General features: G+C 35.6%; 14 protein-coding genes and 1 pseudogene across 18 annotated transcripts; 7 read left to right on the plus strand and 8 right to left on the minus strand.

Moving 5' to 3' along the window:
• The first annotated feature begins 1,642 nt into the window (after window positions 1–1,642).
• Window positions 1,643–4,477, plus strand: LOC142973984 (uncharacterized). Its single transcript, XM_076116035.1, has 10 exons — window positions 1,643–1,780; window positions 2,094–2,156; window positions 2,375–2,536; window positions 2,686–2,814; window positions 2,932–3,008; window positions 3,187–3,276; window positions 3,350–3,505; window positions 3,723–3,850; window positions 4,022–4,128; window positions 4,209–4,477. The coding sequence occupies exons 1-10, from the start codon at window positions 1,658–1,660 to the stop codon at window positions 4,383–4,385; spliced, it is 1,212 nt and encodes a 403-aa protein (XP_075972150.1). The 5' UTR covers window positions 1,643–1,657; the 3' UTR covers window positions 4,386–4,477.
• On the minus strand, window positions 4,475–9,976 carry Tsp74F (Tetraspanin 74F). Of its 3 annotated transcripts, none has more exons than XM_076116038.1 (6): window positions 9,781–9,976; window positions 7,386–7,470; window positions 6,095–6,286; window positions 5,587–5,841; window positions 5,115–5,246; window positions 4,475–4,799 (listed from the first exon to the last, which is right to left on the minus strand). In XM_076116038.1, exons 2-6 carry the CDS (start codon window positions 7,461–7,463, stop codon window positions 4,752–4,754), a joined length of 705 nt encoding a protein of 234 aa, XP_075972153.1. In that variant the 5' UTR covers window positions 7,464–7,470; window positions 9,781–9,976; the 3' UTR covers window positions 4,475–4,751. The 3 variants fall into 3 exon arrangements, with proteins under 3 accessions (XP_075972153.1, XP_075972152.1, XP_075972154.1); XM_076116037.1 differs by lacking the exon at window positions 9,781–9,976 and adding an exon at window positions 8,705–8,856; XM_076116039.1 differs by lacking the exon at window positions 9,781–9,976 and adding an exon at window positions 8,477–8,616.
• A 971-nt stretch (window positions 9,977–10,947) lies between these two features.
• On the minus strand, window positions 10,948–16,957 carry LOC142973986 (tudor domain-containing protein 3-like). Its single transcript, XM_076116040.1, has 7 exons — window positions 16,818–16,957; window positions 16,649–16,733; window positions 16,164–16,554; window positions 14,993–15,174; window positions 13,476–14,735; window positions 13,287–13,401; window positions 10,948–13,213 (listed from the first exon to the last, which is right to left on the minus strand). Exons 1-7 carry the CDS (start codon window positions 16,850–16,852, stop codon window positions 13,152–13,154), a joined length of 2,130 nt encoding a protein of 709 aa, XP_075972155.1. The 5' UTR covers window positions 16,853–16,957; the 3' UTR covers window positions 10,948–13,151.
• A 334-nt stretch (window positions 16,958–17,291) lies between these two features.
• Window positions 17,292–18,046, plus strand: Atox1 (Antioxidant 1 copper chaperone). The gene is made up of 2 exons (XM_076116044.1): window positions 17,292–17,455; window positions 17,529–18,046. Exons 1-2 carry the CDS (start codon window positions 17,447–17,449, stop codon window positions 17,736–17,738), a joined length of 219 nt encoding a protein of 72 aa, XP_075972159.1. The 5' UTR covers window positions 17,292–17,446; the 3' UTR covers window positions 17,739–18,046.
• A 62-nt stretch (window positions 18,047–18,108) lies between these two features.
• On the minus strand, window positions 18,109–20,708 carry LOC142974205 (uncharacterized). The gene is made up of 7 exons (XM_076116369.1): window positions 20,456–20,708; window positions 20,150–20,368; window positions 19,740–20,065; window positions 19,561–19,645; window positions 19,365–19,484; window positions 19,149–19,280; window positions 18,109–18,843 (listed from the first exon to the last, which is right to left on the minus strand). Exons 1-7 carry the CDS (start codon window positions 20,588–20,590, stop codon window positions 18,109–18,111), a joined length of 1,752 nt encoding a protein of 583 aa, XP_075972484.1. The 5' UTR covers window positions 20,591–20,708.
• Window positions 20,709–20,987: 279 nt separating this feature from the next.
• Ranbp21 (exportin-5-like protein Ranbp21) lies at window positions 20,988–30,742 on the plus strand. Of its 3 annotated transcripts, none has more exons than XM_076116042.1 (20): window positions 20,988–21,109; window positions 21,365–21,424; window positions 21,785–21,942; window positions 22,417–22,576; window positions 22,961–23,179; window positions 24,301–24,471; window positions 24,821–24,985; window positions 25,238–25,366; window positions 25,612–25,854; window positions 26,063–26,193; window positions 26,371–26,512; window positions 26,750–26,933; window positions 27,069–27,232; window positions 27,315–27,482; window positions 27,647–28,376; window positions 28,458–28,606; window positions 28,719–28,883; window positions 29,021–29,224; window positions 29,742–29,915; window positions 30,504–30,742. In XM_076116042.1, the coding sequence occupies exons 3-20, from the start codon at window positions 21,803–21,805 to the stop codon at window positions 30,657–30,659; spliced, it is 3,594 nt and encodes a 1,197-aa protein (XP_075972157.1). In that variant the 5' UTR covers window positions 20,988–21,109; window positions 21,365–21,424; window positions 21,785–21,802; the 3' UTR covers window positions 30,660–30,742. The 3 variants fall into 3 exon arrangements, with proteins under 3 accessions (XP_075972157.1, XP_075972156.1, XP_075972158.1); XM_076116041.1 differs by having other exon boundaries at window positions 21,008–21,274; window positions 21,350–21,424; XM_076116043.1 differs by having other exon boundaries at window positions 21,008–21,274.
• A 186-nt stretch (window positions 30,743–30,928) lies between these two features.
• Window positions 30,929–36,544, minus strand: LeuRS (Leucyl-tRNA synthetase). Its single transcript, XM_076116046.1, has 12 exons — window positions 36,423–36,544; window positions 36,037–36,246; window positions 35,258–35,629; window positions 34,909–35,153; window positions 33,904–34,802; window positions 33,555–33,813; window positions 33,061–33,425; window positions 32,609–32,877; window positions 32,139–32,393; window positions 31,793–32,002; window positions 31,407–31,641; window positions 30,929–31,176 (listed from the first exon to the last, which is right to left on the minus strand). Exons 1-12 carry the CDS (start codon window positions 36,423–36,425, stop codon window positions 30,968–30,970), a joined length of 3,531 nt encoding a protein of 1,176 aa, XP_075972161.1. The 5' UTR covers window positions 36,426–36,544; the 3' UTR covers window positions 30,929–30,967.
• A 440-nt stretch (window positions 36,545–36,984) lies between these two features.
• Rrp1 (Recombination repair protein 1) lies at window positions 36,985–42,149 on the plus strand. The gene is made up of 6 exons (XM_076116047.1): window positions 36,985–37,185; window positions 38,631–39,471; window positions 39,566–39,715; window positions 40,949–41,524; window positions 41,630–41,810; window positions 41,888–42,149. Exons 1-6 carry the CDS (start codon window positions 37,159–37,161, stop codon window positions 42,027–42,029), a joined length of 1,917 nt encoding a protein of 638 aa, XP_075972162.1. The 5' UTR covers window positions 36,985–37,158; the 3' UTR covers window positions 42,030–42,149.
• A 3,035-nt stretch (window positions 42,150–45,184) lies between these two features.
• Hpf1 (Histone PARylation factor 1) lies at window positions 45,185–48,697 on the minus strand. The gene is made up of 5 exons (XM_076116048.1): window positions 47,982–48,697; window positions 47,406–47,551; window positions 47,079–47,308; window positions 45,758–46,011; window positions 45,185–45,390 (listed from the first exon to the last, which is right to left on the minus strand). Exons 1-5 carry the CDS (start codon window positions 48,597–48,599, stop codon window positions 45,331–45,333), a joined length of 1,308 nt encoding a protein of 435 aa, XP_075972163.1. The 5' UTR covers window positions 48,600–48,697; the 3' UTR covers window positions 45,185–45,330.
• Window positions 48,698–49,336: 639 nt separating this feature from the next.
• Window positions 49,337–58,373, plus strand: LOC142973992 (uncharacterized). Its single transcript, XM_076116049.1, has 2 exons — window positions 49,337–49,798; window positions 56,178–58,373. Exon 2 carries the CDS (start codon window positions 56,200–56,202, stop codon window positions 57,082–57,084), a length of 885 nt encoding a protein of 294 aa, XP_075972164.1. The 5' UTR covers window positions 49,337–49,798; window positions 56,178–56,199; the 3' UTR covers window positions 57,085–58,373.
• A 1,444-nt stretch (window positions 58,374–59,817) lies between these two features.
• On the plus strand, window positions 59,818–72,930 carry Rep (Rab escort protein). Its single transcript, XM_076116050.1, has 9 exons — window positions 59,818–59,991; window positions 61,300–61,498; window positions 61,580–61,685; window positions 62,145–62,388; window positions 62,545–62,767; window positions 64,268–64,617; window positions 65,994–66,112; window positions 67,426–67,548; window positions 70,907–72,930. The coding sequence occupies exons 1-9, from the start codon at window positions 59,943–59,945 to the stop codon at window positions 71,060–71,062; spliced, it is 1,569 nt and encodes a 522-aa protein (XP_075972165.1). The 5' UTR covers window positions 59,818–59,942; the 3' UTR covers window positions 71,063–72,930.
• A 1,940-nt stretch (window positions 72,931–74,870) lies between these two features.
• On the minus strand, window positions 74,871–77,044 carry ras (Inosine-5'-monophosphate dehydrogenase ras). The gene has a single exon (XM_076116051.1). The coding sequence runs from the start codon at window positions 76,691–76,693 to the stop codon at window positions 75,155–75,157; it is 1,539 nt and encodes a 512-aa protein (XP_075972166.1). The 5' UTR covers window positions 76,694–77,044; the 3' UTR covers window positions 74,871–75,154.
• Window positions 77,045–78,268: 1,224 nt separating this feature from the next.
• LOC142973997 (CD151 antigen-like) lies at window positions 78,269–223,843 on the minus strand. Its single transcript, XM_076116054.1, has 7 exons — window positions 223,596–223,843; window positions 165,952–166,012; window positions 82,993–83,204; window positions 81,591–81,782; window positions 80,940–81,113; window positions 80,434–80,583; window positions 78,269–80,315 (listed from the first exon to the last, which is right to left on the minus strand). Exons 3-7 carry the CDS (start codon window positions 83,131–83,133, stop codon window positions 80,172–80,174), a joined length of 801 nt encoding a protein of 266 aa, XP_075972169.1. The 5' UTR covers window positions 83,134–83,204; window positions 165,952–166,012; window positions 223,596–223,843; the 3' UTR covers window positions 78,269–80,171.
• On the minus strand, window positions 83,327–86,660 carry SH3PX1 (sorting nexin 33-like protein SH3PX1). Its single transcript, XM_076116052.1, has 2 exons — window positions 86,481–86,660; window positions 83,327–85,786 (listed from the first exon to the last, which is right to left on the minus strand). Exon 2 carries the CDS (start codon window positions 85,769–85,771, stop codon window positions 84,092–84,094), a length of 1,680 nt encoding a protein of 559 aa, XP_075972167.1. The 5' UTR covers window positions 85,772–85,786; window positions 86,481–86,660; the 3' UTR covers window positions 83,327–84,091.
• LOC142973996 (uncharacterized) lies at window positions 111,301–113,071 on the plus strand (annotated as a pseudogene).
• Window positions 223,844–234,390: the final 10,547 nt, after the last annotated feature.

Genomic DNA, 234,390 nt, shown 5'->3' on the forward strand with positions numbered 1-234,390 from the left:
TTAACTATTAAAATTGTCTGCTCTCAATATCTCCGCGTTAAATTAAATAAATAAGAGGCTAAGCAGGATAATGGTTTAATAGTAGTATTCGTTTATGATCAGAGACTGCTAATATAATTGACTTATATATGGTTCCCTTACCACATACTTAATTGACGTTCAGTCTATATCGCTGACTGTTAGCAGCTCCTCTCGCGATCAATTATTGTATCCAACAAATTGTAAACCTTTTGGCTATTGAAAGAATAGTCTGTGAGTTGCTTGCTAGCTGTTCTCGTTAATCAGATTTAGAGGCAGATTCAGTTATTGTAATTATAACCTTAGTGTCAACATTTCAGGATGTTTGACCTAAATTAAATGATATGATTTTGTTTATCGTCTCCATGTTTCAGGTGCCAAGGTGCTACGTTCTTCATTACGTCAATGTTGTAGTTAATAACCAGTTATCGAACCCAAGAGTCACGTTCGCGGAAAGTACCTCAACCGTGACGATTACCTACCAGCCGTGGCAGATCAGCACTTCATCGTACGACATCATAGCAAAAGGCTTGCCTATCCAGGGATGCTACAGCAACTAACTGGAAACAGCAGTAGATTGTAATGAGTTAACGCAGTAATGATGTGTTGAATAAAGTTTGTCTTTCTTCATTCGGTGTTGGTTATTTCGTAACATTTTACTTCATACCCAAGAACTTGATTGTTTCAAACCCTAAAGCAGAATCTAAGTAAACATCCATGCAAGTGTCGGTCATACTAAATATACACAAATATTATCTGAACCCCGTGAAAGTTGGCCCATGACACAGCCACCAACACTTCTCAAAATAATGATAACTACCCAATACAACACGTACCAGGAATCTGTATCTGAATCCTTCATCAGCACATTCTATTTTCAGTTTGGCTGCCGACTTAAGAATAATCTTATTCGATGTCCAAACTGAACTAACCTACCCTGTTTGTAAAATTCATAGTTGTATTTTATCATCTGGGATCTAATAAGAGTCATGATCGGTCTAGGTCTATAAAAAGCTGAAGCGTTTTCTGCTTGTTTTTATGTGGCAAGCAGGCATAATAATCCTAAAGTGAATAATATTCACTTTTCATATTATGAAGCTGCAGGGCGCGGCAATACTTAGGTAGCTAAATAGTTCGCCTTTAATGTCCAAATATAGCAGAGAAGAGAGAAAAGTAAAGAGTTTCTGCTTCAACGATAAACCTTTACAACAAAACAGAAAAACTATTACATACGTCATAATTAAAGAAGTAATATGTGACAGGCTGACACAGAATATAATTATTTTATAGAATTTATTAACTTTGGCGCCTGGATCAAAATAATTACAAGGCATCTCAAATGTATGCCTTATAAACGTTTACTTGCAAAAAAATTATAGTGAATAGTAAAAATAACAGATTCAAAAATAATTCTGGCCATGTTAAATGTTTAATATTTCTGATTAAGGCTTTGGGTAAAAGGGGTAAGTTTAGTTTTAATAGTAGTAGTATATTATAAAAAAAACAGTTTACAAGACTAATAAACTGTTTACGTAAAAAGTATACATATGTATATCAAGTCTACTTTAAGCATTTAATTAGGTGAAGACATAGTAACCTCTCCATTTTATTATTATAGGCAGAATTATAGTAAGTAGTGATGCATCCTGTACGCGAGAGAGCATGTGACGATTTGCTTGCGAACCCTCTTCTTCGCACTCCTCCGCCGGAACCAGAGAAGCCGCGACCACCACGCGTACGCAGGCCTCGAGTCTTCAAACTTGTCAGTATCAAATATCTATACTAATATTATAAAGCTGAAGAGTTTGTTTGTTTGTTTGAACGCGCTAATCTCAGGAACTACTGGTTGGTACTTGGATTTGAAAAATTCTTTATATAGCCCATTTGTCGAGGAAGGCTATAGGCTATATATCATCACGCTACGACCAATAGGAGCAGAGTGCCAGTAAAAAATGTTATATAAACGGGGAAATTTTTTATCCATTCTCTCTTATGTGACGCAAGCGAAGTTGCGCGGGTTAGCTAGTCTACAATATAACAACGTAATATGTAATTCAAACGATTAAATGTTCCAGCCACCAAGATTTCCATTGCTGTCTAAGGACTTTTATGCTTGCTGGTGTAATCACCAAAAAGAGGTACGTACTAATAGAGGTGTGAGACGTTGGTTTAAAAAAAGAGAGAAACTCGTTTAAATACAAATTGGAGTTATTTTTAATTTTCCATGATAGTAGTCCTGGTTCCTAGTAAGGAAGTATTGATAAATATGCACTAATATCTTGTCGTAGAGCTAAGCTGAGTATAGAATATATAGAAAATGAGCTTTTCGCCGTTTAAATTTACAATATGTTTACAGTTACAAATGTCCAGACACATCGTAGACGACAGTCCTCCGGAGTTGTTCCCTGAACTGTACTTGAAGCCACGTCGACTGGACTTCTACGCGCGTCAGCTTGAAGAGACCATGATTGTCAACAAAGAGCTGCTCAAGAAGATTAATTTAATTCAAAGAACAGGGGTTAGTGGCCTGATTTTTTTCTTAATTTCCCTTTGCGGCTAATTTAATCCCATTATTATTTTAGGTGCATCAAATTAGACCACAAATATTAAGTGCAAGTTCAGAAATCAACTTAATAGCCGTTATAATCTATTTGTTTTCTACCCCAGGGTTACGTAGACTGTTGGATGGAAGAGGGCAACAAGAATTACAACAAGTTACTCTGCAAACAACGTCAACGCATGCTCAACGAGATTCAAAGGAACAACTTGTACTTCTACTCCAGACTCCTAATCGCTGTTCGTTCAAACATATTATTTAATTTTGTTACTGCTATTTTCGTAAACAAAGTTAGACTTCAAATAAATCAACAACACAATAAGCTGCAGACATTAATGTTACGGAGATGATTTCAGAGATCCGAGCAATGGCTTACAAGCGAACTTGACGAGTTGTGGGAGGACACCAAACATAAGCTTATACTCGGAGCATCGTAAGTAAACTAAACACATAAAATTATTGCGTTGCGTCATTATACAAATTAATCATCCCCATACTGATCTTGCTAATATGAGTTTTAAGTAGGATATTGTGAATATAGTTAAAAAAGAAAGCAGTGACTAATAATTGTTTTGTCGTCGTTATAATTTATTCGTCGTAATTGATTTCAGACTACCTTTTATATTATTCAAGACCGGTAGAATAGATCAAGACATGAAAGATCCAGCATTTGATAAGCCGCCAAGCGTCGTTCGCACTAAGTAAGTCATATAAGTACCTACTGATCATCATAATCTTCTTTATTCATCACTAATTATTAAAGTTCTCTTCCAGAGTTTCACTGGATATCAGGGTGCTGGGTGGTTCAAAAATAGGCAAAGTAATGGTGGAATTATTTACTGATATTGTGCCGCAAACTTGCAAGCTGTTCCTAAACCTCCTCAAGGGAGATCCTAACGGACATGCTTACACTGGAACCAGATTCTTCAGGTAAAAGCGAATATATTTTTTTCTTACTTCCTTTGAAGACATGTTAATTGTTTAAACCATTTTTTGCTTAGTAGCGAAATAAATCTACACTTATCATCTTGTCATTAGATTTTATCGCATCATTATAATGATATTTTTCGTCACTCGTTTTTCTGTTAACACACGTATTGCAAGGTTTTTTGTCAAGCAAAGCTTTAGTTTATCCTCTGCCTTACAGGGTAGTGCCTGACCTATACTGCTGCGGTGGCGACGTGTCCAAGGACAATGGCTTCGGGTGTTACCTGCCTGAAGGAGAGATACAACCAATGGGTGCTGAGAACTACAAACTGAAGCATTCTATACCGGGTTTGTTCTTTATTGGTTTTCTCTAGATATCTCCTTAAATCTACAAAACAAGTTACTATCTACTCGTAACATTCGCGTTGCATGTTGCTATTTTATATTGTAAGGTTATAATATTTTATCAAATCTATCTGGCTATGGAGAGGTCACTTACTAAAGGTTCTAATTGTGCAGGTGTGTTATCGATGGTGGTGTCTAAAGACAACGAGGTGTGCGGGTTCTTCAACATAATCTTCAAGCCTTTGCCTCAGTTTGATGGGAAACATGTTGTCTTCGGCAGAGTGAGTACCTATCGATATTCTCTTTTATTTGAATAGACAATAGCGGCACTGGTCTTTATTGCGTAATTTTATGTTCCTAGATTATAGCCGGGCCTCCTCCGACTTTGGAGCGCATCAGTGCGTTAGGTCTGCCCCTCGGCACTCCCACCAGCGACTGCGTCATCCACTCAAGTGGCTACTTCACCCGCACTGGCCAGTACCGTGAGGGAAACCCTAATACCATCAAGTTCCCGCCGAGACGGAAAAATAAGAAATAATTTTCCATTTTTTTATATTACATGCCTGATACCACAATGTTGATTTTCTTTTTTATATAATAAGGGTGTTTTAATAATAACAAGCCACATTATAAGTATGCAACTACTTTTTATTGCAAATTTATTTTAAAAAATAAATAGAAAAAGTCTGATCACACTAAAGATACGTTCACACAAGACAAGACAGTAAAATGCAACAGGCGCTGCATTACTGCCTCGTCCTTAAATGAACATTGTATGACACGACACGAATCAAATTAATCACAAGTACACATTCATAATCGAACAATTTATACTCTCAGTACTACATAATTTATTTACTCTAATTAGTCACCATCCTTTTTTTTTGTCTCGTCTTCCTTGTCATCATTCTATCTTCACAAACAATCCGCATGATAATATTAGAGCCACCAACTGGAAAAAAAATATCTGTTAGCTTGAAAAGCTTGCTCACATCAACTACTTTTAACACATCCCAAAAACGTAATTTATTAAATAATTTGTAAATAATTAATGATGGAAGGCGCCCATAGCCAGTTGCGGTCACCGGTAAACCTTGGCGCGGTCAATCCATTTGAACTGGGCGTCTCCGTGCTTCGGTCGGCGCGTCAAAAGTCGGCCCCGGTTGTTGTCAATTAAGATAACAGTCGTTAAGCCACGTCATACTCGTAGGCCAATAATGGTACTTCAAAGACGTAATATTTCTTAAGAAGTTATATAGTCATTTACCATAACTAGAGCGACGACGACCCCGACCACGCCGACGTACACAGCGTTTTCTCGAAGAAACTCCATCAGCTTATCACGACACCCGGTCATGTACATCGTTGTAGGGTTCGGCGATACCTTGCAGTCCAATCTCTGAAACATACGTACACTTTAAAATGTTGAAAAGTTATGAAGACCTTTACTACTCTACTACGCTTGGCTGCTCTTTGGCGTATTCGATGTGTATACACGACAGCTGCGCAGAGTTCTCGGATTCGAATCCTGTAAAAGTCTTTCTGAGTTTTTCTGTTCAGGATTTCTCAGAGATTTGGAAAGTTGAGGTTCTACATATATACTTTTCATGAGAAGTTCAGGAGCAAGTATACAGGGACACACAATGCGGAAATAAAGTGAAGTGTCTTATGAGCTTTTTCATTTGATAATACTTAACAATAAATATACTCAATAGACTCATGTTGGTTTAAGTTTATACCTTTCCAGGATAAACCTCTTTGCAGCAGCTATCAGGTATGTTATCATTCCAGTCCTGGTATCCCTTGACTCCGCAGCACTGCAAATAGGTCTGTGTCTCGTCCCAGGCCTTGGTGTACTCATGTTTAGCACCATAGTACGGTATCGCGGCAGACATCTCGCGTTCCAGCGTCGTGAGCACCTTCTCCCTGAACACGAACTGTAGGATCCCGCCTACTAGCATCACCACGAATATGATGAACACCAATATGTAATACTGTAACATAAGAACGATAAAAGTTTAGTCTAAAAGTTTTATCTAATCATTCAAAAGACAGATGTAGTGTGGTGTGACAAAGTGAACATTGCAACAAGTAGAAAGAATATCATTAAAAAAATGGAGTCTTCATTAGGACGTGTTTAATATTTAGGTATTCTTCTGATACAAAATAAAATATTCTTAAATGATCCGATGTTATGTATTCTAACGGATCTGACCGAATACAGTACTTAGCTTTATCTGAGCTTACCGTCAGAAGCATGCACTTGACTTCCATGATCGCTCCACAGCAGCCGAGGAAGGAGAGCAACATAATCGCGGCTCCCATCGCGACCACGACGCCCACCGACGCGATGAACATGTTGTTGCTCATCAACGTCGTGGAGAACGACCGCGACAGCCATATCCATAGCCCTATCCCAAGAGCTACAGCACCGCCAATCTGGAAAACACAATCTTATGATAAACGACTACCCTTACTCGTAAACTGGCAATACATTAAATAAACATTATGATTGGTAATTGTGGAAGTCAAACATACCTACGCTTAAGAAAACTAATCATCGCAACCGAAATACCTCGCACAGCCGATCTGCGTCTGCCAAGGGTATGTGTTATAAGCTTGAAAGTTTTGAAAAGGACTAGTAATTCCCTGCCTGTTTAGGTAATATATTCACCGTAGTCAGTCAAACATGCATAAGTTTCGGGGACAAACATTATTTTCTTTCAATTTTAATTGAATTCGATGCAAGTTGTAGATTGTAAATAAGTGACGGATGATAACTAAAATCAACGTTTCCTCTTCAAGACTTAAATTACTGCGATGATTGATTAATTGTCCAATTAAAATGTAATTAGCGAGTAAAAAAAGCGGATATGATTATTCTTAGTGGTTTTTTCTTATGTTTTTATGTCACCCCATATCCTTCTTTTAAATAGCAACATAATTATGTAGGTATATCTACATAAATTGTGAAGATATGATCAGTACTAAGCGTAGTACACTTTAAACGTGAGTAGTCACCTCTGAGTATTATTACATCATCATACTTTGTATGACTGATTTACAACGTACACTAATTTATGGGTATTAAGGACTTGATTGATGTTAGCGGCAATGAACATTAGACATGAACAAAGCTTGACCTTATATAATATTTTGGACAGCTCAAAAAGATTATAGAGTAAACCTTGTATTAACCTGGATGATGACTAGGTACCACTACCTACACTTCATGAACAGCTTTAGTGGCCATCAAAACTGTTCATTACTTAAATAAACATAGGCAGAAAACAGTAATTTGATTTTTCGTGTCGATAGATGCGAAAAGTTGAAGAATGTCATCTAATGTTGTCGTGTATCTTTTTGTATCTCCACAACAAAATAAGTAATTGCAGTGTACAATAGCAGATGCACCAGAAAAAGGAAGAGAAATCTATACTTGGGTGGAACCATGGAATAACTGCAATCCTAGCATAGCCGACGTGGTTCTGTCCAACTACAAGTTTAATATAAAAGGATATACTATGTAAAAACTTACGAAGGTGAGCACATTGATGCATATCAATGAGAACTTCATACACCTCCCGCAGCTGTCCATTGCTCCGCCCATACCCATAGCGATCCTGTAAATAGAGTTAAATTAAATGTAATTTAAATGGTTTTAATATTAAATTTAATAACATATTGAATGAAACAATGAAATATTATGGTTTATAAATTAAAGTTAGCCGAACACGGGATCAAATATCGTATCACCAGAATGCAGTTCGATAATTCTTCCTGATTTTCTATTTGCTTTTCCTATCCTAAGTTCGTAATATTCCACTGCTAAATCTAATGTATCTACCGAACATATTGCCTTGTTTAAAATAAAAATCTTAATTTTCAACCCGTGTCAATAACAAATATAATAATACTTGTCGGTACTGGTTATTATCAGCCATCAGAACCTTGAAGCTCCTATTCCTAAGAGTGAAAGTGAACGTACATATGGGGTGCTCACTAAACAAATCACGTTTTGATACACCTACAGCATTAGGCACTTGCCTTATACGTAGGTCTGTTAAGTACATCAATAATGCTTCTAGAAACACGCATACATTATCGATTTCTTAAGAGTCAGTGCAGCTTATAAAAGTAACTGATTTCATAAATAACTTTATATTTATTACAAAAATTATATTTACAAGTAAATTCCAAAAATATGTCTTATTTTAGCTGATTTTCATTCGACTTATAGTTTATAATGTCGTCAATGCGTGTAATAGACCCCAGGCGTAATACAGTTAACTAGTTGGTAGATGCCTTGTAAAGTCACGCTGCAAGTTTTTCATCTAGTTAATCTGGTCTCCTGATTGCAATGGGTTCTTGTTTTGCGGATAAAGGGACTTTGAACACTGCACTAACTGCATACCTTTTATTCCGTGCAAGTATGGGTTCATGATATAGGCGAAAAATAGCTCATATCAAGTTTAGCTACCTTTAGTAGATGACGCGGTACAAATATCGGCTACATTATAGTTAAGCATTTGTTAAAAGAACTACCAGTATATAAAGGACCTACGCGTAGCTACGTACCTAATCCGGTAATCTAAAAAACTTAAGGTAGAAGCAATACATCCGTCTTACCTGTGTTTTAATTAACTCGCAGAACTGTGATAAACGACCAAAAAAATTACCATCAATTATGTACATGCAAAAGATTAATGTCTGAGATAATTTATCTTGACTTTATATCATTGTCACATGTGTACTTGACGACATTGTATCAGTTAAGCAATCTAGAATGCCGTGCCCAGTGCCCATAGTTCATGCCAATAAATTACGAGACAAATAATTATAAAACGGTTAGCTCACCTCCAATACGTAGATTTATATTTCTTTTTCGGTTTAATATTGATCTTTAAACGATTTCTTATGTTTCGCATTTTGTTTTAGTATGTCAACCACGGAGTTATAGCATTTATGCACACATGAGGAGTTCATTTCTAGTAATATGAATCTACCCCCTTATAAAGTTTGCTTTAATATCTACCTATTTTGTTAAAATCATGTAGGTAGTCTAATATCAGAGAATTTGTCTAGCCGATGTAACAATAACAAACCTTTAAGCTTAAGTAGAAAAATTGGGTCCTCTGTCTATTTTAACTGCTTGTCATATTGAGGAATTCCTTGTAGTTTATAATATTTAATAAACATCTTTTTGATATTGACGAATTCCTTTGCAGTTATTTCTAACTTATATTGGCATTAATTCGTATATTATCTAGGTGACGGCAATATTACACCTTTACTAATAAAGTAACTTCGCAGCTGAATGAACTAATATTTATTAAAGTCGGCACATACATATTCTGTAAGCGTGTCTCCAGCTGGCTTCAACATAAGGTTCTGAATGAGGGAGATAAAGTAAAGCTATCTGGCATGATGGTACCCAAAAACAAATGCAAACTTAATATGCATTCTGCAAGCAACAAGCTTTTTTACTATAAATACTGCACTCTCAGTCTGACTCAGTCTTATAAGACAATGATTTTAAAAGGGGGCCTTATTGTCTACCAATCCTACGCAGGAATCGTATGGAATAGTAATATGGTAAAGTAGTCATCATGCATGCTATATGTACGTGCTCACTGAATTATTACATCCATCATAGAGGAGATACACGACCTGCGCAGACGCAACATGACTCAAGGTGATCCTACGGATAACACAAGGTCCATCTAATCCATTCTCTCATTGATGTTAATAAGTGAAAGTTCTTTATTGCATTGCTTCTGTTAACAAAAATTAAACCTGAGAAACTTCTAAAACTCGGTTCACAAGAGAGTAAACCTGAAGCGATGTTTAAAAACGTTGAATATCAACATTAATTTCGCATTCGCCGAGCGGCGGTCGTGGCGTTTATACAATATTTACATAGAATTACTTACACTCACGAAATTTGATATCGTTGTAAAGAACCGTTAGCCGAAACGGTTTCACTTTATCATCACTGTTACTTTGCACGTCACTGGTTACTACGATAATGGAGTGTTCATTCACGAGTTTTGTTTATGTTCATTGTCTTACGCGACAAGTGCGTCGTGGTCAATGCTACAAACACAACTGGTTTCGTGCTAAGCACGCGGCGACGCCCCTCCAACACCAATACAAGCCGTAGGCAGAACGGGACAGCCTTCGAAGGGTCTGCTTATGTTTATGTGTTTGCAACTAGGTCACTTGATTGCATCTTTGTGTAATGATTTTTAAAGGATTTTATGAGTAGCAGTGGCTAGTTTGTGTGGGTAACGGTTTTATTTTTTAGTCACTTCTTTCTAGTAAGTTCTTATTTTGTTAAAAAGCATGTCATAAAACTTACTTCTTAAAAAAAATACTTTCTCATGTAGGTACGTACCCATGGCTCTCTGATTTTTATTTATTTTTAAGTAGATGTCAATAGCATCATTTTATTAAGACCACCGTGTCTGTACTTACGATTAGAAAAGAAAGGCTCAACCAATAATCTATCCAGGGTCTTTAATATGTAAAATTATGGTTACGTAAATTATGAAAAAAATATAGGTACATGGACTCCACCTGCTTAAAGATTTAGAATCAACGAGGAAGTGAACTGAAATGATCTAAGGATTTAAAACAAAATATGATCAAGAACAAAACCTAGTGAACTAAAATATACATCAGTAACTATGGAAACAAAAGAGGAGAATAACTTAGGAATGTAAAATGAATGTTTTTGTTGGTCCTTTATGTCCTACTGCTGGCTCTTCCCTCTTTCACTCACAACTCTGTTTTAATACAAGATGCAATCAACAGAATCGGTACCAACCGGGTCAGTAAGTCAGTGTTATTTTACATCCTTTAATGACAAAAAATAGTACGAAAAGAAAAAGTAGCTTAGGTGCTGCAGTGGGTCACTTTTTAATGCGTTACTAATAGGTAAAAATTACGATAAAATTGCTAAGAATCAGTTCGGCTTCAATAAGTTTGAACCGATTATTTTACTGGAGTTGGCCTGTTGTGGTTGTCAGTAAGGTTCCAGAGAACTATCATAAGAAGCTCTAATTGCATTGCAGCTGAAAATAAAGTAAAAAAAAACATCAGTTTTGTCACAGTTTCTTTTATTAGCTTTTTTGTTAATAAACGTTCACCTCAACTCAACAAAAATCTGATGGTACAAATGTATGTCAACGCTGTTTTACATCAATATGAGCATACTGCGTCTACTACCAACTAAGATGTAATTGAGCTTTGGTTTACATTAAATCATAATCTGACTTTATAAATAAGTTTTGATTTCTTTATCATGCATATGACCTGCGCGCGATCCAATACTCTGCTATGTACTAAGTGGCAATATTACCCGAGCGAATAATATTATTATAAAACACGTGTTTAGTAAAAATTCAGTGACTTAGTACATACGAAGATATTTTGAGGAAAGGTTTTGGTCATTCACCTATGCCTAATTTGGAATTCGCCGAAAGGCATTTAATTGGTACTTATATATCAGGAAAATAAAATACTAACAACAAATGGGTGACAAATATAAAATGTTTGTTTAAATCTTCGTAATCGATTTATATTGAGATTTAAATGAAATCCCTGCTTTTAAGTAGATAAAGGAATTGTCATGATTTAACTTGGTATTTTCATTTATATACTTATTTTCATGAGATAATAACAAGAGTGATGTCATGAATCTCTACGCATATTCGGCTTCCTACTAAGTGTAAAAGGTACCAGTTATATCAATATACAAAACACCGTCTCGCGCGACGATCATATAGTGACACAATGTATAAACTATAATAAATAGACAATCCAGTGCTTTGACTCGTGAAAAATAACATGATATCGATTAGAAGTCGATATACTTACTTAGTGTGAATTTCCCCTCACAGCAATTAGATTAGGTCCTATTAGTTGTCACAAAATATTCTCACCTGCTACTAGTTCTGATATATTCTATCACTAATGAGTTAGAAAATTTCGTAATAAAATGAGTAGCAAGTGTGAACTAGTGACGTAGTATAAATCAATACAATTAGAAAACTCATAACTATACATCTCATTTCTTGTTACCTTAACATAGACATGAAGCAGTAAACGGTAGGTGATTTCCATAGGTACAATTATTTATATCTATTTAGACACGGATTAAAATAAAAACAAATACATTTCAAACAATATAGTAACTGAAACAGTAATTATATATTACATACTTTGCGCTAAAATACAACAAAATACACTTATACAAGCAACTCGGTACTGCTGTTGGTTACATACGGACCGACAATAAATTAACGCTAACGCTTGAGTTCCTTTAACATTACATTACCTAGTATTAAACATTTAAGAACGCGTCAATTAGACCTACATACACGGCACTGACTGCGTATCTACTTGCTTCAAACAAATACGCGTATCTACAATTATATTACGCAACATATTACAATTAAAAGGCCGTATTAGAGTTTATAATGCTTTTAGTATTTCTCCATGTCCCAGAAGTTAGTTAGCGAAGCAAAAATATCTGCTGTCTTTAGGTAAATATATATTTACAATTATTTTTGCATGTAGGCTCGCGAGCCAGGAACCAAAGAGGATACGCCTGGAAAATCAGTGTTTGCGCTTCTAATAATATAAATTTAGTCGCGTTAGTAAGTAAGATTGCTTTTTCTTCAAATTTCTACGAATCTGTAAACGCAATAAATGCAAGCTCGTTTAGAATAAACCATGAAGTGAGTAAGAAGCTACGCAGTCATATTTCATGCCCTTTCATTGCCATTTTCAGTATCAAGTGAAGAAAGTTGAAAAGTCATCCTCCGCGGGTGAAACGGAATCGAATATTTATGAACATTTAACACATATATTTATTATTATAACATTTATATCGTAAGAGGTATTCTAAAACGACTGGAAGCGATCATCGTTAACTTCGGTGAATCTATTCACGAACATCTCAGCCGGAAAGATCTTTCAACTTCGTTCACCCGTCCCGAACTATATCCTGCCGGACGTTCGACCGAAACTCCCCGATCGACTTCGACAACTACACACGACCGAGTCGCGCTCGACCGTCCCCGGCGAAGGCGCGCTTCACGCGGTCACCCCGGGACGGCGGAGCGGAGCAGGTCCGGCCGACGACATCGCTTTAGCTGCCGAACGCGAGGTACGAGCGGGAGAGTCGGGGGTCTCGGTCGGGCGAGTGGTGCGGCGCGGAGGGCGGGCGGCGCGCGGGGCAGCTGGCGGCGGGTCAGCTGGCGGCGGCGGGGCGTGCGCCGCGCGCCGCGGCCTGCCACTACGGGCGCCGCGCCGCGAACACGCCGCGCTGCGCCAGGTAGCCGTCGCCGTGCGCCGCGCCTGCAACCGACCGCTCGTTAGTGCCACTCTCACCGGGCGCCGCGCCCGCCGCGAGCGAGCCCCGGCGTCTCACCTTGGTTGGGGAACGGGAGGCAGTTCGTCTTGAGGATCTCCTCGTGGTTGCCGTACGCGCAGAACTTCACCACCACCGTGTTGGCCGAGATGCCGGTGATCTCCGCCTCGTAGAACTGAAAAGAGAAGACTCGTGAGACGAGGGATCGAGCGAGCGACGGACGCTCGGGAGCAGGGCTCGGAGACTCACGTTGTTGTCCTCCCAGTAGAGCGCGAGGCAGCGGTCGCCCACCTTCCAGTTGACGTCGGCCACGCCCAGCATGGCGCGCGCCTGCTCGTTGACGGCGGCGTTCTGGAAGCCCAGCAGCGAGCCGGCCAGGAAGGGCGCGCCGCGCACGCCGTAGTCGTGCGGCCGAGCGCCGTAGCCGTACTGGCGCGAGTATCCGCCCGCGCCGCCCAGGTAGCCCATGTTGGCGTACAGCTGGCTCTGCCGGTCCACGTAGCCGTTCTGCGGCTGGCGGCGCTGGTAGTTCTGCTGCTCCTGGTACTTCTGCATGTCGCTGTTCCGCCGGTACGACGACGCGTCCTGCATGCTCTGGTACGCCTGCTCCGGGTATCCCTTCGGCGGCTGATAGTTCCGGAGCTGCTGCTGCATCTCCTCCATGGGCCGCGACTGGCTCGCGAGGAGGTTCAGGTTCGCGGCGGCGTCGGCGAGACTGTCCATGGTGTTGACGGCGTTGTGGTAGCTCTGCTGGTGCTGCATGGGGTTGTCTGTTAGACTCCTGTCTAGCCTCATGTTCTTGTCGTTGTAGTGGCTCGGCGCCGGAGGCTGATTGTGGTACGAGTTGGCGTACTGCATGTTAAGATTGAGGTTGACACAATTTGCTTGATTTTGTTGATGGTGATGCTGCTGCTGTTGTTGTTGTTGTTGTAGTTGCTGTTTATTTTTTTCTTCTAATTTTCTCTGGAATCTCGGTGGTTTTTCATTTTGCGTCTGGTATTTTCTGTCGTCTCTGTGGGATGAGTGGTGGTTTTCTTGAGAATAATGACCCCGATTATCAGAGCGTCTATTAGGACCTTCGTACCTTGAGCCTTGATTTCGAGAGTTTCCCTTGGAATTATTCCTGTCCCTGTTATTACCATAACTTCTTTCATTCCTGTCGTCTTGCACAGAGTTACTTTGGCGATTGTTTTTATCCTTGTCTGGTACATTAGGCAGTTTATCCTCTAGGAAGTCAAACAAGGATACTTTTCCAGATGGTTTAACAGGCATGTCTTCATCATTCATCTCTTTGTTTCTTCCCTTACGCTTAGGTTGATCTGGTTCTTTCTGTTGTTTTTCTTTATTTCTATTTTCAGAATTATCTCGCTTCTGAAGAATTTTGAGTGCTCTGTCTACATTATTTTTAGTATATTTAAGTGCATTTTCAGCTTGCTCTTCAGAAAATCCTGCATCAACTATTTTCTGAACATTGGCATCTAAAAGTGGTTTAGTGCCACCACCAAAAACCTAAAAAAAATTACGCATCTAATAAGTATGTTTCTAATAATTCATTGCAACAAAAAACAAATAAGCATAATTATTTACAATTCATAGCACACTGTTACTTAACTGATATTGTTCATTAAAGTTATGTTACAAATTAGGATACCGATTCAATATGAAAATTATTCATTCTTGATTTGTGTTAGAATCTGACAAACTTGCAAAATTGTCAACAAAACACACAACTATAATGGAATTAGAGAGTACAATTCTAAACTTACTTTTTTAACCCCAGATAGTCTCTGTGCCTCAGCAATTGCACCTTTCCTCTGAGCTTCAAATTCAGCATTATCCTTGTTAGTTGCCTCTTGTAAGCTCTTAAACTGCTTCTCTGGTATCACAGCTTCCAAGCGCTGGCCAAATGGAATCCATGGAGGAGGACCACCATCTGCTCCTATACCTCCTAGAATTTGGTACAAATCATTTTAATAACTACTAGTTTTTGCCTGTCACTCTAGCTATGTTGTAATATTATTTAGTATTATTTTAAATTTCCAAATTTTATTCAGATTGGTTCATCGTCACCCATGGAAGTGTCATAAACGGTGTGGCGAACATGAGCTCCTTCGGTTACTCCATGGCAGATGCCATATATTAGATAATGACTTATCTGTCAATATATTATAGTTGTCATATAAATATACATATCAATACAATGTTAGTATTTTATTAATACACAATAAACTGGTTAATACACAATAACGGTTCCATTTACGTCTACTTTAATATTACTAGACTTATTTAACCATCCAACCCAACATTCTGTGTATGTTTCTTTACTTATTGATAAAACTGTTGATATTTAGCAATAATGACAACATGGTTCACCATACAAAAATAATATATCATGCATTTTATGATATAAAAATATCTGTCTGCATTGTTTTGCTACTGTTTTTATTACAGCACTAGTAAAAGTATTAGATACTAGCTGACTCGCGCAACTTCGCTTGCGTCACATAAGAGAGAATGGGTCAAAATTTTCCCCGTTTTTGTAACATTTTTCACTGGTACTTTGCTCCTATTGTTAGTAGCGTGATGATATATAGCCTATAACCTTCCTCGATAAATGGGCTATCTAACATTGAAATAATTTTTCAAATCGGACCAGTAGTTCCTGAGATTAGCGCGTTCAAACAAACAAACAAACAAACAAACAATCAAACAAACAAACAAACAAACTCTTCAGCTTTATAATATTAGTATAGATTACAAGCATAGTTAATTTCCAGCTAGAACATTAAGTCTATGACGAATAATATAGACTATGATAGAAAGAAGGTGTGTATGAATGTATGTTAAAAGTACCTTCAAAATATTGTTTATACTAATATTATAAAATTTCAGTAACTAGTACATAAAACAGATATGTAAGTCAAGCATAGCACTCACCCCTAGTATGTTTAGCCAAGCTTCTGTTTAACTCCCACTTTTCTATCATATGAGATACTTTGCCACCCAACACAGTTATTATACTTGGTATCAACCAAATAACACCATGACACACTTCCAAGCCTTCATTATTCAGCAACAACTTGGTGCCGGGTGGAGTATTAATACTTAAAAACGAAATAGGACTTGTTTCTAGGCCAGTATATGTAGTTTTCCCATCATGGAGTGTGAGCTTGAGCATCCGTGGTGCAGATGTTGACTCCTCGTTAGCTTTGGGTGCAGACACATTCCTTATTTTTTGTATTTGTACTACTACGGGGCTCTCCAACTTAGTGGGATCTTTAGTGAACTCCTCGGGAAGCGATGCATCACCTATATCTCTCAAATCATACTGGAAAACAATAAGAATACTCATGAAGGCAAATCATTTCAACAGCTGTACATTAACCTTGACAATACAAAAACTAATAGTTTGCATAACTTACATCTAATGCCTTCTTAGCTAGAATATTTATATCCTGTATTTGACCATTTTCACTAACAATATCTATGCCTTCTTGACTTAGGTGCCTGAAAAAATTAGATATTTAATTCGACTGTGTAACACTCACTAAATCTTCACGAAAACCATGATTTTAGAAAAAATATAATTACCAGCCTAACTCTATGAGTTTTTCCTGGAGTGACATGTTTTTAATTGTGGTTAAATTAACATGACTTCAAGAAAAATAATTAAAAATAAAACTATCAGGAGACATACGGCACCATGACAGGTACGGCAAGTATTACGACAGATTATACACAATCATTACGCATTCAATCAGGGATGTCTCTTAAAAAGTTCGGATTTACGGAAATATAGAATCGACTAACAAAATGATGATTGGGATGGTATTTTATAGACAAAAATCCTCGATTTAAACCCGAAACCTGTGATATAAATCCAAGATATTTCAGCCAGCTTCCACTACTTTTTGCCGTTTTTAGCTAGGTAGAACTTAAGCTAATCGATTTCTACTAACCATAATATGTTAGACCTGCCAACATTGTCTGTCAATATGAATGAAGAAGTCAACTTGATAAATATAATGGAATCTTCGACCTTGTTCTTTAGCAATACGTGCTAATTTTCTATACTTTTGAAATAAACTTGATATTTTTGACAACGTCACCGGACGCCTGCTGATAAGCTTGATTACAAAATCCGCCGTATCTTTTACATTCTGTTTTTTATCAATTTCATTTAGACCACTTCACGTTCTAAGAACATAATTGAAATAACCATGTCATCAGTAAGTATTCCATTATAATTAACATACCTAGGTTTGTAAACAATACCAATGGTAATTCATAATATTGTTTCAGACACACATATTCAACGTTGAAATGACGTGTGAGGGTTGTTCAGGTGCTGTGGAAAGAGTACTCAACAGGCTAAAGGGACAAGGTGTTGATAGCATAACTATCAGTTTACCAGAACAAAAGGTGTCGGTTACATCCACTCTCAGTGCTGATCAGTTGCTTGATGTTATAAAGAAAACTGGCAAAAAAACGACATATGCTGGAACACAATAGTCATGCTTATAATAAGATCAGCTGATATTCTTAGTAAGAAAGAAATGTACAGAGAACATCATGTGACATGCATAATTTTTTAAAAGCTGTATGTATTTTAAGTCACATACTAGTTTCTAAGGCTTTGAGACTGGGCAGCAAGCCAAATGTTGACATTTTTATATCCCCTTAAATGTATTTTTTTTATGGTTGTACTGTATTATTATGTTTATTAATTTTATATACCTAAATTCATGTTATTTTAATCACCTATTGTGACAAGTATACAATCTAGCTACAAGATTTAAATAAAATATTTTGGAATAAAATATTTTTTGTTAATAATATATTTGTAGTTCAAAAATCTATTAACACTAATAAAAAACAAAAATCAATTTTCACTCTTGCTCATAACATCTTCAAGAGTATTAAGTCTGAGGTCGACAAGATCTACAGCTTCATGTAAAGCATTCAGATGATCAACAATAGCATTAACAGTTGGTAGAATATCAGCACAGTCACAATCTTTAAGCTTGTCCACATCATTAGCAAAGGTTTTGTTTAATTTTCTTATTTTATTCTTACTCATGTGTTGATCACTACAATGATCTGTTATGACTTTAAAACCACTATTTAGAGGGTAATTTCGTTTTCTCCCGACCCATTCAATTGTTCCACTAGTATAGCATACATCATTGTCTCTCAGTTTAATCATACCAAACAGGTCTTCCTCCTGTTCAAACACAGTTGCCATGGACTTATCTAACATAGATGGAATTGTAAAAGTAGTTTGACTTGGTGGAATTCGTGGTATGTGGCTCATATGACCCACATCATGTGAGGTACATGCACCAGCTGGACAGCTAGAAGGAATTTGACTATTCCTCTTTTTAAATATTCTTGACGAAAGTGAACCCAATGAATTGAGCATTGTTGGTCTGATACAAGGATCTGTTTGGCTATAAATCCTTGGTTCAATAAGAGTGCTATTAGCATTTGGTGGTTCTTCAGTGAAATTTGAGAACCTCATACCATCATTGGTTGATTCATGTACATCATCCAGGTGCACAAAAGTAGCCACAGGCAGCTTGGTATTGTGATAGCATAGATACCATGTTCTTGTACCCTGATTCATGAATGGTGAAAACTGCATTAATACTTGTAACTAACTTAATAAGACATTGAGCGCTTTAGGTAGAATTTAAATTTGCAGTTTTCTCTGAATTCAATCTTTTGAAGAGCAATAAGGTACTTGGATGAAACAGCTTTTAATGCATCCTGAATGGGGAAAGCAATCAGTTAAGAAATAAGTAATTTAGAATATATTATATTTCCCATATTTACCATAAAAATAATCCCATATTTACATACTAATAACATAGACTAAACTTATGTGCTACTGTACAACAACTACTATCTTTTTTGTGCAACCTGAGTTCTTCCTCTTGATGTGGATGTTAGTTTAGAAGTTTGAGAAACAGACTTAGGTATAGTTGACATATTCTGTTCAATGTTCTCCTTTACATCACTCAGTTCTGTGAAGTTTGTTTTCCAAATAAAGACCTGCAAAAAGATAGTTTCATTACAATAATTGTATTTGCACAATATGAATTATTGTATCATTAATAGTATTTGTATGAAATTTACCAGTTTATCATCACCAGCAGAAGCAAATGTATCACCACTTGCAGAAAAATTAACAGCATTGATAGATCCAGTGTGCCCACTTAATGTAAAGATTGGATGTCCCTCTAATAGATCTAATATCTGAAATTAACTTTTCTTATTAGCACATACTACATCTTGAATTGCATTGATAATGTATTTTTGTAAATAAGCATACCTTCATTTTCCCATCCTTGCTAGCTGTTAGTATATAACTTCCACTAGGATGAAATGCTAACTGTGTGACTGCATCATTATGAATACTGAAAACAAATAATTAAAATAATTGGTTGTATAAAGAAGTTTACCTTTCTCTATAAAAATATTTTTAAATAGATATCTATGTGAATATCTCACCTGTAATATTGCACAAGGCTGTGGGTCCTGACATCATACAGTTTGACATTACCATGTGATGTGCCAACAGCTATATAGCAGCCAGATGGATGCCAAGCTAGGCATAGACCATGACCTTTCTGGTCTTTATATGTGTAGATACACTCTCCTGAATCAGGATTCCAAAGCCTTGTAGTCTTATCATCCGAACACGAAGCTATCACCGATCCGTCACCAGACATACGGGCACATCTCACCCAATTGGTGTGGCCAACATATGATGCTATAAATTTATGTTTATCAGTTGACCACAATTTAACTATTTTATCATCAGATGCAGTGATAATCTAAAACAATAAAATACATTAATATTCTGTACAACATATAAACAGTTTCTACCATTCTTAGCAACAAACCGAAATATGATATACCTTAGATCCATCATAACTAAACTGTACAGATCGTACAGTTTGTGAATGTGCCTTAAACATGCCAGTGCTACCAGTGACTGTAGGGACCCATAGCCTGACAGTCTTGTCCCTTGATGCAGATGCCATGTATTTCCCTGAAGGAGAGAATGTAACGTCCATAACAGCTTCATCGTGTCCTTGGAATCGGTAACTTCTCATATTACCGCGAAGATCCCACAACTGTAAAACACGATGTATGAATATACTAAGAGGTCATTACAGAATCGTTTTCTATATTTCTCGTTTTATCTACACATTTTATTATACCAAAACACTATTATCCAGTGAACTGCTAGCAATTTGTTGATCATTGGGGTTGAAATATAATGCTGTGATTGCATTTTTATGTCCTTTTAACTGTTTCTCTAATGATGGTTCAAGGTAAGTAAATTTAGTCTCCATCGTGTTCAACGTGTACAAATAATTATTTTTTGTATAATTATATCGTTGCTATAACACATTCGAATTCAAATCAAACTGATGTTCAGTAGCTGTCATCTGTCATGATGACAAATCAACAAAACAACTGGTTTCAAGCAATGTACGGTAACAAAAAGTACGTAGGTAGGTGCCTAGCGGCAGCAGATGGGAATGAATCCAGGCATTCTCGGCAGTAGTAATGAGAAATATAAATTCACTATCCCGCAGAAACAAAATATAAAATAAGTAAAAGGACGTTGGTAACTTAAAGCACCATATAAGAAAAAGGGAATTCATTTAAAACAGAAAATATCACCACATTAAAGATATTGTTGACTCGTCAACGTGTAATTCTTTTGATGATTTAGAATGGAGCACTTTAACAGCTGTTGAACAACGGCGCACGCTTGTGTCATTTTATTTCTTTTTTACTTGCATTTTGCAAATTAGTCTATGTCTGTGGTCGAGGTCGACATTCGATTACTCTGCAGTGGACACGAGGTGTTTCTAATGTTTTGAATTTAGTTTCGGTAGTTCTGTGATATTCCGTCATTGGATTTAGTTATATTAGATAAAAATATTATTTACTGTTAATAAACATAGCTGCAACCGTAATCCGTGGATACAGAAAATCATTTTTGCAAATTTATTTGCATGCTTCGCCCGGTACATTCTTGTATTCTTTAGAAGGACAGAAGTAAAATATAAAGGTTTTAAAACTACATGCTGATAGGTTTAAAGAGGGTTATTTTTCAGACACAAATTGAATATGAAGTGAAAAAAATTCTATGGGGATTCTCTTCTCAAGGATAGCTGGTAAGTTTGAAATCGTGTACTTGAGTAGAGGTTGCATGATTTACTCTTTTGTTACAGTATACATATTTTTCCGTAGGTGCTCAATTATTATGTTAAACGTATTTTCGTTCTTTGCTAGAAATTGCAAAGGTATCCACGTATTTAATATTTTTGAAGTCTAACTTTTATTAAATAGAAATTGTTGTTATAAGTTCAATAAATACAGTAGTAACAAAGAAAATAAAAACATAAATAAGAATGTTTTTAGTTTCTGCTTAAATTTTTTATAGTTTACAACATAACTCAAGGCCCTGAACATTTATATACCAAGCATTAAGTATTTATGTTCAATATTGATGATATTGTGAATGTATCTTGCAGCAGTGGAATTCAGCTACAATGAATGTTGGAGGTATTGGGAGTGAGGCAACGGGGGAGGTTGCCTTATTAGTGGAAGAGCTGAGCCGAGCTGTTGAACTCACTTTGATGCCCACAGTGCCTCATCAGGAACGCAGTCAGGCCTATAATGCATGTGAAAGGTAACAAACCATTAAAATTGTTAATATACTGATGAATTTTAGTGCAAGGCTTCAAATTTTATTTGAGATCATTCCTGTAGAAGACTATGATTATGATAGAATATCACACCAGTGGATTGATATTAAATTATACTGCTTAACATATTATTACATGTGCCTCAGTTGCTAAGCATAAATATTTTTTAATGAATAAAATAGTTACTGTTTAAGCTTCAAGCTTATGAGACTTAGAAAAATAATAAGACACATTTCTACTGCCAATGGTTAAAAAGAAAATTGTTATGAAACATTGAGTAAATAAATATATGATTCACATTTTTGTTTATGTACAATACTGTGGTCATTGGGCATGGAGTCAAAGAATCCATTATTATCTGTGTGTAGCTAAATAATTATAATAAATTAAAGTAATGTTAAAACTTTGACTTTTTAAACTTATTGTTAAAAGTGCTCTATAAACCTTATTTGTTGTAGTTTCAAGGAGAATTCACCATGGTGTGCCCAAGCTGGTCTACTATTAGCCAGTGGTACTCAATACTCACCAGGAGTAAAGCATTTTGGTCTTCAGTTGATGGAACATACTGTAAAATACAGATGGCCGCAGATCACTCAAGCAGAAAAAATATTTATTAAGGTAAGATATTCTTGTGGCCATTAAAAACTGTAGATTTTTCATATTTTATTGTTATAAATTAATTGCATTTTAATATTGTAGATTGTCTTTTAGCAAACAATAGGTCTTGAATAACAGTAAATTTGTTAAGTATTAAATTATGATTACCTATTGCTTAGTACATTTTACATCTGTTTAAATACAGTCTACCTATATATATTTTATTTATACAAATTAAAGACTTAGGTGTTGAAGTGTGACCAACTTTTATTTGTTATTAGATATTTAAAATGTGAGTAGATGCTTTAGAAAACTGGTTGGTTACATATAAACAAGTATATTTTTTTATAAATTTCATTGAGGTCCAAGTTTGTATTGCATAACAAAATAATTATTTTTCAATAGGAAAATGCCATGAAGCTGTTGTTCATGGGTGGATGGGAGACCAGTCACCTGAACGACGCTCTGGCTCGCGTCATCGTGGAGATGATAAAGCGAGAGTGGCCTCAACAGTGGCCCACGCTATTGTCGGAACTCAGCGACGCGTGTTCGCGCGGTCACAGGCACACGCAGATTGTACTGCATGTGTTCCTTAGACTCGCCGAAGATGTTGCTATTTTACAGGTAATATTCATTTATTTTGTCCAATAACATAATTTGCTGTTAGCAAGAATGAAGATGTTTGCGAATAAATAGTCGGAAATGCGTATGTATCATGTATGGGCGAACCATCATGAATTTCTATTAAATAAGTATAGTATACTGCTGAACCTAAGAACAAGACCCCGACCCGTCACCCACAGTTGCTTATACCACTGTTTGTCGCACTCACATTACTTACATACAAAATATAAAAAAAATCAGTAATAAACAAGACATTGCTACTTCAGTAATATTATTGCGATGTTCTTAGACACCCACTGATGTATCATTTACAGTTTTCCTTAAAGTTTCTGTTAATGAAATATGTTGCACTCTATGTTGTTATTTTGTCATAAACCAGATTTGTAGTAAAAAATACTGTTCCATGATAGCTTTGAAATGTTAGCGATTTGTAAAGTGTCGTATCACGAATAACCTTGATATATTATGTAGGCAACTAGGCATGCGATTCAATTTTAGCGTGTAGGTTAAAATGCCAGTACGTTTGTACAAAATGCATTGATGATGTCACCGTCATTTCAACTCATTTCTCGCAAGAAATTAAGTGCGGGGCTGCAAAAACGGGCGGGATTTTTTAAATAAGAAACAGCATATGTGTCCACTGTTGCTGTTAGCCTATGTTATTCTACTTCTAGTCTGACCAGGCATCATCTCATGTTACTTTGATTAATATTTATTTTATTGATTACTCTCATTCACATTCCTTATCTTAGTGCAATTTCTTAAGACAGATAACAAACATTGATTAATTTTCCATTAAAATTTTACTTAGTAGACACTCATATAAATACTTTGTAGACACAACCAGTAATCATAGTACATTTTACATGAATTGTCTGATAGTGATATAGGTAGATCTTATACAGAAATGGGTAGTATTCTGCCTGCGTTTTTAGCAATCTGATTTATAAAATAAATAATGTAGTAAAATGCTCTTTTAATACAACTGCTGTAATTTTACGATTGTTACTTTTGTTTTGCCTGAATATAATGACATAGATTGATTAATATACCTTTATGTACCCAACCCTATCGAAAAATAGGATGACGTTATTATTTTCTCACATTTTCATATGTTCCAGACACTGGATAACTCTCAAAGACGGAAGGATATAAACCAAGGCCTAACAGGGAATATGTCGGAGATATTCGCGTTCTTTATGCGGCTCATCGAGTTGCATGTTCAAGGGTTCAGAGAGAAGACTGCTGCGCTCGACTACACGGCCGCCTCTAGCCACGGCCAAGTGGTTCAGGTAAATACTGATTATTTTATTTTAACACCACTTGACACGTGCGAAATGTTGGTAAAAATAAAAAATGCCATATTTATGTATCATCTGATATCTGAGCAATATTACTGTAGAGTTAAGAGTAGTTTTTGCATGAAAGGTACTAAAGACTCGCGTTTATTATGTTCGTAGGATAAAGTATTGTTGCTTTAAACTTTACTAGATTACAAGAGATTCTCCTCATTTAAATCTATGTAAATGTTACGTTTTTAGAGCAATTCATTAAAAAACTGTTTCATGTCACGAGATCTCCTTTGATTTATTTGTGCAGATCAAAAAGAGCTAATTTTCATTTCAATGAATTCTGTTCTAGGTGGTGTTACTAACATTAACTGGATATGTGGAATGGGTGTCTATAAATCATGTTGTGATGAACAACGGCCGGCTACTTCAAATCCTCTGTATTCTACTGCAAGATGATGTCTTCCAACTGTCTGCTGCTGAATGTCTATTACAAATTGTCAATAGAAAAGGATCTGTAAGTTACAAAAAATATATTACTATTTGAAACACTATGTATTTTTTTTGAGACAATAATTGTTAAATACATGTGTGCTCTAAATTGCAATTCACCACATTTTGTTGGTTTGCAAAAAAACACAAAATTTTGTCAAAAAACAGATAATGTTATTATGTCAGGATTTACAGTTATGTTGATAAAATCCTAATCTGTTGTGTGTAAATAAAACTTTTAGAGATTTCTACTTTTATATAATATTTTGTGTTTCAGACGAAGGAAAGAAAGCCTCTAATTATATTATTTAGTAAAGACGCTATTAATTGCATCCACCGTGCCGCTGTCGCCAGCATCAATGCAGTTGACGAGGCACATTATTTGTTCCTAAAAAAGTTCTCGCAGGTAATATCAGAAATACTTTTATTCATTTGGAAACTGGCTTCATCATTCATAATTTAGCACTTTCGCCATTGTGAATATAGACATTTTAAAAATTATCAAATCTTTCATGGTAAAGGGCTATATTTTACTTAATTTATTAAGAGAGATACAAAACTAGAGTAGCCTTATGCTCTTAATTGCTCAGCCATTAATAAGATGTTACACTTTGTGTTGGTGTTGTAATTAAAATATTAATTTGTGTACAGGTATTAGCGGGTTTAGCTCAACAATTGACATCTCTATGGAGCTGCGCCACGGACGTGGAGTCGTGGCTGCCAGTGCTGCTGGAGACGATGTTGCTGCTGACGTCCCACCCGTCGCTGACGCTCACGCACACGGCCAACTCCATGTGGCTGGCGTTCTTGAGACACGAGCAGGTGTCCAAGCTGCCGCACGTGCTGGCCATGGTGCCGCGCTGGATGCAAGCCGCCGCTCCTAAAGTACTTAAGGTAATAACCTGATGTGATACACCCATCGTTATCCTTGCTTATAGTTTTCATTGCTAACTTGGACAACCAAAACAATAAAATAGATGCGTTTTCACCACAGTTTCTGGTGTCAGTCTTACAAGTTCATTTTAGCGTGTCAATCGTAAAAGTCAGAGACACTACGAAATTGAAATCAGTTTGTTGTAAAATATAACGATATCTTTTTCAGGTGACGTATCCATCGTCTCGTGTGAGTAGTACTAACGACGCAGTCGCGTACGCGTGTATGGACTACGATAGTGAACAGGAATTTGCCATATTCTTCTCTAGATGTCGCACTGAAATATTAGAAAGTTTTAAGTAAGTTGCACCTTCTTTTTCTGTTTTTTTTTATTTCCATAATATTACTAATAAAGACTTAGTAAAATTAAATAAATAGCAGAATTCCACAACAAATTATTCTGCTTTCTTTTAGTTTAAAGTAGACTTTTTATAGTTATTACAATGCTACAAGTGTGTCATATGTCTTTCCTTCAGATTTTGTATGAAAGCAGCTCCGCTGGTGACGTGGGCGTATGTGGAACAGTGGACGCGCGCCGCTCTCGACAAGGTTGACACGTGTCCGCCGCAGATGGACACGCAACACCCCATGTATATTGAATGGGAGGCGCTCTCTCAGGTATATTATACCCTAGAATCAATGCCAGTACTAAGCTATTATCATAATTGTTTCGATTGACACATATTCCGATCTAGATGTATTCATTCCGGTAATATATCAATCAATTATATGATTTGGTTTGTTGCGTTAAGGTTACGGTTGGCGAAATACACCTCGTGGCATAATATTGATTCTTATAGTATGACTGCTTTTATAAGTCGTATCTCAAATAATAAACGTGTGTTCGTGCGGTAGGTTCTAGACATGGTCCTGTCGCGGCTGCTGCAAGCGGATCCGCGGCCCAGCGTGGTGGAGGGCCTGCAGCTGCTGCAGCGCTGCGTGGTGTGCTCGCCGCCCGCGCCGCTCATCCTGTCGCTGCTGCTCTCCTTCATATCCGCTCTCTTCGTGTTCCTCAGCTGCGCTTACAGCCAACTCGCCGGTATATACCTCTTTTATGTGATTATATTTTCTTCGATATGCAAGAAAAAGAACTTTATGCAAAAGTGAACAATTAATTTGCAAATCATTAACGGAGTACCGGAGACATGGGATAAAGTAGTTGCGTGTGTGCCAGGTCCGGGCGTGGGCGCGGCGGGCGCGGAGCTGCTGCCGCGCGTGCTGGACAAGATCTTCGCGGCGCTGGTGTACGAGGGCACGCCGCCCGCCGACCGCCGCGCCAGGGCCGTCAAGAACGTGCGCCGCCACGCCGCCGGCCTGCTCGTCAAGCTGGGCTCCAAGGTACACTCGCCGGGCTCCGCTGGCACGTCAACCGGGATTCTATTATGTTCGTTAAATTTTAACCAATAAATTTAATTTTCAGTATCCTCTGCTGTTGCTGCCGGTGTTCGGTCGTCTGCACGAGTTGTGTTCGACGGCACTCGCGCGACCGGATCTCAGTGCGGTCGAGAGTGTCACGCTACAGGAAGCGTTATTACTGGTGTCCAACCATTTCTGCTGCTACGAGAGGCAGAGTCAACTAGTCGCTCAGGTAAATCAGATATTATATATGGATATTTTCTATTTAAGTTTTAATTACTCGAATTCGAATATGTGAGTCTTCGTCGTCTTCAATTTTTTTTTATTATGCTATCTTTGGATGGTCGTACGTAGATAACATTTAGTGATTCCTTATATTATTATCTCGTCGGGTAGGTGCTGGGCGACTGCAGCGAGCGCTGGGCTCGACTGGCGCCACACCTGGCCAGCGCCGAGGGGCTGGCGCGGCTCGTGGGGCTGGACGCGGCGCCCAGCGACGCGGAGGACGAGCGCGGCCGGGCGCGGCGCACGCTGCTGCACGCGCTCACGCTGGTGCTGGGCGTGGTGAAGCGCACCAGCGTGCCGCCCGACCCCGACAAGGCGGCGCGCGGCGGCTTCGGCGCCGGCGTCACGGCGGCCGGCAACCCCGTGTGGCGCAACCCCTGCGCCGCGCACGTGCTGCCGCTGTTCCCCGCCGCGCTGGCGCTGGCGCGCGCGCTGCACGAGCTGCACGCGCCGCCCGCCGCCGGCCTGCGACACCCGGCGCACGCGCGCGCCCTGGCGCCGCCCGCCGCCGAGCGCCGCAACCTGCTGGGCATCCGCGAGCACGACGCGCCCGCGCCCGCGCCGCGCCCGCAGGACCGCATGCAGAGCTTCCTGCACACGCTGCACGAGAACGTGTGCCACCTGGTGGGCGCGGCCGCCGCCACGCTGGGCCGCGAGCTGTACGCGGCGGCCGGGCTGGCGGGCTACCTGAGCTCGTCGCTGCTGCACGGCGCCGAGTGGCTGCCGGACCACTGGCTGCGGCCGGTGGTGCGCAGCGCGCTCAAGCCCCTGCTGCTGCACTGTCCGCCGGCGCACTACCGCGACGTGGCGCTGCCGCTGCTCGAGCACTTCGCGCCGCGCAGTGAGTTCACGCCCGCACTGTCGTCGTATCGGTTGACTCTGATCGTTCTCAATTTTTTATTCTTGCCATTATCGTCCACAGTGCTCACACACTTATCTCAACGATGGGATTACATCTCGTCTCTATACGAATCCGGTAAACTAGAAGAGGAGGGAGGCAGTGAATCGCAGGAAGTTCTCGAAGATATTCTCGTCCGAAACCTCACGCGAGAGTACCTCGAAGTTCTCAAAGTAAGAATTTATTTGGCCTTGTGATTTTTTAACTTAACCCGGGTAGAACAGCTTTTTATTACAATTTTAATAAACATGAAATGCGATGTATTCTCACAAAATACTATTGCAGATATCACTAGTAGACGGCGGAGTGACCGTCGAGACCAACGTGGACGATATGGACGACGACACTACGACGAGCAACAACGTGCAGCAGCGATCTCCCGACACCGTGTCCGAGCTCGGCGGCCTCGTGCTCGCCCAGCCCTGCGCCGGACCCGCCGTGCTCTACACGGTAATTAAATATTCCGTTATGAAGATACTAAGGGCGTGCAAATGTTCGATTTCAGTGCTATCAGTCGTAGAGATATATAAGGGTTCGTCATCATTTACTAAACCTAAATCTAACTAAAGCTCGTGTGACGTTCGCAGGTGCTGCACGCGCTGACGTGGAACGACTCGATGTCGTCGCTCCGCGCCACGGCGCTGGCGCTGCCGGCGCTGCGCGGCGCGCTGGGCGCGGGGCGGGTGGGCGCGGGCGAGGCGGGCGCGGCGCTGTCGGCCGTGCTGCAGGCGCTGCGCGTGCACGGCCAGCACGACGCCAACCAGGCCGCGCTGCTGGCGCTCGCCGTGCAGGTACGACCCTATTTAAGGGAGCGGTCGAGGCGCGGCCGACTCGAAGCTCGACCGCCTTGGCCGCAGGGACCGCTTTTTGTCGATGTGAATTTTATAAACATACAAATAGATCGAAACGAGAAGACCTCGACTTTGAATACCGAACCCGAAGGGTTGGCCTCTGCCGCTTTAGGCACTTATCTATAGTAATATTATAAAGTTGAAGAGTTTGTTTGTTTGAACGCGCTACTCTCAGGGACTACTGGTCCGATTTGAAAAATTATTTCAGTGTTAGATAGCCCATTTATCGAGGAAGGCTATAGCCTATGTATCATCACGCGATAACCAATAGGAGCCGAGGACCAGCAATTTTTTTTTTACAAAAACGGGGAAATTTTGACCCATTCTCTCTTATGTGACGCAAGCGAAGTTGCGACTCCAGCTAGTATTATTATACTGCCGATCAATTATTGTTTTACGCCTCTGTGCCGTGAAGTTAGGAAACATTCAGTTCGTTCAAGTTCTGTGCAATGTCCAGACGTACGAGATCCTGCGGCCGCTGTTCCCGGGCATCGTGAGCGTGCTGCGCGCCATCCCCGACGTGGACGCGCACGACCTGCAGCGCCTGGACGACAAGCTCACCGCGCAGAACACCAAGCCCTCCAAGATCGACAAGAGCAAGCGAGATCTTTTCAAGAAAATCACCTCGAGGGTACGCTACCCTTCGTCACTAACTTGCTCGAGTCCTATTATACATCTTTGCATTTTTTCTTATAACTGAGTGAAACCTGTTGCGATTATGCAACTAACGACGATACAGTCATATCCTAATTCCTAAAGGTGAGTATAGACTACAACATTTACTTGTAACAGAACAACGAGCCGCTCTATGATATGTTCTAGTGTATCATCCTCTTACGAACTAAACGTCGAGCACGCAGGCCTCTTGTTACAAACCAACGAGCATATTGGTGTAACATTTCGTCGAGCGTATTGGTGTAACATTTCGTCGAGCCACGAGTGCGGGCGATGCGCGGTTGCGGGGTGACGCGGAGGGAGAGGGATGAAAGACGCACGCGGTCCGCAACACAACGCCGAGCATTCGCAGGAACGTTACATTACATGGAAATGCTTTGGAAACTGAGCTTTTGCCTGTATTGTATCATTCGTAAGAACGTTACATTACAAAGAAATGCTCCAGAAAATGTTGTAGTCTATACTCACCCTAAGACACTATGTAAATTGATATTAACTGACTAGTTTTTAACATAGTCTTAAAACTTGTTGTCTCCTTTTCCAGTTAATCGGTCGAAACGTTGGGCAGTTATTTAAAAAAGAGGTGTACATCCTGGACTTACCGACGATGCACATCGTCAAGGAGAAGCCTCGCAGTGCCATCGACACCCCAGAGGGCGCCGGTCTAGAAAAACTATTTGCGCCAAGTGCACCCACTTAGCGCGCACCCTACTTGTTCACTGTTAAATATTTTATTATGTCATTATACATATTATTATATGTTATAAATCTATTTATACCGCATTTCGTGAATTTTTATTCACTTCATGCTATTTACCCCCCTTACCTCCATCCGTCAAACTGGTAATAAGAATAGGCAAATATTGTACAATCTTGCAAAGAATACTCATTTAATCTTTATTTTTCGAAAAGGATGAAACGTATTGTAAGCACGCTAGGGGCTCAAGCAATAATTAAAAATAAAGTATGTTAATTTAATAAATAATTTATTTCTATGAAACAATGTGATCACTTTTCATATGTATAAATCAGTTTAGTGCCCACCGGCAGATTTTTACCATTACAGACTAGATCCACGGAGGCCGTAGCTAAGTCTACTTTTAATACCGACGCGCTGTCTAACACGACACATTTGTTCAGGTAGTCTCCGGGAACGGGAATAGATCGGGGGCCTAGCACGGGATCTACATACCGCCACAGTTTGAGGGCATTCAAGTCTGTGAAAATAAAATAATTAATGATAGAGTTTTCGTGACTGACGCCTTATCAAAAACTAGGCAAAAAATAGAAGCCATAATATTTATGTTGAGTAATCGCGTGACTCGAATATTATACGCAAAGTTCATAAAATTTCCACATTCCTTTCCGCCACCAAATTAGTAAAACGATAAGCAATTTTTTTTTCAATTTGCGTTACAGTTATGTAAAATGTAACAAGTTTTATTACCTTTGATTGCTTTGACTTCCTTAGCGATTTTGGCCTTTACTCTTTCGATCGTATCTCCATCGGCAAGAGTAGCCGAGACAGTGAAGAATCCGTTCATAGCGATCGGGTTGATGAACGTAGCGTCCACGCCCGCTGCGACGCTGAAGCTTACATGGGGCTGGCCCGGAGCGCAGTCTTCACGAGTTTTTTCTGGGGCCTCTTGATCGTCGGTATATTTGACTTCAATCGAATCAAGCTGGAAATAGTAAATTGGGTTAAATTAGAATAAGTTCTTTTATTGAATACAAAAGAGGAGAGTTTATGTCACTTTCCTTTGGGTGGGATATTTATGTACGTATTTATCTGTAACGTTCTTAGAAGCCTGCAAGAAATTGAAACCAACTTACATCTAAAGTGTTGAGTAAATACGCAATATTATCGTTCAAGATAGCCGCCTCATCGAAGGGCAGTCCTACAGACAGAGCCTCCACACCAATACGCTCCATATTCTCTCTGGTCGCTTGCACGAACGGCATCACTCGCTTCATGTATTTCTTTAACTCTGGGATTGCGCCCAATTTGCTAGATATTGTTTTGTTATCAGGAAGTCCAGACGCCTGTAAAATAAGCAAAGATTTCTTTTTTTTAACTAGTTAACTATTTTTCTAATTTCTTATTTAATATTTTACTTTACTACTTAACTTAAACATATTTCATAACATAATTCTCTCATCTTATAGAATGTAAACTTACCCCATTAAGCTCCTTTAGAGTGGTTAAAATAATATGTTGCCACTTGGGGTACTCTTTGGCAACCCAAATAACAGCCTTGTTTGGTTTCTTCTCTGGTTTAGGAGTCTCGCCCTTTTTCGGTTTCTTAACAGCACAATGATTTTTGAGATAGATTCGGAAGGAATGCGCAGCATCCATTAAGTAATTGCTGGCCTTGATTGAAAGTTCATCAATTTCTCCTGCCACAGGCCAGTTGGCATGAAGAATACTTGTTTTCTGCAATGAATTAAACACATGTTTCAGGTAAAACTGTAGTAATTATAAAAAATCTGTTGTATACAGTTTCACTTATAATATCACATTGATGAAACTTAATTTTTCATACAAACCTAGCTAAATTAATAGCTACACTGCCAAGAAGTGCATAAATAGAGACTTGTTTACGAAGTCGAAATTATCTGCGGAATTTTATTTTTCGTATTTTTACTTACATTGCCCAGCAACTCCCACACATGTTCAGCAACGTGAGGACAGATTGGTGACATGAGTTTCGCCTGTGTTTCAATGTACAGAGTGACGAGCTCCGCGTGCATGCCACCCTCGGAACAAAGCTCCCTGTACTTATCCCTCGCCGCTTGTAACTCAAAGAAACCAGTCTTTAGAGCTTCTTTGAACAACATCTTGTTGTAATTGTCGTCAGTCTGATTGATTTTCGTGTTCATTTCGCTTACAAACACTTTGTCATGGAAATTATGCGGTCCTGTAAATAAAAGGTATGCAAGTTAAAGTATTTTTTATTATTTTAAAGTCCATACATTTTTAAATGTATTCAAAGATTCAACGTTCGACTAAAAAGTAGTCAGAAATTCACGGAATATCTTACTACGCTGACGAACTTTGAGGGTCTATAATATCTAAAGTAACTGTTAAGCTAGGGTTTTACCTGTTCGCAAAGTAGATTTCGTAGCAATGATCTCCTTTACCCATTCAATGAAAGTAAATAGCCTTAAAATAGCCGCGTCAGCAGTATTTTCGACGAAGTTAGCATCTTCAACAGAATCGCCTGCATCGGCTAATGTTAGCCTCATACCGTCTGCGCTAAATTTGTCTATAGATTCCGTCAGAGTTAAGAAGTTTCCATCAGACTTGGACATTTTGGCAGAGTTCAACATTAGATGACCATTAGCACGAATTCCTTTAGGCCACTTGTCCTCCTCATTGGGCCAGATGGCGCAGTGATTATAGATGTAGAAGGTTAAATGATTTTGAATCAAATCTTTTCCTGATACTCTTAGGTCTACAGGATACCTTTAAAAATAAAAGTTTATAAGAATATTTTCCAAAAAAGGCCACACTAGTTCGAAATATTAAATTGTACAAGTATAGGAATTTAAAGGGATCCAATTATGCAAGAAAAATATATAAGATGTAACTTACCAAAATTGGAAAGACTTCTTCATACGCTCCAAGGAGCTCTTAGCAATCTTAGTGCCTTTAGGGAAAGGCGCGTCTTTGAAGAAAATGTAATCCCAGACTGCACTAGTCATGTCTTCAGGTTTAATCTTAAGAGCATTCTCTTTGTTGCCCCTAAAAGTATCACCTTGTAGGAAGTGAGCGATTGTGTAGTAGGCATTGTAAATAGTAGAGTCAGAGAGAGACTCAATTAGCCACTGTGTATCCCATGGTAGTTTGGTTCCTGAAATAAATATTATTCGTTAAACTAATATATTTTACATGAGGCCTTCAAGTTCTGTATAACTTTTAATAATTCCACTACACAACTTACCAAGCCCGTAAGTTCTTGAGCAAGCATACTCATGAAGCCATTTAAGAGTAGCTTGGAAATTCTTCCTGACTTCATCATGATAAGTATTCATAGCATTCAGAGCTTTCTCAACTTGACTCTTCCATTCTTCATTACCATAATCCAAGTACCACTGATTGCAAAGAGCAACTACACACTCATCACCTGACCTTGATATAATCGTCTTTTCCGGTTCGTAGTATACCACAGCACCATTGTCCTCAATCACTTTACTTTGTATAAGCTTTTTCACATCCTGGATTTTTTTCCCTTTATATTCTCCAACAAGTAATACTCCATCATAAAATCCTTTCAGGTACACCATTTCTTTTGCTTGAGCTAATTTGTCTTTGTCATTTTGACTTTGAATTTTGAGTTCATCATACAGATGGACAGCAGATAGATTACCAAACTCTGGAATTTCCAGAATAGGTACAGGTTTAAATGGCATCACCATATCATCTTGAATGCCATACTTTTCTCTAAAGGCTGGTTTCTTTTGTAAGTCCACAAGTGCCGCATAATCGTCGGGAGAGTCAGATGGAACACTAGTAACAATACCAGTGCCCTTATCTTCCTTGATAGTTAGCATAGGCAGAACATAAATTTTGGGATAACAAGTTAATGGAGATGTTAATGCAGTTCCCATTAGATCCTGGCCAACAAATTCAGCAAGAATTTTGACTTCCCCATCCTTGCTAGTAAATCCTTGATAAGCCATATTTCTTGCAGCTCTTTTAGTACACACAAATATTCCATCTTTTACTGTTTCAAAAGCAATGTATTTGAGATCAGGATGTATCCAACAATTTGTTTGTCCATACATTGTTTCTATTCTTAGAGTTGCTGCCACTAAACTAACTTTCTTGCCTTTGAAAGACCTAAAGAATTAAATAATATAATTACCCACACATATTATTATTAGCTTGATCTTCAATTCAAAAATTATAATTTTATGCTGTTTTAATTTCAATAATATATACATACTTAAGAACTTCAGGGAGTGGCTCTTGGACTTCCATTTTAACAATGGTGTACTCCTGGGGTCCAGCTCCTTCACCAGTACTTCTGTCATGGTCCATACAAGGCTGTTGGTCTAGAGGCGAAAATATGGTGTAGCGTTTACCATACATAATCTTATTGCGTTCTTTAAGGTGATAAAACTGCCACCTAATGAATGAATCATAAAATGGATTAGCATCTGTAGTTATGAATTTACGACGCCAATCAACCTGCAACAAAGAATAGCCATTTGGTGAAACAGTCTTTTATAATTTATTTGTTTTGAAGATTTTAAATGCTTAATTTTTATTGCAATTTTTTAAATTATACTTACATGAATTCCCATTCTCTTTAAATCAGCAACTGCAAGAGGTGGGAAGTATTCAAGCCAGTGACTTTCATCGGCAAAGAGTTTGATCTCTTCCTCAGGCACACCAATACTTTGCATAATCTGCCACTGATACTTGGCAGCACCAGTTTTGGCCACAGCTTTGCTCTTTTTTCCTTTACTTTTATCCTTAGGGACAATATCACCCTCATCTTTAGTCACCTGTTCCTCCTCCTCAGGGAATACAGGAGGACACCCATACAGAGCCATTTCTCTCTTTAGCTTATCAGCACAGGCTTTTATTGGCATACCAGTACAGTGAAATCCAAATGGAAAAAGAACTTTTCTACCCTTCAGCCTGTAGTATCTTGAAGCAAACTGCAAAATAAAGTACAATGAATAATTAAAATAATGAATACTATATTTCTGCAAACCAAATATTTAATATTTATAACAAGAGAACTGGCCCGACTTGTTGTACAATTTTATCCCGTTGATTCCATTCTCGTAAGAATTATAATCCCATCTATCCCATACAAACCTTGTCCCAACAGTAATAAACACATTAAAAAAGAATTATCCAATTTAGTTAAGTGGTTCAAGAGATTCATTTTTATTTAAATAGATAAAGTTTTGTAATAGACAGAAGCTACTAAACTAAAAATAATATTGCATTGATAATATTACCATTCCTATTAATATTATTTTTTGTTATTGCATCATACCTGTGACTAAGACTAGAAAACCAAATTAATGGTACACACTTTCTTAAAAATTATACTCACTTCACATTTTGATAGTGAAAATGTATGCCCAAGGTGAAGACGCCCGTTCATGTAGGGATAAGGAAATGTGCACATGAATTTTTCATAAGGCTTCCCATCGTCTGGAGCTTCCATTTCAAATATTTGCTCATTGTCCCACTTCTCTTGAACTTTCTTCTCAATATCTTGAAGGTACTCAACCTTAAATGTTCCTTTTCGATCTAAGGTAGCCTGAAATTAAAGAAAATCGTATTATTTTATTTATACCATCTGGCACCAGGTAAATATCTAACTTTACCGGCATCACAGGTAAAAAAGGAAGGGTTCTAGACATATGTTTACATCATTCCAGCCACAGCTGAATACAGGAGGGTAATCCATTTACTAAGAAATAATGTAATACTTGCCATTTCACCCTTATTTTATTCAGAATTCGTAACCAAGTACTAACTCTCCCATATAAAAGGAAACGAAGGATACGCACGTTGCCACGATACTGACAGCAGTGACAGGCAGTGTCAACTGTCAGATTACCAACTGATTGTCAGCAATGGTTTCCTGTCAAAGATGTTATTTTATTAGGGTTCATTTTTAGTCTAAAACTTTTAGTTAGTAAAATTTTACAACACGTTTTGCTTTCTGTAGACACCTCGCACCTACTTACTTATGGTTTATGTTGGCATTTGGGTGTGGATTCAAAGCAATTTAATAAAATCGGTTTATTGTTCAAATTAAATTAGATGTAAGGTCTCTTACATAAGTACGCACATTACATCATGCCTTATCCCCATGGGAGGAGAAATGAGAATACCTGAGAACGCCACTTGTTATAGGTATTATATAAATACTCATTACTCAGGGATGCGAATATTGTTTATTATTGAATAACGTGCATGAACCGTTTGATAAAAAATTTAGTAAGCCATAGACACTAATCGATACATAGCGCTCTATTTACCCGCCATTTATAGAAATAAAACATGACAAAAATTGGCGGCAGCCGGCAGTGGCGGTACGCGATATCTGTCATTTTACCGGAAACTTCGCCCGCTAACTCAACAACGCATTTTTAGTCAGAAGCATAAATTTGGATACAATTACGGTGAAATCAGTGATATTTCGTACAACATTTGCCTCGTGACAATGGCGCCAAGGTCTGCTAAAGCTAAGGTATAGTTAATTTGCCTTACACGTTGTTAAAACTATCATTATTTGCATTGAATTTACAAACGAGTTTCTGGGTACGGACGGGTTATTTAGTTTGGACACGCTGTTCTATTCTCTGTATACAAATGCATGTAACATCAGCAGTTGAAGCGCATTATTCTGACTTGGAGTTATTTGTTTTTAGGTGATATTTATCATAGGTTTTGTGTGCCGTGCTATGATAGTCACTTATGCGACAGGCTTAGAGAAATATTGTTTTCAACTTGATGCAACGGTTTTATGCCAAGATCTTTAATTGATAAATAGAGATTCGCATCGATTCTCATAGATGCGGTAAATCCAGAACATTTCGTCGGCTGTAGACGCTTGATTACATTGTAGGTACAACATATTACTTTAACATCGAGCCCCACATGCTGTTATGAAGTTGTTGGCGCCATTACTTGATTATTGTTACTGATATCGTCATTGTTATGCTAAATTATACTATGGTATTGTAGTGAGCTACGAAAGCGCGCGAATGCATTACATTTGTGTCATTGTTACTACAAAGGCATGCTTATCCTTTTATCAGCCAACTACTCTTGCAACAATATCTCTTGCTAATCTTAATATGAACTCTTACAAGGGTCAGTAATGCTAATTCTATCATTCTGTTAGGTTTTTAGATATTTTTTTTTATTTTTATTTATTCAAAGGTTAGTCTGTATCTACAAGAGGCATTACCAGTTTACATAAGAATGACAATAGATGATACTAGTCAGTTTTATATTGATGTAAATCAGTCTTTCCCAAAGTGGGCGATAACGCCCCCTTGTGGGCGATGAAGATCTAGAGGGGGGCGGTGAAGGGCTCAAAAAAAAATGAGGGGCGCTGAAGTGATTTACTTGGCGATATGAAACTTCAGTTACTTCTTATTTTAAAATTAATTGAAATTAAAATTCTCCTACTACACAAGTACACAATATCCATTTTTAGTTTACATTTTTATCCTATTTTGTTGTATGAATATAAACGTTCACAACGCTATTTATATCTTAATTAAGATATTTAGTTAGGTATCAAACACTGAAGAATATTCGTATCTTCAAGTGTCGCAAGTGAGGTCCCCACCTCCGAAGACACAAACCGAACGCATGATTATTAATGTAGGTACCTAATCTATCTCTCTGGTAAAAAAAGTCTCGTTTAGAAGATAGGTTTAAATAATCTCCAGGTGAAACTAATACATACGTTATTGAGGTTTATAAGGTGAAAAATAAATGGGGGAGCTACAAAATAACTGATTTTGAAAGGGGGCGTTAGATGAAAATAGTTTGGGAACCTCTGATGTAAATAAACCAAATGATTTTGATAATTTATTCAATCAAAATTAAAAGAAGTAGCATATATTTTGTTATTGCAAACACATTAATAGCACATCTATAAACATAAAGATATTTTTGCAGAAAGCTGCGGATGTTAAAGTAACAGAGAATGAAGCACCCAAAAAAGGTAGAGGAAAGGGAAAAGTCTCTGAACCTGAGCCTGAAGCTGTAGATACACAATTAGATGATAAGCCTGTGCCTGTAACAGAAAAAAAGACAACTAAGCGTGGTAAGAAAGCTGCAAGTGATGATCTTAATGAGAAAAATATTGATGTAGCTCCTCCAGCCAAGAAAGGTAGAAAGAAGAAAGTAGAAGAAGTTGAACTGCAAGACAAAGAACCTTCAAATGGTGATCAATCAGCAGATGAATCTTCTGGTCAGGCGGAGGAGAGTGAACAAAATGATGAAAATGTGGAAACCAATGGTCATAACGAAGAACAACCTAGTTCTGGTAGAGGCAGAAAGAAGCACACAAAGAAAGAGGCAGCACCTGAAAAGGCTGAACCTAAGTCTGGCAGGGGTAGGAAAAATGCTAAACCAGAAGCGAGTGAAGATGGTGATGCTCCTGCACCAGAAACTGTTGAAGAAAAGAGTAAACCTGCTGGCAAAGGAAGAGGTCGAAAACCAGCTAAAGTTGAAACTGAACCAGCGGATAAAGACAATGAGGAAGAAGAGAAACCTGCACCTAAGGGCAGGAAAAGGGCCCAAGCTAAAGCTGCGCCTGAAAAAGTAGACGATGAGGATGAGGAAAATGACGAAGAACAAGAAGAAGAGAAACCTGAACCTAAGAAAAAAGAGCCTAAGGGCAGAAAGGGTAGAAAAGCACAACCTAAAGACGACACAGAGGACAAAGCTGATGAGGAAAATGAGACACCATCCTCTAAAAAGAGAAAGATGACCAAAAAAGAAGAGAAAGCCAAAGGTATATTTTTATTTTAGGATGAATAATAATAACATAAGTATTTAACCATGATGATGATTAAACCAAGCTAAAATATTTTGATTTATTGTTTCAGATGAGGAAGAAGAGGTTCCTGATGTGAAGCCTGTTAAAGGCAAAAGGGGACAAAAGAAACCAGTGGAAACTACCACAGAGACTGATGAAGAACCCCTAGATTCTAGTGAGCCCACTACAAAACGTCGACGCAAAGTAGCTGAGGAAAAGGGTAACTAGTACTATTGATTAATTTAAACATTATTGACAATTATTGTTTGTATTAGGTACTATGATTGTTTCTATAATAAATAAATCTTTTCTAAAACATATATGTTGAATGCTTTATTTATTTTTATACCTATTTTTGACACTCAAATACCAATTCAACTTAGTGCATCATGCTTGGTTAAGTACACACAAATCAGTGGTTGTCAAACATTTATTTATAGCAATGGTTTGCCTTTTTCTTACTTTAATTTTTTGTGGCCCTGTCTAGTCAAAGATATAATACAATACTATTCTAACTTAGGCTCTATGCCCATATCATTCATAACATTATTGGATGGTATTTAGATAAGCAAAATTTACATTAAGTACCTAATACATGTTATTAGGACTGGATGTTGTCCACCTTATTAACTGTTGTTTGTTTGACAACCATTGTGTATAGTAGAATATAAGGCAAACAGATTATTTCATAGTAAGCTAGTACTTAAAATATTCCTTATGATTTATTTATTATTAATACTGGGTTTGCATTGAGGTGACTAACTGGGTAAATACAATAAGTTTAATTCACTTGAATTATTACTTCATTATATTGCATGCCTTCTTGTATAAATAAGTGGTAAAGTTTGATATTGAGATACACTTTTAATGATATAGGTTATTAAACAGGCATTATCATAAAGCAGGCATGAAATTAACACCTATTCACTTCATGAGTAGGTATAATAAAATCACAACGAACAGTACTTATTTCGCTTCAACGAAGTACCTACCTGATATTTAGCTCAGGGTAATTTTATTATGCCACAACAATATTATGTTTCTCAAGGCTGTTCCAGGTCAATATGGGATCTGTTGCAGTCTGATAAACTTGCTCAAGTATATGGGATAGTATATGATAGTGAGTGCATTTGTGACGATACCTTTTGTTCAGTGCCACTTCTGGCTTGACCACAATTACGGATACGTATTGTTGAAGGGGATACCTAGAAACTTAGAACTCATTTATTTCTCACATATTAACCTACAAGGTTTTTACACAAACTTTAATTATCATCAGAATACTTCATGCTTACTTCATGATATTAGAGTTCGCAGATGGGATATTATTTGAAATATTAAGCCTAAGTAATTATATTTTTATCTGCATAATTAATATAAGCCAAAATTTTCATATATCGCAAAAGAAGTGTGCAAGTACTTCCAAATGTTTCATACAAAAGTTATATTTCAGCTACAGAAGACACAAAAAAGAAAGCACCAGCTAAAAATAAATCTGTAACAGATTTTGAAGTTCTAGATTTTTCTAACACCTCTAAAAATAGTAACAGTAAAGAATGGAATTTCAAAATATCAAGCTGGAATGTTGATGGGATAAGAGCATGGCTTTCTAAAGGCTGTCTCGAATATTTAAAATATGAAAAACCCGACATTCTATGTTTACAAGAAGTAAAATGCTCACAAGACAAACTGCCAAGTGAAATAACAAATATACCTGGCTATCACGCCTACTGGCTGGCCGGTGAAAAAGATGGTTACGCTGGCGTAGGCATTTATACAACAAAACTAGCAATAAACGTCACGTACGGCTTACAAAACGAAGAGTTAGACACAGAAGGTCGTATAATAACTGCGGAGTATGAACAATTCTATTTGATTTGTACCTACGTGCCCAATTCAGGGCGGAAACTAGTCACACTTCCTAAAAGACTGCAATGGAACGAGGAATTTCGCAAGCATGTTAACGAATTAGATAAGAAGAAGCCTGTAATCATATGTGGAGACATGAACGTTTCGCACAAAGAAATAGGTAAGGAGTTATATTGCTTCGTTTTTTTAAGTTTTATAACTTTCATCTTGATAGTTACATTATTGTATTGAATATTGACTTTACATGTCTCAAATACAATTGCAGATTTAGCGAACCCTAAAACAAATAGAAAGAATGCTGGGTTTACAGATGAAGAGCGTGAAGGAATGACTGAACTACTTGGAGACAATTTCGTCGATACTTTCAGACATTTGTATCCTGACAAAACAGGCGCCTATACATTTTGGACTTACATGTCCAACAGCAGAGCTCGAAATGTGGGATGGTGAGATAAACACATTTTTGTAATGTTAAGAAAAGTCGACATGTTTGTAGATTTTATAATCCCAATTTTTGTTCCAGGCGTTTGGATTATTTCATAATTTCAAAGAGACTATTACCAGCTTTGTGTGATAACGTTATAAGAGATGGTGTATACGGTAGCGACCATTGTCCACTATCGCTTTTCCTGCACTTAAGCAGCGCTGAGAAACCTAAAGAATAATTTTATTGTACTGTTTATTTTTGATGGTTTTATAAGGCATTTTAAAATCAACAGTAAAATGTACCTATAATTTTGTATTGTATTTGACGCTCTACAAACAATAAATATGTCTTACCTCACCATGCTGGTTTATAATTTACTCGCTTACATCCTTAACCATAATAGGGTAAAGCACCCAGTCAGCCTTTTAGTGAAAATGACAATTTGATTTAGCCATATTTTTAACATTTACAACTAGATGTAAAATCATTAGTCATTGTATGAAAGGTAATTTATTAAACTTTAAGAAAAAAATAACAAAATATCATATTCATAAGATTATTATGGAAAAAATCCACATTGAACAAAATATGGCACTTTTTACCAGTAGTCAGCCCCATTTTGCCACTAGTCAGCCATGTCTTACCCAGTAGTCAGCCTCTTACATACTCAATACAAATGTTCTATTTTAAATATATTTTTATTGAAATCTCCAGGAAATAAAGCACATTTGCTATTATACCATGCAGTACAATTTATACATCCATTAATTTTTAACCCCCGACGCAAAAAGAGGGGTGTTATAAGGTTCGACGTGTCTGTCTGTGTGTCTGTCTGTCTATGGCATCATAACTCCCGAAAGGATGCAGTGATTTCAATTTAGTTTTATTTTAATTAAAGGTGACATATGTGCGAGTGTTTTTAGACATGCTTGATGAAAATCGGTGGAGCCGATTAAAAGTTGTAGTGGGTTAAAGTGGGGAGATTAACCGAATGTCTGCAAATTTACTCGGACGGGGTCTCAAATGGCTTCGCATGCTGAGAATGCTGGTGGTGGGAAAGTAAGAATGGCTTAACCTAACCACCAACCTATAAAAAGTATGAAATAAATAAATATATTGTGAAATCGGGGGTTTTCAAGATTTTAATTTATAGTTATTAGCACTCAGGTAATTGATTTCTAAATGTTTTCTAGTTTATCTTTCTTCTCACGGTTCACAGCGATAAAAGTTTATTTTCTGTTCTTAATTCCTTCTGTTTCTGAACTCTCCCCAATCTACAAAAGATGCTCTCTTCTATTAAACTATTTTAGCTTTCTTGATGTGTTGATACATAAGTCAATGGTAGGCTAGGAAATAGAAGGTAGATGATAGAAGTAACTGGTATCATTCCTTTCTTTTCTCATTTCCCAAAGTTTCTTCGTGTTTCGGAAGGCATGGTAAATTGTAGGTTCCGGCGGGCATTCAAGGATCTCTGGCAATTGTTGCCATTAGTCAGAAGCTTGAAAATCTGATAACCAGTCTTATGGTAGTCGTGGTATAGCCCAGATAACTGGGTTGTGGAGGTCATATAGGCAGTTGCTCCATGTAAAACACTGGTATTCAGCTGCATCCGGTGAAACTGGAAGCTGATTCCAGCATATCGTGACCAGTTTCTTAGGGCAGTCATTTGTTTTTGGGAGTGCACTTAGTCTAGCTTAATGGTACGGGGCATTTGTGCGACTATTAAACGATTTCGGACTTGTAGTGTCATAATAATGTGTGAAATGCCAAGTAATCGACTCGTTTCCATGATTTTCATAACATTTTTGATCGCCACCATAGCACATGACAATTATTCCTCTTTATACAGATCTTTTGGTCTTTTTGATATGATACTATTCGAAAACAAGTAACTAAGTTTTGTGCCAACATAGCCGTCCACAAATTTGAACCTTAATGAAAGGATTTAAGACCCAATTTCATTTAGCAAAACTGACGGCCGACTATGGGATATGTAGGTCTAATGGTCGGCCTCATGAAATTCACTGACTTTATATGCGGCCGACTACTGGTAAAATACTATTTTTGTCTTAGAAGAGTTTAGCTCAACGCAATAGTTAAATTGAGAACTATTCGCCCTGTTAATTTCAACCACATATATGAGAATTGCAAAAAAACCAGTAGTCAGCCACTCATGGCCGATTACTGGATCAACCTCATAATTTGGAAACCCAATAGTCGGCCACGTTAATTTATAATACAAAAGACAAATAAAACGCGTGCAATGCATGATTTTATCGAAGATAAACTATTAAATACTAGCATAAAATATCAATTCGTTCCATATTGCATCAAATTCATTTAAAAACATGCCAAAAACTAAAACACGAATCCTTAACAAAAAAATAGTAATGGCGACGTTTTTGGCCATGTCTTTGATGGCAGTTCATAAGAATGAGTGTAACACGTTAACCTGCCATGCTATCGAATCGTAATTGTGCATATTAGTCAATAAGATTATACAGATTCGATTAATGATTATTTTATTGGACTTTACTATTTTCGACACTAATTATATGGATATAAAGCCTGTAAAGGCTGACTACTGGTTGGGGGCTGACTACTGGGTGCTTTACCCTACCTACAGAAAAACTATTACCAAATTTATTTGATTCAAATTCATTCGAAATTAGTCAGGCCATTACTGCAAACACGTTTATTTTTACCATAAAGATAATTAGGTAATATAAAGTCGTATCTTTTCTGTAGACCAAATTATTACTCTCCTTGTTGATACGTGCATCCAGCACGATCATCTTCACCATGATGAAGAATAAAAAAATACTCGATAGGCCAGCTTAAATTAACCAACGCTAGGTACCTATGCGTATGCTGCCAACCTTTATAATCTAGTCCATTACTATCTAGTATGTACCATAAACTATATTGCAACAAATTAGTAGAGCCCTGTGTACAAGGTTAGCAGTTGGCGAGGATATACATTATTCTGAAGATAAAGCATCAGTGACTTGTTTGATACTTTATGTTATTTATTTACAATTAAAATTATACGTAGGTTCAATTTAGATTTAAAGGCATCATAATTGATAACATTTGATGACTAAAAATATTTTTACTCATTGGAATTACTCGAATTTCTAAGAAGCTAACAAATGCAATACTTTCCTATTCTTTCTCTAATTTAAGATTCGGATCTCTGTAGACGTAGTTCTCTATAACGGGCGAGCCAGTTTCTGCACAGATCATTTGTGTGCAAGATCTACCCAAATTCAAGTAAAAGTGCTCTACTTAGACCTTCAGGGCATATTTGACGGGATAATTAGGTACCTAAGTATAACTTATTGACTTGGTCGACGAATACATGGATAGGTTTTGCAGAAACAAAAAAGACAATTTGCGTAAAAAATATATTAAACTGCTATGAAATAACGTGTAAAAGCTAATAATAATAACTTAGTAAGTTTAAGGCACATGCAAGCAACGGCAACGGTTCTGGGTTGTGCTGTCGTACGGTTTACTCTGCTGCACTGCAATCAACTTTACTTTTGTAAACTTAACAATGACATATGTTGACCCTTGCGGCGATATTTCATGTGGGCCTAGAACAAAAAAATATTTTGTTTAAATGCAGCAGTAAAATCTCGATCATCAACGATACCTATACAACAAAAAATTTTAAAACTTGCACTTAAAGGTTGTTTACATGTAGTTTTAACTTCCAACATATAGGTGTGAGAAGTGGTGATAGAATTAATAAAGAGTAGATATTTTTTTCTAGTTAATTATAACCAGTTATCATAGTAACTACCCTAATAAGACTTAAGTTTTTTGGGAAAGATCAAACATAAAACATTTTTTTAATCAAAATCCAATTTTTCGCACCATATTCAAATGAGGTTTGCAATACTTATATATATTATTAGGATTGCTTATATATATATTAACTAATAATAAAAACATAGGTACCTTAGCTATTTGTGCAAATGGCTGCCGCATAAGAACGCCATAAGCTGTAGTCAAGTTATTCAGAGCAATACCCTCTAGCTCCTTCAACCCAGAGCAGAAAAGATCAATACCAAGTTCTAGGCCAGTTCCAAAATCACACTCATCTAATGCTATACTGGCATTGGTCACAACTACTTGCATATCTGACAAAATTTTATCCTTTTCTACTTGTGACTTGGCGTTTTGTAGATTGGTAAATATCTTTTTCAGGTTTGCTGTGGAATACATAAATACTTAATTTCTCATGACAATTCAATGTATATAAAGTATTGGCCATGATTAACATATGTACTGATGAAAATGTTGTAGAAATATTACAGAAATATACATATAGGAAATCAATAAAGTCTCCAGAGTTCCTGACAATGGAGAATGTTACTAGGTATGCCAAATCGCTTGAAATTTTGACTCAGTAAAGCCTGTACATGTACATGAAAACTAGTTTTTGTTTTAGTCAAAAATACCAAGTAGTTTTGATTTTACAAGCATTCAAAGTTTCAAAAAATATCGAGTCCCGCTAACAGCGTGACGTCATAGTACACCATGCCGCGCGGGCCGCGTCCCGCTTAATATCAGGTCTACAGCCGTAGATGTAATAGCTTATGCAGTATTTTGTTGTGTTTTCGTCTGCTTATTACATTTAAAGTGTAATAACAGTAAATATTATTAAAAAAGACTATGTGAGCCATACTTAGCGTAATGTACAATGACGTCACACCGACTCGCGCGGTTACAACTTGTTTTACTTATAAATCGGAAACTAATTGACGTATCAAAGTAATTCTTTCACTAGTATTTTTTATTTTTAACAGAGAATATGGAGAGCTAATAATCCAAATTTGTTAACATTCTCCATTATTGAATTTTCGTGAATATAATTAAGGTATAACATTTGCCGTGATGCAGGATTCGAACCCAAAACCAGTCTCATTTATAACTGATGAACTAATTAAGCACCTAGTTAAATGGCTGACTAATACTATATGCCAAGAATTATATATGACTAGCTGACCCGCGCAACTTCGCTTGCGTCACATAAGAAAGAATGAAAAAAATTTTCGCCGTTTTTGTAACATTTTTCGTTGCTACTCCGCTCCTAATGGCCGTAGCGTGATGTTATATAGCCTAAAGCCTTCCTCGATAAATGGTCTATCTAACACTGAAAGAATTTTTCAAATCGGACCAGTAGTTCCTGAGATTAGCGCGTTCAAACAAACAAACAAACAAACAAACTCTTCAGCTTTATAATATTAGTATAGAAGTATAGATTGAGTCATTATACCATCTGTTTCTGCCAAACGCCTGTAACCCACTTGAGTCTTCTTGTTGTAAGGCACGGAAATACCAGCTCCATGGAAAGTCTTAGTCACAGTTTGTGATAATCGTTTTTTCATACTCAACTCTGTTAGAGAAATATTATTTTGTTCAGCATATTCTTTTATTTTGTCCATGAGTTTTTGACATGGCATTGCAGTAAATGGTGAATTCTTCTTTTCATTTTGCAGATAAAGACTGAAAGATAAAATAAGATACAGAATAATAAAAAAAATTAAGTTTTCTCTTTTACTACTTAAATTAATTAGAATAGAATTTTGTGAAAAATACTTACTAAACAGCTCCAAAGATATTCTCACTTAGTAGAGTAATGTGATAGCCTTTAGCACTGTCATTACTAACTAGAAATGCAGTGTCTTGATCAGGTGAGTCTCTGTAGTAACCTATGTGGTACTCACTAGATTTCTTTTTTAAAACAGCCTGTGGAATTGAATGAAAAGTATAATGTTACACATGTGAAAAATAAGAAGAGAATCAGACTCATCTTTAGAAAATAAAGGATTATAATATTTGGTGAAGTAGTTTATAAAAGCTATAGTTGCATTTTGTGTTGAAATCCAACTGAATCATTAAAACTTGCAGTTATATCTGTCTTCTTTATAATCTTACAAGTTTAAATAACTTTATTGTTACCTTCATTATGGTAGTTGTTAGTTAAAAAGATGCCAAGTGTGGCTAGTTAACATGTTAAATTAAATATTGTGAAATAAATAGAACAAGCAGTTAAGTATTAAGCAGGCTGTTACGATGCACTTATGTTTAACACAAATTTCTTCTTATAACATACTTAATAAGTGGTGTGTGAATATTATCACAACACACTAAATTAGTTACAAGCCACACAATGTACCTGAAATTCTGGTGGATCATAGAAGTATCTCCAATGTATCAAATACAACTCTTTGTCATCCAATATTGGTAGTTTACCTAACAACAAATCATATGGACCTATCAACTCTAGGTTCACACCTTTTAGTGAGTCCTCTGCAGAAGTTCCAAGGGCATCAATGAATTCAAAGAATTTGAAGAAGTCATCAGGCATATTGACCAAAAACAGTTCTTTGAATTTACTTTTGTCAGTGGTCTTATCATAGTATGTTAAGTCTTTAGGTAGATCTACACACAATTTCTTGGTTTCTTCACTTTCCACTTCAGTTTTACATTCCTCATTTTCTACTTTGTTTGTAGATTCTTCTACTTTATTAGTAGATTCTTTTACTTTGTTTGTAGATTCTTCACTGTCAGATTTATGTTCTTCATCAAGTTTTTTACTATTGGTACTAGGCGACTGTCTATCTGCATTCCTTGTATACGGTGAGTAACGACGCTTATTACGATTAGCTTCTTTCCTTAATATAGGCGGATGTTTAAATTTCTTATGGTGATCGGGATTTTTCTGATAACACTTAGATCCATATTTACAGACAGTTCTTGGATCACTAGCATATTCATCCCAACCATCAGCCATGTTTAGTAAACTTTTTTTCAGGGGGGGGAAAAATAAAACTTTACAAACTTTAGCAAAATGCAATATGCTAAATTGTTACCGGCTGATCGGTGACAGGGATAAACTGACAAGTGACAACTTGACAACACTAAACGTCAAATCAGTGTGACCAAATTTTATTTTGAGAATTCATTTTCGTAGAAGGAAAATTAAAATGATTTGAAGTCAAATACTTCTAGCTTTATGTCGTAATGTACAACATCATTTTTCATTGTAATGATAATAATGGTTTCAATCTTCTTCGAAGTTATAAATTATATATTTAGTAACCTAGTTGAATTTGTTATCAGTTAGTAATTAAGTACCTAATAAATATCTATAGGTACTTAAATAAATCAAAGCGCTTACAGAAGTTTTACCGACGATACTATAGAGCTGAACGACGCGTTTAAGTAAAAGAATGAAGAATTAAGAGAGTGTTTAGACGTAGAAGAAAGGATAGAGAAACCTGACAAAAATAATCACGACTAGGAATTACTGACCTAAACGGACTAACTAACACAAGTTATCTACCTATCCTCTAAAACTAGTTTGATAACAATGAAGAATATGTTTTAATCTACAGGATAAATCCACAGGAAAAGTAATGAAAACCGTTTACGAATACAGTAGGTTTCATGTTATTAAAAACTGAAGAATATAAATACAGGTGTGGCCAGAGTGACCAGTAAATAAATTTCGATTTTCATCAATCACATGTGGCGACACTGACGTCGTGAACCATAAAATCAACAGCCCTACAAAAATCGTGATTTTTCCCAACAATTTCAATAATTTTTTGTGACATTCAATTTGTTCACAGTGAAGTTCTTTTTAAACCTTAATTTATAGAAAACCTTATAGTACACAATTAAATGGATAAATATTTGATTATTTAATTGATACACCTACAATCAGTGTTTTATTTATTTGTAATTTGAAATAATGAAGAGGTGATTTTGTGAAGATAAAATTTTCAAACTGATTGGTGCATTTGAATGATTACAAATTCTCGCTCGTTTATAAATTGGTGCAAAATGTAGTTATTTCTATTTTAAGTGTTTTCAATGTATGGGTGTATAAAATTTTACAATAATTTGCCAAGGACATGTACATATTAAATCATCGTAACTCACGACGTTCTTCAATTTCTGCGGGCGACGAATCATGCTATGCTACTGGTAAATATATTTTTCAATGCATAATTTCTCATTTTACACATGGCTTTCAAATTAAAAATTGCAATTAACAATATACCTATTTAAATTATCCTAAAATCGGATAGGATATGATAGACCATATTCCAATAAGACATGAAAATGCACTAAAATCATTCACATTATAATCTTTATCCATAACTCATTCACAGGAATCTGCTTTTATTGTGTAGATACAGGGATTTTTGCAGGTACTACTTTGTTGTTCTCTTCCCTTGTTGTGTCTGATTGGCTGGCTTTTTAATTCAAAATTAATTAAAATTACAGTCTATAGCAGTGCTTAAAAAATTACAACAGATAATTTTATTATACATATTTATTTTTAGTATTTCTAATTATTATTGTCACTCCTTTATCTTTTTTAATAAAATTATTTCTATACAAGTTCATGCTATGTTTCCATAATCTGATAAAGTCATTCATTTTACATACAGAAAGCCCTCCTTTATTGAAAAATCAATCCTATCTGTTGAGCTTTCCCTTATCAATAAATGAGATAACATATGAATTGAGTGTGCTTGTGTCACAATGGTAATTTAATTTGCAGTTCATGTATTCTCCAGTGTCTAGATCTGTAAAGTGAAGTATGTATTATTATTATCAGAAAGCTATATTAATAATCAACCAGTCAAAGTATGTAATGATATTAAGCAAAATGCGTGACCCTTGTAAATTATTTTAACATACAGATATCTCAACTAGGTATATCGTCTTACCGGTAAAGTCTCCCTAGATTCTGTGAGGTCACAGTATAGCCATATGATCTCTGTCTGATTTGACTGGAGAATAACCCAGTCTAAGTATTTTTTTTTGTATTAACACTTTCTTTCTAAGATCTTTTGTATTTGAATTTTTTATTTAAAAAAAATACATTTATGTAGTTTTACTTTTCTAATGCTTATGATTTTACAAATTTGGAAAATTTAAAACAATTGATAGATCATTATAATTGTGATTTAATCACATAGTCTTCTGATTCTCTATGTCCAGGTCTGTACAACTGTGTTGTTTTTTAGTGTTGGTCACATCATGTGATATCCCAATAAAAGTATATTTAGTACACATCTCAAGATGTTTTTATTATGAGTTGGAAATATTTTATGACGCCTGCTTAGTCTGTAGCGACTATACAGTTATTGAAGTGAATCTTCAATAAAACTGTATCTCCAATAAAAAAAAATGTTTAATGAATATAAAAAGATTTCACTGCTTGATTTATCATAGCTTTTGTAAAGTAATGTATTACTAATATAATTAACACTCTATCCACCACTTCTGACAGTGGTTTTCATACATTTTACTCAAGTTCGTCTATTAGATAAGCTAATCAATACTCAATAACTCATGATCCTTAGCTTTCCTTACTGATGTAATAATTGTGAAAATATTTTTGTGTTTTTATTATTCATGTTAAAACAATTAAAACAATTTGATGATGTAGGTATTATATCCCGGGAAAGATATCAGCTTCTTTTTCAAAAACTAATTTTAAGAAAATAAAAATACCGAGAATTCACTGTTTTTACAGAATACAGATATTCTGTAAAAAAAATATGGTAGTTTAAAAAGTTGATTTTCGGCCACACACAACATAGTGTTTTGTAGTTGCTCATCAAAATAATACAGTCTAAATAGAGGTATTTTTATCGATTTCTATTTCAGCTAAAATGCAGTTAATTTAAAGTAAAAGGCCCTGCAATGAAATACGTATACTAGGTATTATTTATTTCTTACAAAGAGCATGCAATGCACATTGAATCAATCGAGAAAAAAAAAATTCCTGTAAAATTATGCAAAGTTGAATAAGGTGCGTATCATGATGTCTTCGCTTCTATTACCAGCTAGATAAAAGTTTTCTGGTGGCTGATTGTTGCCTGAAGTATATAAGTACTCGAAAAATGGTCATACCTAGCAGGTCGGGAATTTTAGTTATAATTTATTCGCATTCATGAGAATTACGAATTTATTATATCTCTTTTCGTTCCATGGGTGGTGCTTCGCGATTACACGAGTCCTATAAGAGTATTTTAGTGTTAACACTTAGGAAATTCTCTATTCAGATGACTTTGCAATCCATTTAAGTTGGCTTCTAAATATTCAGAGCAGAATACATCCCTGTTTTTAAGGTCAACGCCCATTACGGAGGACCGTCTCCGGACAGACATGTTACACGCGGTAACCCCTTTCATGGTTGGTCCTACGTCGGCGAACGATGTACCTAACTACATGTAAAACTGCGTGTGTTGGTACACTATTAAATATTTACGCACTTGTTCTGTATCCTCCAGTAGATCTGGTCACTTTATATCGCTGTGAGGAAACAATTATTTAAGTAGGTCCATATTATTGCAGTAGCATTATTTGAGCCTGTTAATATAGTTTTTTGTAAAAGTTTAGTCAATGTAGAAACAACGATACAGAAGTCTAATCAATGAAAGTAATTGCCGTTATTTTTATCTTCGCTTGAAATGCTCATAATGTCAATAAGATTCCTAGATGTCTTTTACTGCCATTGTCAATGATTCATAGATGTCTTTAATTGCTGTAGATCGGGGCAAAATATCCGTTATCTCCGCAGTTATTCATTTAGCGTGAATGCTAAAAATTAAAGGATTGACCCACGCCTATCCTTGAATTTTCAGGTCGAGTGACTTGAGCACCGGTGCTCGTACAAGGCTAGTTTTTTTTCGGATGTATACAGTGAAGCGCATATTAGCGCCTTGCGAAGTTGGAGCATTATAATCCCTAAGGTGCTTTAAATCATATCCTGGATGTCTCGAACAGTAGGTATAACGACTTATCCCAAAAAAATATGACTTAATCTCGCGGGCTACGAAATAGCGTTTAACAATCGACTTTTAGTTAGTTAAATGACTAATGACTATACATATTATTATATCGTACCAAATATGGAATGTTGCTAAAAGATAAGTAATAAAAAACTTGGTATATAATTAGGTCTGTTTAATAAGTGCATTCTGGATGATCGGCTCTCGTATTTTTAATTGACCGTTTATATTATTTTTAGTTTACTGTTTGACGAAAACACAAACCAACAGCTTTTAAAAACAAAAGGTACTAATCAACTTTATACAAAAACATTGCTATCTAATCTACGAGGCATTTTTGCACACAATAAATGTAGTAGATACAGAATTTTATTGATAAAGGCCTTTCGGAGCCTACACTACTTACTTTCCATTAATTCTGATCATGATAACACCTACGTAGTCTAGACTAGATGATGGAAAATGTTTGTGTAAGATTGTCGATGTCGACTTAAGTGGACCCCAGTATCAGTTATCTATCTTCGTATATTCGTCCCATATTATACCTAGTATTTTTTATATTTTAGCGATACTAAGGTTCGGACCTTATGATTCATGTCGATAATTTCACTATAAGCGCACGGTAGGTATGCACTATGTTAATATTTTCTTGTACGTCTGCCAAATCATACAATATTTAACTATTGTGCAGCTATCGCCGAAAACCCACAACTCTGGAATAACCTAGTACGTTATATTACGTCCCTCGGGTGTGCCTTTTACTTTTTGTTAAAATAATATAGGTCGAAAATAAACTATAATCACTCCATAACAACACTTAAAAAAATCAGCTAGTCTTACCAAGCTACGCGGGCAAGCTCGAAGGGATTAGATAGAAACAAATAATTATTCTGAACTATTCGTTTTGCTTTATAATCTAAAGCGTAATGTATGTAATAACATTGACTGCGGTTTCAAACCGATTACACATAGGGCTATCAGTGCAAAAGCAATAATACTATATATTATGTAGATCCTAGAACAATTCGCTTAATACCTAGGTGTATTTTACAATACACTAAGTTTATGTACTATGCTTAGTTATATTTAAAAATATTTTAAAAACATGAATGCTATAAAATAATGAACACACAAAACTTGTGATAATAAGCTGAAATCTTAACGATACAAACATCGCCCATATTGTGGGTAATGATTTGAGCTGTTACTCCTTCATGAGTGACCGAGTGCTCCACCTGCGTCGCTATATTTAGTTTCATTGTGTGTTGGGTGTAATACATCGATCTGGTGTGCAATTTAGAACTGTGTACCTACTCCTACGTTAAACACGTAGCTATAGCTATAGGACGAACCGTTAGGCTATATTAAAACATTTTCATGGCATATAACATCCATCTAGGTGTATAATCTTTAGCAATGTGGAACAGAAGAGTAATGCAATCCTTTGTTTACTGCTTAAATTTTCATTATGGGATTCTATCAGCTTACTCAAACTTTTGTTTTAATAAAAAGCTTCAAATTATCATAATGCTTCTACGTTAACCATGTGGTTTCCGGTTAACCACACACAGTCACACTCACACACTCACACACTCACACACTGTATAGAAGGTCGAAAGTTAATTTATAATTAACTTGGTAGCAGAAAGTACATAATATTTTAATATCTTCTTGATTTAAAAGGCGTATTACATTTTTCATAATTTACGAACATTTTAAACTTTTTCCTAGTTATTTAAGTAGGTAGATAGGTAGATATAATTTCCATTTCAGACCTAACTAGATTGCTTGCCCGCATTATAGGAGCAGACAGTTCTCGCTCAGCTTTATCCTGTTTATTTGAGTAACCGTTCATTGTTTTAGGCAGCCGGTGTTTTGAGAGCTAAATACTTGTCCTACATAACAAAAGAATACGTAGCACATTGCTATTTACTCTCGTACGTATTTTTGGACATCAATTTACTCTCACAGTGTGCCCTTCCCCATTTTATAATGATTACCCATCTGTTAACGCTAAATAGGGTAGAAAGCTGCTTAAATTTATAGAAAATCTCAGCAGAATATCATTTTGAAGAGATAATTGAGTAACACATAGATAATTACAATGATTAGTGATTACGTATTTTGTCTGGTAAACTGGTAAAGCAAGCGTACATAACTATACAACTAAGTTTTCAAAACATCACAATCGGAGTCTTCATCAATTTTTTTCTGTGTTTATCATGAATCTGGTTCCGCGTTTTTTATTTTGGATTTCATAAACTTATACTAAAAAACTTAGATCACCATTCTACTACTGCTTAAAGAATTTCCTATGCGCAGTTAATGCGGTCCTCCTTCAGACACCTATCCTGTGAAAAAAGCTCTAGATAACTTGTCTCAGTATTTTGTTATTTTCTCGTACAATAGAAAAAAAAGAATACCTACTGCCACGCCATTGTTGCGTGTGCCCTTATTTGTTCCCTTATAAATTTTTCAAAGCATTCTAGTATTTCTAGTTTGAGGAATGTTTTACGAAATTGAAAAAATAATAACTCAAACACAAAAAATAAAACAAAATAATATTGGTAGTACCTACCTTCCACACTGAACTAGAAATAAGTATTATGTAGATTAGATCATATTTTGGACCGAGAAAACAGTGAACGATATTGCATCTTATTGTTTCTCAGAACTTAGTTTATTACATGAATATATGTATAGAATTCACTAGGTATTTCGTTTTTTTCTGTTATTGTGGAGAATCTCTTCCTCCATGCCCCTTTCTTCTTAAGTCCACAGGCACGGTTTATGAAATAAGGCAAACAGACCTTACGCCAAAATTCTAATCTAACTTGGCATTTTTGATGATAGAATTCCATCTGCGAAAATCTGTTGTCGTAAACTTACAACTTAAACGTAAAACCGTACAGTAGGTTTGGTTTTGTTGTTAAAGTTAAATTAAAATTTCCATACATTTACCAGGTAAGAATAAAATAATCCTTACGTTATAACCAATGCACAGTTAGAAAAATCTACTCTTCAACTGTACCTATTCGCTTAAAAGTAAATTTATTATTAAATTCACGATACGACGATTCAAACGAGCACGAGTTACGTGGTCCATATTAAAAAAAAATTGCAAGTGAAAAATCTATTTCGTGATAAGCCTTGATCTCTTTGTGTAGTAACATTTAGCCAACATGTTGGAAAACTAATGCGCAGAAAACGTAACGAAACATTAATGTGAAAATTTGAAACCTACAAGCTATTTCATGATATACATGCCGGTGTCCCAGATATGTCGGGAGCGCAGTCCAATGCAACTGGCGAACGGAAATCGCCTAGCGACAACATTGTTGTGCGGTCTACCTTGTTCGACTTTGGATATGGGTGCCTACATAAGCCAAATCCACACGATCGATTTGAAATACTTATATCTTTCTAAATAGTAATACCTCTTCTTTGGTCTGTTTTTTTACACAATTCCCTGTTTACCTAGTTTGTACTATAAAGCACTCTCCTCATGCATGAGAGTTTAAAAAGTAAAATATTTTTTCCTCTCTTGTTCGCAGGCGATGAACGTTTGACCGCGCGATGGATCAGCGAGATGGATGGAGTGGCGGAGAGTCGGTCGCGACTGAGAACTCTACTGAAAGTTCCCGAGCCGCGGAACGCGACCGGGTTCGAATTGAGTTCTACGCGACATATGACGTCATGACGGGCGTACGCATAGCCGCCACCCTTGGCGGCTTCTTCGCGTTAATGGTTTTTCTGATTGTTTATAAAAGCCGCAGTAAATCCGTGAAGGCTTTAAATGATCCAAAAATAGTAGAACTGGCCGAAGCTGTCGTGGCCGAAGAACAAGCTGTTGAGGAGGAACGCCAGCTCACCGCAGCCTTGGAGGAAGCTCTATCGGAGCGTGCGCGTTCGCGTACTTCTATAAGCGAAGAACCTCCTTACGTACGTACGACGCGATTCGCATCATACGGCGGGGGTTACGGCAGCTTATTAACGCCACCACGGCGTTTATCGACTATTCGCGGTGATTCACTTCCTGGGTCAGCTCTACGTTTCGCTGAGCGACGTGCATCGGCTGGACCCCGCGATCGACGTTTAAGTTCAGCGACGTGTTCGAGTTCAGGAAGTTCTTACTTGGAGAGACGTGGTTCATCAGTGGTGTGTGCTTTGCCTGAACGGCGTCTATCACCATGTCCTAGTGAGCGACTTGCGCCTCTTGCGTCTGTTGGTAGTGTAGGGCCGTCCTACGCTGTGGAGTGTGAGCTAGCATCAGTGGGTCCAGATTCAGTATTCGCGGAAGATGACGCGGACTCCACCGATGATGAGGTGGAGCAGTTTTCAACGGATAGTGGTGGCGGTGACGCGACGATTATAGGTGAATGCACAGAGCTATCAAGTCGTCCGGCACCACTTCCGTTGAGATTGGACCGCGCTTCTCATTCGCGCGAAACGTTGTTCTAGTCTATGCTGACGATTTCTAATCGTTCAGCTGTTACGTGTTAGTTGACAAATTAAAATATCGACTTTGTTCATTCCTAAATAAACTACATAATTTATTTGTATTTTGACATATCATAGGATGTGACGAATTTGACATATCATTTGGTTTTAAATCGCCAAATTGAAATTTTATTCATTCAATAACACATTATTATATAGTCTTATCTTCATTATAGTATTATCTTCATTATAGTATTATATTGGTCATCTATTGCTTCTTGTTGCGCGATTGAGTGACTTTTTGCCATATTTCTGCTTATACGCACGAGCGCTTATATTTAATTAACTATTGAAAAGAACGAAAGTGTCGATATTTTAATATGTGATAATAATTTATGTAAATAATAGATTGTTTTTGTTGATAAATAATTGATGTTTCATAATGTTGATGTTCCCAGACCACGGCAAAATTATATAATCAATGTACTAATTAATGATGTATTATGTTGCATAATATGTATACATAGGTAGCAAATTAGTTACATTTTGCTAATGCCAATTTGTTTTGCTAACAGCTGATCAGTACAATAAACATAATTACGCATACTTACCTAATACCGCTGGTATTCACCATAGTGTTCGATTCGATGTAAAAGTAATATGTAAAGATTTGCCGAATTAGTCACTTGTAGTTACATTAAATTAATGTAATTATTTAATATAATAGTTTTCGAAGAATTTATGACTTCTGTAAATTGCCACTCTATTTACAAAGTTTTCAACTCTACCGGGCTAACCGTCGACCTCACTGAAAGCGCGGTTGACGATCAAACCAAGTATTGCCGACTCACATGGTGTTTGTACAATGTAGATATTAACTTGTTAGGGTAGATAGTCGTCAGTGAAGTCAATTGCGAATGTGTATTTGTATTATAATTAGTATTACTACAGTTTTACTTAGAAATCAAGGGCACACAAGACCAATACGTCCTTTGAACAATAATTTGAAGTTGGAAGCGGCCTAAGATGTTGCTCGTACCAATGTCACTTTCCAAGTAAACTGCCACTGTTCTTGTTTAGTAACAATGTTGCTCGGACACCGGGGTTTTATTGATTCTGCGTGTTTCGATCCCGCCACAGCCACACGCGGGCCCAGTAGATTGATTACGCATAAGACGTTTTTATTACGATTTAGATTTACGTGTTAGTTTATGTAATGTTCGTTGCTCGAATTAAAAAGAGCTCCCTGTAGTCTGTAAAATGTTGAAATGTATGTAAAAAAATTGTAAATATAAAACACAACTCATTAATTGTTTTATTTTTTTTAACAATCGGTTAATCTGCTTTCCATATACGGAAATAATGATTTTACTATTTATATTTAATTAGGTACCTACATTAACGTGAGTAGGTATGTATTAAAGTATGGTCCAGTTTCAACTCAACGTGTGCACTGCCTATGATGGTACTAACTAATAAATCTAAGTTAATATGATGTACTTAACTGCGTTCCTATAAATTATTGTAGTACCTGTTCTAAATAATTATCCAAATGGAGGCAAAGGTAATATAGAATAATATAACCCGCTGAGCACCCAGGGGAAGGTTGTTTTATATGTACGACATCCGTAAGTGCCTACCTTTGGGATACCGGAAAATCAGAGGCAGACTGCGGCAAAGCGATTTTGTAATTGGTATATAAGTAATCTTTTTACATTCGATGCCCACGAAAAGATCAAAATGATAGCTACAATGTAACGATGTAAACATATATCAAAGAAAAAATAAACAAAACTGAAGTGTTAAAGCTCACTTCAATCTGTAGTACGCAGTACTGCCTACCTATTATGTCGTTCAAACTGGAGTCGTAAAGTTTTACGACGAACATTCAGGTAAGACGGAGAAGTAAGTACTCGCTAGTGTTTGATGTTTCACGAATGATTAAATATGAATAGAGAAAAAACGAACGCTCTTTATGGAGGGTTGAAGGGTCCATTTACTATAAAGTCTGCTAAAATGTAACCTCGTTGGATAAAATGAGCCTTAGGTACCAATATCTTCACCATCTTCATCACCAAAACAAATCTAGATTGGTACCCTACACAGTTCTTCCCACACGTGACGATCTCACATAAACATATCTGATATCATAAAAGAGGACGCTAAAATTAGGCAAATGTTCTACAGTTTTATGTACCTACTCTTTAATAAGAAAACAAAAATTTCTTAATGTGTAGGTACCAACGCACGTAATTTAGCTCCTGCAAAAAGTGTATTTACAATACTCAAGAAAACCCATCTATTGGCATGTGGAATTATTAAAATAATGGTACATAGGTTTTCAAAATAACATAGTAAAAATAGCTATTTAAGTAACAACCATACATTATAATATATATAGGTAGGTACTACTGTAAATGGAAAATATATAATACAAAAACTCGTATAAAAGAGAAAACTTTTATTTTAATTCAATGTTTAAATTCCCGCAAAAATCCTTATAAAAATTGACACAGAAATATTGTTCGAATATCATAATCAAAATGAATCCGAGTGACGTGATAAGTACATTATTATAAATTTTGTTTGTTTTAGGTACATACGAGTTATGACAGAGTAAACACAAAACTAATCTCTGTTGTTTAGTATTGCTAGTGCTTATGTTTGAACAATAAACTTAATACAAGAAACGAAACATTATGGTTGACGACGGAAGTACGGATAAAGTATTCGAACGCAAATATGCTTAGTTGTCATTCTACTACTTTGACAACTGTCAAAGTGTCAAGTGGCAGATTTGGGTAGAAGTGAGATCGTTCGATTTTTAATTGATAATTTCAAAGCTTTTTATTTCTTTGGATTGAAAATAATAAGCAATCATGGACGACGATTTACCGACCGATTTCCAGGTCATCGTCGTAGGGACAGGTAAGCTATATTATCCGTATAATACTGCACCGGTCATGATGGCGATAGCAGCCTACTTATCGATCCTTTTTTTTCATAGCTGTCTAGTCATCAATTTTACATTTCAAAATGCTTTGATTCCGAGTTATTCTTTGTTTATATTCTAGTCTATTTCATTCTCTGGTATATTTCTGAACTAAACGAGTCAGGAAAGCTCAAATTCTGCAACTTAGTCATTAATTAAATATTTGCTATGTCGTACTGCTGTCATTGTCTGCCTTCAGGGAATTATGAAAACTCTTAATACGCGCACTAAATTCTAGATATTATTAGGCAAGGTCCCTTAACCTATCATTGATTAGAGAAGTTATTTTATTATAATGTTTTAGGTGAAACAAATGATTTTTTTTTTATTTATTAAAATGTTTCTCTTTTTAATATGGCTTGTAGGTGGGTCACAAATCCCATAACAACAGTTCATATATTAGGACAGATAACTGGTGTTATTAAATTGATTTTATTGAAAGATTATTTTAACTAATAAATGCCTTTTTTGTCATGGGTACAATTAATTCATAATCAGTATTAGTATCATAACTGTCTTATTTTCTAAAATGTTGGAAATATTTTGACTTATAAGAATATAAACTAGGATATTGTTGAATTCACGTTACTGCCTTTTCTTTTATGACTCATTTAATTACTTAATTAATATTTATAAACAAAAATCTACAATAAGTAGACAAGACTTGTCCTAACACTGGATATTGAGTCTGGAGACTAGAATATAAATCTTTTACAAATGAAGGCTCTTAACTCTAAGTAATAGCACATACTCAGGTTAGGTATGTGATGATGTATGTGTGACACATTATTAGTATTTTAGATTGATATTAAGAGTAAACATATTAAATTCATAGTATAAGAGTCAGTTTAATATCAATCAGGCTAGCTATCATATATATGCATCATATATCTATTAATCAGCTAAAAGACAAAGACAAAATCCTTCTGATCTTATGGAATGAAGAACTTAGTATGTAAAATGTGAATTGATGTTTTGACTACTAAATATTCTATTGAACAGAAAAGACAAAGAGAAGACTTTACATGTGTTTCAGTATAATAAAATAATATGCAATACTTTTGCGTGGTCCATTAGAAATAACAGGTCTGAGTTGTTCCAAAGTGGAGTTGAATATGTAGGTGTTTATTGATCATACATCTATTAACTCATCTACTATGCTAATAAGAAGTTTATATTTTTTTAATCATGTCTTTTTATTATCCAATGCAATTTCCATTATTTCCTATTTTCACTTTACCTAGGAATGGTGGAGTCCATAGTAGCTGCAGCATGTAGCAGAATAGGAAAGAATGTTTTACACCTAGACTCAAGTGACCACTATGGAGGTCTCTGGGCTTCTTACAACTTTGATGGTCTGCAGAAATTTATCAAAGAAGTCAACGCAGACCCTAAGAGACAACTTCAAGTATACAATCTAGCTGAAAAATGGTATATAGAGAAGTAAGTAAATATAAGTTACTTTTTTAACATTTTTATACCCATTTTTACTGTTATTTATGATTTCTTACATAATAATTGTAGGGAATCTGCACAAGAGGAAACCGCATCAGATCCTCCCAAGAAAGTATGGAGCCAGGCTAACTTCACTTCAGAGTATAGGAAGTTCAATATTGATATGACTCCTAAGGTAATTCTCACCATTTATGATTACTAAACAGTGCTTCCACTGAAACCAGATGATAAATTAGACTGATGACTAATGTAGTTTCATTTCATTGTTATTAGACTGGAACATGAAACAGTACTACTTACTCAAAAAGTATGAAAAACTTCAAAATTGTATATACATTTTGGAGATAAATTGAACAAAATTTAGAAGCACCATAATTTATGACCTATTCCATCCTCTGAATTTCTATGAATTTGGTGATATGATTGATGCATATTTTTCAGGTGTTTTCATACACCATTCTCTATCACTGCATCTGTTGATCAAGCGTTCCAACAAATCTGTAAATGGTGATACAATTACTGTTAAACCAAGAATGAATTCGTGTCCACTAAGATACAAAATTTTGAACAAAAAGATGTAATTTACAGGATGGGTTGTTGTGTAGTTGCAGTTATTATGTGTTGTTTGGTTTAGCTACTCTTCTCGCGTGGACCACTTGTCGAGCTGCTGATCTCATCCAACATCGCTCGTTACGCGGAGTTCCGCTGCGTGACCCGCGTACTCACATGGCTCAGCGACCGCCTGATGCCAGTCCCATGCTCCCGAGCTGATGTCTTCGCGACCGAAGCTGTGGGCATCGTTGAAAAACGTCAGCTCATGAAAATGCTGACATCCATCGTCGGATACAACGAAGAGGAAATGAATAATGAATTCAAAGGTGAGTTTTGAAAAGTAGCTTAGCATCATTAAAGAGCTAATTATTGTTTACTGTTAATCTTTTCTTTATGTGATTTCATATTTATTACCTTTCTTACTCCGCATGCTCGGAAATTAAGGAATGGTTGGTGTATTTAACGTTCGTCTCATCCCCTAGATTGGAACGACAAGACCTTCAAAGAGTATCTTACACACAAGGGGTTGACTCCCAACTTGATCCACTATGTGCTGTTCGCGATCGCCGGCGGTACTAACAACATGCCGTGCCTAGAAGGCGTCAAGGAATGCAAGAAATTCCTCATGAGCCTGGGTCGCTACGGAAACACACCCTTCCTGTGGCCCATGTACGGTAGTGGAGAGCTGCCTCAATGCTTCTGCAGGTGATTATACAAGCTATTCTCTAAATAACTGTACTGTATTTGACTAACTGAAATGAGTAGGACAATAGTTACCATCACATCTCCTAATCGGCAGACGTAAAAGTGACTTAGTCCCAATTTGAGTACAATATACACTGATCAGGTAGGCAGATACTGGAAATAGCCAGAAAAATAGTTTATCGATTAGTGTTATATCTATTTTTAACAGTGTTTATCCATTGTCTTGATGTGATTGGCATTTCGCATACCTTCATCATTAAATCAAATCGACGCTAAAGGTCGGCGCTAATTATATTTAGTTAACCAAGGTCAGAAAAAAACATTTTCAGACAGACACCAAATAAAAATATGCGGTATATACAATAGTAACTAGAATAATCATCTCGCGGTCAGAGAATGTGCACATTTCAGAAACGTAACATTGACAATTATTATGTTATTGCAAAAAAGTGCACCATGAAAGTGCCGGCCCGACGGTCGGCGGTTCAATGACCCAAATGTGCACCACTCGGCTACGCAAACAAAAATGAAGCAACTTTCTAATGTTGCATGCCGTACGATTAAAGATATCGTAATTTTATCAACATTTCGTTTATTAGTTGATAATTTGAAACATTTATTCTATCGGGTAACGACTTCTCTTATAGTTAATAGAAATTAATGATTGCTGAAATATTTCTATGTTCACGCGTAACTGCTATTTATAGTTTATACCTACTTTACAAAAACCTCGGTGAATCATCGGCATTAACAATCGTGTCAGCTTTCAGAATGTTGATCGTTAGCAGGACCCATGTCTTCTCTAAAACGATTAAATCTTGCATTTATTTACCTGAAATCCGCGTAAATGACCTTAACACGTATTTCCTCCTTGTTCTTAAAGCAAGTACATTTTTGGTATTCGGCTGACTCATCGAAATGGCCTTCATTTCTGATCACTACATATTATTAAATTAAGTCCCTACGAGGCGTCTGTTTGTTCGCAATAAACTGGAAATCTTCGGGACGGATTTTCAAGCGGTTTTCACTAATAGATAGGTAGGCTTATAACATATTACTCATAACTTAGAGGATACCGGGGCAGGCCGCTAGTTTTATTATAAGCTATTCATTTCGTTCACCAATTAGATTCCATTGATGATGTTCATTTGAATAAATGACAAAACATATGTTTGTTAGCTAGTTAGAAAATAAACAGATGATTTAACGCTGAAACTTTTATGTTCATGGAACCATTGAACCGGTTTGTTTGCGTTTTCCCAAGGCTATTTACCAGGAAGTTTATAATTAAAATTTAGCTACCAGAAGAATGTTGTCTGCGAATTGAACTAATAATTCCGCTAAGAAAATCTAGATTTATCGTGTGACGAAACGATATTTCAGTTCCATTTTAACTTTATGAGAATCGGAAGCCGATCTTCCTTCCACGAAATAGCGATATCAATATTTGATGCATTAAAATCTATTTTAGTATGAACATTCTTGTCATTATATTTTTAGATTGTGCGCCGTGTTCGGCGGCGTGTATTGTCTGAACCGGCCGATTGACAAGGTGCAGACCAAGACCGTGGACGAGGGGAAGACGGTGGTGACTATCGACAGCAAGTCGAAGACATTGAACTGCGACCACCTCGTGATCGGTATCAACGAATGTCCCAAGGACTTGATCTCGCCGGAGCCGGCCGAGAGCTGCGACATATCAAAGGCGGTGTTCATCACCAACGGCACCATCATGAAGAGTGAGAAGGAGCCGCTCACTCTGCTGCGCTTCCCGCCTCTCACTGATGAAGACAATGCGGTCACCGTGCTTGAGGTTGGACCTGCTACTGGATCTTGCCCCAAGGGACTGTGTAAGTTCTACTCTGATCGAGAATAAAATATTACATTAGCGATTAATTAACTAAAATGAAATGAAATATCTTAAAACAGTTTGTATAAATACAAACTTAGTCTTGCAATGGATTTAACAAAATGCAGACAAATATCGCGATTGTTAAATGAAAACATCCGAGCGTGGTCTTAAAACTGGTGTTCACAATTTCGCATAAAACTAGTTGACGAAAAATCGTCCAGGGTCACAAGCTCATTTAACTTTTTACAGCAGTTTTTTTGCACTGTTGCGCCACTCGGTAACACGTAGAACTCCCGCCTTTTTGCTACGTAATATGTGAGTCATTCAAACCACTTCGATCCAGACACATCATATTTAAATAGCTTTATAATTAGCATTGGTTCGTCTTATATATTGAATATGTACTTATCGGCCATTAAACAACCCTTTTTTATAAATCGAATCATCGTAACGCACTCCTCGTAAAAAATGTTATTGTGTTTTTATGATATTAGAAACACGCTTCACGCATACATTATTCTTAATCAATTTTAACTCACCAGCAATAATTCAATATTCACGAAGTATGTTTTATAGTACATTTACTTACATCGTGAATTATCAAGTAAAGGACAAAATGCCACGATTTTTAAGGTTATTTGATTGTTTTGTTGGCTTGGAGGCGGAAGAAAGCAAGTTCTAAGAGTACAATGAAAATGATCTAATGCTTGGAAATTGGTTGATTTCATTCTTCCTGTGTTTTTACCTGAAACGTTTTCATTTTCTTAGAACACTTTAGCTGCTGTTACGAGACTAATTCTAGCATACAGCCGGATTATGTTGGTCAGGAAGCAGAAGCTTCCTGGTCATGTGAAAGAATAGGATTAGTTTAGCATACCCAGAGATTACCCACATCTAGCAAGTAAAAAGTCGGTACATTTCTCAATAGCACCAATATAGATTAAGGGCTAATATTAACTGCGGTACTTTTGTGAATAATTTAATATGCAGTTTTTTTTTCACTGAAATACTTAAATAAGATTTATTTGACATAGTCGATGATTGTTTTCAGTTCTTGTAGAGATCAATAATTGTAAATTAATCCTCCATTGAAAAGAGTGGGCGTCATTTTCGTGCCATCCTTTCAGAAGATTACACAGTACTGACAGTACACCTCTTTCCGAACGGCAGACATGATTTGATTTAAAAGATTAGATTAGATTTAGACTCTTATTCATAAAAAATATATGAAGTTATGAAAGGCTTATAGTTTTGTTTCTTTCACTCCTTAGCGAAATGAAATAGAGAAAACATATTTTAGAAATCTTTTAACTAAAATAGGTTTATAGTGTGTTTATGAATAAGAGGGTAAATATTTTGATTGAATGTTTCCAGTCGTGGTGTACTTCATCACTAACAAGGTGAAGGATGCTGAGAGCGATCTGATGCCCATCGCTGAGAAGATCTTCGACATGTCCGGCGGAGACCAGACTGAAGACGCCGAGAAGCCTAAGGTACACACGCAAAGACTAACTTCTTTACATTAAAATTAACTGCCTCCTTGATTAAGGACGCCAGGCCGCTGCTATTGCGTTGTGGGGTCATGGGTTCGATTCCCACGCGGTACAATTATTTGTACAATCCACGAATAGTTGATAGGACTCTGGTTGTACTTGTTTGTATGTTCCAGCGACACAAGAGTTATTCTTAGTGAGGGATTTGTTTTAAAAAAGAAGAAAATGAAAAGTATATATGTTTGGTCAACCGATTCCAAATTAAGCAGATCTTGCACTATGGTAACCAGGCAACTGATAACACACTTATATACCTATAAATACATGCATATAACGATATATTGACATCCAGACTCAGAACAGATACTCTAAGCACGAATATTTGTCATGAGTGGGATTTAAACCCACCACAAGCGGCATAGCGGTTATTTTGATGAGACGTAAAGGCAGACTAAGTAAAAAACATCGTTAATGACAGTGAATACGCTAAGGTAATCATCCGCTGTGACACATGCGCCGCTTAACTTGGCTTCTGAGGTAACCGACCTCTGAAACTTGTACATTATATTGAACAATTTAGGACGGAAAAGTTAATTTTCTTACAGATGAAGTTGAATTTTTTGTAGTCCATATATTAATAGGTATTTCTCCATTCATCCTTTGTGGTTAGGGCTTGGGAAGACTGCCTACTATAAAGTTTAGGAACTTCGAGACTTCTTGGAATATTTTTAATATCGACTTAATTTCCGGCAAAGTGTATAAGTAAAGAAGGTTTTTTGTTAAAGTCAACAAAAGGATAAAGATCTCTACGTATGTTAACAATATTTCCTGCCAAATGCATCACTGTAACTAACAAGAAAAAACATCTTAAGTTACACTGTTGTATAGAGCTGTTGTAGCCACTAGTCGGTTGCCAAATGTATAGTTATCCTTTTTCATCGTCAGGCACTTTGCCCTGAATACGGTCGTGGTGACCACTTTGACACAGGTCTTTTATCCACATAAGTGTTTAAAATCAAAACCAAATCATTTATTCATATAGGTAAATCCTGACACTTATGATAGTTAATGATACATAGAGTGAATTTACCGCCAGTTCGGAAGGTAGGGCCAATGAGAAGAGCTGGCAAGAAACTCCTGGCCACTCTTTTTAATCGCCAAATCATAACTGACGCCAAATTATCAAAACTATGTGTAAACCCTTGCCCAGTAGCAGGTAGTAAAAAAGTACTTGTACAGGCCAATGGCGATGATAATATTGCATGGCCTATAGAAAAAGCAACAGTATAATAAAGTATTATGTTGTGTTGCAGTGCTTGTGGTCGCTGTTCTACAACGTGAAGGACACGAGCGCGCCCGTGACGAGCGTGGTGGACAGCGTGCACGTCTGCTCCGGACCCGACGCCGGCCTCGACTTCGATAGGGCTGTGGAACAGGTAAGCGCGATGTAGAGAATATTCTTACCATAATATTATTTTAGAAAAGAGTATTTGATATTTAAATTAAAAGCACCGCTTCCGTATGTGCACATGTTGAGAACAAGGTCGCAGGTTTGATTTTCGTGTCAGCCAAAGTACTATTGCGCTTTTCTTAGAATTAGAATTTTGTAAATAGTTGGCCGAAGTTTGATAACTTGCCTGGTATATAAAAGGACTTGGACAATAGGATAGACCCTTATTATATTATATCGTAAATACAGCTATATTTCATACATCTTCGGGGATAACAGGCATGAAGTTAATATAAGTATAATAATAGGAGTACAAAAAAAAATCCACTGTCACACTACAGGACATAGGTCTCTTCTCGGAATGAACAAGGGTTTTGAGTCGACCAGATAGACCAAGAACATCTTAGAAATATATAATAGCTTTCAAGAACCCAGGAATGCCACGTTCTCTACAATGTTTTAATCACTCTTTATGGCATGTATTAAGATTATTGTTTTTCGATAACTGGTTATATAGTGGTAGGAAATTGACAATATGAATTATACTGGCAATTTAGGGAAAGTGTCAATATTACCTGTATGACTTCAAATTGGAAAACATTAGTAGGCTACTACATAAAAGATTTTGAATAAAACTAGGTAAATAGTTAAACTTGTTGAGTAACTAGAAACAATATCTTATATCAGGGGTCTTAAGACATCTTATTGACATGGGTCGTTAACGAAGAGACAGACACAGATGTTGTAACGATAGACGATAGTCGATAGTGTAAATCTAGCCATAAGGTCTCTATCGAAGTATAGAATCTGATGATGCTTTATGTGAATTACTTGTCATGTTTATAGATAGACAATTAACTTGTTCCCACTGGATTCTCAACAAATATGTTTCTGCTTTCATTTTAAAAAAATATTTATTTGCAGTAAATGTAGCAAGAACATATTACATTGAAGAAACTACAGATAATCTATTGCGAAAAAGTAACGTTATCAAATACAGTTTAAAGTTTTTCTTTTACAGACTAATTAATAAATAAATATATGTTAGTTAACTAGTAAAGACCATAATATACATAGGTACATTACCCAACACACAAGGAAAATTAAAACTTATATAGAAAGACAGTAATTAACATAATTATACAAAAGTAATCATTTATCTAATACATTTAATGAGATAAAAACCTATTAACTATTTGTTAGTGACCTGTGAATAACCTTGTCACTTGTGAAACTATATTTTGAACCTATTTAGGACTTAATGTTTCGGTTAACTTATCCAAAAACAGGCTATTGAAAAAAAAGGTCGGGCGAAGATTATTGGGTGTTTCTAATATTATGTATTCGAATAGTTCTCAATAGAAACCGGGAGTTTGGTAACAGCAAAGTGAATTGCAATTGGCTCGCCCCCTATTACATAGGACTAACATTGTGGCGACACGAGGGCGCTTTGCATACATCTCTGCCTATACATTCAGGTTTAACTGGCGTGGTATTATGTATACTGGTATTATTAATAAATAACCTTACATTAGGTTTTTCTAAATATTTAACACGTGTAATATAATTTTGAAATACAATAGATAATTAATGTTGATAACCTCTGTGCCACATTAGAACTCAGTTAATTATTTTTAAGTACGTTATTAGTGCCGTTGACCTTCACTTTTTTAAAATAAACAATGTTACTCAAATCGAAAAACATCCTAGCAAAAGATTGTATTACCCAAAAAATTTAAACGTGTAGGTCAAGTTGATTTTATTAGTCTTTTTAAGCAGTGGATTTCGCGGGCGAGACACCACAGCTTGAATAACAATACGCTGTAATGGTGCCAAAGAGCTTCAATTAACGCTTTGATCGTTTTTAAGGTTCCATTGGAAATAATGACAGGGTGTGAGCGTGAAAACGATCGCCCAAATTGTAAAACATTTAACCTAGAGTTCTCTACACTGGGTCTACGTTTAGTTTGATTTCAAAGTCTACTTGTGTTCAAGTTTAAGCAACACCTATACCTGAGAGCCTTCACCATGAGTACTATTGAATATTCGTATGATCATAAATTTATGTATTCAAATGTTAAGTCTAGAGAATATTTTCCTTGCTACTATATACTATTCGAAAATCCGACATTATTATTATTTCTGAATATATGTCAAGTACAGAATTTAGGCACTGTATAAAAACCTACCCTTGGTTAGCTTCAATCTTTGTAAGAACTTTATGATGTTATCGGTCGTTACTCTGATTTTCTAAACACGGACAGTCAAATATCAGTTGTGATAAATTAATACCTAATGAAAAAAAATTGGTACAATGTGATAAAGTTATCTTTGTTTGTTAGTTACTAGCCTTTGCTCTCAAAAACATCATTATTTATGCAAGATGCAATGTTAACAGTTTTGTCTTAATATACGTACTTAATACATTTTTTTGTTGTTGCGTGTTCGTTATAATATAGGAACACAAACTGTTCGATAGTAATGGAATGTTACCCCAGTCCCTCTTTACAACGTCGCATGGTAATTTGGAAATGCCTTCGTACACGAAGTATTGTGTTAAAGTGGATGGCCTGTCAACATTGACATTACAGACTTAGGTAGGTATTTCAGATGTAGGTAATAGTATATAACTAGTATTCCAAAACTATATTCCTGTGTTCTTGAACCCACAATAAATGTAATTGGACAGCGCAAGAATTGCCATTACTACTGCCACCGCCATTAGTAATATTAGTTATGAACACGAAACATTTCAATTAGTGCGATGGCAACCTGAGCTGTTACTACCGTCGTCTGAAATGTGTTCCTGTCACGTTGTTATGTCGTGTTGTCGCGATAACCTCCGTACACAAAGCGCGATAAAACAATGAAGTACCTAATAGCAACACTAACAAAGGAGGCGTGGGCAATCTAGTATCACTCTCATTCCTTGACCCTACAAGCCATTATAAAAACAATATTTAGTGTTTACGCAACTGATTAAATTACACAACGTTACGAAACTAATTAATTCAAATGTTTCTAAAAAATGTAATCATTATTGTTGGTAATGACCTCTTGTTAGTTAACAGTTACCTCAATCAAGTTTTATTGCAAACCAGTATTGTTATCTTGTTACTTCTCGTCGATTAGGCCCGATTGCTAGTTTTACTTTATAGGCACTTACCTGATTTTCTTTCTACGCAACCACCAAATAAATTATCTCCGCAAAGTTCAGTTTAGTTTTGAAATACGGCTCAGGGTCTGAGTATCTTCTATTCTTTGAATCGTAATCGTATGATTATCGGATGACTGATTGGAATCTTTTAAGAGAAGACGTTAATCAAGTTGAATTTAAAATGCAGGCCGAACAGATCTTCAAGAAGATCTGTCCGGGCGAGGAGTTCCTGCCGCGCGCCCCCGACCCAGAGGAGATCGTGTTCGAGGATGACGTCACGCACGGGCCCGAGTTCCAGCGCGAGCACGACGACGACGCGGACGGCGACGCGCCCAAGGAGTAGGCCCCGGCGCCGCGTCAGCACGTTTGAGCGAGTACCCGTGCTTCCAGGGCCTCACAGAATGTGGATTAACTTTTATACTGTAGAAATTCGCTTCTACGACATTATCAAATATTGCTACATTGCACACTTTAGCTTTGTATCGAATCCACGTTGTTTCCTTGGTCTACGAGTATTTTGCTCTAGTTTAAATCGATATCAGAATTCCGATGATTTAAATTTTAACACGCTTAAACGTGCTGAATTCAGCTAAGATGTAATCTCAGTAAGATTTATACGCTTTGGTCGCTTGACTTCGTGCATTCCGACTGGTGCGTTAGGATTGGAGAATGTAAGATAGACATAGCCACTGGTCAAGCATCTACTCGTACTTAAGGGTGTATTTGTTGAAATTTGAAACCTGCTAAGTTAGCCTTCAATTAATAACGACAGCGAATTTTAAATGTTAATTTGAAACACAAGAAACAATAGTGATGTGTTCTTGTAAATGACTTTGAACTTAGCAGGATGCTATCTATGTCTATCTAGGGTCTGTCAGGGTAGACTATTATCAGCTGGGTTGTCTTGATCTAATCAGCAAGATCGACTTGTAGCATTTGGAGGCTTTCAGTTATTATGACTTAGAGGTACTGACATTTTAGGGCCAACCTTAAAATATATAGCCAAGATCTTGTTGATAACCAGTGTAATACGGACTTGATATCATTAAGTATTTAAGTAATATTTGTATTATCACAAGGTTGGTACGCTCTCTAGAGAACAAGCTTATTTATTTGGTAGCATTGACGATCAACAGATTTTGTTTTAAACCAAAGGAGTATTATTATTCAAAAAGAGAAAAATTACATGCAATTACTGTAATTTTAGCTAGCTATGATGCAGTTTTAAAATGTTAAGTGTAACATTTTTGGACGCACCAGTCTAAATCGTGTACGTTACGCTAGCAAGAAAGTGTCACCTAGAGTGATATAAGTAGAACGTATAATTAGTGCGCAATCTGCTGTAAATGTGCGCCGCATAAAAAAATTGTGCGTGTTGTAGTTTTGAAAAAAAAACGTAAAAACGATTCCTGCTGGAGTAACGTTGTTCTAGCAAGAAAATTCTAGACGAATTATCGGAGAGATAAAATACATACATGGGCAGAGAGCTTATATTTGTGCAAGTATGTGCGCCATAAATATAATTTGTGCGTCTTCAGGTTTTCGAGATATTGCGTTTCTCGCTGCAGTAACGTTTTGCAAATTCGTGTATCTCCAAGACCATTTTATGTGCGCCTGTAGAATGAACATACACGAATAGCTCTTAATTTGTGCATATTTGTGACATAATTAGATGCCAGATAATATTTATAATTTTCAAGTAATCGCGCTTTATTGAAAACTTAAAAAAATATTGTAGCGCCTAAATGAGAAGACGTATAAGCTCGCTAAAAACTGTATTCGTTCCATCTTTTTGTTTATAATTACCATAAAAAGTTTCAAAACAGAACCTACAAGCGTTAATGAATAATATTACTAAAAGTCGAAACGACGGCATCATAACTTTGACGCCAACAAACAAGAAACTGGCTCAACCTAAGATGTGTAGATGTAAACCAAAAATTAGTGCATTTATCAAATAATATATAGTAAAAATATCCAGCTTCAACTGTTTCGTGTTAAGTAAATATTAATATCAAACCAAAACAGTTATTCAGCGCAGGTTATCCGACCAAATTCGAATGACTACAAAAAAGCGACGGATTCATACGTATCGATGACCTCCTTTATTAAACGTATTACACCTAAACTGTGTTCGTACAGTCACGCTCAAATGTTCGTTGGGAATTATTATTACAATGACCTAATAAAAATATAATATATGTAATATACCTAGGTATTAAATGTACTTTCTGATCATATGAAATCAAAGAGCTTGTTGGTTTAAAAAAATATTATTTTTATTATCATAATCATGATTCTTAAAGTAATTATGGCAACAAATCACAGATCAAATTTTCTACCTATAAATATTAGAACAAACATTGTTCAATTAAACTATTTGTACCTTGTATAGTCATTTGGTATTATTTAAAATCACAGATCAGTTTTTCATTTACTTAAGTACACAAACAATAAAATCACTTAAAGTAGTTCAGTACCATCATGGCGTGAAATTTAAATATTAAGTAGTTGTTGTTTTGGCCGAGATATAATTATGTTTTGGTTAGGTATGATTATATAGTACGCGAACGTAATAAAAACCTATAGAGCGTTATATTTTGTTATCAATTTATGTTTTTTAAAGAATAGCCGGATTTGAAAACTTCAACTCAAGTTTCACATATCGGGCTGCTTAGGTTTGGGTTTTCAAATTAGGCAATTAATAAAAGGATAAAAAAGAATAATAATTTTAACCGGTCTATACTACGTTCGCGTATCATACTATCATACCCAAAACTAAATTATATCTCGGCCAACAAATGATGTACATAATCGTGCGCAAAGTTACCGGAACAGCTAGAATAGAATGATAGAAGAATAGGTATGTTTAATTTAATCAAAAGTTATTTATTTTTAACTATTTTCTACTGCACTGTACTCGGGCACAATACGTTTCAACCAGTTAGCGAGTAAAGTTAAGAAGGTCATCGACACGTATGAATCCGTCGCTTTTTTGTAGTCATTCGAATTTGGTCGGATAACCTGCGCTGAATAACTGTTTTGGTTTGATATTAATATTTACTTAACACGAAACAGTTGAAGCTGGATATTTTTACTATATATTATTTGATAAATGCACTAATTTTTGGTTTACATCTACACATCTTAGGTTGAGCCAGTTTCTTGTTTGTTGGCGTCAAAGTTATGATGCCGTCGTTTCGACTTTTAGTAATATTATTCATTAACGCTTGTAGGTTCTGTTTTGAAACTTTTTATGGTAATTATAAACAAAAAGATGGAACGAATACAGTTTTTAGCGAGCTTATACGTCTTCTCATTTAGGCGCTACAATATTTTTTTAAGTTTTCAATAAAGCGCGATTACTTGAAAATTATAAATATTATCTGGCATCTAATTATGTCACAAATATGCACAAATTAAGAGCTATTCGTGTATGTTCATTCTACAGGCGCACATAAAATGGTCTTGGAGATACACGAATTTGCAAAACGTTACTGCAGCGAGAAACGCAATATCTCGAAAACCTGAAGACGCACAAATTATATTTATGGCGCACATACTTGCACAAATATAAGCTCTCTGCCCATGTATGTATTTTATCTCTCCGATAATTCGTCTAGAATTTTCTTGCTAGAACAACGTTACTCCAGCAGGAATCGTTTTTACGTTTTTTTTTCAAAACTACAACATGCACAATTTTTTTATGCGGCGCACATTTACAGCAGATTGCGCACTAATTATACGTTCTACTTATATCACTCTAGGTGACACTTTCTTGCTGGCGTAACGTACACGTCTAAATCATAGATTGTAGCACATATAATTTTTATTAAGTTATTTAGCACTTTTATGATATTTATTGTCAAATTATAATAATCATGCCTGCGCAGCTTGTGCATTTATAATTCCAATAAATTGTGATTATTAGAATGTGCAGTTTTCTTATATTACTTCACCTCTCATAAAATTCTTTATTGAATATTGATAAACATAATTATTATTATAGAATAGATGTGTGTGTTGCTAAAAGCATGAAGCCCTTCCAGGCGCCGCCTTGTTTCTAACAAGATTATACAAAGCTTGTTATGCAAACTATACAACAGTATCTTTAAATTGTGTAAAAGGATAATTTTTCAAATAAATCACAGTTGTAGTTCACACTTTTTTATTTAATTAAATCTCTTATCACAAAGCAACATCAAATTGCTTAATTTATATAAACACCAAGAAAAACATGACAAAATATTATTTAAATGGAATACTCTGTTGCAGTGGATAACATATTTCTTATAATATATTATTTTAACCCTAATTACATTCAAACTCTTAGCTTAAAAATGATTATATCCCACAATATTAACTAGATAGTTTTCTTACGTTCAGATATACATATATTGGTTAGATTCTGTGTCTGTGACTTTAAAAACCTTTTTCAAAATAATCTTTTCTCATATGAGAACAAACTGTGTACATTGCCTTCTAACTGTGCAGAGTAAGTCCTCTTCATGAATCTCAGATCTCCAGAGTAACTCATATCACGAAGAATGCCCACTGAGCGAGCTCCGATATCCTGGCAACTATGCTGCATGCCAGCCTGTAAGTATGGCAGGAACCGTAACACGGAGCCTTTGTCCACAATGCTTCCACTCACACCCTGTGCTACTCTGTGTTTGTCAGTTTCCTTGTGGAAGTATCTGCTCATGGCTGCACCTTTACCATCTTTATTTTCCATAGCTTCTAAGCTGCCCATACCTCTGTATTTCTTCAACCTCACTCCATCAGAGAAGAAGTACTCACCAGGTGCCTCTGATGTTCCAGCAAGTAAAGAACCCATCATAACAGTTGAAGCTCCCAATGCAAGTGACTTTACAATATGACCCACAGATTGTATTCCACCATCAGCAATCACTGGCACATTAAACTGACGAGCATATGATGAAACCTGGTAGACAGCTGTGGCTTGAGGGCATCCACAGGCCATTACTTCTTGTGTTATACATATGGAACCACTGCCCATTCCAACTCTCAAAGCATCTGCACCAGCCTCAATGAGATTTCTGGCTTGCATCCTTGTCACAACATTGCCACCAATAACTTGAATGTCAGGGTATGTTTTTTTGATGTATTTAATCATTTCAATTTGATAAACTGAGTTACCTTGTGATGAATCAAGAACAATGACATCCACTCCATTACTGACCAGCAACTTGAGGCGCTCTCTGTCTGTGTCACGAGTGCCTATGGCAGCTCCTACCAAAAGTTGCTTGTTAGAATCCTTTGATGCATTGGGGTAGCTACGAGCTTTCTTCAAGTCAGTCCTTGCAATCAGAGCCACCAACTCACCGGATCCATTGATTATTGGCAGTTTACCTTTCTTACTTTTCTCAAGTATGTGATTGGCACTTTGGAGAGTAACACCTGATTGTGCAGTGATCATGTTATCAATTGGTGTCATAACCTCTTTAAGGCTGAGCTGGGGATGACCCTCCCTGAAATCTATATCACGAGATGTGACGATACCTATGAGTCGCCCTCCCAGCTTGCCATTTTCTGTGATAGGGTATCCAGTAAAACCATTCTTCCTTTTAGCTTCAATAACGTCAGCTACAGTGTTATCGGGGCCCATGCACATTGGATCCCTGATGAATCCATGTTTGTATTTCTTCACTTTGTGAACTTCATTAGCCTGATACTCAGGAGTGCAGTTATGGTGAATGATTCCGATACCGCCACATAAAGCCATCGCAATCGCCATATCGGCTTCGGTTACAGTGTCCATTGGAGCCGACACTAATGGCGATTTCAGGTTAATTTTCTTAGTAAGCGGTGATGTTAGGTCAACTTCATCGGCGGTAAAATCTATGTATCCAGGTAGCAGCAAAAAATCATTATAGGTAAGTCCCTCTCTGTTCTCGAAGATTTCCGCTGCGGAGAGCCCATCGCGAAGATCACCTTCCGCTTTGGTATTCATGTTTAAACACGTGGCTGAGGGGCAGCGACCGAGGTTTATGTTACTCGTCAAGAGAAGTATATATAGTTTTCACGTATGCCGTCCACGCACAAGAAACATGAACTTATAAAGCCCGTAAGTATGTGTAAAGAACAGAAAAACGCACACGTGGTGTTGTGTTCAGTCTGTGATTTATTGTTCCGAACTATAGCCTCAGTACAAACAGGTTTGAAACGACTACTCTTCTTCAGCCCGGTACGATAAACGGTATATTCTCAAAAATAGATTTTCGAAAAATAAGTATAACTTTTATAAAAATGTTGTACCGGCTTCTCCACGTTTTATTGAATGAATTGACACTGACAAAACTCGAATATATTATTGAATAGGATAGGGATGTCCATTCTATTACGATATTTTTTAATATTTAATCGATTCATATAATCCTGGTATCGATTTTCAGATCGTTCCAAATCGTTACGTGCGAATAATAATAATTCTATTTACTAATTTGAAGTTTTCTGCCAGTTATGAGTAGCACGATTTCTGCCCCATGGCTTTTCAGAATGGCTCTCTTTATCGGTAAATCTACTGGCAATTTGTCAAATTCATATAATTCTACACACTGTTCTTCAAATCATGTTTAAACGAGATTTATCCTGATTGTGGGAACAAGACATTACGATATAAAAACACTATTAAGTTCGATCGAGCTTTAAAATATCGCATCACTAAATACAAATTGCCAGTATTCGGTTTGTTAAAACTACCACTTTCTTAATAAAAACTACCAAAACGTTAAAAGGTGTTGTCGCCCACACGCCTACGCTATGCAAATTTTATTTTTAACAAGTTATGAATGAACGACTGCGCCACAGATATAACCAGTAATAAGGACGGACTTAGATGAACTATACTTTGTTATCATGGCTTGTAAATGAGCCACATTATATACATGCAACATATTCCGGCAATATATGGCCTCAAGGCAATGTGGGTCATCATCTGATAGGGTGTTCTTGAGATGTATATTATTTTTTTCTTGTATACCTACTTGCTTTGGGCTTCAAATCAATTATCTGATTAATGCCGCGAGCCTGCGTCGCGTAGGGTATCGCTGGTTCAACTCCCACTCAGGACAAATATTTGTATGACGAGTACGAGGGTTTGTTCTTTGCCAGATTGTGAATAAAATTTATCTAGGTACCTATATCTTGATGCCTAGTAACTATAATACAAGCTTCGCTTAGCTTGGAATTAGATACCTGTACATGGACTGTTTATAAAGCTTGTTCCTAGATCCTCTAGTAATTCTGAGCAATTCGTTGAAGTATCTATTTATAACCGAACGTCATACGTACCCATAAGCCCCAATATCGTTATTTTCCATTCTCACTGACTTTATAATCCGATCTACTCTCGAGTCGGTAAGGTAAAACTGCTCTTATGATTAACATACCCACTACTACCAGCATAAATTGCAAAAGGAAAGGAGGAGATGATCCTAAGATGTCATATTTCGTATGCCGTGAAATACGAGTACATAAGCCCCTCAAATATTTCAGATATCCCCAAATGGTTAAATGAAACAACACCTTCCAGCTGAACTGTATTTAATTAACAAGACTTTTAAATTGTGAAGACAAAGTTAACAAGAACATCTTATTGCATTGACAACACTGACAATTTAGTTTCCACCTTTTAATAATATAGGTAATTATACTAACTTATTCAAGACAACCAACTGAGATTTTTCATATTCACATAAAATAAGTTACAATAAAGTAATGGACATTCATGTATCATGGTATCATCTATTTCGAATTATTTTATCTGCATATTAAAAAAACAATTCAAAATGGATAAAATTAAATAATATTGTTAATGGAGATTGGAGGGAAACCAGATTCAATAATGAAGATATATTAATTCACTGAAAGTTAAAAAGTTACGATAATGTCAAAGATTTAACAGTAAAGCTTGACATTAGCGCATAGCAAATGATCAGTAGTGCGATGAACAGTAAAGATAAGATAAAAATTATAGTGCGTAGGTCATTGGCACTCGCCAATGAATCAGTGCACGACCAATTAATGGTATAGCAGGAAATAAATTTGTCATACACTGACATTGTTTGGATGATTCATTAATTGGATTATCGTGTGGATACCGCAGTTACTGTCTGCCTTTATATATTTGTGGTAACTGACCGACAAAGTTAAAATTGTTGTAAATGAAAACCAAAATTTTCCAAAAATTTCGACGTTTGTCAATAGCAATAAACATGTTAATTATTAATAGAATGTTAAAAAGTAATAACTTGTGTCAGTAAATTAGATAAGGAAGAACAATAATAATTGGCTACAGTTTGCAGTTGACTCCTACTTACTGGTAGCAATTGTGAGCAACTTAACCCTTTTATTTCTTAGGTTTCTACAAACTGTAGCCATTTCAAGTCTTGAACCCGTACAAAACGACTAATTATAACATTTGGCTTTAAATATATTTCCTCTATAATAAACTATTATAAACCAAAAATTACATTATTACTTTGGACATAAACTTTAGTAATTCGTAACTAAAATATAAATGAATAATTTAATTATACTTTAACTGTTGTTTTAAATTACATTTATTACACAATATTATGTACATTCTTAATGTTATTAAGGCACAATTTTCTTCTTAGGTGTAATTGATTAAACATGGTTCAGTGATCTAAATACATTGTAACATTAATTATGCACTTTGCTTTGATTTGTGAAAATATAATACAAGAAAATGTGGAGATAAGTACTTAAATTTCGTGATTGTACCTAGAAGGTGGTAGAACAAAAAATATATTTTTCTTCAGGACAATGAAATTGAGGTGCATGTTATAATCATAGTGAAACTGAAGCATTCGAATGTATTACTTTCACAAAATTAATGTGTAAAATAAGCCCAGTACTGCAAAGCAAGTGCATTAGTAACAACCTCTAACATGATTTTAGGGTTTCAAAAGTTATGATAAATATTTAAAACACATATACTTATACAATATTTTTAATATTTGCAATTCCAAATGGCTCGTAATTTATAATGAAACAATTAGGTACTTCTCCCCCAACAACTCGATGCGTCAGCCCGCGATCCGTAACAAAATACTATAGCACCATCTTACACAATAATAGTCACTCTAACCGAGCACACGCTCGATACACTGATATAAATTCGGTCACAGTATCTACTTCACTAACACACGAACATTATCGACCGTGTATAATATCGATAAACATCCGATGAACACATGAGCTAAGTCTACGAGTGTCTATATGCTAACGTTGTCGCTGATGGTGGCGATGGGTTTGGGGCGCTTGGCGAGCGACGGGTGCAGCGGACACGGCGCGGGCGGCGGGCGCGGCGCGGGCCGGCGCGCGGCCGCGGCGCGGGGGGCCGCGGCGCCGCGCGACTTGTCGAACACTTTGCGGTTCTTGGTGTTGGGCGGCGCGGCGCGCTGTCAGTCCATCACGTGCTTGATCTTCACGTACAGCACGCACGAGAACAGGAACCCGAATATCGGGATCACCGCCATGCCCACGCCCACCGCCGCCAGGATAATCAGGTGGTCCCGTATGTGGTTTGTAAAGTGTCGTATACAACCCTGGAAACGTAAAGATAATAAATAAGAGGTATATAACCTTTGATTTTACTATGTTACGGATGTGTGACTAGTGAGTTCAAGACGACAACTTTTTGCAGTAGAATCTTAGTTTACTTACATTATAATAAATGTTGGAGGGATGGTCCCTGGCGCCGCAGCGGTTGGTGACGGTCTTGCAGCAGGAGTCGGGCACTAGCAGGCGCGGGTCGTGCTCGTGCCACGGACTCCAGCGCCAGTCCTCAAAGCGAACCGCACCGCAACACTTGAACTGAAATATAAATCATCCGTTTAAGTTAATTGGTATATTATATTTGAAAGGATTTTTTTTATCTGATGGCGTTTACGTCGTTCCGTCGAGTTCCTACATTATCACGACGTGATTGATGGCTTTTTTATTTAAATGGCGCGTTTACATAGACAAGTTAACAGTGGTCAACGAGCTTTTAGCGGCGACAGACAATATTCCAAATTAATAGCCTAATATTTTTTTTTTCAAACCAATGTGGTGTGCAAGGTTCTCCTTCTAAACGAGGGAGGAATTAGTTTTTGAGTCCACTTCGCTGGCTAAGTGCGGGTTGGGGACTAATATTATACATATTTAATGAATGTTTAGTTATTTCTTACCTCTGTCTGCATGCGATCCACGGCATTGGTAATAGTAGTGTCAAGCGCGTAGTTAGAAAGGAAGGTGTTGTTAAGTTCCGCCCCCAGTTCATCCTCCACAGCCACCTCGTAGTAGTACGCCAGTCCACCGGCACCCACTTCCAAGATAAACGTTATTAGCAGGAAGTACGTGTACTGGAATATAAAGAAACATATTTGACTATCATGGATATATCGATTGATTGCAATTCGATAAAAATCGGCCATAAACACGCTATCTTTCTTTTGAGGTTTTTTAATCGTTATGATAAGGTGGTGGTTAGGCTAGACGATAGAGGCTATAAAATAGGTTTAAATATTTTATAAATAATAATTTAAAAAAATGTTCAGTGTGGATTACTTTAAAGAACATCAACTGATATAATATCCTATTACCTTACTTCTGTTTATGTTTCGGTCTAAGGTTCGCTTAACGATATTTTTTAAATGTATTTATTTATGTAGACTGGCAGAATATACTTAAAAAGAAATGTTTGTTTATAGGATCATCTTAACACATAATATCCGCCTTCGGGCGGCTTGAACAACTTTGACACTGGGTTGACCACTAACTATACGATAAGAAGAAGAAGACATAATATAATGTAGAAAATAAGTATAGTAAATACTGACACACAACAAGCTGGTTCTATTCTCAGTCTTGAGTCCGCAGCAGCCGAGCGCGCAGAGCGGCACGCCCATGGCGCCGGCGATGATGAGCAGGTAGGCGATGGCGGGGTACGTGGGCGTCGGCAGCAGCGACACGTAGCGGTGCCGGTACGACACCGTCCAGGCGCCCACGCCCAGCACGCCCGCGCCTGCAAACTATACCACACCATGTGAATTAGTCTAACAGCAGGTGACGAATGTCACTTTCCCAGTCCAATTCCCACCGAGCGTGCAATAATATAGAGTAACATGTATAATATGTATTTTTAAGTTCAGGTCGATTTGAGTCTGAAATATATTATTTGAACTGAAAAAGAGTAGGTAGGTATATCACAGCATGGCGATTGATATTCCTTATGCGCTGTGGTAAAGAGGGCTGCCACTACAGTAGCTTTTTGAGATATGTGGTTGGAGGTAAAAATTATAACAGACATAAGTTGGAGATATAAAACATCCGGTACACTCTAATCAGCCTAACTACTAGGAAGTTCTGCTTCCAAAATATAGGTAATGAATCGATGCAGGCACGTACTAGGTGCGGCGCGGTGCTATCAATGTTTTATACAATACGTTATAACTCGATAAGGTATGAAGGGAAAAAGATTATAATAGGCACTGCCTTTGTTCATTGAGTCCTTGTATCAATTCAAAACGATAAAATTCCAGCGATTCTTTTAATAAATAGTTAAGAGTGACTCACATTTAACTATTTAAGAGCATTTATAATTACATCATGCTTACAAGCATGTAAAATATTATAAATAAGATAACATTTTATTTACACTAGCGTAATATACTTTTTGTCGAGAAGGTAAATAATAAATTAGTTCCATAGTGAAATCTAATCTATATTACATAAAACGTTTTGTAGGTTCAATAAAAGTCATTTGGCCATGAAAACCTCACGAGGTAGCGATGTTTGGCTGATGTAGGCAGGCCCACGCGCTCACTAATCCATTTAAGTTTCTATACTATTTAGGTAATAGTAGCTACGAGGACAGTGTATTAAAGAAACTAGTGGTTGTATTGTAACACACACCTATAGATACACGAAGTATTGTAGTAATAGATAGTACTAGTTAAATAGTGGACTTATGAATTATAATATTCTGCTATAGTTAAACCTATGTTGTATCTAAGACAGTAGCAAACTGTGTAAACATAAGCTAAAATTCAACGATACAATAATTTAATAACAATCTATGACCCGGCGACCCGTGAATATGGTCGCCTTTTCAACTTGCGTCTTATTCATAGGAACCTACTGTTGAGAAATACTCTTCTATGTTCCATTTTTCATACATACAATTTAAAATTATAATTTGTGCGTGTTATTAAAAAGTACGATTTGTACTTCATAACTTACCAAGAATACAACATTGAAGATATGAAGGACGCACTTTAGGAAGTTGACACTACAACAGTCGGCGTCTCTCGACTTGCGCGGCTTCACTTTCTTCTTTTTGGCGAGGAGCGCGCTACCGTCCTTCTTCTTCTCTTCTGCCATGGTCTCAACAAGAACTGGTCACTTGATATCACACTACTTCACCTCCGCCCCTCTATATTCATATTCGTGTCCTGGAAAACATAAAAAAAAACATTAGTATGGCATTTTATGTGCATAAAAAAATCATGATTAGCAGATCAATAAAAGTACTTACAGAATTTAAAATAAGTTTAAGGATCATGTCAAAAACGAATTGAAAAACATTATAACGAATTACATTGTTTATTCAATTAAATGTCTAAAATAGCTTATAAAAGTGGAATATAGTACAACACTTATGCTAAATTATACAACAAAATGTCTCAAAAAAATTGATCCACAGTTAGTAAATTTAATAAAATAAAACTATGTGTACATAATAAAACATTGTATTATGAAGACCTTGTAAGAGTGCAAAAAATATATACAGCATTTTTTTGTTTAAGCAGTAATGATGTACCTATCATTATTATAGTTTACATTCAGTCCTTAATTTCATCACAATGTAAATTCATTCTATGCAACCTTATAGCAATACTGCCTTATAATCCTTTGGATTATGCGATTATTATACTGAAAAAATGTAAATAAATATCATTTAATTTAGATTAAAGAAGAAAATAAAATAATATAATATAACAATGTCCAAATACATTCTAGATGATTACTTAAAAATTTCGATAATAATATAATTAGTCATAAATCATAGACAGTGTTATCAAAGTCGATAAATTTTAATAAATTAAATGCACTTAATCATACATATTCCTGGAACTGTACATTCTGGTTAATTTGTATAACTATTATTACAAATCAATGAGAAGTTGTTGATACAACACACCCACTGTCAAATCATAAGACGGCCTCTTGTAACCGCATTAAACTAATAAAAAGAATAAATCAAACTAGGCAAAAAGTTCTGTGATGTACCAAGTATACAAGCTATTGTTTAATATCAATTCCTTTGTTCATTAATATCTCATTCATCATAGTATTTGAGAGTTGTTTCTAACTTATCAACAATCTTCTTGTAAAAGTTAACTTGTTGTCTGAGGAACTTCTGCATTGTGGCATTCAGATCTTTAGTTCTTTCAGATTTGAAGTGATTAATTTCGGCAAGAAGTGCATAAGATATAACATCAGTTCTCCTCAATACTTCATTCAACTGGGCTACTTCCATTTTGTTTTCAGCAGTCAGTCTCTCACATTCCTTCTTTTTCTGTACAGCACTTTTGTGGGTGTTTAATGTATCAGGGAAAGCTCCCACAACTCCCTTGTACAAATGAAATTTGTCGCCCAGAGGGTCCCAATCATATTTCGGTTGGTCATCATACATTCTACCAATATCTATGTAAGCACTGCCTGTCATTTTTACAGCAGTAGTCAGTTTAGATGTTGAAGCTAATGACCCTTCATCTAAGCTGAGGGAGGCTGCTAAGCTACAGAAAGCTTCTCCTACTTTCTGACAATCTGCTTTGTAAGGACCCTGGAATCTTTTGGTTTGTGCATTACACATGTTGGAGACAGACTTTACCGATGTATCCATGCTATTTATAAACAGATGACATTGCTCAGTAATATGATCCACTTGTGATTGCAGTAAAGCTTTCTCAGGTACCACTATTGATATGCAATAATTGAGACCTAGCAAGTTATCTCTCTCAGCTTGTCTTTTACCAGCCTTCCACCGTTTTTCATCTGTGCAAGTCAGAAAGTGTTGCCATACTTCACATTTTGATAGTACTGGGTGCCTACACATCCAGTCTACAAATTCTTGAAGTTGTACTCGACGGCGCTCTATAAGTTGCTCATCATACCTGCCAGAGATTTGTTTGTCAGGTAAAGGTGGGATCGGTATCAGAGTAAATTTCTCCTGTAGCCTTTCATGCAGCCAATCAAAGTGTTTGTACCTCCTGGACACCTGTATGTTATTGAATGATGGTGTCAGTTGATAAGCAATGAAGCTTTTGATACCTTTGAACTTTGATTCCTTCTTTGGGGATGCTACAGTGACAGTGTATGGATGTGTTATTGGCCACCATTCATACCTATCTTCCTCCTGAACTATGTAAACTTTTTCTGAATCTGGCACTTCTACATTTAAGGTGGCAAGTAAATAGCTTTCTCCGCTGACTTTAGATGAAGGAGCAAATTTGTTTTTACGGACTGTTCCCACTGATGATCCATAATTAGAAGCAGTGTCTTCAGCATGTGCATTATAATCATTGATGGGCATGCCAGGCAGAGGAGTGAGTTGTTGATTATATTGATTTTTGTTTTGTTGTTGGACCGGGCCTATTTCAGAGTAAGTGTCATCATCCCAGTCATCCTCCCAGCCATCTTCATGTGAGGTACCTCGTTGGAAGTTACTATCTCCAGCACTGAACTGTTGGTCACCCCAGTCATCAGCTGCCTGGTCGTAGCGAGGCCCTGCTGGTGCTGCTGGAGCTGCCTTAGTCTGAACTGATTCTTCAGGTGTGAGCTTCCTCACATACGCTGCAGGAAATAAACCTGTTTCTCCTTTAGAGTTCCTTCCTTCCCACCAACCTTCACCAATTTCTGTATTAATTAATGTTAATATTTCTCCGCTGGCTATTGACATCTCAGTTGTGTTGGGCTCACCCGTGAAGTCATATAGAGCTTGTACTTGGGTCGTCATTTTGGGACCCCTTACCTAAAACAATTTCAGAGATTATTACATTAAGCCTATGTAGGATAAAGTGTTTATTAGGTTGGATTGAAACACAGTGCTAACAACACATTATCTTATCATTGTTATCTACAGAAGTAGGGAGTATACACTTTGATAAATATGTTCACACAAAAACTGTTCTTTATTATTATTAGCACTGCTTCTACGATTTAGGGCGTCACACAGTGCAAGGCGCTGACACATATTCCTAATAGCCCCTAATTAAGCATAGTTGAAACCTAATTGTTTGATGTGTGACTGCTGTACACATTGCTCTATGGTCTTTTTTTAAAAGAAAACCAGACTAATACGGTTCTTAGCTGCTCTCTATTGTGTTAAAACACAATAACATTGTAATGATAATAGGGCTTTTACCTAAATATAATCTGTTATCTATGAATATGTAATGCAATCTGGAATCTTTGAAATATCTGATATATATCTTGGTTACCAGTGTCGAGGTATTACTTAAACGATAAAAATCCCTATGATTTTCACATTATTAAAAAAACGTTTTGAGTATAGATGGAAATCAATCCAATGACGTCAATTTCGAGAGCGTGTACGGGCTGTTGTTTATAAGAAATACTGACTAGCTAGAAAACAAATGGATACAAGTGATTCATTATGCTTTAGTAATGAACATGTTTTACAAAAAATAAAGAATTCTACTTACTTGTTACACTTTACAATTAATGTTTCAAGGCGGATACACCGATTGAACAGTCATCTGTTTGACAGATCACAAAGAATTTGTTTTCCGTTACACCTTGTTCTCGTTTACGTGGCAAATATAACGTAAAAACAAAATTATACCATTGGTTAAACTGAACGCAGTTCTGAAACAGCCAATAGACTACTAGTATTGAGTGATGTCTGCCGCACAAGCGCAAATGCGCCAATAGTAAGCTAGCTCTGTACGAATAAAGAACTCACTTAAGAATATGTGCGGAACACTAGATGGCGTTGTTATAAAATTTCGCAGACGTAACACAAAGTAAGACCGGTAATAAAACTGGTTCTATGTAAGATACATTTTATGAATCAATATTAACTATCTTAATAGAAAATATTAGACGATTATTAAGTTTGTTAATTATAAAAATATATCGACATATCTTATTTGATAAAACAGAATTACAGTTTTTACCAAAATCTATTAATGATAATTTTGAATGAAAAACACTATCATCCGCCTCACTTTAAAGCCGACTTTATCTTTAGACCTGGGTTAAATTTGGTATTTATATTATATATTGTTATGCAACTTAGTTTCAAAATAGCCTTTACAATTAATAAGAGTCGTTATACTCACATACTTAATAAGTATAAAAAGAAATTTACTTACTACGAAACTACTTAAAGCGGTATTTATTATATGAAGGGAAACTAATTAAAGTCGGACCTTTGTGTGAATTTCAAATGAGTACACGGAGATTTTCTGTTAACAGCTCGTAAATCTAAGCTGGGGGAATTTTATTCCGTTGGAGCATTCGGAATAAAATCGCGTGGCTTTCTCCACTCTACCTTACTTTGTGTACTTTGACTCCACTCAGTGCGGTCACCAGATACACGAGATTTCTCGATGGTCGTTGGGAAAGAGGTCTCGAGAAAAAAAACCTAGTTAAATTCGTTGAAGCTAGGTAAAATTACGAGCACCGATTTTAGAATTCGATTAGTAATAAAGGATAATAGATAGAGTAGCTACATTTACAAGCAAATGTTCTCAAGAACATGACATTGTGTTATTATTAATATATACCTTATTTATTGAGTTTAAACTCCTATAGTATCTTATGTATTTTACCGTGATAACGCAGTGGTTATAACAAAATTTGAAAGTCAATCAACCGCAATAATTTTATGGTTTCATTAAACATATTTTTGCTCATTACTGTAGGCAGTAGACTACTTAAATTTCTTATAGGTATTTCTACTCATAAAATATGCAAATAATTTAGAACTCCGGAGAAATGGTATCAGGTATCAAACAAACATGATTTTGTATGTAAAGTTTAAGTTACCGACCAAACTTATAAGCCTTCGTTTCAAAAGGTTACTGTACCGGTGTGGGCGAGATTATAATGTATGATTTACAAGTTCTTAACTAGGCTTCTTGTTTGACGTGTGATATTCAAAACATTTATTGTCTGGTTAACAACTTTATAGCGAGCTTTATATCAATAATGTGTAGCTAAGTTGGTACTCTCTGGCTTTAGTCTGGAGAATGTACCTAGTGGAAAATGAAACGGTTGATTCTTTGTATAAAATTTTAAATTTCAGTCAAACTACGCCCAATTCAAGGTATTGTAGAAACACAGCATTGTCAAATGGTTATTATAAAGTAGGACCTATTTATCTTATTATATTAGTAGATTTTGAAGTGATAACTTTTTAAGTGATACATAGAAATGTCAGCAATTATGAGGGCAACAACTAGTCGAACGAAATAATACAAATTACGATCACCGGTACTAAGAAACAATAGAAACCTATTCTCTTACAAAACGGAGAGTGGTAATAAAACTCACTTACAGGCCCACAAAAGCTACTAACAGCTAAACTTAGATTTAATCGTGTTGTAAAATTATTGATTTACAATCAACTGCCGAAGCATACAAACGGTGGAAATAAAGTCTATAATAAAGTTATTTTCATTGCCGTACTAAACGCTTATTAACGGTTTTAAGTGTTACAATTACCTTTCTAAGTATAGTTTCTGCTTTCCTCTTATTAGCTTTAGGTCGCGACGTTAAATTTATGAACTACTACAGGCAGCCGCGACTTTGTCCGCGTGGAAACCCTTCACGTGTAAATCTCGATCCTTCGGAAACTCCGGGATAAAAAGAGATACAGATAGATAGCCTTTTTGTTATTCTGGGTCTTCAGCTACCTATATACCAAATTTCATCGTAATCGGTTCGGTAGTATTTGCGTGAAAGAGTAACAAACATCCATACATACATACATACATTCTCGCAAACTTTCGCATTTGTAATATAAGTTGGATTCTCATCAAGAACATTTTTCTATTCAAGCTTTCCGATTTTGAATGGCACGCTATATGAAATGTAGATAAATCCCTTTTCAGGATGCCAGGCAAGATCTTAAAACTTTGAGCTTTGACCCGGTAACGTATAAGTGATAAAATTAGGTGACTTAAACCCTTATTTACCCACCAATCAAAGGATTTCTATCTAGTATCTAGTTATCCCATTTTCTAAGAAGTAGGTTATTAATAGCGTTGTCAACCCTAGCCACTGTGACGTAGAGACACTGGTGACATCTGTCGGCGACAGCGACAGATTGTGCACGACTCTCGAGCGCGACGGCCGACTGCACCGTCTTATCTGCGCTTCACAAGCCTTCGCAATGCACATAACATTATTACTTAGTAGATACTTACTACTGCTTTACTTGTTCGTTGAATAAAATTTACGAGATACTTCAACAGTTAAAGATTCACGGATAGACTACCTATCTCTGGATGACATTGATAGATATTGTTTAGAAGTAAGAAATCCACAATTCTAATTATCATGTCTATTGATAAATTATCCACATACGTTCATATTATTACCTATACCAACATTTATTATTCTCGCCAAATTAGTGGCTATTAGATAACGCTTTATTTATACTGCGTAATCAACTATTACAAACCAACCGAAATTAATTGCAGAATACTTGATTTTGCTGAAATCGACTACGTTTAAAACCGGTTTAGAGATTTCTGCTGTGTATTTAATGTTTGTAAAATCTGTACATTTGCATGGTATGCTTCAAAATAACGTATTTATAATGCTTACCAAATATACTGCTATATGTAAGCAAACGAAGGCACATTTCAAGGGGTATAAAATCGGATGCCAAAGCCCAGCCAAGCGTGTTGATATTTAGTCTAGTTTCATCGTAGCTTGGATTCGTTTGCAGAAGCTTGCATGAACCACTTCTCTACGTTTTTATTTGCCAAACCTTTCAATTTCTAACATAGAGGAGTATGAACGAGTGCTTTTATAAATCCTTTTGAAAATGTAGAATGCAATTCTGCAATTTAACTATGAATCGATAATGGAACTGCGGGCATCAGTCATGTATTTTCCCTCGCATTTATCTCCGTAGCCCTTCTGACGCAACAGGCTGACGTAAGGTATGTGATTGGCGTCGGAACATTCCAACCTTTGAGTTAGAGGTGAAGGGGGTCATGGTATTTTTAGAAGCCCCCAAAGGAGACCTCGTGAATCGAATATTTACTAAAAATCAAAGGATATCCGTTGGGATCTTGGAATTTATCACGACCTTACGACCTCCTTCATCTCAGCTGGTGATCGCTTGAATTATTTCCACACAGACTGAATCTCATAGCTTATAATCTGTTTCATAATAAATCTTAAGAATAAATAATTACCTAGGTGCTTCCTGGAATACTTGGAACGAAGTCCTAACACGTAAAAGTGCAAAAATCAATCAAGATAAAGCTATTCTTATACATATAAAAAACGGTTAAAGGTTGAAATACCTCTCACTGCGAAGAAAAGTGAATTAGAAGGTGTTTAAGGTAGCGTTTAATTTACATTTAAAATGCTTTGATATTCATTTTAGGCGGTGGAAGCACGCTTAGCATTTCACAGGCATCTAGTCTCTTTTATCTAAATACTTTTTGTTATTTCCTAAGACAAGTTGTCTTGAACGTTCCTTAGCTACAAGACTGTCGTTTTAAAGCGACTTGATTAAAGTTGCGTCGGTCTGAAGCGTGTTCTTAATTGCAATTCAATTGCAATTAACTGTTTGTTCAAGTACGTTAGTCCCAAGTTCTAGGGAGGGTTTTGTAAGGTTTCATTAATTGGTTTCACCAGCCATAATATGTCTATGAAGTTGTTATTATGTATGTTTCTTCAATAAAAGGAAAATATATTTTCTTACACATTACCACTGCCAAGAGTTCAATTCTTACAGGCACTGTTAATTTGGTTTAATCATCGACAGTTCCCTTAAGTTTGCATGGATTTTCGCGACTTATGAATAAAGCTTCATTATGCCATTCAACATAAGAACCCAACTAAGAAGAACAACAGTTACTGAAGTGAACAAAATAGTGTAAGTGAAGAACACTAAAGTACCGGAATAAATTGAATACAAGCGGGTCGAGTATCAATTAGTGCGAAACTTCACGATGTTCTTATAATTTGTTGGAAGTTGGAGTTGCAACATGGTCGCTGAGGCGAGTATATCGGGGACAGCTGAAAGTTTTAACAGAAGCGTAACATTTGCTACCAAGTGCACTTTAAACTTGGCTACGAGTCTTACGAGCTACAGACGACCCGTGACTAAGCTCGGTGTTACAACGTCGGTATAAAGGACCTACCGGAATGTTGTCACTTGTCCGCTCCCATTTGTCGCTCAATAACAGAAGTTATAAGTTTAAGAAAGACAATATACTTCACTGTAGGTAGGTTCTGTAATGTTGGTTGCTTTTTATACGCCTGCAGTTCAAAAAACTCGAGCTAATTACGGTAATAAATCAGCCCGCAAAATAGGAAATAATTTAATTATCCATTTGGAGAAAACCATCAAATTTTAGTAGTTCTTGGCAATCCTACTAAAGTTAACAGCTGGTACAGTACTTAACGCCCACTACACAAGTGCATACTACATCGAAACGAACAGAAATCAATTTAAAACTTTAGTTCACTATTCGCTGACGTTTTGATTTCAGCCAGAAGAGGTCAGGGGTCACTGCAGTGTGATAAAAACGCTACACGTGCACATTTTATACAATATTTTTTATCCAAAAGTAATTCCTGATTCCAACATTCAACTGTGGCATGTAAAATAACGTCGCCTCTGTAAAACTTAACGCTCAAAGGGCTTGAAATTACACGCGTAATTTTCTTTGAAATAAAATTATTTTATGCAAATTACGTACAACTTACGGCTGGTGTGTGACTGTTGTAACGAGGATTTTATGCTCACTTCATGGGTCGTTTAGAATTGTATGGTTCAGGTAAAATTCGAGCTTGTAATCAATTGCCAACCGGTAATGTGGAGTTGTCGTGAATCCATTAAAACAATGTACGTTTTAAACAGGAACAGGTAGCGCGTTTAATTGTGTAATTAAGGCTAGCTTTAGAAGGTTTGTTGTTCAGTGTGTAGTTAAATGAAGTCTTGAGATATATGCGGGCAAAGATCCCGCGTAAACCGAATTCTATTTACCTGTCTAATGCTAGTTGTGTTTAGAACAATATCTTTATAATATATTTGCTTTAAATTTATAATAGAATAGAATAGTAATCCTCTAAAATCCAGTCTTCGCAACAATAGAAAACTAGCGTGAATATGAACAATGCAAACCATGGCACTATAATTACGTATGTGACTATGTAAGACATGATTAATGTGTTAAGTTGAGAGTGGCTCAGAGATTTAGACGGTACGCTAGTTGGTGACGTTTTGGGTCTTCATATGCGTACGTCGTACTTAATAATTTATGTTATAGAAATAATTTATAACATACAATAAGGCGTAGTGGCGCAGTAAAGGCGTAGAGGTGGTATCGTAATTAAAATAGTAAAAAAGTATCCAATATAATACAAAAAACATGGAGTCTCCTATGTAACCTGTAGTTGCTACCGCACACATTATATGTTATCATTAAAAAGCGTCCAATTTAACAAGAGTAATTAAGATGAAAGCGTTTCAAGTAGCTGTATTATCCCACAATATAACTTTTAATGATTTTAAAACAAAATACATAAAATGTAGACGAAGAGAAAGCGCCTAAAATAAAACTTTTCTCTGAAATATCGTTACATTCCATTTTGCTAAAAGAAAAGTTATCACTGACTTAAAAGATTAAGTTTGAAAGAGAAAAAGCCCGAACAAGAGGTTCTAATCGTGAATTCATTATAGATAAAATTGATGAAAACGAATAATTACTTAATTTAAAAAGTCGATTCTTTGAATTATTAATTGATATTCTTATTTGTAAATAAAATCACAGATTTTCATTAGAAGTTTTATACTTGAAATTCTTTTTGATAGAGCACCATTTTTCACGTACGATAAAGGGTTTAGAGCGGCAATAGCGAAAGTAGGAATTCTAGAAAGAGCAACAAAGGATATCTTGGCTTGAATAAGAGGCAAAGCATTCGACAGTGTAGGAGTCTGAAAGGCTTATCCGGATAAAGTATATTCATCTCATTAAAAGCTCGACCTTTTGAGAGAGTTTTCATGTTGCAAAGCTGTACGCTAAGGAGCATTTTAGCTTACATTTTTGAAGGCGTTCCTGAATATATCAAAAAGGGTCAGGGTTTAGAAGAACCGGAGAACTAAGCCATGGGGCCTTCCGGTGTTGAGAGATTTGTGCCGACGACTGACCTGTACCGAGCGGCCGCCACTTCTATATCAAATATACTGACGGGTTAACGTGTACATAACATTTAAAAATTTAAACTGGATAATTTGGTCGTGAATATCATATGTGGGTTTTGATGTTTATTTGGTTATACTGGAAGCACAGAAAGATTAACGTACACTGTACAGTCATCCATGAAACATTTTACTGCTATATGTATAAACATTTACAAAGGCTTTGCGCTTTTATATGTTTATGTGTATTATGTATAGCGATAGGTTTCAATTCGGACTATACGATCTGTTTCTCCAGAACTTGGCGTACAGTGGCAAATTATGAACAGTCGACGAGGTTACGAGTGCATTCGGTGGCACACATATGTATGTAGTTGGAAAGCTTCCGAATCAATGAATGAAACCTCTGTCGTGTTCAGGATTTGACCGCGGCCTGTGGTTATCGGATTTCAGTCGATGAGCGGTTTTGGTTAGTTACTTCCCATTTTAGGAGATAGCTGCTTTGATTGGAATGTTACACAACATTTGAGTGCATGCGTTTATTCGCATTTGGGATCTGTATTATGCGTAATGACGTGTTTGTAATGGGGGTTGAAATGCCGAGTTAATTTTTAATTATAGGTATATTTTGTATAAAGATTATGGTAAACGTATTTTTTTGTTTCTGATCTGTTTTATTACTTCCGAATAAGTACCGGTTAGCCTATCTGGTGGAATATTGTCACTTATCCTAAACTGTGAAATTGGCTTTTAGTATTCTGAATATTACAAGTTAATGTTAAACAATAGTCGTCGGCATACAATTTATAACTTGAGGGCCGGATTCAATCCTCTGCGACCTCTCGATCGGAAATCTATGTCTTAGTCTAACGGCCATTGTCGCTTCATTAATCACCGGTACATTTAATCTATAGCCAGAGCTATATACAAGTATGAAACTGATAGGCATTCCTATTATTTGGAGCTTTGTGTAAAGTATCCTTCGACAAACTAAGCCAAACGTGTTGTGTTTTCTAATTTTAGCGCGACTTATCTGATCTCTATATATTTTTCTTTTTACAGTGGCGATAACAAAAAATATTTACAGCTTTTCACCGCGTATTACCGAATAAAGGAGCATTTCTTTTATCTTTTGTTGTGAAAATGGTGGTGAAGTGATATAATCGCGGCGCGTGGCGGGCGCGGGAGCGTGTTTATTTTGCTTTGATTGTTTGCCTGTAGCGGTGTACTTTACAAACTCGGGTCCACAGAATTTTATACTTCCAAATTTTGATGAACAACAGATTAATGTTCAGTGAGGGTGCTGAAGCGCAAAACATCTCGCGAGGTGACGACGGTCTCAACCCTAATATAGAATATGTATATTATGGAAATATTGTAGATCAAAACAACTCTTGTACAGACAAAGATCTCTACGAGACTTGTTTTATTCAGAAGCTGTTCTGTCAACATGTAATGAGATTATGCAATAATCTGATAACAAAAAGAGTATTTCTGAGCTGAAAGCGTGAGTGGCGTTTACCATACGATACATTTGTTTCATAATTTTGTTGAAGTAAGTGAGCCGTACTTTCCATTTCCGAACAAGGCCTGTGTTATTAAACCGTGCGTAGCCAATTTTCGACCACGTTGACCACAAATAGAACCACTGATTATGTTCGATGTTTGTTGCGCTTAGTAATTTGATATTAAAACACAGCAAGCGTGTTTAATTATAAAGCACTAGCTGACCCGCGCAACTTCGCTTGCGTCATATAAGAGAGGATGGGTCAAAATTTTCCCCGTTTTTGTAACATTTTTCACTGGTTCTCTGCTCCTTTTGGTCGTAGCGTGATGATATATAGCCTATAGCCTTTCTCAATAAATGAGCTATCTAACAGTGAAAGAATTTTTAAAATCGAATCAGTAGTTCCTGAGATTAGCGCGTTCAAACAAACAAACAAACAATCAAACAAACAAACTCTTCAGCTTTATCATATTAGCATAGGTAGCGAATGTTTCACGCATTACACAGGCATTTGTACAACCAAAACTATATTTAAAATACCTACCCATAGTTTCCATGTTTTAAAACTTTGACTCAAATTGTATGTGCGACGTGCGTGTTGTTCATTAATATCATAGAACAATATTTTTGTGTTATATTTGGTCATATTTTGCAGCTGCAAGTGAGGACGAAAATTTGGGATGAACTTAAGCACGCGCTGGCTCCAAGCACTACTTGCTTTGATGAATGTATTTAGTTTTTGTAGCAAGGAACAGTGTTGCGACGTCACGCTACTAATCCTCTAGGAAGGTAGACAGACCCGTGTTTGTGGCAAGCTGGCATGATTGGGAGTTTTGTTCCATCAACGATTTCCTTATGAGATGGATTGTGAAATTATTCAGGGGATGGGCAGTAATGAGGGCTTTTACATTTTCTTATCAAGCGCTTATTATACCTATTTAAGTGGTAAGAATACAGTCTTTATAGCTCTACGCTAAGATTTTACCTGAAAACTTGCAGATTTTTTAAATAACATAGCTTAACTAAGAATTAAAAGATAACATGATTTTAAAGCTTAAGTTTTTAAGTTATAACGATACTGAGTTCAGTGGTCCTTGACCTAGAGTTCTGAACAAACCCCGCCTTCTCCATGTAGAATCTGTGAACGACCAAGTTACGAGACGATAACTCGTTATGGATATCGCGGTTCTTAGCAAAACGATCGTATCTATACTAATATTATAAAGCTGAAGAGTTTGTTTGTTTGTTTGATTGTTTGTTTGTTTGTTTGTTTGTTTATTTGAACGCGCTAATCTCAGGAACTACTGGTCCGTTTTGAAAAAATCTTTCAGTGTTAGATAGCCCATTTATTGAGGAAGGCTATAGGCTATATATCACCACGCTACGACCATTAGGAGCAGAGTACCAGTAAAAATGTTACAAAAACGGGGAATATTATGACCCATCTCTCTTATATGACGCAAGCGAAGTTGCGCGGGTCAGCTAGTAATAAATATATGGCGTAAAAAAAAAATTTTTTCTACAACTTAAAAAAAAAAATGTGCTACGAAAAAAATGGAAATATATAATATTGTTTATTCCGATTTTATAACCGGTAAATTGTAAAGCAGGCTAATTCTGTGCTTAAAAATCATGAAATGCTACCTTTACATTTTCACAATGTACAAGAACTTTTATATCGCTTCTTTTGTGACAAGACATTAACATTTTCCACACACTTATTTTTCTACATACGTGTTATTGAAATCTTGAAATTCTGTTAGGGTATAAAAGTGGTTGGTATAATATTTTTACATTAACAGGCCATTCCAGTTGAGTGCGGATCACGAGGCTGGCCCACGGGAGTTATGTAATAACCGCAAGGCTTTCCAGCTCTTCTGCCGCCAGCGATTACTTGAAAAACTATAACGTACGCTTATTACATCATATTTTATAATTATATACTTTTTATTAAACTAATAAAGAGAGAAGGGACTTCTTTTTCTGAAGGGATTATGTCTTTTAAGTTGTTGTTTAAGCCGTCGCAAATGCTAAGATTGCGCAGTGTGTTACACATAAATATTTTTATTTAAAGTGTCAGTTTATATAATATCTTCCATGTTTCGTATATAAAATATGGATACGATGAAAGTAACCAAGCGCAATATGTGCATAAGATTGTTTCATGTATGTATCAAATCCATTGCAAGAGGCGATGATAGTGTAGCGAGTACCATAGCAACACGACATGTCTACAAGTAGCTTTGAAAATAAAAAGGATGCCAATATACATTACTCGTAAGTACACTTTGATCCTTAAAGATCTTCATGTCCCAAACTCCTTGAAAGCGTCAATTGTATCGACCCTTTTCAGTCATTTATAAAAGTCAACCTTCGTTTTATGTTATTTCCTGTCTCGTTTAGGACTCTTTTAGTAATCGGATGTTTCACCCACGCTAAGATTTCTACCGTGGTTTCCTGACTATTATATTCTTCAGATCGGTCTACTCAAAGCTTTGACTTGTGGTCTAAATTCAGTTCGATTTTTAAGTGACCTTAAGAATGAAGACCATGCTTTCAAGTATTTCCCTTTATATGCGGTAACCAATTTATTGAAAAAATTGAACATTAACGATTTTTTCTGAATAGTCAGCAATTGAGTTGATATCTGTAGCCATTTTATATATGAAATTGATCTGCGTCTTTATGCGATGCATCGATGCAAAAGCGAAACGATCGTATAAAATGTATTTTTGTCCTACTTTCCTGTAATCATTACAAAAATGTGTGAATTAAATTGGCTGGCAAATAGCGGCTCTTGAAAAGAAAATTGAACAAGGAAAATACACTCTCTTACTAGTGCATAAATGCAACAAAAGCGCAGTCGCGTTGCGCGCCTTATTAGAAAGTTTATTATATTCATACGACTGGAGCCGGATCTAAACTTTTTGTACAAAAATTCTACATCTTTTAATAAAAACTAGTTTGTTAAGGCTTTTGTACACACATACTAATTTATTCTAACGCATTACTTTCCTACTGCTTAGCAAGGGTCACCTCTCTCCCAATACGGGGAGGGTTTAAGTTTTTATGAATCTACCACGCTGGTCAAGTGCAGGTTGGAGACTTTGCACGCCCAAACCTTCTTCAGGGTGTTTTTCCTCACGGTTGGAGCAAGCAGTAATTATTTAAAAAATACAGTCACCGTTGTCAACGTTATACTATTACCTACTGTTGAGAATAGGCCTCTTCCTCAGATTGCTATTTATTACGTTACTGTGATTGTCTCATCCAAAAAACAGTTTTAGTTACAATAAATTGCTTTGATGTAATTGCAACATGTTGGTACAAGCCAGAGTTTTGTATTCCACTGGCCACGGGTGTAGCAGACAGCCGAGTATTGCAACTGTTTGTCGCTCAACGCTACAACTCCCTTTAATTAGCGAAACGAAACCAAACTCCCGAATTGCTATTCGATTAAACATTTACATTTGTTTTTGAATTTTTGGCACAGTTTGAAAAGGGCATTTAGTTTATGTCCTTCTTTTGGGCATGCGTCTTCTTCCAGAAAGAGGATTAACAAATTAATTCTTGTCAACTTTGTACTTCAAAATCTTTATTCGGTACTTAGCGTAGGTGATAAGGATTTCTGTCTAATCGGGTCTGTCTCATTATTCCCGTCGTGTTAAGAGCATTAAAACTTATAAACATTACTGGTGTCACTCGTCTCACGGGATTCTCATTCTATTGAGCCAAAATGAGTTTCCTTTATTAATTAAAATTCCGTTTTATCATAACATAGACATGGCACACGTAAAAGTAGATAGCCACATAGTAAGATAATCTAACAAATGAAATTATACAGAAAAAAATTAATCTTTCATGAACAAAATATTTTACAACCTATAGCTCCAAGTTTTGGAAATTCAACAAGGCTTAACTAATTTTAATATAAACATAAAATAAGTTATGTTAATATTGTGGAGGTAAAGTAACTTACATTTTAGTAGCACGTGTATTTCAGGTAAGATACCTAATTCTATATTATTAGGTAAATAAGGTACATTACTACTCAAGACCCTTTCCCAATTACTGCGGACCGGGTTCGTAAATGAATTCATACCCAGTAGTCAGGTTAGGGACTGCGGGATTTTCACTATATTAAATCGATACTAGACTACGAAAAAACATATTAACATTGTAGTCATTACACGACAGAAAAAGACAATGTTTTGTTGATTATAGTTTGGCTTTAAAACAACAAGTTTTTAGCTTTTATATTAAAATAAAACGTATTTAGAATTTGGATTAACTTTGAGAGCCTTACTAAAATAATGAAAGCATTGTCTGTTTAACTATTAGAATATAAAAAAAATATTTTACACTTACAATGTCAGAATCGAATATTTTGTAAAAAAAGGATCGAATATCCAGTATATACAGTGTTCAGTGGTGCGAGTGAATATAGAATTCATGAAACTATTCAGCAGTTCTACTTATCTGAAGAGTTAGCAGTTAAAAATAATGGATCTTTATCGTTCGCCTTCTTCAACGCGGTGGTTATTACATACCTCGGGCTAAGTGTCGGGACAACGACTAACCCAATCTTGTCGAGTAATCGCACTAGAACATTAGCCTGACTTATGAAAGTGGCCGACGCACACTGGCCGTTTTGGCATGGAACCGAACTACAATGCCGTGCCAGATTTAAAAAGTAAGTTGTACTGGATTTTTTTAAAGAGCGATTTTTTTTAAATTTTACTTGTTGTAAATAATAACAATGGTCTGTTTGAATAATTAAAGAAATAATTCATCAGTCATATGTAGCATTTTCTTTTAAAATAATTAAAATATTGAAAGATACGTGGAAGTGTAAGACTCTCGATATGTGGATATTGGTGTATCCTTTCAATGGGTTTCATTAAAGTAAGCATGTACCGAAATAGGATCGTGGTTTCGGATTTCCGATCGTAATTTGCTGGCTGGGTTGCTAGTTGTTCCAATCAACGAGGTAAAACCCCAATTTAGAGCCTCCTGAGTCTCAAGTTTCGCACATCGATCTGATTTATGTAAAAGAACTCTCGTACCATAAATAGAATTAAAGTATAACTTTATATTAATCATACGGCTGCTTTACTTAGTGAAGTGTTTAGAAAATAATGTTTACAGGAATGTAAGGTTTCCTTCTGAAGTTTTCCTTCGACGTGTAAGTGATAGTTATTAACAATAATACACAAATAAAAGACAGTCATTGGCGCTTTGCGTATGACCAAAAGCAAAGACTCGGTACACTAGGCAAAAACGACAACATTGAAAATGCAATTATGCAGCTTCTGGTAACTTTTACAATTAAGCTAGGCATTATAAAGTGCCTGCAATATTTTAAAACGAAATATTGAGTTACTTTTATGCGGAGGATGCAATTATTTAGCGGTCAAGATCCTTCGGTGTCTAATCAAATTGCTCCCAGCGCGGCTACTTGCCGAGATCTTATCCCAAGAGAGATCATTACCACAGCTTACATTGACTCGGGGAATTCGTAGCCACATTTTGTGAGTCAAGTTTCATAAACTTACGAATCTACGTCGATGTTCATTTGTATGCCTTTATGTAAGTTCTTCAGTACTTGGAAAAGGGAACCTTGATAAAGTTAGGTATTCTAACATAGTTTGTTTTACAATAGCTATATTTCGTATCTTAATGTTAAATGGCTCAGATAACGTAAAACAAAAGTTATAGCAATGAGCGTAGTTTTTTAGTTAATTTATTGCTTCTGCATGTTTTTTTCTTTATTTTCATTGTAGTATATTCTCTTTTTCTACCTGTGAATTTCATATGGTCGTAAGATCAATCTATATATAGCCGAAATTCCTCACAAACTATAATAGAATCACGAGAATAACAAAGTACAATGAACGTAATTATGTGAGGTAATCTAATCCGTGGCTTCTAATAATAATCGTTAGTTTCATTAATACGACGTGATCTATTCAGATAATTATTACAAACGATGATGAACAACTATAACATGGCGTCTTACCGATATCGAAATAATGCTCATATAATCGTAAATCCCGAAGAATATTCTCTTTTCTTATCCCCTATTGTTGCAAACCTAAGACTTTAGCTTATTGTAATAACGTAGGTATTGGATTCTGATTTGGTTTATATACCGTTGACTAATATTAACGATGCCTAGTTCAAATAGAGGTGTTTTGGGACTGTTTGAACATACAACATTTAATTAATTTACTACTAGCTAGCTCTGGTTTATAGGATAGAATTTAGATTGATTCGTATATATTTTTCTGCAAAATTTGATAAAGCATTTTGGCACTAGAATCGGTAGTAAATCTGAAACTACGAGTAACTAGCTCTATAAAACGAACTATCGATGTTAAAAGCGTTGTTTTCTAAAGTAAAAACAAACGGTCGGTTAGTTAGCGGTAGATCGCAATTCCTTATTCTGTGCTAATACTTAACTGCAGTTAACGGCTGCAGTACCGTGGCTTAGTAACGCGTCTTAATCCCGAGAAATGAGGGCTTAATCTAAAGCTCCTGGATAGTTCATGAAGGTGATTCTAAACCTAACGTTTTGTTCAAACTTTTTATTTAAAAGAACCATTTAAACGTACCTAGATATTTAGATAAGAACCTTAAAATAAGGACGAAGAGTAAAATTCTATTAGTGAAATTCCTATTCGGCTTAACAAACGATTCTGCAAATTAAATAATTGGAACCGCAAGCGAGACATCGTAGTCAACTGTCTATTAGATTGTTTCACTATGATGTTAGTTCAATTCAATTTGTAACTCTAAATTCTATTAACCAAGTTATACAGCTCAGTTTAAAACATTTTCTTCAAAACCGAATAAATATCGCTCCCAATCCTCGAAGAAATTATAAAGTAAACGTTTATTACAAGGATTATGGAAATGAAATCGCCATTTTATAGATTGCCGATTAGATTAGATATGCTCTCCATTTTTATGGGTTGTCGTCGACGATAAAGGTAATTTGGATATTATCCTATATTGACGAACGCTTAAATTTTGCCGTTTTTATAACAGTTACCTTTATTTTCACCTCATTTTCGGATGAAAATACCTCTTCGTCGCTCGTATTTACAGTTTTAAATAAGGATTTTTTCTAGAATTACGATTATTTTTTTCAAAAGCAAGGATTACCATTGTTGACTCTATTTTTGCATTTGATCCACAATGTTCAGCTCTGCTACTTGGTAGTTATTGTAAGAATTACATATATTATGTGTGACGACGTGTATAATGTGTAAAATCGTAAACGGAATAGCTCCCCAGAGATGTTCTGCTAATAAAGTAGTACGTATTAATATTCATTCCTCGCTCCCTCATCGCCATATCCATGAACCAAAATCGTCCCATTTTATTCCTAATTACTACGCAATATATCACATTATAAAGACCCTCGAGTTTTATAGCTCTTCGGCGGCTTTCATATAATTAATTGTACGCATTTTATTAGCGAATGAAAATGGGTAAATGAGGTACAATTAAAATGGTCGCCGATAGTTATTTGCAGTATGTCACGATACGCTTCAGTTGTTTTGTGGGACGTGTCTTTGTGTTTTCAGTTTGTAGCACAAATCGAAGCAGTTGAACCGGAACGTATTCAGTGTGGTCACGTTTGCATTTTGAAGTGAGGTAGCGAAATACAAGTTTGTACAAACCTAATTCTAGAGCAGAAAAGACTGTCAATCGTTCAGTATTCGATTGACATTCTTTTCTAGTACTGAAATATTTTCCAATACAAATGACTCGCAGCGTGGAAAATGGCAATGCGTCATTCTTATAGAACAGCTACGGAGACAGAGAAGAAATTAAAGTAGTCGATTTGTTTGAGTCGATATCAAACGAGAAGTGTCTGTGTGGTTGACAGACGGCTGCCTTGACTTATGAGACAGCGAGCGAAGCGAAGGTTTCATGCGAGTCGTATTAATCAAATCACGCCTTTAATATATTTGTGATATACTAGCTCCTGCACGCGACTTTCTCGTCCTAGAAAGATTTTCCGGATCTTGAAGCTATTTCATGATACCAATATGAGCCTTTACGTCCGTATTTGTAAGGATTGTGACTACTTATTTACTCAAATATATTTAACAATTTAATAAGTTGGTTTAGAGATGCGTAACCATCAACAAACAAACATTGTTTCGTCTTTATAATATATGTAGAAAATCTTTTGTGTAATATTACTGGGAGCTTTTCTTTCGCAGAAATACTTACACATTCATAAAACGCGAATAAACACTTTTTCCAAGCGTCTTTCTTCTAGTTCTAGCATAAATAATCAGTACACAAACACCACACGAGTTTTGTTAGTGGAACATACACTGACTGTCTTTGTCGATTTTGTAGCAAAAATGTACAGCGTCTTAGTATATAAAACCTAGTATTGAAACGCTGGCCAATAAAAATGTGGATAAAAATAATACCATATTTATGTACCTAGGTTGGTATTTATTTAGAAAATACACTGATTAATTCGATTCATAACCCTAGAGTCTCAAACGACTGTCAGTTAAACTCTAACTAAGATTATAATCAAATAATTGATCTTATATAGCCAGTTAATCCGTAACTGCTTTGACCCGAAACATTTCCCAAAGGTGATTAATATAACTACGACAATCTAATTATTAACTCTCCACGATATAGAGACCGCATCGATTTGGGACTTTGATGAATGTTTGTGCACTGTACTCGCAGTTTATAATAGAATCATGAATTTATGAAGACTCTAAAATAGAGGTTTAGACTAGAAATCTTGAGTGGCCGTTTAAGGAAATGACATACAGAATCCGTGCTGCATTTATGGTGCAGGAACTTTCATTTGTAATTCATTACTTATATGGAGCTTGTGACATGAATACCGACTGCCAAAAAGGTTTCCTTTTATGTGCACCATATTTTCGTAGATTCATCTTTGGACCGACGCGCTTCTACCTTTGTATCGCTCTCTGTATGTCGTGGCTTTACGTCATTAATTGATAAAAAAATCGAATAGTGAAGACCAAGAGCATAAATGTTCACACGGTCCCTTGACTGCAATATAAAAGGAGCCAATTCTTTTATTTGGCTATTTAATTTGCGGCGATTCTCATTTGGCGCGTGTCCAACTAGAACTAAAAGAATTTCGACCGCAATTCCGATGAACTTTCGCAGAAACTAAAAACTTTTCACTGTCTTTTTACCACGTTTTTTCTTTTATGTAGGATTGTCTCGATCAGGTCAAGGTTTATAATTTTACTGCCTCAGGCTTTGTCTCCAGGGAAAAGTTACGGTTATTGTCGTTAAGTGTGACATCTTGTCGCCTGTTGCGAGTTTATAGTATTATTACAGAGCATAAAATTATTTTGTTACTGGGAAACCACACTACAGGTCTTAATAAGAAATTATTTAAGTAGGAAGGTAAGTATGTAACCTGAAAACTTAAACTTTTGCGCATTGTGGTTAGCAAGTCGTAACCTAATGTTACGGAACATTAATCCCGCAAATCTACCTTAGATGTGATCTTAATAATATGTTACGATCATTGCCGCTAGTAAAAGAACTCGTACATTATTCCCACCTCTATGAAACTTTATCAAATTTTCGTCGTCCGATTCTATGGCTGAGTAACTTTTATTGTTGCCGCAGCTACGAATGAACGTACGAAATATGGCTTTCATTGTTCCTTTAGACACTTTAATCAAATTAAAAAAGTTTGTCTTTCCAAATGGCAGAGCAAAAAGTGAATTACTGAGGCAAATTTTCAGCGGAAAAAAGTAACCCTAAAGCTAGGTGTTGTTGAGTCATGTTTAATACAATGACGGGGAGTTCTTGCTTCAGTGGGACGGTGGCTTAATCGAAAAATTCCTTCAGACATTCCGCGAATACTTGCATGATTGAAGAGGCACCGACGGACGAACACACGCCACCCGCCGCGCGCCGCTACCTGCCGATATTTTCAACAACACGGAATGGGCTCATCGGCATTCTATAAAAATAAACAAGTACTCACTCCAACATCACAAGGTACGAATAGCTAGACTGCTTGCAGGCACTTTTGTGGAAAATATTTGTTCTGAGGTACTTTCATATTAAACTGGCTTCCTATATCAGATTGCGTAGATCTAAAGGTTTTCTCGGAATTTAAGCGGCAAACACAGGCGTTGTTTTAGTAAGCTACTATGTATGTATGAACGAATAACTGTTTTATTTATTGGTTGCATGAAATTACTAAAGGAGCAGACAATAAAATACGAATGGGATTTTGTGATGGTTTTCTGTCTGGAGTGAATTTACATATGTAGCCTCATAAATTCATGCGCTTATTTAACCCCGAATAGTTACTGGTTGTGGTTAGCGAGGCCAGTAATTGAGTTCGTAACGTAAATACAAACCACATGGCCGCAGCCGCGCTTGTTTAAGAACCCTCGTAGACCTTTGCAGCACATTATCACTGCTTTAAAAGTTTATGTTGGCAGATTAGTGTGCAGAATAATTTAAGATACGTTCAACTGTAAGTTTTTGCAGATATTAGTTACATTAATCGATTATTTTTAGTGGTAAAGTAAAACGCATTTATTTTTCGAAAGGTTTTTATTGTTTATGTATGGTGAATTAAATTATGTTATCAAGTTAAAAGAATTCTACTGTTACATTCATAATGGTTAGGACCGACATAATGCTTACCCAGTAATTGGTTTTTGGTGTGAATATTTATAAATTCTAAGCTCAGTACTATTATTACGAACAATATCAAGCTGTTTGTGTTTACGTTTAATATAATTTAACCAAAGAAAACCAAATAATTGTATTACGGCGTCATTAGTGCGCGCGTTGTGGCGTTAACTGCAAATGCAGTGTTACGCTCTACACAGCCGCGTAGTTAGAGGAACAATAAAACAATCATTTACTGAAAACGCAGAACTCTTTGAATTTCTTCTATGTCGGACTATAAGCAAAGAAAAATTTATTTACAGCTTTTTTATGATATTTTTATTGAGATTGCATAAAAGTTTATTTAGTTTTTTAAATACTGAGTCCTATCTTGTAATCATTGGTACCACGATACAGGCAATGCCTAGTGTGGCTATTATTGTTTTAAAAAATATTGTAAACATGGACCGAAATAAATGGTTTTTATCGAGTAAATTGAACGCAAAAGTGCTGCTGACTGCATGAATATCAGACATATAGGTAAAATCAAATGGTTTATTTCTCAAAGAAACAGATAGTAAATAACTTGAAGAATGTGTCTAAAGAGACTGTGTAAGGATGCTATTCTGCTCGTGTCTCTCAAAGTAAGCCCGGCTCCACTCTCTGTTTCACAATATCATGTTTTATTATAATCTGCCGGTATATTTACTTCAACGTTGTACGTGGAAGGATTTCGTCGCCGTTCTGCACTAAGCGTAACATTAATAACTTTACATTTGCTACATGAAATATGAATAGAACTATATCAACTTTGTCTTTTAACAATGGTAGGTAAAACATCCAATGTTGTACCTTCGAATCTTATTTTTTTTCAACTTTAAGTGTCTCTCAAAAAGTAATTTCTTTCTAAGGTTAGCAAATATTTGGCCAATTGATCTAGTTCTAGTGCCAATAATCGAAACGAATATCCTAAGACATAGTATTTATCTTATTGTATGAAATGTTAAGACTTTCCAGAGCCGTCTAGAGCGTTAATTAAAAGCTTTTGCCAAGAAAGTTTGAGGAGGAAGAACTATTTAGTAAGAACTGTTCAATATTTGGTTCGATGTCCACGCCATATAATCAATAATGGTTAAAAGTTTACACTAGACTTCCCTAGATGGCGTTGGCATCGAATTATAAGTCGCTATGGTTTCGTTACACGGCCGGGTATATAAACCAAAGTTTTTATGATTAAATTCTCTTGCTCTGAGGTAACGAGTTTTCTTACAACCGTTATCCCTGACCTGTGGTGCCTTGTGCGAGTAAAGTTCATGGTCCTACGAGCCGAAGGGCATTTTTGGCAAAAACACTGATAGGTAGTGAATAAGTGGAATAGTGGTTCTAAAAAGTGATACAAGGTGGCGCTGACTGGATTAAGTGAATGGTATTGGAAAGGCTGCTGTTTATGAGGACAATTGGAGAGACCAAGGGATGCTGATCACAATCATCAACTGACACACGAAGCAACGGCGAAGTAACAGTGAGTAAATCAAACAAGTGAAAAGTGGAACAAAAACTGTGAGTACAATTGACTTTATTATAATTCGTGCTAAGTGTCAGAAAGATAGTGCAGTAACTTTAACTTGTAAAAATTTCAAGATTTGAGTGATACAATAGACTTGTAAAAATTTCAAGAGTTGGCTAGGACTTAGAATAATTCGCCAAAAAACGACGAGACGGGGAACCTATGCCCAATTTTTTAGAGGGTTTTAAAGCCCCAAACACTTAGAAAATTTACGCCGATTTGGACTTAGAAAAATAACATTGATTTCGACTTAGAAAAATAACGCTATTGGGACTTAGAACATTGTCGAAGAAACCCTGTTCCAAAACATTTTGCAAATATACTACTGTTACTACGATTCACCATGGAGAAAGAACTAAGAGTACTGGAGGATGTAAAAGGACAAATAGAGAAGGGTCTAATAAACTTCAATAAATCTCCGAAGGCACGTATTACACAAAACTACATAGATGTACGGCTGGAAACTTTAGACAAGCAGTTCAAAAACTTCTCCCTGAAACACGAAAAGATGGTCGGCGAGTACGGTAGTGATGAGTTAATGGATTATTTTAAAGGCGACATCTATGATACTGTGTACGAATCTTATCTTAATTATAAAGTAGTGCTTAAAGATTATATGTCAACGTTAAAACATAGTAACTCAGATGATAGTAAAAGCGATGTTTCACCTGAAATAGTAAAATTACCAAAAATTGTTATACCCACCTTCAGTGGCAAGTATACCGAATGGTCATCTTTTCGCGATCTGTTTGTGTCACTGGTTCATAATAATAAAAAGTTAGACGACGTCCAGCGACTTCACTATTTAAAGACACAAGTCACGGGTGAGGCAGAGCAGTTAATACGACACGTTCCAATAACGAGTAATAATTATATAAAATGTTGGGAGATGTTAGAACACAGATTTAATAATAAGAAATTCATGTCCACTTGTATATTAAAAAGAATGTTTAGTCAGCGCACTATGGTATCTGAATCCTCAAATGCTTTAAAGGAACTATTAGATGTAACTAGCGATTGTTTACACGAACTCACCAATCTTGGTATAGATGTAAGTTCATGGGATGTGATTGTGATATATGTAATAAGTTTGAAATTGGACGCAGAATCGCGGAAGCAGTGGGAGCTGCATGTGAGTAAGGCATCCGACGACCTGCCGTCTTTTCAGCAATTTCGTGAGTTTTTAGAAACGCGTTTTCGGGCCTTAGAATTTGTCGAACCTAAGAGTTTTAAACCCAAGGGTACAAATAATAATAGTACATTCCATCCTAAGGTCATGCATGCAACTTCTACATTGTCATGTCCACATTGTTCAGAAGATCACAGACTTCATAATTGCAAACAATTTTCTAAAGAAGATGTCGATAAGCGACGCGAAATTGCACAATCGTTAGGAGTATGTTTTAATTGTTTAGGAATTAATCATAACGCCAAAGTTTGCCGTGTTTTTGTCAAATGCCGTATATGCCATCGTAAACACCACACCTTATTGCACCCCACAGGTCAAGGGGTTACTAGTGCAGTAGTTACTTCATTGGAAGCTTCAACCTCGGATGAAGCTACTTCAGAGATAGCAGAGCAGAGCATTAATGCTAATATAGCAACCCATCTTGTTAGTGGAAAGGCACAGGGACAAGTTCTGTTAGCGACAGCTCTTGTAAAAGCGGAGGCAAAAGATGGGTCATTTCAAATGATAAGGGCATTGTTAGACCAGGGTTCGCAGGCGTCGTTCATAACGGAGTCAGCTGCACAGTTACTTCGATTGAAAAAGGTAGCTACAAAAACTACGATAGCAGGTATAGGTGGTAGTCATGGTGGCATAGTTTCTAAATATATTGTTAAAATTAAAATGCAGTCACTATATGACCCTCCTTTTATCAGAGAAGTAACTGCGCATGTGTTGAATTCACTGACTTCCGTTATGCCCGACACAAAATTCAAAATAGAAGATTGGCCGGAAATACACAAAATTCCATTGGCAGATCCTAAATTTAATTGGCCTAACAAAATTGATCTTCTGTTGGGAGCAGAAGTATATAGCGATATCTTGAAGGAAGGACTAATCAGGAGTCCTAAAGGCTCACCGATCGCACAGGAAACATACTTAGGGTGGATCGTGTCTGGTCGCGTAGATTTTCAGGAAACGTCACAAAATCATCATAACGTTATCATCAATATGCATGCGCAAGTAGACGAAAACGATATGTTGAAAAGATTGTGGGAACTCGATTCCGAACCTGTAATTAATAAGAAGCTGCTCACGCCTGAAGAACAGTCTTGTGAAGACCATTTTGCAGCTACAACATGTCGAGATAATGAGGGTCGCTACATTGTGAAATTGCCATTTCGATGTGCTAATCCACCATGTAAGGAAGGAAATTCTAAAAGCATAGCTGTCAAAAGGTTGTTAGGTTTGGAAAGGAAATTGACTAGGGATCTTGAATTAAAAAACCAATACTCGGATGTAATCAAAGAATATTTATTTCTGGGACATTTAGAGCAGATTACAGACGAATCCGACAAGAACCGCAATGACGTTGTGTATCTGCCTCATCATGCAGTGGTCAGATATGACAAACTGACCACTAAAGTGCGAGTGGTTTTCGATGCATCGTGCAAAGGAACAAATGGCGTTTCCTTAAACGATAACCTAATGGTAGGACCCACTCTCCAGGCAGATCTACGGCATATAATATTTAGATGGCGTCAACACCCAATTTGTTTAGTAGCGGATATTGAAAAGATGTATCGCCAGGTCAAAGTGTCAAAGGATGATATAGATTATCAAAGGATTGTCTGGAGAGAGGATCCTACCACGGATATCCAGCACTTTAGACTCTTGACTGTTACTTTCGGCACTTCCTGTGCGCAGTGAAAACCTTGCAGCAAGTTGCGGCTGATGAGGGCGAATCATATCCTTTGGCTGCCGAGAGGGTTAAGTCTGATTTTTACATGGACGATCTGATGTCTGGTTGCCAGTCTGAAACAGAAGCTGTAGAAATCTATGAGCAGATGAATGGGTTGTTAGCAAAGGGAGGATTTAAGCTACAGAAGTGGTCAAGCAATAAGGTTTCGTTACTGGAAGGGTTGCAGCAAGGATCGTGCAAGGATTTGGAAATAGTAAAGGATAAAGTACAAAAGGTACTAGGTCTTACCTGGAATTGTAGCACTGACATGTTTGATTACTCCGTAAGGATGTCACCGCCAACAGCACCTGAAACAAAAAGAACAGTTATATCGGAAATATCTCGTCTGTATGATCCATTGGGATGGATAGCACCTTGTATTATCACCTCTAAGGCCTTTATACAGAAGTTGTGGATTTCTGGAATAGAGTGGGATGAAGAACTTCCTCCAAACCTGTTAGAAGAATGGAAAGGTTACAGAGAGGAGTTGGGAAAACTGATTAGCTTTCATATTCCAAGATGGATCGGTAAAAGTGAAAGCAATATCACCATTGAGTTGCATGGGTTTGGCGACGCGTCAACTATAGCATATGCGGCTGCAGTATACTGTCGTATAATCGACTCAGATGGTTGTATACATTCCAATCTTTTGACAGCTAAAACAAAGGTGGCCCCAATTCATCAAATTTCTATTCCTCGTTTAGAGCTCTGCGGTGCCGTTTTGACAGCAAAATTGTTAGTTGAAGTAGCTGAGGTTATGAACATACCAAAGGTAAATTTACATGCATGGACAGATTCATCGGTTGTACTGGCGTGGTTAAACGATCATCCAAGCCGATGGAAAACTTATGTTGCTAATCGGACTTCGGAAATCCTTGGTTTAGTCGATAATTCACAGTGGGCTCATGTAGTTTCCAAAGATAATCCTGCGGATATCGCGTCACGCGGCGTATCACCATCAATTCTTCTTGAAAGTGACCTTTGGAAATATGGACCAAGCTGGCTAAAGAATGACCATATAATTTATGCAAGACCTAGATCTATTAGCACTAATGAAGAGAAAAAGCAAATCAAGGCACACATAGCTAAAGTAGTTTCTGATTTTGATGAAGACTTTGGAACCAGGTTCTCTACACTAAGAAAATTAGTGAGAGTCATTGCTTATTGCAGAAGATTTATTTTATTGGTAAAGAGACGTAAAGAAAATATTATAAATACAACTTACCTGTCCGTTGCGGAGATCCAAGAAGCTTTAAATCTATGCATCCGAAGAAGTCAGCAGCAATGGTTCAGTGTAGAGATTCTCGCCGTAGAAACCAAACAACCTGTAAATAAGAAAAGTTTATTATTTAAATTAAATCCTTTCCTAGATGATAATAAATTATTAAGAGTAGGAGGTAGAATTAGGAACGCACAATTACCTTCCAATTCAAAGCATCCAGTTGTAATACCGTACCATTCAAGATTGGCTAAATTGATAGTAGCAGATGCTCACGAGAGGACTTTCCATGGAGGTCAACAACTAGTTATCAATTTTATTCGGTCAAGGTATTGGATCAGTAGGGTAAAAAATATAGTTCGCGCTTGCATACATAGTTGTATTCCATGTGTGAGATATGCAGCTACGACAAGAAATCAAATAATGGGAGATCTTCCCGCATGCCGAGTAACTCCTTGCAAACCATTTTTAAATTCTGGAGTAGACTATGCAGGTCCAATAAACATAAGGGTATCCAAAGGTCGCGGTCAGCGATCATATAAAGGATATATAGCATTATTCGTTTGCATGGTTACCCGGGCGGTACATATTGAAGCAGTTTCCGACATGACAACAGAAAGTTTTTTGGCAGCATTCAAGAGATTTGTTGCTAGGCGTGGTCATTGTCGCCACATTTGGAGTGACAATGGCACTAATTTTGTTGGAGCTTCAAAGGAAATGCGCATGCTATTTACTAAGGAAACCTCAACGGCAAATGAAATTGCAGCCGCTCTGGCAAACGTCAGCACGGAATGGCATTTTATACCTCCCCATGCTCCGAATTTCGGCGGACTGTGGGAGGCAGGTATAAAGAGTGTTAAGCACCATTTGAAGCGTGTGGAGGAGATTCCACTCTTACATTTGAAGAGCTATCAACGGTTTTGTCCCAAATAGAGGCGTGTCTGAACTCTAGACCCCTGTCCCAAGGTAGCGATGATCCAGAAGACCCCGCACCGTTAACACCTGGTCATTTTTTGGTAGGTTGTCCGTTGGTGGTAGCACCTGATCATAACTATGAGTGTACTACGGTAAGCACGTTACGCAGATGGCAATTAGTTCAACGCATGGTACAAAGCTTTTGGCGAAGATGGAGACAGGAGTATTTGACTAATTTCTTTCAAAGGCAAAAGTGGGCTACCCAAATTCCTAATCTTAAGATAGGCAACATAGTATTAGTAAAGGAAGATAACTTACCTCCCAGTAAATGGTTGTATGGCAAGGTCGTTGAATTGCATCCAGGCCAGGATGGCATGACTCGGGTTGTTACTCTTCGTTGCAAAGGCTCCACATTCAAACGTCCAGTTTCAAAATTATGTTTACTTCCCGTAATGGAGTAAAAATGTTTCGTTTTATTAAACGATAAGCTTGTTTTTGTTATTAAAATGTTCTTGCTTGTTTAATTATAATTTGTTTTTGTTTGTTGGCAAAATGGGCAGGCAATTACTTGATTAAAGTTATTGTATTAGTGGATTATTTGTTAAGTAATATTAACTCATAGCTTATATTTTATAATTTTTGTTAGTCTTAGTTATGAAACCATATTATTTAAGCCCTATAAATTGTAAGTCATCGTTCACCATTATAATGTTTAAATGTATACAGTCCATTTCTCTCTTTGTGTTTGCTAAGTTTGTTCATGGTGGGCGGTGAGAAAAGGAAAATTATCCTTTTGGTGGGCGGAATGTTCAATATTTTGTTCGATGTCCACGCCATATAATCAATAATGGTTAAAAGTTTACACTAGACTTCCCTAGATGGCGTTGGCATCGAATTATAAGTCGCTATGGTTTCGTTACACGGCCGGGTATATAAACCAAAGTTTTTATGATTAAATTCTCTTGCTCTGAGGTAACGAGTTTTCTTACAACCGTTATCCCTGACCTGTGGTGCCTTGTGCGAGTAAAGTTCAAGAACAATAGGATCTAGTTTGTAGTTTTAGTTTGATTACGTAGCATTTTCTCTGCTCAAATGTTTCTGACGAGGTGTTTTTACAACTTTCAAAGTTGCCTCATGTAGTTTTAAACAATGTTGCTAAAGAGCTTTTTACGAAAAATTTTAACCAACAGATATAAATCAAATTTTATAACAAGTCACATTCAAAACTTTGCTCCTTAATTTAAAAACTTAGCACAGAGTTTTTGAAATTGCAACCCAAAGAGAACTTTCTAATGAAATCAAAGACACAGTTGATGAAATTCTAAAGTTGCCGAACTTAGACTCGAAGATGAGGAAGCAAATCTTATTAAAAGTCACGGCGAAGTCTTGAGTCGAACAATCGATGTTCTCAAGTCTGCTGCGCGTGAGATTATGGACAGAGTTACGTAATTCAACGGTAACTTCCATGAACAAGAGCCAATCATGATACGGAGATTATCCTTACAAAGTGATTCAAGAAAGTCAATGTACGTAAGTACCTACTCTACCTTATTCTACTAATGTAGAAGTGACTCTTCAACAAATGGAATAACTTGTGATGAGTTCATTTATACTTCAATCAAAATAAAGTGTTTTGTCACTTAAAACGCTGAAGATATAATTTGAATTGATGCCAAAAACGTTTTCAAGACTTAAGTATTATAAAGAATTTAATATGCGTGTAAGATAATTTGATGTCGCAATATTCGGTACTCAGAAACAATATCAGTCCTTCGATGGTGCTCGAAAGTTTCCAAGTCTAATATTATTCTGGTTCAAGAGATACATCTCGTAAAGTGGTTTAGACTCTATATTTGGGGTTCTGAAGAGACTCTTTTGGATTTACTGAATTATTTTGTGAATCTCACATGAGGCAAGTAATCAGGAAATCAGCTAATACATATGATAATGGTGATGAGATGGACGGAGACGGCATAAAAAGTGTTTATTCAATGAGAGTCAGAGTTACGCGTATTGGGCACGATGGAGGCAAAATTTGCTCTGCATCAGATGGAGTGCGGCTCCGCTGTGCGACGTTGACAAATTACCTCCTTAGACGCCAAGGGAAATTATTTAAAACACTTACAATTTCCCGGCTTACCATATTTGGATCATTGCCTGTCTAAAAAACGCCTCGACGCAATATTTTAAATGTAATACAAGAGAAGCAAACGGGGAATTAGCGCTTATGAACTTATCACTTATCATTTTAAACTCGTCTTTAATACATTAAGCAGTTGTGAATGAAGACAGAAATAAGTCAAAGTAACTCAAAGCCATTAACTATTCGGAGGATGACATTACAGCATAGGTGATATGGTTAATGTCGGAAGAGAACCGTGCCAAGGAGCCCATACATATTGCAGGAGCGACGTTAATAGCTGACGATTAATGCTAAAACTCATGACGGATTCGTAGAATATAAATGCGTAATTAGAATGGAAGCATCTCACAATTTAGCGACAAAAGCGACGAAAATATTCATAATGTTCACAAATTTTCTGCCGAAATGAGCGTTTGGCATGTCTTGAACTCTGTTTATTTTCGTTGCGGCGCCTGTTAAATAGAGCCCCGGTATCACGTGACGGTGACGCTTTATATTTGTCCACATTGTTCACCGACAATCCTTTGAGACTTGAGCCCAGTTTATAAGTATTTTCTTATATAATTACCTCATCTCGCCTGTACACATTCTATTTCACGAATTCTCGTATAGTTGACTAGCTCGGTACAATGTTTGACTTGGCGGAACACACTTACTAAATATTACAACACCTGTACGTAGCAGACGTAGGTCGAGGAGTCGGTTAACGAAGCCATTTTGGCGTAATGCGAGTCATTTGCGAGCTACGGGAACTCTGGAGAGAGATAAATCCATGTGAACGCTGCGATAAAGGGGTAGGTATGTTATCGGTGGATTGCGCCTTATCTCATCTCGCAACCTCGCAGGCACCTTTTATCGCCCTAGGCTGGGAAAAGTGGTGTTTAAGGTCGACAGTCGAAATATAAAAGGAAGTAATTTCAAACGACAAGTAGAAGTTTTCGCATATTTTATTGGAAATCGAAATGGAATCGAATCCAAAATGAATAACACCCTTTGTCGTCTCGAGTGTGACGGGTAACAGACATGGTTAAACGATCTGCGTGGGACGAGGCTAAACTCACAGACTTTGAATGCTTTGAGAAATAATAGGATCCGGACGCGCCCGCCAGTCAGTTACAGTGAAGGAACAGGATTTGTTTGGTGCATTTCACGTATCTAGTTACTTATCGTGTCAAATTTGCTGAGGAAATAGCAATGTTACGATAAATCATTAGGATTTTATCGTTTTATGTTAATGACATTGTTTAATTCTTTTGATTGGTTACTGACGCATTTTGCGGAAAACACTGCGTCGACAACTGTTGACAGTAAAAGGTCAAGTGATAAATGAAAAACCTCATTTTGGATGGAATGATAAAGTACACTTTTTTTTAAAGAAGTTTCATTATAACATTTTGTTCACGGTTTGGTTTCCTGGTATTTCGAAGTACCAGGAAACAATTTGTCATGACATTTATAGCTTAGTAGTTCTGAGAAATGCGTATCTGAAATTTCAATACGAAGATCAACTTTACCCGAAATAATATAAAAAAAATAATATCTTTTTTTTTTTTTTTTTTTTTTTTTTTATTTGGGTAAACAAACAGTGACAAGTAGTGAAATAAGTATAATCCTCTTATTAAGAGTTCAATTAAATACATTATGCTCGATTTAAAATTAAACTATATGGACACAGGTGTGGTTAGATGCTCAATATATAAATTTCCACAAAGTATTAAAAGCTTAATTTATAAAACCCCAGTGATTCAAATAAACTGGATAAAGCCGGGCTTAGTTTTAGATTTGCAGTGCATATGAAACAGGTGGTTTTGCGGTTTACACACCGCTCGTAGTAATTTGACATATTTATAGTGAATTATAACAATAAAATGTAGTAACATAGGAAGTTTAAGTTTGGTTAATAAATATGTAGATAGCATCTTAAATTAACATACGGTTTATAAATTATTAACCCCCGGCTTTTGAGCGGTAGTTTATCTATTCAATAGCGTTTAAACTCATATAAAAAAAGGCTATTGGATAGATAAGCTACCGTAAAATGTACTCAGAAACCAGGCAATCATGATGTAAGGCTACATTATTTATGCTTAACATAGTTACATAAACATATATACTAACATCATTCTTTTATTGAAGACGAAGACAGAGATCGTATACATTGAACTAACTCACATTCAACAGTTCAGCAATTAGTTCATCTACATTGATCCAGTTGAAAGCCGATTAATGAGTAGTGTAATGAGATCAACCGTTAATTACACGACTGAGTTAGTCCGGTGGATTGTAAGACGGGCGATCAAGCGCTCAATTTGACATGATAACGTCAAATGCTATACATGACACACTGCTTTAAATCTAATAGACGGCTTTTATAGTCCGACAACTTAGTAGAAGGCCTTGTATGCAAAGTTTGCGGCTGGCGGAGATGTACAATACTAATAATTTGAAGCATCAATAACCCGCAGACTTATGTAGCTAACGGTGGACTGTATACAGTTCCTTTATTTTGGAACTTACCAGCGTGGTGGACTCAAGGCCTAACCCCTCCCTCATTCCGATAGGAGACCCTTGCCCAGCAGTGGGACATTAATGGGTAAGACTTATTTATTTTATCTAGGTAGATCAATCTCAGTTGTTTGACTATATCATAATTCTAGCCAAATGTCATGTTTTGTTGTTTCTGAAGCAGACGGATTTAGACAATTGTCTACACTATTGCTATTATTCACAGGGGATCTTGAAAGATAAGACAGACGTTCTGTAAGTGACCTAGCCTAGGGCTTATTTAGGCTAAGGTCAAACTGCTAAAGACATAAAAGGAAAAGAAACAAATATGGCATTTGATTATGAGAATTTTATATACACCTGGAAAATCATTGTCAAACTAAATTCTAATATGTAACTCACCTGCGAATAATTGGATTAGTTTTTATTTTACTATCCGTTGCTAAATCCAGCTAACGAATGTTTTTGTAACCAAGGCCACACGGCCACACGCTTATCAGAAAGAAAACCGTATAAAATTAGTTATGCGCCTCACATAGCTAATCTTCCCTTTTGTTACTCATTCGAGGGGAAAGTCAATGAGAACTTTTCAAAACAATTTTAGTACACAGTTCAGAAACTAATAGGCCTTTATGTTAAGTGTGGGGGGTGGAACAGGCTCAGTTAATTAATCACATTGCTTTGTGTGGGCGAGCGTACGCCTTCTAATTTACATGACAAGGAGTCAACGTGGGTCACTCTGATAAAGTCTAGTCAGCTCCGTATTGTTCTTGAGGGACCGTTGTTGTTGGTCTATTTTTTACGAAAAAATAAAAAATGTAAAGCCTTAATACTCTTTTTGAGCCCATGTTTATTGTAGATAAACATGTGTTTGTAGCTATTAAAGAGATTGTATTTCAAAGCATTAAAAGAAAACCCGAATGTGCACTTCAAACATGAAAGGTATAAAGCAAACATAGCAGGGGTAATAACTCGGCAACAACTTTGAAACTCTTTATTCAATGCTCGTAGTTAACGTCTAAATAAAACTAGAAAACGATTCAGTAAATATGTGATATGAATGTAAGAGCGCAAAACTCTCGCATGAAGACGTAAGTTTTTGTTAAACTTTCATAATGTAACTGTGAAAGCTTTCTCATCGTCTATTTTCATTTCAGAGCACGTTCATATGTTTAAAAGAACCTCAAGGGACCTTTTCGTTGGCATTAAACGGAGATATACTTGTGTACCAATACACATAGTCATCTGTCAAAGAGGCGTTGCGTTACAATTTCCAATATGTCTTGTCTGATCGCGTTTTGTTTTTCCTCAATACGTGTTCAAGTAAAACGATGTGAGACAAAAGTATCGTTATTTTGATTATATATTTTACACATGTCTTAAACTAAATACGTAAGGCTAAATGTATACATTTTTAATTTAAGTAACTTTACTGCTTGCGCCTTAGTCTCTTGCCACTTTAAAGCGCTGCACACTATCACTACCGCCAAACTTACTTCGAATGTGTGACTACATATTAAAACTAAGTTCCGCTTTTAGTTTTGCGTCGAAATGAAGTCGCGAGCTACTTAAGAAGTGTTGAAGTTTCTAGTTTCCGACACAATTTTATATGTAAGTCACACTACAAATAAAAACTAGAAGAGTTTTATCCAGAAGCTCGTACATTAATATACGTCGAGGTTGAAATTAATTACGTACATTTGTGTATCGGTTCCCTAGCGGCGCGTAGAGTGCTCTCATTAGTAGCCGGGGAGTTTGTTACAGCACAGATTTGTTATTCTAGCCGCCAATCTATTACCATATTACAAACTTGATGAAAGGATGAAGCTTGTTTATAAACGTAAAGTTTTCTGTTGTAATTGAATTGACACGCAATTACAATTTACTTACACGTGTCTTAAGATCATTACGAAAATCGCGTCGGCTGACTGTTATTTATTATTCAAGTCAACGTTGTTTGACTTCTTAAGTACGTATTACACGTATATAAATAACAAATTAAACGGGATACGTAATACATGAGCTATGTGTTGTTTTGAAAGCTTATATTGTAAAACAGGGATAATTCAGGAAGTAAAACGTATTTTTTTTATTAAGGTAGCAGTTTAAGTCTAAATAATGACTCATTATTTTCTATTATTTCGATTCTTTCAGTCTATTTGTTATACTTATCCGGACGCACATTTACATTGTAAGTAACATTACTATGAGACACATAACGCTGATCTACTTTACGGCGATCCCACAGGATATTTTTAGTTCATTGATGTATGAGAGCTAGGGGAGCCATGGCGGCTGTCGCGTGCGACATCCTAATGGTCCATTAACAGAGCACACAGTTCAAAGGGTTCCCGCACTATTCGCTTTTTCAACTTCATTCTTCAGTTCTCGAACCAAATGGATTCTTCCTCTACGTTATTCGAAAGTAAAAAGTGAAACACCATGTGGAACACGATCACTCTTTTAGTACACCACTATTTAAACCAAAATACGTAAGACTTTTGCTTAGTAAAACAAAATAACAATTCAGAAAGTTTTCCTATTAATAAGTTACTGGGAATGTCGTAAAAACAAGAGAGTGATAGAGAAAGGATAGCTTTGATAGACTATATAAAGTTTGAGGTGTAACTGTAGACCAAATGTTGTATTGTAAACGAACGAAAGCCACGATATCATTACCATGCTGATTTTATTTAATTAATTTTGTTAAAATGTGTTAATTACATTTTTTTAGTTCAATGATTTCACGTTTCACATAATGTTAAAATGTAATTTTCAATCATTGAACGTACGTCAACCGCATCGGATTTTAGTGGCGAATTTTATACGTTGATTTTATTGAATATCGCATCCATGCGGCAAAAACTGGTCACGCTTATGTAAAACGAAATTCAACAAATTGTCACCAAAAGCCAATCAACGAGGGATTGCGACTTCTGAATAATGAACCTCGCACGCTCACCGCACTACTCACGCAGACTTGCATTACAATATTTTTATTGAATGTAAAATAAACATAAAGTGTAAGACTGAAATGCTGAGTGGATTTCAAGATTTCCTATGGACTATAACGTTTGCAGGCCTGAGGGCGTCTACGACTTGAGAAGGGTAAAGATAATAATGTTGATGTTACGTTACAGACTGTTACTGGCAGACTTACTTAAACTAACTTAAGTTGACAGTATCCTTTATTGTGTATGATATTTAGTGGAAGAATAGGAGCAAATAATGCATCATAACCTTACGACGGTTAAGTAAAACATTTTCATCCCTTCATTGTTTTTATTACTCTTTTAATGGTCCCAAAACGAGTATATAATTTGAGTTTCTCTCACAAAAAGTTATTATTAGAGCATAAAAGTCGTTAAGATTGTTTGCGTATCTGCTTTCTTCCTGAGTTACTTCGCCTTGTTGATCGCTGCGAAGGGAACAATAGACGATATCAAAGGTGCGGCCGAATAAAGAAAAGTCGAACACAATTTTTCAAACAAAAACAACTGTTAAGTACAAAAGCAGTGAACTACTTCCGTTGGCCGGAGTAAAGCTCACGCTTAAGGAGCTTTATTTTATGTCTAGCAAAGCCTCACTCTGAATAATTTTGCATCGAAATATATTTGTGCATAATTTTTTATTTCAGTAAAAGTTTCGTCTCCAATTTATATTCCGTGGGTTTCAATTAGTTCGTTCATTTATATAGGTAAATGGTCGGGAAACGCGCAAACGAGCGTCGTAATCGGAATTTTGAAGTTAAAACACCCTGGAGACAGTTTCGAGGGTTCCCACGGTCTGCCACGGCCTCGCCTGACTGCAAGGATTGTATCTCGGGTAATTTATTCAATGATTAATCCGTTACAATGACCCTATTTAGTTAAATTACCTCATGAGATTGAATTTCCTTCCGAAAATATTCCTGAACCGTTATTTTCGCCGCATATTTGACAAGCACCTTTATAACCAAGTGTCAAAGTGGGTTTTGAGGTTTACCTTTATAATAAATTAAGGTCTTGCTGAATTTAGCGTACTTAATGTTTTACACTTAGAAGATTAAGGAGTTGAGGGCTTGTATTGAAATGGAATTTGAAGCAATTTTCAAAGATATGCATGAAAGGAAAAAACATCTAATCTAATTGAAGACTTCCTATTTTGAAGTCGGATGAAAATTGTTTTGAACGTACACAAATAATATACATAGCCGAATTCGGGGTATCTATTGTGCGCAGTTCACAGTAAGGCGATCGTGATTGTACGTGGAAATCGGTCCGTTTCGAGTGGGGTATTATTTTAGTGCGTTTCCCGGTAGGAGTTCGAAGATGACCATTCCAAGTCAAGTTGGATCTCGCCCAACCGCTAGCAATTAGTGACGCTTCGACAGCCATGTTAATGGTTGTCATTCACTACAGAGGACCCTTTTTATGGACTGAAAGGTCGATCTTATCTACGTCCTGAGCGTATTATGAGTTTAATGTGCGTTAGTTTGCCATTCAATTGCCATTAGGACTGACAGAGATGGTGGGAAGGTATTGGAACCCTATCGGCTTATATTTCGCTTGACATCGTTTGTATTCCAACGTCGAATGTGCGAGGGTTTCAGTATTATACCTCTGCTTTAATAGTATGTTCTTAGTGATAATTATTACGATCCCTTAAGGGTGATAACTTTATGCCTATTACTCTGTTATCGAATCGCTAATGATATTTTTATGAAATATGCAAGCAATGATTCCGAACGGTTATTAAGCTAATGATTGTGTCACTATTTTTACACATTTTTAGAGGGAGTTTGGCACTATTTATTTTTCAAAATGCATTAAAAATATCTATATAATTATACAAATTTAAGAAAAGACAAGTCAAGATTGAAAAACTCATGCTACCGTTTTTGGTTAGCACATTATTTCTTTAAAAACAACGACGTTATTGAAAGAAAAGCGTGTCTTAACATAAACACAGCAGCTCGTATTTTAAGTAACTTTAATGTTGGCAAACAATGTTCCCCTCCATAATGATATAGGGTGAAACCAAATAGCTTTATCGATGCGAAACCTCCACGTGTACTGCGTGCCAATATTTACAATACATATACAGAGATTTTTAGGGTTATCTAAAACATTATTGTTTATCTCACACTCGTGTGAAGGAGTATTGCGGGTGATAATATTTTTGATAAAATACTTTGTGAAAATAAACGTCTCAGTCGTCTCTTCTAACGATGAGTATTTAAGTTACCATAGGTAGAGAGGAGAGAGTTTACGCCTTTTAGTATGACGTTAAAGGAGCCGATATTTGACATAACTGAAATCTAGATTTAAAAATGAATCTTTACATAATTAATGTTGAGTGCTCACATATGCTATATTCGCAAGTGTCCACTGTTTCGAGTTCATTCATCATCAAACCAACTTAATACTTAGACTTAAAATTTTCTTCCCTATAAATCGCATAAAAAAACATATTTGACAAGCGTAACGTTTGTCGTCGTGTAATAAATTATATCACATGCATTACACATGCTTAATTGATACAACAATCATAAAACAAAACACAAAGACATTGCTACTTGTCTCCACGTCTTGAAAGCATAAACCCATTTGTATTGTCGCACTCTAAGACATTGTTGTGTACCAAGTAATCAGCGTCAGAAGCGATCATTTATCTTCTTGTTCTCGGTGTACAACGACCCTAACTCTCAACACTAGATTTGGCTCCGGCACTAATTCACCAGGCTTCCGTTACCTTTCCGCCTAATTGCTTTCTCTTTAAAGAATAAATATGTTTAAGGTCTTACATGTGTTTTGTTTACAGCATAATTAAATATACCGTTTCGAAAAGGGAATATATCACGTAATGAAGACGTAAACATGTGCTGTTTTTAAATTGGGTTTCCAATTATTTCCTCCGTGTAATGTAATTTGAGATTAGGCTGAGTCACATCTGTTAGAAATTTCGTTTTAATCCTTTGGATATAAAATACGATACCTTCGAAATATTTGTGTAATCGAACTTGAACAGGAGCTGGAGATAATTACCTGTAAACAAATAAATTAAAGGTGAGTAGAGTAGGTAATATTAGTCTCAGATTACGGAGAAAATTTAACATACGACAATCGAATAAATTGAAGACAAAATTAAACGTAATTATTGTAAGCAAGTCTAAAGCTGCGTACTTACGTACGGTTTCAGTCGAAAGCGAGAAAATCTTTGTGACTGGACAATAAAACTTAAGGACTTGCATCTTAGAACACAAGCAACAAATATATTCGACGTGATTGCTCGATCGAATGCGATCCGCATGTGAGTAGGTACAGAACTTTACAGTAGATAAGGCAATATTTGTGAGTGGACGACCAATCTTAGACACGCGTCTTAAAATACACGACCGACAATTATTCGACGTGATTGCTCGATCGAGTAATACGTGTATGTGAGTACACAGCTTTACATTAGACAAGGCATTTTCGTTAAAACACGGAACACGTGGATGTCAGCATATTTCCTTCCTCATGTGAGACAGGTTATTTTTTTCGTATCTAATTAATTCCAACTCTCTTTGCTCTTTACGTTAATTCAATTCAACTCACGGATGAGATTTTACCTTATTTCCGTTTTAAATTTACCCCTGTAATACGTGTGCGTCGTATACGAATGTTCTCGAATAAAATAAACATTAAATTATGTTATGTCTTGGGAGTATTTATTTTGCCTTATTATTATAATTAACTAGCCAACGAGCCATGTAGCGCAGCATACTGGATGTACGGTTTATAGACAGGGTTAGAAACAAGACACTGCGCTCCAAAACTCAAATAGCAGACGTAGCTGAAACAGCCGCTAAGCTGAAGTGGAACTGGGCGGGCTGGACGACCGAATATGACCGACGATGAAAATAGCGAAGTGGACCCCGCCAACTGGGAGACGGTGGCGAGGTAGACCCGGTAAAAGATGGAGAGACGAGCTTGACTCCTTCAACCCGAAATGGGTACAGACCGCCGGAGATCGTTTGCAGTGGAAAACTATGGGGAGACCCTTAAGTGCACGTTTATCGTAGTGGTTAACGTGGTTACCTCGACGCAATAACCATAGCGCCACGTTTGGTGGGTTCCCACCCGGGACAGAATTTGTGTGATGAGCACGAGTATCTGTTCTGAGCCTGGTTGTCAATTTATCTTTATAAGTATTTATTTAGAACTAAGTATATAAGTATGTTTATCAGTTATTTGGTTACCATAGTACAAGCTCTGCTTAATTTGGAATCAAAAGACCGTGTGTGAGTTGTCCAATGATATTTATGTATTTGCCCAGCAGTGGGGCGATATAGCCCCATAATAATGATATAATTAAGTTAAACTTGACTAAGTTAGGATACGATTCTTTCGATCGTGTAACTCGAAGACAGGCTGGTATTCGACGGAATGAAATTCAGGAGATTTATGGCATTTTCATAATTTTACTGTACAAATAAACTATTTCCGATTAAATTGTGGTTGCCCTCTAATTATTATTCATCATCATTTGATCATTTACGCACTAATTAAACATAATAACATGTAATAACAGCTACCTAATATATTCAACATAATAATTATACCCTCGAAATGCTAAGAGGAGGTTTATTGAAACGCCCACGTTTCACCGAAGTTATGTTGTGATAATAGGCAATAATAATATAACTAGATATTTATACATTCTGGTGTAAATACAATAAGACAAACTGAACAATTTACCTATTAAAAAGTCAACGGTTATTGCAATAACTACTATATGGATCAAAATTAAATAAGACCACATGAGAACCGCCAGATTTCAAAACAACACATTACAATCACATGGCCACCCGATAAAAAGTTAAGAGGTTACAAACTTTCAAAGAAAAATAAAAAATCTCCTCCTTGTTTGAAGTCGGTTAAGTAGCGTGTGTCCTTTGAATGTACTTGACATTGAAGCGAGAGTGTCCAAGTTTTTATAACGATGAGTAATTAGGTGCCCTCGCATGCCACCACTCGGCTTTCATTACAGAAGGGTGAGGCTTACCAGAACCTTGGAGCTAATGGCTTACAGCTAACGATTTTTGTAACACACCTGTAATTTACGTGAAAGTAGTGTACATTTCAGTAGTAATTAATTACGAAATTATTTAGTATTGTATATTTACATTACATTATGACTGTTGTACTCCAAAGTGTAAGCGAATAACTACGTTTCGCCATTAAAAATGTTTGTCCCATTAAGGCTAGCCTGTGGCCATACTCTTGGTACATAACCAAACTTTGGGCTATCATTAAGCAATACCAACTGCAAAATTCCAACTGCACTTATCTAGGATTCTTGTGGATGAATTAAAAAAGGAAGTATCATTTTTATTTTTGCTATCCGTTGGTTTGTCTATGTTGTTCGTTCAAGAATACCCGTGAAGCTATTTCATTGTACAATTTATATCACCCCGAGGGCAAGTCACAAGACTGAAGATTATGCAAAACAATCATGCTCGGTTGGTACATAACTGAATAACTAGTTAGATTCAGCTGAATGCTTCGTAAACTGACAGTAAAAGTGTATAAAAGGTTCGTATTTTTTTAAACTGTGGCTTTTCTGGTCAGCCAGCTATTTTAACTCATATTATTTATTACTCCCAATATCGTGATCGTGTCGTTCGCTATAAAGGTCCGCGTGAATTCATCTAATAGTGTCATGTTACCATGCCATTACTCACTGCAAACATTTTCACCGAAACGCTGAAAATATGAAGCGTGTAATTTATTTCATGTTATAACCGTGACAATATATACCTAGCAAAATTTTCATGAAAAATATTTTTAATAACTACCACTGTTGGGCCAGTTTTGCACACTTAAAAAAAGACTATTTATTTCCATAAAAATACGACACAAAACTGACAGAAATCCACAATACTCAGTCAGGTAAAAGTTTATCCACTGTAACAACATTTATGAAATATTTTCTTGCTTACAAAGCTTACCTTATCTGATACAAAGCACATGTATGTATGCCCACCTACAAAAGTTATGTATAAAAACAAAAACCAATCTAAGTTGCGGCTTGCTTTACGCGTGTAGTTCCACAAACTAAGAAAGTTTCTAACCCAAGTGTGGGTAAGTACAAGTACGGCACGTATCTTTTGGGCTTCTCCATAAAACATGAGTGCACACGAACAGTGCAGTACTGTGCAGTACAGTGCACGACGTTGCGCGTAATCAGATTATTTGTGAATATGTCGCCTGGCTCAGGAATTCTGCGGTAGACTTGGATCTATCTGTTTACAAGTTTCAAGGATTTGTGGTGCGTCTGAGTTCCAGCCAGCCGTGTTAGTTCCGACTTATGGAGGACGTTTGCGATCAGAATGCAAACGAGAGTCCATGAATAATTCAATAATCCTGCGAGCTTTTTGCGAGTCATCGATATTCATTCGATGCTGAATGTACTCTTCAAATATAGTTTTGTGAGCAATCTTTGACGATCATAAGTGGATTTGCGATCTAATTGAGATAGACGCTCAAATCTTTTTCAACGGATTGCAGCGAATGCTAAAAAGATTTATTTTTAACAAGTACTTGCAATGAACGAATCCCATTTATTTTAAGTGAGTGTCAATAATTTTACTTCGACTTATTATAGTTTTTAAATACCGTATTATAAAAAAACACACTTGTTCTTTATTTACAAGATAAATCATTTCGCAGCACATTGCTTTTACATAAACATTTAGACATGAAATATTTTATTTCAGGCCATCGTAGTATTTATCTTATAGCACGACTATTGCCAATTAAAATTATTCAGTCCATCAGTTTCCATGGCTGATGTAAGAAACAAATAAGGATTTTTAACGAGATAATATACAGAAACATTTTATTTATATTGATCATATCCTATTTCAGCAATTCTCCTGCCAAGCGGATGTTGATAATGGTAATATTTTCCGGGACCATTCGTCCTAGCTATGTGACATTTATGGAAAAGAAACAATCCTTGCTATTTCGATATGAGAGTGAAATGGAACTATGAAACAGTCTGCAGAATAATATTTATACGAGAAACAAAATGAATGTTTGGATCTGCGGTCGGCCGGCAAACGTATAAAAATGTAGCATCACTGTAAAATTTTCCTATAATAGTAGAGAGATGACAGATTTGCGTTCGTCGTCAATTTACTCTCGGTGATATTGGAATGTACGTTTGTACGTGACTATGTACCGTTAGCAACATAATTCACTGCAGTTTACGTTAGAATAGAGTTTGGTTTAACGTTTTTGTCTTCACGTAAATGTAAAGTATGGGGCATTAGATACGTGCGGTTTTATGCTAAATAAACCAGCCAACTCTTTGGAACGCTTCCAGAATTTCTACTAGCTGTTATTAAGTAGTAATTGTAGTCACATAATATATTTTAGTTAATTATTCTCTATTAGCTTTAGTTTTAGTCAGCTCATATTTTTTGCCTGAAGCGATTCTAATATTTTTTTAGTAAAATTAAAATTTTATTCGATTATGTCTAGCATTATACTCGTATATTTATAATTAACTTTCACGTGTTGCGAGAATTCATAAAACTGATTTTTGAACTTGGCGACATTTTAACATATAAGTATTCTTAACTTAAAGTAATATATTTGTCTATAGGCAGTAAGTAGTCTGAAACAAATGATTTGAATTGAGTTAAGTTGCCAACCATACCGAGCATGTATGTATGGTGAAAAAAAAAAAAAAAAAATTTAACCCATTAATGTCCCACTGCTGGGCGAGGGTCTCCTCCCGTAATGAGGGAGGGGTTAGGCCTTGAGTCCACCACGCTGGCCAAGTGCGGGTTGGGGACTTTGCATGCCCTCAATAGATGTATTAAACAAATTTTAGGCATGCAAGGTTTCCTCACGATGTTTTCCTTCACCGTTGGAGCATGTGATAATTATTTCTAATACACACATAACTTCGAAAAGTCATTGGTGTGTTGCCTCGGGTTCGAACCTGCGACCACTTGCGTGGGAGGTGTCAACTTATACCACTCGGCTATCACTGCTCTATGTATGGTGAATAGATAATAATTTACGTAGAGAAAGCTTTTAGCTCAACCCGCAGTGCAGATGGTGTAGCATTATTGAAAAGTATTGCACCGCGCTATCTAACTTATGCGTTCTCTGCATTCGACACTTTTATTATCAAAGTAGCTGTATGAAAACCAAAGTTTATTTAAAACTCAGTTATAAAAAGTGAAATAAACGTGGGAAGTGTAAATACGGAATATAAATAAAATATGGACTCTTTACCTTCTTTTATTAGTTACCATTCGCATTCACACCGTCTTTACTTTTATACTTGGTTTTAATTCAATTATGATTTTATTTGTAGATTGTTGCTCATCACATCTATACGTTAAGAATGATTATTAATTACTTATTGATATCGCACATTGTACTAACACTTGGAAATGTTCCACGTTGGATAGCGTGGAACTGTGCCCAACGCGCATTGCAATACGTCATAGTAGGTATCTACAGTCTGCATTACAAGATGGCAATGTGTATTAATGTGCAACTTGCTTGTACAAATATTACACGAACGTGTCGTGCGGCCCAAAGTCATAAAGTCGAGTAGATTCAATCGTATTCTCGTAGTTTGTGTCCAGATATGTCCAGTAGAGGCCATAAGGGTAATCCGCTATAAGATTAATGAAACGCTACAGCATTCGACCCCATTTTGGCCAAGTAACGTACCGAAGCGAACCAAATCGTACCGGGGTGCTCCGGGTTAGTCATGGCAGGGATGTTTCGAGTTATGTGTGGTGCAAGTGGGGTGTAATCTACCACATTAATTAAGGTGGCGTTGCAAATGTGAAATCTAGTAGGTTAAGCTCTTGTACAGCAGTCTGTTTACTTTTTGCAAGTTGCTGTTCATCATTACGTCGCAAAATAAGTAGGTAATTCATGTTTGCTTGTGTGTTCTGTCGCCGTGATTAAGCTTCTGAAGATTTCTGAAGAATAAAATCTGTATTATACCATTCAAATAAGTAGTTTGGAACTTCCTACACGTACTAACTATAAATACAGATAAAAGCCCGGGACAGAAAATAAAATTTTATCCCATTTTTATGCGCATAAAAGGTTATAGGAGCACCGCCGACTCATTGTCACGCCTAAGTGGCCAGTCCTCTTTAAAGTGATTTAATCCGTTAGGCCAACCTTCACTAAATCGCCTCATATTTTATTCGTCATTGTGACGATGAGATCAAATTGTTTGGTCTGATTCCCGCCCGGTTATTTGTCTCAGGCTTTTGTCAAAGGGAGATAGATAGATGCCCTCTTTTCTCTCGCTACAGTTAAAAAATGTGCGGTCAGTGGTAGACAAATTGTAACCCTTGTCATGTGGTGTAACATTTAAAACTTGAAAGGGAATTTTTGAGCAGCGAATGTTGAGCCACGGACGGATGTTTGGACTGTTTTATGTGTGCAGGTTCTGTCATGAATTATGTAATAGACTTTTAATTAAAAACGCACATTTACAATCAAATAATTAAAATCCTAGAGCATCTACTTCAAAGCGTTCCAAATGATACCTTCGGCGTTCTCTCTGTAAATATAAATAAAAAGGAATACATTTTTTAAGCCGAGCCAGTCAGACAATAGCATTACGTTTATGTAGATTAAAATGTATTCAAAATGTGAGAAAACTCGACGCCTTAAAAGCGTAGGCAAGGCTTTCGATAAAAATGGAAATCGCGTTTTACGATTCTATTGAATTTAGTTTTAAAAAGTTCTTGAAACAGGAGTTTTGTCATGAATTTTTTACAATTGAGTTTTGGACGGAGGAAAAGAAAATTCTATCCAAAAAATAAAAGATTTTTTCTGAGACGTGACGATTCCTATCATTGTAAAGCGTACTGTGGGTACTTTATAAGGAGCTGTATATTTCTGAATTTAACTTAACAGTATCTTAAGAATATCGTATTTTTATTTATTTCGTACAAGTAATGTTCTATGAAGTAATCTGACTCAGTGCATTTATTTACAAGTAGATTTGATTGTCATTTTATTAAATTAAAAGAGTCATAACTGTTTTTAAAACCTACACTTTATTCCAAAACACTAAACTCATTCATTTAAAAAATGTTTCCTAGCTACAAGGATACGTAACCACAACAACTAAAAGAAAATAAAACAGACATTTTTAGAGTAAGATAAAAGGTAACGTATGTTTTTCCCGCTAGGACGTAATTTGCTAGCGGCCGCCCATATACATACATTATTGCGGCTCACTTAGTGCGTTCAATATAAAGCACACTGCATTTAACTTATGGCTGGTTTACATTGCGGTACTATGCGTATGCGTACATTAGTAGGTAACGACTACTATATTCGTGACTATCATATATATGCACTCTGTATTGACTGGCGGAGAATAGTAATTTCAGCATACTTAGCATCACGCCTGTTATACCAGAAGGTCCATGAAATACACCCGCGTTTCGCTGAGAACAATGTTAATCCAATGTAATAGGGTCTATACTCTATATCTATTGTCGTATACTGCGCACGTTACCAAACTTCAGGAAACTATTGAAAGTATTCTTAAATAAATAAAAATACCAATGCAGTTTGCCCGACACAAGAATCGAACCTGAGGTCAGCAGTCATATCCACAGAGGCAGCTACATAAAATGAATTTTAATTATATTTCAATTCAATATAGAATATTAGAAACCTAGTATAATTTATTATGCAACAACAATCACTGTTCCTCTATAGCTTCATTCACATTTTCTGCGCCAGGAAACGTGAGAGTTCTACATGTACATAGTTCCTGAAGGAATGCAACGCCACTAGCCCGCACTTGGCAAGCGTGGTGGACTTAATTTCAAATAACTTTTAACACAGCACAGTTCCTGATTTTTATGAACAAACTAGGGTAGCTGAGGATGCCGAATTTAAAAAATCCGCAGATGCGGATGCCGTTGCGGATTTTTATTCCAAACATCCATGGATGCGGATGCCTATACCATTGTCTGCATTAATGCGGATGTTCCGCGTTTGCGGAATCGGATGTGAATATCCCTGGTGCAATCCATCAACTGCTTCACATTACTATGTGTAACGGCAATTTCAATATATTTATATCCACTGTTTACTTTCGAAGACAAGCATCAACTATCAGTTTATCGTCATAGCATTTTCTTTAACCGATTCACGGGTTGCAATTCCTACCGAAGTTAGTTAACGATAGACAATTTTGATGTTCCTACCTAATAATATAATCTAAGATAGCAATCTATCCTTAATCTGTTGACAGGACATCGAAAACAGCCGTAAACTGTCTATTGTTATGCAAGGCGTAGCCGCAAACAGCAGATGCAAATCACCACGTCGTATGTGCTTAAAACCATATTGATGAATGAGCGAGTATGGGCATGTAAAACAATTTTCCGAACAATGCACCACTGTACGAGTCTCTCAGAGATATGCTTTCATATTCCATTGCTGCACAATTTATCATTGGCATTGTCTAGTTATTTATAGATGAGTATTGCAAGATTCTAAATCAGAAATTTACATATGTTTTTAATAAATCTGTTTATTTTAATTTTACTTTTTGTCTAATAAACTATATAAAATTGAAATTATTACGTCGTTAGTCAAACTTATATATATAATTTTACAGAAATGTTGAGCCCTGCGGGAAATCTAAATAATGGCGGTCCGCGGCGTCCCGAGCAATCGGTAATGTTTACTTGTCCCCATCTCATTCATCTCTGTTGAGAATGTAAATCATTTCCTCAAAGACTTATTGTTACCTTTTCTCAATCACTTAAAGGAAAACATTTCAGGAAGTTCCTAACACGCCTGTTCTGTTTTATTAAGGAATTCTCAAAGGAGTACATAAGGAGTTTTACGTACGATTCTCGGAATTAACTCCTGGGATTATAACAAAATATTCTTCAGAAAATCTTATATACCTAACCTGAAGATTCACTCCAAGAAATCAAATATTTTAATCGTTCCCTTCAAAAGGCTAAATTATAAGAAATTGTTGCCCTGTTTTACATACTATTTATAAAAAGATGTTCTATTATTGGCATTCTAGCCGAGAAAATATTGTTAAAATTCTGCATAATAACATAATAAACCGTGACGTCGAGCGCGGATGCATTTTGAATTTCTCGAAGGAAATCTCGCCTTTATCCCGTTGATACCGCCCAACTAGAGCACGATTTAATAAAGACTTTATTTGAAAATGTGACGCGAATATCAAAACTTTTGCGAAGTTTCGTATTTAATAACTTCTATTTGTAACTGTCATACCTAATTCAAAAGCCGTGTTTTGTATTTTTTATGTTGATGAAAAGCTACATAAATATTATTTACTACTTTAGTTTTAGAATTTTGTTATGTTTAAATGGTCACATTCATTCTCTTTATATCCAATTTATCTTTATTAAGTTACTAATCTTCTTGTGGACGGCCGATTTATTGAAAACGGATTCAAATTTTCTCAAAAGGTTACATATTTGTCAAAATAAATTAGTATATTTGTAACATTTTGATAAAGGTAAGCTCTACACTATTATTAAAGTGGAAAGCATGAAACTTGCTTTTAATTTAGGGATTGTTATCATCCACAACAATCGCTTCATCAAATTAGAATTTGTTTGTTCAATTACGTAGGTTTAGTTGATTGGTTTAGTAATTCAGTATAATAGTTAGAACAAATATAGGGACAAATTGAATTGGCTTTGTAACACAATGTCACATACAGACTACGCACTTGTGACGTTCTGCATACTTGGAAACGTATCTTGTATGATGAGGAGAATTGTAATTAAGTTGCGTTATTTATTGAGATACTAATTTCTATTCAAACGTTTTAATGTCTAGCTTGTAAAAGTAAGAATGCCGATAAAAATATATATTTCACACCCGGAACCTTTACAAGTTAAAATCTGTTACAGAGTTATTTAACCGTACAAGTGTTGCTACTTGTAAATAAACCGCTGAAATTACAAATTCAAAACATGAAATCACAGAAACGGGAAGGTTACTCCTTGAGGCTATAGGGAAGGGTCGGGGCTATAAATTTTACACTGCAACTGTTCTACAAAGTTTATTTTGCCGGCGGCGAACAGAGCAACTATTGCCATCCTAGTTATTTCGTTACAGTCAGTAACGACCTCCCACTTGTCGACAACTGCAAAATACTGTTTGCCGAACTTTAATATGACAAGCGACGAGCTTAGGAGAATCACTTCGGAGGATATATTGATAAAATATGACGTAGCGAGTAGTAAAATAGAGATATAAAAGATTTGGGTCTCTCTGTAACTAGAAGATGACGTTATAAAGATCGGAAGGTTCGCATAAACGGAAATAACTAGGCAGTGAGTGAGGGTGGAGGGCGGCAGTGTTCCACAACGGGGTGCAAACGAGCTGAAGCCGACGGTACATCGCGCGATCTTGCCTGATAATTAAGCTAAATCGGCGATTTACTTATACGAAAACTCAAGGCAACCGTATCTCATTCCCTCGGTGGTGTTAGTGCATGAATAATTCAGATACTCATTATTTTATTCTAAAAAATCTCCTTGCATTTGAACAGGAAATGAATTCTTTAGAAGTGTCGAATTGGGATTTATTGGCGATATGAATTGTAAAGCGGCTACTTTACAGCTTAGGTCAGAGTTCATTTATGGTGAAATGTTGATTTGCTGCTAAATATTTTATGTACAACGCACACTCATCGTATGGATTCGACGTATTGAGTATTAATCCGAAGTAAAACGTATTAATTTGACATTCTTAAGTTATGACTACAGGAATTTGTGTCTGTACTAAAAACCGAAATCACAAATAGTTAGACAGAGTTCCTGTTTATTATATAGGGGTCACTAATTCACCTTTACCAGAAAGGGTTGATAATGCCAGTATACTCAGAGCGTGTTTGTTATGGCGCTGTGAGGAGCATGCCTATTATAGCCCATACTCTGTTGTAGACATTTATGGGCCGGTGATAAAGTGCTTCTCCTAGCCGTCGACAACAAACAGCGTTAATAAAAGTTACGCTTAACAAAAGATGCGCACTTCAAAGTAAACGAGAAAACGTTTTAAAAATAATGAGAATCCAGATTAATTCTCGTTTTAATTTCAAGATATAATTATCTCTCCCTTAAGAGAATTCGGTATCTGACACCCGCTTAATAGCTGTTAAACTGAAAGCGATTTCGATTTAGATTTAAAGAGAGTGAGTCTGAGGATAGAAGATAGCCAATTACGAGTAGGTATTGTCAATGTATCGAGGTTGTGCGAGCGCAACGAATCCCGAGGCAATACTGTTAAATTGGAATCGGTTCCCTGGATGGCAGTCAAGACATCGGACAAACTGCAGCGCGACGAACAACGGCTACTGCACCACTACTATTCTTTCACAACGATGATCTTTTTCTTTGTACCTCCTTGCTATTTTTAATTGGCTACGTATTTTATTGGACGGGAACTTTAATCGATTGGTGTTTGAGATTTATATCCTACATCGCGTACAACGAGCAAAGTTTAAATAGATGTTGGTGTAAGACAAAGTTTATAAATTCTCGCGCGAGTTTAACCACTTCCTATATGTCGCTACGGCTTATGCAAAAATGTAACATTATTCAAATGTATTTAATATCCGCGGTGGCTTGCGCACCATTTGTCATGTTGTACATTATCCACTTGGGAATGCATTTATCGCATTAGTCCAGACACTTTGCCATATTTATTATCTCATAAAATTATTATTTCTAATAGGCACACATGCTCTCGAATTGTGTTTTAGTTTAGATAATGTATGTATCAGGTACATTACAGTGTTCAAATTGGAATACATAAAAGTTTTCCTGCATCGAATACAGATGAAATCGAAATACAAACTTCTAAACACAGATGTGGTATTGTTCTAGAATCGAATTTAGCGACCAAACATAGTGTAGTTACATACAAAGTTCTACAATAAATTCGATACTGGAAATAACGTGATTCAGTTCCGTAACAACATAGTGCGCACGTTTCATTAATCTTTACTTAGTTGAAGTCAAATATAGGCTAAGTTTTAGAAGTACATGGATATAAAAACTGTTGGAGAGTAACACTGGAAAGTTTGAGTGGAATCAGGCGTGGAGTTAACACGCGCACCGCGGCACTCGCCGACAGCCGCTTAGCATTCTTCTCGCGAGACAACTGCCTATAACGATACATAAAGTTAATTGAGTTACCGACTTACTTGTCTCTTCTGTTTCGTGTCGCTATGTCTATAAGAACTCTTTGGAATTTTGGCGCGACAACATCACACACTTCCTCTAACGTAAAGTTAGCAATGAAAGTCGCTAAACACGTTTAATGAAAAAAATAGTGTTTGCTCCGTAGCATGCGTGTTCGTATCATGCAACGATAAGACAGTAGCAAAAATTTATAAACGTTTTTATGCCAGATCGATCGTAATGTTTTAGAATTGCCTGCCTTATGCTAGGTAAGCCACAGAGTATTCCCTAGTATCCACAGGCTTCGTTGACAACTAAACATACTAATATTTTAAAAACAATATTTTTTTTGCGAGTTCTGTTGCTAACTCTACTGTACACACAAACATCGACTTGTGAATAAAACACACGCTTAACAAGCTTCAAAGAGACTTACACCAAAGATAGGCGAACTTTTAAAAGTAAGAGGATCAAACAAAACAAGGGAAGCAGGCAAAACATTTCGGAGTTGAAACTGTTGAAAGTGGAATTGGGCATGGGGTTAACCGCGCCACCACTTGGCGACAATCCCGCATAGCATTCCGCTCACGGACGTCTACAACTGCTCACAAGGATGCATATAAAGTTAATTGAGTTGCCAACTTGTCTCTTATCTTTGTGGTCCTCACTAAGTACTCTTTGGAATTTCCTCGCGTGATAGTCGCCAATGTTTACCAAGACTAAGTACTTTTTCGCAAAACTAACAGATATTTAAATTCACTGTTTTGTTTTCAAAACTTTATAATACTAAGTCTATGTAGTACAGAAAATTCCATGAATAATCTTACGTCTTCTTATATAAAACATGGTATAATATTCAAATTGAAGCGTTTCATATTAGGTATTAATATTGTATTAGACGTGAACATGTATTAATGTTTATTCACAAACTGCTGCGAAGATCGTAAAAATATTCGTCTTGTTTACTTATAGTGGTCATAAATCAAAAACTTGGGAATATATTGAGCGTCTAACACTAATACATACATATATACATACTTTAATACATGATGTTAGTGGAGGGTGGCTAGAGGTTATAAGGTAGGAATGTAATAAAGTAAATGGATACATTAGTCAATGTAGTGAATGCGGTGTGTTAGTGCTCGTATTTATAGCGACATCACTTTAAACTAGCGTGTTTCTTGCACAACTTGCGCTGCGAGTGTTTCAGCGGTTTACTACCGCCGGCGTATATATGGCTTTCATTTCCAGTATGCAATGTTTTTTATTAGAAACATTACATACAACAAATTTTCCAACTTATTTTTGTGACTGAACACGTCTGTACTTAAAGATATAACACGGTTTCTGAATTCATTTAAAGTATGCGCACTTAATGTTTTTCTTCATAAAGATAAGATAGACAAATGAATACATACATATTCGCGCATATATTAACAGCTAACATCTTTACCAACATAGATATAAGATAACGTCGAACGTAAGAAATATCAAACATTTTCGCGGAAATATTTACAATCCCTTAAAGATAATCTAATACATATTTCACAGCTTAGCAGAGCAAAGTTGTAACAAGATTAAGAATATATAAAGCGCTGAAACAATTTAAATTAACCGCCTGTTTGCTCAGTTAATTGTGAGAAGCATCTGCGAGCATAACATAAGCAGTTTTAAACATCTCGCTAAGAGGAAAAGTTTCTTTTTCTCAGAATGTATAAGGCAGGAAAGGCAACCAGCGCCACCGGATAAATTCCAAGTTCCATGTAGGTGTGATAAATTCTCTTTCGTTGCGAGTTTATTTTAAAACGACCGGATTTTTCTCAGTGAGTTGAAAACTGATTGAATTTACTGCTTCTCACCTATGTTACGTACGTTTTACCAGTTTTGCGGTTTTTATCGTTGGTATTTATAAACGAACATGGTCTTACTACTACTTTTACAACAAGCTGTGGAATATCTACTGGACAATCAAGTACAGTGAAAAAATCACGTTTCTTTTATTGAATGTCGATTGAACGACTTGATATATCTGCTGTGCTATGATTTTCATAGTTCAGTTTGTTATATCCTTATTATTAATACTTTAATACAGTTTGTAACACTACTTGGGTTATTCATAAGTGATGTAACCAGTTAGCTTGTGAAGTGTTTTGAAAGTAATTTTCATACATTTGTTGTCACTTTGTCTATCAGATAGTTTATCGGACACTTATCCATAAGCTGTGAAACTGGCCGTTAATGTTTTATTACTAAACAAACTGTTAACGCCATATACCCGTATGTTGAAACCTCAACTCATAAAACAAACTAAACGTTTTCTCCAGGCATTAAATTTTCAATCCTAAAGTTCACACACAATATCTTGTGCACTTTACTGCGGCGACATTTAAACTAAAGTCTTAAATAACTGTAATGTGCTACGTCCCTGTTATGTAGGACTCGCCAAAGACGATGAACTAAAACGTTGAACATATTGTGACATTTAGGAGATATTATAAATATAAATAGCATTTAGTTCTAGGAAAGACGACTGCATTGGCTAGCTTCTTACGAACAAGAAAGGAATAGGTAACAATTAGAACAATTAAATGATTACGGTTTTAGTTATTTATAATTGTTATAAGTCTGATTCGTTCCAATGATGGGTGAACTCCTCTCTTAAAGCTTTTAAATTTTTTATTCGGACTAAATGATGGTCTTCGTTTCATTGCCGTAATTTTCTGATTAATAGAAAGATAAAAAACCAAAACATTTACGATATTATCTCAAGCAATATAATCGCAAATCACTAAATAGTTATTTTCATGTGCACGGTTTATGCTGAAATCATTAACGTAATTTGTATTATCGTGTTCCTAGTTCCTGGTATTAACCCTGAGGCACTCACCCATTCTCTGAAACTCGATTCCCAAACAACATTATATGATGGAATAGCAAACATATAATCTTATAAAGCCTTCGTTCAAGTGCGGTCTATTCTCCTCCCCTAGAACAATCCGAGGAAATTTAAATCCATTGTATAATAAGCCACGGCTAAGTTGTTGCTAAAATAATGGCTTTGAGTACTCGAGGATCTGTGTTTTAACAGCCGGCTTGGCGGGAACTTGCCTTCTAACTAATAAAACAGCTCTATTCTGGATCTTTTAAACCTCGAAAACGGGACCTTCGGGAATTTTTACTGCTAACAATATATTTGTATGGGCAGTTTACTTTGACTATTAAGAGTTAGTTATTGTTTTCTTTGGCATTCTCTTGAAGGTACGTTAGTTTAAATTGCTTAAATATTTCGGCTTAGTAGATAGTAGGAGATTGAATAAAATATTCAGTAATCGTAAAAACTTATTTTTTGAACTTCATTAAATAATTTTGTTGCGAAATCGCTACTCCTGTTATTATTCGGAAAATCAACAGGCAACCGTAAGTTTTTTGAAACTTCTATTTTCTTCTTTCAATAGAACAACTTATTCTGTTTTTACTGTTTTATAACTGTAAAGAACAATTTAAAACTTAATATTTCAGTTTCCTGAACTTGGCGATTTCTTGTCTCGTTATTCTTGAAAGAAGAGCTTAGTAAATGGAAAAGCGTAACTTAATTAAAGTAACGTTGTCTCCCCCGGCGTTTGGTTAAACTGTCGCTTTCAGTCATATCCAGCGAAGAATATAATTGACTGTGATACAAAAATGCTTTTATATGTTGCAGAATTTTGCAAGTAGGCTGCAGTACAAAACTCTTTATGCGTTTATTAGTAACGCGACTTCCTAGTGACTTGACTCTACGATTATATCACCTTCGTACGAAAGACATTCATAGCAAGAAAAAAACTAGTAAATGACTAGCGATTCTCAATTCTCAATACACGTTTTTTCAATGGCTACTCGTTAGATGAGTCAATAGTGTTAGAAAACTGCCTGCATTCATTCCTCATTCTTCAGTCACTGGGATAAATACCCGAAAATACAAACGACAGCTTTGAAATTCCGCTATTTGAAATAATTGAATTCATTTTAATTTAATAAAAAATGAAAACATCGTTTTATAAAAGCGAGCGGGTTCATAGAAACAAACTGAGTAAGTAGCTAAATATAACAGAAGTTCTCTATATGAGTGGGTTAGTTCGAACGAGGATGTTAATTTGATTGTCTAATTCTCAGAGCGCTGTCTAGAACATCTCAGCGCCAATTACTTAACAATGCACCTGTTTTCTTAGTGCTACAGACAGACGGACGCATTTAATTCCATTATATTATTTCGAAAGAAATTGTGAAGTGGTTTTAAGTGTACTTTATCTAGTTTACTAACTTATTTTAACTTGTGGTGATGTTTGAGTAGTAGTGAGTGAATGAGTCACACTTAAGGTTTCAGTCGCGTGCTTTGTTTTTATAAAATTGTTACTTAGTTAAACTCAGTTAGACTAACTAACTGAGTTTTAGTCAATTGTAAAGTAGCTTAATTGTTTTTTGAAGAAAGTATTATTTCCTTGATCATTACATACCGTTTTATTTTCATTAATCATCACGAGCGTCACCATGCACAAACTAATTCTACCTACAGTTGAGGATAAGCGTCATTTTATTTGTGCTTAGCTCCCAATATTACGCTCATGTATACTATTTTACACCTTTACTAAATTGTGTTAAATAATAAATTGTTAATCCTACTTAATTTACAGAATACAAACAGGACATCATTTAAAAAGCTTTTAAATGTAGTTACAAAGATGTAAGACTACGTAATAATATACATTGTACAATTCTTACCACAGTACAGTTCTTGTACAGCTCTGTAGTTCCTCGTATGAGGTCTGGAGACAATACACGTAAACATTGCACTACATTAATTAATCCTGCGGCACAAAGTTCGCAAGAGTTACACTGAAAATTAAAACGTATTCGTAAAAACCTTTTCACTCAATTAGTAGGAGCTGCAGTTGTTTTGTGAAACAGGACAAAGTGCTTCTAGGTACTGATGTAAAGTGCTCTCAAGAAATTGTTTTTCTACTAAATAGGAAAGCTTCTTGAAAATACAAGCGCAAATGATGAAAATGTTAAGTAGCGAAGCATTGTTATGTTCTCTTATGAAAATTAATTCTTCATGATAAAAATGTAAAAAATGTTTTAGACGTGTAATTCTACGTATTCTATTTGTTCTTGTATAAACAAAGCATCTTATGTTTGAAAAAATACCTACTAAATTAAATTACAAAAATTATGCGCGGGTAGCAAATAATTTACATCACATCGTTTCTAATGAAATGACAAACCGGCTAGACAGCTATCATAATGAAAATTAAACGTCAACGTCTATTTAAAATAAAATAAAAACTATGTTTTACGTGTTCGACTAATGGAGGAGGCTTATGTTGCGATGATGATGAAACTAAACTACTGTGGTAGAAACAATGTACCGAATATTTATTTGTACAAAGCTTGTAAAACATAACTCTGTTTGCGGGTTCACCTCAGTCGGGTAAAAGTGACATTCTGTATGCTGACTTTACGGTAGAGATTACAAACGTTTGCGGCGAACGTCCCTTGTGTTTATTTAAACATAGTCGAGAATTTGAGATATAATGTTCATGTTGAAACGGAATAAATGCTGTGCTAACAGTTTCAACGCTAAGTTATACACCAACCATTTTCAGTTGAACCAGAACATTACCGCACAAAGTGCAACTAGTTTAAACTTAAGTAAATCAACAAAGCAAAGCTATGTTATAATGTACTGAACTAAATAGGAGCTAGTTATCGTTGGGTAAACTGTAGACTAAGTTTCAGTTAATACAAATGCCATCAAAAACATTCTGTAAAAACCTCAAGTCTCGCCGTAAAAAGTTGTGAGATCTATATAATACCAAGTCGATTAATCTATTTAGTCTCTACTAAAAGGACCTTCTGTCTTAAGTTACTACGTATGTTATTATCATGCCAATTTAAAAAAAATACCTTTAAAACAAATAGACCGACCTGGCCATCGCATGATTTGATTATTAGTATAATGTATCACACTACACAGCACGACAAGAAGTGAATGCTCCTGAAATGTTAATAATGGCGAATTTGTGTTTTCTTGCGATGACCAAGTCGATCTATTTGTTTTAAAGGTATTTTTTTAAAATTGGCGTGATAATAACATACGTAATAACTTAAGACAGAAGGTCCTTTAAGTAGAGACTAAATAGATTAATCGACTTGGTATTATATAGATCTCACAACTTTTTACGGCGAGACTTGAGGTTTTTACAGAATGTTTTTGATGGCATCTCACTTCTTTTTGTAGAGCGAACATAAGTCCAATTTGTATGGAAAGACGTTTTTTTTCAAAATTCAACATATTTTCTTATGGGAATGTTGTTCAGTTTCATGGGCTAAACACCCTTACCCACCCTTTACCCCCTCCCGTTATGCCTCATATAGTAGATACCTATTTACACCTATTTATTTTATTTTCTACAGTAATAATAATTCATTAACTGCAAATGTAACCTTGTAATCCTATACATTTATATGGATTTACAAAGTTATTGTTGCAGTTAGTGTATTTAGAAAACTGGACCGAAATTAGAAAATATTAAATTTTTCCCATGATTAAGACACTAAACCCTATTTGTATTCTAAATTTTAAGCTTCTAAGTCTGCTAGAAGTACCTTAGACTTTTGATGATCGGTGAGTCAGTGAGTCAGTGAGTCAGTGAATCAGTGAGTGACAAAATTCAAAATTTTAACAAGTTGTCATTCTTAAACTACTGGTTCAAATTGACTGAAATTTTAAATATACCGTGTTTATACAATGACTGATTAGTTGCTGAAAATCCAGGCTTCTTGTTTTATCCACAACGAAATTATAGGGGTGTCAAAAATAGCCCGAATTGCTTCGAGAAAAGGATGTTACGGCCGTGCCGCTTTTTTTTGCTCGACTTGCGGGGGCACTTCCGTGCCCCCAGATAGGTTGAATATTAGCCACGCTTGGGGAAAGCGATTGTGGAAGACAGGGCTCTCAAATTTGAAGATTAGGATAAAGCTTCGGTCACACGTGCGCGTCAAGAACGCGGGACGCGAAACGGAAGCGTCTACAACTACTACCACTACGTCGTGGTCGCGTAGGTGTGCAAGGTGCCATAGGTAAACACTGGCACCATCCGCCGCGCGTCTGACGCTCCCGCTTAACAGTCGCTTTGGTCACTCAGGTTTGGCTGAAGCTTTATACATACATGACCCGAGTTATTTTAAGGCATTTTTTTCAAACTCCTATTAACAAATTAGGAACCCATATTATTAAGTTTCTGGACCAACTTCTCATAATGGTAGATAATACCTATATTTCGGAAAGCCTTTGTTTACGATTTTGAAATGTTACGGAAGCGGTGATCGTAAATTAACGTTTGAGAATCCCGAATCGCAGATAAGATGTTGATTTATTTAGATTCAGACCACACCCCATTGTCTCTACAACTGAATACTTAATTCTTAGCTGCGGGTAGCTGATTGTACCATTGGAAAAAGTTCACGCTAGTATATTTGTCCTCGGGGAACAGACGATGTAATTCTATTATTAGAAACAAAAGACTGCTTGTTAGAAATACAGCTAACGTACCCATCTATAAAGTTTACTTTTATGATATAAGTCTGTACTTAACGGCTCTTGAATTAATTTTTGAAACGTATTAGTTTCAAGTGTCCTTATTAAATTATTCGATATATTTTCAATCCATCTATGCCTTTTATATGCTAATGCCTCGTGTTTGTGGTTTGACAGTTTGACAGTTAATTAATTCCATATCGAATGTACTATGGAGAAATACGTTTGAGTTTTAATTGCGACTCTGAAGAGAACATGATATATCCCAAATCAATCAAATGAAAACAGTCTGTAATTGTTTATCGCGAACATGGAGAAATTGGCAGCTGGGTATAAAGTCGACGGCGAGAATAATTGACACTCGATATTAAATGCTTGTAAAACATGACTGGCTGTTAGCTTTTTGCAAACTGTAGCGCAATTTTCTACACTTTTGTATAAAATAATTTGATATTTGCAGTTATTACACCTAACATAGTTTTTACAAAGTGCGCAGAGAGCTGTTATTTTTTTTTAATCCGTTTCTGTCTCTGCTGGGCAAGGCTCTCCTCCCAAACGAAGGAGGGGTTAGACTTTGAGTCCACCATGCTGACCAAATGGGAGACTTTGCATGCCCTCAATAAATGTATTAAACGAATTTTATAAATGCAAGGTTTCTTTATGATGTTTTCCTTCGCCGTTAGAGCAAGTGATAATTATTTCTAATACACACATAACTTTGAAAAGTCATTGGTGTGTTGCCTCGAGTTCGAACCGTCGATCACGTGGAAGGTGCCAACTTATACCACGCGGCTATCACTGCCAAATTGCCGTTTAAAATTTCTCAATATCTAATTAAGGCATTGAAATTCATTTCATCGAAATTAATAAAATAAATTGAATGTCATATGATATGTTAATGCAATTTGCATTTGTCAATAGTACATATTCATTATATTATTATGTAATATTTATATGGGAGGGCGCAAACCGTCTGTAATTGTTTGCAATTGTAGAGCTGAAAAAATATTACCGTGAGATTTACGTCACACAATTCATTTCAGCATATACCTCAACAGTACTTTTTATTACTACAATAGTTAAGAAACTTCGCTACTTGCTTTTTTACAGGTGTCAACTGTATCATGGATTCTTATAATAAAAGTAATTTTATGAAACAAACAATCATAATCTGCTTTTGTTACAATATAAGTATTCAGTGAACCGATGACTTCCTGTTTCAGAGCATCCCGGGCAAGGAAAAAAGGCATACTAAGTTAACTAGATATAATTGTATTTTAAGAGATATTCTTTCTAACGAATACTTATAAGTAAGTTTATTTACCAAAAGGGTACATAAATTACTAAATTAAAAGCAAATCTCGGTACAGTTTGCAAGACGAAACATAGGCTCAGATAACCCAGTACTTAATCGTACAAGTCTGTAGCATCTGTTGTCCCACAATAAATTAAACCAGCGTCGTTCAAACATCCATTACAGGAACATTGTGACGTTGCGTTGTATGATAAATAAACCGCTCAAAACATCCACCTCCGTCCTTCGCGTAATTAAATTATGTTAATTACAATCTGAGCGGGATACGGGAGCCGTTATTTGTGATGGAATTATCTAATACAGGTTTAGAATGCTGGCTTTAGATTTTCTACGAGCACAGTTTTAACTTCATTTCTTGCATACGTATTAAATTCCGCAAAATTTTAATTAATTGCTGTTGAAAAAGTAGCGCCACAGTTTCAGCTGTCTGATAAATATAAGTTACGTGTGCCAGTAAGCTGCGCTATTTTTAACCTTAACCAAGATCAAGATATCATTGACAAAAATATCTGCAGTCAGATTGTACTACAGAAACCCAATACACTTACGTAGCTACGGTTCTTGGAAATGATATAATATAAAGTTTCTCTGCCTCTAAAACCCACTGAAAGTTTTCTTACTTATTTTCCCAGCACGTATCCTGTACACAGAAAAATATATAAAAGACCACATTTTATTATTAGCTTTTCATGTCTCAATAAAATGAACGTCAACATTTTATCGAAGTGTATTGGTAAGAAAAAATATCGAAACTTGTACGTCGGTGCTAGTAAAGTAACTTAGAAAATACAAACGTAATGGAGGTGATGCTTTAAAGACTGGAATTCGATTAGGGGCCTACGTTATAGGTCCCGTTCGGTCCGTACGATCAGTTATTCATATTGTTTAGTACATATAAAAAGGTCGAATGTGTAGAACAAGGGAGAATATGTCCCAATCGCGCAATTGGATTTGAAGTTGCCAATACGGTACGGTATTTTTGCACAGATTTCCTCCGGGCACCGATCACGAGTAGACCGATATTATAACTTCCCATGGGTGTCGTAACGATTGACTAAAGAGCTCGGGAAAAGGATAGTCCCCGCCCTACTTTGCGCACATGGTGCATACATTTTCTCAAGATTATATGGAATTTGGAGTTTGAAAGAAAATGCGAACCCACTTGTCAATTCTCTATTGATATATGAAAGAGATAAATTATACGATATCAAATATACCATTTAATATTTGTTGCTGATGCAAGATCTGGCAAGAAAATACAATAAAATTATTATGATTTACTTTTACTATATAGCTATCCGTTTGTTGAATACATAAAAGAGTAAGATAATTATTATTTATGTACGAAATATAAGTTTTGTAAAACTTTGCGCCGTGATCAAGTCAGTGTTCCAGCGTTTCGCGAAGCAATTATGTAGTACTGGTATCGCACATTAATTGAGTTGCCGGCTTGTAGCGTACTTTCCTTCGCCTCGACTAAATAAATAAATAGTAGCTCTTTCATTTTCGTTCGTCTAATTACTATTACGTGTGGTGAATGAAATGTTTACGGTTGCGTTAAACGGATTGTTTACTGTAACTACTTTTCGTTTAACTATACGCGATTCTATAAAGACCAATTACTTGTTCAAGAACGCATCGTTGATTTGTGCTTCAGTATAAATCGGTAAAACTGGACCATAATGGTGAAATTCCAGAAAAAGGTTTATTTCAGACATTTTGTCTAAAATAAACCAAGCAATTATATCATACTTTTCCGCGCTATTTGAAGTGTTGTTTATTCAACCTCGCTCTGTATCTTGGACGTTTAAATGGCATCAATAAAATTCTCGACGATACCCAACTTGATTTTATTACGAGATCAAATTGGTCGTCAACAAAAAAACTTTTTACAAAGTAACCCTCTTTTATAGACGTTGTTTATTTTGAAAGATGCCTCTCTATCCCAACGGTAATAAGATTTACTAGGAGTGGGGACTTTATTTAATTTCAAGTTCGACCTTCGCGAGCAGCCATGTGTACACGTTTATCCGTTTAGGGATCTGCGTCAGTGTACTAAAATTGTTTTAAACAAAACATGTATTGTAAAATATTATAAGAAGAATGAAATGCTAAACAACTGAGTAGGTGTTGCGAATAATATTCTATGATAGCAAAATGTACGCAGCTTTATTTTTGCTCCAAGTAGTAAATTATTTAGTTCCAGTCAATGCTTCTTATACAACATAATCAACATTATTGTGCTTGTATTAGTTGAAAAGGTTAAGATAACATTAAACGTAAACCTTACATGTTTACTGTAACTGCAAAAGGCCCCAAACCTAATTCCAAGTAGCTAGTCCAAAGTTAAGTTGTCAACTATTCGAGTACTCGGTCCGCCTTGGTTAATCGATTCCAAACTTTACTCATTTCGAATAAAATACGTCGGAACTTGTTGATGCTTTGTATTCCAATTAGATGACATCGTCGTTAGGAGCCGAAGGATCGACGCGAGGTTCCCAGAACCACGTATCTGTGAGCTATTCTACCGTAAATCTATTTCCTTCTCAGTGTTGCTTGAATAAGCCGAGTATTGGCAGATTGAACTATCGATGATTTTATACCATCGTAGGCGTAGCGAAGCAAACATGAATAAATGAAATCAGATATCAATTTTCAATTGTAATATGAATATTTTCTTCAGTTATTCGATACCATCAGTGATGAAAGTATTTTTTTACCTTTTCATTTTTCCACCGGTTTTTTTGACATCGATGACCTGTGATTATGATGACACCAGAGGTAACGCATTTTTTATATATTTCGCCCATTTATCTAGAAAATATATTGTATTATTTTAAGCATTTGACGTCAAACAAAGAATAATATTATCTTAAAACATTAAAAACCAAGTCAAACTCTGAAACGTATATATTAACTGTTATTCTTTTTCATAATTCCCTGTACATTTTCAGATGAACAATGACACTAACTAAAATACTATTAACTATTCAAGAGCAAGGAGAGTGATGGATTGTTGAGATAGATTAATCTGTCTGTCTGTCTGTCTGGCTATGACGAGGCGTACCTATTCCACATGGTAACTCAAGGTGACATAGTCAAAATGGGGCTACAATAGAAGCAACGTGGAGCATTGTCACATTATTTAAATGTAGGTAACTACGTACTTGCATATTAATTAAAATGATTTTCTGCTTCATAGTTGTTTTTCCATCTAGAAAATTATTATTGTATAATTAAATGAATTAATAAAACGGTAATTTGTAGCAAAACATTGTTATTCAATAATATTTCGTGTGTTTAAAACATTTATTGATAGAAGTACGGTAAAGTACATGTTATTGTTAGCTAGTTTTCGTAATTACGTGTGGAAATTAATCACTAATATCGACGATAAATATTCATATTTATAGAAACACAAAATTAGTAGCACACAAATTAATCATTGAACATTTTCAATTAACATATCAACTATAATAATTTATATTTGAGCTTCAAATTAGTGTTTTGAGCGCATTTGCTATGAAATCGTTATGGCTAAGAAGAAACTTATTGTTTTTTCTTAGCTATAATGATATACGAGAACAGTTTCGGAGACAATAAGGAAAATATAATTATGCTATGTACTCATAATATATAATCATTAATCATGCGAAAAGACTAAAGAACTCCACTAGTTATAATCCAAGTAAAAATTGTTTTACTTCATTTAAATATTTCATACCTCACATATTTTCCTACATGCTCGCCGCCTTACAAATACTAGAGGCAAAGATGAAGGCATATTTTCAGGTCGTACAATAAATAAGGGCGAAAGTATATATTGGATCAAATGATATTATACTAACGACATGGTCTGACAAGGAGGTTCTTGAGAGGCAGTCAACCGACTTATTGCACTCTAAGAAAGTGGCGTCGAGGAAAAATAGCTTGTCGATTCTCCTAGTCTGGCCTAATTGGAAAATGTAGTGTGTGACGCGTACTTGCCACGGGAATGGTGAGAATCTTATTGAATTGTGGAAATGTGAACTATTTTTAGAGGGGAAACGGTTTTGTGTGGTTTGCAATAATATTGGAAGTGGTCGTACTTTAATGTTTCTGAGTTTTGAGCAGTTGAGTTGTGTTTATGATCATTTATTTTTATAAAATCAGCTCTTGCACTGATCCAATACTTATTATTAAACAAAATAAGTAGGTATGAGGTTATTATAAAGATATTTGTAAAGGTGGACAATCATATCCTGGAAAAAGACTATGAGCGTATGACACAATCATGCTACGCAAATTACAAATTTGACACTGACGCATCCCAGTGCAGTGGTTGTGGTTTATCGAGCACTTTAACTATTGCTCCATATTATGCGTCAAAGGTATTTAAATCATGGTTGTTGCGGTCAGATACTATCATTCGACAACTTAGTAGAGCATTGGCATTCGCTATTAATCTAGAATATATTTTATATTTCTGTGTATTTTTCCAAAGTAACAGGCCATTGTATGCTGCATAAATTAGCGGGTATCCAAAGTCCAAAATGTTGCCTATTATATGTCTCCACCAGCCCTGAACGAGGCTCTCTACTAAGTTGTTGGGCTATATATCTACTAGCCATTATATTATTATACAAATAATGACACATATAAGACGATGTATGATATCATTTACATAGTAGTGCATGTTGGTCGTGCATGTAATTGATGTTCGATTCTTCCGTGAACGTGTATCGACGTACATTAATCAATGCGTTATGTTAAACATATGAGATCAGACAATATAACATTGTTGCTATGGGTATAAAATATAACAATATTGTTCTGTGACTAACGATACATAGTTTTCTCTCTCTCTCTTCCACGCTATAAATCTCATATGGTAATGGAGTCAGCATGACCTAATCTTTCTCCTCCACTTTGCTCTATCCTGGACATCGTCTTTGAAAACCTCATACTTGCCCATACCCTTTATGCACTACAGTTTCCCTTTTCAAGTTACTGCCTCCATCAGATATTCTATCGATTTATTATTACATAATTCTGCAGAATATGTTTTTTATACAACTAGTCTTAAACCAAAATTTCAGCCTTGGTACCTAAGTCTTTAAAGAATTCGTGTTATTTTCTGTATTATCTTTAATGAGTTTGCGAAAATGATTAGTCTGTCACAGAAAATTATAACCTCCCCAGTAATTTATTAACAAGTCCACTAACATCCTAATAAAGCAATAATGAGATATATTTATTAACATAATATCATTAATTAATATGTGAATAGAGGCGTGGTGGCGAGGTGACCGATTACGTTCCGCTTCGCTTATGATTAATTATATTTGTGTGAAAGAGACAGCGATATTAGCAAGTAATCATAACAATAATTACTGAAATAATGTGAAGGGAATGTAGAGGTATTTTAAGCCTTCAACGGGAAGAGTGATTTGGAGAATGTTTTGCAAAGACCTGGATACAACGGTTGTGTTTACTGTGTGCGTCGAAATACTAACGTGAAGTGTTTCCCTAATGGATTAGACAATACCTATATCACGTCGACATTTTAGTGGCATAGTTGCCAATCTAGATACTGAGTATCAATATTTTTATAGTTATGTGTTTTGATCTTTAGTAGCGCGTATGTAGTAGGGGCAGAAGCCCCTTTCAACTTTCAATTAACAGCTCGTTATCGAAAACTTGTATAAGAACCTACCCACGCTATTGGTCCAGTCCCAAATAGGGATTAAAACTTGGTTAACGCAAGACTGTTATTAAATTAAGAAGTAATATTTGGTAAAAGGTATTCTATGACTTTCCTTTTTGCACAATACGTTTTTAAAAGTTATCACTTTACACATATTATTTTATTCAAAAAACAAGAAGTAAGTACAAAATTTCAAAGAGCTGCTCAAGCGTCTACGAAAACTAACATTTTAATAAGCTGTAGCATTCAAAGGCGTCACAGTGGAACATAGTCTCGTTATTCTCGCTGCTAGTGAGACCGACTAGTTATTCCACTGCTGAAGAGCGCATGTAAGTGACAACTTTCCACAGGAGTCACGCGTGCTCTCCCCTCTGAAGCTCTTGGGTGAATAAGTATACCCTCTCATGCGATTGTTAGACTCTGTGAAATGTTGCCTGTCATAATGTTTAAACTTTGTATTATTTTTATTTTAAACTAGTTGGCTCGCGCGGCTTCCATCGCGTATTACTAAGGAAAAAATAAAGTTGACTATCAACCACCTAATGTAATCCGCTAGGGGATGATTGATTTTGATATATCTCGTAGAGTTTAGCCATTTGCAATGAAAGCGCAAATAAAATTACGGCTTCGCATTAGAAATCTTTAAATTATCTGTAGTTCTCTAATATATTAAGTATGTTAATATACATGTAAATCTTCCTCGTGAATTACTTTATTATTAACTGCATCAAAATCCGCTGTGTCGTTTTCAAGATCTAAGCATACATACATACAGACTTAGGAACAGACGAGGGAAGCGACTTTGCTTTATACTATGTAGTGACACGGTGATTGGGACAGAAATCACGTCTTGGTCTACTCGCTGGCTGACTAAAGTAGACAGCTCGCGGTCAATGCAGTCAGTCGAAGTCAAGCCAAGTTAATTCTATAGAACTTACTATTAGCTTTTGGTTGTAGAACTTGGCCAATTTAAAGATATAACATAAGATTATATATAACAGTAAGATTCATCTCATTCATCCTACTAATGTAATGCAAATAAATTTCAAAATTATCGTCCAGAAAGTCGTTGGTATTTATAAAATATTTCTTGGGGCGGATCGTGAGTGTAGATGAAAAAATGCTGATGAATAAAAGAGGCTAATAAAATAATGATGGGCATTTAAGATTATTATTGTTCCTAAATAAAATACCTAATATCAATAATATTTTCCTTGTTTTGTCAATGGAAGTTATTTGTTGCTAGGAGGTATTACGGTCTACTAAAGAAGATAATTAATTAGGATCAAGAGTCTATTTCGGTTTCGTGACAACTGTTTAGGTATTCAAATACATAGGCATGCTGAGATGACATTATTATCTTGGATGATGTGTACTTCTGTTTACGGGTGTTGAGAGTTCGAATCTCAAAATTATTTTGCGTGATATATGTATTTAGACAAAGTCAAATTGAGTGACCTTTAAAAACTGTAGAAGGAAAATCTAAATTAAAGATCATCTACGACTTGATTACTTTATTTCTAGTAGAATATTCGCTCTCAGCATAAAATTCTCACCAAAACCTCTTGAAAAATCTTGCGCCAGATATAAAATGCACTGGCGTTAAAATCAATAAAGTTTTCATATCTCAGCGTCACTTGATCCCAGTCGTTTGGGAACATCGGTGGTGATATCAGTCGCCGGTCGCCATTACTAAAAAGTTTGCATCGTAAAGTCTGTCCACTGTCGACACTAGACAAAAGACTTCATAGTTCCAACTTTGAGGTCCTATGATACAGCAATATCTAAGCAGTGTTTCAAAAAGGACCTTCTCTTATTTACTTTAGCTTCTATTGGCTGTCCTGCGCAGCTCGGCTGTCGCAATTTTTTTTTCTCCATAATACCTTTCTTGTCCTTAAACTCTGTCGGTCTGTTCTTCCACTAGGTACAAACGCGGTCAAACGGGATAAAAAGTATGTCCGTCTCCTGGTTCTAAGGTATCTCTCCACCAATTTTGAGCCGAATCGGTTCAGCCGTTCTTAAAATAAATATTATAACTAACACAGCTTTCTTTCAAATATTATATAGATTTACCAAAACTGTAGGGGAAAGGCTATAAATTTGGCATTTATTTTGATTACGTGGTTTTGACAACCACCTAACGCTAATTCATAAAAAAAAACGTTTTGAGGCAGACACTGAATTCCAATTAAGTCCCTTTGTCAACTTGATGAAGTTATTTATTGACCAAAATGTCTAATTACATTGACTGTACGGCGAAAAGCAATTTGAATATAAAACTAACACATCTCCCTGAAGACCTAGACTAGGCCGAAATAAATACAAGTACTTTGCATGTTAATTGACAGTGGTCGGAAACAAACGGGGATGGGAACTAAAATGGGTAAAATATAACAGGGAAACTCACCATTTTACCAACTTAAGCTTGCTACACATATTCGGTTCGGCATAAATTGGCCTAGCCGAGCGACAGAACCGAATATGGGTAGACGAACTCGATCGGCACGAGCCGAACAAGTGAGTCGAGTCGGTATTGTTGTTCTATAAATATTGCCGTAACGAACGTGCCGAACCGAATATGCGTGTAGTAAGTTCCTAAAATTGTGAGTTTCTCTGCAATATTTTACCCATTTTAGTTCCCATCAGTAGAGCATATTTTGTTCAAATAACACATGTGACTGTTTCGGAAGTAAAACATGGCGCGTATTGTTTTTTATATGAACGTACTAAATTATATCGTTTGTTTGAGATAAGGGTCTCCGATAGACCGAACTCAGAACAAAAAGGTTTTGTTTGAATAATATTTATACGTTTGTTTCTTGTTCGAAACAATTTGCCGCTCAGTTACGTTGGCAACGGAAAATTTGTCAGCTCAATGCACTTTTATGTTGTTGCCAAATGATTTTAACTTTCGTACAAGTAACAATTGCTTAAAATTGTTTTGTTTCTTAAGAAACTTATACTGCGCTTAATATAAATGTCTTTATTGTGAACCTTGAACTCAGATTTTCCATTATTTAAATGGTTTTTGGGTTAAAGAAAAACAGAAATAATTTATTAAAAAAATCTGGGGGCACGGAAGTGCCCCCGCAAGTCGAGCAAAAAAAAGCGGCACGGCCGTAACATCCTTTTCTCGAAGCAATTCGGGCTATTTTTGACACCCCTATAATTTAGTTGTGGATAAAACCAGAAGCCTGGATTTTCAGCAACTAATCAGTCATTGTATAAACACGGTATATATAAAATTTCAGTCAATTTGAACCAGTAGTTTTAGAATGACAACTTGTTAAAATTTTGAATTTTGTCACTCACTGATTCACTGACTCACTGACTCACCGATCATCAAAAGTCTAAGGTACTTCTAGCAGACTTAGAAGCTTAAAATTTAGAATACAAATAGGGTTTAGTGTCTTAATCATGGGAAAAATTTAATATTTTCTAATTTCGGTCCAGTATTCTAAATACACTAACTGCAACAATAACTTTGTAATCCCATATAAATGTATAAGATTACAAGGTTACATTTGCAGTTAATGAATTATTATTACTGTAGAAAATAAAATAAATAGGTGTAAATAGGTACCTACTATATGAGGCAAAACGGGAGGGGGTATAGGGTGGGTAAGGGTGTTTAGCCCATGAAACTGAACATCATTCCCATAGGAAAATATGGTGAATTATGAAAAAAAAACGTCTTTCCATACGAATTGGACTTATGTTCGTTCTACAAAAAGAAGTGAGATGCCATCAAAAACATTCTGTAAAAACCTCAAGTCTCGTCGTAAAAAGTTGTGAGATCTATATAATACCAAGTCGATTAATCTATTTAGTCTCTACTTAAAGGACCTTCTGTCTTAAGTTATTACGTATGTTATTATCATGCTAAGTAGGTCGTTGGTTAGAAAAAATATCTGAAAATAAATATGATGACCAATCCAAAGATTTGAAAACAAATAAGACATACATAGATTATATCGGTGATGTCTTGCAAAAAGGTCAGGTGCAAATACTATGCACCTAACCGGCGGTCCTGTATGAGAAAATGTATGGATGTGAATGAAGCAAAGGAAGCTTGTAAGCATCATACCAAATGGTATTTTATGGTCTTTGACAATCCCTATGGGAAGAAAGCGTGATTTTATGTGCTTATGTATGTGTCTAAACATTACTATGTGTCTACTGTTTGTACAATCATATCACTAAAATAAACAAAAGCGAACTGATTAATTAATATTAGAGTTTGGTCTAAAACACGATTTCAGCGATACCGTATCGATTTTGTGTGGTTCTCACGCGAGAAATAGAGGCAACTTGAAAAGGGTACTATGAGATATTGCCCTAATCTTTCCATGCAAATCTGTTGAGGCTTGTATAGCGTGATCGGGTAATAAATGCAGGTATCCGTCTGGCTATCCAACCTTCGTATTTACATACATTTGTATAGATGAGGCGCCAATATTGACGGCGATGCTTTAACCGTAAAGTTTAATACTTTATTGTAGCTCTTACGTTATATTCGATATTGCTTAAGCCGTTATGTTATTGAAAATCAATCAGGACACATACTTAATTCGCACATTATACATCCTTTCTACTTTTTTAAATAAAGTACAGAAACGTGGGCGTCACATTCTTCTATCTAGCCTTACAGAGATATATTCCATTTAATGATGACATTCAAATATGTGAGCTTGTTAATTCACAAAGTAGAATACGTATACGCGCTTACTCGCTTCTCATTCTTAGATCATCCATTCCCTCACGCCTCAGAAATCATTCTCACTGCCATTAACAAAGAACCTTATTACAGAATCAAATAGAATGAGTACAAAAGGAACGTTAACACTCCAGATAATCTCAGCCCTTTACAAAGTTTTTTTTTATGTGTCCTCCACTGTCTCCAGCCTCAAAAAGATGCGGAATCGGATTAAGTATTAGAATTCATTCAGCGGATACTTTTCCATTTTCAATTTAAAAAGAAAATTATCCGAGTAGCTTCCGGAGTTTGAATAATAACAAAAAACTCTGTTGTTGATTGAAAATTCAACGAAGATAATTAATATTCTTAATTTAAAATGTTTTCTTAGGGAAGTTTTGAAAGCCTTTATTATACTTTTAAAAGTTCTTAAGTAATTGTTCGATCGGAGCGAGGGTTTTAGATAAAAGTTTCCCACCAGATGTTTTTAGCAGGTCATATTGTGCACGTCACTTTGTCTATGATAAATGGGCGATTCAAGCAATGTGATGCGGAGGACACGGCTGTAATTTCGTGAATGTCATTCGACTAATAGGCGTGCTGATGAATATTCATAACAGCTCGGGGTTAAAACCTTGCATGTTCATATTTCCTCTATCTTTTTGTTATATCCCTCTGGTGGTCGGACAACTTTTGTCCTAATATACCTCTGCAATACTATGGTACTGTTACTTCGTATCATATTACGCACACATGAAAGCGGGGGACCGTGTCGCCTTTTGGTGAATGAGAGAATAATCCGCTATATGTCTGTACGGATTACGACTACGCGGTTGGCTAGGTAAGGTGCGGCTAAAAAAGATATTAGGACTACCTGAAGCCCAAAAACTGGTGACATATTAATGTCGAACAATCGGCTTTACGTCAGAAGCGAGTCGTGTGTTATTAGCGCTTTTCACTCCTTCGTTTCAAAGGCTCGGGCCTGAACCGTTGAATGAATTATCATCTCTATGACACGACTTCGTAAATTGAATCAATTGTATGAAGTACCGCACAGATATTAGCGAGTTAACAATATTATCTATCTAATTGAATTCCGGAACGGGTGGATAACCGCGATTAATTAAAGCCTGACCATAATTCCAATCAGTGGATCCCATTGACCTTTATAGAAAGTAGTACAGTGAGTTAAACTAATTGTGATGTTCGTTCATTTCGTGGTTGAAACGTTTCGTTATTATGTTGATAATGGAATTTATATTGGAATATATGATGCAATTATTGGTTATGATGTTGCCAACGTTGAACATTGTTAAGTTTTTAGTCGTTGTAATCCCATTAACATTATAAATGCGGTATGGTACGGATATGGCGGTTGGTGAGGATGAATGTATTTATATTGATTACTCTTTAACGTAGTACCCACACACAACACACGCAAATTACTGGACGAATTTGGATTAATTTGGTAGATATAGTTAGTTAGCTAGATTGTTCTGTTCACGCGGACAAAGTCGCGTGCAGAAGCCACTAGCTCATAATTCTAAATGTTAAAGTGTGATGGAAGTTCTACTGCGAGAGAAGGACAGCAACTAAAGCTCTGTATACTGCAATCCCTTTCTAGTAATCAAATTACTTTCGTATGTTAAATACCGCTCTTAAATTCAACATACGCTAAGCTTTTTTGCCTAAAACTCTATGAAATCTACTGCGTATAAAACGATTAAAGTACACCTCATAGCCATAAGATTATAAAGCTTAAACATCGCTAAGGATCGTTATTATAATAACATAGAACATTAAAAGTAGACAATTTTGTAGCGATGTTTACATTTTACGAGGATACTATGATCTCATTGTACTGAGAAAATATTTACTGTGACATAGCTTGGTCTTGAACTACGTTATGATCTAATTAATCTTTAGTAAATGTAAATATTGAAGTAACACTATTATCTTAAATATATTGGAAGTAGTTTACTTTGTTAATGCGATGTTGATCTTTGTTATCTTAACGTAAATTTGATAACCTTAGGGCTAGTTTTACAGCTTATAAAAACTAGCTACTGCCCGCGATTTCTTCCGCGTGAAAGGTTTTTGTGGAATTTGCGTTAATCCGCTATGCTATTGGTGTAATAAATTTCAATTTAATCCATTCTGTAGCTTTTTGGTCTCTTCTTCTTGTCGTATGGTTAGTGGTCAACCTAGTGTCAAAGTTGTTCAAGCCGCCCAAAGGCCTTTGACGTGGCTTAACGACTGTTATCTTAATTGACAACAACCGGGACCGACTTTTTACGTGCCCTCCGAAGCACAGAGACGCTCTGTTCAAATACCACTATGCGGTCACCCATCTATGGAATGACCGCGCCAAGGTTTGCTTAACCCACAGATCGTTTACCGACCGGTGAGCGCAGCTGGCTACGGGCGCCTCGCTTTTTGGTGAAAGAGTAATAAACATACGTACATAGGTCTGTTACCACAAATTTTATTATATTTGTAGGATGTCAGATAACCTATCTGCTAATTAAATTGACAGCAAATGTACAAATGCAACTAGAAGTGGTAAAACTGGGGCGTAGTCTTATTTTTATGTTGGCTTAAATACTACAAATACTACTACTACTTAGGTACTTACTATTTGAAATACTAAGGATTAAAGTCGACTTTTTCATTTCAATGTTTCCATGAATCAAGTCGGCTGTAAAATAGGTATGTACTCGTACATAGAGTTTAATAAAATTGATATGGGAAATATTTCATTCATTTTATCATTAAAAAACTTTATTAAAAAGTTATTTGTTACAGAAAACCGACTTTATTTCAATAAAAACTTCTTATTACTTTAAATTGTTGTCTAAAATCTCCTACTCAAATTACATAGGTGCATAATTCTCTCAATGCTGACTGGTATTTGGCCTGGGCTTAGCCTGTCTAAGCTAATCGAGATCTGTCGTCAGAACTTGCGGGCTTGCACCTGCCAAGTTAAACACATTCTCGTGGCAGCCGGTCGTTTTGGCATGCCTCTTGCCTCTAAACCTACGATGTGGACGTGTAATCATGACTGGTAGAAACAAACCACCTGATTTGTGGATTTAAGTAACTGGTTTTGTGTACAACTAGGTAGTGTTTTGATGTTTTTGGTATTTAGGGATTAAAGTTGTTTGGGATGGAAGTTACAGTTAAGTACAAACATATTCAGTGAAACTACGTATAGTCAGAGGTGTTTGAAATACACCCACGTTTCGGATTCTACGATGTTAGTTTCGCGTATTAGGGGGCAACTAATTGGAAAAGACCAATGGCTTTATTCTTTACTTTCTTCGATCCGTGAATCGAACCCAAAAACCTCTATACGGTAATCGCATACAAAACCGACTGCGCCACAGAGGAAGTCAGAGAAAACTATATTCGCGAAATAAAGCTTCAGCGTCGCGTATTTTCTTCACTCGGGACTTTGTATAAAATATCACTTAAAACTATGCCAGGAATGCTAATTAAATTGACGCTTAAAAGTTAGTGATGCATACTCGAAAGCTATCAGGAGTAGAAAATCACTACTGATTGGCGAAATTAAATTTTAATTGAACGATGAGACTTTGTAGTCGGACTACGATTCCCGACTATTAATTAACCTTAAATTGCCGAAGTTTCCATGTTCAGTGAAAACAATCTAATTCACTGATTTAATTTATAGGGGAAAACAATTATATTCGTGTGCCACCTGTGGCTCTCATAAACACGCATCTAATGTTAGCCTACTAATTAGGTAATCAGATTCACATATAATTTAATTTGATCACGTTTCATTGCCCTGAACAAGTGTACCGAACTCATGTACAGATTTAAAAATATAGTTCTTATAGCATAAACTTGGAACTTTCGTATAATATGTAAAAGACATACATAAATCAGTTTTGACATTGTTTATTGTAATTCAATGAATGTGGATTTCCATTTACAAAATAAGACTGGATTTATTTTCTCATTGTATTACCTTAAATTTTTATCCCAAATTTACCCTTTTTTATTTTCGTATTTATTATCCTCTTCCTGTCGATTTACGTCAAGCGCAGTGATGGAATATTTACAACAAATGTGAAACAGGATAAAGAATAAAATCCCACTGAGGTTTATTTTGATGCCGTGTCCCATAAACTTCTTTGGATAAATTGATCCAACATCTATTTGTGAATCTTGACATCTGAGTGATTTCCAAATGGAAGACTCGGAGCTAATCCTCGAAGGTATTATACTGACTTATACCGTCGAGATTCGCAGGGTGCCTCCAATAATTCCGTACATTTTGATACAATGTAATATTTACAATCCTTTGATCCCTTTCATATTATTTATAAGAGAAATAGTTAAGGTTGAGCGCGAACGATAACCAGGTCAGAGCAAAAGCGTTTTATTTCTCTGAGGATATCAAGCTTTGAAAGTGAAATATGAGAACTCAGTTAATGAAATCAAAATTGGATCTTTCTACACTATTGCGGTTTCTGAGAGTTGTAATCGACTTTGTTTGATATTTTTATATAAATAGTAAAATAATTCCCAATCGTGTAGTCCGAGCTTTCCTCTTCAACGTTTATACACATTTCCAAAATAAACACGTAGATCCAGTGGAGACTGTTGATGAAGACGAAGAGGCTCTCCCATGTGACTTGAAACACAATAAACCAATAAACGACAAAAACAAAACTGTCCAGGGTTGTAGCAATGGTATAAAATGGCAGTAGACATACCGATATTTGTTTCAGAAAAACAAGAAAAAAAGAAAAGGCTCTTGTGGCTTATAAATCTCGGCAAGTAAGATAACATGAAACAAATAGTAGCTTGTGTCACGCGGGATTGTTTTACAGTCAGAAAATGGGCATGTTTATGTTACGGAATTACTATAAATATTGGTCGAACTAGGGACGATGAATTTAGATGAGTTTTGTCGCGAGCCGTATTGATAGCTAGCTATCAATACGGCTCGCGGCTAGGTACCGGTCTTGATTACATTACTGGACTTGAGAGATTCGATACTACATTCAATGAAAAAAGTTGTTAACCTTTATGTACGTACGGCTACAAATTAAATTTAACTTTACGTACAGCCTATTATAACTAACAGCCGTTATGACTATTTATGCAAACCATATTTTTCTTGGCCCGAACGCGACACCGGAAGCATTAAATCTATTAAAATAGAATTATAGACTTTCTCTCCATTACTTTTTTCAACATTTTACGAACTTCAGTTTTTATCTGACTATAAAAGCCCCTCGTATATTTTGTCCTTAGGTTTTCTAAGAACAAGTCACATAAATTTTGTGTTCGTGAAAAATCTATAAATTATTTATAGCCCTCCACTGTCTCGAGCGAGTGATATAATATCAAACGTCTTTACTAACATTAAATAAAAATTGACTTGAAAAAATGTGTGTATATTTAGAAGCTTTTGCTGTGGTAATTGAAACCGCACCAGTCTAGACAATATTTAGAAATAAATAAGTAAAGAGAGAAAACAACATCAGAAAAACAACATGTCAACAAACCCTGACACAAAAATTACAAATACATTTGTGAACCTCTGTTATGACCAAAGTATCGAGTTGTAATTTTTCGTTCAGACTTTTCCTTAAATGATTTGAATAAATCTGCTTTGATATGTCAATCATAAAAAATAATGACAAATTGAATAACAGATTGGTTGTTGAGTATTTCGTCTATATTGGCGCTTATAGAATTAAATTTTACGATTTTTTTAACAAGCGGATATGGTTCAGAAGGGAGGAACGAGGGTAAACAATAGCTTTGTGAGCCTTATGAATAGTCGCCGAGTGTTGAAAGAATAATTGGCTCTTTTGTTGTTGCCGCGGACGTACCTATTCATCAATACGTATACGTGTTTCAATCTCTGCACGCTTTTGTTTTAATTTATCCCGTTCGAATATTAATCTGGATAAACCGTGGGGAATTTTCGACTGCACCTATTGTAAGAGCGTTTGGTTTAAACGTTTTAACGATCGCCGATTCCGTATTGTTTGTTTACAGAATGGCATATCAAAATAATCACCTCTGATAGAGTATTATGACTCAAATGTAATTTATTATACCAATCAGCCGCTGACTGTAAAATTAATTTGCTTTGGCGTATAGTGAGGGTATGTTTGGTAATATATTTAATGACAAATAAATATTAACATAGCTACAAACATACGCTTCTCTGAATATGTAGGTATGTACTTAATATTTCGGGCATGTAAAAGGAAAATACGGGTATCCGAAAGGAAAAATAAAAAACATATTGTATGCTAGTTCGGGATAGGTTCTTAAATAAGAGACAAGTATTTGGACGTAGCGTGCGCATAAAATTTTACTGTCAGCAGACGGCATAAATACACATTACGCGCAAGTTCGTGGGCCGAACTGGAGGAACCTTTAACCTTTAGTAGGAGCGACAGGGACCGTGAGGTGCCAAGTCTATTCGGCAGGATGTCGCGTCGTATGGTGAGCGGCGGGATGTGCTCGGTTTACGGCCCGTCTCGACCTAACAAGATTCCAGTCGCTCGTTACACCAATTTATTACACCCTTGGAAGGGATTTATACTTTTTGTGGTAGTTTTGTCGGCTACGCTGTCCGTAGCACGCGCGGCGGATTCCTAACGTATTATCTACGAGAGTGGCTCATTTTGTATCTGGCAGATGTGGGCGGCGGCTGCGGCTGATGTCTTGGCAGGCTCGGCTTTTGGGCCGACAACGATCTTAGTTAAACGGGTTCAACTAAAAAGCGATGACGTCACGATGTGTAAATTAAGTCGAGTGTTTAGCTCGTGTTGTTGTGTTCTATTGTTGTAGGTAAACAGAAAGTGTTGACTTGTAATTGAAATACTTGGAAACTAAAGTTAGTTTGAATGTGTTTTGTCTTCTTGTTGTTTTCAAACAGAATAAGGCGAACAGATTTCGTTATACGAAAGTTTTTACTTCTAAGTAATTCTGAAACTCTGACTTTTTGAATTTAAATATATTTACGGTTCTAAACCAAATACTAATAGTCACTAAAAAGATTTTCTAAAATGTTGATAGGATAATTTAATGAGGCGGTCATTGAAATTTAACACAGTCAAGCGTGTTAAAAATGGTTTGTTAAATGTGGAATAGTGAACAAAGTTGGACATCCATAAAGTACAGGGGAAAGTTTTTCAGTGGTTTTCAGGAAGTTGGCGGCGCGCCACGACGGGACTTGTCGCGCCTCGCCTTCTACAGGGATGTCATTTTAACAAAAAAGTCCTCACGAATTGTAACGAACGCAAAAATAGCACGCATTCATATTTTCGTACTGAAAAAAGCAGCTAACCGAAGTTGGCACGTAATGACATAAAATCCTTTTAAATTTTATTATTCGAAAAAAATATATAAATTAACTGCTAACGCAATAAGGTTTTATTACACGAATAACTGCGAAACATTCCAGCCGGGTCCTTCAGAAAAGAAAGTAATGTTCGCACGTATTTTTTCATCTCTGCGAAGAAGAATATAATAAGTAATTCTGTATGCACGACTTGTTTTGGCGGCATCTGCTGCGAAACAGATTGAGTAATTAGCATAATCCGTACATTTTTGATACATAGCTTCGGCAAGCTTACTTGGGAGAAAGTAGAGCGCAGGGTTTTGTGACAACCCTACAGTGACAAGGCGATATCCACACTGAAGACGTCACTTTTATGTGCCTCTCATGGAATACGAATAAGGATTTATTCAGCTCGCGATAAACCAAATTAATTATAACAGTAAATGCTTTATAGGGTTATCTGAGGAAACGCTTTTCGTATCGAATTATCTTATCCATTTACAGTTATTGATGTATCGATGTGGTGTTATTATATTTTGCTTTATTTTTGTTCTTTGTGGAAATCACGGCAGTGTAATAAAATGTAGAGTTTTTATTTTTTACAGCCTGAAGGGTCGTCGGCAACAGATAAAATTAACTGCTGTGAGTTAAATAAATATAATAAAGGTTTGAGGTTGCTATTGTGGGGTAAAAAAAACCTCGTTCCCTCCGGAAAGTCTCCACATGACGCCGCTTGCCTTTGTCTCGCCCCTTTGTGCCGCCAACCATTTGGATGCATTGTACTTGTGTGTTTACTCTATAGAAAAAGGTATATGAATATTTTTTATAGCTTTTTCCTTAACTCATATTATATAATAATATGGGCAGTTTAAGGTTCTTATTGACTGTGTAATGTTAAATCGCAGTTGTAAAATTTTACGTAGTACGTTATACATCCGCATATAGACGTATCTTATATTGAAACATAACATTTATTATTCTGAATGTGGGTCGTTTCCTGCAAAAATAATAACTTAGTCTTTATTATTAAATATATTCTCGTAATATTTCGTTACAAGTTAAGTTCTTTCGGAAAGTAAAGCCTTTATTTATTTTGGAAGAAACGGTTACAATAGGACCTGAATTCGAGTATTGTTTTAAGAATTTCGTAGATATGGCCGGGGTCGGTTGTTATAACATGAATAAATACCCTTTACCCTCCGCAAGAGTTGCTCTCCAATACTTAATTTAATTTACTCTATAACAGAGAAAATAATAGAAGAGTTTTGATACGATTGTTCCAGAACTGTATTGATCTTAAGCATGATAATAAAATATTATTCGGAACAAAATAAAGCGATTAATAGGTCGATGGTAAAGGTCAAGGAAGCAATTGCTCTTGGTATAGATATTTATCGTAATCGTTACAAAACACAATGTCACCGAAGAAGTTTTGTCCTATCAATAATTAAGACTTAGAATGTAATTTTGGTTTGTTTTATTATTCATCAATAGTAAAAAAAAACAATATTTCACAATAAAAAAAATCGATGACCTGTCGACAAAGTGCAACAAATAAATGCACATATAAACAAGTAAACGTCAAAATGTGCGATTCACTTTTATTACTTAAACGACATATTGCCGTTTCCACAACGGGCCCACTGGATAACAAACCAACGTGTTGTACAGTCACGTACAACTTGGAAAACCACAAAATTCATGTTAAAATATAACGTGCAGGGTGAACGCCGTGAACATCATCATTTGTCATCCGATCTATATGTGTGTGACAAAACGGCAGCTGGCTTTACGTAACTTTGTTATGTAACGCCACTGATGTCGTATTTCCTTCACCGAAACGAGTTTCAAAAAGGTAACTTTCAGGAAAAGACACCGAAGAATCCTCAGCGTGAATACGTCGACTTTCGTTTTACCGGAAATTAGGGTCTCCATACTGTAGATTGCTCAAAGCGATAACAAGCGAAAGGTTACTGCGAGTTGAATCGAATGAGGTTGAAAATAATTTACGTAGAAGGCGCTCTCGATGTTTTTGTTATTTTTTTCTTAAAAGGAAAAAGAATTGCTTTTATCCTTTGTCGACTGGGCAGATGTTGTAAAGCTTTCAAAAAGGTTTCAGGTTGGATCGTCGCTATTAATATGTTAACCTACTTTAATGGCATTTCCCGACGGCGAGACAGCCATAGTCTATGTATATTTTTTATATAATGCTTAAATATTTGGTTCATATAATGCTTAAATGTTGCCATCGCCATCAATAGCTGATTTTCATCATTAAAATTTAATTTCCATTATTTGTTTGTTACATTTTATCATTTACGGCTTAAAAGACAAACCCATTTGGGCAAATGGAATGCCTAGCGTTGAGTTCCTTTTAACGTCGAGTCTCCTTTTACATTTTATGCTTTTAAATTGCATTATGTTACGAACAATTTCGTGCTGCACACTTTTGCTCGTTAAGCGGTAATTTGTTTTTAAATTGTTTCCATAATATGTGGTTACCAATTATAGAATAAATACTGATACTACAATTCGAAAAAGAAATTCCTTTTTCCAAATATTGGATAGCTTATCCACTATTTATTTCATATTTCATATGTAGGTATTGCCCCGAAATAACACAGCAATCTGTTTTCCATAAATAACGTAATTAAGAATCACTGTCACTTGGATCTGTTTCATGTGAGTTTATGTTGTAAGCAAAACTAATTATAATTAGCGAGGCAAAGAAGTAAACAGTTCTTTATAACTAAATAACATACGGCTCCCGGGTAAATTGGCGGCCTATGTTAATCAGAATACAGAGTGGGCAGTAGGCATAGATACAAAACAATATCCAAGAATTACTTACATACTCTTTTGCTTCCTCGCAAGTCAAAGTACCAACTATAATAAGGAAAAATGAACAGAAAAAAATACGACAGCAGATTTCCTGGAAGTTAAGTGGGCATTATTCTGATGACTCCGTATCTATTATTGATGGCCATAACTCAGCAGGATAGCGAACAAACAATGAAATAGTAGAGCCAAACTAAACAAACACTCATATTTTTGCACAAACCAGTACTTCGTTTTTGTATGAAAATAGATGAATGATGTTTTTTACGACAAAATTAACGAGAAGACAGGAAAGATTAATGAGATCATCTGGAGTGGAATAGGCTCCGCCGCTTGCTTCCGGCACTTCACACAATATACAAAGTAGATTACTGCCGCCGTGTGTTTTCATTCAACGCGCTGCAAATGTACCGACGTAATCGTTTACAGTGCAACGATGCCGAGGAAAAACTCTTCGTGAATAAACTCACGAGGTCTTTTGTTTGGATTTAATTTCACTCCTTTTAATTTTTAGGAGGCTAATTAGAGAATCTCTTGTACAGTGATTTCGGCCTAAACTACTCTGAACTTTTTATTTTTTCGTTTTCATTATAGTACAGTTCTAATTCACCTACCGAAGCGCCGTTAACACGCTTTACTTCAAATTAATTTCGTCGAAATTTTTCAACTTTCTGAGTTCTCTCTTTCCGCTTCGGGGATTATAAGTCATCTTTTTTTGTGAAAGTACAGAAAGCAACTTTTTTTCACAATGCCCTGCTGCAACGTCAAACTTTTATTAAACGTTTTACGGACCCACAAGTTGAGGTCCCTTTAGGAGTAGCTAAATATAATTTATGTCTGTCTCCGGATCCGTTTATTGTTTATATTCTACTTGCTTTTGCCCGTGACTCCGTCCGCGAGGTTTAGTGATTTAGGACAAAATTTTCATACAAATAATCATCTCCTCTTCTTACCCATTTTTCTGTTTTTTTCTCGACAACAAGTATCCTTTATTCTTTCCCAAGGTCTCCCTGTGTACCAAATTTTATTAAAATCGGTTCAGTTTTTCAGACGTAAAAGGACGTCATTTTGTTTGGTACCTACCTAAGAACATTTATTCGTATAACTGAAATCATATCGATAGCCGGCTACCTATTCCCAGTGAAGGACGATAGCGGTCAGCAGTGAGCTGTTCATTAGTGGTCCGTTTGATAATGTTTGGCAAAAACATAATATTAATTAAAATCCAAAACAATGGTAAGGAAGCTAATTAATGTATTTATTATTGATGCGTGTTTCAGTTATTTTTAAAGTTTTGAACAATAAAATTGTTTTTGCCAGCATCAAGCAATAGTTTGCGAAACGAATTCATGTTAAAGGTCGCATCGTTTTTAAAAGTAATTAAATAAAAAGTTATAGCAATGCTTTCAGAATAATAGTGGTCTATATTTTAAAAATAATGCTCCATTATTTATCCAAACCTCATCATGCCTTGCCCTCATTATATCCAACAAATTGGGTTCGGCCTCTAGTATAACTATACGGCTGGATATTTTTCCGAATATTTCACCCTAAGCCTTTTGTAAGCTAAAGGGATATTTGTAAGTTTAAGAATAGATCATTTCAACTTAAAAGTGTTCGCTAATGATCGTCGTTCGTGTTCATGAATGGTAAAGATGTTCAAAGGATAATCTTACCTTTTCTATTTTAGTGATTGTTCTGCAACTGATGTTTGGTTGGAGATCTGTGTGACAAGACCTGAAAAAAATAAATGTTTTATGAATAAGGATACTCCGTAACTTATAAGATTTTTAATGTGGTGTGTTATGTTATGACTGATATAAGATATGTTACGTCAGCCTCGACTTAACACGTGTACCGACGTATAGTTATTGTTTTTTTCTTTAGCACGTAGTATCTTGTGTAGAATATTGCGCGCTTCAAAATTTTTGCCTCTTTCGATAGCAGGAAATATACCTACTTCGACGATTATTTAATCTTCTGAAAGTCAGCATTTTTTAGGAACGTGTTCCAATTAAAAAGGATTTGCTTGAACGTTCACAACGTAACGGCAATTTATTACAATCACCATTTCGCCTGCCAAGGTTGCTTTTATGGCAATATTCTTACATCGTTCATTGTTATTAAACACCCCATTCTTTTTCTCCTAAAAGTTCTCTCAATTAAGTAAACGAGTGTTACAAAGAAGGTTACGTGTCGAACGCCTTCCAAGATATTATAAATGTTGCGACCGGAGATGCGAGGAAAATATCCTTTTCTATTTTCATACAAAATACTACGCTTTCTACTTGAGTGGCAATAACTTTCTATATTTCCATTAGTAAAGTGTGCGATGGCTGATTCGATGGGGTTGAAAACTTAATTTGCTTTGAGTGCGGCCATCATTTATAAACTTGGGCTATTGCCGGCGCCCGCGACACTAATAGACTGTCCACAACAGTTTAAGTAACTTTGACCAACACAAATCACGTGTAATGTTAATGCTTTTGAGTTCTTTCACGAAATATAGCATTATTATATCATCGGTTTATTGTTCGGTTTTTATACTTTATGGTGAAGCATAAGCTGCGATAATAAAGTCGACCAGAAAAGGCTTTTCGAACCCAATTTAGGGGGTCCCACGAACGATACGCTAAATTGTTTGTTGATCGATTAATTTATTTGTTAAGGATAACTCGAAAATAAGGGCACATTTTTATTATTTTTTGTTCATTTTCTCGTAAACACATCACTTAAGGTAAGTACATGTAATTTAGATACAGACACTAAAAGAGTCGGAGTTCTAAACCTTTCTTACAGTTATTATAACACTCTATAAAGAAATTTGTACGTGGTCTATAAATCAGTTATCAAGTTGTATGTGTAGTGAGTGTGTTTAGTTTCAGTTATTAAAAACATGTTCGTTAAAAACAAACCTACTCGTGGTTATTTTTAACCACATACCAAAACAGCATACCTATTTGTTTTACTAACACGAGTATAAAACTTGCGATAACATCCAGTTCCTGCTATGAAGCTTACAAATATGGGATCACTACTTCTGCTAACTATTTCAATACGTTGTAAAACCGATGGTATCGGAAACAAGAATCATAGCTTTCAAAAGAGAATAAAATGAAGCGTTGAAATTATTCAACAATGATTTCTGTAATTGGAACTATTGCTAGCGCGATTCTCGACCACCAGCTAGCTATAGAGGACATGGAAATCTGATCAGCGCCTCTAGCGGGCGTTGAAGGAACTATTTTTGCAGAGCATTTCAAATCTTAAGCTTTCGATACTTGATAGTACCGACTGTAGAGAATCGCGCTACTAAATTTTAATCATTACATTTACAAAATATGTATGCTTACAGATTATTAACGCAGACAGTACCAAAACCTGCTCTAGATGGAGGTACAACAACTTGTTACAATTATTATTGATTGTGCGATATCAATCTTGCTTGTATTCAGATCAACCGTAGAAATTATGATGAACGCAACGATTAATATTAGTGAGGATTGTTTATGTCTGTTTATAAATTATAAATACGATTAGACTCTGCCACCTGTTGTGGGAAATGGACTGATATTTCAAGTTGATGAGACTATAATAAAATATTATAATATGAAAACTTTCGCATTAATATATTAACTGTGTGTAAAATAGTATATATAGCATTTAATGTCAAATAATATATATGTTTTAACAGCACAACTATTAGATCAATACAAAACTAAATATCGGTAGTATAAGGCTAACGCGTTTTCAATTTAGTAATAATTAAAAACTGGCAATTAGGTATTTGAGTATGAAAAAACCGATCGTTAGCGAGTAGGAGTAGACATTATATTCTGAAATTTTTAACTTACTTCGTTCATTCTCATAGAATATAGAATTTAAAAATAGTTGCTCTTATCTTATTGCTGGGTTCAAGAGGTTCAGATATAAGCCCACACGCGCTATTGTCGGCTGATTGATGAAAACAAAGAGAGCACTAGCGGCGTTCTTTCATTATTATTCTTAATAGGTATCAAAGGTTCGAGTGTACACAGTGCAATATAATATTTTCGGCCACTTTTTAAATTTGGTTCAGACGGTTCTAAAGTTTTCGAAAATGCTTTCACTTTCGACAGTAAGGACCGTCTAAATCGTACCAAATGTATTTTAAAGCACACGAGTCAATCTCTCCACTTCGTTCGACATCGAATCGCTCCAATAATGTGCATGAAAAATGTTCCAAAAGGAGTGATAGCCTTTGCGATAACAGTTAGCACGTTACAGATTTCAGTAGACTCTACACGTAAGTAAACTCGATAACGGGCTGTATAAAAGATTGGCCCTGTGATGTGAATGGATATGTGGCGCCTCGTGGCCCTCGGGAGGCACCCCGCGCCGCTTCATCCATGTTTTATAACACTATCTGCTCCTCAGATTATTTCACAATGGATCCACGCGCCTCTACATTGTTTCTTTATCCTAAGTTTACGGTACACCGGAGAAATATGTTTTATGATTTTATTTTGTGGAAATTTTGCGGCGAATACATCGCATGTAAGAGATAAGTGAAACATGGTTACTTAATAGAGTCATATGAAACTATAGTGTAAAGTTAGCCTTGTCTCTAAACTGACTTTATGAGTGAAAATCTTTTAAAGCTGACACACGCTGCAACAAATTGAATCTTGTAGTGCACGAGCGGAATTTCATAAACTATAATATCCAGCTCATGGGTAAATTGGAAATAAATGAAAAATTTAATAAATGGGCTGCTGGGATCTTAAGCAATAAGTTATCCGGTAGGTAGCTATTTATCACATGATCGCATAAGGCAATAAAGCTTCAATAAAGTCACAGTTTAGCGACAATATTTTGGCGCGGCGCCAAACGTAACAATTTAGTTTGTGCGCATCCTTATAGCTATTTATAAGCGATGATACACTAAGTTAGTCCGAAAAAAAAAACATAGGATACTTGTTAACAATGTCCCTAGAGATTTAGAATTTATTAACTTAGAAAACGAGGCCTGGTATAATTAAGCCTCGTATCCACTAGGCAACATTTGACGCGCGACATGTTGCTCAACATGTTTCGCAACTTGTTGAATGTTGACGCGGAACATTTGTTTAACAACGTTGTCTGTCCACACATTCTTCAGTCGTCGACAACATGTCGCCAGAGGAACTTGTGTTGATTTCAGCGGCAGTGGTTATAATTTTATCGAAATCAAAAAGAAGATTGTTGTGCGTCACGTCTCCACTCGACAACAATTGATGCTCAACTAACGATGCACTTTAAACAAACAACAAGCCGCGCGTCACGTTGCGCGGTAGCTGGCAACGTCGCGCGCTGTTGTGCAGCGTTGCCGTACATGTTGAGATTCACGTGTCGCGCGCCAAATGTTGCCTAGTGGATACGAGGCTTTAACAGTCTTATTTTAACCCTTTAAATGTCAATGATTATTGCTCAATCTTGCTGCTGTAATTTCCTTATTTTTGTTTCTTTTCGCGTCACAGAAAACGTATATTTGTACAGGCTGAATGAAAAAATAAACAAACAAAAAGCTAAGAGAAACAAGGTCGGCCTCAGTGAAACGTTAGCCAAATTGTAAGCGGGTCGGATAGGCGTTTGTGGTAACCTTTGATTAGATCGCGATTACCATACGATGAGAACGCACGTGTACATTTAATTACCAAAAGGTCCTATTTATAAATGCTTTGATATTTAAATTGCTTGAATACGTAATATAAAGTAAACAAACATTGGTATCTTAGACGCTTCAGTATTAAATTGTAATAGCTTTATGAACAATTTTATGATTTTATTTCAGTTGAATTTGAAGGGTTTTAGGTGCTGTTATAAAGTTTCTTATAATGACAGAATTGTTACCATCTGCTGGCAGTTTCCTCCGCATGGAATAATTATGTATTCCCGTCCAATACGATTTTGTTAAACTTCTTAGTGTCTATCGCTGGAGCTTCTATTAGCACAGGTGATTGATGATTTATGATGCATCTATAACCTACCCAAAGGACCTACTTTAGGGTAACTTATAGATGCATCACACACAAAATCATTGTTTCTTATAGATTTTGTGTTGCGTCACAGTACCGACTGTTATGGTACCTATACTGTGAAGTGATGTTTCATTAGGTTTTTTTACCAATAATATTTTATAATTATTAAAACTAATTGGTACTACAAACTATTTCCATTAGCAAATTAGTTATATTGTAGTTGTAAATAACTGAACCTAAAACAACATTCCTGTTAAATTTGTACCTAAGTCTAATTAAAAGTCATGTATGATCCGTTGGCCGGACCCTTTTCAATATAACGTAACGACCTTCATGTGGGTAGACCACAAACAAAATATATATTTTTCGAGGCACCGCTCACGCTCCAGAGGTGCTTTTCACAGAAAGTCAAATGTTTACTTTCACTAAACTTTATTATTAATACCTAACATAACTACGTGGGTTTACCTATCGAATCTAACTCAACACAAATTAAAATATCCATTACAGTTCGTAAATTCCTTGAAAATAACTTGGAGTAGGTGGCAATTTTATAATATAAAATATCTTTGTGAAGGCTTCCGAGGCTCAAAGTGAAATTAATAAGGTCGGTAGCCGGGAGAGTAGGAATACCCGAAAAAGTTAATTAAGTAAGTACCTTTATTAAAGGCGTTGTTATGAAACTTTGGATTTTTGTGCGAATGCTTGACGTCATTCTATTCCCTATTTATTTCTATTACCTGCCGCTTTGTCACGACTTAATTTCTTTCACAACATCCATTTAAATTCTTATTTACGTAAAACGCGATATCGAAATTGTGATCAAATTATCATCGGTACGATGATCCTTACGAATCATTATTTTAACAGGAATAGAGAGCTTAAAATTATCACAACGTGGAAAAATAACTTAGAACGTAGTTAACATTTTTAGACAATAACCAAAGTTTGGTTATTATAACAACAACATCGTGACTCAATACCTAGTTAATAAAATAATTGATATTGAGGTTAAATAAACAATAAGGTTTGCAAAAAATATCGAAAGCCTGTATTTGGTTTAGAATATCCCGTATATTTATTTATACAAGGGGTATTGTGTTATAACCCAAGTGATTGGGTTGTTGAGGTTTAATAGGCAGTCGCTCCATGTAAAATATCGGTATTCTGCTGCATCCGGAGAGAATGCAAGCTGACTCCAACGTAGAAGAAAGGCAAGACTGAAGATGTAGATCCTGCATATTTATTGTTGTAAAATTGAATGTAATGCTTAAGCTTTGAGTAGCATTATGCTCTAAATCTATCCTATAAATTACCTTCTAGTAATAATGTTAGCGAACAACGTGATTTGATACAGTCTGATCTAAAATATGTATGAGAGTATAACCCGTGTGTTACGACGCGGAGTCGTAGACTGTACTTTCCATCAAGACATAATCCCTCTGTGTTTCGGGCTACAGAAAATGTAGAGCACTAGATAGATGAGTTCTCGAAGTAGTTATGTACTTGAAACTTCGCGGTATATTGTAAATTGATCGTGAAATAATAATTTTAGCAAAATATTATGTAGGTCTATATTTATATACTTAGTTAGGTATTTTTGAAAAAGGTGTGGAGGAACGAGGTGATCGTGTTCCTCCAACACAAAGGGAGGATCCTCCGACCAGGCGAGGTGATCGTGCCTGGCGGGCCTAGGCTGCCCGACTGTTGTAGTCGGGAACTTGTATATATAGTCAGTTGCAGTGCAAACTTCGATAGCGCGATTCAGGACTTGTGACGTCAGTCACACTGCGCGTGGTGGTTGGTTGCGCGCTGGTCCCGGTAGATGTCGCTGTATGTAGCGAGCCGCTACATCACTCCCCCTCAGACCGTAGGTCGATCTTCTCTTCATGTCAGTCAGTCTCTCCAGTGCCATGCATTAATGAGTTCCAGTGAGTCGGAACTCGAATTCCGCTAGTCCCAGTGAGTGGGAACTGTATGCCGCTAGTCCCAGTGAGTCGGAACTGTATGCCGCAAGTCCCAGTGCGACGGAACTGTATGCCGCTAACTCCAGTGAGTCGGAGAGGTGCGGTGTGCGGTGTGCGGTGTGCGGTGAAGTGTCCCCAGTGAGTCGGGGCGAGGTGCTTGTTGTCTGCGGTGAGTCGAGACGAAGCGTTGCGGTGCCCTGGGTGCGTCAGAGTAGCGTGACGATGATGCCCAGGTTGGATGCCGCTGAGGCCGTAGGGTAAGCCAGTCATGTGCGTGAGCGACATGTTCGTGGAGTGCCCTGGTGTGGCCGAAGATGCTGGCTGGAGTTGTACGACTGCTGCTGTAGGAGTGAGGAGTGATGAGGGTGTGAAGGTTTGCTGCTGCTGGTCTGCTCTTCGTGAAGGCTGCTTCCAATCACGTCGGGGTCACCACTGTGGAGGAACGAGGTGATCGTGTTCCTCCAACACAAAGGGAGGATCCTCCGACCAGGCGAGGTGATCGTGCCTGGCGGGCCTAGGCTGCCCGACTGTTGTAGTCGGGAACTTGTATATATAGTCAGTTGCAGTGCAAACTTCGATAGCGCGATTCAGGACTTGTGACGTCAGTCACACTGCGCGTGGTGGTTGGTTGCGCGCTGGTCCCGGTAGATGTCGCTGTATGTAGCGAGCCGCTACAAAGGCATCTTCTTTATACTTTCGTACTAAATTAACACCTATTCATGGCTCGTGCAAATGTTTGTTTCTTGAAGAATCGAACTGCACACCCTCAGCACTCGTCAGTACTCTCTACTAAGTTGTTGGACTATAGGTGTGCGTTCGTTTAAACATCGGCAGCCGTTTAACATCAAGGTATTTAAACTCAGTTTGAATGATTAAACATATTCTAGATCTGTATGTTAGGTATGCAGTGAAATAAGCTATGCACTCCGAACTCCCTAATGAATACTTGGAATATAATGAACGTCATATGAGTCTGTGAACATAATTATTCCCTATTAAATTCATAGCTTATGTCTAATACTAGATAATAGAATTAGATTAGATTAATAATTGTGTAGGTATGGGTAAGGCAAAATGATAATGGCAAAATAAAAGACAGAAATTATAATTTACTAACTTCTGCTTGCAATTTCTTAGACTTGAAATGATTTCTTGAGGCGAAAAGTATATTAAATACAAAATACCGGTGTTCAATTTATACTAAATTCCGTTCAGAAGTTATGGTGTTATAAAGTACCGAACATGCATACAAACACCAAAACGTTTGCATTTACAATGTTAGTATTGATAAATCTGTACTATGTAATAAAAAAATACATCATTTTAAAACAAATAATATGTATATATGCTCAAACAGTTTGAAAGTAACCTCTTAACTGTTTAAGCACTGAAGTGTTGTGTTGCGATGAGCCAGCCGTAATTTAATCAGCTCGTTAAAACGTTCCAGAAAACGGTTTCCATTACTTGCAATATTTTTTCTAGTTCTTAACATCGCAAATTAATCAGAGTGCAGAGTGGATTCCGTATCGGATGGAGGAAGAGGAAGGCTCTATTCACACGGAACTGAATAGTTTCGACGTTCACAATACTGAACAATGGTCCTTTTGTACTGCGGAATTATCGACGAAGATTTGCAAAATGTATTGAGATAAGGCGTCAGCTCGTTTTGCTCTAATCTTGGAGAAAATCGCGCACACACACTCGTTCTAAAGACTTTTGTACAAAGTTAAACTGCAACTTTAGTATATTTTACAAGAATACTTTAAACTTTTTGTTTATTCTATCAAAGTAGAAGTTGGGACAAAGGCAACGAAATCATCTACAACTTTGCATAATTGCATGTTTAAGTAGTTACCCATATTATCTATGTGAATTTTAATAACATTCAACTTCTATAGCTTGGACTACACAACACTAAACATAAAAATGTGGAGATTAAAAAGGTCCTTGTCTATCTGGTATTATCTGAGAACACGTGCCTGCAGCTGAAAATAAACTGATTGTGTATGCAAGGCTGTAAATTAGGGCCTACACAGACGTTTGATGGACTACGTGGCCTAGAAACTGGACAGGCGCTGGTCGAGGGCAATCAATATTAGCTTTCATAGCGACATCATCACTCATGTGCGCTCGGTGCATTGTCGTTTACATGTCAAAGCCTTTAATTGATGACATTGACAAAAATGTCAAAAGTGAGTAGATTCGGTAGACGTGTTTGATGTGATGTATGAATTTGGATGTAGCAAAAAAGTAGCAAGTGAGTAAGTATCTGAAGTTTCAGATGGCTGGAGATTTATAATTTAATTATTATTATTTATATTTATTTAAATCAATATTTTCTTGCTCTAATAGGGCACAAGGAACAAGACACAATAATTTGATGAGTATAATCGGTATTATAGGATTTACATTATTCTTATATAGAAGTAATTTAAACCGTTCGTACGTATTGACTTTCACGGTATTATACAATTTATTTCTAATTTTTGTTACATTGAGCTTCAATAATTTACATTTCTGATCAAACAAAATAGAGTCACTATAAGAGCTATCATAATGTCCGATCAGTCGGTGTCCGTCACTGTCCACAAGTCTCTTTGTATCGTGCTCTGTGGTGGACGGACAGACACTCACTTCTGTATTGTATGCCTCTGACATCTGACGACTGTCCTGCGATCCTCTGTGACCCACCTTATCTAGTATTTCAACTTTATGTTCTAAGTTAATACTAAGTTAACAAGCACGGTCGCCAGTAAAGATAGACTTTATGCTTTTAATCTAAACTGTCATCTTAATGCAACATAATAATTTAGTTTGTTCTTCATAAAAGCTGACATAAAGAGTTAATGTATCAACACATACCTCCCCCCTTAATCGCCCATACTTCCCCAAAGGGCTGCAGCTTGAATATGAATCCGGCTACTGACTATTAATGGGCTCACTAACGACCATTAGATTAATAATACAATCCTTTATCACGCCATTATAATTCACAAGGTTATTTCTTCAAACTGAATTAATATTCATTTTATTTAATCATTTTACTTATAGTTAAAATAATAATAGCACTCACGTTCAACAAAGAGATACTGAAATAATACCTAAGTAATTAGAAATGAAATTGTTTCAATCTCTTCGAACAGAATTTAAGACCTGTTTCAACATTTATTTGAGTACTCCAGAATTAAAGCCCTTGAAATATTTTCATTAAAACTGGGAGTTGTTTCTTACAACCCACAAGGAGTTAAACCATAACATCGTAAAGCCCTTTGAAAATAGACCAGTTTATTTTGACCTCCTCTGCCCTCGCGCTTGTTAATCAGTTGGAACAAAAAGGGGTACTCTGGAGTGGTTGACGGCTTCTATGTATGTTGGTTGTTAATAGTTCAGTAGCTGTTATCGCTGTGATTGAGCAAGCCAAGGCCGCGGGAGTTCGTGCTCTGAATGTAATACAAAATGCGTCTTACTGTAAACAAAACTATTATACAAAATGAAATCAAATGGCTCATTATTTATTTACTTTAAAGTATACATTATTTATAGTTTATCAAGGGTGGGCAACAAACTGTGAATGGGTTTTGTACAACGCAGTGTACAGATCAATTATGAAACATGTTTCGGCACATAAATCGCTCTATCTGTGTAGGTTGTTAATCTAGCGAGTTTACATAGCGCTGGCCACGCTTGTCGTACGTCAATTATGTCCAATGTCCACTCTGCAGGGTAGTTCGTGTATCGGAAAAGTGGTCCCCTTGCAATCCGGTGTACCGTGTACAGACAGTTTTTGAATGGAGTTGTCCAATTGTTTCATAAATTGTACCCTTGCGTATGTCGGTAACATTCGGGATTGTTTCCAGGCCCTGTCGGATAACAAAATTATTGCCTTTGTCATAAAATAATGTCCTTCTAGCCTATATTTGGCCACAGCGGCCGGTCATTGAAACTAGCTAGGACGATGCAGGACTTTGTTTATAGTGCCCAAGTGTGTGCACGATTCACAAGTACACTCTCTATTACCTCACTCTCATAGCCCGTTGGGACGGATAACAGACACGACCAGTGAGAGGTCAGGCGTAGATTCGAAGGTTTTACGTGCTCTCCGAAGATAGGAGCTCTGCAAACCTCACCTTCCTAGCTCCTGGCGATTCACTACGCATTTCTTGCCAAAAAAATATAAACACGAAATATGAACTCGAGACCAAAGCACGGCAGTTGCATTCACTGTAGCCTGCGCCACAGGGCCTGTTAAACTTATAAAATAATGTGTATCTTTCATAGAATGTGGCTAATCTTTGAATAATAATGGTATTTCAATATGCATAGTCAGTATATCCTTTACTTAAATTTGATCTATGTATATCAACAGCATGTACTGCTATAAATCAATCTCCAAGCATTTCTGTTTCAACTGTAACAGATAATGCATATTATCTTCGTTAGCTTTTACTTGGTACTGCTTCGGTCTAGTTGAAGCGAGGCTTGCGGTCTTAGTCTAACGGATGCGCCGGAGCTAGCTTAAATTATTTAATATTACCTCAGTAAGATAGACAAGGGTTTAAGGCGGGTATTAGGCTAATCATTCTACGTAAATGTTCGTGTGATAGTTAGCTATGTGTCTGGTTAAAGATTAATCAACGACGGAGGCTTTGCATGCGAGGTAATGTAGAGTTTTTGGAGTATTTTATAAAATATGTAAAGTTATATCGAAATGGTTACATTTCGATATAACGCTGTAATACAAAATACAGTATTTTCACAATCTTTGCACTTAAGTATGTCAATATTATTGTTCTTACATTTAAAAGTTTTGATTGGAGTCGAATGGAATATTAATATTATGTCTATCAATTCAACAATAATAGACTATGTATTAATTGGAATCAATTATATCTAACTTCGTAGAGTTCCTTGTATGCAAGGTTTCTAGCTTGAAGAGGTATACAAAAATCTGATTCTAGTGCATAAATTATCTGTAGGCTTAAACAGGCGATGGTGGTCTGAATAAAACAACTATTATAGAAAAACATGGAATAATGGACTATAATCTAGATAAATAAATAGTGCATACCAAGGCTTTCTGCTAGATTGTCGGACTATAGTTCGTGTGTACATATTCTTGAAAGTTAAATTGAAGTCGGTTACGTTATAAGTGCGTACAAACTTTAGAGTTCAATCAATCACATTATTGACTTGTTAAACACAATAAGGCTACGATTACAAGTCAATATAACTTCGACAGTTAATGTAAACTGAACTCGTTTGAAACTTATATCAATACAAAGATAAACTTTTTGTCTAATATTACTTTAAGATTGTCGGGATTGTTTACATTGCTTACTCAGAATTGAGTACTGTATTAAACGTTTCGAGATTCCACATTATTAAAGAAAGTTTTGCAAGTAAATGGAAAGAGTTGTTAAGTTCAAATTGTTGCTTAGGAGCAGAGTTCAACAACCTTATATTTCAAATAACCAAATCAATCAAGCAGAATCATCAGAAATGTTTGAGATAGGTAAATTAGTTCTTGATTTAATTTGTTGATTGTTGGAGGGTGTTCTGTATACCTGCATAACTATGTTACTTTGCTAGTTTAAATTTAGGACTACTATCTGAAACACAAAATCGTTTTAATGTGATGTACAAAATATGATTACGCATAAAAAAATATTAGCTCAAAACCGTTTAATTGGATGTTACTCAGTATAAGTTTGTGCCCGTTTTGGCATATTATTGTTTAGGATAACAATTATATATTTTTTAACAACACTGTTTATTTTATGCCCCGACAGCACTTAAAAACGTAAAATACAAATAATGACTAAACAAATCAGTCACCGTATTTTGAAAGTAAAACCAGACATTTCAACGGCCTTTCAGTGACGAGTGCGGTCGCAGGTCGAAATTCCCACTCTATTATAAAAACTATACCCACATTGAAGCAAATCAATAGGTCCTATAAAAGATCAGCTCGCAGTTCGTCGAGTGTGTCTCCCGAGTGGAAGGGTCAGGTCTTGAGTGAACATTACGACTTACATAGACATTGTCAAGTGTAGCCGAAGGACTTGGCCACGTTGGGAATAAAACTCCTGAATATTGTAACTTAGTACAAGTGCTTAATGGAATAGCAAACACTAGAGATAGCCCTAACATCTAAAGATTTAATAGAAAGGAGATATCTTTAACTGAATATACATAATATATTACCATTTGTTGGTTGTTGGTAAAAAGAAGCTAACGCATGAATAAGGTAATGTTGTGTACCGATGTCTATACTGCCGTCGTAAATCTAAACACAGTAACTTCAAAATATGCGTTTTGAGAAAAACGCGGTTGAAGTTTAATGGTTAATTTTTGCTCTCATGAAGATACTAATTATTGTATATTATTTCATGCAACTTTTAATGTTAGTATATAGTTAAATCTTTGATTCTGTATATATATATCTAGTATATTATTATTGTATAAATAATAAAATTAGATAATGTGTTTTAAGCTAGGGTAATAATATAATATTTTTTTCTTTTTTAAGTTACAACACGGTAACTCAACGGTTACTGTGTTGTAACCAAGTTTTACCTATTACTGTGTTGTAACTTTGTAAAGATATTAACATTAGGGGAATTACGACACAGTAAGTATGTACATACTGTGTTATAACTATGTTTCTTAGAAATACGTATAAAATCAGTAATACAGTAAATGAGATACTGTGATTTATTCAAGTATTTGTTGTTTATCTTTGAACAATATTTTATACGCAATCACAGTAACTGAAGAAGCCGTGTTATAATCAAGCAAAAAAAGAAAAATTAAAATCTATTCACGTTAAAAAAACACAGTTAGTAGTGAGATACTGTTATTTAATTTAAAATAACACAGATACTGTATTTTTTATTAAAAAAAATTTTTTTTTTGTAAAAATACTGTGTTTTTATTTAATGTATTTCGGTAACTATCCATCGTACAAACAAGCCGAAAACTTTCTCAAATAGCCCGCGGTCTCCTGATTCCAAAGAACTAAACAAACTATAAACACAGTAACTTAAGTTACTGTGTTTACATTTACGACGGCAGTATATTATTATAATTAACTAATATAATTTACGGAGCAAAGCAAAATCCATGCGATTCGTGGGTTCGTTATGTTGGGCTTTACTATTGGACCATTGATCTTTTATCAATGCGGAAATGGAAAAGAAATCATAATGTTATAGTAAAATAGCATCGTAAATAAGCAATTACATTTCCCAAACATTCGATTATGAATATAACAGGAGATAAAATCTGAGCGCTATTTACGTAAACGTTTAATTAACGCGAAGGTAACACATAACGATAACGGTTATAACGTAACGCTTACGAGCTATAGCCAAATTGAACAGGTGGCTCCTTATACCTTACCTCTGAAGATCTCTGCTGAGAATATTTGCCTTCGTTAAAGATTATGCCGGGACATTATTGAGTAATAACTGGAATAACGATCGCTTTATTATGATATTTATTTTGACTTTGATCTGAATGTAGATATCCTGCTTTATAGGTAGAAAATGAATTTGTTATATTATGTATTCAAATGTTTTTCTCGTGGAGAAATAAAATTTTGATAGTGATCGTCCTATGGGTAACGTTATTTTGTAATATTCCAAAAGTAGGCTATTACTACTCTTTTCGTAATGACTTGTTATGTTCAAAACAAAACAATTTCCTGTTCCGTTCACAAAGAACTTTATCCTTCGTAAGTTGCAAAACGAGAGAGAGGATTTATTTTCGGACAAAACACATCTAGTGAGATATCTAGCGGGCACATTGCGACTCCATAAATCCGGCTTGACATCGCGGCAGTCCCTTATGGCTCGCCAACCGCACTGATTCCTGGTACTCTGTTACAACGTTTACATGTGTTAGACTGTTAGCTTCCCCACATGGCGCGGTGCACTCTATAAATACTCGTATTTACTTACACATTACACGGATTTACACACTGCCATGGCAAAGTAAATACAAACAAACGGGAGTAATTAAACAACTGCTGGTTTTCTACGAAACGTTAAAACAAGCTTTTAATTAACTTTTCTTATTGTATGTGTGTAAGGAAGTACACTCGTTTATTTTGATTATTATGTATGAGGATTAACGCGGTCGTGCATTTACTTTTATTTGCTTGGCATTTCGACTGGTTGCACTGACTGCGGTCTGAAGCTAATTAATTTTAAATAATGTATGATCCCGTTAATTACATTTCGTATTATATTGTTAAAAGCATAATGCGAAATGTTAAGACCGTTTATTTTAGTTAATCTGCCCATAAAAATCTCAATGGAAAATATTATATTGCTGCCATTTTCGTACGTTAATGTAATCAGCATAAGCTTATTGTGCTCTACCATTGTCTATAAATTAGCATATATTTTAGCGCTTTAACACCGTTGTTTAATACTATGATTTGAGTCAGTTTAACAGGCATTAATTCATAGCTATCAAATATTTCACTTTCCCTGTATTTCACGTTGCGAGCTGTGCCGAACATATTAATTTCGCCTTTGGCTTCTCACTAGGTCATGTTTGATGGAAACCTGCGCGTATTAACCGAGATACATTTCTGGTGCATTTATAAGTTGAAGTATCGGAGTTGGGAATATGAGTGACCAAAACGAAACATCACTTATGAAGCTCTGGCATATATTAGGTATAGTTTACTTGTTGACTCGCGCAACTTCGCTTGCGTCACACATAAGAGAGAATGGGTCCAAATTTTCCCCGTAGTATTTATTGGTCGTAGCGTGATGATATAAGCCTTCCTCGACAAATGAGCTATCTAACACTGAAAGATTTTTCAAATCGGACCAGTAGGTCTTGAGATAAGCGCGTTCAAACAAACAAATAAACTCTTCAGTTTTATTATATTAGTATAGATAAAAGCGTAAAAAATATCGTCATAAAATAGTTCTACCGGATAAAATGGCTTTATTTTTAAATTTAATCAAGTTTACTCGATATTTTCCATCCTCACCTGGCCAGCTATAACTCGCGAGGGAGTAAAAAGACATCGTTGCTATACTAGCTCACGTTGAACACAGTTTATATCACGTCATCTCTTTAAACGCTTCTTCAAGTGTGCCGTAAACTTGACAAATATGAAAGCGAGTTTTCGAGATATTTTTCACATGTTACACACCTTTTTTCTTTCATGTTATCCGGATTACGACGCAGGGGATTATTATACCGCTTGACACATTAAAGTACTAGTCTTTTACGTTTTCGTTTCCTTTTTTTGATATAAAATGGTTTGTTACTTCTGGATTAAGAAAGTGCTGGCGGATGTTTTTGCAAAGAAGTATTTAAATATTTTATTTTGACTTTTATCTTTTTATTGTATGGATTTTCTCCATTCATCCCCTAGCTTTATAATACGTACATAATTATATACCTTGCTTGAAAGGTTGGGCGACGCAATCCTCACACATAAGTGAATTTATGTCGTTGCATAGCGGATATCTAATTCATAATTGTATATTACTCTCAAAACAATGGGAATAACGCTACTTTCAGGGCCACAGAAATAAGAATGGAAGAAAGTCGCAAGTTTAGCTTAGAAAAGCTTGCACTTTGTGTAAGCTACTGCACATGTGCTTGTAGCTAAATAAAGGTTTTTCATATGCAAAACAAACTCGTTGGCTGGAGACCACCCGGTCGAACGATAAGCCGGCAGCCGCTCTTGTAAACATTTCAATATTTACACCTATTCGCTGCGAGTTTTGTAAAACATTTCGTGCGGAAATCAGGTGAGGTTTAGTATCAACTCATTTATAAATACCACATGTATGATATTCAAGCGCTGTTGTGTTTTGCCTAAGTGAGTGAATAAACAGATAACGGGGATTCTGGATGACGCAAATAATACATATTTAAATCATACTTCATAGTTTAACTTCAATCACAACTAATATAAAGATGGTATCGTTTTCCAATAATAGTATCACAACGAATTGTTTCACAAAAGTAAAAGTTAGATAATATTGTTTCACAGTGCGCGAACACAATCGTTCTGTTCGTTGTGTAAAGCGACAGATGTTGAGGTTAGTGTTACAAGGTTGCTCAAGGTTATCAGTTATCGTACCAGCTAACATTATTGAGAGAAAAATATTGTTTTTTTGTCGCGCGATTCGCAGAAACGTAGCAACCAACCGATAGTAAATACTCGTATAGTTTCGTAGTATATCCAATTATCTGCGAAACTACGAACATGATACGTATCGTGAGCAGATAGAATCACTGCGCTGCATTAAGTAGGCAGCCGTAGGTTAAGATTTACATATATCAATCTCGGTCGCAGGTCAAATGTCTGTAATATCATTATATGATAGCGAGACCGATCAAGTGAAGTCTGAGTGCGTCTTTATTTTTATCCTCAGTGCCCGCATTCTACCGTTTGAAAAGCGCTTCAGGCCCGCCTCGCCGTATTGTCGGCTGTTTATTCTATACCCACATAATAGTAGTACGTAATAGCAGCCATGTAATAAAAAATAATGGCAGGGACCGCTCTAAATTGAATTGAACGCGTTGTAACGGCTCACCTACAAAATACGGTGAATAAAGATAAATAATAATAGGTGAAAGATTAATTCAAGGCAAAATATGCAGAATAGACCCCGAGAGTTTTGCATATCTTGCGAGAATATTTTCTGTGTAGGCAGATTTTGTATAGTTTATGTTTTTACGCCAGAATAATGGACAGAAATGTTGGGTTTTCGGCTAGGATCTAGACGCTCCTTTAATAAAAGTTGGTTGATATATGAGTCGAAGGCCTATGTGGAACATGTGAGCGGCGCGAGGGAAGTTTGATCGTAAATCGTATGATAAGTCAGTAGCGTTGGCCACCGCGCCGTGTCGAGAAAATTACTCACAGACTTATTCTCTACTACACTGATTTATTTTTGTTTTACTGATTGACTTATTATTTTCTGTTGATGTCTTTATGATAGCCTTGTATATGCTGAAATATTAGACTACATAGACTACAAGTAACTACATTCTGAGCATATGATTTATGTATCTACATAAATTTTCGTTATTGGGATTTAGTACACGTCTATTTTTATGTAGATTCCAATACCCACGTTTATTTGCAAAGCCTTTATTAGTGTAGTGTCATTTTTGTGATACAGATTTTCTTATACTGGCATTATATTGATATTTCCAGTCTAAAAATAACCTGTTGTGATCAAAACCCTAACTAAACATCTCCGAAAACCAAATTAAATTCCAAGCTTAGCACAGAAATTTCCAGTAAACTGAGCCTCATAGTTGCGATAAAACAAACAATACCCCTATGTATGTCGAATAAACGTCAACATTCTAGTAGGTATATCTGTAATATATTAGAAGTAGAGTGTAAACAAACTGAAATATTCCTCCACACGACGCAAAAATTTCCATATCTGAAGGGTACGACATCGAAAGCTGCACGCTCCATTTAAAATATTGCATTGTATTAAAGCACTTCGCACATGAGGATCCTACCATCCGAAAAAGGTTACGTTCACGAAAATTGATGCGAGAAACGAATTTATATGACAGGTACATCGCTTCAATATCGCGACATTGATGACTGTTCCTAAGTTAAAATTTATTTCAAGGATAATATTGACCGAAATCTGATTGATTGCCATTCATTTTGAGTTCCACCCCAGTTTATGCGCTCGCAGGGAACTCTTTGTGAAATTCCAAATTGGACAGCGAGTGCGGTTAAGTTTACGAGCTCTCTTGCTTGTTGTCAGTGAAAATGTCGAACGTTTGCGGTAGACCTTAATCTAATCAAGTCGATATTACAGTTTCGATTCGAAATTCCGATTCAGATATGCGCGTTTCATTCAGAATGTAATAATAATGTCGCGTTGTGATGGACCTCAGATTATACGTGACCAGTGGCAGATTTCATATTCAGAAAATGAAAACCTTCGGACCTTTGACCTTTACTTACCATAACCTTTCCTTGTATACTTATAAAACATACTTAAGCTGCAGAATAAAAATTGCTTCATGACTCAACGTAAAAAAAATGTAAGGGATCTTTTTCAACTTTCCCTTCGACGCTGATATTTCTAAATTATAATAACATTATGTTATAATCGCGCGTAGAGTGCATTCAAATACAAAATATCCTTTACTTCGTTAACTTCGTACAAAGTATTTGAAATATACATATATTTTTTGTTCGTTTCATTAACGCTAGTGTTAAAAACAGTATGTTGACAAGAATACATGGACTGTTTACTATTCTATCGATCGACGTATTTACATCCTAATTACGTAAGGTCGATGGCAATCGGGATCGGTTTCAACCGACGATTTCTTTAGACTTGATTACCATTGAAGTTACCCAATTAGGCTGTACCACTATCTGCTTGGAAAGACGTTGATTTGGACCTTTAGTATCCCAAGAGACATCTAGTATACGTTGAAACTAATTACTCTAGTTTGTAGGCTTTATATTTTCTATATACAAATGTTTCTTTTGTAAAAATTGGCTGAAAACTGGCTTCAGACAGGCTACATGCGTGTCCCTCAATCGTATGGTCTGGGAAAAATATAGCATTAGTCTGTCTTGTTAGCTTCGAATGTTTATTGTTTAACACAGAGCGACAAATCAGCGGTTTACATTGAAATAGGCAACATAATAACCTAAAATAAATTATTACTAGGTATTATTTCTTTAGTCTCACAATTCATTTCTTTTTTATTTATGTTATTTGTGTGTATGTAAGTAACGGACAGCTTTTCTATGAACACGTGCTACTCGGACATCCTGCTTAATTAACTTGTCTCTTACTGATTCTTTTTACCATCGTTTGGAGAAATATTTTTACGTCTTACGTGAGGATTTGTTTTATTAAGTCATCAGATATCCCTTAGGAGATTACGGCCTCTTTGTGCCTTTTGTATTCTCTTGATACTTTTATTCCTAAAATCTTTTTTATAACTTGTTCTTTGTCAGGTCTAATTGAATTTATTTGAAGAAGTGTTTGTATTCAAAATAAACATTTTATTCATAGAACCTTTGTTCTTACTTCGCGTAGGAATTATATTGAATAGTATTAAATGTGAAGAATCTGATTTCGCAATGTTTCATTGTGTTCGACATTTTCGTAGGTGGTAACATTTATAGATTTTTTAATGAACTGAAACAAAGTAGATATAAATATTTATTTTAATGTATATGTCCGTTATTTCACCCCGTAGTAGATATCTTTCCGTTGATCTATGTCATAACGTCTTTATAGTATCGTATATAGTTGTGTAGATTTTTTAAACCTATTTATTAAATCCTGTAATTAGGATGGTTGTAAGTGACACCCAAAAGGCTCACTTGCAGAATATATAAGTTTTGTATTAGACGATACTGTAGATTTTTCTCTTCAAAGTATCAAAACGCTCCCACGCTCAAATATCCAATTTATGAAAATATAGGTTGTTTGTGTTGTTTGGTGGGCTTCGCTCCTATTATTATTTTCCCATTGTACATCGGTTTCATTGTATTGTTTTAATCCGTGAGAAAATAATGATTTTCGTTTGTGTGAAGCCCGTAATATGAATATAATATGCGAAATTCATTTAATATCGCCAAACAATGCCTGTATGTAAAAACAATGTAAAAGTATTTTATTAAGGTTGTGCTAAAAAGGCAAATATTCATTAGCGTCAGCGTTTTCCAGTCTATGCTCGGTGTTTTTTTCCAAAAGGGTAAACTTTTGCTTATCAAACATTGTGCAGGACCGTTTTCAAAGTAGAAAAAATAGGAATTTCAATTTTTATCAGGTAATTTTCGATCGCCGGGGGCGGGCGAATTGTCTTTGTTCTCGTTGACAGTTATTACAGTAACGATTTTTTATTCTTGCCTTGTTGTATGTTAGAAATTTAGAAGTTTTTATGTGTTTACTGCACTACAGTTTACTAGAATATCAATAGTTTGTTTCTATCTGACGGCCAAGAAGCCTGTCAATTAAACCAACCTGAATGAACTCAATTTCTCGATCATACTGAATGCAGTAACATAGCACCAATTCCCTGCATTGGATCATTTACACAAATAATTATAGTTCAACCAGTTGAAGTTGAACGAATCCCTGTGGCCGACTATTACTTAGTACGATTTGTACGCGATTAACTCGCGCGTTCTCATAGGAATAACGCTGGCGTCCTTGCAGCGATAGTCGTAACTGAGTTGAAACATTCGGTCACATAGTGTGACCGTCTTTACTTTAACGATGCTCTTGGTGAAAACTTGGCAAGCGTGGAACACTTTAACTGCTATAAGTACAAATGTTGCATAATTGAACAGCTCGGTTAAGTGTTTTGCTTTTATACTAGCGTTAGCAACTAATGGTTCATACATTTGGACTAGATTTGGCGATCACTGATGAACACTAAAAGGTCGCTCGAAAGTTATACGACACGAACATGGAGACATATTTTTTGATTCTGCAAGAATTTATATGAAACATCAGACTTATGTTGAATAGGAATAGAAATTCGTCAAAATCAATCTTTAAAAGTATCAAATCATGCATTTATCTATTTTTTTCACTAACTTTTATTTCACAAAATGATTGAAACCGCTATCTCTTGAGATTTTATCGGAAAATTGGCACCGCATATTGTAGCTAGTGAAGAAATAATATAAATACTATAGGGTAAATATTGATTTATATGAAGCTGAGCTGTGATAACAAGTGTCTCAAGAGAACGGAACGGGTTGCATTGATTCTTGTAAGAGTTAAACTAACAAGCCTGCGTGGTTACAAACCAGAATACGACCATCTTCCTTGCAATATATGTTTTAGTCTTAGTCTGAAAATGAAAAAAATAGGACAGGTAGATTAGTTCTTTGCGTTTTACACGCACAAAGAAAATTATTAGTCTTATCATTGCATTAACTTTTATCTTAATTTAAAAACAAAGAATACATTCAAACGATGTATTTTTTTATAAAAAGTATTACCTTTGATACATATAATAAATTAGTTGAGATAATATTGAACTAAGTGGCGTTCTCTGGCCTCTGCCTAGCCCTATGAGAAGAAGGCGTGTTTTTATGTATGTCTGTATCAGATATTAGTAGAGTTTTGTTAACAGATTACTCATACCGCGTGCATTCAAGTTGAAAGCTCGTCGGAATTATCACAAAATATTCTCGTAATGTACCGGTACGTTAAATTAGACTTTGATGTGTAAATGTGTATGTAATATTCGTATTCCTGCTTAATTTATGTAGGTTAATATTTAATGGCTCAACCAAGTGTATTGTGAATTGATTTAAATAGATTCTGCTTAATGGTTCTAATATTACTATTTATAAGTTTATTAAACCACTAGTTTTAGACTGAGACTCTTTTGGTAAGCTATGGTCGACTGGCGGGGCTTTTGCAGTCCGTCTAGAAAAACAAAGAACTTTGTGTTTTCCTAACATTCTTGCATGCGAACTTTTATTAACTCATCTATCTAAAAATGTTTCCTTGAATAGTGCCCGTTTCATAAGCTCTAGATTACCATGAACGTAGTAGCATTTTGACAGATTTTTCATTTAATATGAACTATAATGTAGTGGGTCTTAAGACCGATCGAAAATTACCGGTTGCGATAACTCATTGTTTGTTACTCGTATTTTCAATCAAATAACACCGATCATGGGCTGGGTAGATTTTTCATTTCATGTCGCTTTATCTATAGATAGTTTTCCGTAAGTAGTAACTATATAGTTAGATGGTACCTTTGTTAAAGGAGTTTGCCATAATAGGCCGACTCCGTTTTGTCGACGTGGAATCAGCTTAAGCCTCGCACAAAAAACATAATGCGTACGACACAAGGGTGTAAACGACGTCGTAGGCAATAACTCGGTTGTGTGGTTAACTGGTTAGACCCTAATGTTAGTTTGAGTATGCCACAGTCATGTTGTTTATCCCGAACAATTTAAATGATGATAGTTTTCGTATAATTATATTAGATCATCGTGTGTGTACAAAAACACACTAAAATATTTACATAATATTATGATGTGTACAAATCACGAAAGTATAAAATCGTAAAAATTATTTACGGTTTGAACGTAGATGAACGTTTATAAAACTTACGAAGTACTAGGTAAATACGATAACTTATTACTTGTATTGTACATAAAATGTAGGTAAAAATCAACTTTGTTTCAATATAAGTTTTATCCAAATTGGCTATTCAAAAGCGGCTTTGTATCAGTAAAGCCAAACACTTATTTGCTCTAACAAACTATTAACCGTTTCAGAAACAGTTCATGCAACTTCAATTCAGTATTGGGTTTTATTCCGCCGCTTAGCCGGAGGATTTCCACGAACAAACGACGATAGCTAGTAGGATGTTTTGTTACTTGTTTTTTGCGAGTCACTGCTCGGATGGAGCCAAATACCGATATAAACTATACGTCGCCGTCCGTTGTCCAGGAACATTGTTGGACTAGGATAGTGCTGTTATATTGTTTGTGAGAGTGTTGTTTGTTGCAGTTTATTGTATCTAAAGATACTTGGATTTTAATCATCCACTGTTAGTTGTCAACAAGGATGTATATTGCCAAACATAGCATAAAAATAGACCCCAATTTTGGTCAACAGCGTGCGGTACGCGAAACGTTATCAAAGCTTTGTGAAAAAGCATAACAAAATAGGTATAAAACATGTGCACAGAATCTAAATAAATATTTATAAAAGAACGTTTGCACGTCGACATTTTCACGTTTTCAAAAACCGCGTAAAAGGCTTTTTATTGAATGTACAAATTGGACGGTGACAAGTGGAGTGGAGTAACTGCCATCGATTTTTTTAACAAATAGATTGATTTGATGGTCTGGCGGTTTACTAGATATCGCGCTTATTTGACAGAATGAATGCTTACAATGGAATGTGCGAGAATTTAAAACTCGTAGAATAACGAGTGAAAATGTAGATTTTAATGTTAGCAGTGATAGTTTAATGAATGTATTATTATAATATTCTTGAGTATACGCGTGTAACATAAAGCAGACTCCGATTTAATCCCTCAAAGAAACCGTGAACTAGCTACAAAGCTTCCTGAACAAATGAACATTAGTAATCTAGTGTAAGCACCAGTGTCTCTAACTAACACAATAATTAATATTGTGTTATAATCATGTACTCGGAAACAGACTACACCTGTTTATCATCTCGCGGAAGTTGTAGCACCAGAGATATGACATTGAATTACTTGTTCTACAATACTACGAAGGACAAATTACTGGCGAATAACTTGTCACGGCGAGTAACGATGATTAAACGGAGAACTGAAAATATCTATAAAAGTCTTTAAAGGTTCGATGTTCTGGAGAACCCTCCTTATATTTTTGACAAATGAGCTGTTGTTCATCTCGAGATTATGTAACGCAGCTTATATGTAAAAAAATACCCAATATTCGCCCCTCGGAGCTTAGTTTTTTAGTCTAAGCACTTCTTGTTTGATAAATTGGGTGCTCAGTACTTTGGACAGCTCATAGACTTTGTATAAATTTAATTTATTTCGGGTTGAGTGACTGCTGTGAAAGCAATTTTCTTTTTAACGAGCGTGGTTAGCGGTTTTACACATAAAAGATGTAATATGTCTGAATTATGTTCAGTAAATTGGGTTCAGTGAATTAAATCGTCCATTATGAAATAATGAGTTAGACCCTGCTAGTTCGGGAGATTGTAACGAAAAATAATTTGAAATTGGGTTTAGACAAAGTAAGCATAAGACACATATTACAAAAGATTTTACTTAAGAGAGCTACTAAACACAAGTAGAAGTCACAATATGTACATAAGTTCAGTGATAGTATCAAGACCCGGTCCAATTTCCTCCCCTACTTATTTCATTACGCTGTTCAAGAACTTTTTATGTTAACCAAATTTTGTTCCGATTAAATTGGTAGCTATGTGAGACAGTTGGAGATTTCCCTCGAGAATGTTTGCGCTTCATTGCTCCGTGCCGACAGATTGTTACATTTTATTTTTAGTTTTCCACCACTTTAGGTATTGTTCGAGAAACAATTGTGCTTTTAGAAAGATTGTTACTAGTCTCCAGGATATTTTTACACTAGGTACTTTGTCAAAGTTTACTAGGAGAGGGTTTCTCTCGAGGGAAGTCAGATTGATGGTTGCAGCACTGCGGAATAGAGCAGATGTCGTAACAATAAGTGTAAAACTCTTTTTAGTTTCAGATTTAAATATTCTTAGGTTGTCTGTTTATTTGTGGTTATTTGAGTTTCACTTTTATATTGTGTTTGAGTTTTGTAGACGATCGTAGATACAAAAAGATTTTTTTGCACGGAATTTGATTAAGGATTTTCAGACTTATGCATGCACTTGAAACTAAAGTTACCAGCTATGTTTGGTGACCATAAATCGGCCACAGATCGTTAATTTTTAAAAGTAGGTCATTGTTGCGATTTTTATATTTAGTAGTGTAGTCATAACTTAGTCTTTTAGTGGGAAGTTTTCATTGGTTACAATATATAAATGATTAAATGTTGTATTTATTTTGGTCTTGGCCGAATATCAGAGTGTGCAAGATATAAAATATTTTTTAACCTCATTCCGAAAATGCAGTACCTTTTGTTTTAATAGAGGTGCTCTACTTTTAGATTCAATTTTGAAATAAAAAAGTATTGTTCATTTAACGTCATAAAAAATATTACGCTGAACTTTACGCGTCCGCGAGAAGTTTTAAAAATATATTGATATTTTTCATATGATATAATGAAATAAACTTCCAATTGACACTTACTACTTTTGAATTGGTTCACGACCCGCTTGGCTGAACGTAAGCGTATAAATCATTTTGTATGGCTTCACAAAATGATTTTGATCGTATTTCATCATTTTTCATGCATCGATACGTCCATTGAAAAACTAGGGCCGATACACATATATTTTCCAGAAAAATGGGACGGAACTTTACTGCATTATTTTATTTTTATTTATCAAGTATTGATAGACAATTACAATAATGACCGTGACAACCCCGGTTATACATAAGTTCAAAAGTAAATTAAATTCTTTCTTTGGAATCCCTCTATTTTCTACTGAGCATTGAATGATAATCCGTTCAGCATATTATTTTGAGGTTGCGAACAGACGTACTGTTGTAGCGTATATATATATAGTGATAATAAAGCAGTCGCACATTTGCTCTTATTCTGCAGTTATAAGTAAAACAACAAAAACCGTAACTTCCAATTAATTTACCTTTTATATCTATTCCCATAGCTCTACAGAAATTCGTACAAGAGAAATGAAGCCAATAACCCCGTCACTATAATTTCACATTTCGTTCGCTCAAATAGATGGACCACAATTTCCATAACTGCGTAGGAACGTGAAAATAAACGAGGCATATAATCCTGGATACAATAGCAATCAGTACCCGTCGCAGGTGGATTGATTACTCGATGTTATCACTACGATATTGATGGACACGCCATTGTCATAATCCCTTTGACGACAAAGCGTTTCAGTAGACTTTTTGTTTGCAATTTGAGTTTTTGCCACCTTTCTTAAGATTGTGAGTACGTAGTTCCCGGAGAAAACGACACCTGGGCTTTGACAGTGTTATTGTCCAAGAACTTAGTACAGAGCCTGGACGTGTACAATTTATTTCGATTATAGTTAATCATTGTGTGTAGCCGTGTTAAACAGACCACCGTTAGCTACATAACCTGGATCACCGATGTTTTATATTCGAAAATTGTACACTGTTGCCAGTAGCGAACCTTACATGCAAGGCTCTGTACAAAGTTGTTGGACTATAGTTTTATTGTATAAAGTTACGAATGAGTTTACTACACGTTCCCCTACTTCTTGGTTAATAATCGTAGATGGCTTCAGCTGTAAGTGCCACGTGCCCACGGTAGTATAGTCCAGCGTACTATGTTTAGTATAGTTACACATAATGTGTGGTTTTGCTGCAAACATTAGTGTTTGCGGAGGCAGCGATACACGTATTTTGACAATAATCTAGAGAGTATATGCAACTTGTACTTTAGCGCGGTCCTCTACAGACATTGAGTTGGAGAGGTTGACATTTAAAATGTCAACCTCTCCACTGCCAAAATAGTTTATACGGAACCCGGTAGAGGCGCTGATCAAATTTTCATACAAATTTCTTGTTAGCTTGTCGGTTGTTGATAGTCAAGAGTAGTAGAGAATCGCACTAATGTACAATAAACTACTTTATAAGTAAAATACGGAGATTTCATTGTGAATCCGACTTCCTTTTACCATGAAGTTGGGCATCTTTTGCAGATTTCCCCATCGTAAAAAAGGAATCAAATGTATTTTCTTTGAATTTATGACCAAGGGCCACGTAAAAAGCAAATAGATCTTTTTACTATACTTGCAAATGTTGGTACATATGAGTATACATACACATACTCACACACATACACCAATATTTGTGTAATATATTGCAGTGTAGGGCTCGGCGTGAACTTCATACATTTATTTATGACTCCGACTGATAAAATCGTTTGAAGTAAATGTTAGTCAAAAAATAAATTCTTTCTACTGAAACTGGCTGAAAAGGATCTCTGAAAAACATCGGAAGTATTTAAAAGTGTCATACAACCTGTAATTAAGGATGTTTATCTCCATTTTGTTTAACTTTGGACATTTAAACTTTTAGGGGATTCTGAGAGACTTAAGGTAAATAATTACTTCCGTTGATTAAAAAAGAGCCCCCTCCTTAGAAATGTATTTTGTAAAACAATGTTTTTAATTCATTGTAAATCAATATTCGCATCGGCATGTATTTACTATTCAGTGACTACGTTGAAACTTAATTAATCAACCTTACCTATAAATAAAGGTGACCCGCATCCGTACCTTTTCTTCATATAAATGTACAGCTATAGGGCAGTATTATGTCTAGTTAAACACGTTCCTCAGTTCACAAGATAGCAAAGAGTTCAAATAGAGTAGATTCTCGAAGCTGCCCCTGATAGATGACAGGCAATTCCCTTGTTCCCTCGGCGGTGGATATCCGGGCCGTCCCCTTCACAGATTGTATTGACTGCAATATTCTTTAGACGGGTTGACGTCAAATAGATTACGAGAAAAAAAGTGTTTGAAAAACCTTGAAAAGTTCGCCCCTTATCGAAAAATGATCAAAGACTCGCTCCAAAACTTCACTAACGTTTTAAGTGTCCCAACTTTGAAAGACTGTTATTCTGCCTCCCTGACCTTCCAAATTTATCCCACAAAAAATGTTATAATCCAACTTTCCTTTATTTTATAAAGATATACGTTACTGGAGAGACGTGACGGTTCACTAAACGTAGACATTTACGAATAATACAATCTTCTCGTTCGTGTTGCACTGTATAAAGGATTTGTGCAATTTTATCACAGTCACATTGAATACTCAGCATATTTCATTCCGTATTGCAGAAACAACATCATGAGCGCTACCTGTGCAAGACAAGAAGCTTGTTATTTGTTTTCAGATTCGTTCACAAAGTCTGGTGTGTACTGCGAAAAGCACAAGATACGGATTTTCACGAGTTGTTTTGTGTTACACTGCGGTGTTTTGTCAACGTCATCGTGGAAAGTTATTGTAAAAAAAGCGATGTACGACAAAAAGTAGAAGGGAATGTGGTGTGTCGTATTGTCGCGGCAGATTCCGTGAGCGCGGGCCCAGGCGGGCGGCGTGTCGCGAATGTTTGTCAAACAAACAAAAACCTGCTCGTTATATCAAAGCACAAAATATGGAACAAAGTGGAGTCGCGGCGGATTGTACGGAATAATTCTGTTATTGGTTTCTGTGATCTGTTCGTAGGTATTTAGGTATTAAATACTCAACATAAATCAAACGTGGTCTTGTACATTATTAAATAACTGAGAGATTGGTAAATCGTATATTTTGATTTGATTTACCAGTTTCTAGTATTTGATTATTAATAGGTAAGTAATATCAAACACAGATTTTATTTCTTGCTCGTCATGCGCACAATTTAACTTTGTACAACAGAACAAGAACAGACTTCATACTTATTTGTCAAACACAACAGAAGAAGTTGGGCAAATTAATTAAAATATTCTGTACGCACACAATTTCTTTGAGCAAAACTCATAAAAAAGAGATAAGTACTTTTACAAAGATGTCAAAACAACATTCCACACCACATTCGACCTTTATCTAAGGTTCATATATGTATTTGAACATAGATTCTGCCAGTGACTTTGTGTTCGTCTTTTTTTAATTAGCCTGAGTTAATTACGGACAACATAGCTTCATATAGTAGTAGGGGTCTTTTCATTGTGCTAGTGGTGGCCTTCAGCCAAACTTAGGTCTCTAGTCAAGAGTCCTAAGTTTGGCAAGAATAAGCTATACGTTATTTTTGACGTTGTGGTAGCATATATTCGTAAAATCATTAATAATTTTAAACAAAAAGCTCAGTGGCAATTTTGTATTTATAATGCAGTCTAGATATTACTTATCGGAAATAAACTTAGCGTTAGTTAGCATTATAGTAACATGCAATCTAAATAAAATGAATTACTAAGATATACTTAATTATAAAACAAAGTTAATAGATACAATTCTAACACAATCAAATGACAAATCATATAATTCAATGTATAAGCTCGTGAGTTCAAACGGATGAAACTTCAATACAAACTTAATCAATTAAAGTTATCAGTTATTATTAGTTTACTTGTTGATAACATCGTCCAGTTAACTAATATTGATTATCATACCTTATGTACCTACTAACTGGATAAAACCTTTTTGTTAAACCTAAATGGATAATAGTTTCATTTGATATTAGAATGTATATTTTTACCTAATAATGCGCATCAAAAACTTTAATGTTATATATAAAGTTTTTATGTACGAGCTACTAGACCGATTTTCATTATTTTTTATTGATTATAAATAAGCAAATACATTGTTTTCTGAAAACTACAGGTCATATTTTATTTATTTAAACAAAATTTTTATACAAAATTTGTATAAAGGTATAGGTCATATTTTAGCCAGGTAAAAACAAATCCGATACAGTTGTTACTAATTTGCGGTACATTACTTACGCCGTCACGTAAAAAAGGGTTCAATTTTTACCTGAAACAAAATGATCCATTGATATTTTCTGGTCTAGTTATTATTAGTAGTAAAGCCACATTTTCACAAGATTCATTCAGTTATAAAGGAAATAAGATACTAAAGGAGTGGCCGTCAGAGCAGTTTTGTAACACGAGATATTCGGGAAGAAATTCAATAAGTTGAATGAAATTTCACAGAGCTCAGAGCTCAGACATCTTGTGGAATCGTGAGAGCACTGAGAATGCGGAGGTGCTTCCAGTTCGCTATTATTGCGTAACATTTCGTTAGTCTTTGCTATTCTATAATTTCTACAGCTGTTTCAATTTAAAACGTTATTTAATGAAACATTTCTGTTATTTTGTTGCGAGTTGTTTGTTGTTTTTTGGGCAATCAGTAGATGAGTAGACTTGTTAAGAAAACACATTTTTTACGCCATTTTGACCCTTGCCCAGCAGTGGGACTGTAATGTATTAAATTAATTTATTAATATGTAGCTCCGCCAGATAATCCTCGAATCAAGTTGTCCCAATTCTTAATTATTTTATTATTAAAATATTTAAAGTTTTTATAAGATTTCTCAAAATTAAAAATTAAAATTATGATTGTAAGATTAAATATTTAAAAAGGAATAGTAAATGAGTCTAGGGCCTGAAATACAAAATTAACCGATAAACCAAGTCTAGCTCACTTTAGATCCTTAGTCTTCAAATTTAAGGCTTATTTAAATATTGTAGGTCGGCAACATTGTTATAACACCGTCCCTATTACTTGGAACCTAACATGATTAAACAGAATGTGGGTGTAGTTACCCTTTATTTAACCTTTCAGGGTTAATTAATTAATATTATTTTATACCAACATTTACAGAATTCGCACTCCGAATAAGTGGGATTAAATTTCTTAGATTGATCATGCGATACGTTATTTTAAACCACTTCAACAAACGTTATCGACCTTAAGCGATTCACATGGGTAATATACCCTGAAACTTTATTTTAATTTTATAATACTACTTGAGTCCACCACGCTGACCAAGTGCAGGTTGGGGACTTGGTGGACTCAAGGCCTAACCCCTCCCCCTCGTTTGGAAGTAGACCCTTGCCCTGCAGTGGGACAGTAATGGGTTAACAAAAAACTACTTGCCAATAATTGATAGTCACAGAAAATGTATGAAAACACCTACCTTCGTAATAATATAGTGATTGGTGTGAAATTAGGATATAATGTGTATTGATAAATTCCAATTTATTATCTGTATTGAGTATTTTGTCAAGTATCCCGACCACCTTGAAGTAGCACACGAACTATCGTTAGTCAAGAGTAGCCGTGTCTTGAGTTAAACTACTGCAACTTCATCGCTTCATAATTAGTTCATAACTCGTTCCCCCACTACAACAAAACAATGGCTATACCATAATTCCAATACATTTTCTTATTGTACCAACCAATAAATAGCCGACCTATTATACTTTTAAACTGCATTGCATTCAAACTTTGCACAATAATATTTATTAGCTGCCAGTACGAAAGTATTCGCTTTATTCTCAGCTCAGATTTTGTTGGAAAAAGTCACGCCTGAAAGGAGTGGTCAGAAAAACCTAATCTTATTCTGCCACAATCTGAGAATATGGAGCTCAGATGCGTCAATCTCGTGAGACAGATGAAACGACTCGGTTCGATTGAGACCTAGTTACGGTAATGACGCGTCACTACATAAAGAACTAGGTTTCATTTTCCCTTACGTTAATTAATCCCGTTATTCCCAGATTCAACAAAGCCTTTTACAGATATTAGCAACATGAGATGCGACAAACTTGCAGAATGCAATAGCATTTTCCCTTTGAACATTTTGTGTGCTCTATACCTACTACGTTGTATAGGCATTGGGTCTTTACTTAATGGTATCCAAATTAATTAGTGTTTGCTTCATCAAGTTCGTTCTCATTACACCATTAGGGTTTGGTTGCACCCACAACCAATTAGCGAGAGTAGTTCGTCAGGTGACGTCAACACGATGATAAATAACCCGCACGGTTTTAACACCGCGTTTTTACTAGTCTGCTTTATTTGGTTATCTGAATCAGGAGAAAATTCATAGAATTTCGGAGTAAATGACTCATTTGAATAGTGATATGACCGTATGAGTCAATTTTGCGGAGTATTGAAATAAATCTATATTTGATTTTGAAATAATAGCTGAAATAAAAGGTCCTTGACAAAGTAAATAAATACCTACAAGTTGAATTCACAATTGTCTCTACTTTACATATTTATGATTTAAATATATAGGTACACGATTCCCTGATATTAATTTGAAGTTATGTCAGACAAACATCGAAACACGTGTAATCAATTCCAATTAGAGAAATTGTAATATATTTTTCAGCAAATTCTAAGAATTTACGTAAATTTTGTTCTGTCCTCATGAATATTCAAACAGGAGTTATTTTGTGACATCATAACACGAGATCATTTCAAGCATCTATTATTCACAGATATTCCAAAATCCCATTTGGATCAAATACGAATTATTTTATGAAGCCCCGTTTAGCCTCACATTTTAGTATACAGTTATTTCGTTATAATTTTGAATAATAATACTTGAAGCATCTATTTCATCTTTTATACTACATGACTTTACCTTATTCCGTCATTTGAATATTTATTGAAAAATTTCCGTCTGGTTTGGTACACAGACGTGACGTGACAGACAAATTCGTAGGTTCAGTGAGGCTCGCGAGCGTGACACGCGTACCAGTTAATTGAATTACGAGAAGGACAATAATTGATAATTATGAGTGTTTGCGCGATCGATATCGTTATCTGTGGATGGCGGTAGTTAATCCCACGAATTACTGCCGTTGACACGGAGATGTGGGGAGGATTAACGTAACAAACCGCTACAGAGTTATTATATTGACAAACATGAACCCACGTATCCGTATATTAGTGAATTTGTAGGCGCTCCCAGGTAACGGTCGGAATCAATTTCGTGATGAAAGTTTTCGAGATTAAGGAATGGGGTCGTGTTGACCCGCTTTCCTAATCCTGAAAATACCATGGGGTAACATAACGGTGCCGTAAAAGGTACCTGAGACTCAAAATGCTGTTATTTAGGTTCGAAGGATTTCAATTAGTGGAGGTGCGTTTTATTCTGTCCTGTTTCCCTAATATAACCTACTTTTACAAGGCAGGTCACATGTCTCTTAATATCGGAGAAACAAAATCCCATAAAGTTAGCAGCCTGAAAAGAATTTCGAAATTGCATCCATGAATTTTCGAAGTAATTTCATCAATTTAAACGACGTCAACTGCAGTTGCAATATTGTCAGGATGTAGTCGTGAAAATTCAGCTAGTTACTTTGTTTTTGGATTTTCTGTAACTTGTTTGTTTTGCTAGTGCCAATACTCAAAAGTATATTTACTTTTACATATATTTCAGAAATTAAATATTTCGTTAGTTTTGTAACTGTTTATAATTGGTAGCAGAGTATTTGAGGGTGGTTACTTATGATTTTTTAAAGAAAATCGTCTACTGTCTGGTGTTATACTAATTTTTGCTAAGCACAAAATCTTCTGATACAATTGTAGTTCATTATTTCAATTAAATTATATTAAACCAATCTTATACATCCATTTTCTAAAATGAACTTCTCTGAACTCTATTTTGAAATAAAATAGGTTGTAAGTAACTTTTCGAGTAGCCTTTTCAGTACATACCCAATTTGGTAGATGGGTGTTCGTTTGACCGGGACGTAGGGCCAATAAAGGCTCGTTGGCTAAAGGGTCACACTATCGTGGTCCCTATCGCTGACAAAGCAAAATGTTATGGCTCCCTCAAATACGAACTGTTGAACTTTTCGACAAATAACATTGTACCGTAAATAGTATAGTTATATCAACTCAGTTGTGCGCGCGGCACTTTGTGTGCGTGCGCTTGTAAATATACAACTGTCATTTGTGTGACAGTGACGCGCCAGTCGTCGTCCGAGCAAGACGTGTCCATAACGCTTTTTCTTACGGGTACAGTCGTTACAAAAATGTCCAGTTCTTCACGGAGAAAGTGTTTAAGGAGTCAGGTAAATATTTGTTAGTTTTAAATTTAGATACAATTTATATTTATTATGATTCTATATAAGAAAAATTATGTCCTTGTTGATGTTTACGTATTATTGTTTTAGACTCGAGAAACCATTGCTAAGGTATACGATTTTTTGAAAAAAGATGCGAGAGATATATTGGAACTAGTAAGTGATCCAGTTTACAGTGCAAGTCCAATTTTAATATAGAAACTAAGTGAACATTTAAATAGCGTACGGAAAAGAACAGCAGTGGCAGTGGGGGTATCAGAGAGAACAATAACTAATATATTGGCTGAAGGAAAGGAATCTGACTCTAAATTTAAATCTCCGCATAAAGACCGTAAAAAACGTTTAAAGAAGTTAGAATTAGACAACTTTAACGTTGATGTTATACGTTCCACTATTCAAAATTAACATTTAGAATATCGCGAGTTACCTACCTTGCTAAAGTTGAAAAGAATATTTCAAGAGAAACTTAATTATGAGGGAAGTATTTCGACTCTGCGTACAGCTTTGTTAAAGTTGGGATACAAATGGCGAAAAACTGTGGATAACAGACGTGTTATTATAGAGCGGCATGACATCCAAAAACTACGATTTTCTTACCTGAACAACTTACTTAGATATCGTCAAGAAAATCGGTGTATCGTATATACAGATGAGAGCTATATCTTAACTAATCATGTGCAAAACAAAGGATGGGGTAATAAAGATGGACCAACTTTAAAGAGAAACCTGTCGAAAGGGCAAAGAATTATCATTGTGCATGCTGGTTCAGAACAAGGTTTTGTACCTAACGCACTATTGACATACAAAGCAAACAGTGTTTCCGGTGATTACCATTCAAACATGAACGCAGAAAACTATGAAAAGTGGCTAAAAGAACGTCTAGTACCGAATCTTCCACCTAACTCTGTGGTTGTGCTTGATAATGCCTCATACCATAATGTTCAAAATGACAGAGCTCCAAATTCTAATTCCAAAAAAATAGAAATGCAGAGATGGCTGACAGAAAAAAATATAGCTTTTAATCAAGATATGAAAAAAATTGAACTGTATGATTTGATTAAAAAAAATAAAGAAAACCATATCTGTTACAAGATTGACGACATGCTGCAGCCATATGGCATAAAAGTTCTTCGACTGCCACCATATCATCCTGAACTTAACCCCATAGAAAATGTGTGGGGAATTTTAAAAAATTATATTGCTTCGCATAATATCGACCAAAATGTGACGGGAATAATGAAACTAATAAATGAACGTTTGAATCAAATTGATGAAGGGATGTGGGGTAATACTTGTCGACATGTACAAAAGAAAGAAGAAGAATACCTTAGACATTTTGACATGGAGTCAGAATTCATAATTAACTTAGGTGACAGCAGCGAATCCGAAAATTCATCATTCGTTTTTTCAAGTAGCGATTCAGAATAATAAACATTGAATTAGCAAATTATTGTTTTTTTTAAGAACCCGTGTATAACCCGTAAATACTGCATTTGTATTTGTACCCGACTGTACCTTTTGTCACGCACACAAAGTCACTGTAATATGTACAAGGTTTACCCACACATAGGGCCGCGCGCACAACTGAGTTGAATTATGTATACAACTAAAACTTAGAAAATTATTTATTTTCCACATTGAAATAGAAAATCGACCCTGCGAAATTGCTCGCTGAAATAAAACCTGTATAATTTGTAAAAGCAGATTTTATTTCGTCATTAAAATATCAAGTGCCTAATTGAAGTCTAATTTAAAATCTAATTTGACTGATACGATTTAAAATGGAATGGATATTTATTCTGTGAGGCATAAAATGAACAAATTATTCAACCCATTTGTTTTAACAAATCTGCTTTCTCAAAACTGCCTGGCCGTCGCAAAAAATAATATAATAATGTAACGGTTAAAAGGGCATCGTCCTAGCTCCAATTAACGATAAGAGCCTAACCTATAACGACTTAAATGAGAAATTTTGTTGAAATGGAAGAGAGAAGATCTTAGTTCTATTATAATTGAACGTCGTAAATTGTCAAAAATTTATTCAGGAATTAAAATATTGCAGAGACTGTGATTTTTTATAGGCCTTCGTAATAAGAAGTAAGCCTTCAAATTGATAGGTAATTTGTTCGCGTAAGTAAGACGTTAATGTATGAAACAGGTGAATGTTGATGCTATTAATTTATCACAACCCGTTATTGCGAGCGGTGATGAATGAGTCGTCGAGACCACACGCTGTACTTGCTATTACATAAATTAATTGTTTTACAGTACCTTTACGACACTATCAACAATATTGGAACTAAGTCACAATACCAGATAGTTTAGTGTTGAAACGAATGTTACTTATCGACTTTAAGAGTTTTCCTGGAAAAACCTCTGATTTACATCGATAACATTTTGGCGGGTGCTAGGACATATTCCTATATTCTGGGAAAGGCTTATGTTTTAAATCTACCGCGGACAGAAACGTGGGCAGAAGCTAAAAAAAAGGTTACGTTATACGTTTTTTGTTCGCTAAAAATACTGCTGAATTTCCCATATAAAAACAGACTGGCGATGCTAACTCGATGACTGAGTCGCGAGTAATTAGTGGCTTCCCATTTGAACCTGTATTATTGGGCATTGGGTTTTTCTGTTAGTAAATTGGTCGAATCCCGAAGCTTAGGTAATGTCCAATAAACGACAATTACGATACATTTAGGTAATAGTTACCAACATTTTTGCTTGTTCCTTCTTATCGGAAAATGGCTTTATTTATTTTGCTTACGAAAAAGGTTTGGGCAAGGTCTTAGTCATAGTATTTTCTAGGAATTCGAATAGTCATAATGATGAATAATGAAGCTAGTTGCAAACTATGCGGAATCGGAAGTAATTCTGTTGGCATATTAGCTCACCTATAATAATGAAATACCTACTGACTCAGACATCTTTTAATTTATAGGTAGTGATTTAAGACGAATAGGTTATACAAGAATTATCAATATTGATGCCAAGATTTACTGTTGGTTCAATTCACCTGGTACCCAAAATATTCATAGCTGAAACAATATCAACCCACTCCTTGCGGATAACACATTATGCCATCAAAAACATTCTGTAAAAACCTCAAGTCTCGCCGTAAAAAGTTGTGAGATCTATATAATACCAAGTCGATTAATCTATTTAGTCTCTACTTAAAGGACCTTCTGTCTTAAGTTATTACGTATGTTATTATCATGCAAATTTTAAAAAAAATACCTTTAAAACAAATAGACCGACCTGGCCATCGCATGATTTGATTATTAGTATGTATCACACTACACAGCACAATAAGAAGTTAATGCTCCTGAAATGTTAATGGCGAATTTGTGTTTTCTTGCGATGACCAAGTCGATCTATTTGTTTTAAAGGTATTTTTTTTTAAATTTGCATGATAATAACATACGTAATAACTTAAGACAGAAGGTCCTTTAAGTAGAGACTAAATAGATTAATCGACTTGGTATTATATAGATCTCACAACTTTTTACGGCGAGACTTGAGGTTTTTACAGAATGTTTTTGATGGCATCTCACTTCTTTTTGTAGAGCGAGCATAAGTCCAATTCGTATGGAAAGACGTTTTTTTTCATAATTCAACATATTTTCCTATGGGAATGTTGTTCAGTTTCATGGTCTAAATACCCTTACCCACCCTATACCCCCTCCCGTTATGCTTCATATAGTAGGTACCTATTTACACCTATTTATTTTATTTTCTACAGTAATAATAATTCATTAACTGCAATTGTAACCTTGTAATCTTATACATTTATATGGGATTACAAAGTTATTGTTGCAGTTGGTGTATTTAGAAAACTGGACCGAAATTAGAAAATATTACATTTTTCCCATGATTAAGACACTAAACCCTATTTGTATTCTAAATTTTAAGCTTCTAAGTCTGCTAGAAGTACCTTAGACTTTTGATGATCGGTGAGTCAGTGAGTCAGTGAGTCAGTGAATCAGTGAGTGACAAAATTCAAAATTTTAACAAGTTGTCATTCGTAAACTACTGGTTCAAATTGACTGAAATTTTAAATATACCGTGTTTATACAATGACTGATTAGTTGCTAAAAATCCAGGCTTCTTGTTTTATCCACAACGATATTATAGGGGTGTCAAAAATAGCCCGAATTGCTTCGAGAAAAGGATGTTACGGCTGTGCCGCTTTTTTTTTGCTCGACTTGCGGGAGCACTTCCGTGCCCCCAGATAAGTTTGACTCTCATTTCTTTGATGCACCCACTCTTAATAATTAAGGTCGACATGATTATTTTGCAATTCATAATTTTATTCAAATGTGCCGAAATCCAACGGTATAACAGTATCTTGCGTGGGTGAATCCGCCGGCAGCGGTAGAGAAAACACAACACATTTATGTTGTTATCGTAAAGAACGTTATGCTCCTAAATTAGTCCGATATGATTGATTTTTACCGGACGTGAGCACTTATTTGTGAGTCAGTGATCGTTCAAGAGCGGGCCCTGAGCACTTTTCAAGGCAGCCGGCTATTTTTACATACGTCTTCACGTACTATAGCATTGCCAGATGCAACCGTACGAAGGTATGTACTTACCTCATATACATAGGTGCGTTTGTGAACGTACGATAAAAACATCGTAAAGATTTGTATGAGAAACTACTTTTAACTTTTATGTAGTCCGTTATTTTAAGTACTTATTAGAAGTTCGAGAGTTAGGGGTTGTGATTTAGTTTACATACATACATGTCAGTGACCATATAATATGAACACTACTATTATTACGTATGTATGTATAATCTGCATTAAAATAATTAATGCGGATTATAGTACGATAATGTGATGAAAACGCATTAGTTTAATATTCATAACATAAACACTGACTTTCGTTAGTCAGAGCATTTCATACTTTTTGGTTTTATGGTAGCCTACAAAAAATTGTTTACAAAAATTAAGACACGGCTATGTCATAATAATGACTATTTATTTCAAACTATTTCTTGTTCACCGCGATCATACATATTGATTATATATAAATGTAATATATAAAAATTTTCTCCCAGAACCTAAAAAGTAATATAAAAATAATATTTTCAGTGAAACTCATTCCCTTAAAAGGTATTGATTGGAGCTTGTTGAAACATTTCAATCTGAAAGACTTTACAGTACATTGAAATGGTAAAGATCTCAGATGACTCTTTAAAGATTTCGCGAAGTATACTAATGTGTATGATGCTACGTATATTACAAGGAGATTTTGCTGTGGATCTCTTAAAAAAGATTGAAAGTTTGTTTGTTATAAATAGGAAGAAAATGCTAGCTTGGAAATGGTCAAGGAAAGAGACAGGTTGAGAATTTTGGGTAAGTCATACAAACTTCTCATTGCTTCTTCTATTGCCCAATAATAGGATAGGATAGGTAGACAAAAAAATCTAATGGAGTGTTTTACTGTAAAAGAACTTTTAAAAAAAACTGTCACTTATTACAGCGTCGTCATTACGACTACACAGGCTTGTAAATTATGTAAACAAAGTGTATCCTTACCCGATTTTTAAGATCATCCGAACCTTTTTTTAAGATCACCAAACATTAGTGCTACAATCTTAACATATTCGGTCAGGTTTTCCCTATATGACTTGAACAAAGAAAAACGTTTTCATTTCAGAGCTCAATAGCAATCGAAGAAATCGAAATTCAGCAAATGTTAGACGGACGGATGGATAATTAGGTAGGCGGTTGTGGTTGATTGATTTCATTGTTTTCGCCGGAGCGGCACAATCGCTTCTCATAAAGATTTCTGATAAGAAATATAATGTGATATCTTCGCATAAATACTTAATACTAACGGTAAATATCCAAATAAACAATAATAGAATAAGCCTGGAAACAGCGACTTTGTATAAGAAAATCTGAGTTCGGAATATATCAATTGTTCAATTTTAGGTACCTTTGTATATCAATTTTAAACTCTCGCGACCTATACACATAATATTATAATGTAACGGGTCTTAAACACGATTGAAATTAAAGGTTAGAATACCTTATTTATTCACCCGACGTTTCGATCGATACGAATTACATCGACTGTAACTACCATAACTTTTAATTTTCAATCGCGTTTAAGACCCGCTACATTATATTATAATATTACTTGTATATCAAATTTGAAAATGTTTTTTTTGCTCGAATTTTGTTAATTTCTATCTTAAAACTTACGTAAAAATAAGGTTTAACAGAAGAAAATGTTGTTTCAATGTTTTAATAAATTATTCACGTTGTAGGAACTTTTTATAATAAATCTACTTCACGGTATAAAATAAATAGCGGTTTCATTTCCGCTCGTGTGCTTAAATAATGAAATAACGATACATGTTCGATATTCTTTTTCAACTTTTACAGGGAAAATTGGGTTTTATAAAGGTCACTCAATATGTTGGAGTGTATGAAGTATTTATCAGTATTATACCTAGGTATACAATATAATATACATATATAAATAATTTTTTTTCCTGTACGTGGTTTCAAGTGTTAAGTCGTTGCTAATGTTTTTCTATAAATGCTATTTTATTATTTAGAATAATAATATGTATTTTTCCGGGATATAATCAGTATGAAGTACTTCCTTATCTTCCTTGGTGGCGCAGTCGCTAGCGTAACCAACTGCTGATTGGGTTTAAGGTTTAAATTCCGGGTCGGGCAATTGCTATTGCTCTTTTTCAATTTATATGAGGACGTACCTATCTCAAACGCTGCCCGAAGTTTGGTAACGTGACTGGTAAATGGCAATAGACTTGTTCCTATTTCATGGGACTAACATTGTTAATGGCGAAACGTGTGTGTATTTCATACACCTCTCCCTTCGCATATAACAGGCGTTATATTATGTACTAGCTGACTCGCGCAACTTCGCTTGCGTCACATAAGAGAATCATAATTTTCCCCGGTTTTGTAACATTTTTCACTGGTACTCTGCTCCTATTGGTCGTAGCGTGATGATATATAGCCTATAGCCTTCCTCGATAAATGGGCTATCTAACACTGAAATAATTTTTCAAATTGGACCAGTAGTTATCGAGATTAGCGCGTTCAAACAAACAAACAAACAAATAAACAAACTCTTCAGCTTTATAATATTAGTATAGATTCATGCAAGTAATCAGTATAAAGTACTTCCAAGCAGGTAAGAAACTTTCATATTTACGAGGATAATATTAGTCAGGATTATTCCGTGCTAGTTATAACGTGTTTAAAACTAACTATAAAAGGCATCCTTCAGTGCTTTAACTGTTTTACACGTAGCTCCAGTTTATAGTGACGGTAATAGTTTTCAAAGGGATGGGCGGCGAGACTAATAGTATTTATCTCAGCCACTTCCGCTGTTCGCTGCTTGATGGACCACCAAAGGAGTGACTAACTAAGTTATTGCACACTTCATTTTAAAGGTAGCCGTAAGAATACATTTCTTCTAACCTTTTTCTATTTACACAAAAATATTTTCAATATACGAAAGATATTTTAAGTAAACTAAACTATATTAATATATATAAATTGTATAAAATATGTAAAAAACATAAATTAAAAAGAAAAAGGCGGGGTGTGCTTCGCGTCCGAGTACTTCCCTGCATCACTATTTCATTATTCTTTATTCTTCAATCAATTCATTATTCTTCAATCAACGCTACCTTAATTTTGTTTGGGTTTTTGTAGAAATTTTCTAGCACCCGGCGTTCAAACTTATAATCTACTAACTTTTGCCCGGTTTTGTCCCATGTATCTTGTACTATATGTGTGCCAAATATCCCTAAATGTTCAGTAGTTTTTGTGGTGTTGAGATGCAAGTAAGTATCTAAAGTTTCATCTTGTAATAGAAGGGAGGATTTTGAGTATAATAAAGCTGAATATTAGACGGCACTTTTGGTAACTCATATCCGATTATAGGATTACTCCTCAAAAGAAAGGAGCTATTAAAATGTAAAGTATCTTTTAATCAAGATTTGAATATTCGTGTACAGAGTACATTTTTATGTAGAATGTAAACAATCTAAGTTTGTGAACTTACCGCGTTCATCTTAGTTATTAGTTAGTAAAGGTAAAGTAAACTTGTCAAGAAAGCAACAAGCCGGCTATAAGTTGTGAGGTTTATAATGCTAAGAGAACCGCTATAAACAGAGCCACCTGTTGGCCTATTCATATAACACAAATTATTTCTCTACGGATCTAAATACTTCGATAAGTTGAAATAGAAGTGTTTATTAATTAGTACTAGGCTTTGAATATAAATTCAAATTGTATTATTCAAGATTTTTTTCTTGAAAAGAGTGAGTCTTAACTGCCAATAAAATTAATAAAGACTCCTTATTCAAGAGCTTAGGTATAAATAAGTGCTTTAATTAATTAGATGTTAAAGAATAACAAATACTTACTCAATTTGAAGAGTTTATTAAAGCAGCTAGGAATTTAAGTGAATATAAAACATCCTTTAAGAAACTTGCAATTTATCCTCAAACATAAATGCAAATTTGTGCCATGCATTGTCAAAATAGTCTTGCTAGTTAAATGCATTGCACAATGTGACTATCAACTAAAGAGTCTCTAATGAGTCCCTGAATTTTAACTTGAGTTTACGTCGGTATTTAATAACTAACACATACTTATTACGTATATTACGTCATGTACATGTTACGAGATGATTGCGTATGAACTTATCATAATGTTGTACTTTGAAATAATGCTTCGTTTGGTGTAGGCGGTAAATAAATAGTAACGTGTTTTATGACCGAACAGCTTTTGCCTGCGACTTCCTGCTGGTGTTTTGTGACATGGACAGCATTTTCATACAAACTTTCGTCCCCTATTTTATCCCTTTGGGGTAGAGTTGATAGAAATCCTTTATTAGCCTTTAGCTTTAGCTTTCCTTTATTACCTCCACCTGCATGCCAAATTTCTGATTCTAATTTCAAATTTAACAAGGACAGATGCAAATACTCTAAAAATATACCCGAATAAACTGGTAAAAATTATCTTGAGTTTGGTGATAATTTCTAACCAGCGAAATACAGCGTTTTAAAATTGAAAATTCTAAAGCGGACGCTTGACAACTTCTTTTCATAATGCGGATGTCATCCTTTGTAAATAATAAACGAAATGAAAAAGCTCTTTAACTGATACCAATTCCGGTAACTGCGCAATGACGCGTACTTTTGTGATTACTTGATTAATTTTTCATGGTAATTGGCACCCTGTACAAATGGGTTTGAGGCAATTTACTCTATCATATTTGGCAGATGTTGCTCTCACTAACAACACACGTAAAGCAAATTCACACACACAGACACGAGTAATGGCGTGTCACTGTCATTTATTTGCCTGTGAAGCAGAAATAGGAATATATTTTCGGCCTACGAATTACGCATACTAAGAAAAAATATGGTCACAAGTATTTCCGCTGAAAAAGTACGTTACGAATACGGATTCATTTCCTTCAATGTCACAAGAGTTCCATTTGATACCTACACTACATAGCGTATATCTTTTAATTTCCTCTCGAAATAACTGACACAAACAAATTGAAGTTTTCTTAATAATCTTCGGAAACAATTCGGAAACACAATAGATAACTTATTTCATTAATTTTAAAACTTGTTTAAAGTTGGATGCTGAGCTCCGTCAAATTTTAAATCTCCAGTGCGAGGTGAAAGTTTCATCGTTTATATTTTCGACAGCTTTCAGAATAGTTCGGCAAGTTTAATATAAAATAATATACTCAGACAAATAGTAGGAAACGCTTTTGAAACGTGAACTTGAATATACGGAGAAGACTAGAAGCCTTTAATATTACGATGCAAGTTTCCGAACAATTTGTTACATTCGCCGACAAATGCCTTTCAATCGTAAATCGCAAATGGCAAGCCCTCTGAGATCAAACGGACGACAAGTTATTTAAACGTATAGTTGTGACATAAGAAGTAGTCTGACACTAAACGTATCAAAATAACTTATTTCCAACGCCTTCGTAACGAGCATTGCACATTTAATAATCTAATGGACTCCCAGAAAAAATGAGCACCATTTTAAAGTACACAAATATTTTGTTGAAGGGATAAATGACTAAACTTAATCAAGGAAACTCATCAGTCTTTCTTATACCACAATAAGAAGAATAAGCCACGAGAATACAAAGATATAGGCAAAGCAACAAAAAGTGTTTGAAAACGCGCGTTACTAAGGTGTATTTTACTGACAAACTTCACACAAAAGATATCGTTTCCTTTATTTTTTGCCAAAGAAAAGTATTGAAATATATTTCTTGAATATTCAAAGAATCTTTATCCTCTTAGGTATATCTTGCAATTTCAAGGTAACAACTGATTATGTAGGTATAAGTAGAGAGAGGAAAAATGTATACAACTTTAAAAAATCATGTTTTTTGTGTAGTTTGTTATATTTATTGACCTTTACAAGAAGTATATTTATTACATACTGGCTGACCCGCGCAACTTCGCTTGCGTCACATAAGAGAGAATGGGTCAGAATTTTCCATGTTTTTGTAACACTTTTTACTGTTAGGTACTCTGCTCCCATTGGTCGTAGCGTGATGATATAAAATATGCTTTTCTTTCACGAAAAATATTCTCAAAATTATTTATATCTCTTAGTACAACGAAGTCGCGCTAAGGCATATCCGCCATTAAAACAGTTGCCATGGCAACGGAATTTTGTTAATTCAATGTCATTATAATATTGATATTTCGCGACTTCGTTGAATTTTCTGAATTTTCCCGGGAAATGCGTCATTTTCCCGGGGTAAAAAGTGGCCTATGTCCTTTCTCGGGTATCAAAATATCTCCATGCCAAATTTCATGCAAATTGGTTCAGTAGTTTAGAAGTGATTGAGTAGCAGACAGACAGACAGACAGACAGACAGACAGAGTTACTTTCGCATTTATAATATTAGTATGGATAGTATGGATATGTACAAATAGATGTATTAAGCTTATTGTTTAGTATGTAATAAAATCACCTGTAAGTTAATTTAATCCTTAGTACGGGAGTAGTATAATTGCAACATAATAATTTTATAAACAAACATATAAATTTCTCCTACTTTTTTCCATCAGAACTCTATTTGTATGTACTTTGTAGCTCAAAAGCGTGTGACGCAAGCATTGATATTGACATTCACATACGTTTTATCGCTATCTGTATCTCGGGAAAAGCGGAACCGTCAACCTCGTTAAGTTTCCGCCGATAACCGAAATGCAAGCGCATCGCAAATAACATGACATTTTTTTAAATATTTTAACTCAATTTATCTGCAGTTCAGGTTCCCAAAATGTTTACGTTTAAAAATTGTACTTTTTTTAATAAAAATCCCTGAGTGTAATTTTAAAACAGAATATTTACGTGTATTCTGGTTGAAAAATTGGTATTAATTAAGTTTTCATAAAAAACACCATGAGAGAATTAACGAACTTTCAATTTCAGATCAGCGATGACTTTGTAGGTATGTTTTTTTATACATCCTGACGTATATGTACTTTATAAGTAAAATGATAGCTAGAAAGTTCCTGTTTGTATTACTATTTATGAAAGAATAAAGGTTAGTAATCAAAAGGTTTTCTTTAAACTTCATAAGAGTACCTTCCGGCCCTTCATACGCATAATTATGTACCACTCATTAATTAATATAGGGTTATTCCACATGATCAAGCTACCAGCTTGTTTTGCTATGCATAAATTATATTACGCATGGTTTCGCAAAGATTTTCCACGAAGCAAATTATTCATGGCGCTACCGGATCATATTTATCAATATATATTTCAGATATGTGCGCAAAGCATGAATTAATTAGTTCAAGAGTCAATGTACTCAGAAATTCTGAGTTACAGATTTAAGAAGAAAAAATAAAGTTTGTTGTTTTTATCTACTGACCTTTTTTTGTAATCTTTTAAAGAACGTTTTACTGTTTGACACTTATTTGTGACTAGCTGACCCGCGCAACTTCGCTTGCGTCACATAAGAGAATGAGTCTAAATTATCCCGTTTTTGTAACATTTTTTACTGCTACTCTGCTCCTATTAGTCGTAGCGTGATGATATATAGCCTATAGCCTTCCTCGATAAATGGGCTATCTAACACTGTAAGAATTTTTTAAATCGGACCAGTAGTTCCTGAGATTAGCGCGTTCAAACAAACCAACAAACAATCTCTTCAGCTTTATAATATTAGTATAGATTTGAGAAGTTCAATAGGTTATCCTTCATTAGGCGCTCCAGATTGTATTACATTCATGCAAAATATTAAGGTATCATAAACATGAAATCGGGGTCAAGTCGCCACAAGATTTGCTCCATACAGACAAGTTGTAAAATATAACTTTTGACATTATGAAACAAGAAGACAACAGCGGAAGGACTTCCGAGTTAGTTTCAACTTGGAACAACATGGCAGTTGTGTCATGGAAACTCTTCAACTCTTTTAATTTATAAAATTTTAGACGAAAGAAAGTAAATTAAGTGGATTAATAGCGAGAATATTCTGGTTCAGTGCCAAATCTCCAACCATTTATATCATAATTGATATTATATAATATAGAATATCGTCTGTATGCAAGTGAATATGACTAATTCAAGGATATTAATATTTCATGCATTTCGAGGCTCAGTCTGTGAAATATATTGCACAGCTGTTTAATAGTAACTACTGTTTATTTAGTGCTCTCTCGTTTATTCAACCGCGTGCTCCTCGAGACAACGAGTAAGTACTATATCATCATAAGTTCTCCGTTATCACAAACTTAATGAGCCAGTTATTACACATTTTTATTTTATATCTAAACAATTTTAGCTATTTTTCTCCAGTGCATGAAACAAAAGGTAAGATCTCCGCGTTATTAAAAGCCATTTCTCTTTAAATAGAAAAGCAGCGGACCATTTTAAAATTTCATTATTTAATTTCCTTTTCATAAAAAGAAAATCATACAGTTTATCGTGTTTATCTCTCGGCTTAAGTATAAGACTACGGCTTTGTTTTTACCAACAACATACAACACAAACCGACGAAATTGCAAAGGATTTTTTTCGCAAATAATAATTGGATTTTTCCTCCTTTGCATAAATTATTTAAATCACAATACAAACTGTATTGTGTAGATAAACGTCTTAAGATTTACGACGAAATCAACGTTCAAACACATTATCTGAAATAACAACTTGAGTAGAGGTAGTACTTTGTGTCTCTGACAGTGTTATTGTTACAAGAACGTCTTTCATCGACATGTCGGAATCAGCTGCGAGACGTAAAAACGTCTCTTCCAGGTACTCGTATTTATTTATAGTTCGTTGGTATCGGCCTTGGGCCAGGGGAGGCAGCTTGTCTCATCTGTATCACAAAGCGCGGCCGGAGCGGAACACCGTTATTTTGTTGTCGGCACAGCACTACGACTGAACAACTTTGCCCGTATTTACAAAGCCAAACTTTTTAATGGGCGTATAAGTTGTTCCTAAAGTCATCCGGGTCATGACTTCGTCTGGCTAACTTGGATGAAGCCGTTTTTCATTATACGCGATATTTTCAGCCTATTGTTAAAGTTAATATGATGTAATAATATAGATAAGTTGTACGAAAACAAAGTAATTAGCTTTGTATGATTGCCGATTAGGCAGTTTGATTGTACTAATGCTCTATGGTGCTATAAAGTAAAAGGAGTTTGCTTGTTTATTAACGTTTTCTGCTTATAAACAAATAAAGACCCTGCTAAAACTTCACTAATTATCCATCCACAAACCCATATTAAGCTATTAAAATATAAATTGCACTACAATTAGCGGTCGTTACATATAGCCATAAATAATGTCACTGAACAGCCAAAGTATCTCCTAGGCACTGAAAAAATACTACTACACAAAGTTGTTTTGATGTGTTTTCATTGAAACACGAGCCGGCTCAAGCTATCCTATTATTGAATGAAACTCATGTTGTCGTGACAGACCGCCCGCGTGATTTATCTTCAAATTATAACGCAAATAGTTTTCCTCTTTTTACTTTACCGAGAACGTTATTAAAGGATTTGTCACACCCTTGTTATACAACGTGTAATAGGAAGTTCCGTAAACGAGGATATTCGGTCTCATTTAAAAGTTAGTAATATATTGAAAGAGGTAAATTAGGTAAATTGGATGCTCGTGGTGTAGTGGTTAAAATGGTTACTGTATGCGGAGGTTTTGGGTTCGATCCCTACACAAAATACGTATTTTGTGATTCACTAATTCTTGTTTCGGGTCTCAATGTATTTCGTGCCTATAGTTAAAGTAATTCTTAATACTGAGATATGTTATTCATTTCGAAAGAAACGTCGTTTTCCTGTAAAAGAACAAGTCGGCAAATAGTCATAAAATTATGTAAGTAATTAAGTATAATACTACTGGTATTCTTTGTTTTAAACTCGAAACTAAGTTGTAATACCGACAATAACTTCACAAATAGTTTCAGTCACTTTTGCAGCACAACACGGCAAACGTCATACCAAATTGTAGTTTTAGCGCTTTCAAGTTTTCAAACGAAACTTGATTCTCTGCGATTGTTCCATGCATTTTATTTTGTTGAACGTAGCAGGCAAACTGTTATTTCCTTTCTCACTTATTACCACAATTCGGTTACAAAAGCTATCGAATTCACAAAGACTTGCACAAAACAATATTGTTTAGTAAAATGAACTAGCTAACATTTAAAGGAATAAAGTAATTTCTACGCAAATCGCTTCAAGTGACCGTCAAACAAGATTTGACCTAATTGCAAGAGATTTTATTTACAAAACACTTCGACTCGGCCGCATCTTTACTTATTAGAGAGAGATTATAAGATAATTTTATATAATTACTTTACGATACTGAAAATTCATTTAAAACCGTAGTTATTTGGCTTACATTCTGACAAATTGAGATACTGATGGTTTGAGCTTTCGAGTCCGATTTTTCGGCTTGCACAGCGGGCTATTGGATCTATCCATTATTTTTTATATTCTCGTATAGTCTAGAGTTCAATAACGTGCCTGTGCAATAGCATTGCTTCCCATCACAAGAAACAAATATGAACTTCGGAACGTTATTAATCCACACTTTATTCCTTTTTGTCTTATTATTATTTTGATGAAATATAGTGCCCCCCGTTTTAACCCTGAACATAAGATAAGTACTTTTTAATCCGAAAAAATATTTCAAGCGACGAAATCGAAGGCACACGCTAGTACCTACTGTTTATAAAAATATGTTGTATGATAATAGATAAACGTGTTATGAAATTTAGAGTGTAGTATATTTAGCGCTGGAGCCGCGACAAAATTATGGAACTAGTGGGCGGCGTGCCCAATACCGACTACTAATGATATTCTGTTTGTCTTTGCTGGAAATGTAACGTGGTACGATGTATGTCAGCCCGCTTGTGTTTCCCACTGCGTTCTCCAAACAAAATCTGTTTTTATTATTTTGCGAAGAAAGGTTTGGCAACGGAATAAACATGATATTATATCATTTTTAGTTATAATTGTTTGTCCAACCATTCAACGAGAAATGTTGTGGTTCCAAAACCTAAGTTTTATATAAAAAAATATATTTTTGTAACGTTGCGTCGAAATGAAATAGAGTATCTAAATATCTTTAAATAGGTCGAATCCATAACTTTAATTAAATTCGAAACTCTTGAGAGTTTGTAAATAATACTCGCGTATCGTGTGTAACCTTAATTCGTAGATATAATTAATTAATGAACAGAATTGCGAACGATAAAGTAAAATAAGGTTACTCTATAATTACTCTATCGATAAGACTGTTCAGTCAATGTTGGCAACCGTGCTAGCTAGCCTTCGGCGTCTTTTGATAAAGAAAAAGTATATTTATTACCGGGAAATAGGGTTGAATGTTAAGTATGATGTAACAACTAGTAATTAAAGTTTACGGTTCAGTAGCATATAGTTTGAGTAAACTATTAACTAGGCTGTAGGCAACAATGTGTGTACTTCAATATTACAACGATAAACAATACGGCTGCCTTTGTACTTTGTATCGCCGGGAATATTGAAACTTGGGGAATATAATATTTACTAACTAGTTTAATTCGAGTGCTCGTTTGGTGCATTGGGAGACTGCTTTACACGCACGGTACTAAATACACTGGAGGCAACGTACAAAATGTTCTAGTAACTATTGTTTGAAGTTTTGTTGTAATTTATACAAGTGATTTATATATTGGTAAAGTCTCAGGCGGTACAGAAAATACACGAAATGTATATGCATTTGTTTTATTAAGTATACTTCTAAATATCGCTTCAGGTGGCCTATTTTGCCAGCCTGAATCTTTGCCTTAATAAAAAAATGTGTTACCTACAAGTAGTCGAACGCGCATATAAAAAAACTGTCACTTGGTTGCTGTTATCCACGTGTCAAAACAGAGGTGGGATTATCGATACACGTGATTTAAATCTTTTTCCTCCATCATGAAGTAAATTTGTCGGGTAAAATAAATGCTAGGTTAAAACACGGTATGGTGTGGGCGCAAGTCCCACTGTTCTTGTTATTTCAGATATTTTATATTATTTTATATTATTAGTTTTTCCTACATCTTAATAATATTACCAATCATTACATTATCAACATTAATGATGAAAACATTATTCTTTTTTAATTAACGTCAAATCGACTTAATCTGTACACAGTTGAAATAATATCCAGGAAACGTTGCTAAACCAATGTGATACAAAAAATAGATTATTCCATCATTTTATGGGAATCGTAAGCGGATCACTGAAGGATTAAAGGCTCTTGCGTACAATCATTAGTAACCCTTTAGCTATAAACCAATAATGGACAAATAGGAAGATGATACGAGGAAGAGATCCGATTGATGATAAAGACCTTTTAATCCTACTAATCTTACTAGTATTATAAATGCGAAAGTTTGTGAGTATGTATGGATGTTTGTTACTCTTTCAAGCAAATACTTATTAACCGATTACTATGAAATTTGGTATGTATGTAGCTGAAGACCCAGAATAACATATAGGAGTTTTTATTGCAGAGTTATTCAGGGATCAGGATTCACACGGGAAGGGTTTCCACAAGGACGAAGTCGCGGGTGGCTTCTAGAATTAATTAGTTCGCAATCATGACTTTGTCTACATAAACCTAAGAATTATTCTTATCATATTATAACCAAGTTTGTGTTCTCAATATGTTTCCCAAATTCTCAAAATCTTAGTCTAGTTTCTTTTCATTAACGTCAGACCGTAGAAACAAAAAACTATGTTATATAGTCGATAAACATCTTAGTTTTTTAGAAGTTATAGAAAAATAAATATCGGCATCTAAACAGCCTATAAACAAAAGATATTTCAAATAAACAATAATTTAACAATGAGTTATGCAAATACATTTCTCTCTACATATTAAAGACAATTTATAATGTCTATAGTCGTAATATATTAGTTTCCATATGAATCTGTTTTTATTTGCGACTGATAGATGTATCTGTTTACCAAGTAAAGAAGACGAAATAAATGTTAAGTGATTCTATACTGAAGATGTTTTTAAAAATCTTTCCACAAGCTTTCGTATTTTCAGCTGTCATATAAATATGTTGAACTTAAACGCTATATTTCGGATTTTAGTATCGGGGGTACTTTATAGTTTTGTTGCAATATTCTTCAGAAACTTATAAGGGAGTTAAGTAGTTGCACTCATCGGTTGATAAACAATCAGTGGGTTAAGTCATTTCGATTCAGATATTCTATGGATTGTTTGGTGTCTTGTATTTCAGTGACTTCTTTTTTAACCAAACAATAATGATTTGGCAAAATGTTATGGCATGTACGTACGACTGTAGAGTTCACATTGATTAAACAGGCTTTATGCATATATGTACATAATATTAGCAATCATTTTTATATCATTAGATTATATTCAAATTTGTGATTCGTGATATCATAATTATTTCTAAGTAACTTTATATTACTCTTTCTGACGCCACCTGAATCATCTGCAATAGATGGACACATGCCATTGATAATTCTAAGTAACTTATAGAAATTCAAAATTAAAAAGCGGATATAGTGAGGTGATATCATCCTACGCGGTGACAGTAGTACAGTAGGAACATAGCAGTATAACAGGTTATTGCAGTTGTAGGCCGCGGGTCACGCACTGACACGGCACCGAAACATTTTAGCCACGCGTCTATTGTACGTATAAGCCGATAGTTTGTCTCATTATACATACCTATTTGGGAAACTGAACGGCTCCACTTGCGGGTAAAATACTTTTTGCAAAAATTACCCCTATTTTCGGTAATTAATTACTCAAGTAGACGAAACGGTTGTTATTGACTGCCACATGTATAAAAATATTGAGGATTGTAAAGGTTTCTTCAGGTTAAATAAATACGGATACACAATATTATCACTGAACATACGAAGCATACAGCGCAATCTTGATGATTTTATACTAACATTAAGTTCAATTAAAAATTGCATCGATATTATAATTTTAACAGAATGTTGGCTAACAGATGACATAATAATTGATTCTATACCTGGCTATAATATGTTTCGGTCTCTAAAACAAATCAATAAAAATGGTGGAATTGTTATGTATATTAAAGATTCGCATGTCGCGGTTTGTCAAGAATGTACTATAAATGACGCTGACAGCTTTTTAGTTTCTGTCAATAGCGACGCAGCAATTTTAGCTTTGTATCGGACTCCCTCTATTACTTGCATCGACTCATTTCTCGGTACCCTGGACTCGTTATTAAGCACGTTAAAGAACAAACCAATAGTAATAACTGCTGGTGACTTAAATATTGACCTCTGCAAACCGTTATATAATCAATCGTCTGATTACCTTTGTGTTATGGCCTCACACGGGTTCCTTCCGGCGATTACCAAGCCTACGCGAGAAAATGCATGTTTAGACCATATTTTTATTAAATCAATAATAAAACCTTATGGAGCCGTCTGCCAATCCTCTATCACCGACCACAATATTGTATTAGCTGGAATACCTTCAGTAAATAAACCCAACCATAACCAATCTCGTACTCGTTGTAAAATAGATATTGAGGCTGTTGTAACCGATCTTACTTCGCGTGACTGGGCACACATAGTTAATGACATTGACGTTAACAAAGCAGCACAAAAATTTAACGATATTCTGACTAACACACTGCAAAAACACACTGTTTCAGTGAAGATCGGTCGCAAAATACAAAATCTGAAACCTTGGATCACCCCTGGGTTGATCAGATGCATGAGACACCGTGATAAACTTCATTTAGATTGTAGGTCATACCCCAGTGATGAAACCCGTCGTAAAATTTTCACTCGATACAGAAACTTTCTTGCCGCACTTCTCCGTAAACGTAAAAATGAATATAATACTGCTTTAATTAATGACAATAAAAATAACTGTAAGAATCTATGGAAAACTATTAAAAATATAACCCAAACATCCAAACAAAATAGTTTGGATGTTTGGGTTATATTTTTAATAGTAACACACACAAAAAAAAAAAAAAAAAAAAAAAAAAAACAAAATAGTACCCCTGTGGATTTATTGAAATCTAAAAATGATATAGAAAGCTCTCTTAATCATTGTAACTCACACTTTGCCACAATAGGAAAAACTTTAGCGAGCAAGATTTTCGATCATCTGGGTTGTACCCATGAGGCCTTAATTCAATCCTACAGACCTTCTAACTACTTACCGCACTCATTTTTTCTAACACCTACAGACTCGCAAGAAATACATAGCATTATACATAGTTTTAAAAACGATAGCTCACCTGGAGTTGATTCTCTCACAGTCCCCTTATTAAAAGAAGCCCTACCAAGTTTAATTGTACCTCTAACATATATATTTAATAGAAGTTTAGAAACGGGAGTATTCCCGAGCTGTTGGAAAGTAGCAATAGTATCCCCAATTTATAAAGGTGGCCAAAAATCCACTCCTGATAATTATAGACCCATTTCCCTTTTAAATATTTTAAGTAAAGCTCTAGAAAAAATTGTGAACAGGCGCTTAGTATCATTTATAGACCAGAATAACCTCATATCCGAGTCGCAATTTGGGTTTCAACGGGGCAAGTCGACAGAGGACGCCGTGTCGCTTCTAACCAATTTAGTGTCTGCTCATGTAGAGAACGGTGAATGTTGTTTAGGAGTGTTTTTAGACCTAGCTAAGGCGTTTGATACTGTCTCGACCGGATTGCTTTTGAAGAAATTGGAGTCAAACGGAGTAAGAGGGATAACACTCGAATGGTTCAGGAGCTATCTCACTAACCGGAGACAACGAACTAAAATCGGCAATACCCACTTGAGTACAGAGCTTCCTATAGAATTTGGTGTCCCGCAGGGTAGTGTTTTAGGACCTACCTTGTTTTTACTTTACGTTAATGACGTTTTGAAACTTAAACTCCGGAACTCAAACGTAATAGCATACGCGGATGATACAGCAATATTGTTTTACGGAAAAGACTGGGTGCAGGCAAGAGCCCATGCAGAAGAAGGGCTATCAATAGTAGGTGAAGCGCTTAATAAAAATCTACTTACACTTAATATTAGTAAAACTAAATTCTTAGCATTTACAAAAACAAAGTCCAATGGCCCAGACTCATCCTTTAGCCTCACTCTCCATTCTTGTTCACCCTCTCATAATTTCCACAGAGCTGTAAATTGTACTTGTAGTGATATCAAAAAATCAGATACAATTAAATACTTAGGTGTTATTTTAGACCACAATCTTAATTACAAAGAGCAGATTTTAACTATATCTGCAAGAATACGGAAATTGATTTACGTAATGAAAAGACTACGCGATTGCGCACCTAAGGATACTCTTAGAACAATTTATATCTCTCTCTGTCAATCTGTAATACAATATTGTATATCGGTATGGGGCAGTGCGGGTAAGACATGCTTCCTTCAAATAGAAAGAGCACAGCGAGCCTTAATAAAAGTTGCACTTAAGAAACCACGCCGGTTCCCTACTGATGAACTTTATAAAGAGTTTAAGGTTCTCCGCGTTCGACAACTTTTTGTTCTTAACGCAGTGATTAAATCTCATAGAATAGTAAAATTGCGCCCTGATTATTCTAATCTATTATCCAAACGGACGTATATTATCCCCCTTCCTTCCACCTATTCACAACTGGCCAGACGAAGCCCCGCTTACTCTTTATTAAACACTTATAACAAGGTTAATAAGTTAAAATCACTAAAGAACTATTCTCACTTACAATGTATAAAAGCAACAAAATCATGGTTACTTGAGCTTTCCTATGATGACACTGAAAACCTGATCTAGTCACTACACACACACAAATACACACACACAAACGCACATACACACACACACACACACACACACATACAAACACACACACACACACACATACTAACACACACACACACACACCCACAAACACACATAAGTACTGCATCATTCTCTATTAAAATAACTTTAAATTTTATTTCACTCATAAATAACTTTAACTTCAAATTTTGTTAAGTGTAGTATACGTATACATAGAAATAAACTGTACTCACGAGGCCCAAGATACAAGCATACGCTTAGTTTGGGCCTCACTAGTATTCAAGGATCTGAATTTATGTTAACTAGGCTTAAGATAAACAAACTTGTAAAAACTCTGTGATTGGTAATTAAAGATTTTTATTTTTTTTTTATTATTTAATTTATTTTTGACTATATCTCGTATGATAAATTTAATGAAAATTGGTTCGTTTGTTAAGTTTTAAAAGTTCATCAGATAGACATGTAATCTTTCGCGTTTATAATATTCGGTAAGTTTATTTATTTCGTAAAATATTCGTGCAAAAGAAAAAAAATTGCTCCGTATTTTATAGGCCAACGTTAAGTATAAAAAATCTAAACACAAATAGTCTAGTGACGTCATAACATAAACACCTTGAACTTCCCATGACCTATGAATGCATAATAACATGAAGCATGCACTTGACACTTGAAACTTGTCCGAGAGTAAAGTGCAAGTCTCGTAGTCAATGACTCTACATTACGTTAAGGTATTTCCTACACTCATTCATAAAATAACTGCATTGTTTCGAAGTGTGCTTTACTATTGTTACTTGTGCCTTTTTTCTATGATGATTTTTTTGTTTCGGAATGTCAACTGTTATTAAATCATTTAGTTTATTGGTTCAAGTGAATTTCAGTATGGATAAATATATTTCAAACTCAAAGTAAATTATCTTTCTGTTAAAACTGAAACCTGAAATCAAATCACTAAGGTTGTTTAAAGTTGACACTTAAGTCAATACCTATAAGTAATAAAAATAAAAGACTAAAAACACTTAAAAACCATTAAAATAAATTAGACACAGTTTGGATTTAACAGATGATGAACCACATTAAAATTTGTGAATTTAACTAAGTAAGTTAAATTCACAAATGTGGTTTAGATTATTTCAGTTTACATAATGATTTAAATTACTTATTTTGCCATGCGCTACTTGGGCAGAGGTGTAGCCGATTCAAAACATGACCTATACTGCATGCCTTCACGTTTTAATTTTAATCATTTTTGTTTAACAAACACTAAGAATGAATAAAGAAAGATGTACAAAGAGATACAACGCCGGCTATAAATGGGAATGCCGGAGGGGACACCTCGAAGGGACTTAAACGGACCTTATCGGTAATGTTCTTCAAAATGTCAAGTGCTTAGAGCCCTTGGCAGGTATACGTTACGTGTAAATGAAGTAAAAATAGACATTTCAGAGCACTTCTTATTCATATCTTTTGTAGGAAAAAAAGAGAGCGAGGAGGGCCTAGCGATGGGATAGTAATGAATTAAATTTAATAATTATTTTGTAACAGAGAGAAGATTAGAATATGAGACAATGAGAATACACAATTAGTAATTTGCGTTGGTGCCTTACATGAAATGTGATCAGGTGGTTCATAAAGTTGCCTGGGTTTACAGATATGTTGAGAGCTACAAGATTCGTCGATATTTTTGCGGCTTTAGGTGTGACCAACTGGTAAAAAAATACATATGTAACCGTTATCAATACATAATAATATGGTAAATAACATATGCGACATGCGTTATAAAAACTTTTCATTTGATTTTCCCGTACTTGTATTTTTTTATATAAAAACGTAGAACACAAAAAATAACAAAATAAAGGTTAAGAACTATTATATATTTTTATTAAGCCTCTTTGAATAATGAAGGCATTATAAATTCAAATAAAAACATTAAACGTGTACGAACCTACGTCTGTATAACTAAAATTAATTTGATATCATTACTTATACGTTTGACATAAATAGAAATAATGTGAATTACTGGGCAATACCAATAAAATTGATATTGTGACTGGCGATTAATAACCAAGTCGTGATAAAAAATAAACAATTCAAAGCCGCGCAGAACAAGAACGTCACAAGCGACACATACTCGTACTCGCATTATGTGTCGGTCAGTTGCATATTGTCATACATGGTTCGTTGCTAACAAATTAGCATCTTAATGATTAGCTAGTTAGACAAGAAGGCGTACGATCGCCGTTTATAGAATTCATATGAGTCATTTTACAGTGACTTAATACCTTGCGGACGTACAAGGCCGACCTGACTCGAGCACGCTTGTAAACTAAAATCAACTGTTTTTGCTAGATAACGACTTTTTGTCGAGATTTGCACGCATCTAAGGCATCTGTCGGACTGTCCCGAATGTTCAACGAGTAATATCATTTTGTTGGTATAATAAATTCTCGTGTAAGAATGTACGTGTGTGTGAATCTTCTAAAGGAATATCTACGTCGGTTTGCCCTCCACTTTTAACCAGTGTATATTTTTATGACTTCAAAATAGATGATAGATAAGCGACGTTTTATAGCTGCTCTCCAATTTTATGGATCTTATGCTCCAGATGAAGTAGTTAATGATTTTTACGATTTTTAAATATTTATATTTCGTCTAATGGATTTTGTTTACATCTAGGTTGTGTACTTGTTATTGTAAATAATCTAAAATGATTTAAATTACTGTCTCATCTTACAATTAACGTATATATAAAATTACATAATTACAACTCGCATCTGTTTTTCACTTACCTAACAATTAGCGCAAATTAAATGCGATACTCAAAGTTATTATATCAACTAGTTCTCAGTTTAAAATTAAATTTCAAAACTTCACTGAAAACACTTATCACACAAACTCCCAGATCTCAGTAGTAATGTTTAACTAAAACACATTAAAGGAACATATTATGTCAAACAACTGTGATTCGAAATCGGCGCGAAAACATCGCATCAGAGCGTCGTCATACGAACAACACGTACAAACACTCACAGCGTTGCCGCCGTACTGACTTACGTAGTTCTACGTTCACTCCTACTGCGAAAGGTCTCAAGTGCCTCGTAATCACTTACACTGATATAATCGCAGCCGACAACATACATTGCTCGCTCCGAGACCGCCGAGTATTAAACAGTCGTAAACTTCCCGGCATTGAATTTCGCCTTAGGAAAATCCTTTGCAAAGTTCACGGCTACGTTGTGGTAGACATCGTCCTGTCAACACTGGGGAAATGTGGGGAACGTTGTTGGAAGTTCCCGTTCGGTCTGGTCATTTGGTTCACTAATTCGAGCTAATTCTGAAAGGCTAAGCTCGTTGCTTCAAAACTACACAGGGGCCGCAAAAGCCTTCCAGAAAGTCCCTTCTCTTAGGGGGAGGAGTTATGTAAAACAAGTCGAGTTATATTAACAACTTCGGCTCAGTCAGATTAAGTGGGTGCTTTCGGCCAATCCTCTGTTTACGACTGACTGTTGATTCTACCGCATAATACAGAGTCAAACTGAAAACCACAAGATCATTTTTTTGGGTTCCGGAAGCGTAAAATTGACTCGTAAAGTAAATGTTTGTTTTCATACTTTGGGCGTGATATTAATGGAGTTTTTGTTCGTATATTCATCATACTAATCGCGCAGAGGAAAGATGTTTGTTTGTTTGGGATTGAAGCGGAAAGGGCCTTTCCGCTTGACGTAAAACTTTCATTGTCGCATGTGCGATTGTAACCAGATGCTCGTGTACTGATACACGTTTTACGGCTAAAATATTGTATGTTATAGGTAATATAAAAATAAAACTAGGATAGTATGAATCTTCCTTATAATAGATAAATAATAAAGACAACTCTACAGTAATAGTTTAGGACAGTTTATTTAGGATATTCGATAGCTAGACCATTCGTTTTCCATAATCGTATAAGCATAAAAACGATATTCATATTTGCAAACTATAATGTATCTAACGTCTAATCTGTTTTGGTTTTGGGAAGTTAATGTTGTCATAGTATTTTTTTTACAAAACTTACGTATATCTTTTACGTACATAAATTGATGCTAAGTTCTAGGCAGAAAGAAAAGTATGTTACTTGCTTCGATCCCTCCAATCTAATTTTGCTTTATTCACATACATATACATCTATGGATTTCAGATGTATGGTACTTCAGATGTAATTGTAATGAACACTAGCTTATTTTTGATTTATTAAACACTACCACGAATGAAAAACAATTAAATACAAGTATGTATTTGGAAGTATACAAGTATGTTCACCAGTGATTTGGTTGCAACAAACTCTGCTTTGTTAAGCATCAAATCACCGTGTGTAGTTGTCCAATAATATTTATTTAATTATATTGTGATCAGTCTTTATTCTAAGTCAAAACGGTATGTAACCACAGTCATTAAGTTGCGGTGTTAAGACAGTGAACAATGCAGTCAATAGCTGGCTGTATCGCTCGTATTGCTTGTATCCTCCGCAAACTGTCGGCGGCGATGAATAGCCACTTAATTATATTGAAAGCAATGTTCTCACTGAATTACTTATGTATTAAGTACGGCTATTGGGTTTAACACTCTGTGTGTAAGAGAATAATATAATGGAAACTGTTTCCTTTTGTAGTACTCCTTTGCTACGTTCTTTTATAAAAAATGTTTCTTAGAAATGTATTTATTACTTTATTTATTAGTATTAATTCGTAAAATGTGAAGTGTTTTATAGTTTTAGGATGCTAAAATCTGATCCTTAATCTTATAATCTGCGCTGTTAAAGCACTATTATAAAACGGTCAAAATAATATTTTCGTTAAATAATAATGTTAACTTAAAAAGTAAAATTTGACCGGTATTTTCCTTACATTTGATATCTTTTTATCAATTAGATACGCAATCAGGCACTTATTAAGTACTCACACCTATAATAATAATTATTTGCAACGTAACATACACAAGTAGTTTTTCCACATAAAAGGTTTCTTAAGGCAATCCAAATCCTAAAAGCTGCCGGTGATAAAGTAAGTCTACATAAATCAAAAGCCTTTGATGTCTAAACGTTCATCTTAAACCTACGGTGTGTACTCCCGCCAGACACTAATTGTGCCTTTACATTCTATTCAATTTTCTGATTTGTTACCCACAGACTTGCAAAAATATTGTACAATAAAATTAGTCACTTTGTAGACTTAAAAATAATGCTCAATATAAACCATTATACAGTCAATAAGCTAATAATATTGTGTAGCACGGCATATAGGGCAATACTATTGATCATCTCCTCTCTTTAATTCATCATAATTTTCTCTAATTTGAACATTTTTACACACACAAAAACTATTGATCATAAAGTACATAATAATATCAGTGTGCGGTTCGTATTGAGTTACCCCTATTGTTCAATATTAATGCAGATTTCCAGAAATTCTGATATTGTCGATATCTTATCGCCATCAAATTATAATACAAAATTCTTAGTTAAATTCATCTTCATTTCTACAATGGTGTCTATCTGTTAAATACCCCTTTCCGCGAATCTATTTGATGTTGATAATTTCAATTGGAGCCCAGATTGAGAGTGACGTCTCAATTACAGACATTAAATTCAAAAGTCAAATCCAGATTGGAGAGGTAACAAAGGTACTATATTACAAATCCTATGAAAATAAATGGCACCTCGTAAAAACACAAGAAAAATATTATAAACCATTTGTTCGATATGTAAATCTATATTGCCATTTTAAAAGGCCAACTGACAATTTAAGAAACTGAGAAGACCAACTGAGAAGACAATCTTAATCCGACTGCAGAACTTTACTGTAGTATTTAAATTAATCTTTCACCATTAAAAAAAGGATTCATAGTCGTGTAGATATTAATAATTATAATTATATTATTAAATACATAGGAGTAATAGACAAATCTTCGAACTCGCAGTGGACTGTTAGTCATACTGCGAAAGGTGGTTACTTTTTTATTGTTTTGTTTATAATTTATGCATAGGCAAAAAAGTATTGTGTTTTGTTTCATAAAAAACCACGTTTCCTTGATGTTTCATTTCTACAAATACCTATACGACTATTTATTTAAATCTTTATGGTAATAAGGTATCATGTTCAAGATGAATCGTACATTAAACTATGACCCCTGAGTCATGGCCGACCTTGACAGACTCACGATGAAACAATCGTACTATAATCATAAAGATTTGCAAGAACGTGCCTATTAATAATTCACAACAATTTTAAATACTGCTATTATTATGTAATTACTTATATAAATTATTAATGTAATAAACAATGAATATAGCTTTTACTAATAGAATTCAATACTCTTATAGCATAAGCATTAATGAGGACCGGTTAACTTAAGTGTAAAATTTCTTAAAGATTTTTCTTAAATGTTCTGTTATACGACAACAATTTCGATACACACTTATCTACAATCGATGCACAAAATCTTAAACTGTGAAACATTTAAAAACTAAAGCTCTGTAGCTCGACTCTCTACTACTATCGACTACCGACAACCGGCTAGCTAACAAGAAATTTTCACAAAAATATATTTAGCGCCTCAACCGGGCTTCATAAGAACTATTTTGGCAGTACATTATAAATGTCAAACTATCGGTAGTGGACAGCAAAGACTATGCAGAATTGCGCTACTGTTTATTTTATACACGTATCGTACGTAGTTCTTTTAGCATTTAACGGTAAGCCACAACACATACAAACCATGCCTTACAATTGCCGCACTCAGGACCCTTTGAACCATCAGGCAATTTTCCTATATTTTACAAAACCCTCATATTTATTTAAATATGACTTGACCTTGTATATTTTCCCCGTTTCGTCGACAAAGGTTTCAATCAATTCCATGGGACTCTTTTATTGTATATTGGAATATTTGACGTTTCTCCTCGTATTTTATTAAGGGTGGCATTTTGAAATGAAAACGATTTCCATTGCCATTCATCATTTTTGTGAATCGCGATTGTTGTTATGAAAGTATTCAGGAAGTTCAACATTGCATGATGAAGACTAAATTAATTTCAGAGTGTATTTTTCTAACGTATTTCCATTATATTCTTAATAGAATTTTCTGAGATTGAAATCAATTCAAAAAAGGTTGGTCAGCATTGTGGTTCATTTTTGAACTCTTTTACAATATTGCTGACATACTTTCTAGTATGAATAAACATATTGTGGTGTTTTTGTTCAATATTTCAAACTTTCAAAGCTATAAAAATGGTTGCAAAGAATATCTCTCAGTATTGCAACACTGAATTTTTATGACAAACGTTTTCAATAAGCTTTTTAACGACAGAAAAAATAAAGTGTTGTTTGTGGATACAGTTAGGTAGGATTTGGCTGGAGGACACTAAAAGCCTGAAAATATTAAACGTATGCTCCAGACCGTTTGAACTCAATGCAGACTCGTTCAAAGCGATTCTTGTGAAATTGGCAGAATCATTCGATGGTAAAATATTTGTTATTCAATATTTGATATTATCATTCTCGGTACAGATGTACAGATAACAGGGATCAAACCAAGTTATTATTGAAAACATCAAATACGTTTGTTGAGGCTGAGATAATATTCCGCTTAAATATTCCTAGAACTAAAATATTTATTTATTTGGGGGATCTTTTTAGGAATTCTGGTAAATTTCGTTTACAAAATTATTCACAAAACGGCCACTTTGGACTACAAGTCCAAATAATTGCTTATAATTATTTTCTTTGTACATGGAGATGAAATAAATGAATAGAAATATATTATACTAGCGGACCCAACAGACGTTGTCCTGTCTACACGTCTTTAATTTGAAACTTTTTTTAATAATCTTAACCATTCTCAGACCCCCTTGAACACACAAACAAAATTTCATCAAAATCGGTCCAGTCGTTTAAGAAAAGTTCAGTGACACACACACTTACAGATGAATTATATATATAAAGATAGCCTACTCGTATACATTGTTTTATGAAATGATACTATAAATGATATTACATCATAGTTTTACGATTTGGTCGCGGTCCATTGATCGCGTCGTATGAGCCGCTGCTATAAGTTAAAATGGTAATAAATATTAATGATCTATACAAAAAACTAAGATAATACACTTTACCATACACTAAAGCTGTTACTATTTAAGTAGCAGCATTTTCGGCTTTTTCAAACACAAAAGTGCTTAGAAGGAAACGAGAGATGAACTAATTTTCAAAGTTGCGATTTCATACCATTATTGACTATCGAGAACCAAATAATTATCAACAATTTTTTTATAAAAACAGTTTAAAGTCAGCCTACTGCGACTATTTCCATTTAGTACCTTACCGTTATGAAGAGTTAAAATAAGTAAAATTCTGCAAAATTACAAAGAACTAAGTAAGTATGTGACGGAAGGATTCCTGTACTAAACATTTTCTAAAAATATAGCTAGTTTGTTGTTCATTTGTGGTAATGAACAATTAAACTAGCACATTTTCTCATTATTTACATACAATAGGAACTATGATATGTACATATTTACATATACTTATTTATAAATATTCGTTCTTATGATACTGGACACTCGAACATAACTATAATCTGAGAAATAGTTATTGTAAAAAAATTGTTATACCAAAAATAAATATTCAGATTATAATACACTTATTTCATACAATGTATAACTATAAACATTTGGATATGTTTGTACTAAGGCTTTTGTATCTACTATTGTCGTTTTCACATTAAAGTCAATGGGCAAGTTGGGTATAATATTCAAAAACTGCCACGCACCTCGGTTTTATTTCACTGTTTATTTGCTCCAAATACATATAAAAAATAGTGTGTTTTGCGAACGAGTTCTTGTTTTTCTTTTAACTGTCTAGAATTATAATAAAACAAATATGAATAGCTTTGATATTTTGTTTGTGAACTATATTTAAAAAAAATGTGTGACTTTTTTTAAAGCTGTAACTGAGTACCTTTATAATCGACAATTATAGTAATTGCTTAGTTATTTTATATGAATTTCAATCTTATTTGTATCAATCAAAATCAAATGCTTATTGAGTATAAAATTAAATAATAAACTAATCAGTAAACATCAACACTATTACAGGCTCGTTCAAATAAGGAGCCGCCTGTCGTTGAAAACCAGTAACGAACAACGAACACCTTTGCCAAACATAAATAAATCTAAATTACAATAGATAATTGCATATGACAATACAATAGGACGCTATATTTGGGCCGTATTCCTACCAGTTCTTATTTGGGTTCGACAAACCATAATGGGCAAATAAGGTTTTGAAATACTGCGTGGGTAGACTGGGTAGTTCTTGTCGCAGCTACCAAAATAAAGAAACAACAAACCAGTTTAATGTGACCTTACCCGCCCGCCTAATCTCATAGAAACACCCACTACAAATTTACAACGTAAGAGTTTGTAGGGGTCAAGCAGACTGGTCATTGTATCGCCTACTATTGTTGTACTAGACTATAGTATTGAGAATATGTCGGTAAGAGACGGACAGACCTCATGGACGTGTCGTTTTATTTATGTTTCGGGATAAAATATCGACTGTAATACAGGACAATGGGCAATAGAATAAATTTCGTTTGTTGATGCGGGCTTATTACGAAGCAAAATCATTCCAGAAGGCTTTATGGTATATTGTGACTATGAATTTATTTACTACTGATCCTTGACTGATGGTAAATAAATATTGCATATTGTTTACGTCCGTATCGTTTTTTATTGTAATATTACTAGTAGAAAAGTAGTTTTATTGTAAATTAAAGACACAATAATCTGAATAGCCTAAAATATTTTATGGTAAGTTGCAATACTATAAAAGTACACGATATTTTCAAAATTGTTTTGTTTTAATTTTTGTAATAATAATATAATAACTTATTTATCGTGTTAATTAAACCAATCTATTGATAACAATCTCCATAGTTAAATAAAATAGAATTTTTTTCCTCGAATAACGAATCTCTAGCGTGTCAGAAACTGCGAGCAAAGCTAATATTGAAACAAAATATTACACGAACAATATTTTTTTCGTCTGCCGCGAATTTTGAACTGGAATCGATACCTACACGTGGTCATGTGCAATGTCAACACGACTCGTTTGCACTTCGCTAGAAATGTTTACCCTGCTTTGAACTGTGAAAAACTTATATCGAATTTATTTTTGTTAGCGCTGCTAACTTGCATAAAAACCTTCAGCAAACAACAGCCGAATAATTCCGAGTTTGTTTTGAGTATAAACTCGGACATGTATTTACCTATATTTTAATCTATCTATCTTTAAATATATCAATTTAAAAATCAAAATTGGGTACAATGAAAGAAATTCCTTGCTACAATCCCTCCGGAAAATAATAGAACTAGACAGTTTTATTCAAATTTAAATGAGATTCAAATTTAAGCCCTCAAAACGAGTTCCAGAACTTCAAAATCACTCTGCACTAACGAAAAGATAGAAAATTATGCAATTTGTTGGGACCGACAAAAAATTGTTCACGTTCTGATGCCCACAGTAATTTCCTTTTTGGGACGGAGAAAATTAAAATTTCAACAACAAAGCCGAACATTAGCTCCGGAGGTTTTAACCTTTAAACATTTAGGCACAAAGATATATTTGTTTTCCAACATTACTATGAAAAGTAAGTTTAGTACAATTACTGAATACTTAAAACATTCCAAGCGAGTTTCACTTTACGCCAAGACTTTGCTAGATTAACGATTGCTTTTAGAAAAACAACGTTTGTTGGTTTTAAAATATTGAAATATACACAATTCCGACAATGTTTAGATTTGTCTAGGGCATGATCAGCCAATACAGCTTTATTCAATCGTAAAATGTTTGCAGTCAAGACAAATTGATGTATTTCTCCATCGATAGTCGACGAGATTTGGTGGAAATTGCTCTAATTGCCAATCTAATCCTCAAGCTTTCATCAATCGGCTCGATGGAATATACACCTGCCTTAACAAGCTAATTCCTTTCCCATCTTAGAACTATTCGTCGTTCAGTTGCTTTATGTCGGCCATTCGTTTCAGTGAGCCGACTGAGAGGTGCGGATTGAAATCAATTTCTAACATGCGAATAGATATTCACTTTTGCTCGCGGCTTTTCGTTTTAACTGAATTCATCGTGGATTTCGTTCCGTTAAATCCCAGTCCGGCTTCGAGCACTTTTTCCGGGATACAAGTTCCTGCTACTGTCACGATATATGTAGCCTATTCGATTGTTCGATTCATTTCAATCGTAAGCGCAATTGTGTACAAATGACAGTCCAAAACGTACGCACTTGGTAACATCAATTTTATTTGTTAGGTATTTGGAAATGCGAAATGATAAATGCAGGTATAACTTTCCCGCTTTTCATTTACTTCTTTTAAAAATAACTTTGTTTGAAGTAGATCTCGTAGAGATCATAAATATATATCAAAATTATATGGAAAGAACTTAACATATTTAACAAACCCCAGTAGTTTGATGAGCAATCTTAAGTCGATTTTATACCACTCAAGACAATTTGAAATTCAAAATGAAATGAAACTCCAGTTTCGTATGATATGCAAAAGACCAAGCTTAAGTAAAGCTATGATCCTGAGCTGTCTGGCTGGATTTTAAAATTGCTATTAGGAACTCTCTTGAACCTTTCAAGCTGTTGGGTATGGCTTCAATTATTTGATTGCATATTGTTTTTGATATGAAGAATTACTACAAACTTTGTTTATCCCTTAATTTTTTCATCAGTTTGGATGTTTTTGCCTTGCCTTTATAGTTTTTATGTATCATAGTATGGTTTGGTGATGATGAATAGAAATGTGTTATTTAAAAAAAACAAATGATCAATCGCTTATAGATTACAAAAGACATTATAAAAACAAACTATAGTTCTTCAAAGCACAGCGATTGTATGAATTGTTGCAGTTTAAGTTGCGAAACTGTATAGAACCGATTCAGCTCTGAAATTGTCGATCTCGATATCGCACCGGCTTTTATTCATGAACGAAAGCAAAAGAATAAAGATCAAATTTTTCATTTCGATATTCAATAACTTGGCTGACAAAACTACAATGACATTACATTCTGTTGAAATATTACAAAAAAACTCCAGTTCACTAGATATTGAAATTCCGTTCAGCAGTTTAATACAGTTTATGTCGATTCCTCAAGCAGTCTATTGTATGAAAGTAATTTGAGTAACAAGAAGACTACTAAAAATACAAATGGACCTAGTAATACGCTTACAGAACGAAATCTATGTAAGATCAGTAGGTACCGTCTTTTCTTTCTGCTCAGATCAATATAATTATTATGAAAATCGGAATGCATTTTATTATTAGATTCCCGATCCAATTTTCTCAATAAAATGTACATACCTACATTATGGATATGTAGTTTGGTGATGGGCTCGATTTATGGCAATCGGTTACATGGGTTTAAAATTTTTAATTACGAAAATATTTTCGTATTCCTCAGTCTACACTACACAAGGCGTGATATTATGTATGTATGAAAATACTTGTATTGAACTAAGTTGGTTGAACCAAATAGTTTCAGTTCAGGAAAAGTGTGGTGATAAGAATAAGAACAGAAGGTATCGCTTACTTTGGATAGTCGATCGAAATACGCAGTGTAGTAATAATGTATTAAACAAGGGTTTTTCGGTGAAGTCGAGCTCGTAACGGTAGAGCAGGCCGTGGGATGGACGGTGCATTGTTAATGTGAACACAAGTGGTCGGACTAACGAAGATCAACAGACTATTGAAGTGATATCGAGAATTCAGAAACTTGCAAACTCTTACTTTCAAGAGACTTTTCTGGGGTTTTATGAACATTCTCCCTAGTTTTCCAAGTAAAAATAGTGGATTTTTTAAATTCGACATTACCTACAAAACCACAAAATTACATTCGTTACCAGTTTTGTACTAAAATATCATATTCCTATTTGTTAAGTTGTTCCACAATTAAGGTAGAATGTTTCAAGGTTCAACTTACGCATTGTGCAATAGGTAAGGATATATTTGATTTGATATGGTGATATAGTCCTGATACTTAAGGCTTTCGTGGCAATGTTGACACTAAAGCCATTGTAAGCTAAACCAAACAGCTATAAACTAGATAGTTGTAAGGCATTAATAATTCAGATTCAAAATCAGTCACATTACCACTCAATACGGCATTTTGAATTGTTAGCACATAAATATATTCAGCATATAAATGAAATATGTATATTTATGTTGATTTGTGTCATAAATTACTTTGCATTTAGCGTACAGTGTACGTTTAAGTTGTAACTCTACTGGCACATGATCGCAAGAAATTATTTACACAAAACCGACTTTACCATAATTTTGGTTACATTACAGCTAAGTATGCCGTATCCCGTTATGTTTTATATCTTCTATTTCCGTGACGGAATAACAATATAGTTCAGTGAGGACCAGAGTTATTGAGCTCTCTGTATCCATATTCTATACACATTCTCGCTTGATCAGTGGTAATGTTCCGATCGCCAGAGGTCATCTTACACTGGCTATGAAAGCCA

Source organism: Anticarsia gemmatalis, chromosome 7, assembly GCF_050436995.1.
Source record: "Anticarsia gemmatalis isolate Benzon Research Colony breed Stoneville strain chromosome 7, ilAntGemm2 primary, whole genome shotgun sequence".
Lineage (NCBI taxonomy): Eukaryota > Metazoa > Arthropoda > Insecta > Lepidoptera > Erebidae > Anticarsia > Anticarsia gemmatalis.

Excerpts from the sequence above, each read along its gene's own strand:
- LOC142973984 (XM_076116035.1), top strand. The coding sequence starts at position 1,658 with ATGCATCCTGTACGCGAGAGAGCATGTGACGATTTGCTTGCGAACCCT. Across the intron at positions 2,537-2,685 it reads ATTTAATTCAAAGAACAGGG|GGTTACGTAGACTGTTGGAT; the intron begins GTTAGTGGCCTG and ends TTTCTACCCCAG. Across the intron at positions 3,506-3,722 it reads ACTGGAACCAGATTCTTCAG|GGTAGTGCCTGACCTATACT; the intron begins GTAAAAGCGAAT and ends TCTGCCTTACAG.
- Tsp74F (XM_076116037.1), bottom strand. The coding sequence starts at position 8,775 with ATGCGAAACATAAGAAATCGTTTAAAGATCAATATTAAACCGAAAAAG. Across the intron at positions 5,842-6,094 it reads TCAAGTGCATGCTTCTGACG|TATTACATATTGGTGTTCAT; the intron begins GTAAGCTCAGAT and ends CTTATGTTACAG. Across the intron at positions 4,800-5,114 it reads TCGTCGTCGCTCTAGTTATG|TTGGTGGCTCTAATATTATC; the intron begins GTAAATGACTAT and ends TTTTTTTTCCAG.
- LOC142973986 (XM_076116040.1), bottom strand. The coding sequence starts at position 16,852 with ATGTCACTCCAGGAAAAACTCATAGAGTTAGGCTG. Across the intron at positions 16,734-16,817 it reads AAACTCATAGAGTTAGGCTG|GCACCTAAGTCAAGAAGGCA; the intron begins GTAATTATATTT and ends TAATTTTTTCAG. Across the intron at positions 13,402-13,475 it reads TCTACTGGGAGGACAACAAC|TTCTACGAGGCGGAGATCAC; the intron begins GTGAGTCTCCGA and ends TTCTCTTTTCAG.
- LOC142974205 (XM_076116369.1), bottom strand. The coding sequence starts at position 20,590 with ATGGAGACTAAATTTACTTACCTTGAACCATCATTAGAGAAACAGTTA. Across the intron at positions 20,369-20,455 it reads CACTGGATAATAGTGTTTTG|TTGTGGGATCTTCGCGGTAA; the intron begins GTATAATAAAAT and ends CGTGTTTTACAG. Across the intron at positions 19,646-19,739 it reads AGCCTTGTGCAATATTACAG|TATTCATAATGATGCAGTCA; the intron begins GTGAGATATTCA and ends ATTTGTTTTCAG.
- Ranbp21 (XM_076116042.1), top strand. The coding sequence starts at position 21,803 with ATGAATGTTGGAGGTATTGGGAGTGAGGCAACGGGGGAGGTTGCCTTA. Across the intron at positions 26,194-26,370 it reads GAAATATTAGAAAGTTTTAA|ATTTTGTATGAAAGCAGCTC; the intron begins GTAAGTTGCACC and ends TCTTTCCTTCAG. Across the intron at positions 29,916-30,503 it reads TCAAGAAAATCACCTCGAGG|TTAATCGGTCGAAACGTTGG; the intron begins GTACGCTACCCT and ends CTCCTTTTCCAG.
- LeuRS (XM_076116046.1), bottom strand. Across the intron at positions 33,814-33,903 it reads CTCAAGAACTTACGGGCTTG|GAACCAAACTACCATGGGAT; the intron begins GTAAGTTGTGTA and ends TATTTATTTCAG. Across the intron at positions 32,003-32,138 it reads CTCTAAAGGAGCTTAATGGG|GCGTCTGGACTTCCTGATAA; the intron begins GTAAGTTTACAT and ends CTTATTTTACAG.
- Rrp1 (XM_076116047.1), top strand. The coding sequence starts at position 37,159 with ATGGCGCCAAGGTCTGCTAAAGCTAAG. Across the intron at positions 39,472-39,565 it reads AAAAGAAGAGAAAGCCAAAG|ATGAGGAAGAAGAGGTTCCT; the intron begins GTATATTTTTAT and ends TTATTGTTTCAG. Across the intron at positions 41,525-41,629 it reads CGTTTCGCACAAAGAAATAG|ATTTAGCGAACCCTAAAACA; the intron begins GTAAGGAGTTAT and ends ATACAATTGCAG.
- Hpf1 (XM_076116048.1), bottom strand. The coding sequence starts at position 48,599 with ATGGCTGATGGTTGGGATGAATATGCTAGTGATCCAAGAACTGTCTGT. Across the intron at positions 47,309-47,405 it reads AATATCTTTGGAGCTGTTTA|TCTTTATCTGCAAAATGAAA; the intron begins GTAAGTATTTTT and ends TTTATCTTTCAG. Across the intron at positions 45,391-45,757 it reads CATTTGCACAAATAGCTAAG|GCCCACATGAAATATCGCCG; the intron begins GTACCTATGTTT and ends TTTTTGTTCTAG.
- LOC142973992 (XM_076116049.1), top strand. The coding sequence starts at position 56,200 with ATGGATCAGCGAGATGGATGGAGTGGCGGAGAGTCGGTCGCGACTGAG.
- Rep (XM_076116050.1), top strand. The coding sequence starts at position 59,943 with ATGGACGACGATTTACCGACCGATTTCCAGGTCATCGTCGTAGGGACA. Across the intron at positions 59,992-61,299 it reads GGTCATCGTCGTAGGGACAG|GAATGGTGGAGTCCATAGTA; the intron begins GTAAGCTATATT and ends CACTTTACCTAG. Across the intron at positions 64,618-65,993 it reads ATCTTGCCCCAAGGGACTGT|TCGTGGTGTACTTCATCACT; the intron begins GTAAGTTCTACT and ends GAATGTTTCCAG.
- ras (XM_076116051.1), bottom strand. The coding sequence starts at position 76,693 with ATGAATACCAAAGCGGAAGGTGATCTTCGCGATGGGCTCTCCGCAGCG.
- LOC142973997 (XM_076116054.1), bottom strand. The coding sequence starts at position 83,133 with ATGGCAGAAGAGAAGAAGAAGGACGGTAGCGCGCTCCTCGCCAAAAAG. Across the intron at positions 81,783-82,992 it reads TCTTCAATGTTGTATTCTTG|TTTGCAGGCGCGGGCGTGCT; the intron begins GTAAGTTATGAA and ends GGTGTGGTATAG. Across the intron at positions 80,584-80,939 it reads TGGATCGCATGCAGACAGAG|TTCAAGTGTTGCGGTGCGGT; the intron begins GTAAGAAATAAC and ends TTTATATTTCAG.
- SH3PX1 (XM_076116052.1), bottom strand. The coding sequence starts at position 85,771 with ATGACGACCCAAGTACAAGCTCTATATGACTTCACGGGTGAGCCCAAC.